At 41.1% G+C, this 220,413-nt stretch overlaps 2 protein-coding genes across 2 annotated transcripts; both read left to right on the forward strand.

Annotated features, from left to right (window-relative positions):
* The first annotated feature begins 8,344 nt into the window (after positions 1-8,344).
* On the forward strand, positions 8,345-172,953 carry CHN2 (chimerin 2). The gene is made up of 13 exons (XM_065627803.1): positions 8,345-8,400; positions 75,721-75,759; positions 83,124-83,179; positions 99,553-99,584; positions 102,365-102,478; positions 104,470-104,755; positions 147,736-147,813; positions 154,493-154,577; positions 157,004-157,177; positions 158,917-158,994; positions 165,832-165,969; positions 167,622-167,727; positions 171,095-172,953. Exons 1-13 carry the CDS (start codon positions 8,352-8,354, stop codon positions 171,264-171,266), a joined length of 1,407 nt encoding a protein of 468 aa, XP_065483875.1. The 5' UTR covers positions 8,345-8,351; the 3' UTR covers positions 171,267-172,953.
* A 9,164-nt stretch (positions 172,954-182,117) lies between these two features.
* PRR15 (proline rich 15) lies at positions 182,118-182,480 on the forward strand. The gene has a single exon (XM_065630203.1). The coding sequence runs from the start codon at positions 182,118-182,120 to the stop codon at positions 182,478-182,480; it is 363 nt and encodes a 120-aa protein (XP_065486275.1).
* Positions 182,481-220,413: the final 37,933 nt, after the last annotated feature.

Below are 220,413 nucleotides of genomic sequence, written 5' to 3' on the forward strand. Positions count from 1 at the left end.
TTTTTCCCAATCTATATTTGTGTTTCAGATCTCTTTTTTTCTGCAGCAGAAAGCATTCTGCCAAGTCAGGAAAATGAAAGAAGTTCTAAGCAGAGGTCTTCGCCTCCACAGTGGAACTGCCTACTATGTCTTAAGTTGAATGAAAGGAAACCAGAATGTTAAATATGTGTGAAGATTTTGACATGCAATAAGAAATTTGGTCAAAAGGGAAAAACCTGCCTTCTTGAAGGAAACCAGCACAGTTCTGTTCACTTGCCTTTATTTGTTATTTCTAGGTTTTCCTCCTGATGTCCAGGGAGATGTTGACTTTCTGCTAGCTTTTATTGCATGGGAACATAAAAACCTATTTAGCAGCTATGATTTGCCTTGCCTTCACAAAGTCATTACAAGTCAGCTATGACACTGATGTCTGTGTAGGAGGCAGCTGACCTGTCTGCCTTGCAGAGCCTTTGTTTTGAAATAAGGACACAAACCAGCACAGCCGAGTTTTCTGGGGAGCCAAGGCCACTCCAGAGGCCACTCCATAGCAGAAAAGCATCATAGACATGTCCACAGCTGTCAAAATCACAATGGTTTGCACCAATGACTCTCCAAATGCAGGTCCTCATCCTGCTCACACCTGTAATTTTACCAAAATATGTTGTTCCACTAGACTTAATGCGACAATTTAATTGTGCATGTATCTACACATCAACAGGTTCAGGACTACACTGTGAAAGAGAGTTCCTGCCAAATGTAATGTCACTTAGTCTTCTGCTGGGTTCAATAGCCCTTGAGCTGTAAGACTTATTATTTGCCATAATTAGATGGTATTTACTCATTTTTGGTTATTTGAGAACAAAATGTGCGTAAGCTCCAGCTTGAATAGGAATCCTACCATGCAGAAGTGTAAGAGTGGGTCATTAAAGTCGGGCACAGAAAAAACCTGATACACTGAAAGTTTGGAGAAACTTTTTAGATATTTTCTTAGATTTCTGTGGAAACAAGAAGCAATGCATTTGGGTTCCTTTAATCTTACAGCCATTACTTTGGGCTTCCCACATCTATTAGCTTTTCAATACAACAGCCTCTTCTGTGGCAAGTTTAATGTCATTTCAAGTATTGTGTTGCTAGCACGGTGTTAGCTTGAGGCAGGCAGTCACTTCTTTGTCATTTAGTTATATACTGAGGACTGGTTTGTTAAACCCTTATTCTTTGACAAACTCCCCAATGTCTTCATTAAAAAAAAAAAACCACAACAAAACAACAACAAGCAACCAGACAAAAAAACCAACACACACACACAATTGAAAATCTGTCAGTAAAAATTGCATTTAACCAATCTAGAAGCAATGAAAGTTTCAAGGAATCTTCCCCAGGAATGAAAAAAAGGAAAGCTTTCAGATATGTCTCGTGCATAATATGAAACATACAGTTTGATATTTTTCCTTGGCAGGTCACTGTTAATGTCAATGGCAGTGTCCATCCATGGGGGGTTTCTAAAGTCATATATAGGGAAATGTGATTTTTTGAGTTCTTCAAAACTTTTGAAACCTGGGCCTTCTCATAAAAATGCAGACATCATGCAAGCAAGAACTACATTTAGTTCCATAGGGAGTGTAAAGTGCAAGATTTTTATCAGGCTTAGGTGAAGCACATACATGTGGAAAACTCAGTAATAGTCTACATCAGAGAGAGTATTTAGTTTACAACTTAAAGTATATTCTAGTTATCTGAGTATTTCCTCTATTAGTAATGGGTAAATCTGGGCTCTGCACAAATTAGACTAGGACAGAACCTGTTCACAGTTTCTATAAAATATAAGTGAGATTTGATTGCATTGTCTTCACTTTGCACCTTTTACACATAACAAGGCTACTTTTGTTTCGTTAAAATTTGCTTCCCCTTTGATCTAGTAATTTGTGCTCTAATTTCATGGCTTTTATGTTCTTTGCTACTAACAAGAAAAAAGCCATCCTGTCTTGAAAAGTGAAAAAGTTCCTTTTAATCTACAGTACATTTCACTTTATTAATTTACCTTTCAATGTTGTAGAAATTGAGATTACCTGACCTCATACCTACTATTATTACAAAGATTATCAACAGTTGCCTGTCCTTCAAAGGCACACACATTCATAACCAGACATGTCCAGCCCCACTGACTTTGGACAGAATATACTTTGTTTGCAATTATTGGAATACATGGAGTAGTCATTCTCTGAAGAAATTCCTCTCTTGCTTTATCCAGATCTATAGCTGGAAAGTTAATTTAAAATTAATTATGAAAATACTTTTCTGTCTGCAAAGTCTCAGCAGAGTGAAGGGGTTTTCTCTCTTTCCCTGCAGATTATGCTAGTGTTTTTAACACCACTGTATTTCACCACTCATATGACACAGTTTTCCAACAGTTGCTGGAGAGACAAGAGGGCAAGACAGTGCTAGATTATGGAGGGAAAATGAAGACATATCACAGAATCACAGAATCACAGAATGTTAGGGATTGGAAGGGACCTCGAAAGATCATCTAGTCCAATCCCCCTGCCAGAGCAGGAAAACTTAGGTGAGGTTACACAGGAAGGCGTCCAGGCGGGTTTTGAATGTCTCCAGAGAAGGAGACTCCACAACCCCCCCGGGCAGCCTGTTCCAGTGTTCTGTCACCCTCACTGAGAAGAAGTTTCTTCTCACATTTAAGTGGAACCTCTTGTGTTCCAGCTTGAACCCATTACCCCTTGTCTTACTGTTGGTCGTCACCGAGAAGAGCCTAGCTCCATCCTCGTGACACCCACCCTTTATATATTTATAAACATTAATGAGGTCACCCCTCAGTCTCCTCTTCTCCAAGCTAAAGAGACCCAGCTCCCTCAGCCTTTCCTCATAAGGGAGATGCTCCACTCCCTTAATCATCTTTGTGGCCCTGCGCTGGACTCTCTCCAGCAGTTCCCTGTCCTTCTTGAACTGAGGGGCCCAGAACTGGACACAATATTCCAGATGAGGTCTCACCAGGGCAGAGTAGAGGGGAAGGAGAACCTCTCTGGACCTACTAACCACCCCCCTTCTAATACACCCCAGGATGCCATTGGCCTTCTTGGCCACAAGGGCACAGTGCTGGCTCATGGTCATCCTGCTGTCCACCAGGACCCCCAGGTCTCTTTCCCCTACACTGCTCTCTAATAGGTCATTCCCCAACCTGTACTGGAACCTGGGGTTGTTCCTGCCCAGATGCAAGACTCTACATTTCCCCTTGTTATATTTCATTAAATTTTTCCCCGCCCAACTCTCTAGCCTGTCCAGATCTCGCTGGATGGCAGCACAGCCTTCTGGCGTGTCAGCCACTCCTCCCAGCTTGGTGTCATCAGCAAACTTGCTGATAGTACACTCAATTCCCTCATCCAAGTCATTGATGAATATATTGAACAGTATTGGTCCCAGAACTGACCCTTGAGGCACTCCACTAGATACAGGCCTTCAACCAGACTCCGCCCCATTGATCACAACTCTCTGGCTTCTCTCCTTCAGCCAGTTTGCAGTCCACCTCACTACCCGATCATCCAGTCCACACTTCCTCAGTTTTGCCGTGAGGATGCTGTGGGAGACGGTGTCAAATGCTTTGCTGAAGTCAAGGTAGACCACATCCACTGCTCTGCCATCGTCAATCCACCTTGTTACGTCTTCATAAAAGGCTATGAGGTTGGTCAAACACGACTTCCCCTTGGTGAAGCCATGTTGACTGTCCCTGATGACCCTCTTCTCCTTGATATGTCTTAAGATGGCACCAAGGATAAGGTGTTCCATCACTTTCCCAGGGATGGAGGTGAGGCTGACCGGTCTATAGTTGCCCGGGTCCTCCTTCTTGCCCTTTTTGAAGACCGGAGTGACATTTGCTTTCCTCCAGTCCTCAGGCACCTCTCCCGTTTCCCAAGACTTGGCAAAGATGATGGAGAGCGGTCCAGCAATGACTTCAGCCAGCTCCCTCAGCACCCGCGGGTGCATCCCATCTGGACCCATGGATTTATGGATGTCCAGATTGCTTAATTGCTCCCTAACCCAGTCCTCATCAACTGAGGCAGACTCCTCCATTGCCCTGCCTTCCTCTGGGGCCTCAGGGGTACGGGGCTCCTCAGGACAGCCTCCGGCAGAGTAGACAGAGACAAAGAAGGCATTCAGTAATTCTGCCTTCTCTGTATCTTCTGTCACCAGGGCACCCACCCCGTTCATCAGTGGGCCTACATTGCCTCTGGTGTTAGTTTTATCTGCCATGTATTTGAAGAACCTCTTCCTGTTGTCCTTGACCCCTCTCGCCAGGTTTAACTCTAAGGAGGCCTTAGCTTTCCTAGTTGCCTCCCTACATCCTCTGACAACAGCCTTATATTCTTCCCAAGTGGCCAGCCCCTCCTTCCATGATTTGTAAACTCTCCTCTTCCACTTGAGTTTGCCCAGCAGTTCCCTGTTTAACCACGCAGGTCTCCTGGCTCCCTTCCTTGACTTCCTGCGCGTCGGGATGCACTGATCTTGAGCTTGGTAGAAGCAGTCCCTGAATGTTAACCAACTATCTTGGGCGCCTTTACCTTCAAGCAGCCTTGCCCACGGGATTTCCTCCAGCAACTGTTTGAAAAGGCCAAAGTCGGCCCTGCTGAAGTCCAGGGTTGCAATTCTGCTCGGTATTCTGCTCCCACCACAGGAGATTCTGAACTCCACCATCTCATGGTCACTGCAACCAAGGCAGCCCCCCACCTTTACTGCTTCGACCAGACCCTCCTTGTTAGCGAGGACGAGATCCAGCAGCGCACCTCTTCTAGTCGGCTCCTCCACCATTTGCATGAGAAAGTTATCGTCAATGCACTGGAGGAACCTCCTAGACTGAGGCTGGCTGGCTGAGTAGTCCTTCCAGCAAACATCAGGGTAGTTAAAATCCCCCATAACAACCAGGGCCTGTGACTGTGAGGCCACGCTCAGCTGCCCATAGAAGGCCTCATCAACTTCCTCACCCTGATCTGGTGGCCTGTAATAGACTCCCACAACAGTGTCACCCCTGCCAGCCTGCCCCTTAATTCTCACCCACAGACTCTCAACTCGCTCCTCAACCGCACCTGGACAGTACTCTATACATTGCAGTTGCTCTCTCACATAAAGAGCAACTCCACCACCACGCTTGGCTGGCCTGTCTTTCCTGAAAAGGGCATAGCCATCCATGACCACATTCCAGTCATGTGAGCTGTCCCACCATATCTCTGTTAATGCCACCAGATCGTAATCTCCTGACCGAACGCAGGTTTCTAACTCCTCCTGCTTATTCCCCATGCTGCGCGCATTGGTGTACAGGCATTTCAGGGAGCGAGCCGAGTACACCGATTTCACCCTAGGGGCCTGGGGGGCCTCCCGGTCTTTATGGATTCCAGCGTGCTGCCCCACTGATGCAAGCCCAGCTACAACCCCATCCCCCTTCAAATCTAGTTTAAAGCCCTGCAAATGAGCCCTGCTAATTCCTGTCCCAGCATCTTTTTACCCCTGTGGGATAAACCTTTCCCACATATCACTGACCGGACTGGTGTCTTATAAAACCAGCCGTTATCAAAGAACCCAAAGCCCTGCCTGTAGCACCAGTCCCGAAGCCAATCATTTACGGACTCAATTTTTCTATTCCGTCCCACATCATCATCCGAAAATGGAAGGAGGGAAGAGAAGATAACTTGAGCCCCAGACTCTTTCACCATTTGTCCCAAGGCCTTGAAGTCTCTCTTCATTCCCCTCAGACTACGGGATGCCGCTTCCTCCCCATCTGTCTGAAAGATCAGTAGGGGGTAATAGTCCGTTGGGCGCACCAGTTTGGGGAGTGCCCTGGCGATGTCCCTGATCCGAGCTCCAGGTAGGCTACAAACTTCCCGATGCTGAGGGTCAGCTCTGCATATCGGGCCCTCTGTCCCTCTCAGAAGGGAATTGCCTACCACAATTACCCTTCTTTCTTTTTTATCGGAGGCAGTCTTGAGGCGTGGAGTCGATCGCCTCTTCCTATGTGACTTCGTAGGTGGCCCTTGCACCACATCCCCACCTACATCTTCTTCAATATCCAGGGCCTCAAACATATAACAGACTACAGGGAGACAAATACTAGAAAGAAAGCTATAGCAGGAGAAACAGAAAAAAACAAACATGTAGGAGACAAGCGAATACAACTTCAACACATGACATACTCTGCAAATGAAAAATTTACTATTACAATCTTGACGTTTACCATATTACTACAGTATTTTCCTACATCCCAGGTATCATCCTGGTTTTATGACCTAATCCAGCAGATAAAATAACTTTCTACCTTTCTCATTTTGCTCTCAGCATTCAGTCTTTAAAATGCATGACACAAAATATTTGTCCAAAGGCCAAAAAGCAGTGACACGCCTGTCCTGTTTTTAAGTATGTCACAGGGCAATTTACAGATCAATAAAACTTAGTGCTAAATCTTGGTTTAAAGCCTGTTCCTTCGCATATGGAGCAAGCCGTCATTACAAAATAAAACCTGGAAAAGCAAGTTGGCCTCAGCCGCGTCCCCGGAGCTCCTGGCAGGAATCCCGCGGGGTGTGCGGGACGCGGTGGCCCCGCTCGCCGCGGCTGCGGGATCGCTGCTACCGGTGCCTCTGCCGCTAGAGGGGGTCTCGGTACCTGTTTTCCCGAGTTAAAAATGGGAGCCGACTGCAGGGCCTGGGGAGCTCCGGTTCTATTTTGGTTCTGGGAGAAAGGGAAGGGGTTGGGTGCGGGTTACAGAGAGGCCAGGCGGCTTGCACGCTCGTTTGAGCCGCTGTGTAGCTGGGTGGGTAAGGCTTAGTTTGCCAAAGAAACTTTAATGCACTTCCTCGCTGATCCAGAAGTAACTTTGTGTTACAGACTCTCTGTTACGAAACATGGAAGGCTTTCATAAATCATCATCAAGGCAAATGGGTTGTAGACTTCGTACAGATCCCGTGCCAGCAAGACTTGCCATGTCACTTGGCTGTTAAGAACCATAGGGCAGCTGACCACCTTCCTGCAGTCTTCTTGCTCTCATTTTATAAAATGAGATGGAAGCTTTGGCTGGCAATGAACCACCGCGAAGGAAACACGAAGGGCAGTCAGCAGGAGGAAGCCTACAAGTGATGCTTTCTTGGCTCTTCCTCTTTCCCACTCGCCCATTAGGACACAGGGCAAGCAGCCCAGGCTGGTCTGCCTTAGACCTGCCGTGTCCCCTTTGCGTGTCTGGCAGCCGGCCCAGTGGGTGACCCCCGTGTCTCCCCAAAGCCGGAGTGCTTCGGGGGGGGGAAGAAGCGGGGGGCAGGCCCCATCTGTGGCCGGGCCGGGGTCCCGCAGCACAGGGAGAGCGCAGTGTTGGTGCTAGCCCGTTTATTTATTTATTTATTTATCTATCTATCTATCTAGTCATTTATTTCTTTATTTTAAGAAAACGGATGCCAGAAGGAAGGAAAAAAAAAAAAAAGTGAGGGTGGGAGCGTGCCAGGCAGGAGGAGGAGAGGCGCGGGAACAGAGGGCAACCTGCGGAGGAAGGGGGCGGACAAAGGGCGGCGGGGGCGAAGCCCTGCCTCAGGTGCGCAGCCCCGCTCCAGCGCTGGTCTCCGGCGGCCCCGGGGGGGCGAGAGCAGGCAGGGCCAGGAGGTGGCGGGGCACCGCGCCCGCGGGAGCGCAGCCGAGCGCGGAGCCCACACTGCGGCACCGCCGAGGGGGGCGCCGAGCCGAGGCGCTCAACAGGCGCTGCCGCCCCGGCGGGCCAGGCGGGACGGGCGCCGGCACATGGCAGGAGCCGCGCTCGCCGCCAGCCCCGTGCCAGGCGGCGGCGGCCGGAAAGGGGCTTGGCCGTCGCTCGGCGGGGCTGCCGCTCCGCCGGGGCTCGCCCGCCCGGGACCCACCCTGCCCGCTCAGCCGGGGCCGGCAGCCCGGCCGGCAGCGCCGCCGCTTCCTTTGTGTGCGTGAGGGGAGCTGCGGCGGCGGGTCTCCCCGGCGGGCTGTCAGCGCTGCCCGCGAGGAGGCGGGGAAGGGAAGGGACGGCCAGGGAAGGGAAGGGAGGAGGCGAGGGAAGGCGCTGGCAGGGCGGCTCTCCCGTCCCCGTCACAAGGTAAGCCCTGCTCCCCAGGCGGAGAGAGGGCACTGGAAGCGCCGCGGGGCCTTTTACCTGACGCGCCGAGCGGCTTCGCCCAGCCTCGGAGAGCGGCCGCAGCGCCTCGGCGGGGCACGGCCGCCTCCCGCTCCCCGGCGGCGCGGGGAGCCCAGCGCGGGCTGCGGCGGCGGCTCGGCGCGGCCCCGGCACTTTGCGATGGGCTGGCGGCAGCGGCGGCCGGACAGCAGCGGGGGCCGACGCGGGGCTCGCAGCTAAGGCGCGAGGAGGAGGGACCATGGCCACATCCAGTAACTCCAGTTTGTCCGGCTCGTCGGTTTCCTCCGGTAAGTTTTGCGGCGAACGCCGCATTTCTCCTCTCCCTCCATTTTAGCAGGGAGCTACCTGTCTGCGGAGCGCCTCGCCGTCCCGCCCGCCCCGAGCGCCCCCGGCCCCGCCGGCAGAGCCGCGGTGGCTCCCGAGCCCCGCGCGGGCTCTCTCCCGGGGCGGGCGGCGATGCCCCTGCCCGCGGCCGGTTGTCCCTCAAGCGGCCCCGACGGGGGGAGCCGGGACGGGGGAGGCGCAGCGGGGTGCGGCTCGCCTCCCCGCCGTGCCTTTGTGTGGGGCGGGGGAAGCCCGGCTACCTCGCCGGTGGAACTGCATCCTTCCCGATTCGGGAAGGGGCGCGCCCGCGACCCCCTGCGCTTCCACGGCCGGCGCTTTAACGGGAGCTCCCGCCTCGGGGTTTGGGTGGCCTGGGGTGCTCAGAGACCACGTCGCCCTGCTGACGGGCGTCCTCTGCCGTGGTCCCCGCGGGGCAGGAGCGGCCCCGCATCGCGTCTCGGCGCGGGGTGCTGCGCGGGTCCTGCGCGGATGCGCCCCGCCGGCCGGAGGCTGCCAGACGCGCCCCTTGGTTGGCGTCGTGGCACCGCGGGCGTTTTGAGTACTTCTGCAGTACTGGGAACGATTAAACTCCCGATCCGGATTAAAAAAAAAATACCCCAGGTGAAAAACCGCCCCAGGGTTTCTGCCGCGGGGGCCGTGCGCGGTGTGAGGAGCTTGTGCGTGCGTTGAGTTTTGCGGTGCTGGGGTGGAAGGTGGTGTTTCCCCCTGACGGGGAGGGCTCCCTGCCTGCAGGAAGGCAGAAAAGTTACGGTGCATTTGTGAGTGAGGCAACCTGAAATTGAAAGCAGCGTTATAGTACCGCCGGCTTCTTAGCTCACTAGGCAGTTTATTTTAATGTTGCAGTGACAAGAAATTGACAGAGAGTTATTACTCTGGCATTTTCTTGGGGTGAAGTAAATAGGGTGAACAACTTTGGGGTTCAAGGGACTTGCGACCCAGTGTTTTATTTGAGGTGCCACACTGAGAATTTGTAGGAGTACTTCTTAAACAGCAATATGTGCTGTGAAAAGCAGACAAGCTCCTTCGACTGTCAATGTAACTGTGGAAAAATATAAGTAAATTTAAAAGGCAGTGAGCACCTATGGATTTTTTTTTTGGTATATGACTTACATAACTTGTTCTATCAGTGCTCCAGAATGCAACACTTACAGCCAGATCCAAAGAAAGAACTAGGTACTAAAAATAAATATTTATCCCAACTCTTTTAATAAAAAAATTGCAAACACTGTGAGCTCTGATTGGCTTAACTAGAAAGCACCTGGAAGAAGTAAGCACGAGAAATTGTGCCTTGTGTTTGTGTTCACAATGCAAGAGTGGCAAGACCAAAATGAAAACAAGCAAGAGCCAACCCAGCTCAATAGCTTGTTAGTTAAGGTACTCTTTTGGGCAGTGTGATATTTATTTTATGGATCATTTGTATAATTTTACATCTAAGTTTTGTGATAAAACCAGAAACAACCGCAAGAGCCCAGACTAGAACCTGCAACTCTCCTCCTTGGTACTCTAAGCATGAAGCTGCAGAAGCACATATGTCCCTGTGTACGGAGCTTCCTTGCTCCATGAATCTCAAAGTCTTGCTTGCTTGCTGTTCTGGCTTGTGAGAAAGGATACACACCTCTGAATCCACACTGGCTTTACTGATTTGAGGCTCCAGGGTCTGTCTGCTGAACTGACAGATGTGTCTCCCTTGCAGTCTTAGTTCAAATGCCTGAACTGCAGGGAAGAGTGGGACTTCAGGCACATCCTTGGTCGGAGCAGTTGGTATCAGTTAACTCCAGGTTGCTCCCCGCTCAGCAGGTGAATCTAGCACCAAACTTAATATCTAACCAAGGAACTGAGCTCTGGGCTTTAGATGCGTATATGTAAAAGTCAGGGGCTTTGGCATTTTACAGTACCCTGCTTTATATGAAGCCCTTAGCTCCAGCCTACAGCAGTTCATAGTTTATCTTTTGTTTTGTATTTTTGCAAGGATGAACACAGCTGAGCCTTGGCCCATGCTTGGGGCTCTTGGATGCCACAGTAGTACAACTAATAAATATTGTCGAGTATGTCATAAAATAACTGAGTGCCCTTGGCTTTCATAACTTACAACCTTGGAGTGTTTTTTGGTTTTGTTCCAGTGCATTCAGTCTGTATTTCTTCTATGCACAATACCAATCAGAAGTGAAATTTGCTGCAGCATGATAAAGTTTCCAATATTAGCAGACACACCATATCTGACTGTGTGCAGCTGTATTTTGGCTGTCTGTGGTTTCAGTTCTCAGAACTCAGCAAGTCTTAGAGCATATTGTTTACACGATCTAACCAAACAGTCTTGCTTTTGAATTTAATTCGGTAAAATTTGTATGTATGTTTAACTTCCCAGTATGAATACTTCCAAATAGTATAATTATTTCTGTTCCATAGAAGAGGGAAGGTTATAGTATCACAATACATTTTACTAGTGGAAAAAGGAAGTAAGGTTTGTGGTTGATAGCAGAATACCATGTTGCAGGACTCAGCTCTACCACTGACTTGATGCTTGGCCTTGATGAAGCTGTGTAATGTCTTGCTAGATCTTTTGCACATCTTTAAGAGCAGCTTACTGTTTTTCCATCCGATAGGGAACTTCCAAAACCAAATTAAAGCATTGTTCTTGTAATGCTTTCGGATCTTGAAATAATCTAGGAACAATTGCCGTATTTGCAAATGCATTTTTAGCTTCAGCAAAACATGTTTGTTATTTTTTTAAAAAATATGCTTATATACAAACATTCTGAGAAGAAATAAAACCATTCACCTTGAGACCATCAAAATAATTCAAGTTTGAGATGACCGTCAGGGTTTGCTGTTGTTTTGAAGTACCAACAGAAGATCTGCCTCACTTCTGTGCTTAAATTAGTGTCTATAACATCCAAATATGTGGTTAGGTTTGAGCACTAGGACATGATACTGCAGAAATTACAGGTGACTTGTTTAAGAACTTCTGGGGGTAATAGCTGACCTGCATATGCATGAGTACAAGTTGGACTGGTTGAAAGCCAGATTCTGGTGTATCTGAACACAAAGTGGTGCTGAGCACCTCCAGCTTCCTTCTGATCTCATCGAGATTTTGTTTAGCCTCTATAGCCTGTATGGGAAGGCAAGGGTTAGCTAGAATCTGTTTTACAAGGAGTAAAAAGGTTTATTGACTGAGTGGTAATAGTGGAGATTAGAATTTCAGTGTCAGATGGGAATTCTCATTCACTTTTTTGAAGGGGTGATTCCTTCTATCTTTTGCCCATCTTTCTTAAAGTATCGATGTTTCTCCTTCCTTAGACAGTGTCCATTTCTACTTTTCTTTTGTAAAATCATGTATTCATTACACAGGTGAGCACATGTGTGTCGTAGGAACAAAGTAGTCACATTAGGCCCAGGGGTGGAAGATGTCTGCCTGTGAATGCTGATTGCTGAAGCCTGAGAATGTGTTACTGCAAGTGACCATTTGCGATGTAGCATTTCTGTTTTGATTCCTGTCAATTCATGTCAATGAGAAAAAATGTTGAACAGTTCAAATATATTTAATGTGAGGAAGCTGTCCGAGAACTTTATGGTGTAGATATTCTGCCTGCCCATTTATGTTTCTGCAAAAGTGCAAGTGGGATTATAGTCTTCACTTGAACTTGTGTCTACATTAAAGATCAGAATTTGGTTCTATGCTGGGGCTGTCATTTGTGGAAGGGTTGTTAGCTATAGCATTTGTAGAAATGGGGAGCTAACATGCATGGAGAGCTATTACTTAAGCCGTAAAGTAATAGTAAAATAAGTGTTTGTACTCAGAAATCAGTTGCTGCTTTTCTTTCACAGCTAGGGAACCTGTCCCTCCTTCAGAGCTTGTATCTGTGGTCTGTGTACTCGTCTCAACAGCCACTGTGAGGCTGCTAATTATAGGTTAAATAATTTGAGATACTTGTCATGGGCCCCATCTACCAGGAGCTTCTGAAGGATTTTTTTTTCAGTAAGCTAGCACTCACTGGTAACAAAATCTAGAGAGAGCTGTGGGTATTTGTGTTGTATTTCTTCATATATAGCTCTCTGCTTTTGGTGGCAGAACTTAAGCCGCACTTTGACCACCAACAGTTGTGTTTGAAGGTGGCCAGGGGAGAAGGGGGTGTACTGTGCTGAGGGAAGAAGGTAGGCCTGATAAGCTGTTAAGTAGTATTCTTTGGACCTTGGGTAAATCTGCACAGCATATAAAATGCTGAAATTATAATTACTGCCACTGGGAATTTGACTTCACTTTCCTATAATCTCTTCTATAGCACATGCTGAGGTGATCTATTCGCTGTATTCCTTGCAAGCCTCTAAATTTTGTTGTTCTTCCCAGCTGAAGTGCACAGGCAGCATCTTTTCTTTCTCTCATGTCCTCTGAAGAGGACTGTACATGTTTCTATACTTTAATGCTGCTTTCTCCTTAAAATAGCATATTCCCTTGCCACTCCCCATCTGACTATTGAACCTTATTCTCACTCATTCTGGTTTTTCTTTTTTTAAACTTCGTTGTTGTTGAAACTTTTCAACTTTTTTCCTGGCAAACAATTTACCTCTCCCACTTTGTCACCAGCTGCCTCCAGTTTCCTCCACCCAGTAGCCAAATACTGATTGTACATGACTGAGGAACTTGAGGCTCTGCTTGCTGGAATGTAAATATGAGCTTGAGTGAAGAGACCTTTGTGGCTGTGCCTGCTCTGCTTGTCTAAGGAGCAGAAAATCCAGCAAGCTTCCCAGCTAGGCTCCATGCAGCGGCTTTCTGAGGTGTCGGACGTCTCTGCCTTTGCACAGTCGTGCCATCCAAAGCTGGCGTGAAGTGGCTGTAAATCCCAGCTGCCTTCAAGGCTTTGAGCTCTACTTGAGAAATCTTCTGCCAGATAGCCCCCCTGTAATGAAGGGTAGGTTAGATAGCTCGAGATATCTGTCAGGTAAGGGTCCACACAGAAGGTAAATGCAAACACAAGTCTGCTAAATGATAGTGTGTAATCAGGCTTTCTCCTCCAGAAGGACTTGGACTGTGACAAAACCTTTCCCTGAACCTAACCTGCGAGACTGGTGACAGTGGGAGAGTTTGGCTTGAAGACCCAAGAGAAATGTGTAAATGTGTGTGCCGGTGTACCCAGAATTTTGTGTTTTCTATGAGCTGCAAAGATAAATTCACAGGTGTTAGGCTGAATGGATAGCTCTGCACCTTTCTGCTTCCCATTTGAATTGATGCTTCTTCACGTGCTGTGTGCTTTTCAAATAATACCTGTTGTTAGACCAGGTGATGGAGTTGAAACACCTAGGTGAGCTTTCTGCCGCAGGTCAGGGTGTTTTTACTTTTCAGCTGTGTCTGCTGCTCTAGTAAAAGATACTGCTGCGCCCCACAAACCCCCTGCTTTTGTGAACTTGGATACCTGTGTAGAAGACGACCACTATAAATTCTTTTAAAATAGCCAATTATTGATTTTTTTAAAAATTGAAAATCAAAAACTGTTTTTCTGTACTGAAGCTCAGGGGAAAAGGGCTTTAAGTATCATTTAAGCAGTGATCCTTATTTAATTGATAATGAAGTTTATGGCTCATAAACTAATTCTTGTAATAAATTGAAATGCAGTATTTTTCAAAATAAATGAACAGAGATATGTTGTTTAAAGGCAGCGTATTTCTCAACTACATGTTTTCACACATACTGCACGTTTCAAGAAGGATGAAAAACTGCTTACTGAGGGAAGAAGAAAAATCTTTGATGGTTCCAGTAATTTAACAAGGTCAAAATAAAATATTAAAGGCTCATGACTCTCTGGGGGTCATGAAGGTGCTATGATGTGAAATAGGCAGATATATTGTAAAAATGAAAGTCAACATAGCCTGATTTTAATTAAGATGCAAGCAAATGAGAAGAAATGAAATTGCTATTGTACACAGATTTGGAGAGATTCTAATTGGGAAAAAGATTAGTAAATGAAAAGAGATGTTTATTCTCAATGATGTAATAGAAATAGTGTTGTGAAAATGGCACATGAAAGCTATTTAAATAATGCTGTCATTATGCTGATAAGGTGCTACTTTTGATTTTTAAAAGGGCAATAAGAGTTCCTTTTATTTCTCTTCCTCATGCCAAGCTTCTGCTGGCCAGGGTGTTCTTGCCCTAAATTACAGCTATAGTCTTTTGTATTTGGTGATTATAAAGATCTCATCATTCTTATTAAAAATAATAAAAATTCAAAGGGGAAGAATGCCAAAGTACCCCATTCTGATACAGTGATTGGTTCAACAGTTAGTTACTGAATGTGTGGGCTGTGATTACTGAGAAGAAAATAGCCTGGAAAGTGGTACAATGCAGATCTGCCTCACAATTTAGCTTATATTGGTACTCTGTAAAGCAAAAGTCTTATTATTCTTACGGATCTGCTTGTCTCAAAGACATATGTGGAGGATCAGACGAACAGTCTTACATGCTGGCATGATGGTGACCTTTTTGGATACCAGTTCAATGGACGAGTTCTTGCCTTCTGTTTGGTGGTTCTAAGGAGGCTTAGATATGCCAAATGCTGAGGGATTGTAGGCAGGAATATTTTACATTTGTGAGTATTATACTCAGTCCTCTTGTATGTCCATGCCCATAATGTTTTATGTGGTTTGGATGATAATAATTTGGCTATTATGGTGCATAAGTAAGCCTTAAACGTGGTGGTTTTGACAAAGAAATGTGTTTTGTTTTGTTTTTTTTAAAAAAAGTTGCTTTGTTTATTTACATACCTTTGGCTAAAGGACAACAGTGGCTGGATTTGCAACATGAGTGCTGGCAGAAGGTGTTCCCATGCTGGGGAGCCAGTCTGTTGTCACTCGTTCTTCTCCTCTAGAAAAGGAGGAGTTACTTAGGAGATTAAATATTTGGAGAACTGTGTGTTAAGGAATGGCACATTAATATTGCATGAAAAAGCTTTTGTTGCAGTGAAATGTAGCAGAATTTATACAAGAAGCTATAAATCTGTAATTCTGTGTATATCACATTCTTTACAGGTGTAGTCGCTGTTCATCTAAGTATTATGTACAGTAGCTGGTGTAAACGTGTAGTTTTAACTGCTATGAATAATGACCCATTCTTGCTGTCTTTTTTCTGACCTTTGATTATGAGAATGTAAATTTGAATTTTACATTTGAGGGTGATTATTACAAACTATGAATCATGCGCAATTCAGCAATAACAGTTTCATCACCCTGTTTTACTCAGCAGTAACCCAAATCCTGGGGCTGGAAAGTGAGTGTATTCCTGGCAGGAGGAAACTCATGTTGCAGTAGCGTCCTTGTAACATTAGTGTGCTTTCAAGTTTGCCGATGAACATGGGCTGATGCGTTTGGTGAGGTAAGAAGAGGTTAAAGGGTTTTTAAAATTCGGAAGAATGTGCTGGTGTCGCTCACCTTGCTTCTGGTATTATTGATCAAGGTCATCACAAAAGAATTAGTTCAGTAAATAAGACATCTGTTACGAGGATATCTTTATCAGGCAGTCCAATTCCCCGGAGACAAGGTGTCTCCAGCATGGCATTATTACTGACAGTGTAGAAAGTACTAGGTGGGCCCTTTCTGATCATCAGTAAATCACGTGTCACCTTCTGTGACCTGTGTGTCAAGTCACATTTCTCAATTTCTTTTTACAAGCTTGTCATGTAGCTGTTCCTCTCCTTCCTTCTCACCTTCTTGTTGGCTGTTTAAACATTGCTCATAGCTTTTAAAAGGCAAGATGTTATCAAGTGCATTTGTGGTGTGATGCTTTTTGTTTCATCAGTGAAGAAAACTGAATGTTAGGAGAGATAGAGACCTCAGTTCATAAATGAGGTTCAGCTTGTTGAGCGGATGTTTAATTGCTAAAAATTTGTCTGATCTTGTTGGATCAACTGGTTAAATGATGAGCTTCGTGTTATGGCAAGGAAGAGCAATAGCAAGCACACATCATGTACAGGCTTACTGGGCACAGCCAGGGCAAAGGCAGGCAGAAGTTCCCAGGAGAAGGTGAATTTTCTACTCCCACAATGTGCAGCGTGCTGTGTTCAAAAGCAAAAAGTCCCGCAGCATTAAGTTTGCTGTCCGAAGACATGGAATATCTGTTGTAATATTCTTCTATGGCATGAAGCTGCTCTGATAATGCCTTAATTCCCCAATAAACTAGATCAGAGTGCCCCAAAGGAAAGAGGAGAGGATGGAGGACATCATGAGAGACCCAGACAGATCCTCTATTTTCAGCTTTTCCAAGGCTGTGGTTGCTGTTAAAGGGAGGGGGTTTTGTGTATGTGTGTGTTTGTGGTGGTTATTATTTTGTTTTGTTTGTTTGGTTTGGTTTTGGGGTTTTGTTCTTGTTTGTTTGTTTGTTTTTTGTGGGACCAAACACTACTTTTGTGTGCACGTAGCCCTGTACTGTTTCTGCATATTGTACAGTGCTGTGGCCCCACAGACAGCACCAGTGACCTGTATCCTATCCCAGTTAGGAGTTCAGGGTTAGGTACTTCTTAGCACAAAGGCATATATAAACTGTGGGCCTCTTTGACATGGAAAATTAGGGGTGCTATTGGCTGATGTGGGCTGTTAGCAAGTTTAGATAACTTTACAGGAGAAAAGAGCCATCGACTGCTGTTAAACACAATGATATCACCTCTGTCTAAAGTCCCTGAGCTATATGCAGGCTGGGCAAATGGTGAAATATATAGGCTATGTGCCTGCTATATCCTTTTACACTTCTGTAGGTATCCACTGATTGTCAGCGTGGGAGATAATCTACCTATCTGACCTGTTGTTGCTGTTCTTATTTATATCTAGCCAGGAGAGATAGTGCTGAGCCAGCATGCTGTGACTTTTAGGTCCTGCTTTCTACAGACAAGGGCCCTAAAAGAGAGGAAAAATTTGGGGTGGGTTTGAAATATGGGATATTGACATTCTGTGTTGCAGGTTAAGAACAAAACCAAACCCCACACCTGCATTGCAAGGAGACCTGATAGGAACATCTTAATAGTGTGCTGTATAAAACAGTATATAGATTTGTCTCAAACCCTCTTTCTTCCTTTGATTGGAAATCTTTTTCCTTCTTCTCCTTTGCTTTATGAATATATGACCCTGCTGGATTTATGATCCAGCTACAGCTGGATCACATTTCATTCTTTTTTATTCCAATATTAAGGCTAGCAATTAATCAACTTTTAAGAGCTAGAGCAGAGTTTTTCATATAAGGTTCCTCAAAGTTCCAAGACTTAGGGCTTTAAAAAAAAAATCTGAATGTTGCGATCAAATTTCTGTAGTGCACAGAAGTATCATAAAGCTGAATTAATTATTTGTAAAAGATTTTGTTTTTTAAATGAAAAACGCTTTATGAGCTAGTACAAGGTACTAAGTCCTGACCCTTCAAGCTGCTTGGTAGCTTTTGTTCCCACTGCATTGAGGTAGTAAATCAACAGCTTGCAGGACTGGGTGGTTGCTTATCTGAGTACTTTTATGCTGTTTCCATTAAATCAGCATCTGCTGTTCTGATAGGGCAAATTATTATAGGCTACATAGTAAACCTCCCCTTCTCCAAGTACTCGTGCATAATATATTTAATATTCAGTGCATTTACATCATATATATAGAACATGTCAATTCATTGGTGATGAATCTCCAAGGATTATGTACAAGACTTAAATTATACATAATTTGTATAAATACCTGCTTCTTGAGAGAGCATACTCTCCATAACTCCTGATCTCCTGCCAGGCAAGCCAAGATGATGGATAGCTTTTAGCATCATGCTGTGATAGCTCTCTATTTGTTTTATTTTGCAATCTGAAGCATGTAGTTAGATTTTTTTTTTTTTGGTGTTAACAAACTTACTTAATGAAAGAATATTGAACCCTTCGATGTCTTAACAAAAACGGAATGACAAATTTCAATTCTAAGTTTCCTCATGTTCGTTCGTGTCTAACATATTGGTTTATGTTGGAAACTTTGCTTCAGTTTAGAGAATAACAGTAAATAATGACTTAAATAGGACTGGCTGTCATGGATGAAACTTCAGAGCTCCTGAGTGATCTGGGAGAGAAATTGAAGCTATGGAAATAGTGATTGATAGGCATGCTTTTTTCTCCTCTTCCATTGTGACACTAAAAACATTAAATTGGTAAACCATTGAGAAATAAAATGGATGAACTGGAGGACAGAGGTAAGTAGGTATCAGATTAGTGAGAATTTACAAAATTATATAAACAAGAAAAAGATATGTTTTTTCTTAGCTTATATAGACAGGATCCTGAACTTTTACAAAGTGGGTTGCTGTATCAGTTCATATTTTGACTTTTATGGAACTCTCCCAAGAGCTGCATTTCTATCAGCACAGCACCTGTAGTGACCACCGTGGTGGCTTTCCATATTGCAGTTTTGAGTGGTTTCTCCTGCAATCTGAAAAAGTCTCATGAACACAAAAGGAAGAGGTTTTCTGGGCATGCTGTTGGGTATTGCACATTGCTAAATAGTTGTTTTATTTCCTTTCAGAAGTGATGAATTAGTTCATTCAATAAGCTCCAAGAAAGAAAGAGCAAGAAATTCTCCTCCCAAATCCATTAAATTGCCTTATGCCATTGATTTTAAAAATAAACCTGAAAAAATGAAGTTTAAGTGCAAAGCTGAAGCGTTAAATGTATTATTTTTAATGATTAATGTAACAGTAAATCTTTATGCACTGGCAACTTGAGAAATCAACACACACTGTGATTTCTTCTAGAACTACAAAATTTGGCAATTGTGTACAGGCTATACACAAACTTGTTTGCACATAAAAATTATTTTTAAAAAAGTCTTAAAAGCTATAATGAAAAAAATGTTCAGACATGGAAATATTATGGAATAGTTATTCTGGAACAGCTATTCCTGAACACCATTCAGTTAAGTTATAGTAATGTAGATCATTGTCTTGAAAGATATAGAAATATAGCATTATACTCATTTGTCAAGTAATGCTAAGCTTCTCTTTTCTTTCTGTTTCCTTTCTGTTTGATGTATTCTTGAAAGCTCATTGCTCCTTTTTTTCAGAGACATAATGCATTTTTGACATCAGAAACTTAAACCTGAACCTGCCACTTTCGAGAGTTTTTTCTTCTTTAGTTTGGTGTTGTTTAGCACAGGAGCAGATCACATGATGATTAAACTCTAAAAGGATAAAACAACATGAAGATAAAGGTGATTCATTTTAGAGTAAAACTTTGCTAAGCAGAACAGGTCATTATTAGTTGGAAGCATTCATATCATGCACTTAAGAGGTGCAGTCAGGATTGGACATCTACTTGGCTGAATGTTGTTGAACAAGATAGTATAATTACTGTTGTTTCATTTATACTGACATATATTTATATAGAGATTGCATGAAAAGGCCAAAGGCAGGTTGGTAGCTGTATAACTATAGAATAAATGACTTCAAGTATGCTAGAAGCATGAGGGTAGTGGGTGTAAACCACAGTCAAAATGGTGAAGAATTGCTACACATGTATCAAAATGTGTGTAAATGTTTAAGAAAACAACAGGAAGGAGAATGTTTAGGAAAATAGCAGGAATTTGCCCCCTCCCCCCCATGAGCTGTTTCTTCTTTAATTCTCTTAACTAAGAAGGAGGAGGCACATTGTCTTCAAAGAATTTCTGCAGAAGGCTTTGGCTCATGGAAGCCTTTTCTGTTCTTGTATTTGTTTCAGATCCTTTGATCTCTTTTGGTTTGATGAGTACGTGTCATCACTTGGTACTGCAATTGCTTCCTCTTGCTCAGATATGACAGTAATAAATATATTCACTGAAGAGTGTAATTTAAAATTTATATTATTCACAGTTATTGGCAAGTACTGTAGCCTAAATAGTGAAAACGAGGGAGAGTCTGGTTCAGGTTGTTTTTTTTTTTTTTTTTGTAATAATTGATCCGTCTTATCAATATGCATAATAAGCTTATCAAAACAGACTTCTCAAAAATTAAAGAAGAAAAAACTCAATATAAAATGATTGTAAGCGTAATTGAGTAGTGTAATTTACTTTGACTTTACAGGAAAAGGCTTTCAGCTTCACCTCTTAAGCAGCTTTAGAAAAGCGCACACTGACTCCTGGCAGTAGTGTATCGATTGCAAGCATCCAGAGTGTGTAGAACACATAAGACTACGCAAATTTGTCTGAAAGGAATGTGCTTTATAGAAATAAACCCCATCACTGTCTAGGGTTTGTCAGAAGTATGTTAATTTCAGAAATATTGGATATACTATAATATATAATAAAGAGCTTAATAATAGCAGGATTTTTTAAAAATATGTTTTTTCATTTTTCTGTAAATACTTAACTAATCTTCACAGCACTTAACTAATCTCAGAGGAAATTAGGCAGAGAAATGGAACTACTCAGGTACTACCAAAAACCTCAAAATGGAGTAAAACTAGAAGATTTTCTGGGAAACATTCTCAATTCATTAGAAAATGAATTGAGGTGTCCCCTTGGACCTCACTTGGAGCTTTGGCTTGTATAAGGGACATATTTAGGATTTTTTCCCCCCTTAGTACAGTTTACCTTGTTTTTGTTTTATATAATACTGTGTCAAAAATTCATCTTTTACATTTTTGGTTCTCATTAAAAAAATCAGTTTAGGACATGGTTTGTCTCAGTAAAATTTAGATAGTTTTGGTTTTGTTTTCCCCTTCTTTCTCTTATGTACTCCCTCCCTCCAAATGCGAAGCTTTGCTAGGCTTAGGCTTGAGATTAGGTAGACTTAATGCTTAAACCAGTTAAGCAACTGCAAGTAACATCAATGATGTGAATAGTGTTAACCTGGATTTATGTTCTGACAGTTACTTAGTCTGATACTGACTTTGCCCATCCTTGGTGATCAGACTGTTCCCTAGTAAACATTTCAGAACAGATTTATTCACTGTTACATACTTAAATAAGTTGATGCTGTTCATTTCTGGGGCTGTTGAGCACCATTTGGAATAGCAGCTGCTGAGGTAACGATTTGGATGTGTCCCCTACCACCCTTGAAAGGAGAAACATCGTGGGCGCACAGAACCTTTCCCAAGTATCAACGACATGCAAGCCTGAAAGCATTTGCATATTTTATTTTAACAGGTTTTTTCCCACCATGAATCTATTTATCTTTCTTGCAGATACTGAGTCTGATTGTAGGATGTTGAGCAGGAATGACTTCAGGATTTTTTGTGTATCTTAGGCTCCCATAAGCGCATGAGCAAGGGCATTTTCTCTCTGATTACCTGCCAGGTTGTGACAAACTTAAAGAAACATGATCTTATGGGTAAGACTCGGTAGTCAGCTCAGTTTACTGCACCCTGTGATTTATTGGAGCCTGCAGTCCATGCAATGGGAGATGCCAGCTTAGTTGAGGGAGCTCTAGGAAAGAATGAGAAACTCGCCTTCAGGCCTGGACCAGCTCTTTGAAATACTGAGAAAAAAAGAGTTTTGAAGTGAGGTTATTGCTTGAAACCAAACCAAATTTTGGCCCAGTCTATCTTCATCTCATTCCCACTGCTCCTCTCAAAACAGCCAAACCTCTACCCTCTGCCTTGTAAACACACCAGTCTTTATAATCTGTGATCCTAAGGAACCAAACCTTGGGGAAATTCAGCCAAGTTCTACCGTTGGAGGGTCTGGCTTTAAGTTTTCTATGAGAAGTTAAGTTCTAGGACTAGCTGACCTGTCAGAGCAGTGTGAAGTTCCCATCAGTGCAAATGGGAATCAAAGCAGACATGCTACTAAATGTCTGAATCTGTAGTATTACTGTTGGGTTTATATCATCAGGGATAATTTTTCTTTGCACAGCCTTTGTAAGAGGAAATTAAAAATCAGCCTTATAATGGTAGAAGCATGAGGAGACCACCTCCCACCCCTAGCATCACTTTCTCAAAATGCCTCGCTCATGCCGGTCCTTGCTTTCCCTGCTTTTAGAAATAGTAGAATAAATGCAGCAGAAGGTAGGTGAGCTGAAAACGTATGAAGGGGGACAAACAATATTCCTGTAAGACGGCTTTGTGGCCATTATATTTTCCCTGTTCTCAGTCATGTTGAAAGATATTTGCCCATGCTGGGCAGCTGGCTAAACCCAGTGCCCAGAACAATAGGTAAAGCATCTTCGCGTAGGAAGAGTGGTGGCCACAGGCTCAGCTACAGCCCTGTGTCTTCTCACCTGCAACCACCAGCAAATGCCAAGAAGAGGGTGTAAGAATAGGACGAACACGCAGAGCAAACTTCTGCAGATATTCTGTCGGCATCCAGAAATCTGTGGCTTGGGAACTTCCTGAGACAAAGAGTTGGATTCTTAAGTTTAATAGATATACTTTATTCTTATATTTTATTTTATGAATTTGGTTAGTTGTTCCGTGGACCCATGTAAACTTGGAACATTCTGTGTCAAAGAGCTCTGCGGTTTGAATGTGTTATGCAAAAAGATACCTTTTTCACTTGCTTTTGAACTTGTCATTAGGTAGTTTCATTTCATACACCTGACCTCTTATTGGAAGAAACAGTGAAAATTCATTTTTTATACATGTGTGAAATCTTAAATGGTGTGGAGTCCTTTATCATAGTGCCACAGTCAACTCTTTTCCAATCTGAAGAGTCACAAAGTGCTTCACCAATCCTTGTATGGGATAGCCTACACATCTTGGGTCATCCGCATTGTCTTCTATTACTCTTTTCTAGTCCTCATGTAATCTTATAAAAATGGACAAGAAATGAAAACAGTCATCAAGGGATGGATGCATCTTATATTTATTGCACTCGAATGAGGGTGTTCTCATTTTCTTCTCTGTTCCTTAATATTTGCTTTTCTTTTTCATTCGTGATATTTTCAAGCTTTTATGAGGGCTGTGTTGACTTGCCTAATATAACATATTGTCATGTATCTGCTAGTATTGTTCTTTTTGATAGTTTCTACCAATTTGCCCAGTGCATATGTCAGGCTACTTGCATTTTTTTGGCTTTCCCTTGGGGCCCTTTATAAAATTGGCATGATGTTAGCCATTTTGCAGTCCTCTGATACTGAGGCAGTTTTAAAAGAAAGTCATACTGCTGTTTTGTCCATGAGTTCCTTAAGAACACTTTCATAAGTATCATCTGATCTGTACAAATTGTTACTGTTCATATCTTCGTTCTCTCGCCTCTTCCATGGAGACCTCCATTTGAAATAGGTGATCCAACCAGTCTCTCATAAAGAAATGTTCTGATGTGGCAGCTTCTCACAGCTCTGGGTTCTCTATATGCAGAGCTCAAAATACTTGGTTATTTTCTGCTGTAAGTGCTGCTTTTATCCCTTGATCATCTATTGGCCAGACTGGCAGGTTTTGCATTCAGACATGAACAATGGGTGGTTGTTAATTCTTGTGTTTTCTGCTAGTCATTTCTCAGGCTGTCTTTTGGCTTGCCCTATTGTGGTTTGAGTTTGCTTTGGATTTTTTTTTAAAGTATTATTATTTTCCCATTTAACCTGCTATAGCTCGTGAGTCTTCTTTTTTCCCTTCATTTGGACACAACTCTAGCTTTCAGAAGGAGGTTTTCTTGCTGATGATAACCTCTCATACCCTGCTGTTCAGCTACACTGGCTTCCTTTTCCACTTTCTCAAATATTTTTGCTATGTGGCATGTATTTGCTCTCAGCCTCCTGTGTGGTATCTCTGTTTACCATACTGCCTGGGAACGTTTAACTCTCTTAGCTTCCCCATTTAGCTAGCTTCCTTTTAGCAGGATTTAATGTATCCTCAAGGGTGACTTAAAAATCAGATTTCTAAGGTTTTATCAGTCCTGTCAAGATTTCCTAGTATGTGTATCAACACCACCTACAGTTACAAACCCATTAAAAATGTCCAAACTGTAAAAACTATGTGTGAACGTGTAAGCACGTGTGTCTGTTCATCGTAGATAGGGAGCAGATAATCATACTTGACAGGAAGGATAATGCTAAGTGTAGAATCTAGGCAGTCGAAGCTGGTTTTTGTTTGTTTTCATCAGGCTTTAAACTAGCAAAACTTGTCCCTTCAGATGTAACGCTGCCATCTCCAGCACTTGTGGCTGCTTGAGGACCAGCCAAGCTGCTCTTGCACCCAAGGAGTCTGGGAAGTGAGGTCTCCATTTTGGGCTACTGAGGTCTGGAATTTGGATTGAGATAGTTTAGCAAGACAACTTGTACAATTAGACTTATTTTTTGGGCCCAAAGTAGGCAACATTTATTCCTAGAAAAATCTGGAGCGCTCCTCTAAAATTACATGACTTTGTCAGAGCTGACTGGTAGATCCAGCCAAGAAGTCAATAAGCATTAATGAAGGGCCTTAATAAGTGTGGACTGATGTGGTCTAAACAAGCCTAGTAAAATCCTCTCACTTGGCTGTGGTATTGTTTTTAATGAAAACGCTTTTTAGAGAGTCAGGAAACCTAAGGGTAATTGGATTTCATCATGAGACATCAGTGACACTGCTGCTCAAAGGAAAGAAAAACTGAGCAGGATTAGTCATTTTAAATATTGTAATAGAATAAGGTAAAAAAATTTAAGATGAAGCAGAAAGTAGGCATTCTTTCTTTACACTAAAAGATGCATTTTGATTAAATTTAATAGTAGAGTCAGTATACATATACATGTATTCAAAAGCTGTCACATTACCCAGCCATTAATCTTGATCTGACCTGTTCCAGGCAAGAAACACACAGTGAACTTTTTTCTTTAAGCTTCAACCATGAGCTCTCCTTATATAATATTTTGCACACTGTCTTTCTGAACCTTTCTCTGTGTTTCTGAATTTTACAACATTGAGCTTTATCTGAAAGCAGCTTTATTCTTAGTGCTTGTAAGAGAATAGTTCAGCTGCATGAGTAAGATGCAGAGACTGAACAGCCTGGGAATGCCCCTCTCCAAGAAGGACCTCTGCTTGGCTGGTCACACCTTGACGTGAACATCTTACAGAGCCTGTGCCAAAGTCCTTGTTTGGTTTCTAATTGTTTATTTATAGTTTATTAATACTTTTTGTATGATTTTTAAGATGCGTGGCTCTATGTTAATTGGTAGAATCATAAAATAGTTTGGGTTGGAAGGGACTGTCAAAGGTCATCTAGTCCAACCCACTGCAATGAGCAGGGACATCTTCAAGTAGATCAGGTTGCTCAGAGCCCAGTCCAGCCTGGCCTGGAATGTCTCCAGGGATGGGGCACCTACCACCTCTCTGGGCAACCTGTTCCAGCATTTCACCACCCTCATTGTAAAGAATTTCTTCCTCATGTCTGGCCTGCATCTCCCCTCCTTTAGTTTAGAACCATTGCCCCTTGTCCTATCGCAACAGGCCCTGCTAAAAAATCTGTTTCCATTTTTCTTATAGGCCCCTTTTAAGTACTAAAAGGCCACAATAAGGTCTCCCCAGAGCCTTCTCTTCTCCAGGCTGAACAGCCCCAACTCTTTCAGCCTGTCCTCCCAGCAGAGCTGTTCCAGCCCTCTGATCACTTCTGTGGCCTCCTCTGGACCCTCTCCAACAGGTCCATGTCTCTCCTGTACTGCCAGCTCCAGAGCTGGATGCAGGACTCCAGGTGGGGTCTCACCAGAGCAGAGGGACAGAATCACCCCCAACAACCTGCTGGCCAATTGAGTAAGGAAAAGCTTGTACTGAAATATGTTTCTGTTAATGGCCAGGGAGGTCTATTCCAGAAGCAGCAGAGGCAACACCCCGGAGGCTCTCATCCAACTGAGATGATGTATTACAGAATCACAGAATGGCTAGGGTTGGAAGGGACCTCTGGAGATCATCGAGTCCAACCTACCTGCTAAAGCAGGGCATCTCCCTGGTGATTATATTCCTCCTGGGTGCATCTGCCCTGCTCTGTGTGTCTCCCCTCCGCCTTAGCAAGCCCTGCACCCTTGCTCACCATTTCCACTTTGCTCATAGTAATCCCCAGCACTAGAGAAGATGTGTAGGAAAACAGAGGGAGGGTTTATTAAGCCTGATTTAGAGCGGAGTCTCAGGGTGAAGATCCAGGAGACAACCTGAACAGACTGAACAGCTTGTTGCTGCCGGAGAGAGGGGGTGTCCCTGCCTGCTGCCCGCTCTTGCGGGGCTCTGGCACCCGTCTCGTCCTTCTGTGAGCTGGCAGCCAGCGCTGTTTGAGGAACAGGGCAGTGAAAATCAGAAATCTCATTCTAACATTTGCTTAGCAATGTTCTTCTTATCCCGGTATATATCACCCCAAATCTGATTTTTTTCCTGCTCTTAAGGTATATGGCATGTTGATCGCTTCTTACAGCTTTGCTGTTCAGAGGCTTTCCAAAGTGCCTTTCTCTTCAGTTCCTCCTCTTGCCCCCACTTCGTTTGTAGCTGTAAAACCTTTCGGTGCCTGTATCATTCCTTCCATGTAAGAAGCACTATTAATTGCATTGATTGTACATGGATTTTGCTAATTCCTTAGGATCTGAGCCATTCTTACGTTTCAATAGAGCTTTAGATTTTTTTCTTTTTTTTTTTTTTAAATTTAGCACAGCTGACCACACTGGGAGCTTTCTGAGGGGAAAACAATTACAATATTCTATGTTACAAACAAAGCAAAAATGGTGCTAAGGAGAGCCTATTACCAAGTGATGAGAAGTCACAAAACTCTGAAGTTGAGAGTCTAGGTGCACATTTTCATGGGCCGCTGTTGACATCAATATTAAAATGTAATTGTCAACCGCATAATGAAACATTACTTTTCAGAAGATAAAATATAGCATACAGTTTGTGCTTACCATATCAGCACATCTCTGAAACACTGTGTTTTATTAGGTGTGTGAGCTGGAACTCAAGAATACTATTTAGATCAAATGTATGTGTTAAACAGAGAGAGCAATACCCCTGTAATGCCAAAGGATTAAAAGAAAAAGGGGAGTGCGGAGAAGTATACTCATACATGAACATTTTAGAGTCCCGTGTTGCTGTCTACATGAAAAGCCTTGCTTTTTTTCTTCTAAGGATGCAGTCTTCATTCTATATTTTTTTCCCCTGTTCCTTTGAAATGGTGGATGAGAAGCAGCGGTCTACCGTGACCTATTGTATTAACTTGGACTAGTGCCAAGAAAACCTACCTGCCTGGAGAAATCATCCCAATTTTCAGATTCAATATTTCATACTACCAGCATTATAAAAATATTGTGAATTTCTGTGCAGCTGACAATTTATCTTTCCAATTCAATAAAGCCATTACTAGCAACTGGTTAATTATTAATGCTTGGATTCAAAGTTTTCTGTTTGCTTTGCTTTCTTTTTTTAAATTAAACTGTCCTCTTGAGCAGCTCAAGATAAATAACATCTACAGGGGGGTATATTTTACCATGAGAGTTTTTAAACTTCAGCTTTCAAATGCTGAATGAATAACTTCTTTAATATATGAAATATTTTACAACCAAGACTAAGGTAACTGAAAAAGCAGAGAGATTATCAGAGTAATGTTATTTTAGGAAACAGATTCCTCTAACATAAACACATTCTACAAACATTTTATTTAATCTGTCAATAACTTGATAAGTTTAAATTTTCAGATGCATTATGATCTTAAATGACATGATAATAAAATAAGGAACAAAAAATATTTATTTACATGAGATGCTGTGTCCCATTGAATCTTGGGAAGCAACTCATTATATTTCAAATAGCCATGTAGAGAATTTCAGAGATGACACAGTTAATTTAAACTTTTTGGAAAAATAGGTTGAAAAATAAAGTTTTAAAACTTTTCAAAAGGGAGTAAATGCTCCTTATTCTTAAATCTCTGGAACCTCTTTGATGGAACAGTAGAAATCCTTTGAAGGGCACTAAAAGTGGAATTGGCTCCATGGTTCAGAATATTAGATCCCTGCAAATGCTCAATAACAGATAATGAGGACAAGTGAGAAATCCAACCAGGAGTGTAAAGAGAGGCTCGTTCTTGCAATGAGCTCCATATGGATAGACATTTCTGCCTTTGCAAAACATTACTTTTATCAGCATGTCCCCACATAGTACATGGATCAACTGCGTAGAGCTGATTGCATCATCAAAATGAAGTGACAGTATGTCTCAATTGGTCGGCTAAATGAAGTGTGACATTCTTGATCATGAGGATAAAGCCTGTGATTATTTTGTCTCCATTAGCTGTTTCAATTGTGTGTTTCGTCCAGCTGTTCTTACAGTTTTTATTTACTATCTGGGATAACACAGGCGCGGGCTTTGATTTGGATCGAAACAACTTAGTCTGAACAGCAGTTTCAGCCGAATTCCTGGTGGACAACTTGGGGAATGGGTGCCAAATTAGGGAATTCTGTGAGTAGAGGAGCATCTTAACCCTCTTTATCCCGAGTCCTCTAAACGACCCACTGCCATGACACCAGGTCCCCGTTACATCCTATGTGACATCCCAGCTGTAACACTCCCCATCTGCCTTCCCCTCATGCGTGCTCCTATTTTCCCCTCTATTCAACTCCCCGCAGACCTCCCTGGTTTCTTCCACCTCCTCCCAAAGCTGTAAGCTCCCTGTTGCAGTACCCTCTGTATTTCTGGGCTTGTTTGGCCAGAAGTCACCCTTCCCTTTTATTATTCTCTCATTGTACATGTACTTACTGGTCAGAAAATGTGTACTTACCCATCAGGGAGCAGAAGGGCTGTCTGTCTGTCTGCAGAATGATGTCCCAGGTGGGGTTCTTCCCTCTAACACTATCAGTGGTGTCAAAGCTTTTGAGTTCTCCCTGCCTTTTGCAGAGTCTCTGTCCAGGTGTGGAATTTCATTAAACCTCCAGGAACTTCATGTCTTTGAGATCTTTAACTCTCTGTTAAATTGAGAGGTAATTGGGCAACAAGTTACAGGAAGTCTGGTTTGCCTGTGAGAAAAGCAAGTACTGTCATTTTGGAACTGATACTAAGTTGAAATTCAACTTTCTGTTGATGTGAAAGCTGTTTTATTTTGTCTGTATGTGTGACTGAATGTGATCTCTTACAGCCTGATTAGTGACATACTTTAAAAAAAAAAGGGTAAAAAAAGTATTAATTACAATTTGAAATATATCTGTGAATGAAACAATATCAGTATTAATAAACTTCGCAATTAATTAAAACACTGTGAAACTTTAGCTTCTTGTGACTTCAAGTCAGAATTTTTCCCTTTCATCTTGAGACTTACCCTAGCAATAATAAAGTGTCTATATTTTAGATAGACCTAAATTAAAGTACCTATAATTTAAAGTATCTTTGCTTTATATCTACTTAGTAAAGCAATTGGTTGTTAAACCTGTCCATTCATTTCCAAGAGAGTGCCAGTTTTGGGGCCAGGTCAGACAATACCAACTGGTTTGACTGATGATGCCGATACCTTATATTCATGTAAGGCATTTAATCAGTCAGGAAAATAAGGCATTTCACTGGCTCAAATACACTAGAAGAAGAATCTGGGGGTTAACTGCTGCCACAGCCTTGCAGCACAGCACAAGGTCAACAGGTCAACGGAGGAAATTAGGAAGCATCTGCTGCAAGAAAAGAGTTTGTAGGTGAGCGAGCTGCGAGCATCCCGAGAGGAACTTGGCACCCTTACAGAAGTCATTGCTGCCTCTGGTGTAAAATGAGTCATTAAATGAACCATCTAGTGTGCTGGTTTATGGCTTTCTCCAAAAACTGCCACTACAGACGAGAAACACGTGGACTTTGCACGCTGTGCTGGGAGATCAGGTCAGCGCAGATCCAGAGGACGACGTTATCGTCACCTTCAAACCAAAGACACAGACGGGCTTCTGACTTGGCACTTCCAGCTCCAGATGTTTTGTGAGCAGCTGTGATTATCATCAAAGTCTGTCACATGGTAGCTATGTTTTGAGACCTGAAAATCCATTGACTTAAATGGCAGAGGTAGAACCTGTCACATTTTTCTCTCTAGACGTGCTTTTAGATGCAGCGTCTTGAAATAACAGGACATAGATTTGGAAAAATTGAAATACAGCAGATAGTGTCTTGATATCATGGTGGGAAGAGACTGTATAACTATCTGGTTGTGATGGGGACAACTGAAAACAGAAATTGGTGGCTGATGCTAATGCATGGGCCGATGCCTTCTTCCTCCACAGCAAAGCTGTGCTTTTGCTTCTGGCTTGTAAGGTACATTTGAATGATAAATATGGGCACTGAAGCTCCTGGTTACTGTTTTTACATACATTTCTGAACTCTTAATACTTTGCAAATACACTGAAAGCATGATGTAATATTTTCCAGGGAGGTATTATCTATTCTGAAAAGAATTTGGCATATATCAGTTAGGATTTCTTTTTTTTTTTTTTTTTTTTTGCCTTTTCTAGTTTCTGTAAAGCACTCTGGAAGTTTTCACTAACAACTTCTGTCTTCTTAACCGACATATGGAGAAGCCACGATGTTGGCATGAAGTTATCTCCCTGTAATAGTGCCAGAAGAGTGTTATTTTGCAGCATTGTTCAATACAGGAAACTGCTTTGCGTTTTGTCTGTAATTTCAGCTTTTATGAATGTGTGTTTTTTTGATTCATAATGTTAATATTGACAGTTTCTTTTGCATTTTGAACTGTCTGATAAAAAGGGATAACAATAGCATGAAATATTTCTTGATCTTGTATTTTTTTCTTGATCTTGTATTTTTTTTTTAATTCCGTCTCCTTTAGGTGTTTTTAACAAGTTCTCTGTGGCAGATAGTGAATAATAGCTATTCTAGGAAAAGTTGCAATATAGAAATGCCAGCTTTTTGTGTCTGAAAGTTTTCAAGTTCTATGTGCATTTTTCATAGCTATTTCTTTGCAGTTTTCTGTTAGTGCTAAGGTTAAAATCTTAGATGTGTAACAATGAACCGGGTGCTTCTCTGCTAACACAGAAAGCAAAACTGTCAGTTTGGGTCAAATCCTGATTCTTTGCTCACGGCAGCAACAGGCAAGACAGGAAGAATGGAGTGGGATTTCCACATCCCCGCTTGTTTCCTGACTTAGGAACTGAGCAAATTTGGTTTGGGAAGTAACTAAGTATAAAGGCTTCAAAGTGCTTTTAAGTAATAACAGCCAACATTTTTATAGCAAATTGCAGGTAAAATCCTGGGGCTGTTGAAGTCAGCTTTAAAAGTCCAACTGGCTTCAGCTGAGCCAGGATTTCACACGCAGAGTTGGAAGCACTGTCAGGACCTGGGTCAATTCTCTGTTGCCCACTCTAAGAGGTAGGGTTGGTATTGTTGCCTTGATTTTGCAGACCAAGATAGCAAGGTGAAATAACTGGGTCCTTCCTTCGTAGAGAGTTGGTTAGCACTAGGACAGTAATTTGGTATTTCCTTGGTCTCAGTGATCAGTTCGTGCCTGCCACTATCTTTTACAGAGCATTTTTGCATGATATCCCTGCATCTTAATTTGATATTCCATTCTTTGGCCGTGTTTTCATTTGCCCATCTTTTTACTAAGAGTTTAATTTATCGTGTACTTCTCTAGCATTTTTTTTTCCCCTAGTTAACTTACGGTGATTCTATTTCTGGCCATCAGATTTCCTCTCCTCCTTTTATGGCCATAACAGAGCATACATGTAAATCATCCTTCGGACTGCATGCACTGGCTGCCTTCTTGCTGCAAAACGTGAGCAACTCTACCCTGTTCACTATTATACTCTGACGTTTAGCAGATGTATTGCCATTGTTTCAGAAGTACTATTTTCTTAACATTCTTAAATGTTTTAAAATAATTTTACTAGCTTTCAATGTCTCTTCATAAACTTAATAGACGTATTCTAGTATGTGTAAATATTTGTTGAAGTATCTTCCTTCATTTGGAAATAATCTGTACAAGCTTAATTTTTATGTTACCACCAGTTGCAGACAATTCAGTTGGGTGATGTGAAATTCATTTATCTATCCTGGTTGTGTATTGTATTCTACACAAAAACTTAAATTACTTTCATAACAAAGACATCATCTGAACAATGGTGGACATGCCTGCGCTGTGCTTCTGGAAACAAATAATATGCTATCTTTTTAAATTTCCTATTCATTTCCCCAGTCTGTTCCTTGTTGTACTTGTTCTCAGTTTAGTGCTGGCTTCTTTCCTCTGTCAAATGAGATCTTTTGGAGTACCTTGGCATGTGTTGTGATTTAGCAGTCATTAACTGGGTTTTCTCTATGGACAAAGAAAGGCTGGCACAGCCAGAACTCCCAGGGTCCCTCTCTCCTTTCTCCTCTCCCCTTGAGCCTCGAGCTCTGGCTTTTTAACATCTGGGGTCTCATCCGTGTTCCCTGGTATTTGATGTGAGGGTTCATCTCTCGGCAAAAGACGATATTCACTTCTTCAAGAGCTGCGTTCAATGATTTTCTAACATCGTCAGATGGCTCAGGGTAAGTGATTTCAGTTGGAGTTTGAACACCAATTTTCTTAGATAAAGCACTCCTATGGTTGGTAGTCCTTACCAGTTTGTTTTTCACATGTACAGGAAAATTATGCTGAAATTTGCAAGTTTAATTCTTTGTAACAAAATGTTAAAATGTGGCAGCTTGGTAAGTGCATTGTCACTTGCTTTCTGCTAAGCATTATAATCAGTTTTGGCCCCAAATTGGAACCTTGTTCCCAACTACTCCTCCATTTTGATCTGGGACAAATCCAAAATCCGTGGAGTATCTCTCTCTTGATTCTGGTTGGGAAGGCATCAGGCTTTGCCAAAAGCAGTGATTTTGACCAGATGTCAATGCAAGAGGTGACAAAGTTTTTGGAACAGATAATTCCGTGAGATTTCTGCTAATGCGGTGGCAGCTGTTTTTCAGAGTTACCGCCTTTGCTCGCACCTTGGGTTGCTCTTGCTGCCAAAGCAGTGGCTCGATCCATACTTACACTTTAGTGTAAAACTTGCCAAAGTCTGTATCCAAACTAGTGCTTCTCAGTGTACCTTTGCCTGTGTTATCACATCACTATTGATCTCATATCTTTCCGAAGTGGAGGGGAGGGAAAGACAAGAGGAGGAACTGCCATCTGTGTGACCAGCTTAATTCAGTATATGCTCAGTAATGCATTCTGTGCCTATAGTGGGCTATTCATTTTAAATGTTATTATCGCTGTTCATGGAGGCATAGCTGAAATACTAGCTTGAGCATTGGATCATGTATATTTAAATGCTAATAGTTGTAAAAAATGGTAAGTGCTTATTAACTGTGTGGATTTACTGGAAGGATCACATGGATTGGTATTATTTCCTTACGTGTTTGAATAATCCATAGGTCGCTTTGACTAAGAAGTAGGAATATGCATTTGTAACCTAGGGGAATGCCAGTCATGTATTCCAGAAATTTTGGAAAAGCATCCAGATAGATACAAACTCTAATATTCAGTGATTCTTAAGGTCCCTGAAATATTGACTGATGTGTAACAGGAGGTGATAGTAGGGTTCATTCAAAAATTTCGAGTATTCATTTAAATCTAAGAGTGCTTGATTCCGTGAGCAATTATTGAAATCCACGTGTACGTGCTTTTTATGGAGGAATTCAGTATTACTAGAAAACCATTTACATCAGCTCTCTCTCTTCCTGCATTGTGCCTGCATTGTGAACAGGCCAGATGGTGCTTTGCTGCATGTGAGCACAGCAATAATTGCAGTTCTCAAAGTGAATGACTACGTTTTGCAGCATGACACCAATTTTAGATGAAAATGAGGCCCGATGTATTGACAGACACAAGCAGAGTGAAGCCATGGCCCACAGAGTGGGAGTGGACTTGCTTTCTGGCTATTCCTTCCTATTATTCCTTATGTATATTAACAAATGTCTATGTAAATTAGGGCCATTTGAAGAGACGTTTGCCTGGGGTGAAGTTTCAAAAATTACTCCCCATCCTCCCCATGGTTGTGTCTTCCAGGATCCTGACAACTTTCTTAACAGTATTATGAAAAGGTATTAGGCGTAGTAGACATTAGTCTGTGTTTTGAAATAAAAGCTTTGACTGGTAGAGCTGGAGATCATTTTCTTGCCGTATATCCTTTATCACATAGTCCAAAACTTTTTTTTTTCATAACTCTACACCAAGTTCGTTCCAGTCTCCAAATAATTGGACCAACTTTACTGTTAAGTGCATTTTTGCTCCCCTATTGTGCCAGAAACCTCATCACTAGTCTCCTGATCTGCTCAGAAATTAATCAGTCCTTGCCTCCCTTTCCCACTCTGCTGTCTTCACTTTATCCATCTTGCCAGGATATCTTTTCTCCTCTCTCTTTGAAGTCACAGTGTTCAGCTACGTGGTCCCTCTGCTTCCACTCTCCTCTCTTGAGGTCCCAGACTCACCTGGCCTTTTTGGATGGGCGGGGAGGAAATGTTGGGGGCAGGTTGTCAGCTTCAGCAGGTCTTAACAGGAGAGGGATGGGGAATTGGGGAGGGGAAGGGGGCTGGGGTGGGAGAAGGTTGCTAGGGATTAGGTTTCCATCTGCCACTCTCTCATCTGTCTTTACCCTGGTCCAGGGCTGCCAGTGCTCCCCTCCTTTTCTGCTGTTGAAAAGAAGGAAGAAAGCATGGGCTTTTGTTTGTTTAAAAGCATAAAAGAAAGAGGGAATTAAGCTCATTAGTCCCTCCTTATTAGTCCCCATTGACTGTAGGGAGTAAGCTTGAGTAAATGGAGGCTTGCAAAACAGCATAAAATAATTCGGCAGCAGTTAAAGGGAAGCTGAAAGTCCATTTTTCTTTTCTGCAAATCTGAAAAATACTGAAAGTATATGATTTTACATCAGAGTATCAAAACTGAATCTGACATATGGACATTTAATTGTGTCACTAGTTGCTCGTTTCCCTCTTGCTGATTGTCAAAAGAATTTAAACATTTTGAAACAATTCTGATTTGTGCTAGGTTGGCTCTACAGTACGCATTATAGACTTGGATTGTGTATTGCTGTATGACTTTTAAGAGCAAATTTTTTACTTGAAATGAGTGCTCAGAAATAATATATATGAATACATATATCTGAAGTACATGGACATTCTCAAATAACTATTTGTGTTTAGTAGGATATTGTTTTGCTTGGGAGACAAGATCCTGTTTTCCTGCTCTGGGCTTTATCTTTGGTTAATGCTGTGCTAGAAAATAGACCTGATTCTGTGTTATTTGCTGTGATTAAAAAAAAGGGATTTATTGATTTTAATTATAGAAGGAGAATTCTTCTTGACTAGTTACGGGGTTGACCATACTTAGAAATTGGTGGGGTGCTGAGGGTACTTAGCTAACATAATCTTAATGATACAGAATGTTTAAATGCAGAAGGTAAGTAATTTATTAGGACATTTTGGATGCACCGAATAGGCAGCATTTGATAGTGAAACAGTACAAGTTTTCAGGTAAATGAAGAAAACAAGTATAGGTAGCATAGAAGTTCACAGGTAAACTTCTAATACCTGTTAGTGCTGCTACTGTTTTGGTGACTGCTGCTACTAGTAACCGCTGGGCAAACTGAAGGTATTAAGAGGAAAAATTATCTTGGGAAAGCAGTAATTAGTACATTCCTATCACATTTATTTGTTTGATGAATACAAGTGGTGTAGTAACCAGAGTGATGTATTACTAGTAATACTAGTGGCTTGGTACTGTTTTCCCCTCTGCCCCTCACCTTGTCCTCATGCTCTTGCACGGGGTTAACGTGGGGTGGTGGTGGTAGGTAGAGGTGGTCATTGTAAGTAGGACATGTAGAAAAGGAAAATGGGCACTAGATTTCATCCTGCAGACAGCACTACGGTGTTCCTCTTGTTTTCTTTTGAAAGTAGTCACTTTAAAAGATTTAGTATAAATGAGGTAATTGGTCCTGGACATTCTTTACATTATGAGCACGAGTGTGGATTGCTAGTATGTCTCTTTGAGCCTTATGGTATTTTTACATGATTTGCCCTCTTGAAGGAACCAGTTTCAGTGAAGACATTTTCACACAGGGCTTTAAGACAGATAAGAGAAAACAGACAGTTGTTTACAATACTCGTAACAACACCTTTGTTGATATGTCTCATTTTTTAGTATCCTTTAATCTGCATGTCTAAAATTAAATTAAGTCTCCATTACTAAAATTAGGCAGAAGAGTCATTGGATTAGAAGTGCTTTCTTTCTGATCTTTAACTGAATGAAAGGAGCTTCTTTTGATAAAACTATAATAGAATTAAATGCTCTACATCTCATCTCCTGAAATCTTATGGCTGTAGTATTAACTTTATTATATCCACCAGACTAAAAACACCTTAAAAGGTGGGACAGAATTTTCTGAATAGGGAAATAAGGTTTATATGAATAAGAGAGATTAGTCATTCAGCGCCAGTATTACCCTCACACACTGGATTTTTGTTCAAGGTGGCCTTTCCTCTCCACCTTACACAGACAGAACTCCTATTGTATTCAATACAAGTTTTGCTTGTTTGAAGCAACATGCTCACCGTAAACTTCAGTGGAATGCACTGGTACTTAATGCAAAGCTTGTGCATGAGTATTTTTGCTAATTGGGACCATAGCACTCAGCATCATGGAGCTCTGGCATTTTAAAGGCTTCAGGATTAAATCTGCTTCTTGGTACTACTACACAATAGATGTGTTTTGTATGATTAAGTATTTGTATGTTTCTAAAATGCTTTTGTTTCCACTCCAGAAATCATCCATAGCTGAATTCCAGCCAGGTTCTTCTTTTCTGCTGAGGTCTCTAGCTCAGAAACATTGACTGAATTCTCAGTGGAAATGGTGTAGGGAAGAGCAACAATTGCAAAAGTATCTATGCCTTTAACATGTCTGAGCTTGAGGATTGAAAGGAAACATCAGAAAATAGTATCCAAACTTTACACTTTGCAACAAGATGTGTCCTGCTAGCTGGCAAGCAATTATTCTAGGATTAAAAACCAATTGCATTTTCTTAGAACCACAATAAATGGCTAAGCTCTTCCATGATTTAAAAATCGTAAGACCAAACGCCTTCAGGGCTGTGTCGTGTAGCTTGGCTTTAGGAATATGCGAATCCTTCAAAGTTGTTGCAGACTATGGATTCATTTGGTGTGAAATAGAGTCTCTACAAGACCTTCCACACACTACTGGAGGCCCTGGATGATGGCCTTGAGCAGTGGGTGATTGAAAAGTGACCTTTTTTTTGAGCACTTTGACTATGCTAGTCCCACACTGAGGTTATTGGGAGGTTGGGATGGTGCAGCAGGACATAGGATGGGAAGGAGTTCTCTTTGGAGGCAGTTTAGTTCCTTACCTATGGGCAATGGCACAGGACCACTGTTGGGCCAGAGTTCCATCTGGACAAGGTATGTTCAAGAGGTGTCTGAGTTCTCTCTGCTTTTTTTTACAGAGTACTGCTGTGGCGTGCCAGCTCTCATTTCTGAAGTATTCATAGAAAGAGCTAGGGCTCAATTTAAGAGGACTACACTTTTGTGTAGATACACCTATTATGTAGCCATATCTGCATATTCAAAAATTAAAAGAGAATAAAAAGTCACGTTGTTGACACCATTTCCATTGTTGAATGTTTGTTAGGGTGTGAAGTTTATACGTCTTTGAATTTCTCTATGGATTTGTCTTTGAGATATATAAGCACAATCAGCATTTGCTGTTCTTCTCACAAACTAAGAGGCATAGGAGGGAAAGCTGGTGTTTAAATTTCTTTCCTATAACTGGGTCATTTCTCCGTGAAGAAATTTTTTGACTGCAGAGAGGTTATTTTAGCATGATGCAATGTATTCTGTAATGTGAGGAAGTCTCTTTCATGTCTGATGTGTCATTTTTAGAAACAGAACTGTAGAGGAATGTCTTTGAAAAATGCTAAGATGATATTTGTAGTTTTTGTGACCTTCTTTTATTAGTGCCTATTCAAGCTGATATATCTTTTATGTCAGCAGTTCTCAAACTTACCTACTTTAGACATTTTCCTGCCTTCCAGCCATGAAGTGCAGTTTCGAGCTGCAAGTTGCAGTGCTGTTCTGGAGTTACCACATTCCTCGTAATCCTGAGTTCTGGGATCCCACCTGAGCTTGTGGACCTGGATTCAGACCTGATGCTTTGTGCAGCAGTGTTAAAGTCTGGCTGGCCTTGCTTTAAGCTGGCCTTCACAGAAAGTGACAAATGTGAGATTTATCCATCATAAGAAGGTCCAGGTCTGCGTGAAGATGACAATTTGTTGTCATTCAGAGAAACAACAGGCTTCTACTAGGAAGACAGAGGACCTCTAAGGAAAGGTTCACAGGAAGATGCTGTGTAATAGTGTCAGTCTCCTGTGGAAGAAGCCCAGAAGAGAGCAAGGTGCAGGAGTTTTGAGATAAAGGCCTCATCTGCAGAGGGATAGATGAACTGTGGACCATAGATCAGAAGCTAATGAGGCTGTAGAAGTCATGCTTCACAGATTATGTAAAGGAAGACTTTAGAAGGGTTGGTAAGAGCACACTTGTCATGGAAAATGTATGTAATATGAAAAGCAAGCAGACCCAGATAGTGTAGTACTCAGGCTATGTAGGTGGAATGTAGTATTAGACTGAGTCTATCTTATTCAAATTTTACATTTGGTTTTAAGAAATAAGCTAGGTTATGGCTTAAATCTTAGTCAAACTGCTAAGTACGGAAAGTAAAGTTGCTCCTGTCATCTCCTTTTAGGTTGAAAGAGGCTGGAAGTGGTAAAGGCAAGTCAAGTTCACAGAGGGGCAGGATGTGACTGGAGACATTTCCTTGTGTGAAGCACTGATCCAAAGAGGAAGTGTTTGAAGGGTGGATAAACGTCTGCGTGTATATTTAGCCAAAACCTCCGTGACGAAGGGAAGCATGGGCTGGAAGGTTTGCCAGGATCTTGGCACGCAGCAGTGGTGGCGGAGGAGCCAGCTACCTGCAACAGGCAACACCCAGCCTTCTGTCCAGGGTGGATGCTGGCCATAGGGTCTGGCCTCAAAAAATTTCTCTTATGTGCCTGGTGTCATTTCAACATCAACAGAAATTAACAATTTCAATAGTACTATTTTTTGCATATATTTCAGTGAAAGCTATCAAAGCCTTTGCGAATACAGCATTTTAACTGACCTGCATAATCCATGAGGTCTGTACCAATATACCTTCTTTACAGATAAAGTTACTGAGGGACATATATGTTGTGATCACTTTTTGAAGGAAATGAGTGTTGGAACTACAGGAGAAACTAAACATCTGAACTCAGGTATATAAATAGGGTTTCCCAAGGTAAAGGGGTTGAAAAGGTAGCATGTGAATTAGAAACTCTGTTTACGGATATCATGTTCTGTTTATTATAGACATGATATATATTTTTTAAAAAACTTTTTAACTTGTGGATTGTTTATTTGAGGGAAAGAAACCTAACTTTTTAGAAAATGCAGTGTTTTCTGGAATGCTTGGTTCAGCATATATAAAACTATTTTTCAAGAAATTTATTCTACTGAACTCCATTAAAAGAAATATGAGCATCTGGTGGTGTAACAGTAAAATCTATAGTGCATTTCTCTTCAAAATGCAGCTGAACGCCATCTTACCCCTGATATTTCTGGTGAGTACGTGATAGCTATATCAGCCATTTCTACATGACTCATTTGACAGATCACCTTTTTGATGGGAATTTCCCATGGAATGACTCTTTTTGTAAACATACTTAATAAATTAGAAGTTGGCTAACAGGCAGCGATGATTAAATTACAATGTAGGAAATACTAATATGACAAGAATTCATGTATTTTAAGTATGATTTGAGTTTGTGGTCTGTTTGCTTTTGTTGCTGTTAGCAGCAAACCAGCCAAGGAACAAACAGTGCATCCACTCAATATATTTTTGCCATTTTCCAGATAAGTAATGTCAAGTGAAGAACTGCACACTTGTGTTTTCTAAAAGCAGTTTTGCCCTCCACAGCAAAAAAATATTTCAAAAAAACCCTCATTTAATATAACTGATATATAATAAAAAAATTGTATCCATCGGTACTTCAGCTAGTTCTTGTATTTGGGTTTTTAATCATTTGTTGTCTTTCAGGTATCATTTTCCCCATATATAGATCATTCCTCCTCTTAGAGCACCAAGAACATACATATGCTGAAGGCAATATTTGTCATATAAAAATTCATGTAAGGATAAAAAACTTTTTAAAAGAAACCAGGACTCAGAAATGCTAAGGAATGATAAGATGTCGCACTGCAAAGATCAAAGAAATTTGGTTTTTTTTAGTAACAAACATATGTCAGACAAGGCTTTTTTCCTGTTAAACCCCATAGTAGGATTATCAGAAAAGGTAGTGCTATTTGAGCAATCTAATTACGGAACACATGAAGTTTATTCCTTTTTCCTCCTTGCTAGGACTTTTCAGTCGATTAGTAATAAATCACTGTTAAGCCAGGGCACAGGGAACTGTGGCACAGAAGAAAATCCAAGGATGACAGGCTCATTTACTGACTTAGCACACCAACATGTTGGGCATATTGCCATTAGTCATCTTGAGTTTGGAGTTCAGTTCAAAGAGATGCTTGTCAATGCATTTCCAAAAGGATGGGTTATTCATTTCCATAACGATGCTGGTGGTGACTGCACGCTCAGTAGAAGCTATAAGAAACTGGAACTTCCTCTTTGTTCTTGCTTTGACACGGGAAATATGGTTTATACAAACTAGGTTCTATTAAAATTAATGAATAATTGTGCGTTGTTTTCTGGCTAGAAGAAAGTTGAAAGCACACTTTTCAAAACACCCAGCTTTGCCTAGGCCTAGTTGGGTACATTACTGAGGAGAACATGTCCCGATTTGTTGGGTGGATCAACCTCATCCAAATGGCCTTTCTGGGGCCACAGAATAAACTGAGAAAACTGGGATGCTGATGAGGTGCTGGGCCCTTGTAGATGGCACGAGCCCTGGCACATCTGTCTATCATCCTTAGTGCTCTGCTGTGAAAGAAGGGCATTGTCACTGAAGTGCCACTGAATGGTGGCTCTGGAGAAGCCTTCACTGGGTGACAGTTCCCATGGCTGGCTGTATTCAGACATCTCTTGTCACCCTGGCGTTGAAATGGTGTCCGCTTCCCAAGCATTTTAGAACATTAACAACAGCAATAGTGGAACAAGTGCTATCTTCAGTCTTGGCCAGGAGGAGGAATAGCTGTAGCTTTCACAGGTAGGCGTATCAGCATGCAGATAACTGCTGGGGTTTGTTTCCTGAGCTGTGCAGGGGCTTTCCTCTACCCAGGAAACAAGGGTTTCCTACACATTTCAAAAAGTAAATGGATTGATGGCCATTCCTGTCTTTTGTCGGAGCAAGGCCAGAAGGTGTCATTCTCATTGTCCAGGTCTTCCTATTTTGGTTGAGATTAGTGGAAACATAGTTGTAATGAGAGTCAAGCTATGGGTGAATTCAAGAAAGCCTTTACAAACGTTGACAGAAGTCCTCGAGGGGGCCCAGGGTTAAGTGAAGAGAGGTTCTAGAAAGATTTCTGAAGTGTGTGTAAAATGTATGCCATATACAAAAATCTGAAAAGCCAGAATATTAATTTCATCCTGTCCCCCCAGGAGAAAATGTTCTAGCTCCTTTTCTGTCCTGCTTGCTAGCATGAGGTGTTCATCCTGCAGGAGAGTGATAAATCTCCCTTTTAAAGAGCTATTATGGTCAGTGGCAGGAAGTGGTGATGCCATCAGAAAGTATTTAGTACATGCTCTTTCAGAAAAAGCACAACTTTAATTTCTCGGAGGAAAGATTGCTTGCCAAGGGAGAGGAAGGAGTGGCTATAGACTGAATAGATGAGGAGGAAGAATCCTGATAAAGTCCTCCCTGTGTTTTGTTAAAGGACATTTTAACAGGTCTGAATCAGCAGCTTCTCAGTGGCCATAATAGTCTGAAGTTTAGCCTGGAGGCCCTAAGTGCTGCCATGAGTTAGAAGTGAACAAGCCTGTATATGCACTTTGCCTGACCTGTGTACCATAGATTATACTTTAACAGTTTTATTTTACTTGCAAAAAAAGATCTTGCTAAATGAAATGAACTTACTAATACTTTTTCAAATGTATAAAATTAACTCTGTCAAAACCGAACTCTTTTTATGTAAAATTCTAGGCCTAAGAAGTCTTTTTTCCAAAGTATTTGAAAATCAGATCAAATTCTCTCTCTTATCCTAATCTCTGTAGTTAACACTTTGTATTTAGCACATTGTATGTTAGTTTATTTGTTTTGACATCAACATTTTGCTACCACCGAGTCCTCAAGCATTCGTAACTTTCCTAACAAAATTAATTACTTCTATTAATGAAAAACTTCTTGTTTCCCTATAGAAGCACATAATCAAAAATTGATTATACCAAACCAAATAAAAATTTCCATGGGAGCTCGAATCTGAAGAATTCCCAATACAGAGAATAGAAATCGAGTGCAGTTAGATCAACGTGATTCCTGTTCATAGTTATTTATACAAGTAACAGGAACTAGGCTGTGCTAATAAGCAAGTCAGCCTTTGAAGTACAAAGCATATGCAAATGTGTTAGCCAAAATTTGGAGTTTGGAATGTAATTAAGTGAACAGAAGAAATACTGAGGATGCAGAAAAGTTACAGGAGTATGGCCCACTTTCCAAGTGGAACACACTGAATTTTTGTAAATCTGTCTTCATGTCCCGAGTCTTTTTCATTCTTCTTATTGTATTTTTAGTTGATAAGCAATAACGTAAGCTACTGCAGTTCATGGATAGATGTTTTGCATGATAATGTTCATACAGTCTTCCTGCTGTTTATGTAAATAAGGGACTTTTGCATTTACCTTTGCATTACTTAGATCTTAACAAGCACAGCATTTTTAGGAATGCTCAAACTTAGGTAATTTTGCTCCTTAATTTCTCGTAGCTTCTTTCCAGCAGCAGCATTGAGCCAGTATGCTCACCAGCTTTAAGGGGAATTTAAAGGGAAAGGCTGGTGCAAAACTAGAGGCATGGAAAAGTGAAAAGATGAACACATGGAGTTTGAATGCCAGGAAAATGAAAAAATGTACTTGTGAGTGGATATAGCTATTTGTAGAAGAAAAAGCCAATAGAGAGAGTATAGAAGAAGGAAAAATAGCAGGGCAAGAAGGAAAATTTCGACATTTGAGTAGTAGCAGAAATGAGTAAATGAAATTAAAGGAGAAACCTATCATTTTAGTGGTGGGAAGCTGGTATGTACTTTCAAAACTTCCCAAGACCATGCTGGCTTTTCCTGTTTGAGGACTTTCTACATTTTAGCTTTCCTTTAAAATCAACAAGTGTGTCAGCTGAATTTTTTACGTGCTTCCTAGTGCCCTGTTCTGGATTTTTAGGAAACATACTTCAAGAGGTAGTTCCAGGTTGGCCCCGCTCTCATAAAAAATGTAAGTTAATGACTGAAGGTGAGTACTGTGTAATGTGGGATAGAGTTCACTGTTCACTATCTGGAAGATGAAAGAAGTTATTCTGGAAAAACAGTGTTGGTAATGTGCAGTCCCACTGAGGGTATTATTCGATGAGCAGCTGTTGCAGCATTAGACTGTATACACGAAAAAACTAAATGATTGGCTTTGAAGTAGCACTATGAGAGTGGTACCCGACTGAATCAGAGTAAGTGCTTGGATGCTGACCCATATACCACTAGTAAAGGTTAGTGACAGGTTTTGAAGGTAGCACCTGACTGTAGTGAAGGGAATGGCTAGGGGAACTATGCTGTTGATACATTAGTCATCTTCGTTGATTGTTGATCACAAAACGCTGGTGGTTTGGTTTATGCTATAATATTTCTTATAACACAGATGGAACTAACAAAAAAAAAGAAAACACATTATCCAAGAGGAAAAAGCTGCAAAGCTACATAGAATACCTTGGCACTTCCCCATGTTTGCTCTTTCTGCATCTTGTTTTTTTGATAAAAAAAATAAAGATTTCAAAATAAATTCGAAGCATGGAGTAGGATGTATGCCCCATGTATGTCTCTCACTTGTTTAGTAGGAGAATATACAATTGTAGTAATAGTATATATAGTAGTAATTGTACAATGTGAATTACAGATTAAATTTCTAAAGGGGAAATCCTCCATAATGTAAGAAAATTAATTATCAGATTAAAATCTTTTTAACCTCCAGAGGAGTCAAATGTTCCAACTTCGTAATTATTGGAAAGAGTTCAACAAATATAGAAAACATATAGAACTAGAAATCCCATGTAGGAGAAAAGCATAAATGTTTAATAATATTGAGGGCAACTTACAAAATATTTTAATCCAAGATTAGTACATTGGTTTTCATATTTATTATTAAAAATCTGCTTGGAATTCTGCGTAGTGGAACACTTCTTAGCATTTCCTACTCCTGATTCTTGCTTAGCGCAGGTCACAGAAGCAGCTGGTGAAGCCCAACAGGAAATGATCACGAGCAGCCCCACGCGCATTCACTCCCCTTATAAACTCTGTTTACATCCTGTTTTTTAAACAGGTAATGATTAAATGTCTTGCAGAAAAACAGAAGTTGGAAGGTGTGGTACTTCAGCTTTGCTTAAAAATATTTTAACGTGCACGCCTCTTTTCTGGGACTGGCAAAGGTTCTGACTAGCCGTGTCTTTTATTGTCTGTTTTGTTGCCGTACTGACCATAATGTTCAAGCTGGGACTGGGAACCTCATGAGATAATCACTGCACAAACAACCACTTACCACTTCAGAAAGTCTTATTCATTCTTTGTCTGTGTCCTGTGTAGTACAGAACACTTTTGTTGGCAGAAGTGAATGTGAGACTTTAGGACCTGAAAAGGCCATATTTAAAGATTACCCTTTTTGTACAATTTCTTGTTTCCATTTGCTCTTTGCCCAGCAAAACCACCTGGGTGTGAACTGTACAGTGTGGTTTCAGTCAGTCATAATTCTTCGGCTGAGGGAAGAGGTTATTTATCAAATGCTTTGTGTTTTTCAACAATGAAACCAAAGAATATGTTGAGATTTCTGTTCATGTGCACACGATGAGTATCATTCCCCCATGGAAAACATGATTTGTGTGTGTTAAGATGCTATTTAGAAGTGGCTCCTGTGTTGCCTGTGCTCCAGAAGTGACTGTGGATGGCAGCAGGAGGTTTGGGAACGCAGGGAGTACACATGAGAACCATTCTGCACAGATCTCATTGCAAACAAAGTCCGTAAAAGATCCAATCAGATCTCCACTGACAGAAAATGCTGAAGGTCTGTGGAAAGCTGCAGTCATCATTGGCATCCTCAGAATTAGAATGAGGTTGGAGATCTGCTGGCTTAGGCAAGCTGTCTAGTCCACATGGATGGTATTTAGGTTTGGCCTTATCATTTTTTGGCAAATTTAGTCTTGGGAAAAATGTTACTTGGGCTTGATGTAATTAGGTCATTTCATGTATAAAAAACCCCACAGTGATTTCTGAGAACATTATCCAATAGCAAGTTTAAATGCTGTTAGAGGACAAAAGGCCAAGGTAAGTTTTTAGAATTGTGCAGTCAGAAGTTGTTAGAGCATTGGAGACCCCAGGGCACTCCAGAAATCTTTGTGCTGAAGCAGCCAGCCTTTCTATGATCTGGGTAGACCTACAGTTGTTGAATGAATCAGCAATAGAGGTGGGAGCTGGTGAGATGGGAAGAACAGTTTTTATCTTGCTTTGGAAAAGAGATGATCTGAGAGACATTGTGAAGAAGTAGCACTGCATAAATGCTGCTTGGACAGGGGAAGAAACAGAAAGTGCCTCCAGGTTTCTGAACTTAAGTGGTAGGGTGGTGGGTGACACTGGGAAATGGCAAAAGGTGTAGAGCAGAGAGAGCTTTAGGGAAAAGGAGTTTTACATTTCAAACCAGAGAAGTCCTCTCTGAAGATTGTCTTTTAGGACCTGTTAGAACTGGGTGTGTTAAAGACTGTATCTTTCTTTTAATGAAATAAGACCTGAATGTTTTATACAATAACATACATTTGCATGCTGTGGAAAGCGATTTTTATGTTACATGTATTTATTCCATAAGTTCAGACAAATGCCTTAAGGAACAAGACTGGTATAATCAACTTCAATATTAACAGAATTTTCAGCAGGGAGGGGCTGTTAATGCAACCTTAAAATGACAGTTTAGAACTTTTTAGTAAGAATTCAGAATTCATCACATAAATCATACTGTATATGTTGCTAGAAAGATACTTTACTGTATACTGCTGTACTTAAAAACGGGGCAGAAAGAAATCAGTGGTTGCCCATCTCTGAGCAGACGCCTGAGCGCCACTCCCAGCTTGATCAAGCATTCCAGATTCAATAACCCAACTCAGAACAGTTTGGCCCAGCCTCAGGGATGATATACTGATGGACTTGCTTACTATTTTGGGGTATGTGAAGCCGTAACAGTATAACTACCATGGGCCTCTTGCACAAGGTGCCAAGACCATGACAAATCCCCAGCTGCTATTAAGTAATTTTCTTTCTCGGACATGAGAAGTGGAAATACATGCTTCATTCTTGATTTAAAATTTAAAATCCGTGTAATCTATATTATAATAATTTACCAAAACTGAGTCACACAAATCCTGGTTTACCCCTTCACATGGTGTAACTGCAGGATTGAAATTTTTGTTTCCCACCCTACTTGCAATGCAGTCAGGAGAACACTTTTTATAATAGATTGACTTCTAGTTCCATGTCCCTGTGCATTTAAGTCTATAATTTGTTCTCTAATGTCTATTATAAAGAAGCAAGTCTTGACTATATGACTTTGAGAAATCCAAAGTGTAAAGTACTGTGAAATAATCAACCCAGAGCTATTAATTACATTTCTTTATATTATATTATTATATTATTTATGCTATGCATGAGGATTTTTAATAGGAAGCTGGATTCTGAAAGCAGTGTAGCATATCAACAATGAAGTAATTGGTTTATGAGACACTGTAAAGACTGATAGTCCCAAATTTTACCTACATGTTTTTAGTTTACTTTATGGGCTTGATGCTTGTCTAGACCTGCCTCTAATGCTTCTAGCTTCAAAGCTTCTTAGGTACAAGAGGAGCCTCCCTCTGCCTTTTTTCTTCCAGCAGTGTGGTTGTTTGAAGCCGCTCTTTGTTTTCCGTCTGTAACATCATAATGTTAGTCTGCATATAACACAGACATTCAGGTTCTTTCAGCTTGTGTAGTAATCACATTTATGAGAATGTTGTTAAGGTTGTAGACAAAATGTTCATTGATAGTGTAAGAGAACATTGTTACCTTACCTGTAACTTTCAGATCATCTCTTTACAAGAGCCTTGAATGGCAGAGAGTGTCCTCAGTAATTCAAAATGCCTGAAATGCAACGTTGAAAGCCAAATACAGAATACATCCTGAAAACTCCAGTTGATTATACTTTGATAGTGGGGAGCATCCAAGGTGAGGCAGTTTGGGAAAGCCTGCTGTGATTCTGTTGCATAGGTATTTCAAATAACTGAGCAAGTGAACTTTTAGGGACATCAGCTTGCAACACAGTACTTCAGTGCTGGGCACTCAATGTGTATGGAGATTTTCCTTTGAGAAAAAGGAGGTGAAAATTTGAGAAAAAGCAGTGACTTCAATAACAACTGGTGATTAATGTATCTTCGTTTAAGGTGATCAGCTTGCTTCTCTGAGAGCAGCTGGTTGGAAGTTTCTAAAGCTGAAAAGCTAGGCCTCAGGGTCTTTTCTTCTGAAAACATGGCCAAAGTGCTAGCTAACCTCAAATTTACAGCGCTAAGTCCTTAGTATTTGAGAATTATGAACAGTTAGCATTGTGTTGATGCTGATGGGAAGACAGAACTTGGAGAAAAGGCAACCTCATTTTTAATACTTGATACCCGAATAGAGGTATTTACATGTATTTTGCTAAGTAAACAGCTGTTCTTTGTAATACAAGGTTTTGGTGAAAGATTTGCATGTCACTTTTCCTTTTATTTGGTTCCAAGTTTTAATTAGTTCTTAAACGTCTTTGAGTACCTAATTCAGATAGGCTGTTCTGTCATAGGATGTTAACTTTGTATCTGAGTGTGTTAAGGGTCACTTGCTTTTAATAATCAGGTGTAGGCTAGAGAGTATATAGAGTACTATTTAAATGTACATGTATTTACCATTATCTTCATTGCCGAAACAAAAATAAATAAATAATAGGATCCTGGCAATTTCTAACCATGAGTAATATGGCTGGCAGGTCAATTGCAGGCTTAGGCATGAATATGCACAGGTGGAGATGATTCACAATTGCAGGAATAAAAGGACAATGAATGAAGTCTTTGGCTAGATGTAGAGTTATGCCAGTAAGGCCTGGCACCAGAGAGGATGAATATAATACTTGCTCGATTGGGCAATCATGATCAAGAAGAAGTTGCTCCATGAGCAGAACTGCCATGAAGACCTGGTTTCCTATGGGTTTGTAACATACCTGCTGTGCTGTGTGACTTCACCTCCTCACTATGTGCTCCACCACAGTAGCTGCATCTACTGTGGTTGTCAGTGCTCCCTTGCCTCAAAGCAACCTCCTGCGCTCTTCCCCCAATGGTATTTCCTCCTCCCCTCCTGGTCCCTTAACTGCCTGCTGGGCAGGAGGCAGCATGTGTTGCTCTTAAGTTTAACAAATCAAACTCTTAAATCACTGCTGTGGCCTTTCTCACATTGGCAAGTCACAAATTTTATCTTCATTCTTGAGAGTGCAGCAAAATGTAGGGGTAACATTAAGACACCATTTATTTGGAAAAAAAATGGAGATGTTCAGAGTCTGAATTCAGACCGAAATTCTGCAGCTTGAAACCATATTTTGTAGCTAGTGGAATGTAGGGTCTTGGTGGCTTTTAAAAATCTCTAGTTCCTAAGATGCAGAGAGGCCCTTGACTAACTCCTGATTAACTCTCGCCAACTTATGAGGAAAGTGAAGAATTATCCTGTCAATCATACATTTATTGTTAGGCATTTAAGTTTTACCACTTATTTGCAACTTGTTTCCTCTGCTACATGATGGGATTAGGAAAGTTCTTTTAATATGCCCATATTAGATGATGTGAGTGGTGCACTCTTGTGGTTTTGTGACCATAAGAATTTGGAAAATGCTAATTTGCAAGGTGACACAGAGTACTAAGATGAATCTCGGCATTCTTCCCACACAGTGTTTTAAGCTGTAGTAGCACTTTCACAGTAAATCTGTTATGAAAGGTATGGCAGTGGCTATATTTGCTGTTGTTTCAGTGCACTACAGTTGTGTTTCTCTTTCTCCATGGTTTTGCTATATGCTCCGCAACAACTGAGTCACTTGGTGAGTGTTGATTAGCTCCGCCTTTTTTAATTTTTTTTTGTGGCTTTTCAAACAGCCCGAGCGATGAAAAGAGCTGGAATGAAATGGGACATTGGCCCTAGTTTTGTGTCTTTGCTGATTTCCTTCAATTTTTTTCAATGTAATTTCCATATGAAACAGATTATAGTGTGGTGATCTGAATAGGTTTGAAAAGTAGTATGACATTTACCACAAAATACTTGTTTGTAAGGAATAAAGATTGAACTGGGTTTATGGCTCTTTGGGTTGTAGAGGAACGAAGCTTTGATCAATAATCTTGAAGCACACAAAATTGCTGCTGACGTCTTTAGTGGACGTGCATAATGAAGAAGACAAGGTAGTCATATGGAACAGTATGGTCGTCTGGACAGGCTGAGCCAATCCAAAAAAACCCCTGAAGTAGTTTCTGCTTTAAAGGGTGATCTCTGATTGACTGTGTCAGAATGGGGTTACAGTGTCCCAGCAAGCAGTGACTGGTATTTTTTTGAAGGGTGATAGTGAAAATGCACCTCAAGAGGGGCTTTGACAAAATGAACTTATAAACTCGTGAGTACACATAAGTAGGGCAGTAACCCTCAGGAACAGGACGGATGGCTTTACAGTGTGCGTGTCATTGGTGGAACTGGTGCTGGAGTACTGAGTCAGTCCTCATCCCCTTCGAAAAGGAAGTTGTAAAAGGTAACAACACACGAGACAGACACCAGAGTGATATGGGACCTGAGTAATGCATCTTATACAATAAACATAAAAAAATCAGGCTTGTTTTAGCAAAAACGAGTTTGAGGCAGAGCTTGATTACAGTGTACAAATTCCTCCACGGACACGATATGGGGAGTGCTACAGGCTTTTTTTAATGTAGTGGAAAATGAGTAATAGAAACAGAAACCAGATAAAGTCAAAGCAGAAATAAGATACTCGTTTCAACATGAGAAAGGATGAATGAATGATGGAGACGGTACTGTCTCTATCCCTTGATTTCTTCCAGTCAACACTGAATGCTTTTCAAAAAGTTGTGTTTTCATCAAACTTTAGTAAAAATAAGGGTATGATATATAGGACAGTGCATAGTCTCAGGCCCAGTGTCCTGTGAAAGTTAATAAATGCCCAGATGACTTTGGCTGAAGACGGTAATCCATCAGAAGCCTCTGTGTAAGTACACTTAAGGTGCCTGTTTTACACGCTGACCCGTTTCGCTGCTGGTTAAGCTCATGGTGGAAATTAGTCACAAACTCATTACAGTGTAACAATTTTTGTTTGTCTTTTAAACCTCTTATCATCTCACAAGACTTTATTTGTAGTGCAGCATTACTAATTAGTATACACATGGTACTGAAAACACTGGTAGACAAACAGTGCTGAAAAGCCAAGAGAGGAAGGGTAAAATACTGTTTTATTTGCAATTCACAATAATTACTTGCTTTTCTTAAAAGGAATGAAGGGTCAGTGTCCTTGTGGATGCAGAGCAAAGTGTGTGATGCAGTTTTTCCAAAAGTTTATGGCTTTAGGAGTACCTCAGAATTGGAGAAGTGGAAGCAGGAGGGAGGTGAGCTTTTCAAAAGCATTGGACAAAAACATTTCAAAAGGTATGTTAGGGTTAGATGATGACAGAATTAATACTAATGATTGTTGGAGCGACTGCAAGAGCTTTTTAAAATGTTGCTTTTTATCCTGAGTTCATTTTCTTCTGAAGGCGGCTTTCAGGAAAGATTATAGGACTTTGGAGTGTAAATTGATAAAAGTTACTGTACTGTTTTTAGGAGCGAGGAAGCTTCTTTGGTAGCAGTGCAGATGTCAGAGTGGTTTTTTTTAAAATATAATTTAACTTTTCAGTATTGGTAGACTTTTTTTGCTCAGTCGTATGGCCTTTTCCTTTGTTTAAAACGGGTTGCTGGGAGAGGTCAATTGAGGGAAGACAGCTGATGCCTGCTGGGAGGGGGACATAGCTTGGCACACAAATTACCTGGTCATTAGGACCCTCCCCAGAAGGGTCTGAGTACTGTAATTAAAAGCTATGTTATATATTTTTGTATGCAGCTTCAGTTCTGGTAAGTGCTGAGCCCCCTCAATTTTAACCGTACTCAGGTCTGAAAATGGTCAGTCGTGGGAGCAGTTCACAGTCTTACATGTTCTGGTACCTTTACCTTGTCAGTCTTGTAATTACATCTACTCTGTGTCTTGACCTCTACCCCTTGCACACTGATCTGTACAAAAAGGATGAAAAGATTGTACTATTTAGTAGAAAGGACATAGCAAGAAACACTAGATGGCTCTGAAAGAAGAGAGCTGTCAGTGATACATGGGATTTGCTTCAAGATCACATACAGTGCTCTAGTATTGGTTTCTTTCTTGCTCCAGGTGTTGTGCTGGTTAAGTGCCAAGTGAAGCAGCACATCATTGTTCTTATTTTTCCCATCCTAACCATTTAAAGCAGGAATGAGAATAATCTTCTGTTTCCTTCCCTGTCATTAGTGGGGCTTTAAGTGCTGAGTGCCTTTTCAGGAGAGTTACGCATTTCCTTTTCTTTTCCTCCTTGATGAGTGGAATAAGCTACAGGCTGGTGAATTCTATTTCACTGAAACATTTCTCTTGGAAAATAAAATGTAAGCTATGCCACAAATCCAGCCCCAAATATCCAGTCTGGGGAAAAGATAATGTTTGATAATGCTCTTGTTGGGTGTGATGGGTGGCAGTTTCCATTCTCTAGAGCCGTCTTTGTGACGGTAGCCTGACCTTCTGCAGAGCTGGGGATGGAGAGAACATCTTCAGTCAATGGGTATCACATGAGAGGGAAAAAGAAAACTTCATTATTGTCACTATTCTGTTCATTTGAGGAAAAAACATGTTCTGGTATCAAAATTGGTGTTGCTAGTTGTCATTTAGTGTCACCCCTTTAAATTTTCTTTGTTGAAGCATGTGCTCACTAAAAAATGAGCAAATGTTCCTCATAAGGGAACTTCTTAAACTCAGGATTTAGAAACTGAAACAGTGATTTCCTGTCTCTCTGTCAAAAGAAATAATTTGGATTATTTACAATTCTGTTACCATTTCCTACCTTTGTTTTAAAGATGGTCGAAAGAATTCTTAGTTGAAATAAGCACAAATACAGATACTTTTTGAGCAGAGCTACACAACAGTCAACATCTAATTTATAAAACACAGACAGTGGGGCTGAGTTGCAGGAGGCTTGTGGGGGTTTTCTTTATGTTAAGTACTCAACATTTTAAGATTAATTTCCTTTGGCAGGAAATGGTGGTACGATACTTCATGTTTTGTAGAGCTCCTGATGTTGTTAGTAGGAACTTTGACTATGTGGCAACAACTAAATGTGTAGCAAAAAAAATTTGTATTGTGGATTAGGAATTCACATTCCTGTGGTGATTTCACATAAATTAGAACTCTTAAGGGGAAAATTTTGCACTCCGCTGAAATCAGTTTGATGTGTGTGTGTTCATCCAAAGATTGAAATTGATCCCATGAGATCTTTTCTCTCTCAGCATTCTCTTGATTCATATGGGCATCAGTATTTCAGTTTTAGACAATTTGAAGAACAAGCTTGCCCTGAGCTATATAGATAAATTTGTGCACACGCATATATATGTTGTGCATCTCCTTTGTGCACAGATACATTCAGGACCTCTTCATATCCTTGGGTGAGAAATTCTTGATGTCAGAATAATTGCCCTTCCAAAAGTCTAAAAAATTTAGTTAAGCAATATTTTTGCTTTTCTTTTTTTTCACTTTCAGCACACAGTCACAGAGCAGATTCTGTGCTGTAGAGACAAAGATAAAAATCCTCTCAAAACGTCCCCCATGATGGACCGCTTGTCATATTGTTCTGAAATGACTTGTTTCCTATGGTAGGAGTGGAGAGATGTAGCTGCCTTGGTGGAAGGGGAAGGGTGCAGATGGGAGGGTTTATTCATCCATCTCACACAGGACTCCAGCACATCTGGCACCATCTCTCTAGACTGATAGTTAAAGTAATCCCAATGAGTAGTGGGGGCTAGATCCACAACTTCTAAATGGCTACGTTGAGACAAATCCCTGGAAACATTTCGTTATGCTCCCTCTGTCCAGGCTTAGTTTTTGGACAGTCTGAGGCCTGACGAGGGACCAAACCATCTTGTCTCAGCAGCTTTCCAGTAACTAGTGGGTTTGTATCCAGGTGTCCCAATGCACAGGTGTGTCTTCAGTGTGGTAGAGATTGGATCAGATGAATATAATCTGTTTTAAATAAGTATAAATTACATGCCAGTCCGACCTATAATTTCTTTGGCAGATTGAGGCAGAAGAAGATAATGTTGATTTTTATCTTCTTTGGAAAGAATATACCAAACACTGCATCCCATGGTATCCCTGACTTACTTTTTGTGGCTTTTGACAGGCTTTCAGCCCCTGGATTATCTCTGCCAGTGCCACACCATCAGAAGCCATCAGCTAAAGTTTAGGCTGTTCTTACCTCTTCATCCACCATCGTGACACCATTGTGTTAGCTTTGCACTCCGCATACCTATGTGCATTGGATCTTGACTGATCAGCTAATTCGATCTTGTTAATCAGCTTCTAAACTGCTTTTTTATGGACTTGTGGCTGAGATGTTAAGGCTGTGTTCAGCATGGTTGACCTTTCCGATTGGATGTAGCGTGATAAATTTTGAACTCCAGATCTGATGAGTTTCACACTGTTTGAGAATGTATTACATGTCAGTGAGCTGGATCTGCCTGTTTGGTGGGAAATCAGGAACGAAAAAAAAAAAAGAGGACAAGACATGAAACTTCCTGCAGCTGTTTGTAGAGCCAGTGCCGGGAGGTGAGCAAGGTATGGAGTTCTTAGTGTGCTGGGAGAGCAATCCTGGCAGAAGCTAAGAAGCGTGCACATACTGACATAGCAGCTATTGCCAACATTGAAACATGTTGCAGCTTTTTTTTCCAGCCCATCCTCAACTGCTTATCCTGGCTGTCTTGCTGGAAGTAACTATTTTCTCAGATCTTCCCACAGATATGGTTGTTTAAGATGTTTCCTGACCTTGTTCCATCCAAAACAAGCTTGGTTACTTTATGCAACCCAAAAAACATGGCTTTGTTTAACCCCACCTGCTGCACTTCTTGGAGCTGGGATATCTGGCAGGAGGACTATATGGGGAAGCTGGGCAGTAATCTTCTAACTGAATCATAGAAAAGTTCATTGGAAGGGACCTTGGGAAGACTTTAATCAAAACCATTACCTGGTGAACCATGGCTTTGTCCAGCTTAGTCTTGAAAACTTCCAAGAACAGAGACTGCATCATCTCTCTGGGCAGCCTGTTTCATTGCTGCTTTGCTATTGATTTTTGTTTAATCGTGTTTGTCCCATCTGAACCATCCAAGTTGTACGTCATTATGTTTGCCACTTGTTGCACTGTCTGCTATTACTGAGGAGGGTTTGAGTCTATCGTTCCAGGTGCTCTTTAAGCAATTGTAGGCTGCTCTTAGATTGCCTCTTGGCCTCCTCTTAGCCGCGCTAACAAAGCCCAACTGCCTTAACCTCTCATTGTGGGTAGCGTGGCTTCTGTATAGTGTTTGTATTACTCATGAAGAAAGCAGGCTGTTAGTTCATATTCAGTTCGGAAGGCACCATGACCCCCAGGTCATTTCAGCAAGGCTGCTACACAACCCATCGGTTCCCAACCTACAGTGGTGCCCCAGACACCAAACTTTGCACCTTTGCTGAATGTGATGAAGTTTCTGTTGTCCCAACCCTCCGTTTATTAAGGTCCTTCTGAGCCGAATCTCTCAGGGGGAGATTAAGCTAAATGGTAATGTACTGTTGTCCACAAAGTTGCTGAGGGGCCTGTCGTATCACTCAAGTAGCTGATGAAGATATTAAACAATACCAGCCTGCTGTTGATATTGGGGTACTCTGCTCATTACCAGCTGCAAAGCGGTTGTAAAGCTATTAATTATCACCTTTCGGGACTGGCAGTCCAACCGACCAATTTTCAACTGACCTAAGAGTCTGTTCTTCCAGCCCTTATTTCATCAACTCCCAAATCAGTTTGGGGGGGTCACAGTGTTGAAAACCTTAATAAGTCAAGGTATATTGCATCCGCCTCTCTCTCGTCATGCACGTAGCAGGTCATTTTGTAATAGAAAGCAGTCAGCTCAGTCAAGCATGGTCTGCTTGTGTTGACTGTTTTTGTTTGCCGTCTTGTCCTTTGTGTGTCTGGAAGCCATCTCCAAGGAACATGTTCCCTGTCTTGTCTAGGGACTGAGGTGAGGCTGACTGGCCTGTAGTTCTCTTGGACCTACTTCTCGCTTTTCTAAAAATAAGTGTAATATTAGCATTTTTCTGGCTGTTGGGGACCTACCCTGATCATGTGCATTTTTTCATACATAATGGCCACACAATCACACCAGCTGACTCTTTTGGCACCCTTAGATGAATCCCATCCAGCCCCAGGTATTTGAATAAGTACATCTAGTTTTGCTGACGAGTCCATTAACCAGTTACTTCCCCACTGTCAACTGCCCATCCCTTTCCCAAACTGCCGTGATATGTGCAGAGGTCTGGAAACAGGCTTTTCTATGTTGCCTGTCAGTGGATTCCATTCATCTCCATTCATCTCTGGATCTCCATTTTCCCTGACCTTCCTTTTGCTGTTGGTATTGCTTATAGAAGCTCTTCTTGTTTCCCTTTGCATAACTGGCTAATTCAGCTATAGCTGGCCTTTGACCTTCCTGATGTTAACCCCTAGTGACCAAACAATGTGTTTATACTCCTTCTCCATTGTCTTTTTAACCAGCAGAACTGCTTCTTGGAGAGGATGTGTATCTCTGCAGCTTGGGTGTTCATTAAAGCACGGGGAAGCTGGAAGTGCCCAGGCGATGTTGTCAGCTCTCTCCCTCCAGGGCAGAGGAGTGCCTGCTAAAGATACCATCTTAATATTTACATCATTTCAGTCACTTGCTTTGTACACATGTAGCAGGTCATGAGAAGCTATGATTTTCTATAGCCCTGATGGCTATTTACAGTATGACTAATTTATCTCACCAGGCACTCTGTTACAAATATGTATTATATTAGGATACTAGTGTAAATGGCCATGTTGTTCAGAAGAATTGCTCTAGTTCAACATAATACTTTTACAGTTGTATTACAGTGTTACTACTCTCGAATTCAGTGCAGTTAGTGTCATAAAATTGAAATATAGGAAATGAACCTGTCTACAGTTTGTGGTTTGTTTTTTTGGTTTTTTTTTTTTTACTTCAGAGACCAAATAATGGCAGCTGGCTACATTCTGTGTTTTAAATCTAAGAAAGAGCAATGCATACATAAAACTTCTCCCATGGTTATTCAGTGTGGGTACTGATGTATCCTGCAGGATTGTTTATGTCCAAAGCCCTCCAGAGTGAGTGACTGCAATGTAGCTCTGGTGCTGTCATTGGGAAGGAACCTCCTTCGGTTCGGTTGTCCTGCTCTCAAACTCTTCCCCTGAGCAGTTGTTGTTGGCCATTGTCGGAAATGGTGTCTTGGGTTAGAGAGGCATTTGGTCTTCCCCTGGTGTTACACTCCTTTGTTATTATGACTTTTTATAGCTTGATACTTTTAACTTTCTCTTACAGATATTTAGTTCAAGTGAATGTGTTTTCTAGTACATTTTATTAGTAACTAGAATTTTTCAATAGGATGGCTAAATAAATAATGTCATGAAAGCTTTTCAGGTCAAACTTTCAGCACATCTATTTGTTTCACAATGCATTAATGACAATACGAATGTCCATTTCATTAATAGTATTCCTTATTCAAGCTGAAACAGCTTATTCCTGGGTTAGTTTCTAGCACCAGAGAGTAACAAAATAGCAGTTGACTTTGACCTTAATTCAGATTACTCAGTGAGACATCAGTGTGCAAGGTCTGCTGCACAATTGTATTTCAGAATTATGTTTCTTTTAAGAAGACATCTCAAAGGTCACAAGAGACACTTCTTGAAAGATTTTCAATAACAGCTTGTTTGCAAGATAAAATTCCGAATCAGTAAATGAATAATGAATAGAACTGGAATTGGATATATAACAATAACTTTTAGAAATGGGTAAGGTAGACATGTCTGTGTCCAATTTGAGCAGGAAAAAAATGTACACAACTTGAAATCAGAAGAGACACCAAAACTGTACAGCTATTGGAGATTTTTTTTCCTAGAAAATTTTCTGTCTCACCGTATTTGGATTTTTCTTTTTTAATTTGCTGGTAAGTTTTGTCTCAGTACTTCAGTTACTTCCTGTAGTTATTTGCTCCTTCATGGAGTTAGGGAGTGCTTTGTTTTTCATGAGGATCTAAATCAGTCATCACTTTCTCATGTCATCTTGCATTGCATCAACTTCCTTTTTCAGATGAAATGGATGGGCGTAGCAGTGCTGTTTGCTGGCTTGTTTTTTGGTGATGGTTGCTCAACAGTACCTTAAACATTTATAACATTGCAGTTAATTTATGTTTATCCATGCCAGTACAAGGCTTGGAGTTTAAGCACCATGGAGGTAAATGGGCATTTTTACTGCAGTGATGTTGTACCATTATCCCTACCGTCATAATTGTAAAGATTTGCATTTTCGGTGAAACTGGATAAGGATTAAGAGCATAAGCAGGAGAGAGTTGGGTTGTAGAGATATAACTAAGAAGCGTCGTTTGTCCTGCCAGCATAGTATAATTGCTAATGATGCCTTAGAAGAAGTAAAAGAACTTAAGATGTTTGTTAGCAAGATTGCCAATTAATTTGTTTACTTGGGGGTTGAGGGAATATTTTACTGAGTTTGAGAGCTGCCATGCAGGAGAAAATACCTTGTCATTTCAAGTTTACTTTTCAGTCTGGAGCTGCATTCAGGTTTGAGTAGAATTGAAATTCTATTGAAATAGGAAAACAGAGATTTTCTCCTGCTGTATGGTTTGCTCCACTCTGATTTAATTCCCCGATAGTGTAAGACTCTGCTACCTAAGTTAATACATTAATATTCATTGGGTAGATCAGTATTGCACTGCTGGAGCCAATAAATTTTGGTTTAGTTTAAAATCAGAGATGATATTTTATACATTATGTTAGCATACAATTTTTATTAGCATATCAGACTGTGAAAGAGTGATGCATTGCAGTAAAAAGCCAACTATTTCAAGTTAATTGCTATTCCATTAAGTAGAAGTGGTGGTTTCAGCTTGAAAGAGTGTAAAGGAATGTTTGGCTAATGAAAAGAGCGCTCAGAGTGATAATAACTGTTTGATGTAGTGAAGATGCCGGCTGAAAATACTCACCTCAGCGGTCAGAACTGAAGGCACTGAGAAGCAGGTGGTGAGATGGGACTAATCCAGACTGCAGAAGCACTTAAGGGATGAGCCTGAGAGTCAGTGGTGCCCACTGAGGCCCCATCACACTACTAAAAATAAAGAAATGAACAGCTGCCAAGATAAACATCCAACAGCAGGTTTGTCTGACCTGGTCTGCTCTTTTTGTCTGGAACAAGTGGTGCCAGAGAGCAGAAACCACACTAAAGCACTTGGTTAGAGGGCAGCTGGCAGGGGCAGATGTGATCCAGCAGATTCTCCTACATGGGCGAGTGGCTTCTCTCACCAGGGACATGGCGAGGGCAAGTGATCAAGGATGGTTTTGTATCTACTTTCCTTCTCTCCTGCTCCACCTCCTGCAGTGCTTTTGGCAGGTATGGAACCATCACTTTTTGGGATGTGCCACCAGGTGTGAGTGCAGCCACTAAACCTCCTTCTTGCTTTCCTTCCTCATCCACACCCTACACCTTCTTACTTTCTCCACCGTGGAACTGGAGGGGATGCAGGCCGAAATCAGAGACGAGGGAGGGAATTCAGCCTCTGCTGCCTGCTACAGAGATCTCCGTTTGGAAATGCTGAAGGAAAGCTCCTGAGACTCATTTCCACTCATAATGCAAGAGAAGTTTTCTTCCCTGTACCCCCTTCAACGATGCTCTCAACAGCTGCTGTTGATTGTCGTGCCCCAGCTGGAGCATTGCAGCACTACAAGGCTATTTTTGTTGGATTAGAAATATTTACTCCACTGAACTTTGCACTGAAGACTGGATTTGTTTACTTCTGTCTCCCTCTCATTCTACCCTGCCTCTGCTTTGTGCCAGTGTAGAGAGACACTTGTTTTGGAAATGTGCTGTATCATTCGAGGAGACCTTATTGTGGCCTTTCAGTACTTAAAAGGGGCCTATAGGAAAGATGGGAAGAGACTTTTTAGCAGGGCCTGTTGTGATAGGATAAGAGATAATGGTTTTAAACTAAAGGAGGGGAGATACAAGTTAGACATGAGGAAGAAATTTTTTACAATGAAGGTGGTGAAACACTGGCACAGGTTGCCCAGAGATGTGGTAGATGCCCTATCCCTGGAGACATTCCAGGCCAGGCTGGATGGGGCTCTGAGCAACCTGATCTAGTTGAAGATGTCCCTGCTCATTGTAAGGGGGTTGGACTAGATAACCTTTGATGGTCCCTTCCAACCCAAACTATTCTGTGATTCATTTTTGGCTCATTTTATGATGGCGCCTAAAAGCCAGATTCAAAGTGGGACTCTGCTGCTGCACAAGGCTCAGGGCAAGGTGGCTCCATTCCCAGGAAAGCTCAGAGAGGCTGGGAGAAAGATTGTGCTGGTTTTATCTCTCGTATAGGGATGGAGAGTAACACAGAGCATATCTGAAAGAGTTAGAAATCAACTCAATATCTGAAGTTTCTGTACTGTCCTTTAATTGCAAACTCATCCTTTGTCCTTCCTTTCCTTCTGATGCATCCCTGAGCTGTGTTGCTGGATTGGTCTTTTTTCTAGATGGATCTGTGAAACTCCGAATAAAAAATTAACAAAACCACAGAATTTATTTTAGAAACCCATGCAGAGGGAAGAAAACTTACTGATCATTCCTTATCCTATTTTATGAAAACTAGACTGAAACTTGGTGATCAAGAGAGTTGTAGTGAGAGTGTGAGATGAAGTACACAGACCACACTTGTAGAAATAAAGACTGAATCTTAATGAGTATATAAGGTAGAGAAATATCCATCTATATATGCTGGTAAATGTCTATGAGCATATTCAGAAAAACGATGGACTTTGATGAACTTTTCCAGCTATATTAGGCTCTAGCCACTGGAACTCATCCCTTTTTAAATCCGACTTTGTAATAATGGTGTTTGGTCAGGGCTGCTGTGTTTTACTTTTGTTATAGGCAAAGATTCAGGTTTCAGTTCTGAAATAAGTTTATCTTCACAATATATATGGATGGAGGAATTGGACTTAAACTGGGTTTGAATTAAAAACTTTGATACTGCTTGTAGCGTGGGATTTTGGTAGTTTTTTAGCTTAGCTTTTAAAGAGGTTTTTAATAGGGTTTTTTTCATCAGGTTAGATGCTGATTTCGGTGATCAGCAGGATCTGTGTTCATCCAGTGGACAGATTGAGGAGCATACTTTTGTAGTGCTGTAGGTCATTTTAATCTTTTCTACTTTAGCAGATCGTGTAAATTCTGTTATAGGAGAATACTTCTGTAGATCTGGACATGGGTGCAAAAATCAAGTGCCCTTTCAGTGGCAAGAGTTCTGGATGGTGAGGGATAAATCAGAGAGTTGTCAGCTCTGGTTTCTATTATATAGTGCATGAATAAAGTTATTATAATTGATAAACATAAGTTCTTGATACTTCAGTGTGAAGTAGTCGCATTGCAGTTACTGGTACTGACCTTACCAAGAGGAGCGTGAGAACCATCTGCTGTTAACACCATGGCCACTGGGATTTCTGAGCTCACAATACTTATATATAATTCTGGACAGCTCTTTGGCTGGAATAAATCAGTCCCACCCTACTGAAATCAATGGAGCAACTCCAAGTTTTATAAATCAAAGTTTGGCACTCTCTGATATAAAAATTTTTATTGAGTTGGAATATCATGGGGATCTCAGTCAGTTATAGGCTGCATTCAGGGCTCCATTCATTTTTTACCTCCCAGGAGATATGCCTTTAGCATTGGTTATCCTACTCTATTCCCACTTATATTCACTTTTTGATAAATGTAAAGCTAATAAGTATTTTGTAGCACTTTTTAAGCAAACCATGCGAGTATTTGTCACTTATTGTTCAGAAAACAATAAAGCTAGTAATTTAGATGCAGAATAAGTTGTGTAGGAATGTAGTGTAGCAGTTTAGGATATGCAAAAAGTAGCATGCCTGCTAGGCTAACACTGCTGTACAAGAGCAGGGCACAGCTCTGAAATCCCAGTTGGAACTGGTGCAAAAAGTTGCCTGTGCTTTGAAGGACATTGCAACTTAAAGTTGAATCTGTTTTAAGAGAAATCGTAAGAGCTGCACAGGCTTTCTTCAGAGCTGGCATCAAACCACTTTGGCACCTAATCAGTCATCTCTTCCATTGTTGTAAAGGCTTCAGAGCATTTTCAAGTGAGTGTTTTGAGGTTAGCATTTGTGTAAGGTTCTCCTGCTATATTAAAAAGTGCCTGCAATGCATTTCTTGGGAGGTGTGATTTTTCAGCTAATGATCACAAAGCACCATCTCAGGTTGTTTTTTTTGGTTTTTGGGTTTTTTTTTAGTGCTTTTGGGCACGACCACTGGGTCATTAGATGGATGCTCACATTTCACGGCTTCTTTTAGCCAAGGGTTATGTCACTGTAAATTGTCTGCGGCAGAACTTGGCGTTCTCCTGAATTTTGCTCTCTAATGGCACGAATCATGTGCCTCATGGACCTCATCAGGTATACATGACTGCTCTCAAATCTGTCTTTTTCACTCTGGTGAGGACTGAGTTTTGGACCCTAACGACTGAGAAACTGGGAGGAAATGTGGTTGTTCTAGACAACAAATTAGTTTCAGAAAAGAAGCATTTCTCTATTGAAAATGTTTACCATTTGGGGACTCTGGACCAGACTTTGCACAGCAGCAGCGTAAGTAAGTTGGCTGGCATCAGCCAAAATGATGTACTGAAATCAAACTGCCAAGCAACAGGGTGTAGGCTTGTCTTTGAAATACAGTGAAGTCGGGTGCTGTTCTCTGGTGGACCTTAAGCAGGGAAGGATATGCTCAGGGTGAGCTGCAGATTGCTTTTGAATAATTCACTCTTCAGTAGAAATAAGTTATTACAAAACCTTGAACCAGAATAATATTATTTACGTGATGTGTCACTTCAATAAAAATGTAACATAAATGTATTGAGGTTGTTTTTTCTCATGCTCTCAGAAGGAACTAAATCTCCACCATTTTTCTAACATTTATAAGCAAAGCTTCCTAGTGTAATAATAAATCAGCTGAAATGATCCCTAGTGTGTTTGTGTGATGCTTCACGCTTCTTAATTTTTTGTTTGCTTGTTTTTAACACCATTTTCTTAAGTTTTCTATTTATCTTTGAGTTGCATTGAGAGGAAAATATTCTCTTGATAGTTAGGGGAGGGCGCTGTGACTGGTACTTATGACTCTGACACAGATAGCCCTCCTGTTACCCTTTTGCTTTTCCATCCCTTTTCCTTTTATCTGTTGGATGCTTGCTGCACACTATAATCACGAGCACTTTTAGGTCAGCAACTGCTGTGTTTTATTTTTAAACTGTACTTGTTAGCAGTTGGACATAACACCAAACCTGATTTTGCATTCCAAATGCTGCCGTAGTGGGAATATTTAATGATAATAAAATGCTTTGCCTCTGTCTCATTTGAAGTTCCACCTAATCTGACTAAGCAATCAGCAGTTGATAGGCAGATCTAAATGAAATATTATTACTCTATAAAACTGTTTAAATTTGAATAGCTTTTTATTTAAGATGCATAAGCATTTTTCCAACATTCGATCTGTTAGGCAAAGTATGCGTTGTAAAAGAAGCGTTTACTGCTGGCTTGTGAAAATAAAATATAATATTGGTAAGTTAGCTGGAAGCTTGTAGATATTCTAAAAAGATGACAGGGTAAGATAAGGAGTAGAGCTAAGCCGAAATTGCTCTGGAGGTCTTTCTGAATAGCTGTCAGTTTTATGTTCTCCTAACACAATAATGGGCACTCCCAGGAGGTGGGAGTCTCATGGGATAATTGTTCTTCTGAGGTTTAGATTGGTTTTGCTCTGCCTTTTCCACAGATGGATAAGACTGCCTTATAATTATTCTCCTCCTCTTTCAGTAGATTTTTCTAATGTAGAAATTAATAGAATTAGTTTTGTATACATGCACTGTGCTTAGGTTACCAAGCATATTAATGAATTTCAAGCAATATTGAATGCTATCAGATGGCAATAGTAAGTGGTCTGGTTAGCTTTTATCTTACAAATTGGATTTAAGTCTCACTGTGCTTGCCTGTTGAGATGTGTTTAATATTCAGGTCTATTTTCTGCTGTCATAAGCAGACATATTTACTCTCTCAGCCTGGTTTACCTTTATCCTTGAAAATAACAAGCACAAGAAGTAAAAGTTTAAAATAAATGTATATTTTATAATTGCTGAATATTTTTATAGTTCCTGGTGCACGAAGCTGACATAATTGCTCACTATCTTTCTGAGAACATCAAATAATGTTGATGTAATGAAGCAAAAACTTGGCAAAAACTTACTTTCATTTGAGGTGGCTCTTAGGGCACCACACTGTCTCAGTCTTTAGTTACAAACCATTGGTTTTGCAAATAAATCTGCAGACAAACAGCAACCTCAGCCTCTGGATTCTGAAGCAAATCTATTTTTTAGGAGATCTAGTTACTAGGATGATCTAACAAGCTCTGCCAGGCTTTCCTGTAAGATATTACAAACATCTAAGAAAAGCAGAAAAAACTTTAAAAAAAAAAAAAAAAGTGTTTCACGTGGATTGTTGTCTTTACAAGATGAAATGTCCATCCTAGCTCTGGTGCTGACAGAGTTGAGAGCATTAGCTCATGTTTTTACCCAGCTTTCCTGTCTCCCAAGGTGGGAGCAGAACTCCAGAGTGGTGGTTGCTACTAAGACTTGTAATTCTTGCTCGGCACCAACCCTTCCCCTTCACTTAAAAAAAAATTGCATCATATCACTTAGGAGATTTGCCAGATCTTCCCAAAGGAAAGGCTTGAATTTGCTTTGTTCTCCCCCCTCCATGCTTCGGAGCAACATTAGCCAGTTCTGAGTCTCTGAGCGTGTAGACACACGTTCATTCTTCGGGAGGGAAAACAATAATTGAACGTGAACTTCATTTTGTTAGATGAAGACTGGTACGTTATCAGAGGAAAAAAAACTCTCCTCAGTTGCATTGCTAGGAAGCAGTTGATGGAAAGCGTCTTTTTGGTGTCTTCAGCTATTGATCTGGTACCTCCATACGTGGCCTGGGAGCTCTGACACGGGTATGAAACGGCTCCTATAATTCTGCAGTAGGTTTAGCCGCGTTTCATCCTCAAGGCTGTGATTATGTCACGGCATTTAAAGAAATTCTGACTCATATGGTGTTTAAAGAGGAGGCTGTGCTGGGTCATAAAGATCAGCTGTTGAGCTTGGCCCAGGAAGAAAAAAAAAAAAAAAGATGTTTGACGTCTGAACTTTATCATTCAGAGTATAGATCCCAGTAGAAAGTGTACTTGATTACTGATGTTGTATTGAATATTGGTTAGTGTTTAACTGCTGTAAGCCTGTAGCAAATGTATTTTGCTAAGCTTTTGATGAATATTTCCTTTTTCCTGTGCCTCTGCCATGAAATACATTAAATATTATTGTGCCAAAACCATAGCCTTATTCATAATTAATTGAGCTTACACAAACTGTTTTAGTGGGATGAGTTTGAGGGTTTGTTCAGAATTGTGGCACCTGTGTGTATCTTTAAAAATAGCTCCAAGGAAGAGGATATTTTTTTCTTGCTGTTCTGATTTTATGGTCAAAGATGTGATGGATTAACTTGTAAATAACTGGCTTGACTCTCCTCTGAGTTTATATGCAAGATAAGTGAGGTATAGTGGGGTAAGAAACAGATTTTCTGTGTGATTTCTACAAGGTTGAAAAACAATTCCAGAAAAGTTACTGAGAATAATTGTGTTTTCTCCTTCCTTTGTAGTTTATTTATGTAAAAATAACTGGCCTACCTCTGATGATACAGAAGTCAAATCTTTTTTTACACTGGGAATTACTGCTTTTACTGTATTCGATTTACTTATATAAAGAAGCTTAATGTGTTCTAAGACACTTAAAGTATTCTCGTGTTATATACATCTTTAAAATTTGAAAAGTAGGAAATCAGGATATTAGCCAGGCTGCAGCTGCATTTTCCTTTATATATCACAGGTGGCTAAATTCTGTCCTCCTACTCAGCGCCACTGGAGGCACTCCTACACATCTCCTTTGAGCACTGGTTTGGATGTGTTTTAATTTGACGATTAAAATGCTGCAGAAACATGGGATTTGCCTCATATGACATGCCATTAACCACAGTGTTTCTCTTGCAGTCAAAGTTGCAAGTTGCAAAGCTGCAAAGCAAAGTCGTCACCCATGCCCAGGTATTTTGCACAGCCCTGTTGGTTAGTTTGATAAAACTTGTGGAAGACCTAAGGGTATTTTAAATTTTAGTGTTTCATACAAGGTATTTTGGAACCGTATGATAATGGAAGAACTCATTATCAACTGTAGAAGTGCCAGGCTGTAGTAAAAAGCTCCTGCAAGAATTACAGACTTCCAGAAGGCAATAAAAATTCCTCCTGAGTAGGAAAACAATACACAAACCATATTTGTCTGAGAGGGGATAGTCCATGATAGCTTTCTAGCAATTTTAAATATTGGTAGTAACTCTTTTATTGCTAAGATTGCAGGGAGAAAAGTGTAGTTACATAGACCTTTCTAAGACATTCAAATCTTGTCACCATAAACATATTATTATGGAACCTAATTTTAAGAAGGTAAACATTTCTCTGTTATTTAGGTTAATAACTGTAGGAACAGCAGTACTAGGGGAGCAGTTGAATGGTGGGTGGCAATATAATAGGAAAGACTTATGAAGTATTTGTCCATTTGTACAATGCATTTGAAAAGAAGGTGGATCCCTCAGTAATAGTTGACGTTGATGAATCAAAACTAGTTTTTTAAAAACAGATAATTTGAAGATCCAGAAATTAACTTTGCATAAAATAATAATTCAATTGACTTTGAATGTAATCGACACGCTTAGATCCATGAAAGACAGTAATTAAAAGTCCACCAGAAGACTGTAATTAAAAGAAAAATGTCATGGTTTTGTAACAGGGGAAGTACACAGGTGGAGCATTGCCTCATCCTAGGAGTCCTTATTATTCAGAGTTTTATCAGAGAGCTGTGGGAATGATTAATATGCTTTGCAGGTGGGTGGTGTTTTTCCTGGTTTTGATGTTTTAATGTGGAGAAGCAAATTTTGCAGCAAATACTACAGGACCTGTAAAGGAAGCTAAAGAAAGGTCTAATTATTTGCGAACATTTTATTCTTCTGCAGGTCATTATGCATGCTCTGGATGGCAGAATAGTTCTCATCTCTAATGTCTGAGCCTTTAAACTGTGTTTAGGCTGCAGCGTTCAGCAAGGTCAGCTCTCAGTGTAAATTCTCTGAATCACATGGCTTTGCCAAGTGAGATGAACTACTGGATTTACCTTTGATTCTGAGTCTGCAGTTTCATCCTTTAAAAATACTTACAGTTCTGTATCCAGAGAAGGGTGAATGTGGGGCTGAATGGGGAAGATGAATATGATCTCTGAAAAGCTGCTGGAACAGCCTCCGCAGTCAACTGCAGGACTAGGACCTTAGAACAGTCAAAAGCAAACGCACCCTTGCTCAGAGAGATGATAAAATGACACATGTCAAAAATAACAGAGTTACTAAAAGCATTTATTTGGATTTTGCTGAAGGTTAATAAATTTTCAGGGAATGTGCTGGCTCCTTCAACAAGCCAGAGAAACGGGCATCCTGTCAATGTATGAGTGCATTTCTGGAGCAGGGAATGTGATGACACTACTTCAACATAAATGCTTTAATTGAAATAGTTTGCGGTGACCCTTTTAATGCCATTTTTTTGCATTATTGCAGTTATTTTGGTCACATGTTTTTTCATACAATGCCTGGACCACTTTGCTGAGTCCAGGGCTCATTGGCTGGAGGGCTGGGTTGTTTGGTGTTTGTTTTTTTTTTAAGGTGCAATAAGTAAATGACTGGAAATGCACTGCCACATTCTGCACAGTGATAAAATTACTTCAGCAGAGCCATTCTCATATATGCCAACTGATTATCTGGTCTTGATTTTTAGCCAGGAACTAACTGGTCATTAGTTAGAAGCTGAAGTGTATCTGTGCAAGACAGGAGGTCTGCTAATGTGATGTGATTTAACTTATGTCATGTGTTTATTCCTACCAAAGAAATGTCAGCCTCTCATGCAGGCAGAGCCCTGATTGTGCCATTTTAATGTCTTGATACCTCTGGTTTATAGATTAAAAACATGAAAATGCAAAAATAACCATGTTACATTTTAATTACACTGGCATTAGTGCTAAAATAGAGACTGGTAACAAGCGTTGGGGCGTAATTTTTAGTGATCAGATTAAATTTAATTGCAGCCATTAACGCAAACAGATTTTTGGCAATCAAGCATGAAGGAACTATTCTGTGACTTTTTTTTTTTCATTGTCTACCTTGCTAGTTTTTAGACACAAGCCTTTAATGATTTGCATGAGGAAACTCTTCGTTGTTGCTGTGTGAACAAAATGCTTCAAAGCACCTAAATCACAGAGGCTCTAAAATACCATCCAAGGTCAAATAGATTATGTGTGATTCAGCATTAAAAAGGATGTACCTGCCTAAGATCAGGCAGTGTGTATACCCCTCTGCACTATTATATCTTACAGATTTCCCAAGAAATATTTAAAGCATTGGGAATATTTGCATCAGCTCATTTAGACCCAAATCTTGGATTTGCTTTCTGGAAGAGCCTGTTTAGTTCTGTTTCTTGGGCACCACACAGTAGCCTTATGCAAGCCTAGTGTCCTAAAGAGACTTCCGAAAGTAGAATTGTACAACTACCCTTCATTTTGACACTTCTGTTGCTGTTGAGGATCTTGCTTATTCCTTCTCTCCGTTTCCAAATTATGAATGATACTTCCAACGCTTTTAATTCTCTTTAAATCTGTGCAGAATAGAAAGGCAGTTTTTTAATTAAATGGGATATTGCTACAACTGCATGGTCATAGCTGGCTGAACACCACTCACCAACTGTAGAATATGGCTCCTTAGGCTTAGGTTCTACAAGCTCAGCTGGAGATTCAAATAACTCAAATCTCCTCTGATCTGTTGGAGTAGGTCCCTGATAATTCACTTATTTCACAGTTGTGTTTTATGTGATACTTGGTAACTCTTCTACATTATTAAATTTATGTATTTGCACCTTTCATCTGCATTTTAGCAAACCAGACATGTGCACTAAAGAAAATTATCCATGGACCGACCACCTATCTGTTAGTGGAAAGATACCGTTTTGAAATCTGAAGCAAAAGCAGGAAGAAACACAATTTGGAAAGAGTCTGATTTGTAGAACAAATTACATGAGCTACACTTACAGCAGTGGCTTCTAATAGCAAGTTTGCGGTGGGCAAAAGCAAAAGATACAAAATAGCTGTCAGTTTATATTGTGATTATTAAACGCTTACTGTTTCAGTCTCATTGCTGTTCAAGAGATAACTCCACCCCTTTTGTGAGCATTTTTTGTCATTTTAAATAACACACTAACGCTGATTTTTTTTTTTTAAAAAAGGAATAGTACAGTGGGAAGCACCCATCATCTGAATTAATACACCAATTATAAACTCTGTTGCAAATAAACAATTTGATCATTTCTGTTTCTGTGCCCTACAGTGGGAGTTTAAGTGTCTCGTTAAAACAAAAGCTGCAGTCTCATTCCATATTTTAGCTGTCCATGTACTGATGATGAGAAAGTTCAGTGATAAAGCTGGCAACTGCTTGCTCCTCCATAGGCAAATGTGCGTTCTGAATGAAACATTAAACGGAGCTTTTGACACGCTGAAATGTTTCAACAGCTACATCGCTAATTATTAACTGCAAGAGAATTAGTTTTGCTCTTCAAAGGAACAGTGACTTTTCAGAAGTTAGAGTTGCTCATTTGACAGTATGATTATTTGCAACTTAAAAAATAAGAATGTTCTTTCTCAGAGTGTAGTCAGACGTGCCTGCAAGGGCAGTTACTGGATGTAATAGAAATAATCATAACACCTAAAGGTATATGCCAAATGACAATCGAACATAGAAGAAAGTGCCTATTTAAAATAGTTTGCAAACGACTGCAATATGATATAGTTGTATACACAGATATATTAATTGGTGAGAGGATAAAACAAATGAAGAATAGCCCTTCACTGTCCACAAGCTTAGCCATTAGGGGTTCAGATAAGATGAAAATGGGCTTCTGTAATTGCTAAGTTTTAAGGACAGAATCAAAATTAAATAATACAGTGATGTTTTACATGTTGAAAAAGAACTGACCTTATCAAAGAAGCCCCCTTATTACTCTTACTCTTAAATCTCCATCCACAAGTATATGCTGAGGACCACCTGGCTAGAAAACAGCTTGGCAGAAAAGGACCTGGGGGTCCTGGTGGACACCAAGTTGAAAATGAGCCAGCAATGTGCCCTTCCCTCAAAGAAGCCTGATGGTATCCTGGGCTGCATTAGTAGAAGTATTGCCAGCAGGTCGAGGGAGGGGATCTTTCCCTTCTACTCAGCACTGGTGAGGCCACACCAGGGGTACTGTGTCCAGTTCTGGGCTCTCCAGTACAACAAAGACATGGACATGCTGGAGAGAGTCCTACAAAAGGCCGCTAAGGTGATGCAGGGATTGGACCATCTCTCCTATGAGGAAAGGCTGAGAGAGCTGGGGCTGTTCGGCTTGGAGAAGAGAAGGTTCAGGGGGACCTTATCAAAGTGTATAAATATCTGAAGGCAGGAGGGTGCAAAGATGATGGAGCCAGGCTCTTTTCAGTGGTGCCCAGTGACAGGACCAGAGGCACAGGCACAGATTGCCCAGGAAGGTTGTGAAGTCTCCATTCTTGCAGATATTCAGGAGCCATCTGGGCATGATCCTGGGCAGCTGGCTGTAGGTGGCTCTGCTTGAGTAGGGGGTTTGGACCAGATGACCTCCAGAGGTGCCTTCCAACCTCAGCCATTCTGTGATGGCCATCCCCATTGTAGTCAATTGTATAATAGAATTCTGCCTGTATGAAGAAAAAATGTATGTGCCTAAAGAGTGCGAACACTCTTCATCTTTCACATAGCCTTTTACTCAACAGTTATATGTTATTGTTTTATATATATAATTACATATATAAAAATAAGAAAAAAGTATTTAATAACATACGCTAACTTAATGTTTTGGAAACAAAGCTATAAATATGAAAGTGCATATGGTGAAACTGAAAAATCTCTTTAAAGGAAATACACAAGAGGCATTAAAATACTAATAATTACAAGTCTTGGTCCTGAAAAGAACAATAGAAGATGAAAAAAATAGTAACTAGGCTTGTTTACCCGGTGAATCATTTATCTGCACACTGCCAGTAAGGCAGTAGCTTCCAAATTGGCTGTTCCTCACACACAAGTGTCTTTCCTTGCACATGCAGGTCATAGCTTTAAAATTAGTTGTTACTGGAAAGGAAGTACGAACTTCGGACAATGGTGGCAGAAAAGCCAGGTTCAGGCAGTTCTTCCAAGGTGAACTGCTGTATATTTTTTTATAATCCTATAGTAAGGACAAAGGGAAAAGAAAAAAAAAAAAAGTCGTCTTTTTCATAGTGGTCATGAAGAAATTGGCAGAGAATAATGGTCACCCGTTGGTAGCTGTCTCGATCCTAATCTGGATAACTCTGCTACTACAGGAATCGTTAATACTTTTTAGACTATCTAGAACTAGGCGTGGTGTGTAGCTGCAGTATGGATATTTGTTACTGTTCCTCTTATAATTAGAAATGCCACTTATAAGCCAGAAGTATTTGATTCATGTGACGTAATTTGTGATCTTTTCTGTAAAACAGTTTCCTCTTCCCAGTGCATTACCAGTCAAATCAAAGTTTTAGCTTAATCAGTATCTTATTAGACCTGCTTTAGCTGGGTCAGTCCCAGTGCTGGTAGCACAAAATCACAAGCGTTTGCATTACATCATCATCTTCACGAAGTACAAGGAAGTAGAAAAAATCAATTCTGTCATTCCAGTGTCTTTCACAACTACATCCAGAGAGGTGCCACCTTTGGTACGGAGCCAGACACAGTCAAGAACAAAGTTTGAAGTCCATGGATAACTTTACTTACTATATAATTAATGTAAGCCCATTTCTCAGAAATTGCTTAAGAATGGCTCTGAGTAATGTATTAACCATTTCCCACCCATCATTTACAGAAATACTGTCTTCTGTCTTCATGTTTTAAAAAGAAAAAATTATGTCATTTTCATGTCTGCTTAAAGCTTTGCCAACTTTTTCGAGCTCTCTTTACTGTAGTCTTTTTACAGTTACTCAGCTTTACAGTGCTCCGTCAGCTTTATGAAAATATTTTATTCCTAAGATGCTTTTCATCCTCTCTATACTGTGAAGAGCAAAGCAAATTAAGTGAAGAACTAACCTGCTTTTCCTTACTCCTGCTTTCCAGTTCCACAGTATCATTTTTGATTTGACAGTTTTCTCCAGTATCTTTTAGTTTCTATTATGCATGCAGTGAGAAACCTTCTGGTAGCTCTAATAGTCCCCAAGAGTCAGCATTCGCCATTCGTTTTGCCTTTCTATTTAGCATACCACTAACTTCTAGTTACTTTTTAACGTTTAATAAATATTAACCTTCTCAACTGGTATGTTTCAAAGCTTTTAGTTAGCAGTATTGCATGTAATGTTATTTGTGGAAATCTCTCATGCTCTTTTGCCAGTCTAGTCTTTCCAGTAAGTACTCCTTAGCTTTTCTGGTTTTGCTAAAGTCATTTCTGATACAGTATTGGTAAGACTTGAAATAATTAAAAAATACCTAAACTAGGCATTCTGTAGATCTTTTACAATCAGTCTCTCTAGATTCAGAAAGGTGTATCATAGCTGGTCCTATGGCATTTTGTTGAGTTTTTCAGGACTGATACGCATCTTGTGCTCTGAGTTGCTCCTGTGACAACTGCTTTCAACATCAGCTGGCTCGGTTTCTGAATTTATACAAGAAGTCACTGTTGAGAGTGTGAACCCTTCAAGAAAACAGCAATAGGAGAAATCCTGCCTTGTCACTTAAGAATATGTCAGTGAATCCTTTTTCCTATGCTGCCAATCACAGTTGTGATAGGCATTATGATCAAAGTTCTATTAGGAATATCATTTAATGAGAGCTCCATGTGGGGCATTTATCATTTGTGCTAAGTCTGATTGATTGATTTTTGCTAAGTGGCAATAATCCACTCTACTTGGCTACTATTTGTCTCATTTGACCCCTGACTTAAGAAGGGCTGAAGTGTAGTCTAATATAGTTGTCGAGGATGGGAGTCCTAAGACTATATCGTACAAGGAGGAGAGTCAAGGTATTTCTCTGGTGATTGAGATGTGCTAATTTCTGTCCTAGGGCTAATTTCCATGCTGATGGCCACGTAGGGTGGCATCTTTGGCTGTACGTGGCCCACATCTAGAGAGGGGCCCAGTGGCCTCCTTCCACAGAGGGAGCAAGAGGTCTATATCTGGGCTCCATTAAACATCTCCTTGATCCTTAAGCATGATCTCTGTCTCGAGGTTGTATTTAAACTGGTTGTTCTTTACCTCCTTACAAATGGATGCCATCAAATGTCATGCATGATAGCTTGACAATAAATAGTATTAATGCTATCAGCTCTGTGGAGTTTTGTTGCCTGTGATTTAGGGCCGTGTTGTCAGCTGAAAGGATCAGAGAGGACACTGTGGTGCCTCTTAAGGGTGAATGTGGAGCCACTGACCCGTGGTTTTCCTCCAAGTGTGCTGCCCTTAAGAGTTATTTTAGCTACCGAGGATGGTTCTGTCTACTCTTTCCTGGGCTGACAGATTCATAACTGTGAGAAATCTAACATAATCATGAGGAGTTTTGTTTTATAACTATCTCCTGGATGATTGTTCTCCACCTTGGATGCAGTGTTTCTACACCATCAGTCTATCTCAAGCTAATGAAGCACTTTATGGCTACTTGTAGATCAGCTTTCACTGTTTGGTTTGTTGTGCTTTTTCTAATTAATTTAGAAGACTAAAGCAACAACCGATACTTGTTGGGTTTTCATTGTTTCTCTCACTATTATTTCCTTTTCTGAAGTCACAAGTATAGATAATCTGATATTTGCATTATCTTAATTTTTCTCCTACTAGAAAAACACATTAAGTGCACAAGCAAATTCAGAAATTCTCTTGCAGTACTGCAGAAGTATGACAGAGGAATTTAATACACAGTATTATGGTGTTATGGTAAACTATATGTGGAGCAACAGATGTATAGGAAAAAAAAAGAGTAATATATTACCATTATAATATGAGAGGAGAAAAAATTAGTCAGCTCTTGCATGAATAAATTTCACTGGTCTCATGAATAGCTTCATATAATTTAAAATAATCTTTCTGTATAATGAACTTGCAAGCTAATTACTCTTGGATTGCCACAGTACAGTATAACTCTGTCAGGCTGGGAGCATTTTAAATTTTGCCAAAGTCGTGAAGTGGTTACAGTTGAAAATGGACTTGAATGGGTTTCCTGATCAATAAATCCGCAAATTGTCACAAGGTATTATTCCAGGCAGTAACTGTGATCATTGCTAGATGTATCCTTTTTTAAAACAATAGAGTTAAAAGTGGCAGATGGTAGTTAATGATTAACATTCCTAGTAAACAAACTTTTGCAGGGATATATTTAAAGTGGTTGTGTGTATATAAATAGACAGGGAGCATGAGCTATGCAACTATAATTGAATTACATTAGCATAACTTAAGTAGGAATTTAGTAAATACCAAACACCTTCATTAACTGGCACAGTATTAGAAGATTAATGACATACTCCCTGTAAATGACTCCTCAAAGTGTTTGGCAACCTGGCAGTTTAGAGCCAAACTGGTACCCGGTTCCCCACTCCTTGCAGCAGGTAACTTATTTAACTCGTGCCGCTCAAACTTGGCCTCCGCTGGGGTTTCTGGAGCTGAAGCATCAGCCTTTTTTGCAGAGAGCTGGAAACTCCCCTGTGGAGTGGGACCCTCCTCTGGCCCTCCAGTCACACCAGTTTGCCTCCCAGCCTGGAGACCCTCTTGCTCACTGGGCCCTTAAAACACAAGTTATTCTTTTAGCTCAGTCTCTACCAACTTACACTTTTAAACACAGAAACTCTACTCTCCCTGCCAAAAATTTGCCCAGCAGCATTGTATAACTCTTGCACTAAGAGAAGATACCAGCTCCTTTTGTGTCCCGTCAGTCAATAAGGGCAATAATTGTCTGTTTCCAGTTGCAAGTTTTGCAGTCTTTCCTTTTTCTTCCTTTTTATTATTATTTTTGCTGATGCAGTTTCTGGAAAATATGCCAATTATGTATTCTAATGGGTTCAAGAACTGTAATTGAATCTCGTTGGAACTGTTAGGTCTGTGCATCAGAATCCAGCTTGAGCTGTGCATCTTTTTAGCTAAAGCATGTGTTGATGCTCATTCTGAAATCTTAATAGTGGGGCTAGAAGCCTGACTGAAAACCAGTGGTGATTTGTCCTCTTATCATGCCAGGTGAAATAAATAAGTAATGTAGTTACCAATCTAGTCAATTATTTTAAAAATACTGGTGAGTCAGGAAACTATATGCAAATCGGTAAAAAATTAATTCCTGTTACATCTGAATAATTTGGAAAAAGCACATTGGTGCCACAAGTGGTTGAAATTTATATTCTTCTCTCACGTAGAAAACTGTACTGTAAATGAGCTAGCATCTCTCTTGGGAAATAAATGTGAATTTTGCTGACAAGCTGAGGTCTCTCAGCAGAAAAATGCATGCTGACAGTTCGACCCAGTGGCCAATTGACTGATTTCTTTCCCTCTTTTTACTTCTATTTTAGATGCTGAAGAATACCAGCCTCCAATATGGAAATCATACTGTGAGTATACCAGAAATTTGAATAATCTTAGTACCTTACCGGGGTGTCACTGTTAGGTGTTTTCCCTTTCTTTGTTTAGAAAAAAGAGAGAAATCTAATAGATGCTTGTAGAAATTACTGGATGGTTCAGCAGCGAAACCTGAACTTTTCTGTTTCTCCATGGAGCAAGTACAGCAGGGTTATGAGTGCCAGACTCTCTGAGTTGCATTACAAGTGTGCAAATCCTGCATTTCATGGTTTATCTGCTGAGATTTTCAGGAAGGATTCCAGAGGTAGAGGTTAATGCTTCATGTGTTTACTAAAGGTCAGGCTTGAGTATACTTGTCTTTTTATATGTGTCACCAAATCACTTTAAGATAATATTATTTTTGATCCTTAGCAGTAAAAGGTTATTTTTGAAGTGGTGGTTTAGAAGTTGGAGACACCATTATCAGTTCTTTGAACCTTTCTGTCTGCCTTTAGAAAAATCATTTACATGGAGCACAGTGCAGAAGTGTATATTTTATCCTCTTTTTTTTGCCTTATTCCAGATGTAGTTTCCAATAAAGTAGCACAGATCCAAGACAAAATATTGGCTTTTTAAACCATTATTAAAGATGGCCTTTAAATTTGATCTGTTTTTTAAAAACCCTTATTGGAACTTTAATGCAACTGTAGCTTTGAGTGTGGATTTTTTTTTGTTTTCAAATACAGAACCATCCTAAGCAAAAGTCATTCCATTTATTGTGGCAACTTAAAATTCAGTACAGTGCCATTACGAAAAAGGCACTACAAAAAGACAGGGATCACACGAGTTACATGCATGTGCGTGTATAATTTTAAAGACTTGAATAAACTTGTTGACTTCACTTATATGCAGATTAAACTACCTTGCTGACTTCAAAGACATCAGCTCTATGTTACCTGAGAATGACATTCTGCCTCAGAATGGACTGGGATTTTTTCAACCAAAACTTCAGCATGCCAATAAGTTACAAAAAATTGCTTCTCAGAACACTGTTTTCTAGATACCTTTTTTTAAAAAAACCTATATACTTTTCTAGATGCTTTCTAGATACTCTAGAAACTTTTGCTGGTTTTGTTGAAGTATTTTGAATGTATAAGAAAAACCTCCTCAAAAGTCAGCAAGAGCGTATTGATTTGAGTTGGACCATTACAGTGTACTTTGCTGGGTACTTGGAAATAAGTAGACACTTCATAAGATTTTTTCAGAAAAGAAATCTGGCTGACTCCAAATCAGTGGAAAAGCTCCCATTGACTCTGATGAGACCAGGATTTGAAATGGCAGATGTTTCCCTTTTTTGCAGTGAGGAAGTTCTCATTAAAAATTCAGGGAACAAGCACATGCAAAGCTTTACTTACCTTCTCTTAGTTGCCCCACTGGTGCAGCAGACAGATCAGGGCATGCAGTGAAAAAGTTACTTCTACCTGATAGCTTACATGTAGTCCAAGGAAAATTTTTTTAAAATTAAAAAACACAGAATGAACAAATAAATTATGAATATATAATTTCCTATTCGGATATACATAGGATGCCAGTATTGTGGTAACAGCAAAGTCATGGCCTCAGCATCTGAACCCCACGAATGAGTGATCTTGGAAAAAGTTACACGGGTCCAAAATGCAGATAATAGGTTAAGATTACAGAGATTTGCTGCTGAGACTGCTTAGCCACAGACATACGTTTTTCATTGCAATGTTCAGTAAAGTATGCTGCTTTACTCTGCTAGAAAAATCTCAAGCTGGTAAATTAATTACAGATTTTATGCCCATTGGTAGCATTAATCTACGATGCAATCTACTGCCATGTCTCATCATAGTTTCAAACTAGTGTATGTATTTCGCTCTTAGCAGTTTGTGTTTACTGCCTAATTAACAGTTATTTTCAGTGTATTTTAGCTAGTTAACTTTTTTTTAAATGTTTGTTAACATTAAGATACTTTGCATACAGTTTTGATGTCTTTTTGAAGTTGTGGATAAATTCAGGTTCACCATGTTGCCTTTTATTGACTTAATGACCAAGGCTTCAATCCTTCTAGCTTCTCAACAAAGGCAGATTTTCCTGTTTACGCAGGCAAAGTATTCAAATAAACAGTGTTGCACATATCCATGGGCAAATGCCAATCAAAGTGGAACAGCTTTCAGAGTCCAAGTTTTACTCTTTGGCATTATGTACGAGCTTGTTTCAGCTGTATTTGGAAAAGATGAACACTTCTAATGTGGAAGATCCTTGCTTGCTTATGAAGAATTGTTACAAGGTACATAGGTTTCACAGATTGCAAGGTTTTTCAGACTTTTTCCAATAGCCCTGGGACACAGAGAATAAAAGAAATGACAAGAATAATTTTATATTACCAGGAAGGGACTTGGGGAAAAAATTTGGAAAGTTAGTGGCAGCCAGCAGTGTCTTGGCAGTGGATTTGATTGCATTCATACTTAAATAACAGATCCACAAATAAATATCCAGTAGCAGATTTCTTTTTGTAGTCTCATGTTAGGAATTTTATACAAAATGGCATTTTGCCTTTTTACCATCACCGAGGTAGGAAAGAAAGGAAGGTAAGGATCGCAGACGTGGGTTGGCAGGGACTTGTGGGCTGAGCTGTTTGGTCTTCCCACTCGAAGCACAACTAGTTGGCTCTGACTATTGTCAGCTCTCAAGCAGTGCAGCCATGGCTTTGTCTAACCGAGTCCTGAAAATCTTCAGGGATGGAGCCTCTGCCACCTTTGTGGGTAACCTCCTCCAGTGCTGCACTGCCCTCTTCCAGCAGAACCAATCATCTGAACCTGCTTCACGTGACGAGGCAATTTGTTTGACTGCTGAAACAGCACAGTCATTTTTTACTTCCAGCTACAGAGTGTATGTGCTGGGGTTTTCAAGAGATGCAAAACCACTCTTTTTCTCCTTTTGCCACTGTTGAGATTGGCATGTGCTAAGCAAGTCTAATGTCAATGCCACTTTAATGTTTATTTGCATTATTTAAGGTCAGTACGTTGGTATGAAGCAATGTGGCGAGGTGCAGAGCATCAGCTGATGTCATGCTTCAGCTCCTTACAAAGTTTCCCTGCCTTCTGCCCTTCAGCAAATACTAAGCACAGTGTCTGAGACTCGGTTTTGTTAGAAATTAAGGCTTTAGTTCAACCAGGCACTTAGGTTCCTAATTAACCATGTGAGTAATCCTGCAGAAATAGGACAGCTCATATTGTTCAAGCTCAGCACATGGATAAATGCCTGACTGAGATGGGGCCAAGGAGGCAAAACTAAGGAACGTTGTGAAACGTTCTCAGAGTGAAGGCAGTGTGTGTCTTTGCTGCTTTATAAAAGCCATGATAGGAATTCTTCCTCTCTGCTGGAGCATCACTGAACAGTAGTCATAGGTGAGTTAAAGGAGAAAGCTTGAGTTCCTGACACGCTGCAGAATGAAAAAAGTATGAAGAAATGGTGGTAGTCCTTCTTCCCTGGCAGAAGACGAGTAAGTGCTGATTTTTGCGTGTCACCTGTTCTGTTACTTACACAGATCAGATTTTGAAATTAGAAAGTTCTTTCTAAAACGTATTGTAGAATTTCTTTACTCATCCCATGAGACAAGACTTGTCCTCTAGCAGGAACAAAAGAGAGAGATATATTCTAAGTAGTCACTTTACATCCTAAAGAAATGTTCCCCTAGAAATTGAATAATAAATTAAATTTTTTTTACTTTATAACTTCCCAGGTGATTGTGATGCTATGAATGCTTGCAGACTATCTGAATTATGAAACTGATAAAGATGATTAAGGACGAATTAAAAGTTACTGGATTTTTCTATTGCAGTGCTGCATTTGGTTTAATATTTGGTGTGTATTATTACTGTGCATTTAATTTGCATCTGATGCTGAACAAAAAGGTACTCCCAGTCTGATGCTGTTGTCTAAGCAGTAATAATACCTTTTCTTTTTGCATGCAGTTGACTTTTTGTAAGGTTCATTTTCCTGGGGCTAAAATAATCATCATTATGTTTGAGTGTCATCTTTTTATGGTCACAGTGGGTTTGTCTCTAACCTGCCTGACAGTTCTAAATGCTGGAATATACTTGGTTAGATGTCAATCACTGCTTACCACTGTATTAAATAAGCGTGGTTTTCTGTTACTTTGGTTTACTGTATCCTTATACATTGGATTCTGGTTTAAGATTTTCAGAGGTAAAGGGGGGAAAATGAGACACAAAGGCAGAGCTTGTTTGTCATTCCAGCAAGTAAGTGATGGCCATGTGCTTTCTGAACTCCTGACCATCCCCTGGACGCTGCTGAGGTCTCAGCAATGTCAGCCAGAGTGTGAGTGCCCAGCACTTTGGGAAAAGTGTATAATGAAATCGGGCAGAGCTGCAGGATGTTCAGCGCTTCTGAAAATGAGGTCACTTAATGAGGTGTCTGCGCTCATTGGAACTTAGCTGTAGGGCACGTTTTTCTCAAGTCACCTTAACCATAATATTGCACTTGTATTCATAGCCCATTAGCCGGCTTTTGTATAGTATTCATTTGAAGCAGAAACAGGAGAGAACCTTTCTAGAGAAGAATACATCTTTTGGTAGGGTCACACTTGCTTTGCTCCTTAATACCTCGGTCTGTGAGATACTGCCTTTTCCTTGTTTTTCACTTACCTGGCCTTTCACTGTTTTACCTCCCACACTCTTGCCTTGCTGCGTGTCTTCTCTGGCTATCCCAGGCTGCTGTGTTCCTGTCTGGCTCTTCTGGCATTTCTCTCCTGTTGAGCTGTTTGGCTTCCCTTACCACAATGCCAGGCGGTGCTTCCCAATCTTTTCTTTCTGTTCCTGATCTGTCTTCTCTCTTTCTGTCTAATGGTTCTGCACCGCTCTCCAGTAGTTCCACTGGGCTGTCTTTCTGTCAGTTTAATGTCGTCCAATTTAAAGCTCATATGGCCCAATCTCTATTCTTTCTCTTTCCCAGGAAACCATTTCCCATTCATGATGTTTTCTATGATTACCACCATTCACAAGCTCAGTCACGCTTGTTATTTGGGCTATTTTCTAATCCTGCACACTTACGGCAGCATACAATTTCTTATTATTATTTATTTGGATATTTAAAATCTTACTACATTTTCCTCCAATACATTTCTAAATCAGATATTTTCGCAGTTGAGATAACTATGTGGATTAAGTACCCGTGTCTCTCTGAGAATGACAGTAACCTTTTCCAATCTATTCAAAACAGAGTTGTTAAGCTGATTCGTCTTCCTTGCATTCATCATGAATCCCTGCACCGATTCATCCCACTACATCCTACCAGCATCCAGTTTTTTGTGTTTGCTTTTAAAGTCTTTCCTATATCTGCCCTCTCCCATTAGTCATTACTTCGTTTTGTGAAATGCTGACTCTTCTCCCCACCCTTGCTTTTCCAGTGATATCAGCCACAGAGATCATTTTGGTCATTTCAGAGAGCTCTTTGCTTTTCTTATTTCTTATAAATGCAGCACATCACAAGATAGGCTTAATATATATTCTTCAGATCAACTTGTTTTGCACCAGAGCTATCCAGGTTATCTTAGAAACAGCTTCACTAGCTTAATTTGCTATGTCCGTTAATATTTAATAAGTTCGATTATTGAAAAATAGGATTTTTATGAAGTAGGATTTTTCAATTAAAATTTAAATGAATAAATAGGGGAAATAGATCTTTTAAATAGGAAGCAATTATATTCTTGAAATATTTTGAATCTGTAGAGTTCCTTCTCTCTACTGGAAATGTACGAGGGAAGAAAAAGGTTACTATTTTCCTCTTGAATATGTTTATTACTAAGCATCAGTAACCTGCTGAATCAGGGGTTATGCTGATTTCAGACATTCAGAAATGGACTCTAAAATCATGATATTGGGCTCCAGAGTAATCAAGGTGTTAAAAAATGGTCTCTGATTTTTGAAGCAAAATTTTCATGCTTTGCTTGGCAAGTCTTTAGGATACACAAGTCATTTGATCAGAATAGAGTAAAAGGAAGGCTTTGAATCTTGTTCAGTCACACAGCTGAAAGAGGTAAGAAATACCACTAGTTATGATGAATCTTGTGCAAAAGTAATGTGAGTTCTGGTGGTGTTGAATGAAGCCGGTTAAATCCAAAGCTTTACTGCAAGTTCAGAGCTGGATCACATCCCTATGCATTACCACTGATAGGGAATATAAGAAATGAACGCTCTTTCTGTGCCCCTCCAAGGAGCCAGGGATGAAGGCTGGGTCGGGAAAAGGAGAAGTTATGATTTCTTCTGCTTTGACGTGAGTGGAGCACATGGCCCCCAAAGCTTCCACATCCCCTGAGTGACAAACTTGGGTGCAAGCCAAGGACTTCTCTGCTCCTCAGCCTTCATCACTCCTAGCCCCATTTAAAGAGAAGGTGGGAGAAGGTCCTAAAGACTAACACCTACCATTTCAGTTCACTTTCTGCAACAAGGCTCCTGTGCTTATCAAAACTACAGGTATTTATATTCCTCCTGCCATCTACCACCTTTTGGGGCATAATTCAAAGCTTCGCAGGCATTGTGAAGAGCCCCATACTGGAAACTTGGTCTTTTAAAAAAATTCATAGCCACGACATGATCTTTCCAAACACAAGAAGGTCAGCATGCAGAAGGCCTTTCTTGAGGGAGGCAATCCAAACCTCTGGGATTTTTACTGGAGTTACAGAGAGACAGTCTGTCTGCGCTGGAATTGATTACTGTCATTGCATGTCAGCTTCCTCTCACGACTCGGGTGGAAAGGAAGGAGAGGATCTCATTAAATACTTGCAGCGGAGAGGCTGGGGGCCAGGGTTCAGCGGCTGCCCCCAGCCTCAGGTCTCTCTCCTCCAGCCCTCAGAAGATTCGCAAAATTGATCTGGGGCCATTTGAATAGGGCGTAATTGCTCTGAAAGGGATGCTTGCCTGCTCGTCAGTAATTTCCAGCAAATCTTGAAAGAAATCATGAGATTGTGGTGAACCCTTTCCTGAACTTTTTCATGGCCTACCCATAAAAGCGCTGGTGTTGCTGGTAGGCATCCTGGTTTGAGTCGTTACAGCACGGTATACACAAAAGTGAGATTTTTATCCTGAGATACTCCTAATAACTCTAGCTTCTCTTCCCTGGAATAGAAATGTAGTAACAAGTACAAAAGGAGATAATACTTCTAAAAGTCAAAAGAATGATCACTTTAGCTAGTTTGCAGGTCAACAGCCGATTTCCATATAAGTGACTCAGATGCACTGAAATACCTCCATTTGCTCTCGGTTTTTTTACATTTGCATTTTTCTCTGCAGCCTCTGGCTAAAAAGACTCATCTGAATAAAAGTTTGTGTATGTTGCTGTCTTCTAATTATCTGTACATTTTTGCGTTTGACAGTGTATCAGTTGCAGCAAGAGGCACCGCGTCCCAAGAGAATCATCTGTCCTCGGGAGGTCAGTTCTTTCGCTCTACCTTGTTAAATCTGATGAATTGTCAGCAGCATATGATTACTGAAACTCTTTTGTACAGTCTGTTGGGTAGTATTCACTTTAATTTTTCCAAGCCATTATTTTTAATAGTAATTTTTTCTTAAGGTTGATTAATTAAAGGAGATTAATATTTGCTAATTAGGAGGCCTCATTCTACCACTGGAAGTCCCTTCATTAGACAAATACTCATTAACCATTGCTTACTGTGCTTTTTTGTATACCACCTAAGGTTTTGTGTTTCCTTGTCAAAATGAAGGTGTATTTTCTTCCTGCATCTGCAGGATACTCCAGTTTGTTGAATGCGTTCTGCCAAGGATTATGTTCAAGTTAAAATACTGAACTGATAGCCTTAGATCTCAATTCTGTCACAGAAACTTTAAAGATGATAGGATATTAAGCAATCTCTAGGGCTGAAGGTTTGGCTGAGTCATGTTGTCTCCGTTTTCTTTTTCTGTATTTCTCCATTTCTACTTAGTTAAATATGTCAGTTCCTCAACCTGCATGGTATAATCATAATGGAAAACATATGTAGATGTGTCTGCTCAATCAATAAAACTGTGATAGCTTTATCTTCTATAATGTCGGGGCAAATTTTGTGCAAATAGACATGTAATACTAGTAATGAACGCATGAAGTGATTACACGAGGTATAAAAGATGATGTGAAAGAAGACAGAAACTGCGGTTCATCGGCGTGATGTATAGTTCTCAGACATCATCCCGGGCCCCGACCTGCTTCCCATACCGCCCGCCCTCTGCAGCAGAGCCCCAGCACAGCGGTTGTCAAGTATCAACAGATACAGTCTCGGAACAGCTTTGCGTGGAGCACAAGGCTTTGTGCCAAGGCACAGGCAGATTAAATGAGTTGCCCAGGGTCATGAAGAAGATCCATTGCGAAGCCAGGAATTGAATCCAGTTTTCCTGAGTCCACCCAGCACCTTAACTCAAAGGCCGTTGCATTTGTGGGTTTTTTTCACATGTCCGAGGAGAGCAGGGTCTTGGCCTCACACGGGCAGTCGTCAAGCCCTGTCAGTTTGGGATGGTCCCAAGGTATACCCGCAGGATACTAAGAAGGGCAAGCAAAACACTGGGGTGGGTGAGCCCTCGCGTCATACTTTCTCTCTGTCAAAGTCAAGGCTCAGGGAGAAGGAGGATGCTGTAACCCCCTGGGACTCCAGTGCATGTGTGCTGGAGGATTTTAACAAGACCTTCCTCCCCAAAATTCTCATACAAAACAAATTATACCAGTCTTCTTGGCTGGTATTCTCAAAACGAGAGGACATTCAGGTTTTTAGTAAACGAACATCAGGTAACAGGTATTAAACTAGTAGTGCTATAGCTCAAAATAGTTAAGCTAAACATTTTATTTACTTCCAGTACAGACTTAGAGGAGTTTCTCACTTTTCTTACTTTTAATTTTTTTTTTTATTTTTTATCTTTTTCATTCTGGAACTACTTTGAGAAAGAATTTGTCTTGAGAAAATCTGATCAATAAGCATTGAATACTTAGGAACCCTTGCCTACAGTTTGAAACTCACCTTTGTGGGGATACAAGTGACTTAGTCTGGATCAGTTTAGTCCAAAATTTATAATACTAACTCAAAGCATTTTTTAGCTTGCCTCCATGAGTGAAAATTTGGATCAAATTAATACAATTGTATTCATGTTATAGAAACAAGATTATATACACAAGTGGAGTAAATGTGCAATTGCAAACTCTTTACGACTGTGCTATATTGAACTTGTTTCCTTAGACTCCAGAACATGTTATATACAACTGAAATTATCCTTTACTCCGTTTTTTTGGTGTTTAAAGACCATACATATTTAATTCCTATTCAGGTTGTTTCCAAAGATTTGCAGAAAGAAACTAAGGTCATGTTCTATTAAGCATATGAGTATGTAATTGGCAAAGCATCACATAACAAAATAAGTTAAAAAAAAAATCCTATTCATATAATTTGGGTTTGGTTCTGACTGATGAACCATTTTTAGCAGCTCACTTCACAGACTGAAGAGAATCCTATTTCGTTTTGTTTTGATTTTTTTTTTTAATTAACTTAAACATCTCAAGAGACTTTATTCAGGTGGGAATATGAAGCAGTATGAATTCCCACAAATGTGATCTTTGGTTGACTTCTTGTAACTTGGATTTTGAATCTTTGTGTAGATCAACTATATGTGTTCACAACCTGGTTGCTAGAAATAGAGATTCTCTGACATAAGCGTCAAAAACTAATCACACTACTACACTGATGATGTGCTCTACTTTTACAGCTTTATTTTTACATATCATTGAAGAGGGTGTCCTGATACCTAGATTGTTCTTTGTGGTTCATATTGTTTGGTTTGTATAAAGTAGAGCTATATATTGGTTTTAGAGAGAATCACAGATTATTTTAGAGAGAAAATTTGGCACTGTATTCTTATGCCACCCATTAGCTTTTCCTTAACACACAGATTGTAAGACAGGTGTGTTGTTGTTGTTGTTTTTCTTGATTCTAGTTTGATGTCAGTGTAATACAATGATTGTATAGTTGTTCTTCACTAAAGGTGGTCTCTTATTAATCCTAAATTTCTGTCAGTTACATAGAAAAATCTCAAAATCTAATTTTCTGTTATGTATGTGAAAATATATTACTCTGCAATATGATCGTTATTTAGTATGCAACATGATGCTCATCCAGCAGCTGGAGAGCAGGTGTCAGCAGGATGTGTGAATGATGGTGGAAGGATTTATCTGTCCATGCACATATCATAGGAACTAAACTTGGTTGAGGATGTTCTCGTGTATCATGTAGGAGTCAAACTGTTTCAGACAAATGTAAAAATTGCAAATGATTTTAAATCCTTCATGCTTATGGGAAGACGTCTTTTATTCATAACTGCCAAATTCTGTGCTGTTTACAAGGAAATTCAAGCATCTACTGCAAACAAAATCTGTAACAACAACAGATAAACTTTAGAAAGGTTGGGGTTTTGGTTTTTTTGTTTGGAGGTTGTTTGGGTTTTTTGTTGGGGGCGGGGGGTCATTGTTGTTGTTCTCTCGCCACTTGGCATTTTCATAATTCCTCCATCTTTTCCATTGCTGTCTTCCATATTTTCCACATTCATTTGCTCTTCCATTACCTTTTTGTTACTCCATAGTCACAAGAGTTTTAGCCTCAGATCTTTGCAGTTCTACCATCTTATTTGTCTGGGTTTCTTGTTTAACTATATTATGGAGACAGAAATTGCCTCTCCTGATATGCGAACCACCCAACTAAAAGCTGGGACTGTAAATAAAACATGAGCATTTAAATTTTTGTGTCTTTGAACTTTGCTATCATGATTCTCCTTTTATTTATTTTTTTTTTTTTTTTTTTTGCCTGCATGAATATCTTGTCAGCAAAAGCAGGTAATTCCTGCAATGGGAATCATATTGAGTGAGCTGTTAGGGCTTCAGGTACCTAACGGGTTTTAATTAATCACCACTGACAGCGCGACTGGTGTGAATATCCTACCTTCCCAATAACATTGGATTTCTGCCAATACCCTCATTTGTAACTATATTCCTTCCAGCAATGTTTTAACGATTTATTTTTTAAATAGGAAAAGTTTTGTTTAAAAGTGCCATTCAGGTGGAGGAGTAGCTTTTAAATATTGTGCAAGTGTGATGATAGGCACCAAATAATCATATCTGTGAGGAAGTCATATTATAAAGCATTTTTTAGGGTTTATTCTACAGAAATGCTGACAAAAAAATTACACTCTCAGAAAACCATTCAGGCATTTAACTTCATGGTTTTATTCTAAAGTATCGTTTTAAAGAATTCTTAATTTTAAGAAGTATTTCAGTAGTAGACTACTCAAAGTTAAAATATCTTTTAAAGAAATCGAGTTGTTAATAATGTGAAAGAATCAAGGAAGGATGGTGATATTATTTGGGAACATTTTTGGTTAAACAATAGGCTTGTTACAAATTTCCGTCGAAGAGGGAGTGAGTGACCCATGACTCTTGGATTACTTGTGTAGAGTCATTCAGATATTCATACCTGTGAGTGCTATTCCTGTTCTGTTCCAAGAAAGCCTTAATTGCTGACAATAATTTTTGAGGCTGTGAGTTCGTCTGCTTTAGACCTCGCATATTCTTAACAGAGTCTTGGCCAAGTCAGTGTCAGCAACACTGAGAAACTTGTCTAAATTTCCCTAGTGTAGACAAAGCCTTAGAGCCTTAGCTTATATTATTATGTAGAAAAATGTCAGTTAATTGCCTTCGCCGTCATTCTGAATTCCAAATAGGTTGTGTCAGAAACAGTAGACATGATTGTCTCTGCCTTTAAAGCATCAAAATTATGGCTTCTTGACTAAAAGCAAATACGATTTCAAAAGGGGGACTTTTCTTTGCAAAAAAAAAAATTCTTTTTCTTTGCTTAAGTGATTGTAAGAGACTAAAAGAATGATGGCATATTCAGACTGTACCGCTGAGAGTCTTTCACTCCAACCATCCAGAGGGTCAGGAACTGTTTTGGCCCTCTGGGTATCCATTACCCAGATTTATCAAAACAAGTGTATAGTTAGTGGCATTTCATAGAGCATAACTGTTGAAATGGTCACTAGCAGGTTTATAATGATACTGCCATCTTGTACGCTACTAGCAGAGAATATACAGGATCTTTACACATCTCCAAAAGTGAATGACTGCAAATTATTCTTTATTCAGTTGTCCTCAGAGTTGCTTCTGAAGCGTAGGGTTCAAGCTGAGAACAATACAATTAGTAGACTATCATTTAAACAATGGCAATATTGAAAAGTGTTTTTAAAATGCTGGTTACTTTTGTCAGTCCTACTTTCAGGTACAAAAATGTTTTATATTTGTACATAAGAAAAAGCTTTTGATTGGTCACTTCCAGAATTAGGTAAGCTTGGGCAACATTGTTAAAGTTAAGCCTTAGTAAGATGTTTGTAGAGTATATCTGACTGCATAATAAGTATTTAATCATTGCAATAAGTCTTCCATGAATTCCCTTATTCTGCTCATTTAGTGACCTTTACAAGCTGAATATTTTCCTTTCCCTCTGCCCTCATCTTTCTAGTAACAATGTCTATACTCTGGTAAAGTACTAGTGAGTTATAACAGGCATTGAAATTGGCCATGATATTGGTGGTAGATAATGAGGTTAAATGGCAATTTTCATGGCACTTGTTCAGATCACTCTACTGCAAAAAGTCAAACACCATCATGAGAAGGTGTCTCTTGCTGTCAGTCCTTAGAGCTCGTCTAAGATAATTCAGAATATTATATTATCTTTCCGTAGAAAGAAGCCTCAGAACACATACAGTGACACACCAAGAGACCCCATTTGCCAGCAATTAAGTGAAAATGAGCAGAATTGTGAAACCTATTTTCATTAACGAAAATGTTTGTACATCTAAAACTTAATGGAGCCTATATCTTCAAATTCTTATAATATTGCTGCTGCTTTAATTGTGTTTTTATAATCCTGTCTTTATGATAGAAACAAAAAGAAACAAGGAGGACACAGCAGTAGTCTGTGGGTTGCAAATGAAGCGAAGAGCAATTTTGAACAGACCTTGACAGAAGGAGGAAAGTTCTTCAGCTGAAATCCGTAGTGAAAGTAGAAATCCTGGCTGAATGTGGGGGGGCTGAAAACAGTTGGAGGTCCAAAGAGTCTTTGGTTAAATTTGCACAGAGGAGCTGTGGAATGTCAAAATGTATTGTATCCAGCGTCCCTTCAAATTGGCCACGTACAGGTTTTCCTGTTAGGTTTAAAATGTGGGTTTACGCCCAATGCCATTTTCCTGTGGTATCTCCTGAGTGAATATCTTCCCACAGAATGCCGGTGATTTGCAGCAGCACATGAACAAAAGAAAGGAGGCTGGAATATTGCTTGCCTGAAATTCCCTTGCAGTCATGACATCAGAGAAAGTTGGCGGTGTTTTCTCCAAGGCTCTTTAAGGACTGACAGGAAATCCCGCCTCTCCCAGGCTCTGTCAAGTCTCACCCCGCTGCAGTAGTAGGGTGGTGGAGCACTCGGCTGAAGCCACATCAACCTCATTCTAACAGTCCATTGACTACTGAACAGAGGAGAAATCATTCTAATAATTCTGCAGACACAATAGTAAATATTTCATTTAAATAGTTACAGCTGAAGAAAACTAGAAGAGGCTTGTCTGTTCCACTTGAATTTCATCAAGCTTGGTTTACTAGTGGTCTAGGTTATGATTTGCAAATCAGACTGGTGGTCATCTTTGACAAAGAAATACGGTATGGACCAGTTGGTGCATTTCTTGATCTCTACAAAATGGAGAAGTTAAAGCCATCTTTTTGGAAGACAAGATGGCAGCTTGTGACTGAGGAGCACAAACTGTATGGAGCTGTCATTATGGACTGATGAAGTTGCTAATTATCCCTTAGGTTTTGCTTGACAGCTGCTTTGGGAAGCTTCACCCTCCTCTCCATGTTTCCTTGGAAGTGGGTGATGTGTCTGTGTTTGCAATTTTGCTATTCTCCTCATTTTTTTAAATTTCCTTTGATCTTTGTTACATATCAGTCTTTTCACCTAGTTAGTTTTATTTTGACGTGATGTCAAATATAAGTAGTTTTCAAGGCAAAATAAATGAAAGCCTGTGTCATATCTTGGCCTAGATAAAGTTTATCAATAAGTCTGTGTGTAGGTGAAAATGCTGTGTGCTTGTATAGATTTACATATCTGTTCCAATTTAGGCCAGTATTTCTTGTGTTTGGTTAAAATAATATGTAGAACGAGGTCTCCTGTGTTTGCTCTGTGACTGATACTTTGTGAGGTGTCTGGTGTTCAAGATAAGAACAGAGTATTGAGCAGCTGATCAACTTGTGTTTCCTAATATGAATAAATAGAGAAACTTTATATATCTCTCTTGCTTCCTATACTTCCTGTGTGTGTATGTATATACGTATGCACAGAGAATGGTCAAATCAGCCAGTTACACGGGTCTTTTTGGAACACTGAAGAGAAGTAGGCATGAACATGGTGGAGTTTGCATGGTTTTCAAACAAGGTCTCCTGAATTTCAGGCCTCTGAATGAAAATTCAGAAGATTCGCAATGTAGGTTCCTGTTTATCCTTTGTTTCCAAAATATATGCATATCTGTTTGAAATACCATCATGACTAACTAATATGTACTGACACATTTTAATTGCCCTGTATAGATTAGTAAGAGAGTGATAGATGTTTTTATGAAGAGTATATCTCATAAATCGGTATCAAAATATTCAGCTTTGTTGAAATGAAAGCATCTGTAAATTACCAGATTGTTCATCATTTGGAAATAAATATTCTTTTACTTAGTATTTTGCATAGGAGCTAATAGGATCTACACCTTTTCCAGACTCAGGAAAAGTACCTACCACTATCTAAGCTCCCTTATTCCTGTTCAGAGTTTGCAGATAACCTGACTTCAGAGAAACTTCTGCACTTCCCAAGTACGGAGCAAAAGTATTCATAAAATGAATGACAAGAGATAAACTGAGTTAATATTATTCCTCCGTGGATTTTTGTTTTTATCCTTCCCCTGTCCCCATGCATAGGTATTCTCCCAGTGTAATGAAGGGGCAGTCTCACACTCAGGGCGCTGCTCAGGGACTTGTCTAGGGCTCTCTCTTCCTCCTCATTTTCCATCTACCAGTTCTGATGACTTGTTTCCTGATTTTCCTTCCACGCCTTCAGCCCATACTCAGGTTTCTACCTAGTCTCCTATGTCAAGTAGCAGCAGTGACCTGGTTAGGCAGCATGGCTTTTGGGGATGCATTAGGGTAGGTGACAGAACACCAACAGGTTTGTGCAGAGGTGCTGTGGGCTGTTGTGGCATGTGTCACAGGAATGTTTTAGTGCTTCTCCTGGTTGCAGAATTGCAAGCAGCGTTTAGAGCATTGATATGGCTTACTGCATTTATCTGCTGCTGCTGGGGATGTTTTTCCTCCCACTTAAATGACTCAACACATCATTCTTGAAAAAAGGGAGTACAGTTTAAATGCTATCTTCAGATTTTTAATCTTGCATTCAAGGTAACAGTGATATTCTTTCTTACGTTGAATAATGCCCTTACTGTGTGAAGGGAAGCTGCATAACAAAATAGAGGACTCCTTTTGCTGCTGAAGTTCTTTGAACTTGATCCTGCCTGCCTTGATTATTTACCAGCAGCCTCCTTGATTAAGATTTATTTCAATTTATTTTAGCTCATGTTCAGGAGCACATTATTTTCTTTACTAGGTCAGAAAATATTTGTTTTTTCTTTTTCAATCTTGCTGTTTTCTGTTAGAGCTGAATACATACTGAAATGTATTCTGGTTTAGTAGCAATAGCAGGTGGCTGTGTTGGGGGAGATTTTTGTTACCTTCTGGAGTTTATAGTGTTTTGTCTGGTATATTGATTATTGGCTGCTGGACAGTTTGCTGAAGGTCATAGACAGGAAACACCCAAGTTAAAAATACCCTCATAAAGGATGCCTTAGAGCAGCTTTTTTACAAGTTTGGTACAAGCACATAAGCAAACAAACCAACCCAATTCTTTTTAAATACTTTGTTTTTAAAAATGATAGAAATAACCTGGATAGAGTGGAAATCGGCCTGCAGTAAGTGTCACGGCAGCAGTCAGAGCTGCTGAGCTTCTTGCGTTTCTTTACAATTTGTTATCCTCCTGCAAAAGGGTCATTACGCATCCTACCTTTTCAGTAGGTTACAGCACGCCGTCAGAGCAGAGAAGTTGTGCAGCTTTGGGCAGCAGTTAATAAAAGCATTCTTTGTGTTCTTCACTTTTGTCTTTCCTTTTGTATTCTTCCTAGTAATGAAGAACTCCATTCCTACCTTCTCCCTAGCACTGTAAATTTTTACCACAGAATATTTTTTTAGAAGATATCAAATATGATGTAGTACTTTGCTAGGCTGATATTAATAGATTTAAGCTGAGGTTTTTTTGTTTAGATAGGCAATGGCCAGTTTATCACTTGAAGGTTTGGCTTTCTCCTCTAGAACAGCTCATTCTCCCTGCTGCCTTCTGTCTTGAGACCCTCGCAGAGTTGGGCAGAGACATGGTATTGTTGTGATTTATAAAATCAGTTAGTTCTGCTCCCAGCTAATCCCTATCTCCTGAGAGCAGTCCAGGCAAAAGTGAGGAATAGGCTGGATCATGGTCTCTCGGGGCTGGAAGAAACTGAAGAGGTTGTCATCCCTGCGTCAGGAAGAGATGCTTGCACATCCTCTTCTTAAGGCCTTTCGAAGTTGAAGATTTCATGACCGCCTCTGCTTATTTACTTAGTGTTTAATTACTTTAACACCTTCCTAACATCTAAGCTCTGTCTTCTTTTTTGCAGTATACGCCTGTTACTTCTCGTCATGTCTAGTGAGCACACAGAGAACAAATTATTTTATTTCCTCTTGAAAGCTGCCTTTTTCCTACCTGTCTGCTGCAGCCTCTCTCTGTCTTCTCTTCTTTAGGCCAATCTGTTTTCATGTCTTTCACCGATTATTTGTCCCAGTCTTTCTTGAGATGTGATGCCCAAGCCCACGCTCCATATTCCAGCCAGAGGCTTTCTGAACGGACATTGCAAGGAGAGGATTTTTCTAAGGTGTCTTGTTGGCTGCACTCGTGTTTTTACACCCCAGTGTGGCATTCTGGTTTTGGCAGTTTTTGCAACAGACAGCATCAGAGATTAGTGTTCATTTTCTGATCTATAACGATGCCAGGATCCTTTTCTGTGAAGACCTGTCTAGTCGTTGACCCTCTGGTATTTTGAATCATTTTGACATGTTGCTCCCAGCTACTCTCTTGTGCTGGAGGCATCGCAGTCCCTCGCTGTCACGTCGCTGAATGTGTATGCATCGAGTGGCCATAGCGGTGGCATCCCCGTGGCTCTGTGACTGAGTGACAAAAGGAGCTGTAGACTTCCAAAACTATTCGTGTCACCTTTCTCTCTGGAGAGCCTCTGAAACAGCAGGTGGAATATGTTCTGGGGGCTTGTGCATTGCTGTTTTCTTTCTGAGGAAGGTCTTTGCTCCTCTCTCATGCAGCCAAAGTACATGAACGTACTTGTGAAGTTACGTGGCCTGGATGGGCTTGTCACATGAAGCCTGTCCCGTCAGTCATGTTGAATGCCAGTGACTGAAAATCTTGGGAGAAAAGACCATCTTTTCATTATGTATGTGCAGAGTGACTGTCTCTAATGGGCCTGTCCTTGGCCAGGGAGTACAGATGTTAAATTGCTGCTACTCCTGCTAACAAAATTAGCAACAGGCTTTACGACTTTTTGCAAAACCAAGAGTTGCTCCTCTTTGAAAACACTGGGGACGGAGCATGATAAAGGAATAGTAAGAAAGTGGTTAAAAGCTGGTAAAAAAGATAGATAAATAGATTGCTTAAGAGTCATTGATGAGAAATAATTTTGTCTTATTTGGAGGGAAAGTTAGACACATTAGTTGATCTAAGTAGAAATTTCTTTAAGAAAAATTTGGGGACAAAAATATTATATTATAGAAGTAATGAAATACAACAGTCTTTTACTTCATTCTGTATAATGGGGACTTACAATCTTCCTTAATCCTTTTCTGTTGTAGATTGTAAGGCTAAAGATTGCAGTTGGCTCATGACAATTCTGCCAAAAGCTGAACAATTTGGACAATAAACTCTTTTTCTATACAGTCTGTTTTTACTGGGCTTGTCTTGAAAGCTTCTTTTCCAACTCTTCTATTTCTCTTGATGTCAAACTGAGCTGAAAAGTGTATTTATGTCTAGTCAACTAGAATTACTGAAAAATAATTAGGATTGTTCCAAACAGAAAATATATTGGATTAAACTTCCTTTGGGAAAACGGCTCACTGTCTGCACTGAGTGAACACACCAACATTATTAACTCTTGGATCTCGTTTCTGTACTCTTTCTGTGTATTGTGGAGAAGAGAGAGCCAGGTGCAGCTGCCCACCTTGTTGTTTCCCTTCCCCTTTTATATTTTCTTCATGGATGTATTAAGACAGTGGTTGAAATACGTAGATATACAATGTTATGCCATGCTGGCTGTTGTGAATTACAGAGAGATTACTACTCTAGAGGGATTTCTAAATTTTCATTCCAACATTTCTAGATTTCAGCTTTGGCCACTGGATAAAGAAATATGTCTTGTGCAATGAAGCTGAAGAGAAATGAAATTTTTCTGAAATTTGGGCTATCTTCTTTCAGTGGTAGTACTTACGCAGAAAGAATTCTTCAGGGTATCTTCAAATCTTTAGCTCAGAGTGGCTTGGATGTCAACGCTTGCAATGAAAATCTATCGCATTAGGGGAGGCTTACCTCCTGCCAGCATGATTCCCAGTAGTTTTGTGATGAGTTATCTTGCAGAGCACTGTAGGATTTTAACACAATAATCTGTACATTAGCAGGAGTATGTCATGCCAGGGCTAAACCATCCTGGCCAAAAGAGGAGCCACAAATCCCAAGGCATTAAAATTCAGTAAACTTTGAACTTATGTAAAAGTAATACATTGAATTAGCTTAGATAGCTAGTGTATTTTTTTGAAGAAGACTTATTTCATTCTCAGTGTTGACTTCAAACCCCAGTACAACTGACTCCACACCTGGAAGAATTTTCTGTAACATTGGGAAAAAAAAAAAACAAAACACAACCAAAAACACACTCTAAAAATTAGACTAAGTGTAGAAGTTGGGTTTTTTGTGGGTTGGGGAGAGGCAATATGGTCTGGCAGGCTGGGAATCAAGGCTGGAGTATGCAGTCTCTCAAACATGAGCTTCCAAAGGCTTTTGGAGGGAGCCAGGAGAGCTGTGCTGGGTTTCATTTCTCTTTGTGCATGCTCCAAGATTAGGTGGTGTTGAATGTTGCTGGCTTTTAAAGGGTAGCGATTAGTAGTGATTTAAGCTGTTTCACCCTATTTCTTATTTCCTGATCAACTGGACTCTAGTTTTAAACAATTTTGTCATTCACTGATGATTTATAATTCATACAACTATGAATTTCAGTAGTAATTTTCAGTGTTTTCTACCTGGTTTCTGGAACAATGGCCAGACATGCCTGCTCTGCAACAACCTTTTTTGTTTGAGGTTGTCAAGAATACCTTTTTCTAAGCCAGGAAATCGCCATCCCACATTTCATTTGAAAGCTGCCACTTCTAGTAGAGAAAGAGGATCCATTTTATTTGTCCTCTGTATAGGGGTAGTAAAAGTAAGATGTGGAGTTCTTCAGGCAAAATATATTTTCATTAGCAAAGACCTGTTATCTGCCTTACATAATTTTATTCAGTTTTGTACCTTGTTTTTGTCTATTAGCATAGAGATCTAAATGATTCAACCCCTCTGATCTCTCCCCTTGCTCAGTGTCTAGGGAGGTGGGCCAGACTGATGGATAAAACCAACTGGTCAGCTAAGTGTGCTTCATAGCTGTTATCTATGAAAAAAAACTTCAGTGTACGTGTCCTCAGAGTAAGGCTGATTGTTCTGGGCTCCTGCTACCAGCAAACAGTCACTTTTCTACCTGCATATTTCCTGTCCTTTCCACGACTAAGAATTCTCTTAGGTGCATCTGCTTGACTTTTGTGTGCACAAGCCCATTTAGAACAGGAGAGGTAAAGCTTAATGCCAACTGAATCTCAGTCACCTTTGCCTTTTGAGATATATAGAATTTCCCTTGAAGTTTGTACAGAGTCTGCAGTTGGTGCAAAACAGACCTACTGGCTCCTTTGATACTTTTAAGCCTCTGCTCCATCAATTGTGCAGGCTTTTGGTTTATTTCTAAGTTCAGTCCAACATTCTGGTTTTGATGTAGAGACCCTGATGTTATTTTGATCTTTTATCTTGCTTTAACTTTGTTTCCTTGTGTTTGTTCCTAGCAGTGAAGTAGGTTAGCAGCAAAATTATTATTTCAGGCTAAAGGTGACAGTGAGCTTAGGAGAGGATTTTTAGATTCTGGGGCATCTGGATGGTCTGGCACATCTGGAGCTTCAGTTCAGGGAAAACTACAGTATCTTTCTTGCCTAAAGCCAAGTGCTGAAGTTGTGACCATTTAGACACGTGGATGCTAAAAAATGTTGGAGTGAAGGTTTCTGTTTAATGGAGGAGAGGGGAGAATATAGGATTTGATGGGTTTTGTGTGGATTCTCAGAAGAACAAATCTTTTACCTCAGGAACAGCATGGAAAATGGAAACCATGGTGTCCAGGGCAGTGCAATCAGTTGCTAGTTAAATGATAAAAATTTCACAGATAAATGTATATTTTTGCATAAATGGTGGCGTGAGAGTGATACAAAATGTGCCTCCATTTGCTCAAGGAGTTTTTTCCAGATTGCTTTTATACTTTATACATATAGTCATTTATATACATATGTATTTGTGGAGGAACTTGTGCTTACAGGTAATTTTGAGGGTGAGTGCTAGTACTGTTGATTCTTTTATCTTTCTGATATATACTGAAACTGTTGGGTTTTATTCTGTGTGTACATACAGTCAAGGCAAATCTATTTTTAAAAAGAAACAGACTCTGAATTCTAGATGAAAATCATACTTTACCTTCTGTGGTGTCAGGGTTTTATTTGGCTTTCTGGGGGAATGAAAGTTTATCTGTTTGTTCCTTGTCACCATTTTCATGTACTGGATGGCCTTTGTTTCCATGAAAGAGAAGATTGCATGTGGTGCCCTCACCTAACCCAGCTTCTGATACCCATTTTTTTAGAGTCTTGCATCTGGGCAGGAACAACCCCAGGTTCCAGTACAGGTTGGGGAATGACCTATTAGAGAGCAGTGTAGGGGAAAGGGACCTGGGGGTCCTGGTGGACAGCAGGATGACCATGAGCCAGCACTGTGCCCTTGTGGCCAAGAAGGCCAATGGCATCCTGGGGTGTATTAGAAGGGGGGTGGTTAGTAGGTCCAGAGAGGTTCTCCTTCCCCTCTACTCTGCCCTGGTGAGACCTCATCTGGAATATTGTGTCCAGTTCTGGGCCCCTCAGTTCAAGAAGGACAGGGAACTGCTGGAGAGAGTCCAGCGCAGGGCCACGAAGATGATTAAGGGAGTGGAGCATCTCCCTTATGAGGAAAGGCTGAGGGAGCTGGGTCTCTTTAGCTTGGAGAAGAGGAGACTGAGGGGTGACCTCATTAATGTTTATAAATATATAAAGGGTGGGTGTCACGAGGATGGAGCTAGGCTCTTCTCGGTGACAACCAACAGTAAGACAAGGGGTAATGGGTTCAAGCTGGAACACAAGAGGTTCCACTTAAATGTGAGAAGAAACTTCTTCTCAGTGAGGGTGACAGAGCACTGGAACGGGCTGCCCAGGGGGGTTGTGGATTCTCCTTCTCTGGAGACATTCAAAACCCGCCTGGACGCCTTCCTGTGTAACCTCACCTAAGTTTTCCTGCTCTGGCAGGGGGATTGGACTAGATGATCTTTTGAGGTCCCTTCCAATCCCTAACATTCTGTGATTCTGTGATTCTGTGATTCTAACTATATGCTTTAGGGGGTCATCAAGGTCTGTAAGGATGACAGGAAGGCAGCACAGTTCGAAGATAATAAACTCATGTAGCATTACTAAAGATGAACATATGAACCACCTCTTTTCTGAGATAATACGGCTTTTTCTTGATCTTTTTTTTTTACTTATAAAAATATAAAGTTAAAAAAATGAATTCATACACTTTCTTCTCTGAGTTGCCGTATATGCACATATTAATAGAAACACAGCACCTGCACTTGGCAATTTTTCTGACGTTGCTCTCTCTTTCACTTCTGCGTTTGCATTTTCCTCTTATCCCTGCCCCTCAGATCTCAAAACTGTTTGCATCAAGGTATTATTCCTAGGCAGGAGTTTCAAGGGTCTGATACTGCTATTGTTAGTGCTGTGCTAGAAAAGAAATGCCGAGCTGGGAAAGAAGCGCAGTAAGGAGTTGATTGAAGTCCCATAGGTCTTCCATTGAAGATTCTCATTATCCTGCGCAGACTTTTGTTCGCCTTGTGCTGAATTGCAGCCTTGGTGACTGCAGGGCGGAAAGTCGGCTGCTTCGGTTTAGTGTGTGGCGTGTGGATTATTGACTCAAAAGTGTCACATTTGGTATTCAGAAATTAAAAACCTTCATCGATGTAAAGTTTTTTATGAGTGAAATAATGAGATATAATCAAAACAAGAACAAGGGTCTGTGTGTCCAGTCAGATGAATTGGTGAAAATTCATCGATTTCATCCTGAAGGATCCAAGTCTTGAAACCACAATTTTTCTACCTGTGTGTCACTATGTATGAAGCAGTAATTCCATTGATATGGCCAGTTTTACTGAGGTATGCACTTGCTCGGGTATTTTTTTTTTAGTAAACAAAGTATTTTATGTGCATCTTGTATTAAGTTCTGTCGTGTTCACACATGGATGTGTGGGCTGGACCTGCCGCCGGTGACACTATTGATCAGTGCCATAGCTGGAGACCCAGCATCTCTTTATAAAAACACTTAAATGAATGCATATATAAATATATATAAATACGTCTGGGGGAAAAAAAAATAATCTGGAAATTAATGTGTGGTAGCCCGACGTGTGACGATCGCGCGGGGTGAGGCCGCGGGGCAGCTGCGCCCCCTGCCGGCGCCGCCCGGCATCGCGGCCGGGGCCCGAGCAAGACAAAGGCCGGTGGAGGATGAAGTCAGGGGTTGGCGAGGTGGCTTTTCCTGCGAACTTTCCAGAAAGACTGGGGTCTGAGAAACGAGTCGAAGTGTCAGACGCGTCCAGAGTTTCTGGCTCAGAACGTGGCGTTGCTAAAATTTGGTTCACAGCTCTTTAAAATAGCTGGGAGTCCTTCCAGTGACTTTTCGGTGGACTTTGGATCAGGTCCAAAAGTTCTTGAGACTTTGAGGAATTTAAGACTAGGTCTAAATCCAGAAACCTTGTTTTTCCCAAGAATATTAAACTTTTTATCTTCTGTTAGTTGCCGTATATAGGCAAAAAAATGTTTTTAAGAAGCTAAAGGGTGTATAACAAAAATAGTGTTACTTTACATTATAAAAAATAGATTGGCAAACCAACAGTAAATTATGCTTTATCCGTTTGAGCATATTTTATAGAATTATGTGCAGTTCTATTTTTTTGCCATCGACACATGTTATTCTTCCCAGAAATCCATCAATAACACTACCCTTTCAGTTTCTATTTTTCTGTTCTTCTGTGTAGTCATGTTCCAGTCACGGTTTTGAATCTGCAGAATATTGTCACTTAGATGGGTGCAGTATGGTCTTTATTAATAATCAAGCATAATTTATTTTTATGTAGTTTATTTAAAATTGAGACTATTTTTAATATTTTTTCCTTTCTTTCGAAATTTAGGTGGAGAACAGACCAAAGTATTATGGAAGAGAGTAAGTATTTTTATCTTCTAATGTTGTTGTTCTAGAACTAAAAAAAAATAAAAATAAAAATAAGACACAATAGAGGTCTGATAAAATGTTTTGTTTTACCTTTTACTTCAACTGGGAGCTAAATAGATTGAAAACCTACTAATTAAGCTATGTTACAGTCCAGTACTACTGCTCACAATCCATGGACTGTGATGCTCTGTGAGCCTGCATGTCTATTTTGATCTTCTTGGGACAGTTAGGGAAAAAATATTGTCTGGAGTAGTTCTTCCTTTTATTTTCAGTGTCATTTTTAACCTCCCAGTGTTCCTGCAATGGGCAGGTGAAGTTGAAGGGCGTAGCCCCTGCAGCAACCACCCAGATCTGGCATTTGGCCTTTGCTGAAGTAATCTGCTAAGGCCCCAGCCCTTATCACTAGTTAAATTACTTAGATCCCATGTTCTATTTTTTCTACCATCCCAGACACATCATCTGTGTTTAATAATCCTCTTCTACCGTCAAAAACCTCAAGAGCCAGTAGCTTTGCCCCCAATTACTGAAGTTTCATTTTTTAAATACTATCTTTGACAACAGGGAATTCAGATCTTGCCACTAGAGTACAACAAAGCTGAAGACAGTACCCACCCGAGGAACCCATCATGCTTCCTACAGCAGGACTTGCAAAACCGTCACCACAATCTCTTATCCAGGAACCTGCCTGGCTGTTTGACATTCTCTGGGTTTGTGGAGCAGCAGGGCTGGCAGGGACTGCAAGAAATCAGCTGGGTGAACCCACCCAGGCAAGATCACGTTAGTTATTATCATTTGAAAAGATTTCAGGACCACTGGGGACAGTCCTATGTAAGCAATTCACTCAGTGCTCAGTAGTGCTTGGAGACAGAATCAAGGTTTTCTAGGGAAAGAAACAGACAAAAGAAATCATAATTATATTACTATGTAAATATATGATGCAGCTGCATTTTAAATAGTGCACATAGTTCTGGTCCATCTCTATCCCTTCCTCCTTCCTCCTTTTCAGAAAGGTTACAGAAGAAATGAAAGAAAGGTACAGCAAAGTGCAACAACAGTGGAGCAAAGGGATGCGGCTCCTACCATAGGAGGAAAACGATCAGGTCTTCCTCAGTGGGTGTCCAAGTGAGGGACATGTACAGTGTCCCTCTCAAGTTCATTGCCACAGGGTGCTGCAGAGGCCAAAAGCATAAAGGTATTAAAGGGTTTATGAGAGAGATTCTCAGATTCGTGAAGGTTAAGGTCACAACTTCTGGCTAAACGAGCGATGGATGGACAGGGATGTGAAGTGAAAGAAATATGTCAATTCTTCCTGTTCTCTTTCCATAAGCATTTCTTGTTGGCTGCTGTCAGAGGCAGGCGTCTGAGTTCAGGGGAGCTTGTAGCGTGTACAAGCTGGTTTTATGCCCTTACCACCCATGGTTAAAGAAATTGCACAGGTGCCCCAAGTATCCTGTACCAGTGATTTCTTAAATTGATCTCCAGGAGAGTTTTTTTCCTAATGTCTAACCTAAAGCCTGCTATATTTTATAATGAGCTTCTGGTGGCAAATAGCTTACGCTTATTATTTTTAACTAGAGTTACGAGCTGCCATGAGTTTACTGTAAAGACATGCTTAAATTATGTCGTCTAGGGGATGCTCGTTTTAATTTGGATTTGGGAGTAAATGAGTGTGTCCCTATCAGTACAGACAGCAAGTATGAATCAATTTGCATCATTTTGAATAGAAAGTCACTCAGGAAAGGTCACCTAAACCTAACATTTCCAACATGTATTAGTTGTGAAAAGACAGTGTAAAGAGAACAGAACAACAATTGCATTTATATCCAACATGTTTTTCTTCTCTTTCACTACCGAGCCAGAGGCAGTGTTAGAAATATGCCACTTCATATGTATTGTTAGAAAAGAGAAAATGCTGAAGGCCAATACATTTTAGTGCCTTTTTTTTCAGACAGCAGCAAAAATAGAAACTTTCAAAACCTCCGAGGAGACCCTTGGAGACTTACCAGCTAGCAAATGTGTGTAGGAGTTAAGACTCAAACTGCTGGAAAGACTGCATTTGTACTTATAGGAAGATCTCTGTAAATATTATTGTAAGGTTAATTGTGCATCCTAGGCCCTCTTTCTTTCTTAAAATAGCAATTACAAAAGAATCAGAGAAATATTGCTTTTTTTGAACACTGAATGAGGAACTCATTGAAGAAAACTATTTTTCTCAAGACTACTATGTATCTTCTACTTTAATATATGCAGAATAGAATTCTGAATAATTGTTGGCATTTTTTTGTCTCAGTTCCCTTTACAAATTTGGGGAAGCAACGTTAATATAAAAATAAAGCAAACTGTTAATACGGATGACATCTCATTTTAATTTTAAGTCATCTCCATTTAAAAAAATAATGCGTTTGTGCCTAGTTTTCAATTCTGTCGTAAGACCTCTAGAAGGGAAACAAAGAAGAGGGGCATAGACTCGTAGAAGAGAAAAAGTTGTGGAAAGATGGGGCATTTACAGAACAAAATCTCTGGGTGAGGACAAAGTGTCATACTGGCTTGTGCTGCCTGAAATTGCATATACAGTATAATTTTGTTTTGCCTCTGTGCTGGACTTGCCCATTCTGGATGACTGTGCCGCCACTTTTAGGTGCTTGGAAGCTTTCCTGATAGCTTAGACCACAGTGCTTTGCAGTGCAGAAGTTTCCAAATGGTTTCTGGGGTGGCGGAGGAGGTGTTTCTGGTCAGATTGTTCTGTTAGTCACTGAAATGTCTTCCCTTAGGTTTCATGGGATTATTTCTCGGGAGCAAGCAGATGAAATACTTGCTGGCGTAGAAGGAGCGTATATTCTTAGAGAAAGCCAGCGGCAACCCGGCTGCTATACTCTTGCTCTCAGGTAAATGCTGGTTTAATAGAGCTTTATAGTGCAAATGTAAATGTGTTTAATGGAGGGGATGATATCAGTCCCTTTTGAGTGAATTCTATGTCCGCTGTTACGTAATTCACGTCATGGTGTCAGAGGGATTTTACACCCTCTTGTCAGCAGTTTGACCATCACAGTACTGCAGCAATTCAGTCACTCCTTCAGCACATGGCTAGGAAGTCCCTTTTCAGAAGCAGACTGCGCCCGTTTTCAAAAATTTTGCTACCTAGAGCTGAGCGTTCTAAAGATGGAGCTTCTTCTTGAAAACTGTGTAAAAGATGTGGGTACAGAACAGGAGAGTGTCAGAGGACACAGCCAGGTTGTCCTGTGAGCTGAGTGATGTGTTGAACAAAACATCAGCAAATGTCAGCGATAATAACCCTGGAAAATCATGAAGTCCAGTGGCTGACCAGCTGTCAAAAGCAGCATATCGGACGTCAGTTTTCTTCCCTAACTGGAATTGAAGCTTCCTGTAGAAATACAGTGTGAAGGATGGGATGCTGCCACTGCGCAAAGAAGTAACAGTCTGCTATTCAACCCAGTGAAAAAATTCAGTGGGAGCCCAAGCTACAACATCGCTGCCCCTCACAGGTGCCTTTCCTTGAAAATACGGCCGCTCCTGGGTTAGCTGTGCCATTCAAAACCTGCCCACGCAGCAGTCTTAAAGCTGCTCTGGGTTAGTGGCGAGGCAAGGTATTCCACTGGGTTTTGACAAAACAAACTCCTTGGCAATATTTTACAATGTTTATAGCATTATTACTTCTGTGAGATGTAGACAAAATAAAAATCTGAATTTTTACCCTTCTGCTAGTAAGCTAGAAGGAAAAATCCTATAAGGAGTTATCCCAAGTGGCTGTGATAGTGTGCTGAAATCATCCTCAGAATTCAGATCGATGTGCAGATGGTAGAGCTGGAAAAGCTCGTGAGTCATGCCAGCTAAAAAGTGGTATAAATTAAAAGCATCTTTTGTCAGCTGAAAAAGAACAAGCATATTTTTTTAGGGTTTTGAAGAGAGATTTCAAAATAAAGAATAAAAAGAACTACCAAGGGATGGGGATTATGGCAAAGTGCCTGTTGTTTTGACATAACAGCATGATTTCTAAATCCGTCTGAAAAAGTATTTGCAGAATCATAAAATGAATTCAATTGTAAATTGGGAATTCATGTGAAAAATGTGGGGAAAAAAAGTAAGAAGCTTAAACAGTTTGGTTTGAATGCCCAACAAACTATGCAGACATGCACATCTGATGCAATATAAGGACCATTTAACCCAATGTCATGCCTTTGAATCATTTAATCAAGAATGAGATTCCAACCACGGTGTTATAAACCAAATGTGCTACTAAAGCACTTTGCTTTTTTAAAACTCTTTAAAAATCTCATGGATTATACCTACCATACATAGCTGTATAGGGCCAGAGTTATCCCATAGAACTCTGGGTGTTTAGTTAGGCCCCTGAATTAGAAGCTGGGTCACCCTGGCTTCCTGCCAGAGGGTGATTCAGACCTTTACGATTTGAATTACTTGCCAGAGATGCCCATCTCTCTTCATTGACTGTAAATATGCCCATAGTTTCTGCACCTCAGAAATATTTCGGGATGGAAAAGACCACAATTACACATCCTGGTATAAGGTCTTGTCAATGCAAACGTGCCTTTCCCATTGCTGCCATAGTCCCTTTAGGATTTAGGTTTAAGCCACATACGTCTGGGTCGCATGGCTTGTTACAGAGAATTGGCATCTGTTCTGTAGCCCATTCCATGTGATAACAGAGAGGTTTGGGTTTGAACTGGAGTTGTTGTCTCCACAGAGATCCAGTTGCACCCATGTGCATATTCCATATGCAATCCAGATATATGGTCTCATCATCAAAATTACCTCTTGAGTGTTTTGTCAGTATGACTTCTCTCTCTCACTTTTCTCTCTTTTTTCTCCCTCTCCCTTTTTTTTCTGGTATTTGCAGATTTGGTAATCAGACCTTAAACTACAGGTTGTTCTATGATGGGAAGCACTTTGTTGGGGAGAAAAGATTTGAATCAATCCATGATCTAGTTACAGATGGCCTGATAACATTGTATATAGAAACAAAGGCTTCGGAGTATATTTCCAAAATGACAACAAATCCCATCTATGAACACATTGGATATGCTACTTTGCTTAGAGAAAAAGTGTCCCGGAGGCTGAGCAGAACTAAAAATGAATCAAGAAAAGCAAGTGTAACAAGTGAAGAAAATACTCCGGTTGAAAAGGTAAGTATTCAGTTTAAAATGCTGGGAATTAATACTCGTCTTTCTATCAAATTTGAGAGAAAAAAAGTGTTTTGTCTAAAAGCCTGTGTCTGTTTTTCTGTACTTCATTAAGTGTTACTTTCCCACTGAAAAGTTTATATCCTGTTAATGTGATCTTGGCTCCAAACTAATATTTGACTGGAGCTTATGATGAAAGCTTTCTAATAAGTACCAAATGCAACTGTTTTCACTGTGTAAAAAAAAAAAAAATATATATATATATATATATATAAAAACTTAGGAACTGCATCTGAAATTGTTTCTAAGTTATATTTCTTTGTCCACGTATACTTAGGCATATTTTGCATAGAATTATGAAACATTTTCCCACAGACCCTTCACCACAGCTCAAGTTTGTTATCTTTCCATTCACGGCGCTAAGGTCCTCTTTTCTGCCAAGTCTTTGGTGGATGGGTCTCAAATGGCGATATTGTGTGATTTCTTCCCTTTCTTCTCGTGAGTCTGAAATTGGGCTATTATGGGTTTGCCTCCCTTTCTTCTCGCTCTTCTCATTTGAAGTGGGCTTTCCTTGATCTCCTTCTCTCGTGCACCTGTATCTCATAGCATTGTGTGGACTAGGACTTATTTACATGATAATAAATCGAGAATTTTGTGCAGTTAGCAGCCACCTGAAAATTAGAAACCATTTTACATATGAGAAACAGTCTTGTAAGTAGTGGTGTGGATGATTTTTTTTCCCAGGTGGCAAGGCTGTCAAAACTTTTTTTTAGTGCGATGTTTATTCTGAATTGACTTACTGACATTTGTAAGCATACTTCTGCAGTGTGACTCTGGATTTTAGTGTTCAGTGTGCTGACTGACTAGTTGGGAACTAGGGCCGGTTTGTATTGGGACGCAGGGAATGAATTTGCCATCGTGTAGTAATATCAAACATGAAAAGAGATCAGCTTTTTTATATGTATTCTTATCGCTTTAGGATATTTCTAGCATAGTTTTTGTCTGTTGGGTTAACATATCTGCATCGGCTGATTGTATATTGGTTTGGATTTGTCAGTAGTAACAATTGCTCGAATCACTGACCTGACCTGTAAACCTATTCATCCTCTACAACAAATTCATTCAATTTACAAGGACATTTTTTAGGGAAGGCGTAATACCACAGGGAAGTGCTTTGGAGGGTGGCACGGCAACAAGTCCTTCTTTCAAGTTTTATTTCAAAATGTATCCACTGATGACAATAGTTTTTGTTTCAATGGAGTGGTATCGTCATATGCAAGAGGAGTGGATGCCATGGAGACAGGTTTTGTGCTCATTCAGTTGATTCCTGTGATTGGACCCTGGTTGGTTATGAGTGCTGTAACAGGCACAAGAAAGTTCATTTTGACTTTATTTGAAGCACACTGAGGAATAAATATAGTGCAGTGTGACAGACTTCTTTGTGTAGGTTGGAAAAAGGTCCAGAGGATGTTCTGGACAAGTTTCTTTTATGTTGGGAAAATACTGCACCATCATTGGGATGGCTGTAAATATTATTATATGACTAGTGTAATAAAGGAATCATGACAGTTGAAAATCATGCTGCATTCTCAAGGAAATCAAGAGAATATTCTTTTGTACAAGGAAAAACACAGTTTCAAAATGGTGTTCAGTTTTACTTATGGTTCTTGCAGTGAGAAGCAACGGTCCTTTGTATCTCTCAAAGTTTTCTCAAAGACTCCAGAGGGGATTGTTCTAGTACTTCCTAACAGATTGTGTTTTCTATTGTGCTTGGAGTTGGATGTCATTTTCCAGGCTGGGCAGTTTTAAGTAAGTACTGTAAAAACTCTTTTAAACCAACAGAATGCAAACTGTTGCTGAAGGGGCCCCTGCCCTCTCTCCTTCACCTTTTTGCTGATGTATGGTTTTATGCAGCTACAAAGTAGGTAACACCAGAAAATGGCTCCAGATTAAAACTAACGCAGCCAGAAGAAAAAACATGTGAATTTTTCAGCCAGATCTGCTACCTGATCCACCTCACAGGGGAGACGGCAAGACTTTCTTCTGAGGACAGCTCAAAAAATGATGTTGGTGGCTTAAAGTGAGTAGAGAGCTGCATCCTTAGTTCCAGGTACCTGTGCTAGAAAATGTTTGGACTTGACTTAACTTGCTGTCGATAGCAAAAATACACCTCTGGACCTCATTAGTGATTGCATTAGGTCTTCTTTTGTGTTGCAGCTGAACGAAATTAAGGTATTCAGAGCACTATTTACCTCAGAGGTGGTTCATGACATATGTATTCACCCTACAAGGATTGGTGCTTATCTAGATTTCCATACATTGCACGCAAGACTGGACAGCGTGGCTACGCTGTTGTGTAAAAATAGCTGGCTTCAGCTAAGCCATTACATTGTTGGCAACCCTCTCTGCCTTCCTCTCGCCAAGGGGAAGCAGCAGAAGGAGGAACAGCAGCTGTTTCTAACATATTTTTCTTGCCAGGAGGAGTAGGAGCAATCACAGCTACAACAGGAGTGGGGCTGAATAGGCAAAGTGCTCTGCTGGCAGGCTGAAAACCTGCCATAGACCTGATTAGAACTCCCACTGGTCTTCACTATGGGTACCAGCCTCATATGTTCCTGAGAGAAGCTCATGAGAGGTTTGGGTAGCAGACAAAGACTCAGGGGTCATCATTCCCATTTCTTCCTCACAGTAACCTCAGGTAAAGAATAGACTGGGCTTTGGAATAAACCAATGAAAAACTGAGCATTTGTCAGTAACAGCATATGGGGACAAAGGAGAATAAAGGTAATTTAGTGTTGGTTTTTATATAAACTTTAGAAGTCCTCTAAATTATAAAAATAAAATGGGGAATTGGTAGTTCAGTGGGAGTTGTATCAGATGTTTTGCTTGAGGCTGTCATGTGTTGTACAGCATTTTAGACAAAGGCCATGGTTTGCCCACAAATCAAAACCTTCACCTCCTTCAATTACTCCAATAAATTTCAGACTCCTAGAAAGAAGTGAATGAATATACAGTATGACATTTTTCTGCAAAGTAAATTCTTTGCTGCATGTGTGAAAAATCATTGAGTTTTTCGTAAGGTGTATTTTCTCTGGCCAATTGAACAAGTAAAATGTTGGGGTTTTTTTTATAACTGAGCTGGTTTATTTGAAAGTGCTGCCTGGTCTATTTTGAATGTTTCAGAAATGATGGAGTGGAGGGGAAAGCCGTATATGCAGGACAGAAACGTCCATTATTTCTCAAGAGGAACGTGAGAATTCAGTGCTCTTAAGGTTAAGCATTGGTACTTCTCTTATAGGTTAGGCATTTTACAAGCGAGATTTTGCTTTATACTGAAACCAATCCCACAGTGTGAAAGTGCAGCTGAAGGCGTTTGTCTCCTTAGCGGGTTCATTAACACCATCCAGGGAATCGGCTCGTTCTGTCACCTCCCACGCTGACAGCGGAGATTATTCAGTGTCTCAGTCACTCCCGCACTGCTGCTCCCCTGGGGTAGGTTGATGGAAGGGGCCACCAAGGCACAAGCTGGCGGGAGAAGCCAGCATTCGGATGAAATGTCTCAGTACTGCCTGGGGTACCTGTCTGTTCCCATAATGTTAATTTCTTCGAGGTTGTAATTAGTGGAGTTATGCCCATTCCGGAAGAGAGGTGTGATGCATGAGCTGGATTAAGCTGTTGTTGTTCATGCCTTTTTATCCAACATTTTTTCTAACAGGCCTAAGGAAACGTCTATGCTTTAAGATACTTAATGCCAATATTTCATCTGAAAGTTATTTCTGTCTGACTTAGAAGAGGTGTAACAGATCTTTAATCTGGAAGGAGCCGCAATGATTTTTTAGGAATGAAGTGTTGTGGGAGAACAGCATGCTGCAAATACTTTGTTAGCAGTGTAGGCAATTGTCATTTTAATAGGATCCAGCTTCAAAAAGGATTCTGGATAGAGAAATAGTTTTTTGTGCAAAGAACATTTGAAGATTGTATGTTGTCTGCTTAGGGTTGTGATTTAAGCTTGGGCAAGTTGTGATCGCCAGCTTCATATTTGCTCTGCTTACGGATGCTGTACTTGGGGCAAATGAACATATACTTGAAGATGTAGGGCAGATAAGTACCTGGTACTGGTATGTACCGTAATTAATTACCAGTAGTTCATGTTACTGGTGAATGTGGGAGAAATGTAACTTGCTGTAAGCAATTAATCTTCACACGTAGGAGTGAAAAAATTGCAGTAGCCTGTCAGTAAAATATGTAGTTCTGAAACACTTATCACTATCACATATCATGTTATCCTGCAACTGCTGCCCATGCTGTGTCAGCGATCTTTGTGTCCCAGACAAAGAGAAAAAAAATCTTACTTTCTAATCCTAGCCCAGCAAGTGTAATTTGGGAAAAATATATTCAAAGAATTGAAATGTTGAAAATAAATGCAAGCTGGAGTTTCATAAATGGTCTGATCGAGTCAAAGCTCTCACAGCCACTGATCAGAATCCATCCTGGTTCCCTGCTCTGACACTTTCATTCCCACTCCTGTGACCTGCCCTGTGCACCACCGAAGCCACCCCGTGCCTTGGGTGGACCTGGACACTGTGACACAGTGCCCGGTGTCAGGCACAGGCTATACCCCACGTGTTGTTTCTTTGTTATGCTGGTCTTACGCAGGAGCAGTTCCTCAGTTTGGGTTGCCTTCTAGCTCCTCCTTCACGTTAGCATGGGGGATGCAATGAGAATGGCAGGCTGGAGTTAAAGAAAAGCTTTGGCAGCGGTTGAGCTTAAAGTATTTGCAAAAAGAATGATCTTAACCTATGTGACAGAGGACAAACTGTTTGTAAACGCGGTAAAGATTAAGGAAGGTTTTGTCAGTGCCAGGTCTCTGCCTGCTTGGATCCTGGCAAAGCTCCCATCAAATTTTCCAAGTAGGATTTGGCTTAGTCAGTTCAAACATACCAGTTGCACATGAAATATGAGTTTGCTCGGAGCCTGGGCTGAAGGGCTTCTGCTCCCTGGTTGCAAGTACATGCCAGGAGCAGCAAGAGGCATTTAACAATGATGGTCTGTAAAGAATAGTGTAGCAGTTTGAACTAAACCAAGAGCAAGCTGTATGTGGAGTCTTCACTTAGCAGCAGGACAGTGCAGAAAACTCTGTATTGCTGCTTGACATGGTAACCTGTCTATCTGCTTTGCTGGAACTCATTACCAGGCATTTAAGTGCAAATGACAGAGCCCATAGTTAATACTGCTGCTAGAACTAAAAAGCTGTAAAGATAAGCATATTGTAGAGTCTGAAAGGTTGTAGATTTCCTCGGCAGAAAATCCCACACAAATAATAGACAGATAAGAAAGCTATTCCTATTAAGGCAAAGGCGACAGAAAAGGGAAAATAACTTTGCTGGAAGTAGGAGCTGGTATTACTGTCCTCATTAGTCATGCTGCTCACACACAGTTTCCCACAGAAGAAAATGCAGGACTTCCAGGAAAGACTGTTTTCTAACATCCCTTAATTGTAGATGTAATCTAGTTATAGAACTAATTTTTTAGGGGCATTGCAGTTTTCTTTACATCAAAATGGCATGGGAGGCAGCCAATTTTAAGAGAACCTCTGTTTTGGTACAATTTTTGTAAGTATTTACACTTCTGCATTGTTACTCACACCACGTTCCTTTCTGAAGGCCTTTTAGCCTCATCTTGCCACTCCATTTTTGTGTCTACGTGGAATCTTCCACAGGTTCTGCGGTTAGCCAATGATAAAGAAATCTTTTCAGTCTTTCATTTATTCATTACTCTTCCCATTCTGCAGCTCCTCTGCACCTCTAATGATCCTATTACAGGTTGCTAGCTGGTGTTCAACTCTCTGCTGGGATGTCTATCCAGATGTTGAGCGTGTCCTTGCAGACGAGGGCTGCAGGGCACTGTGCTGTCGTAGCTGTGGATCATGGGGTTAAGAGGATAGTGAGCAGAAACATCTGTTCCTGCAGGCTCTGGGCTGGAACCGCACTGATAATTTGACACTGTGTCTCATACATTGCCTTCAGCTCCCCGGTTTCTGCAACATGCTTGGTCAGAACAAATTAAAATGTGTTCTACTAGGACATCAACAACCCCGCCTTTTATTGGGTTTTACATTTTCAGTCCCATATGCATGTCCACAGAATACGCAAGGGTCTTCTCCCCAGCTGATCTTCCCTGGAAGATGCTCAGACACCACACTGATAAGCAGCAACATAAAGCCTGCACATGAAGGTGGCCTTTATCTGCAGATTTCAGTAATACATGCAGTGATAAAAGGTGTGTGGCATTTTTGCTGCTAGAAGCAACAACCGTATACGTCAAAATTACTTTGGGAGTAATTAATTCCTTTCATCAGTCACTCCTGCTTGTCCTGCAAGAGTAGTAGTTTACACACAGGTTACCACATGTACATACTTAATTGAAGCATGCCCTGACATGAGTACTTAACTACACTGTCTTCTTTAAATAACTGTTACTGATTTCATCCAGAATACTCTTTGGTGTTATACCACAGGGAAAGGAGTTTATATGAATACAGTAGATCTACTAGTATATGTATTTTAGTAAGCAGTTTTATATTTTGAGTGACAAATACCATCTTACTGAAAGTATAGCTGCCTAATAATTTACTTTTGCTTTTCAATGTTGGCATTCTTTTGTATTTTCCAGCTGTGTCTCTTTACGGCTTCTTTTTTGTTTAAAGCATCGTAAATATGAAATAGGCAATATATAAGAAATAAAAATAAGAAAGCTACTGAAGTAAAATCATGGAAAGAATCTTTTTCAATTCCTTCCCTCTGTCTGTCTGTGATTATGCACAGGAAAAGGTATGCTGCTTGTAGCTGTGGCATTCCTAACTAAAACCTAATGTTTTGCCTGATTAGGCAAGGATTTTTGAGAGGAATAATTTGGGCTCACTTTAACAGTAATGGTAATTGAGGGAATCAGGAGAAACAGAGGTTCCATTGCAAAGTATTTGCTTCCATTGCTTCCCTGAGCTGTTAACATCTCTCCAGGTTCCTGGTTTATGTTATGCTATTACCATCAGCTTAGGATTCATGACTTTTGCCTTAAGCAGAATAAATGATATGATTATGCCTCAAGAGAGCTTGTAAGTTGGAGACAACACGGATTTACACACATGACGTGATGGAACGGGTGTGATCTGGTCCAAATGCTACTGAAATAAATGGGAAGACCCCTGAAGTTTTTTACAGGGTCTTGGAGCAGTTCAGGGCACTGCTAAACATACAGAGCAAAGGTGAATATCAAGTTTATTACCACCAAAGTGTTTCCCAATCCAGTGTTTTAGAAGGCTAGCCGTATGGAAGCGATGTGGAAACTTCATACGTGAATACCACAACTGTAGATTAAGATTTTCTCAAATGAGAATGTCAGATTAGTACTAAAAGTGATACACCAGAAGTGCTTATAGTAGCCCTAAGGCAAATGCCACTTGGCTCTTCAAGTACGGTACTGTGTCTGCAGCTAGGCTCTGCTGAATAGATAAATTATTTTTTTTCTCTTGGGTATTTCCTTACTATGAGCATATTAGAAATTCCAGTAAAACTAAATGTTTGTTGCATAAAAACCATGCTCAGTTTGATGTATTAAAAATAAAAGCCTTATGTGAGGGGTTTTTTTTTGTCTTGGCTTTTATACTCTTTACATAGTTTGATGGTATTAAATTAGTATAAACAGACTTCCATAGGGATTAGGATGGAGCCTTCAGCATAAACATTTCATTTGTCTAGTCACTGGAAAGTGAAAAATCTATACTTGGTTATCTCACGTGAATCTCGAGACTCTGTGTGGGAATAGGCACTAAACTTTTACAAGCGCCTCTAATCTGCTATGTTTTCATCTTGGAAGACAAGTGTTCAACTTCTGAAGAATAAGAGACAGATTAATTTCTGTTTGTGGAGGATTTGGAATTAGTGTCAAAAAGAAAGTGTTTAAATAGTGACTAATATTTATCCTTTATATTTTGTTTCAAAAATTTGTAATTTTAGTGATCTGCTTGTTTAGGTCATACATTTGCTAGGCTAATTACATGGAAAAAAAACAACCTGTCCTCTGTGAACATGCTAGACATGACAAGAGATGATAGGCCTGAAATACAGTGGTGAACATTGCAGGTTAGCTCTTAAGGAAGAAAGAAGAAAAGAAAGAACAGTGAAACACTGGGACGAAGTGCCTGAGGGGGTGACAAAATCTCCCTTATCATAGAAATGTGTTAGAAAACATCTGGGAGGAATGGCACAGGTAGCACTGATACCTGAGGCAAGCAGGAGGAAAACCTTCTTAAGTACCTTCTAGTCCTATTTCTCCATGGTTTTCTGTGCCTGAAAAACTATTATTTAGGCTTTGATTCATCCTATCTAGATGAAGACACCTAACCAACATAGCTAAGGAGCAGTTGTTTGATTCCCCGCCATGGGAGGAGAGTACATTCCAGCCTAGAGAAGACACGGCTTTAGTAAGAGCTAATAGCAGCCTCCCGGCACTTAAAGAGGGCCTGCAGAAAAGATGGGGAGGGACTCTTTGTCATGGAGTGTAGTGATAGGACAAGAGACAATGGTTTTAAACAGAAAGAGTGTAGATTTAAATTAGATATAAGAAAGAAATTATTCACCATGAGAGTGGTGAGGCACTGGAACAGGTTGCCCCATCCCTGGAAGTGTTCAAGGCCGGGTTCGATGGGGCTTTGAGCAACCTGGTCTAGTGGAAGGTGTCCCTGCCTATGGCAGGGGGGTTGGAACTAGATGATCTTTAAGGTCTCTTCCGACTCAAACCATTCTATGATTCAATTCTGAATCATCACTTCACTAATGAGAAATTAACTGCAGCTATAACCCTTATGTCGAAGGCTTCCATGAAATGCTTAGTACTAGCCAAGATACGGTAAGTTCTTCCTCTTCTATACCCTGTGCACAATGCAGACCTTCTGACAAGGAACGTCTTGGCCGGCTTTCTGTGTCCCTACATGCTGACTGGCACTTGTCCCATCACGCTGTAGGTACTGTCCTTTCTGAGCATGAAATGTGTATGTCATGTCCACTGAGCATCTTTTTCCATACCCACGCTGCAGCAGGCCTCACCCCTGAGGCATGTGTGCACTCAGGTGCAGTCAGGTGCAGAGCCCAAGCAAATGCCTCTGATCTGGGAGTCTTGCCACTGAGAGCCAGCTCAGCAGCCCACACCATCACCTTGCAGCTGGGATACTGGGAAACCAGGTGTGGGCATCTCCCCGATCACCTCTGGGCTGGCTCAGCAGCTGTCAGCCAGTCGCAGTCTCAGCTAAGGCTTGGCTACAAAGGTCAGGAACCAGTCCTTTTTATAACTGCTAATGTTTGGAAAAGAGGACGCTGTGGTGTGAAAAGTATGAATCGTAACAGTGGGCTCTTTCTTGTAATGTATTCTCAGCCCTGGAGAACAGTGGGACTGCACACGGTCATCAGCGTCGGTTATATGGGATGAATACTGCCAGTTAGACTTGATTGCCTTTTTGATAGATTTACAAAAGTGCTGAATGAAAAGAATGCAGCAGATGCAGAATAATTGGATTTTTAGCAAAGTAGTACAATGTCTCATGAAATCATACTCTTGACATTAATTCAGATTGGTTGGCACATGAACATGGTCACATAGACAAAAAAGTAGGTAGAGGAATTTCGAGCAAAGAATAAAGATAGGCAGCAGCTTGATAAGCTGGGGATGGTGAAGTACTACAAGGACGGGAGTTTTATTTAAGATTTTTATTGATCTGGAAGAAGTACAAACAAGACATTACTGAAAACTCAGAATGGTTTGTGCTATGATGTGACTCAGTATAGGAATTTAATCCCTGGAAACATAATGAGTGTCCATGACAGAAACATCAAGAGAATCTCAGTTAGAAAATGTAAGGAGACAATTTGGCATGTTCTAAGCCCATGAAAAGGGGCCAAGCCACGTACATAGCTGGAGTATCTCTTCTGTCAAGAGTGAGAGGGTTGCTTGCATTTAAGTCAGGTGTGCCATTATTAAGCAAGGGCTAGAGGCAAGGAAGGAGAACATTCACATAGCCTCAGGAGGAATTATGTCTGTGCTGTTTGTCAAGATAAATAATTGTTGTTACATTTTGAAAGCCTCTCTCCCTGATTTTCTGTTAGTTCATCCAACCATCTAAACAATACTCATTGCTGTGATAATTTGTTGTCCCCTTTTGGCAAGTTGTAAACTGGGAGTAGTGCTTCTGCTTCTCAAAATGATTGTGCCAAGTACCTGTAGGCAAGGAGATGTGGAAAGCACTGCTTCACCACTCTGTGCCCGTCTGCTGGACCAGCTGTCGTTTTGCTGGTGGTACAAGGCAGCTTTTCTGAAGTCCATCGGGCTTGTTTGGGATCTTTACAGCAAGGGTGACTGCCCAGAGTCGGTTCTCAGTGCCTTCTGGATTTCTTGTGGCAGTCTGAGTTGTGGGCTCCTCAAATGAGAAAGATGGGCTGGGAGTGTAGCTCGGCCATTTGGCAGAGTCCATCCAGAGCTAAACAGTCTCTGGGGAGGAAGATGCTTCTTCAGTGAGAAAGCCGTAGCATGTTTTTTTTGGGAGAGGGAGAGGGCAAAGGTGGAGGAGGCATCTCCAGATACCTCTGCCAGACTCTATACCACCTAGACTTGCAGGGAACAGCTTGGGAGGAATTGGTCAAGATGATTTATGAATGAAATTGTCCCAATTAAACACTAGGTGGCATATTTACTTAAGAGTTTCCAGGGTCTGCGTTAGGGCATCTTACACTGCTGACACTCATTTGTGCTTGTGTGATGAGTGTAGTTTCATGGGAACATGACCACCTGATGCCTTTTTTTAACAACAAGCATTCATCTTGTTCATAAAAAAACTTGACACAAAGACATCATTGCTTATTTCGGCTTTAAGAGTTATTCTTTAGCTTCTATATTAATACACAGATTATTAAATGTTGTGTGGAAAGGAATAGGTGTACATGGCAATGGTCCTACAGAAGGTCCAGTCACAGAGGAATTGTATAAGTAATAAGAGGTGTTAATATCCAAGAGTATAGTACGCTATACTTATTTTACTTGTCTGAAAGGCTGAATGTAGAAATATATAATACATTTTAGAAGTCAAATGAAGGAAATCTAATGTTTCTCCTTATGTGAATGCAAAGCACAGCTTTTGATTTCAGAGCTGGTATTTTAAGGTAATAGCAACCAGTGGTTTGGGCAAAATATTGAAAGGCAGAAAATATGCCTTTATTCTGTGTCTTTGTGACACCTGTTAAGTCAGCCAGGCTGCGGTTTTCAATATGCTGCTGCTTCTCCATCAGTGAAAGAATGAATACACCTAGCTTACAGAAATGACTTTTCACGCGCTACATCTCTGAGAAAATGTAGCACCACAGCCATCACCAGGGCAGAGCATCTAGCCCCTACCAAAAAAAATACCATGTTTACTAGGTCTGCTCTAAAAATTCTTAATTCTTCTTATGGGTATTTTAAGAAGACAAATAGATACTTTGGATTAACTGCAGATACTGTGAAGATAAACTTCCTAAGTGCAGGAGATATCCGTAGTGCTGTTTGCACATGATGTTGCAGCTCTCCCTGTAAGGGAGTTGTAGGTCACTGACCCACATCCACCACCAGCTGGGTTTCTGGGATGAATCCTGTCGTCCATCAGTCTGCTCTGCTGTAACTCATGTATGGACCTCTCAGCTGACAGAACTGGTTATAGCTGTTCAGTGCGAGCTCTTACAAACAAAGCAGGTGTATAAAAAGGGAGCTGAATATGTAGGTCTGAACTAGGGTGTGCTCATTATGCCAGCGCTGACGCATGTGGAAAATAGACCTTACTATGAGAACAGGATTATGGGGATAAATCCATTCCTTGCTGGGCACTGGCTGTCCCCTAGACATGCCTGTCCTTTTCAAGAAGAAAAGAAAGTCCCATTCCCCTCACGTGTTCCATCCTTCCCTCACCCACACGAAGCAGTCTGTCTCTATTGCATTATTCGATGCCAGGAGATGTAGTGGGGCGAAAGCTGAACATCTCACAGTTTGCCTTAGGACATCGAAATGTGTCCAAAGCATCTGTGCTCTGGCATCAGGAGAATCTGGTCAGGTTTGTACCACAGAGATGAATTTATGCCTATTTTCATTTTCAGTAGTATCTTTTGATGCCTACATTCTGTAAGGCTTTTTATGTCTGTTATTTTCCCAGCTTTCAGGAAAATACTAGTAGACCAGCATGTAATTTGGACAGTGAATGGAGGTGCGCTGCCCTGCAGACGGCGGCTGGATCCCCAGCCACTGCTGGGCTGCATCCACAAGGCTGTGTTTTACAGTATAAGTACATAGAGAGACACCCTGGAAACTCTTTCAAATGAATTAGTTCTAGTTATTTATTTATTTTAGGAAGTAGAGGAAGAAATAATTTCCTTTTATTTCCCTCTTCCTCTCCCTTTAATATAATTAATCCAATCAGTCCAGTTTCCTAAATCCATCTGGTCTATAATGCATTGCCGAATGTCAGGCCAAGTGAATTTGCAGCCAAAGATTAAGGCACTTCCAGAATGGCTGAAAATGAAGTATACTGGCAGAGATTGAACTAAAGAGAGTGTATTTTCAAGGACATTGTTCACATTATTTGGCTTCTTGTAGACCTCGAAGTACTAGGAATTAAGGGAAAAGGCTGGATTGTGGTTGGTTTGTGCGCTGGCAGAACCCCAATTGAATAAAGTCAAGTCATCATTTGATAAAACTTGCTTCTTATGAGATGTTGCGTGCAATGCAGCATTCGTATAACTTCCACATGATGCTTGGTAGGGAATTTTTCCATGTGTGGGTTTTTAGTAAACCCTCAGTTCAGTGGCTTAAGTTTCCTTCTCCACATGTGAGCAATGTACAAGCTCTGTATAGTTCAGCTGTAGACACTGAATTTCATGAGAAAATACAAAACCTTCTGTAATTTCCGTTGTTCTGTTTCTCACAAAATTTAATGTTGGAAAAAAAAAAAAGTAAGTAGTTAGGGTACACATAACATTTTCTTCCTTTGCAGGTCATAGCATATGCTCTACCACAAATGTGTGATACTGCCCCAGTTGAACTTGGAGCAAGTCTGCATAGCCACATGTCCCATTAGAGCTGCCCAGAACTAGAAACATGGACAAGTATGTTCTGATATACATCCACAGAGTCCAGTGTCTTAGGGCTGTGGTGAGCCAGCCTGTGGAACAGGTACAGCGTAGGCAGCTCGTACGGCTCTTTCAGGGGTCTCACTCAATACATCAGCTCCAGCACAGTTCACAGAGCGCATGGGCCAGAGCTCTGACCAGGTTACCTGGAGATCTTGGTACAAGCATCTTACTGGATGACAGTAATGGGGAGAGTAAAGCACCACGCATTAGAAAATTGATGGAGTTCAGACATCTACCTGCTCAGTATCTTTTAATTAGAATTTTTTAAGAGGAATAAATCAGTCAATTTAGTTCAATTTAATATCTAGACTTTCTACTACACAAGCAGAACATCTCGCAGCAAAATTCAAGATCAAACTTGGGAACAGAGTACTGTATTGGCTAGTGCCTGAGCTGTCTATAGAGTAATGAATATTCGTATCTTCTCTAACTCAGAAAAACCCTCTTTGGTGCAAACAAGTGAGGATGGTGAATTTGATTATTCTGCAAATTATATTTGCAGTAGAAGGCTGCAAATAAAGGGACAGTGACTGAACTGTTAATGCTTTCCTATTTTATTGCCTGCCTATTTTCCTTTTAAAGCATGAGTTCAAATTCTTGAATAAAGGTAGGAATCATGACATTAATAAGAATGAGGAGATTAACAATTTCAGCCATCAGCAGCCTTTCTGATTGTATGTAGATTGGATTAACTGTTGTGGAGATTTGCCCTCTAACACCATGACCTATTTTTATCTTGCCAGGTATTGCTAAGAATAATTTAGTATTTTGAATAGTAATACTTTTATAGACATGTGCAAGAATCCAATAAAAGTCCTTGAATAGTTAATATTCTAATAATCATATGGAAAAAAAGTTAATTCAGTATTTGATAGCACTTACAATCCAATGTAACATACTCAGAGCTAATTGAGAAAATAGTATATTCCTATAGACTTTTGATATTTTTTTTCTGTAAAAATGTAGCAGCTAAATTTGTGCATAGAAAATAGGTCACCATATTCCCACCTTTGTACTACTTTAAAAAATGCAAGTGCTCAAGTTCTGCATCATCTTCAGAATTGTTTTTCTGAAGGTACAGTAGAATTCCGTGACAGTATTACAAGAGTATTTGTTGCAATAGGGGAGATGTGTTGTTTCACAAGACTTCAAATATCAAAATTATACTAAAAATGGGGGAGGGGGTACTTGTCCCTGCAGAACAGAATTTGTCAAATAGGAAACAGTTCTATAACAACCGATGTGGGACTGTGGAGCATTTTGGATTAGCTATGCACCACGGGTAATCCTAGTTTATCTTTTTATTATTGTTGTTGTTCTGTTCACAGTTCAGTGTATTTTAAGGTGCTATCCATGGCCTTTTGGGGTGTAATTACATTTTTCACTTGATCTGTAATTTAGTAGCTGGAACAAGAAGACAAAAGGTTGTTTGGAATCAGACCTGACAGCCAGGACACTGAAGTGCTGACATTAGTCTGCTGCCTGACAGCCCTATGCCTCATGATTTGTCTGTGTGTGTGTCTGTGATATATTTAAAAATCAAGAAAGCAAAAAGGATTCTCAGCCCACACACAGGTGCAGGCAAAATGCACAATAATGAGCTTTGAACCATCTGTTTTATTTTCAGCAGGATGGCTTTTTTTTTTTGCTTGCTTTCACTGAACCTAATGAAGATAGTTGTCACACAGAGCATCAGGGGATGCCTTTTTTTTCTCCTGGAAAGCATGTCATTGCTCTTTGTCCCTTTTGGTTTTCCTTCCATTAGTGGTGCATATTCTGTTGAATTCGAATCCATGTTGTTGAGCTGGTTTTCTGCCTCACCGTTTTTACACAGCGCAGTTGGTCCATCAGTGGTCGTGTTGCCTGGCGTAGTGCAAACCCATTGTGTTTGGCATTTGCTAGCCAAAATAACTGGAAATCCTTTAATTTCTGCTGTTCACCACTGTAGGGTTGTAGGCTGAATTAACGTTTGTGTCTCAGCACTTGGTGAAGTTCCTTCTCCTGACTTCTGCCTACTCATTATCTCCACTGGCATTGCACAAATGTCTTTACACAGGCATTCTTTCTTCTTTCAGTTCACAGATAGGAAGTTGGAGATGCACAAACAGGGAATTTAGGACACAAAAGCATGTCTGTCTCATTCGAGAATGGTGTGTCAGTGGGGTGGCTGTGGTAGTTAGGGTTGTTTTCTAAACACATTCTCATGATGGTTTATTTGGAATAGCAATGCTGATGCACAACGTGTTTTCTATAACTTACTGCCCCTAGCAGTCACTTTTTAAAGGAGGGCGTCTGGCGGTGGGATGTTAAGGAGGCATATTTGTGCTGGTGGAACTGTCACTGAATGTCAGGGTTGTACCTGAGTGTGTGTCCTTGACAAGATGAGGCCTAGTTTGGCATTGTAATCAAGGCCTGGGAGGTGTTGCAGCCAGAGCCCAGGATAAATCCCCAACAGAAAAGTACAACCTCCAGCAGATTTTCTTTGAATTAACATCTCTTTATTTATCTCAGTGGCAAATCCAGAAAAGACAGCTTTTGTGAAGAAACTACAGAGTCAGAAGAGGCAGGAACAATAGGAGAAATAGCATCAAAAGCATTTAAAAAAACCCTGTTTATTCTTCGCAGTCATCAGCCTTTTCATTGAACATTCTTCAGTAGCATGATATAAAAGATGAAGCCTTTTGCCTTAACCACACTTCTATAGAAGTAGTCTTGATAATTAAGAGTATAGGATCTAAAAATTGTAACATTTTTAATAATCTATATAATATTAAAACGAATACTGAAAGACAGTGCTAGAAATTATCAGACTTAGTTAGTCTCCAAAACCTGAATTTTCAAATACCCCTAACTGTAATGAATCTTCTCTCAGATGAGTAGATGAGTATATATGAGATGAGAAGTGTATAATTTGCACCTAAAGATAGCAACACAGGCATACAATGAGCCATTAAGTATATTGACTGTGGACAGCGAGACAGGGGCAGACCCCAGGTTTGAATATAGCAGCTTTTGACTCCTGGTTCATCGCTTGGTTCAATAGGTCCCACTACCTCAGCTTTGCAACTAAGTAAGATTTCACAGTGTGTGCTTAGGAGAGACTTAGTAAGTAGGGTGTCCTTTTCCTAGTTAAACACTTTGCAGCTTTCTCATCTATGACTTTGCTAACCCCTCATGGGTACATCTCTGGTAATGGTGCTTCAAGCTTTACCCTCCTTAACTTTGGGCCCTTCCATTCAGTCTAATTTTTTTTGCTTTTACAGGGCTTTACTTTTTCCTCTCAAAATCAAGCTTGAGAACTTTTGGTGGTGTAACAAAGGAGTCCAGGGAACTTGTTGTGTCAAAGGAGACAGTCCAAGTCAGATACTGAAAAGAGAGGTTTTGAAATATAGCCTCTAAAAAAAAAAAAAATTAATGTGGTTAGATTCCACATCTTCTGAAGCAGACTCTTCAAAACAAGGAAGTATTGCTGAATCTGACCGTGTGGTCTATATAAGAAAATATGTGTCCCACCCCCATAATAAATTTTTTTTCTGTTTTAAATCTGCGTGACTGACTCCCTAAAAATGCAGGTGCTGTGCTGTCACTTCAGGAGAGGTTCTGTTGTTCTATTCAAAGGGAGCAGCAATAAAATTTGTCTTTCAGTACTGCAGTCACCTCCAGCTACTCTTCAGCCTCTTCCACCAGGCAAGAGGGAGAGGCAGTGATTTGTAACTAGCCTGTCTGTACTCTTGAGCTGGTATGCAACGGGAATATGCAACCAACAGGTGGTTCTAAAGCCCCACGTATTAACTGCTACAAAGAGTCACCACCACTTTGCTCCAGGGTAAGAGACATTGAGCTACTGCCATTGTCTCCCTTCAGAGGAGGGGAAACTCCAGCAACAGGCCATTGGTGATAACTAGAAGAAGAAACTCAAGTGCCTGGCCCTTGGGAGGAAGCAACACCAAGCTCTGTCTTGCTGTCCCATCCTTTGCTTATCCATGGGATGACCCAACTTGATAAAATTCATCACCGTGTTGTGTTGTCTATCCTAATTCCAGAGAAGGAAGAGAGTGTAGCACCAGCTCTTATTTGTCTCTCTTCCTATCAGATATTTGCAAGTCTTTCCCACTGTTTGGATACCACCTGAAAGGCAGGAGGTTGGCCTCAGTCCCTATTCTGCACCACAGGATGAAATGATAAAGACGTGTGGCAAAAATAGGTTTATCCAGATTTTTGTTGCAAAGAGAAGTACACGATAAGCAATGTGGCTTCCTATTGCTGCTACTAATGAACAGAGCATTAATAATTTCTTCTGACAAGTGACATCACTCCAGAGAAGCAATAAGGGAAGAAGTAAACATCAAAAATATGAAATAAAGATCTGTCCATTGGCAGATCTTAGTTCCATTGATTTCTCTTTTCATTTAAAGAATGTAGACACATTTCTAAGCAAACTGTCAATGACCAAACCTGTGAATTACTGAGGGATTTACAGAAATTGCCTTCTTATCTGTCTTTAGTCTTAAGTGACATTGAAGGCATAGCGAGTGGGAAGAAGTCTTCCAAATTCAGAACAAAATGGACATATCTTACAGATCTATACATAATACATTACAAAGGGTTGGATCCAGCTAGTATGTAATACTAAGCTACAGTGTTCATTTTCAGGAACAGCCCTTTTAAAATATCTGAGAATCATAATAAGTGCTGTGCTTATTTGAAGGAACAAAGTTATGAAGAAATCACACTAATTCTTTTTGCCCCCAAATGTAAAACATAACTTATATTAATATTGCTAATATGTGAATATGAAAATTACATGAAACAAAAGAAGTTCTGGATTAAAAAACTATTGGATCTGGTTCTCCAATAGCTTGCATCAGCTTGAACTGGTGTTAAGATCTGTCAAAAATAGGCATTGCAGAATTGGAAGCATTATTTTTATGGTTCTGGTAAATATATATATATAAAATTTTTTTCTTATTACAATAATTTTAAGGATTTCTGTGTCCATAACATTTATCTTTTTTCCTAGAAAAACAATCCAACTTTTAATGTGTGTTCATGTACACAGATACTCAGGAAAAAAAGAAGCATTGCCACTGTCATCATTGCCCCTTTTTTTTTTTTTTTTTTTTAACTTCCCCAGGCTGGTTGTGCAAAGCCCTTATTGGGGAGTATTTTTTTTTACATGATGTGTGCTGTAATCTCAGCTTTTCCCTTATTAGCACATGGAACTATCGGCATCACACTGTGTTGGCCATAGGAAGATTAATCAGAGGAATATCACAACAGTTCCTACAAGGTTGCTCAGTCCTCGTAGGTCAGCCCTTGCTACCTTTTTTCAAATGTCAAAGTGGAAATGGGGCTTTCCTGAGAATCTGGAGAGAAGGATGCCCAGGGAGGGTATAAGTAAAGCTGGTTTTACTCAGTATGTTGTTTGGTCTCCTTCCTTGAAGCTGAGGCTCACAAGGAGTTATGCCTGGCTGCCTCTATGCTCTTCTACTTGTAGCTTTTTTGGAAGAAGAGCTTGGAAGGGTGAGGAGGGGGACTGCTGACAGTAGAGATCCAGAGAGAAAAAGGCAATTCAGAGCTGCTCCATGAAAAAAAAGTAAACACACCTGTTCTCTGGGAGCCAAAAAGGTTGGCATGGCTGGGAACACAGGGTGCTTTATGTTTTCCCTCAGCCCTCCTTGTTCACTGGCTGCAACCAAAGATGTTGAGCCCCAACATTTCAAGTCTCATAGGCAGAGTTCTACATTGGGATTTTTCCTGCCAAGTTCTCAGGTGTTTTTCTGAGAAATCTTGGAGAAAATTGCATTGAGGACAACTTTTGCCCCAGTCTTCTGTGAGAAAGTGCAGCAAAGGTTGCAAATTCAATTACCAAATAAATTGTTGTGTCTCAAAAGCATCCCCCAGTACAGAATTTGCCTTAACACTCTTCAAGAATTTAAAAAGAAGAATCTTCTGGGTAAAAGTATCCCTTGCGAAATCAACACACTCCAGTCTGATGCACTGGAATATCTCCTGCTCACCCCATGGTTTTCCTTTGATTTTTTTTTTTCTTTAAGTTATCATCCTAGAAACAACTCTACAGCACCTATCATTTTTCCTCATTATTTCCCCTCTTGCCTTCCCAGGACAAGAAAAAGTCTTTCTTTTGGCTTTTTCCCACTTTATGCTTCAGAAACCCCAACACAGATACCCTGGTTTCTACCTATGGAGCACCGGCAAAGCAAAGGAAAACAGTCACGTTCTGCCGCAGCACAGAAGATGCAAGAAGAATCAGCAGCAAAGGGGTTAAAGGGAGTCCCATAGCAAAGATATGTAATGCCTTGAAATTTTAAGCACTAAAAATCTATAAAAACATACAGTAATAAATCTTTGCAATTCCAGATATTTCTGGTTGACACAAAACACTTGAAACCGGTTATATAGGGGCTTTTTCTGGTAACACCAGAATTGATGATGCCTGGTTCCCTATGGATTTGTGCTTTGTCTTTCTGCACGCTTTAATCCCCCTTCAGTAAGCCCAGCCATCCCTCCAGACCTTTCACACATCCCTCCGTCACCCCCATCCCTCCTACCTTGTTCTCCCCTCAACATTTCCTTCTCGGTACCCGCGAAGGAGGCGGCAGACATTGCAGCTCTGTGCTGGGCTGCCCAGGAGGGAACACCTCAGGCTGCATCTCTCACCTCGGTCCAGCTACCAAATTTCATGAAACCCAGTTATCTGTTGCTCCATCAACCTCAGCTAGAATTAGCCAGCTGGTTGAAAAGATAGCCACGGCAAGTGGTGAGACATTGACACACACTGCAGTCATGTTTTTGTAGGCAACCATGCTAATTTAAGGCAAATATTGCCTGTTATTTTAATAATTTCTAAGCTCTGTCGGTACAGTTTCCAGGCATGTTTTCTACCTCCTTGGAAGTGTAAATGTAATTACAAGATCTGCCTCTTTTTTTTTTTTTTTCCTATGTTTGTAAACATACCTCTTCTGCAAAATACCTGGCTGTAGGGGCTCCACTGGTTCCCACCAGTGCCACACAGACTGCTTCTGGATGTTTGGCAGAAAGCTAGCCAAGTACCTTGCAATTTGCCAGCTTATTATATCGCTCATATTGGCTTCAGGTGGTTTAAAAAAAAAAAAACAAACCACACAACAGATTTTGCCTTTGCTTGAGTGCCACAGCTAACTGCAATTTCCACTACTTGATGGCTGCTGGGAGAAGCTGTGGCTGTGGGTGAGTTGATGCACCTCACCAACAACATCTGAAACCTGCCCATTTGAAACTGTGAGGTGGGTGACTCCTGCTTCTCTAGAAAGTGGGTGGTATTTTTGTATGGGATGGAGGAAAAAAAAGGTTTTGCTATAGCTGTTCTTTGTGCTCTTGAGTAACGTGGTTCCCAGCCTTCTCCTCCCTTCTCAGGTGGACTGAAGGGAAGAAAGCAATTGCTGCTGTCTTTGGAAGTGGCAAAGTGCCCTTATCTCTACCTACAGAGGATAAAATGGAGGGGAGCTCCTACCTTGTTCTCTTCTAGCAGAAATCTCTGAGAAAGTGCCCATTTTTACCTCAGTCTCTCAAAATGGGGGCTCTGGGCAGTGGACAAGGGCATCACCCTTCTGCCATGCAGTTAGGTCCCTGGGTGAGGAGCAGACATGGTGTCCTTGCTGCAATGGCAAGAAGGGCCTCCAGGCCCAGGTCTTGTCTTTGTACCTGAGCAGACACTCTATCAGTCAGGATAATCTGTTTTGACCCCATTTGTCACATCCAGTTCTCCTGACTGTGCTTGGAGTTGTGTGCGCTCAGCAATACTAAAAAATTATCTCACAAAAACAGGCGTCAGAATGTCTCCTCTAGTTTGGTTTAGTTTAAATCTCCAAGTAAACTTCTGAGACATTTTCTCTGTTTTTCTGACTGCTCGGTTCCAAAAGAGATTGAGTTTCCTTTGCTTTTTTTTTTAATGAGATTGTTCCCAGTGAGTTACTGTCTTGGTTCTGAAGGACTATAAATGCCTGATTTTCTCCATTTGGAAAAGGCAAAAAAAAAATGTTTCTGCTCTGCCTCAGCCATTTGGCTGGGAGGTTTCCACATCATGTGTTGAACTGGCTTTTCTCCTCCGACTGTAGAAAACTCCTCAGATGAAGCTGAGGGGAAGTACAAGGTTTTGACAGCGTGTAGAAGATTCCAGCTAATTGAGTTCATTGGTAATTTTTCTACTCAGCATTTTTTCTGACAAAAAATGCAAACTCTTTGTGGAGGAGGGTCAGCTACAACAAATGACTCACTTTAATGGAGACAGCCTGCAGGAGCCTAAGGTAGAAGAGGCCAAGCTCACGCTGGTGCCTGACAGGGTGATGTTTGTACCCCACGACCCTCTCCTTTAAAGGGCTTAAAACTTCCATGTCTGAGGTCTCATCATTGACCTGCTGTCAGCAAACAACTGTGAAAGTCCATTGACATCTCATGCTCTTCCCATGACTGACTCATCCAAAAAGTCATCGCCTGCTCCTTGCTGGCACTTGCTGTGCTGGCTCATGCTACAGATTTCTGTCCTTGGGTTTTTAAGGTTTGGTCCAGTCTGGGCGATTAACCATGTTGGGGTCATTGGGGTTCCCCAGGCCAGATTTCGAGTCTGGGAAAGGGGTTCACATTGCTGCAGGAGTCCAAAGAAATCAGAGAAAAGAGTCAACATTAAAAGAGCTTTGAGGGCACAAAGTTAAGCATTTGGAAGTTGAGGAACACCAAACAGAGGGTCACCAGTACAAGCCCAGCTCTATGTTCACATGATGGTACTGGTTTTAGTTACAGGATCCCATTTCTTTCCTGTGCGACTCACGCCTCCCTCAATGCACTGGAGAAACTTTGCTGAGCTGATGCAGCATGATTATGTAGTTAAACATGCTGTTGTCCACAGGTTGTATCCAAGTGGTTTAGAAACAAAAAGAATTTCCAAATTTTGCCTTCCCCTGAAAGCCAGAGCTATAGCTGACTACAGTTTCTACAGTTTCCACTTCTTGATGACCATGAAGTCATGGCTGTGGGTGAGTGGGTGGCTGTGGGCGAGCAGCTTTGTCTTGCTATTTATGGAGGTGAAAGGCATGTGATGGAAAGGAAAATAAAAAGTCTACAGCAGTGATGAAACTGGTTGAAAGTTGCACAATGGGCTGGATGACATCCCGGCCCAGAGCCCTCATTTCATGTTGGCAAGTAGCTCAAATATGTTCAGAGCCTAATGAGGCTACTTCTGCTACTTAGTGCACAAATTAGATTCTGCAGAAGTATTGAGTAAATGCAGGTGAAACTAATGGGATCCATTATCTGAATATAGAAAATAATACACCCTATTAAATGTTATTAAAAAAATGCAAGCTGCAGCTCCAATTAGGTGCCAAAAAGGAGAAAAGATTCATATAACGAGTCAGCCTCTTGTCGATGAAATGGGAATAATACCAGCCTTTTTATGAAAATTGTTGTGCAGCATCCAGACAGCACAGCTTCCCGATTCCCCAGCAAGCTGGGAGTGAGAGAGGGACATTAACATTCAGGATTGGGAAGAGAGTTTGAGAGGAATGTGCGTGATGTGAACTGGCTTGGAGAAAACTAGTCTGTGCTCATGTAAACAGCATCACAAGACTTCAATGGTCAGAGCTCAACTTGAATTAAGAAAGATCTCTCTGCTTTAATATTCAATGTTGGGAGGATGAAAGAAGTATTGCCCTAGAAAAATCAGTTTTAAAATTCTGCTGGCTGCTGGGAATTCACTTTAGAAGTAAATAGGGATGTTCTTTTCTTTTCTTTGCACTTCAAAGATTTACATGTGTGACAGTGAGTAATCAGCTGTTTGCTGAGTGCAAGTCAGCCTGATGGAAAAATAGCCACTGGTTTGTTCCATAAAGTCGTGGGAAGGAACAAATAAAACAAATGACACAGAGACTGTTTGATTTTTTTTTTTTTTTTTTTTTAAGAGCATAATATGGCTGAATAGAGCATTTCTTACCACTAAGGGTAAGGCAGTGGTCTGCCAGCATTGAAGCTGTTACAAGCAAGATTTTTAGTCACAATATTGTAATAAAAAGAAAGGAAAATGAATCAGACAGCTTTTTTAGAAAACACATCAGAGGCTTTCTCCCTAGACCACACTCACTCCCTCAGTTGTCACTTGCTTTCTGTCACCCAGAAGCAAGTCTCTGCTCATCACACAGATACCCTGAGGATTACTATTAATATTTTCTCTTCTTTTTACCATCTATTTTCTACAAAAGCACCAATGTGTACTGGGCACTTGACAGACAAATAAGGAAGCGAATTACTTTTCCTAGAAACTTGCAATCGATAGGGTGTTTGCCTGAAGCAGCGTAAAATGAATCTCTCCGGGCTGTACTTATTTATCTATTATGTGTAACGATTTATCTTGCATGCCTAGCTGTGACAGCTCTTGTTTTACAAAAGCTAGAAACGTGGTAGGTGATCCACAGCAGAATCTATGACCTGCAGATGGAATGATATTTCAAGGGGGAAAAAAAAAAGGGTTCACAGTTCAGTCTTGCCTGGTTCTTTTTCTTCCCATTCACCTTCCAAAATGTAGTCACCTCAGAAACTCAGCCAAGTAGATGATTCTGTAGCCTGCCAAGTTCATACATTGGAAGGAAATGGGAGAAGTGAAGTTCTCAGTGCCGATGGAGAATCACTGGGGAGAAGTGAATGGCAGGGAGCTCAGCATAGGTGCTGGGTGCTCGGACCATCCTGTCCCTGCCAGGGAGGCTGGTGGCTACCACCTGTGTCATGCAGAACCTCTGGTGGGTGCTCCAGGTTTCATCCTAAACAAGTGGTCTGGAAATACCTTCGCCTTGAAGGTGCTGAAGCAAGGAATTCTCTTGTAAAGTCTCCATGAGAGAAAAAAAGCATTCACATCATCACTGGTATTTTAAAAGATGTAAGGCACTACTCTTCCCTCATGACTGAGAAGGGATGCAAGTTCTAATAAATTCTGTTAATTACTGGTATCATTTTAGGGAAAGATGATTTATCTTCCTTCAGTAGACAGCTCAGGTTCTTATTTACCAAACACTAACAGTAAATGTACACAGCTGCTCCAGACAGAAAGCTATTTTAAGGTATACTTAGCACAATCTTTTCTTCAACAATAACATTTGAAAGGTATGAAGGAAGAAGGACAGGTGACACGTTTTGCTTAGAATAAAAGCTTTCTTGCCTTCGATTTGTCTGTGAACTTAGATCCATATGAAAAAATGTGTTCAAAATTTGTAACTGATTTAATTTTTCCCTATATCTCCTCTACTACAAAATACAGTTGTATGGAACTGTAATATCCAAAATCATGATTCCAAAAGTCTACATATTTCCCTATTTCTGACTAAACATTCTGATAATTATACTGAATCTGTACACAATTTAGCACAGTTATAATCTGGTTTAGAGACAGACTTGAGGTATGTGAGGGTGGTGTTCACTGTGCATGGCTCCAGTTGACATGCAGAGTCTTTCTTTTGTCTATAATACATTTTTCCAATATGGCCAACTAATTAAATTTAGATATAGAGATGCTTCTATATTGATATGCATTTTATATACATATACATTGTAAGTGCATAGCGTATCAAAATATATATACATATGCAGATGTACTAAAGAAAAATAGTGTAATGTTATATTACATGAGTATAATAGATACATAAATATAAAATACTCCTACTGTTCTTTGGTTTCCGTGCAGATTTATGGTCTATCAAATGGATTAAAGCCTGTGGCTGCTGCATAGCAAAGCAGGCAGCTGCTCAGTATTTATTTTTATCTTCATTGCTGAAAAAGTAGAACCACTGCTCATTAAATTAGTCCTGGTTCTTCCAGTAAACACAGTCTATCTCCTTTGGCAGGAGTCCAGGTTAGAGATGCTTGGAAGTTTTCCAGCAACACCTAGGGGTGTTTTATTTTTTTATTTTTCAGATAATATATGTTTGAGCCTAAAATGTTTCATTCAAAAGAAAAAAAAGATATTTTACTGAATCCAAGTCACCATATGTATTCACACATCACACCTCCATCCTCCGCACTCACACCTCACCACTTCCTTGGATTTCTTTGGCTGTCCTCAGCCTTGGTGTAATCTGCTTGATAGATTGGCTGATTATGTTGGAAGTTAATGATCCCCAGCCCTTAGGCAGTCTGCCTTTAAGCTGAGAACCTGAAACACAGTCCCCTGGCTGGCTGGCAGGTCTTCCCCAGACACAGCAGACCTGAAACGGGGTCATTTTTGCCAGAAAACTCCTTTCACCAGATGCCCACCGTTTCCCCTGGGGTTTAAAATTTTGGAAAAAAGACAATTATTTTTATATAGAACAAACCCCTTGCTTTGCAGCCAGGTCTACTCCACTCACACTCTTTGATAAATCATGTTAATCCACAAGTTTATCTCAATATTTGCCTCCTTGCTATTATGTCCATGGAATGACAGACTATGAATACTTATCTACGTGCGTGTGTATATATATATACATATGTTGTCTCTAAGTAGGTAGATTCATGTTGTGTCCAAAAGGGCAGTTCTGGAATTCTTCAGATCGTTCCTAACTTTGGTATTTCTTGGCTCCTAAATGTTTTACTTTGCAGTATATTTATAAACTCAGGAAGGTTTTTTTTAAATATGTATTTTAATGGAAAGTCTAAGAGAGGCTCATGTTGAACTAAAATACTTGTAACTTTTCAGGAGATGTTCTAAAAATATTTTACTGGTGTATGTGTTGTGGACTGCAGACTTTCAAGGGTTGGTTCTCAGGCAGGTTGGGGTCTGTTAGGAATTACAAAATGGAATATTTGTTTATAAAATAATCTGCATCCCATGCCAATATTCAAGGAGAGCTCTAGATTTTTATGAACACTGAATAAATTGTCTGCCTTTCGTTCTACACATTTCTCTCTTGACCATGTGCTGATTTATTCTTGGAAGACGTAAGGGATCTGGTTATTCTGGGCAAAACAGTGACAGCAAGGAGAGAAATTTGTGAATTGGAAGGAGGTTTCTACTTCCCTCTTCATTTGCATGTTAATCACTGATTCAGCACTTAACTAAAGGAGAGACAGGAGCTTTACTACCTGGGGTATAACATATAGCGCACTTTTAATAAACTCTAGTAATCTACTGTTGGGTACTTGCTCCAATATTTGCAAATTGTTCTTCACAAGCTTAAAGATTAATGTCTGTCTTTGTCTGCTGTGGTTGTGTTCCATTTCATTTTTTTCCATATAAGAAAAAAAGTCCTTGTTATGAAGGTGGGACAGCTTTCTAGACTGTAAGCTCTTCAGGGCAGGGAACAGTCTCTTACTCCGTGTTTGTGCAGCATCACTGTTGGCTTGACCTGGTTGAAGGCTCAAGCTCCTGTGCACTATTGCAATGCAAATAATAAACACTACTGAAAAATAAGGAGTCTGTTCGGTCAATTGGAGTGTTACCCGAGTATGAACAGAGGGAAACTAGATGTCAAAGTCAATGCTCTCCATTATGGGTTATTTAGCACATAGTAGCAACTTGAAATAGCAATGAGTTTTATAAATTAGCCATGCAGCTGGTTGACACTTTGCACGCTTCAGAAGATTTGCTGATGATAAATATGATGACATTTCTTGTTAACAATAAATAGTGAGACTGTACAGATTTACCAAACAAAGGAAAATTCTTTTTACTCTGTGACCCTGCCATTTTAAAAAGCCCTTGCATCCTAAAGAGCTTCTATAAATATAAATCACTGTAAACTGCAGAATCGCGAAAGCATACAGGAAAGTACTGTAAATCTAGAGTGTCTGATCATTCAATTCACTACATGAATCACCATACAGTTAACCATAGAGGGCATTTCATTTTTTCTAAAAATAAAATAAAATAAAATTCTCTAGGCAATGAGTTAATGCGTATTAAGTGATTCCAGACATCTTGGAGAATAAAAATGAAACTTTACCAAAGGAATTAGCTCAGTAAGTATTTTTCTCGTTTGATGCTTCATGCGTTTATGGGAGCAGAGATATCTCAGCTGAATACATGCAGGAAATGATGGGAATATTGATAGTATGGATAGCGTATGTAAAACTGTATTGAAAATAGCAGCCCACATGTGTTCAGTAGGATGGATGGCCCACTTCTGATCTGAGACAGGCAATTACACAAGGGCAGGAAGCAGAAGGTGAAAAACATACAGGGTAAAAGTCTGTCGTTATGAGATGGTAGAGATCCCTCTTTAGTGCTGGTGCTGAACTATGGAAGAGTTGTGGCTGAAAATTCACTGAAATCTTCTTCCTTTCAAGTGGAAATTTAATCATTAAAAAATAGACATAAAAGTCGTGCAATTGTAAGTTATCTTCAACATTCTACTTTAGGAGCAGGAGTGCTTTAGGCAGGTTGCTCAGGCTGCTCAGAACAACTGTCTGATTGCCCAGCTGATGCTTTTCTGATAGGGGAAAGTCTGCCACAATTTCCACTGTTCTTTTTCACCTGTAAGATAAAGTTCCCGTGACATTGGTCTGTGTGAAACCATGGAGCTAATCTCCTTATCCCTGATTGATCTCCAAGGCCTTTCTGATCCCATTTGGTGCTAAGCACTTGCTACGGATTTTAAGAAGTGATGCCTCCCCCACCTGTCCCGAAAGGTAACGCTATGTGCCAAAACCTGGTACCTGGCCCTTGTTGGATGGGTGTAGAGAACCAGTACCTGGATGGTTCCTAACTCTTCCCCTTATCACTAAATATATATGTTTTTCACGCCACTGAGACCATCACTGATCAGACTGTTCCAGTTTGTCAGTGTGAACAGCTGGGGGAAGCAGCTATAATTGCTTTTTAGTGGCTTTGTTGTTAGCTGAGAGCCACCACACGTTCATTTCCAGGTGTTGGTTCTTTGTCCCAGGGGCACCCTGGAACAGATGTTCCCCTTCTCCCCTTCCCGGCAGAGCCCGTGCAGCTGTGGCGGTACAAAGGTGTAGGGCTTCATCTCGCCAACACTGGGCTGATTTGCATCATATGGATAGAGGCAGCGAGGTGGAAATCAGCAGCACAGTCAAGCTTGAGGTAACTTCGACCTGAATCTGGGTGATGCGATGAGGGATCCTGGAAGCCTATTGGGGTTTACAGCTGCTCCTTCAAGTCCAGGTGTTTGCCTGCTGTGTGTTACTAGAGTTTGCAGCTGTAGATATTGCTGGACCCTCCACTGTTGTTTGGCATTTAAATGCAATAATATCTAGTAATGGCTTTTTTTTTTAACCTGCATCTACCTGGGGTTTGCAGTGGTTTCCTGGAGAAGCATTCACTACCACCACAATCTGTTGCATTGCTGCTACTGGCTACTTGTTCCTAAAAACCAGGCTAGAAGCCAATGTTCCAGCAGCAGCCTCTTCAGTGGCTCCTGTGTTGCGGAGCAAGTGGTCGAGGTGTTGTAAGGCATGTTTTTGCCTGTTTGCAAGCAAATTTAGGGTGTCGAGGTTTGGCTTATAAAGCTTGAGGTGATTTGTGAACTGTTGCCTTTCTTTTTGCAATGTTTTGCCACTGCTGAGGTTAATGAAGAAAATTAGTAAGAAAGCAGAAAGCCCCCCCAGCTGGGAAGACTTCATCCTACATATCAGGAAAGTCTCCAGGTCTGGTGCCCTGCAAGTACCATGGAGGCTGTGAAACTGGGGTGTGAATGAAATGTGCAGCACAGGGGAAATGGAAGCGACTGGCTTGCTTTCCATGACATTCCTGTACTTCTGTTAAATTGCTAAGAACCCATGTGGGCAAGTTGCAAAAAATTGCTATAAATTAAAATAAAACAAGGGCAGCATGTAATCATGCTGATGCTGATAGAAGATGGCAGGTCATTTAATGAAATCTCCTTGTATTACAGCAATAGTAAACCAACTTGTTAAACTTCTGAAAGCAAATTAGATGGGTTTAAAATGAAGTGAAAATTCATTTAAGTGATAAATTAACTTACTTTATCTGAATGGGCAATACAACTTGCAGCCCATTTTTAAAAATATAGAGCCGATGAGCTGTTATTTTTAATGTTGCAATTAAAAAAAAAGCTTTGTCTAATTTGGAAATTAACTTAATAGAAATGGAGGCAATTAGTGTGGTGTGAAAATGTACCACCCAAAAGGACATGTTTTTCTTTCAATGCAGTGAAGTCTGATTTTAGCTTTTGTCTTGCGCATCGACAAGTCTTTGACTAGTTTGTCTAAACACGGGGTTTAAAATGCTGCGTTGTCTGCTCCTGGCTGAGTAAATCCTTCATTAATGCCTTCTATATTAAGTACGTCTGTCTGAGGGTGAAGTGTGATACTTTACAAACAGCTGAGGGTTTTTCTAAGGCATTCATTCCTCCGGGGGTGTTTCTCTTCCATCGGCCTCTGCAGAGGCATGGCTGTGGCGCGGCTCCTGCTTCCCGCACTGGCTAGGTGAGGTCTGTCTTTCACTTGAAGTCCCAGGAGAGGAAAAATGAAAGCAGAAGATGGCTGTGATTCACATCAGCCTGCTGAGACACGAGGCTTTTGTCATTGCTCTCTTCAGCTGGGAGAATGAGATTCCTTTCTGCTTGAAATTATGAAGTATGTAGAGATGCGCCTTTTGTTTTAGTCACAGAAAAGGTGTTCTCGGTGGGACTGAGGCTGTCACTGCAGATTAAAGGAGCCCTGGGGAACAACTGATTAGCAGAAATAAAATGAATGCAAAGCCCCCGGGTCTCTGTATGAAGCTCGTACAGGGTAATACAACTTTGCTTGTCAGTTGTCAGTAGAGGATCGCCTTTGAAACCTAACATTTTATCAAAGAACATAGTGGAGAGTTAAGGTAGTAATGACGAATTTCTGCACTTTTGTTTTTATTTTGTACTGAATCGTGATACAAGTAAAACACTCAGCTTTTCATGACCGAGCACTGAGGAAGCAGGATAAAAGGCAGAAAAATATTTGAGTTAGATTGACTGAAACTGTTCCAACTATTTTTAATGTTTTATTAACTGTTTTTAACGAAGCGTTTCAAACTGGAAAGAGAAAGTTGCTTTTTTAAATATTTCAAGCTTAAATGCTTCCACAGTTTAAAAATAAGGAATTTGGGTGTTGGTCAGAACTTCCCTGTGCAAAGTTCCCAATCTGATGAGTCATGTATTCTGCAACAAAAGATGTTTCCCTGAAAAATCCCCCCCCAAGTTCAACCATACTGACTGATACGCTGTTCTACTCTTCAGATTAGCCAAGTGAAAAATGATGGTACTTTATGAAGCAAATGAGTCCTCTCTCTTTTTTGTCATAACCTCTGGTCTAACTCCATGGTGTGCTGAATGCCTTCAGGTCTGACTTAGTGGCGGTGGAAGACATGCAGCACTTTATGAGTTTGAGCCCTTCCAGTATGTGCTGGTGCTGCCATCAGCATTGCTGAGACAGTAAAACTCAAGAGTGCATTTGATGGGAGCTGTTATGTCTCTTGTCTCATCAGCAACATGGTTTTCTGTGTTCCCATCCGCTGGCTGCAGCTGTGTAAAGGCACTGAAAGCCACGGGTTTGCTCCAGAAGTCTCCCAGATAGAGCTGGTTTGTACAGCTGTGCCCGAGGGGATAATTTGAACCTTACTCTTTGTGGTTAGATACAAGAAGAAAAAGGCTCAGCTTGGTTCTTTGGGCAAAACCACAAACAGACGCTGATGTCTCCCATGGACACTGATCTGTGTTCAGGAGTAAAATCATCCTCAGGTCTGAGCCTGTTTCAGCTGGTGGGGCTGGGGCTGGAGCTGTGGTGGGGCACCTTTGGGTGGTGGGTCCCAATTCCAGCTTAGGCCATGTGGAGGAGAGGGTCTCAGCTGTTCCCAGTCACCCAAGGAAAGAAGAAATTACTTCATTTTTTTCTCATTCAGGGGAAAAAAAGAAAAAAAAAAAAAAACACAACAACTTGAAGGAGCTTTTTATTCCTTGTGGAATGGTGTTATCTTCATATGGCAGCATTCCTGCATGTCTAGTGCCTGTCACTTGTTTCACAGGGAGGATGAAATAAATCAGTTTAGAAAAATAATTTCTGGTCCTTTTGGCAACGTGTAGTAATAGTAACACATAGAGGGTGGCAGCTACATATATATAGCAGCTACATGGCCGCTTTGACAGGTGTCTTCAATGAGACATTCCTACAAGCAGTAACATCACTTAAATGTAACAATACACTTAACACAGGGGATCAAAATGAATATCAGCATGTTTGAGTTTTATTTTTTAAAAAATGTTTGCTGAATTTTACAAATATTACCAAAACATTAGTCTTTCTTATAAAATTGTACTTCTGTTGTATTATTCCCCCTACACCATAGCAGAGGGCTCCTGAGTACTAGTTACTTCTTACAGGAGCCCCAGCATCATAGGCAGGTTTGTATTATGTCAGTTCTACAGCTGGAAAATGAAGGCACAGAAAGGTTAATGATTTTATCCTGGTCTGTGTGGTCAACAGTGTTACAACCAGCAGAAGTCAGTCATCCTGCTCTGATTGCTGATGACATAAGATATATCCATGACACTTCTTATGCATACTGTGCCTTATGTATACTGCTAACCTTCTTCTTAGAGGTTAACAGTTTGGAAAGATCTCACTATTATTTCCACTTTGGAACTTCCATTGCATGGGTTTTGAGTGGAATATCATGTCGCAAAGCAAAAATCTCTGCTCTGCAGAAAAATGATGGTGAAGATGGCATCAAGTACCACACATATACAGAGGCCAAATTCCCCTGTCCCAAGCAGTAATTGCGTAGTGTGTGTAAGGTAATATATAAAATCAGTTAAAAAGTAGATAAGCAAACTGCAGAAAATACTTTAGCTGGACAAGATCGCTGTATACACAGTCCATTGAAGGTATTCATATTTCCTCAGAGAGTCTGTCCTGGAGTACTGCAACAGCTGCCATCCTTCAGTGTCTCATGATAGAAAGGGGAGAATTCAGAGTGGTTTCATAGGTCTGGAGCTGAATTCAAGGCAGAAAAGTGACTACAAAGCTAACTACTTCCAGAACTGAAGTTTTGTGTTGTTTAGTTCCATTGACTTAAGTGGGGCTATGAGATACAGATTAAATCCTTTACCTACAAAATGTCTTAGCAGGGTTGCTCCTAATGGTGAAACTCATTTATTCTGTTTTGTGTTTTCCCCAACCATTTCTTATGAACTGCTTGTCACAAGCGAAACAAAATAAATAAGCTATAAACCAAGTTACTGCAGCTGGACTATGGGCATGGATAGAGGTAGGGTATGGTATCAGTCTTGCTTTTTGAGTACTTTAAAAGTGCTGCTGCTGATGAGATGCTGTCTATCGAGATTAGCTGAACAGTTGTAAACAAATACAAATACTAGAGTGATGGCAACCGTATATTTCAAAAGAAACATCTCCCATTGTGCAAAATACAAACTTTTTCTGTTCCAGGGACAGAGTCAACTGCAGGTTGGGTTCATGCTGGTGGTACCCCCATGGGTCCCATGAATTAAATCCTTGGCTGGGCAGTGATGTCATTCCCTCAGTTCTTTTTAAATCTCTTTTTTGTGCTGAGAGCAGCCATCTGTCCCCATCCGAACAATGGCGGGAGCAGCTGTGCGTGGTGTGCCAGCAGGAACAAAAGCCGCTGCTTCGTACCAAAGGGCAGTGGCCTGCAGGTCACAAGGAGTTATAAGGATATCAGGGTCAAATGACACCTGATGCCACGCTGTACGGAAAAATAAAACTAGGATTATATGGCCTTTATGTGTTCGTTCACTAGCGGAGAAGTGGGGTCAGTCTTTGTCTGAGTTTTCCTCTAATGGCCATGGGAATGCTTGGGTGTTTTCAAGGGGAGCCGTGCCGCTACTTAACCACGGAGTAATGGAGCAACAAAACCAGCTTCAAGCAGCGGGCAAAGCAAACAAGACACAAGATAATTATTTTGAAGGGAAGATAAAACAACTCAGATACATTTCTGGTACTTCATACAAGTTCCAAGTGTGTGATCTCAAGTGGTTTGCGTATCCTATAACACACCGTGCTGTTCATGTGCGGTCTGCAGCACACGGTAGTTCCCTTGCTTCTTTGTGGGAAAAGGGAAGCTGAGCAAGGGCCGACTGCTGCTCAGAAGCCACGTTCAGGAGAAAAATTTAGTTCTGCATTGAGCTACTTTTTCTGCGGGGTGAGCTGGAAGGAGCTGGAGGGAGGTACATACTCCACGGGATGACATTGCCCATTCCTGCAGGCAGCTTTCTACTTTTCAACAAGTGCTGCTAGTCCTGTCCCAACTATTCTCTTTCTTCACTGTGTCCACAAGGAGAACAGAACCTGATACTTTAAGCTATAGGACTCTTTATTATATACCAAAGATGAATGTAATACACAGGGTAGAGTTCATGCGTATAATGAAATACGTAAGTGATCACAGCTGAGTGCAGAGCCTCCTGTCTTTTCTTTAACCTCAAATCACTTTTGTCTTCATGGATTCCTGTTTCTAAGCAGACACATTTTGGAGCCATTAGTCAGAGATATACCAGGGGTCACAGCCTTACCACTTTTTGGATGACAGTCCAGGATTTGACCCTGCCTCTCGTGAACAAGGTGACATTCCTAAAGCTTGATGGGACAGAAGCACATATTTCACAAACGGGTAAGCTGTAAACACCGAATGCTCCCACTTCGGGGGAACACATCCTGGGACACGGAGGCATTCATGGATGTACAGCTGAGCTCAGACAAGCCATAAACAGCCGTGTTTGGCCCAGCACCAAAACCGGTGGTCCCCTCCACACCACAGTTCCACTTATACATGTGGAAAATGGTTCCCTATTGCCCTCTCTTCTTTTTACTATGCATTTCATAAAGGATACTGAAATAGAAGTTCACAGTCATAAACGACAGCATTTTTATGGGAGCATTTTTCTCTTTTTTTTTTTTTTTTTGTAAAGTGCAATGGCTTAGGCTTGTTAAAAAGTTTTCTTTCAACCTGAAAACGTGTTGTGTTCTTATTTGCTAATTGCCTACTTTGTGTCCTAAACAGCATGAATAATTCCTTTCACTTTAGATTGTCTACCTAGTTGATGAGGTTTTACAGGAAGGAGTCACAAGATGCTGCAATAAAAGGGGACAGAAATACTACTAATGATGGAAAACACATGACTACATTTCTAGGTCCTTGTACTGTGTAGTTTACTGAAGGTATCATGACTGCTGAGCAGCAGTGAAACTTGGTCATGCTGTTTATAATTTTAAGACTGAAGCTTTAGAGTTCCTTCACACCACCCAGAAACTGCCAAAACTAGAGAAAAATCCTGTTTGCTGCTTGGTGCTGATATTGGCACTGTCCTCCGTGCAAATTCCTTATCGTCCCCATCTCCCTGTGAGCACTAAACGAACAGAGCATCACACCATAGAGAATCCACTCCTGAACTGTTAACTGTCCAGGAACAACTTTATAGAATGCCATTTTTTTAGACAAGATGATCACCGTTTCACAAATCACCAGTTCACAAATTATTTGTTCTCTTTCCCTTACATAAATCTCTTCTTTAACCCACATTAAAGTCTCTTGGTTTAAGCTGTCTTGAGCTCAGGCAAAACTTAGAGCACTGCTGTTGGTTCCCGAGACTGCCACAGCATACTTTACATTCTGGTAGCTCTCTCGGCGTCACTTTACAGCCTCTCCAGAGATCAGCTGGCTCTGCTGAGCGGTTAGTGGCTCCAAACATAAATGCCATTGCTGTCTGACTCTGTCGTTTCTGGGAAACTTTCCTAAACCCTGTTTTCTTCCACATTTTGTCATAACCCCAGAGGGACTGGATTTTTGCTTCTCTGTATGAACAGAAGCTCTGACTATGGTCCATAAGATTCAGCATATGAAGCATATGCTGCAAGGCTGAGTTGGTCTTGCTCTGAGAAAAGTTTTTACTCCCACCAGCATATAGTATCAGAACGCAAAGTGAGAAATAGAAGAACTTTATGTATTTTTTAAATTGTATTTATTTTTATATGTTAATGTCCTGGTTTTAACTGGGATAGAGTTAATTTTCTTTCTAGTAGCTGGTATAGTACTGTGTTTCGCATTTAGAATGAAAATGATGTCTGTAGAGCATAGTGATGTTTGAGACTGAGAAATGAAAATTATCCCAAAAGTGAGGATGTAGGTGTTTGTGTACTGTGCTATGTATGTGTTTGGTTGTGTAATGAGGCATATGGTCAAACATCCAGGCCTTACATCCACCAGCTATACAACACAGTAGCTGTATAGCACTGGGATTTATTATCAAGCTCATTTGTTTGATGTACTGGAATTAAACGGACTTAATGCAGTCTGACAAAACCTGGTCCTCAATTTAAACCTGTGACTGAGCATGGCAGCCAGCTCTTTCACTGCACCAGCAGCTATGGTTAGTGACAGCCCCACACAAGCAAAGCAAAAGGGCCCCAAGGACAGGACTGCAAGTGCTTATGGTGCCTCCTGCCCAGTTCCCATCCCTCCAAGGGCACTGCACCGTGCTCACAAGCGTCACCTTTCTCATAAGGGACATTCTTGCCCTCCTCTGTTGCCCCAGACCGGGAAGTAAGCCTGTTAACTTCTCCACTTCATTGTGGTAGCTCAGCAGGTTTGGCTCTAGTTCAAGCTCTGCAGTCTCCTTGCAGGGCAATGACGGCTTTAATCAATGGCAAGCTGGTCTTTCCTAAACAAAGTGATGTTTCTTCAGAAAACAAGAGTTTCCTAGCAAAAACGTAGAAAGGTGAATGGGCCATATACATGTATAGCTTACATGGTGCTGAGCCAGCATCCACCGAGGGTCTGGATGAAAAAGTTTAGGATGTTTTTTTCAATCTCTGCCTCTTGACTAATAGTCTCGTATCTTGCAGAGAGCATGAGTCACTTCCCTCTTAATTCAGAGAGGCCATTGTATATCATATTAAGTTCATTATGTTGCTAGGCTATTTCCTCTGTGAGTGAAATGTCAAAATACTGCCTACGTATATAGTCAGCATCAGAAATTTGTATTAATTACAGACTGACTCCTCTATAGTTGTACTTCTTGTAAAAGTTCATCCAATGAACCGAGATAAGCCTATAAAGGTACATGCAGCTGTGTAACAAATGATACAGTAAACTGGGAATTCCATGTTTCCAGAGCATGAGTCTTAGCCAGGTCGAAAGTATGGAAAGTATTGATAACCAAAACAAAGTACAGTTATTATTCTAGAATTACTTGTAGATATGGTTGCGGCTGATAAAACAAATGGTTCCTTATTCAATTTATTCTAAAATTGAATAGATAATAGAAAAATAGAAAAATGGAAATATAAAAGAGTTCAGAGAGAGATTAATCTTATCTAATTTTGAGTATCTTAAAATAAGCTATCCGTTTCTACCTGAGTCATCTAATTGCCTTATATGATCCATAAAGGAGCTGCAAGAAGGCAAGTCAAACTCACCCATTTTAAACTTGGTCTGTCTTAGAAGAGGATAGATCCCTGTTTGGAGGCTTCTGGTTTTCTCTTTTGGCTATAAAGACAGACCACATTACTCATTTAGATTAGACACCTGTCATCCATCCATCCATCCATCCATTCCATCCTAAAATGTTCATTTGTTAGAAAAATACTCTGTTAGTTTGTTGTCAACAAAAACGTCATTGACAGAATAATGGGATCACTGCGGATTTTTTACAAAGATAAGAATAAATATTATGTTTGAATTCTGATTTGATTACAGACCAGGTGTTATCACAGATTATTTATAGGTGTGATAACAATACTCATTCACTTACATTGCAGTCAGTCAAATTCAGTCCGTCGTGTGCGTTGTATCAACACAGAGAACAAGACGTAATTCAGAAATTAATTCAGTGCAGTTTCCCTGAGGAAGCCCTATTTGCAGGTGAAGGGGCTCATGCCAGTCCCAACATAGGGGACCTGGTGTTCCTCTTCCAACGTGGTGACAGCAAGGGCAGCGGTGTCCAGCTCTGCTCTCATCTGCCCTGCTTAGCCCTCACACCCCCGCACTTCCATCCTTCTGCTACTGTTTTGGTCATGAATATTAAGCACAGAGGAGAGGATCATGAACTTGGCCAGGAAAACGTCATTAATAACCTTGACAAGTATGGAGATGGATTGGGAAGGATAAAGGAGAGAGTGGGAGAAAAGGAAGTCGAGGCAATAAATAGGCTGGACCTGCTGTTACTATGTTAATCTCTACAGGGTTATTCAGGGGAATCGCTGAATTAGTTTATCCTCTACCTAGATCCTTTCCTTATTTCTGGGCTTATTTTATTTTAATGATAGTTTTGCTAGGGCCTTCCTTAATCTACAGCATTTCACCTTTGGCTGTTGTATTGTTTATTTCACTGCACTGTTTTGGGAAAAATAGTCTTGATGTGTATGGAAAAGTGTGTTTGAGAAGGATTTAGAAAGGGCATCTGGAGTTTAAGGGAGATTATATTTCCATTTGCTGTAGGTGAGTTATGTCTTTTATCTGCAGGGCAGGGGACCAAATACCCTGTCAGAAAGAATTGCATATAAATGACAACTGTTTACTGTGATGCTAATGAACAATCAATCACGTTAATTTAGGAGAGGTGTAAAGATTAAAATTTTCATAATTTTAACGTCAGGGCATTTACTGCAGGAGTCCTCCTAAATGAGCAGTTCCTTTTGCTCTGCAGTGGGTTATCCTCAAAAGATAGGTGGGTTTGGTGGTGATGGAAGTGCACCCAGGCTCTCCAGAACAGAAGCCCAGTGTAGGTAATCTGCTGCTGTAAACACTTATGTGTATTGTTCATAGCTCCTCAGACTCATGATTTGCAGAGGGACTGGTGGTTATTAAAAAAAGAAAGTTGAAACACCGAGGAGTAAAAAGCAGGACTATCAATATATCTTAATCCTCTAAAAAAAACCCGCGGTGCTTTATTTTTCACTGGCAGTGTTCAGTTTATTGAGCTCCAGTTCATCTGAAAGGAAGTGTTGTGCTGGAAAGGAGAGACTATTGGGTTTTCAGTGGACAACACTTGTGAACTCCCTTGGGGAGTTCAGCCAGACCTGCCTTCGGGGGAGGCTGTTGGTGATGTCAGTTGGAGCTCTGTTGAACAGAGGAGGTTGACAACCAATTAGTGCTAATTATTTTTGTCTATTTTTGATTCCTTGCAAGCAAGCAGATTGTGTTTCCCTCAAAAGCGAACCAGAGAGCAGCAGCAGATGGGTTTCTGTGCAGCCAGACTCTTTTCCTAACCCCAAGCTTTGCGTTGTGGAGCCTCCTGGCCCTGCTCAGCTCTGTGGTCTCTGTTCACCTAACTGAGGTTGAGAGCCTCCCTGCCAGAGGGAGGGTTTCTTAGGAAAGTGGGGTTTGCAAGATGGGGTTGGCAAACATCACTCTGCAGGCATTGTGCTCTGCTTTGTACTCAGGATGGTTTCTGCTTGGAGCCTGTGTCTTCCCACTGTTTGAGCAGCACAGAAGCCTTTTAGTGGCAGCTCCCAGTGCCATGGCAGTGGGAGGCACGGGCTGGGGGCACTGTGGGATAGCCAAGGCCTGTGGCGGACTGGCCTCCGCCACCGCTTCCCCGCCGTGATCTGCGTTTTGCTAAGAGCCGGCTCGTTTGGCGTTGTCTCCTGAGCACATCGTGGGAAGGGCTTCGTGGGAGAAAAACCAGGAAAAACCCAATAGCTGTGAGATTCCTACACCGTGTGTCATCTCCACAGCGTGTTTGCGATTGAGCAAACGTAATCTGTCTGGCAGATTCCCGACTATGCCGTGCCTGCGAGGAAACAGGCCTCTCTTTGACCTGTGACTGTATCCATGTGCGGTGTTAAGTGTATTTAGTTAGAGATCAGTCATGGATTTGTCACAATTCCTCGTCATGGAGCAATCTCCCTTTCGTTTGTGGTGTTGTCCAAGAAGACGTGCCTGTGCCGCTCCTCTGCCTGCTGTGGTTGTGCCTGTCGGCAGGCCGAGCAGCGAGCCAAGGACCTGCCACTCCATGCCCCATCCCTGCCAGCCACAGGCAGGCATGGTGGTGGCCGGGGGACAGGAGCCATCGCTCCCACAGTGTCTCCTCCCGCCGTGCTGGGGCTGGCATGGAGGAGCCAGGCGGCATGTGAAGTGCCCCCGCCGCCTGCTTGCGGTGAGTCCTCAGCGCTGCCCACACCGATTCCAACAGGAACCGTGCAACACGTACAAAACCGAAAGCTTTTCATACTGAAATTTGTTCTTTCCTCCCCCTGAGGCCTTTGCGAGCAAACAAGACGCCAGTGTTTGAGGGGAGAGACAATGGTGTGGTTCAGCGCACGCTGCGAAGGCATCCTGGAAATGGTGCAACAGCTGAGTCTGCCCTCTTCCCCCCCACCCCTTTAAGTTTATTATTCTGGTTCAGTGACATTTATTTTGCTGTAAATGCCTAATTTGCTATACAGTCCATGTGTTTTGCAGAGAGACTAGTAAACTAAAATCATATGTTATGCAGAAATCCTTTGGTCTGAAAATGCAGACAACCTGTATTTGCCTTTCAGCCTTCTCTACCTTAGACGTTCAGCAATAATATTTTTAGCTGTTGGCATTCTCCTTAGCTGCTGGCTAATTTGCTAACTTGATCAAGAGATGCTCTCTAGATGATTTGACACCGTATCCAGTAAATTTTGTATTAACAAAAAAGGGAGTGGATAAAAGAGAGCACTGGGGTTGCCCTACAGTATCAGCACGTTGGAACTGGTTGCTGCTGAGAATTTGTCATTGCTGCTGTTTGCATTATATTTAGAGAGGGAAGGGGTTCTATATGTGGTCCAGCTCATCTCAGTTTTACAGCACCATTTTAGACACCAAACCTGGTAGGGCTTTGTATGATTAAGCTTCTTAAGAGGATGCACTCACTGTTGGTCTTCTGTACACATCCTGTGTTTGCAAAGGATCCCATTAAACAACTGTCTAAGCAGGGCCCAAGCAAGGCAGAAAAAGCAACCTAGGAGATAAATACCATTTCATATATGATAAACAGTAAATACTGATCTGCCTGAGTCATATGAACTGGTTTGCCTGAGTTGTCCTCCAAGTCTATTAACTTTAATGCTTCTGTGGGAACACTCAGAGTTTCGATTAAATATAGTACTGTGTGTCTGATCCCCGGATGACACTCTGATAATTCCAAAAATAGTTAAATAAATAGACATTCCAAGATGTATCATCATAAGCCTGTAGCTTGAATATCAAATCTGCCATGTTATGTAAAAAATATTGGTTATATAATGGGATTTTTATCAGTCTAGTGACATAAATACAAATATTAGAGCATTACTAGGAAACTGACCTCTCTCTGACTTTGGATCTGTTATGCTGGAAGTCAGAGAGAAAGTAGCTTATGTATATATGGGAATTTGGATGCTGTAGCTTCAGAGGTGTGTGACAACTCAGAGCTAGTTTGGGAGTTTTGTTCCAGATAAATGGAAATACATTTAAAATGGTACTGAGGAGAGAAACCAGAGTGTGATAAAAACTTCAAGCTGCTCCTGTTTCCTTCACGATGGCCCAAACTGAAGCCATTATCGCCGATGGGGTCAGACATGTCCCTAAAAACAGTGCCACTCACCTCTTGAAATACATTGAGAGAGAGCTGTGGAGGTGTAGTTTCTCTTTATCTGTTGGAAAGCAGATAAAGGTCCTGAGCTGGCAGAAATCAGGACTTAGCAGCAGGAGGACATATGGAAGAGCAGCAGGGATTTCCTCCAGGCAGAGCAGCAGCATTCATACATGAATCACAGCCAGTTGTCACCTCTGGTCAGGTAACGGTGCCGAGCCCTGGGGAAAGGCAGGGCAGGCAGCAACTGCTCGGGGAGACACGGGGTTGTGTGGAAATCCTCCCTACTGAGGAGCAGAAGCTTTGGAGAATGGGAACACGTAAAAAGAGGTGCTGTGAGTTACCAGGAAAAGAAAGGAGTTAAGTGTGTTACACATAGAAATAGGTGCATCATTTTATAACTGAGAAGCTGGTTTTGCAGGTTGCATGACTTCTTGAAAACCCGAAGTGGGGCACTATCTGAAATTGCACAGCCTGATGTGACTGACGGCTGGCCATCTGTCCCCACGGGCTTTCAAATCAGGAGAGCATTGCTTTTACTGAGAGCAGGCGGTCTACATGGTGGCGGTTTTAGTAAGTGAATTAGATGAACCTTCTGACTTTTCAGCCTGAGGTAAAAGCAGACTGAATAAAAAAAGGAGGCAACTTAATGTGAGTGGATTAAATCCTTTAATTTCACATGTTTTCTGGTTAAGTTGAAGTGAGGCAGACTGTAAAATGCTGGTGTGGTCTTTAGTGTCTCTCTAGTTGAGAGACGCGGTGTTCCCAGTAGTGCTGGTAACCTCCCAGTTTGCTCTGTCACGGCATCTCAAGTATTAGACACACCGTAGAAAATAAAATCTCACAGGTAACTCCTGTCATCCTCTTACGAGTGGAGAGGGGGCATACTCACTGAGGGAGGAGGAGAGGGGAGCTGGAGGCAGGGAAGCTGGTGGGGAGCAGGCGCTGAACCTGCTTCCCAGGGGATGCTCGGTGTCACACATCTCCGTCCTGGGACAGGGGACTACCTGCCTTTAAAGAAATGAATCAAGTGCCCAAAGTGATGCTGCAAGCTGTAGCACAAACTGGTCAGGCTCCAGATCCCTCTTGTCTCTCGGCTTTAGCTAGAAATCACTTCCCCCCACAAATCTATAGATGCAAGCCCTCAAATCTATAGATGCACATAACCAGAGCAAAGGGCAACTGCTCTTGGTACCTTGCAGACTGTGTTCTGCAAACAGGGCTGTGCACATGGGCTTCCTACATCTGTGTGAAGCTCCTCTGCCTTCACTTGAGCCCTGCACGGGGCTTGGGGGTGTCCTGGCCTCCATCCTCCCAGCTGGGTTTTCAGCTTTCCCTGACAGTGAGCTAGCTCCGTGCTGCCCAGTGCACATGGACAAAATGCTCTGGTTTGAAACATGGCATAAAAGTGCTACTAATGCTTGGACTGCTGCTGGATTTTTTCCCTTTGTATAGGATATGAAAAAAAAAAAAAAAAAAAAAGAGATTTTTAGCCCTGTAAGATTAAACAGTCATCATGGTTTTAAGGACTTAATCTGCCAGCATGCAGACTGCTGGCTGATAAGTCTCCGAGTCTGAGTGTAATTGGATGCAGCATCAGATTCAGTTGTGTGGGCTTTCCTGGGGATTTTTTTTTGTTTGTTCATTTTTAACATGCTGCGGAGTTGAAGCGATCTGGCCCTGGAAATTCATTTGGGTGTGAAGCTGTAACACCGTGCGTTTCCCCCAGCCGATATTTTGGCAGCACCTAGCTAGAGACCACCGCTCAGGGAGGGAGAGGGGAAGGTTGGTGAGTGTATGAATTCGGGCTATTGTTCGAGGCACACATCTGCCTTAAGAAATCGCACGGCACAGGCCGTTACTTATTCAGATGCAGAAGCTCCTTCCATCCCACAAGCCGGCCCATTCAAGTCACATGCCAGAGGTCTCGGCAGAATGGGCTGCAGCTGCTTCAAATCTGCTGTCTAACATCAGAAGCAGTTGGACAAACTGTGCCGTACTGACGACAGTCAGGCTCCCAGGCGCCGAGGAAGACAGGGAAAAGATTTGGGATCCCAGCGCTATGTTCTCAGAGGATCTGTGGCTGGAAAATGAGAAAACCTGTGCCGTTGTTCACAAGTCGAAGCGAGGAAGGAAGCGCCAAGAGCTCCTGGCCGTGGCCCTGGGGGTGAAGGTGGGAGTCAAGGGGGCACTTTTGTGGCAACCTCTGAAACTCTTTGCCTATTCACAGATCACCTCCTTGGTCAGAAGAGCAGCCTTAACTCAAAACGACAACCATTTCAACTATGAAAAAGCACACAATTTTAAGGTAAGCACAACTTCCTATTATTTTCAGCTAAAAAATTCTGGTCTGATGCCTCGCATTTTGTTTTTTGCTGTGATGGAGTTTTCATGCACCCACCTATACTAGCTCTGAGAAAAAAGTTGGAAAAAACCTTTTTCTTTCTACTTCAGGTTCCCCTGACTGCATTCTTAATATGCTTTTACATAGGCTAGTAATCCAAATAACAGTTTTGTTACTCACTACACTACCTGATTGGCATTTTACCTTTTTTTTTTGCTCAGATTCAGTTTCTTTCTTGTTCAGAAAAAAGTACTTCATATTGATTGTCTTTATCTTAAAGTGCATCTGGTTTTAAATGAGAAAAAGGGCCTTTTTCAGAGTCTGGCTGGTGTCAGAAGCCAGTAGCATTTTACCAGCAAACAGTTTGGAACATTTCTGTTTTCAGAAGAAGTTGAGGGAGCCAGGGTGCTCCCTAACAATAAAGCGGAGCACAGCAGTTGTATTGTCTCCCAGCTTTTGTTCCACCACCATATGCTAAGGAAATGCCCTCAGAGTCCCATTGAGCTGTGGGGTCTGAGCTTGTGTTTGCTGGTCATACTAAACCAAATAGCCGGACAAGCACAGGGATGTTTAAATGAATCATCTTTTTCCTGTCTTATACACTAAAAATCAGATTCTTAGGTGTTGTTTTTTTTTTTTTTTCCCCCAAGTGCTGTGTCTGGCATGCTGCAGCAGGGAAGTGACTCAGCTTTGGAAATGGACCTTCCAGGCAGCTTGTACTAAAATGTTTTGCCAGAAGAACTGTGCTGGTTTCAGACTATGCCAGCCAGTTACCGTATCTAATGCTGTCAAATTGCGGTTTGATGGTTATCAGAATGGAGACAGAGAGAATAAGAGGCAGTAACAAGACAAGAAAGGAATGCATCTCAGCTTTGAAACCTCAGTTTACTTAATTCTCCTTGAGGATGCTGATCTGGGTCACTGTCAGAATAGTTCAACTCATTAGCAGAAGGAGAATTTCCTGATATTCATCTCAGGCCTGTCAAAAAAGGAGAAGCGCTGACTAAAATGATTTCACTGATTTCCAGATTTAGCAAAAGCTTCACTTCTTATTTTTCTACATATTCTGTCATGCAGACATTGCTCTCCTCTGTACTGCTTCTGCTGTACTTGGTAAATCAATAATTAAATATTAGTGAGCAAAGCAAATAATAGCATCCCTTTTATCATTCTCCTTCCTTGACCCAGACTACAGAAAAGTCAATATTTATCTCGCTGATCAGCACTGAAGGAAATAAGGGAAATACTTTGAGTTTTCTTGCTTGATTAAACCAGCTTTCATTCTTTCTGGGTTTTGCCCTCATTATCATTTTAATATCAAAACTATTTTAGTTTAAATAGAAAATATTTTCTCATGACTGAGACTTTTTTCCACTTTGACCCATGCATTCTTTCCTCTTCAAAATTCCCCTTGTTTTGGCTTTGATTTATAATTGGACATGTGCCCAGTTAACTTTGCGTTTGCACAATCTAGCTGTTGTACAGTTTGTGTTCCTTTCTGTTTCAAAAGAGTCATAGTTTTAACTGGAAAATCACATGATTGAAATATATACGTATTCAAAAGCTTGACAGCAGAAAATTATTGTTTTATCCTCGTCAAGGCAATAAAAAACTTAAGGAAGAAACATTTAATAAAATACTGTCCAGAAAGGCCAGTCAAAAGTGTTACATTTACTTAATGAACAAATATGTTCACTATGCAAATACAGTTAGTTTTCCGAAGGAATATATTAGAACATGTCTAGCTGTTGAACAAAAAGTGTGGATAGAATGCTTAGAGTAAAATATTTAGATTTAAAAGACAGCTAAATTCAGGTCTAGTATCTTTAATATATTCCATATTCATTACATTAAAGGATTAAGAAATTATTTAAAAGAGAAAGAATGGCTGTATGGGTCTTGGGGCAAAATTCTTAATGGCTTTTGACAGCACTCCGGCTATGATGATATGGGATTAATCTGAAGGAGAACGCTATTTTGCAGACATTCAAAGAGTTGTCTTCCCCATTTCTAGATGAATACTGACGTGTATTGTACCGTTCTTTTCAGTTCACAGGGACAAAGGTTACATGTCACAGTGTCCATCATAATCTTGTCATAGGCAATTCTCCATGAACAAACAGACACTATTTAGCTCTTGTCCTTTAGCCATGAAGAATCTTAAAAATGAAGGGCACATTTTTAGGGAAACTGATGAGATTTTTGTAGATCTTAAAGATCTTATGTACTGGAAGAGCAAAGGCAACTGCCTTTACTCCACTAGATCTCTTCCAGTAAGAAAAAATAGACTCAAGGCATGAATTGAGAGCAAGGATGGCTCTCCCTCCATCCTTTCCAAGCTAATGCAAAAATTAAAAAGGAGCATTGGAGTTTGGAGCATGAGGGCACCAGGTTATGCCTTTCCGAGCATCCGTGCTTTGTCATTCAGCTTCTCTTCCAAATGTCAAGGCACTCAAGGCAAATGAACAAAAAAAAGATTTAGTATCCAGACTGATTTGTTAAGCCAGGTTCATCCTGAGCACGCAACACAGTCACATGGATTTAGGTTTGGAGCTGGCGTCTGTCTGGCGGGACAACTTTGCATAAGCCAGTGTAGACATACCATAAGTCAGGAAAGAGAATAAATCTCTGAAGCTCTGTTTAGAAAAACACAGAGGTATTTCTGTAACCATGTGGGCGTCAGCCTAACTGGAATCGCAAAGTCCTCTTGCATCTTGCTAGGGTTAGGATCCAGCAGGCTCTTTGTGATGTGCTTTACCTGCCAACTTCAGCGGGGGCCCAGCTGGTGGTGAGGTCACCCCGTGCCCGAGGATGGCAGCGTGAAGTTCGGGGATGCTCCATGTGTTTTGTTCTAGGCTGGGAATTCATGAGAGGGCCTCTGTGCTGCTTTCAGTGAGCAAATACAGCTGAATAATGTGCATTTACCACAATATTGTGCCTATTTGCCGCTATGGCATGGGCAAATCCCATTTGCAGGCGGGCTAGGGGAGTCAGGGCAACTGATTATTGACAAGTCAGAAGATCTGCTGGGAGAAAGGAGGCTCTGGAATAAATTTTGCGTTGTGTTAATCACTGCAGACAAACACTGCTTCTGGGAGACAAAGGGTTTGTGGGAGGCATTTTTTACAGACATCATGAAGTTTATGTGTATGTATTTAAACAAAAATAACAGCAGAGTCAGCTTTTCTTCCCCACAAGGAGCTCAGGTTCAGCAGGAGTCCACAGGGGAGTATAAATGCGCATGTATTTGGGGTGAAAGTCTGAAAAACCTCTTATTTTCTTTGGAGGGAAATAACAAAGTCTTCAAACCCAGTCAGACAAACAAAATTGCCTCAGAAACAGCACCATATAATGCCAGTAGAAAAATCATGTTTCAATTCAAGGCAATTTTTAGTTTGTTTCTGTAATATTGTTTAAGAGGGGTTTTTTTTGCCACTGTATTGGCACTTCTTAACTTTGGTGTTAGTTCCTCTCTCTGCAAACATGGCTCAGACACAGACTAAAACTGAACGGGATAGCGCCCGCAGAGAGAATTCTGAAATTTGGAAGCAAGGCAAAGGTGGGAGGGAGCACAGGGAGGCAATAAGAAGAGACACACAGTCTAATACTGGGTGAGATTGTCCAGCAGAGAAGATGAATTTAAGGAACAACATTTCATTGACAGAGCTGGAAAATAAAGAGAGTGAAGAAGTTAGGAGTTAAACATTGTAGAAAGAAGATGAAAGACTGAAGAGAAGTATAGTATATAGTCTGAAACATCATAGGTTTGGCTTATATGAAGAAATGCTTCCCTGTAAATTCTTCTTAAGAGTTGGAATTATGTGTTGACTGTCACCCAAGCAGCCGAAGCCTATGCTGTGTGTACACAGAGCCATCTCCTGAGGCTGCAGGATGGGGTAGGGACCAATAATAAATAGATCTTGGTTGTGTTTCCAAAAATCTAAGCTCAGACCATTTGTAATGATGTGGTTACAAAGAATGGGCAAAAACCTGAAAACCCATCTCAAAAACCTAAGATCTGATGTTACCTCTCCTTGTTTAGAATAGAGATGAGATCAATCTTGCAGGCAAAATTCACATTTATGATTCAAAAATGCTGCGTGTAAGCTTCAGGCTGCATTCGAGTGTGTTCGTAAGAACAGACTTCATTATTTCTTTGAAATTAATAGCGAGCCATAAGAGACTTAGTTCAAAACTGCATCTTAAAGAGATTTTTTACACCTTCATCTAGAAACTTTTTAAAGTCTCCCTTTTTCAGCTAGAGATAGTGAATATTTCCCCGTTTCAGCTTGACCAGAAACCACCGAGACAGGGCATTTCAGTTGGGAACTTGCCATTGGAGCTAAAATGCAGACCCGTGAAAAATTGAAGTGAATGAATAACGAGAGCTAAACCTTTGAGGACCACTGAGCTGCAGGGCACAGTGGAAGGGTGGGCACTCAGTACTTCTCAGATGGAGCCCTCAGTCAGCGTTGATGACTGGTTCCCTTTGATGACAGGAGAGATCAAGGAATAATCAGCTACCATTTTCTAAATATGCCGCAGCGAGATCAGCTGAAATAAGCTTTATGTAAAGTGAGCCAGTAGGCCCCAAATATCCTAGCAACTGTGATGGCCTTCAAATGTGAAATGGTGCGGTTTTAAAAATCCCAAATGAGCTTTTACAGCCACTTCTCACGAGATTAGCTTTTGTAAAGCTCTGCAAATCAGAAGATATAGTTAGCTATCTTCCCACAGCAGATGATTTTCATCCACAATTAAATGCAGGTGCAGACCTACTAATTATGTGGTTATCAGTCTAAAAATGGTAAAGATGCAGGCATAATTAATTGTATCTGTAGCTTTGTATCCACTGAAGGTCACATAGAGTGTGTGCCTGCAACTCAGGTCACCACCTAATCTTAGGTATGGTCATTTACCCCCACTAAAAGCCACGTCTGAAATTCACGCTACCCACCCTGCAAAATAAAATAAGATGAAATGAGAAAGAAGTATGTGTCTAAATCTATCTGTCTCAAACTTTATTGCAAAGTGTTGTTTTCCAGAGATACACATTTTTCTGAGAGGTAAAATACCATTTCAAAAAATAAATATGACCATTCAGACATTCCAGTTTTGACCTTTACTAGCAAAACGGGGGAAGAATTACTACTGCTTTAAGCTTATTCACAGAATTATTGACTGTGGGTAGTTGGTCAGGAGTCATTTGTCGTCAGGCTCACAATTTTATCACTAAATCAGAAAGAGTGGGCTGTATTAAAATCACAATACTTCATTTTCCTGGGGAATGGACTCAAGAGTACAGGCTTGTTTAGGTGTGTTCCTGCAGAAAAATGGGGCGAAAACATTAGCAAGCCAAATGCTTGCCTTAAAACTTCACCAAGTTTGTTTGAAAAGGGCAATGACCATTTTTTTTAGTTTATGAAAAGTAAAGAGCAGCTTTTCCCATCCCAGGGGATGGAAGTGGCCTTTCAGCCATCAACCCGATGGGTAAACGAGCAGAGAGAAGGAAAAGGAAGCATTAGCAGTTGGAGTGTGCATGATTTATGTTTTCTTAAGCTCAATTAAGTCTCTGGCCAGAACTAGCTCATACTATGTCCACTCACACGGGTGTAGACCACACTCTTTACTCTTCTTTTCAATGAAAATGAAATGCTTACTTTAGCAGAACATACATCTTAAATAAAAGGGTTTTCTGCCATAGCTTTTGGAAAAGCAGCAGAGGAAGCAGTGGTGGTGTGCAAAACCTGGCGTGCAAGCAATGGGCTTTTGTCAGTATGCAGGTTATTTTATTCCTCCTTATTTACTGATGTGTGGAGTGTAGCAAAATGAAGTTTGCTCTACTGAAAAAGAGCCTACCGATGTCTTTTCCCGAGGTGAGTTCAGTTTACTTACTACAGTGGCAAAGGGTGTCGTTTGCTTTCATCACTAATGGATTCTAGTGTGCAAAATCAGATCATTACCCAGCCGCTGCCTGGAGTGGCTGCATAAAGCATTCGTTATCATCCCTGATACAGATTTACAGCAATCGCCTCGAGTTTGGTTCCGTGTTGAAGGGCATATAAATACACATGTAACACCATAGTCATAGCGTGCTCAAACCTGCCTGCTGCTTTTGTAACGTGGGCCTTGCACCAGATTTGTGATCACAGGGGTTTATGGGGAACCCAAACGTGGTGCATTCAAAGGGACTTTCTGTCACTTCATTTCCCCTGCTTTAAAGTGATCTGTTGAAGAGGATTTGAATCATTCCTGTTTTGTTTGAACTAGTCAAATACAAGCACTGACTACAGTTCCTTGGATTATTAGTTTTACTTTTTTCTCCTTTGACTAGTGAACCTGGTTTCCTCCCCTCCACTATAGCTAAAATGTCAGCTAGCAAAATCCATGTGTTTTCAGTACCGCGTACAGCCCAGCCCTCTGTTACATTAAGCCTATTGAAAGATAAACTTCAAGATCAAAGCAAATTTCTGTTCCCATGGTTTATTTCATCTAGACTTTGGAAAGATGTGGGCACTGCATGCTGAAGATTTACTCCTACTGAGTCTTCTGTTGTTTATCCATTTCAGTTGTTCCATCTGTCAGACCGTCTGCCTCTTAATGACCCCATTTCTTCCCCCCGCCCCCCACATTTGTATTACAGGTCCATACCTTTCGAGGTCCGCACTGGTGTGAATACTGCGCCAACTTCATGTGGGGTCTCATTGCTCAGGGAGTGAGGTGTTCAGGTAACCCTTCTGTATTTTCTGTCTTTCTCTTGAAATGCTCAGGTGTCCCTCCCACCCCCAGCCTGCAGCCCCTGCAGGGTGGGGGGATAGGGATTACCTTACAGAACAAGGCAAGAATTCCTCCCACACAAGTTAAAGTGATGTTGTTTTCCCCATTAGCTGGTTTAGAAATGAAGCCACCAGCCCTTTGTCGCCGAGAGTGACATCCTTTCAGTAGCGCCTTGGTGTATATATTAAGAATTTTTCTTTAGGGTGTCATTAAGTTATACCCGAATGTTTTTACATCTTCAGAAAAAAGCTTTGGAAATGGCAGAGCCAGCCAGCAACTCGGCTTCATAACTCATCTTTTTGCCGCCAATGGCTGAGAAGTGACTTTGTCTGCAAAAGACTGTCACCTGTTTCCTATGAAAATACCATGCGTTGCTGCAAGCCTTAAGTAGCCCACCTTAAGGGAAAGCAAGAAATACGACCTTCGTTTTCCCAGAAGGATTAGTTTTCTGGTGCCTCTATAATTGTATCGGCATTTTAATAGCATTTTAATTACTTTAAATTTGCTTGTTCTTTTGTGAAAAATAATCCATCTTGCAAAAAAATGCAATAATCATCACATCACGAGCTTTTGGACTCAGCAAGTGAAATGGTATTTGGTGCATTTCAAATGGGATTTCATAACTTCTTTCTACAGACCTTCAATCGCTTCCATGTCTCAACTGAATATCCTTCTGCCATACCTCTCCCTGCCCTGACCTCCAGTGTTCCTGGTCTCAGACTGGCACCAAACACATCTGCCCCCAACATCTGCCTTGCATGGGTAGAGGAGGTAGCTGTTACCTAAAATTTAGACAGCAGTTTGAAGGGTCAAAATACCTTTCACAAATGCAAAGTTTTAATAAGCACAGTCTCAGTTACTGCTGCATCTTGTCTGCCTGTAGATAAATAATGGTAACACAAAGAATATGAGAAGGACATTAAAAGAGGAAAATTAATAGTAGTTTGCTTTTCAAGCTATTTGATCTGAAACACAAGTATGCAAAATCTGACCTCACTAATGCATAGAACTGTATTTTTTCACATATATAAAATAATAAACTTACTAAAAGGCTTATTTATTTAGCATGAAACATAATACTCTCCCTCATTAAATCATCAGCATTTAACTCCAAGTAGACAGATGCATTTGGATTTAACTACACATGTTTGGAGAACAGCACTGAAAACAATACAGCAAGGCTCCTAACTGCAGCTGCTCACATTTGTTTAGATTTCAGAAAAAAATCACGTATTATGCAGTAATAAGTGTAAGGAGAAACACATAAAAACCCACCAATTCCACGAAATGTGTAGGTGTGTTTGTAGTGATGATATGATTTTGCTTGATTAATATTTTATAGAGAATAATCCTGAAACGTGCTGCAAGTAATAGAGACAGGTTTACATTTTGAGTAGCTCGGGCAGAAAATCAACATGAAAAAACACTAAGTAACTTATTAGTGATGATACTGGACATGTTAAATTAGCCCAAAAGGCATTGTCAGGGATGGGCATGACTGGGAAGGCATTAAAACAGGAATCAGAGTTATGCAAGATAATGTAACTCACGATAGTGGTGTTCGCTTTACTGTGGCTTACAAATTAATTTGGCTAAATATTCAAATCTATGAGGAATTCTATTTGTGGAGATCAAGCGATGATGTTTAAGTTAATAGAAACCCACCTGTGCAATCAAGAGTAGGCTTTGACTCTGGAGTAAGACACCAAGAACCATTTGTAAAATGAATTACTTTTTTACATCATGTCTTTCATAGCATTTTATATACCTACACTGACCTACAGACTGAACTCAGGGGACACTTTAGTCAGCAGTGAAGTGATGAGACGGGGATCGGGAGGCTGCTGATGTGGCAGAGCCAAAATGCAACACTGCGGGAATGTGGAATGGGAAGGGAGACCCACTAGCTCAAAGCACTGTCACAATTTGAATGCTCAGGTGAATCTTAGGTTCTTCGCTTGCTAGCAAGCTGGCCAGCAGAAGACAATCATTACTGTGCTAATTTTATGAAAGATTAAACTAAAATACTCCGAAGTTAAGTCCCATGTCCTTTCAAACACAATACCTAGGTCTACATGTCTGGCAGTGAACTGCCCCGGACTGCAGCAGCAGTCACCTCCAGCTCAGTGGTGTGTGAAGGACCTTCAGAGCTTCTATAGCTTTTGTAACAGCTTAGCTGGAGTTCACTTTGCCCACCATAAGCTTTTTGCAGGACATTTCCATGATCGTCTTTCTCATCTCCATCTTATTTATTCTAGCTTTGCTGAGTGATGGGGAAGTCATGCCCCTTGCTTGATGTGGCCCAAGGAGATAAATGGTTAGGCAAGACCTATTGGCATTAGTATTAATTAATTAACCTGACTAACTCTGTTTACAGACTGTGGGTTGAACGTACATAAGCAGTGCTCCAAATACGTGCCCAACGACTGCCAGCCAGACCTCAAGAGGATAAAGCGAGTCTACTGCTGCGATCTCACCACACTAGTGAAAGCCCACAATACCCAGAGGCCAATGGTTGTGGATTCCTGCATTCGAGAGATTGAAGCGAGAGGTTTGTGCGCTTTGGAAAGCAGCAGACACAATTAAATGGAGATGAATTACGTGCTGAGCTAGGACAGGGTAGTATGCTCATACACACTGAAGAGAGGATGAGAGAAGGGTTTTTTTAGTGTAGGTGATACATTGCTTTGCATTAGCTAGGAAAATTAAATTATGACATATCATGATGCAATTTCCTGAAATGGTTTCTGAAAACATGTCAAAACATGTATTACGTTACACTTCTGAAAGGGGTGAACTTTAAAGTGAACTTTAAGTTCACGTTTATGTGTCTTTTTTCATTATTTTATTTTAACATACCTAGGGACACTTCCAATTTCAGAGTAATCAGTTTAAATCACATCCCTTATTAATAACCTTTCTGGACATTATGGGCAAGAGAACACAAGTGACTAGAAATAATTCAGACAAGTGAGGTCCCAGGCTGTGGTGTTTTGTGGTATGTCACAAACTGTGCAGGGTTTCACATGATGCTCAGCTCCTGACTGATGGATGCCATGGCTCAGGCTGCATGTCACAGCCAAAACTCCAGCTTGTGACAGGTTTTTGCTATGCAGTAGCATGCCAGATTGAAGAAATACCATATCCCCTCCAACACAACACAGTAATGATCGCGTATTTTTGCTTTGGATAGCAAATGTGTATGTTGTGCTGCCCAATAAGCCAAATTTCCTTGTTAGTCATAGCTTCAGCACGGGAATCTCATAATGTTGAATTCCCAGCATCACAGTAATCTGCACGGCAACACACTGGTACTAGCCAGAGGGATTTCAAAGCCACGCATCATCTACTGAAATGAATCAAAGATTTACAAGTAAATCCCCTGCACTGCTCCATAAAGCTCTACCAGGATTATATCATCATTGCAGGGATAAATGGAAAGAATAGTTTAGACAAAGACAGAAGAGCTTTACTCCAGTGATGTAGCAGGAAGCTGCATTGCATTTGAGATCTAATCACTTACTTGTACATTTATTGATTAAGATAAAATCTGCTGTCTGCCCTCTGGTTTTTCAACATCTTTAAATTTCTTTCTTTAATTGCCATAGAACTATCTAAGATAACTGATTTTGTTCTTAAGAAAACAAAGTATATTGGATCTTTTAAGTAGGTTAGCACTCTGCATAGTCACAATAAGGAGCTCTGGGATGAAAATAAATAACATGTGTGTAACTGTGCTTGGCTAGCTCTGCCTGCTCTGCTGGGCTGCCCTGCACATTTCATGTTGGTGTGGAGCAATGCGGGGAGAGTTGTGCAAGTGAGCAGGTCTCTTGTGGTGCAAGAACTGTAGAAAGGATGTACCTAGGTGGAGAAGAAGTTTCCATCACATCTATCAGCTGTGTAAAAGTAAAAGCTGCAAACAAATGTGCTCATAGGGAAAGGCAGTCTCTTACTTGCATTGCTATTTGTCATTAAGCAACTGGTAAAAGGAAAGGAGACCTCTAAAGCTTTATTAATTATAGCCAAATCCAGGAAAATCTCCCACATAAAATGAATAAATAATGATAACATCACATGCCCTACCATTAGCAAATTGCAATATTTTCCTCTAACATCATCAAATGTGTACCTAACAAATTATCTAGATCCTTCCTTAAATGCCCCGGAGTTTTACATTACAATTAATATTTTGCTACGCTTACTAGATCTGTTGTTCTTGCTTTATTGTTTTTAAGCCGGAATATTTGTTGGTTACTGAAGCAAACTTAACCAAGAACTTTTTTGTTTCAGGTTTAAAGTCAGAGGGCCTCTATAGAGTCTCAGGCTTCACTGAGCACATTGAAGATGTGAAAATGGCCTTTGATCGAGGTATACCTTTTTTAATCTTGCACAATTTTAACCTAAGGTTTCAGTTCTAGGGCTTTTCAGTTCTTTTGTTTCTATCAGTACTGTGGTAATGAAACTGGCATATAAGCAGAAGTACAGAAAGCAACCTGTCTTTACTGAGTTTTTAAATTAATCTGTAGTGCTTTTCATAGGAATAAATCATATTTCAGAGTTGGAAGGAATAGCTAAACAGTAAGTAATGGCAGACAGAAGGCCAAGTGCTCGGGGAACTGGATGATTGCTCAACCAAGCAGTACAGCCTAAGCTCCTAGTTCAAGTACAAGCCTAGATAGTACCAGGGGAAAGTTCTTAGTCCTATCTTTAGCAGACTCAGTGGTTTACAATACAATAATCTGTTTATGTGTTTAAGAACCAGGAAGTTCAACTGGGAAGTCATTCTGCATGTAGCCTCATAGAAAGCAGCATACCACTGTGCACGTGATTGCATCTGCACAACAGATGAGAGGAGCATTGGGGAGATTGGTCGTACAGCATATTGAAAAAAACAATAATTAAAACTCTGCCTGTTAATCATGATTACCATCCTAGACCTTCTAAACAGATTTAGCTGATTACCTTGTTTCTGGTTGTGCACACAGTCTCGGCACACAGGACTAGTTTTAAGTATATATATATCGGTGAGTGCAGAGTAGGGCCTTCATCAACAGAAAACATATTTTCAAGTACATTTAAGAAGTTACACAAATATTCTTCTCCTTTCCTATAACAAGTGTTCTCCTTCCTACTTCATTTTTTCAGGAGGTCAAGGCACAAAGTCAGCCTGTGGGTCAGGGTACCAACCAGAGGGGTGCACAGCCAGGAACAGGCATGGCCATGCTGCACCCGGAGACAGCTCCGATGTCACTCAGGCAGGGACTGGGGGCTCTGGGGACCCATGGCAGGAGGTTTGGGGGATCCCAGGGAGCCTAGGCAGGGCCAGCAAGGGCTATGGGTGGCACGTCTTACACTTACTGTGCCTGAATACATTTTTGTTTGGACATTTTGTCATGCAGATGTCACTGGCAAAGGAAGTCCACGTAGGAATCGCCAAAGTGACTGTTTTCATGCTATACTGAAATATCCTTCAAAAAATAATATGTTTTAAAACACGTTGGATGCTGCAGCTATGAACAAATGCATATACATACATAGCTCAGCCATGATTTAGGCGAAAGAGCTGCACAGTGATCTGACTGCTATCATAGGAAGATACATGTTGCAGGTGTGCCACATGAAGCAGCGTTACTGAGAGGGTCACAGCCCCTGTAGGTACCACTCTGCTCTCTGCAGGTAGATCGGGCCTGGCGAACTCTTTTGTTCTGCATGTTAATTTTCCGCTCAGTGTACCAACCTGAATGCAGCCCAGAAGGAGAAAGACAGGCTGAAGAAGGAAGAGTTTGAAGAGAGCAGATGGAAATTTATGTCTGAACGTGGCTTAAACAATGCCTTAGCTATAGTTCCTCTGCAAATGCTTCAAACTATTGGAGCCATTTCAGTTTTACAGACAGCATATTTTATAATTACCTATACTCACGGCATAATCTGGTGGCGATACACACTTGAGTTAGACATGCAGCAAGGAAGAAAGTGTGATTTACTGGCAAGGAAGGCAGCAACTAGAAACAGGAAGAATAAGGTCACTAGCAGTATTGGATTTCATAAGGAAAAAAAGCACAGATAAACATGGAAGCAGAGAAAGTAAGGACTGAGTTTGCTTATGTAGGCTGTGGGGAAAACTATTGGGCATAAATTGATAAAAAGCTGTGTCTTTATTTTCTTTTAACAATCTCGTGAGGGAAAAGGGATAAGAAAGGAAAGAGAATGTTGCCATGAATAATGCTAAAAGCAGTGGAACAGCAAACAAAATCTTGTTATGAGAACTGTATGACTGGAGTATTACTGAGACCCGAAGCTGAAAACTTTCCAGTTTTGAAAATGTTTTTTCCCTGAACTGAGATGGAAAAGCAGAAGGAGTTTGGAGGTTTTTGCAGGAAAGGATTTAAAGAAAACCAAAATAGATTTTTTGTTGTGACTTGTGGGCTGTGCAGCTAGAAGGTGTTTGTCAGCTGGCAGAAGGTTGAATTGGCAAGACACTTCCAACCTGACAGCTCAGGGCTTGCTTCCCTGTCAGATCCAAGTTTACAGAGACAGGAGATCCCAACCTCTCCTGCATCCCAGCCCTGCAGGTAAGAACATCACTTTTCTGCTGCCCAGTTGCCCTTCCTTAGCCCTAGAAGCTAGAGCAGCGGGGAGGAGACTATGCCAAGGATGCGGAATATCCCAGATCTCTGTCCCAGGTGAGAGAGAAGGGAGCTGAGAGCCAGGTGACAGGTCTTACCTCCAGCAATGCCTGGAAGGTTTTTGTTCAAATTTCATTTTCTGCCCAGAAAGTGAAGTTTGTGGGAGTTTTATAGAACTGTTGTTTCCATGTTCACTACAGGGAATTAGTATATTTTTTGCAAAAGTAAAAAAAAAAAAAAAAAAAGGGAGGGGGGTGGCATTTGTGTCTGAAATATAAAGTGGAAAATTCCTGATCAGTTCTGGTTAATAGGCAGGCGTTGCAGCAGAAGCAGCCGTATCTGTGGCCACATCACTATCTCTGGAGCATGTTGCACAGCAGAAGGTAAATGTGGTTTAGAAGAGGTTGGATAGTCAGCTGTCAAAGGAGAAGGTGAGAGCAGGTGTATGAACCAGAGAAGAGAACTGTTTAATCTGATTGATAGGCCTGGCACAATACTAGAGGATATACATGGGCCAGAAATAAATATAGTTTGACAATCTAAAGACCACTTTTAACCACCTGAAAGCAAGGCTCTGAAACAACCTTCTAATAAGAACAGGGATAAAAACCTTAAGTAGTTTTAAAATGGAAGTTGAGGGGTTTACAAGAAGGGTTATATGGCGTGGTGCCCGCAGAAGCAGAGCACCACACTCTGGCATTACAGAGGTCCCTCTCTGCCTGTCCTTTCCAAGCCAGTCCCCAGGCACCCGGCTAGAATGCCAGTATGCTTTTGCATCTCTGGAAATACAGCTTTTAAGAACATGGGCTTGAAAATAAACAAGCAAGGAGTCCTCGTGTTTAATGCATGGGACACATCCTTCAAATAATGCCATCAAGCTTTCTGCTTTCACAAGCCCCAGGAGCCAGAAGACAGGATGATCCGGGGATGAGGCGCAGGGGTGCCTTGGCCATTGGGGACCTCTCCTGCTGATTTCACGTGCAGCAGAAGAGCACAATAAAGAGAAGCCAACCCCCCCTGACTAATTCTGCCTTGCCAAAGGGACACTCACGTGTTGCTTCCAAACAATTACAGCAAGAACAGAAAAGCAAAGGCAGGTTTGAAAGTTAACAGCTCGGGAAGAGAATGGCATCCCACATAATATTATCTGGGCCCCTTGAAGCTGTCATAGTTGGTTTTAAAACAGGGAGAAGTTGGTCCTCGTCTGATTTAAACTAGGACTCCCTTCCTAAGCCAAAGCAGTGTAAATACCCCGACTGTAAATTAGCATTAGGCTCTCCGAGGCACTGACAATGTTCCATTTTAGTGATTTTTGTAATGAGAAGGAGGGGAATAATGTGGATTTATATAATCTGGTGAATGTTGGTGCTGTAGAATGACAGTTGCTCTCTGTCAGCATTGTTGAGCTGTGGCGTTGTGGCATCCAGAAAACCCTCATTGTGTGCTTTATCCACAGAGCTGCCATTGTCACCAGTGCATTCTGTCCCCTCACTTGTTTGTATGACTGGCTGGTACAATACACTTGCTAAAAATATTACACTGTTAAATATTACATTAGTACTTAAAGGCATCCTAACTCATACTCTTTTGCCAGTGTAGCTGAAAACCTGTCAAATGCCAAATCCAAGAAAAACCACGAAGAAGCATGTTAGCATGGCGAAGGTTGTACAATAAAAACAAAGCGCTGGGGAAAAAGGGACTTAAGTAGAAATGTAATTCAGTATTCAGAGGGTATAGCTGAGGCTTTAAGAATGTAATACTTATTCCATTTCATTCTCTAATAAACTATTGATATATTTCTATGGCATCCAAAGTCAGCTGAAACCTTTAAGGAACAGAATAATGACATTCTTTGTCTTGAGATATTCAAACTTCAGCATAATGCAACAAAATATGTTGAGAGTCAAAGTAACAAGGAAAAAGAAATGATGGAGTTTGGGTAGGATTTGGTTTGTAAAGCTGAGATAAACTATATGTTTGTAATTCAAAATTTAAAGAAAATATTGTATTAACATATGGCAACTGTAATGATACTGAAAATACTAATTACAATCTGTGGAAAGTTACTGTATTCAAGAGTTTAAAAAGTTATTGTGGTAATGCAGAAGGTGCCACATAAAATATAAGTAGTTCATACAGTATGCTACTGCAGAGGATCCTCTGTGGAATATGTGTCTTGACTTTACCGGCAATTAATGAACTTTTCTTTCTTAGTGCTTTGAATTTTAAGTGTGTTTAAATAAAACTATAAATCCAGGAATTTGATGAGGATAAGAAATACATGCAGCCTGCCAAGGGCCTTCAATTGGTGAAACTGAAAGGGAAAAAAAAGACAATCCAAAATCTACCAAAGGAAAATGAAAGTCCACCTTCCCTTACATACTCACTGCAGAAATGTGTAGGTACATTATAACGGAGGTATTGTTATGCTCACCTTAAAATAATCTTCACTGCATTTCCAATGGATGTACATTTGTCTCTGCAGTGAAGAGAAAAATCTTTGAGTTGGGAACTAATGTATTTTTCTTACAGTGAGCAAATATGTAAATAAGAGGTATGTTTGAAGTACATTGTAGTCGGAAGTACCTCTAGCTGAAGTGCCCCTTTAAGGAAGCTTGCTGGGCTGCTTTCTAAAAGTACTAAATAAATAACACTTCCATTTAGTGTACTGGTGACCTGGATAATAGATGCAACCTTCTGCTTTGCTATATCTGTTCTGATGCAGCTGCCGGCTCCTTGGTGGTATCTGTTTTCAGCGTTCAGTGTCCATCAATTAAATAGAGCTCTCCACACAAAGCTTTACAAGACTAATGCTACCGTGCCTGGAACGTGTGGATTAAACAAAAGATTGGGGCAGTGTAAACATCCTCCTAGGGTTTATTGATGCTGTATTAAATTAAATGCTGATGGATGTATTCAGACTGCTCAGCTGCATCAAGAAAGGCCACTTGTTTTAAACACTTAAGCATATAATCTCCTCTTGATGAGAACATGTAGTGCTGTTAGTCTTAATGAGAATTATGTGCATACATTGGACAGGACGTATCCCTTCAAGATTAATGCCATAGGTTTGTATAAAATGTCTACAATCAATATAAACTCTTTTACTCTGCTGTGAAAGCCTTTATCGCCATCTTAGACGCCATGCATCAAGCACACCCACTCATCCGTCTGTATCAGGGCATGTCTACAAGCACTAGTTATTGTGAGACAAGTGAGGCGATGGCTCTACAGCATGTCAGTGCCTCAGTGGCAACAGCCCAAGCTTGTGCTTGCACCTTCTGGCAGATACAAGCAAACTCCTCTCCATCGTTCAAGCAAGCATAACCTCATATTGCCCCACTCACCATATGGTCCTGATCTTCACCACCTCCTGTGAGGGAAGCGCTATTATCCTCACTTGAAAGGTGGGAAACAAGGACTACGGGGTATAACTGATCTCAAAGAAGCCTGAGGTAAAGCTGGGGATTAAATCCAAACAGCCTCAGCCCCTGCTTGACCAGTGTCCTACCTTGTCTTTCTACTGGAAGACCTCCAAGGACAGGCCTCAGGAGAGGACAGCAGAATTTCCTGGTCTGGAGAAAAATGTGGATACGAGAGTACCAGGTAGTACAGAACAGATGTAGTCATTTGAACTTGAAAAATAGTAGTGATCCAGGCTCGCTGCTAGTTCTTGCAATTTCACTCATTGCAAGCCATGCGTTGGTCAAGGGCTTACCAGCAACACTTGTAAATGTTAAGCTCATGTGATTATAAGTGCTCGGTAATGGAGTTCTAACTGATTGTTATAATATGTGACAAACAAAATGTATGTCATTTCAGTTGCATAATACATCTATTTAGCTGTTCATCCATTAGAAGTATCCATATTCATTTAACAACTTGCGATCCACATTTCAAAATAAATTGTATGGCTAAATGCCATAGCATGTCTATTTAAATTCAAATCTTTGCTATAAATAAATAAGTCAAATATGTAGACATTAGAGGACATCCAGAAAATAAGGCAGCGTTCTTACTAGCTAATCAATATAAATAGGCCGGTGCAGGACTTACAAGATTTGGATGTTTACTGTGATTTTTCCTACTGGTCTCCTGAGGATCATTGGAAATCCATGGTATTTCTCTGTGCCTCTGTTTCCTCAAGTGAAAACTGAAAAAAATTATTCATACACCTGTGCCTTGATCTGTGGATACAAAATACAACATCAGAACAAGTTATTAATGGCTTATTTGCAGTAAATAAATAGGCCAAATTCAATAACATATTATTAACATGATTTTTCATCCAACTTTAAAACATTACGTGTGAGATGGTACACTGCAGATACTGTTGATGTAATCACCAGCCTCTCCAAAAGATGTAAGCAAATAAATCGATTACTAAAAGATAAAGAAACTGCCATTCCTCATTCATATCCTGTAAAGTTGGTAGCAGTATATTCTCATTTAAGCCTTCCAAATGCTTTCAGGTTGTTTTTCCTTGTCAGGTTGGACACAATAAATCTGAATTAGAAGCCTAGCCCTGCTTCAGTCAAAATTAGCCTGGTTTCAAAAATATTTCTTCCTCCTCTTCTAGATGGTGACAAGGCTGATATTTCTGCCAGTATTTATCCAGACATAAACATCATTGCCGGAGCACTGAAGCTATACTTCAGAGACTTACCAATTCCTGTGATCACCTATGACACCTATTCCAAGTTCATAGAGGCAGCAAGTAAGTATTGCGTAGTAATTTGTACCAATCTTTAATTACATTTCCCATCCATAAAGCTGTCCACATGAAAGAAAATGACAGACAACAAATTGGAAGCAAGGCGTTGTTCCGTTCATTACTTCTCTGTCACGTCTTTCTTTCACATGAAGCTTTTGCCTGAATGTTATTGCAGATGGGACATCATGCAGGTACAGCCTCCCAGGGCTGGTGTCACAGCCGCAGACTCACGCAAAACTGGGTGATCCCTGACAGGTCAGGGATGAGTGACCAGTGTGAGCCTTGAGGCTGCTTCCCATTTCCCCACCGTTTTCCTCATCTCACGTATCATGGCCTCCTTTGGCAACAAACCTGCATCGCTGACAAGCACGTCCCCTCCTTCAGGTGGTGAGGGGTCAGAGCAATAGGACATGCCACAAACCACTCCTGCCCCACAGTTCAGGCACATCCGCTGTTCTTTAGGTCCTACAGCATCTAACTTGTGTCCAGATGGCAGCCGCCCTCTGCCCAGAGCCTGCAGGTCGTGGGTGCACACTACTGGAGGGAGAGGAGGACAGCAGCACTCATTGCCATAATGTTGGCAGAGGGAGCTGAATTTGCCTCAAATTTTGCCCTCCAGGGCACAGCCTTCCATGTAATGATAGTCACTCATGAAAACTCAGCCAGTGGATTGTATCAAAATCAGATCATTAGCAAAAAGTGTCAAAGACCTGACGGGCATAAGAAGTAGCCTGCTTACTTCTTTAAAAAGTATCCTCAGTAATTTTGAAATGGCAGCCGGTATATGGATAAGCAGCAGGAGGAGTGGTGTGCCTGTGTGACTGTGCTGCTTCCCCTTGGCCTCACCCCTCCTTGCACTCTCAATGCAACCACAGATATCCCTCTCCTGTGCTCTCTTCTTCCTCCTGGCAGAGAAATTATTCTTGCTCATCACTTATCCTATAAAGAACATGCCCAGAGGAAGCAGTTCCTATCACCTCAATACACGAATATCTTAAAAGCAGAACATAAAGATTCTCAATCTCCTAAAATGTTGAGCTCCTGATCCCACTTGTATGGCAAGTAATGCAGCAAATGTAACTCTGACTCAGTTCACATCTTAGGAATCCACACTTTTCATGTAAAATACATGTAAATCCTACTCAGATTTTTAGAGAGATTGCCAAATGAGTACTGATGCTCTCTGATCACTGGCACCTACATATTTAAAGGTGCTCAGAAATCTTTGTTTATGTAATTCTGTGTCATTTCAATCTCTAGCTAAGCTTACATATTCAAGCACCGTCTCTAACTGATGTTGAAGGCTCATGGAAGTAATCTTATGCAAGATTTTAAAGAGTCAGTTCCAGGCAAAGTATTAGGAAGTACTTAATGAACCTTGAATACTGTACCTATACAGGCCTGTAGGCAGAGCTGCAGACCTTAGAGATGACTATTGGGTGGTCTTTGTTGCTCATTTCTTGGTAAAGCCTTTTTTTTTTTTTGAGGATGCAGAAGTTGTTAATGAGCTCCATGTTGATGAGTTTAATATTTATCCCTCCAAGCACAGTCAATGGCTTGTAAATGACTCCATAATAATAACTTAGCTTCCTGAATTATTGGTGTTTACAAATGGAAAGCCCTATTAACATTAATCCTGTTTGGTGTTTTTACAGAAATCTCCAATCCTGATGAAAGACTAGAAGCAATACATGAAGTGTTGATGTTACTCCCTGCTGCTCACTACGAGACACTTAGATACCTAATGATTCATCTCAAAAAGTGAGTTAATTGGCATGTAGGATAATCCTTGAAGAGCTTAACAATTTTCTGCTTTGAAAGAGAGATATTACAGAAAGTACTAATAAGGCTTCCATTAGGGCACTGCCACTAAAACAGTAATGTTACAAATAACCAGGCAAGCTATGTTTGTATAAATGCATATAAGCTATGCACATATATAGCACAGATCCTTTTGCAAGCCTTCGAAGAGTTAATTCAGATTTGCCACGTTTCTCTGCGGCAGATAATATCTGAAAAATACCAGAATGGTAGGTACTTTAGAGATGTGCTAGATGTGCTGCAGCAAGTCACTTGATCATACACTGCTTCTCCCTCCCCTTACCTCCTGATTTGTCTTCCTGAACAATAACCCTAAAAAGAAAGAGCTGTCTCTTATGAGTTGTTTGCTCACATCACAGTGAAGCAAACAACCAAGCAGGGCCTATTTTTATATTACTAATAAAAACAATACAGGCCCTTATCAGTCATTTCTTATCTCTCTTGCTTTTAAACACACTCTGCCTTATTTGCTTTCCAAAGCTTCTTTAGTCGTAAGACATACAAAATTTTCAAAAGTGCCTAAATTTCATTTTTGATCTCTTCTCAGTTGTCCCACTACTTGCAGCACAGTTGTAAATTTGGAGTATTTTTTGGATTTGATCTGCACTGTTCTGCAATATTAAAGCCAACATGAAAAAGAAAGAGACCTCAACTCATGTAAAATTGCATCAGAGAGCTTGTGTGAAGCACATTTCATGCTCAATCAGGTTCTCACTCTGTAGAAACTTCTCCTCATTTTGAGTCAGCTCAGATCATTGCAGCTGAGTAATTTTACCTTTCGATGAGACATTACTTGGACATGCAGGAGCTTCTTTGGGCTCTGCAGAAATGAAGTGAGCAAACACCCACCCCTTGTCAGCACATATGCATGGACAACTCAGGATGAACCAAGCTGGCTTTTCAGAAGGCCCGTGGAGGCTGTAGACAAGCGACCCATATACAGAATCAGTACTTTCACGTCCCAGCAGCAAATTTTTAAAAGCCAGGTATTGACTTGCCGTCCTCCTTTTTCATGAACTGCAGTACGAGCTTTGGTTTAGCTGTTGAGCTGAACTACTAATGAGACAAAAATGGTACAAAGAGCTGATTAAGCTTTCTCTCTCAAATACCTGCAAGTCATGCAATGAATTTCTTTCCCAAATCGTAGCTTTCAGCATCTGTGCAGAAATCAGGTGCACATCAGTTCCTATGGATAATCTGTCGGAGAGGTCTGAATGCGAAAGAAGGAAGGATCCTTTAGGTTCAGACTATGCTGTTCAGTAGATTAAACAGAGTCCCAACTCCAGCCCCACAGGGCTCTTCCTGCATGGAGAAAACACGCACTGGTGTCAGGGAGTCTATTTATGTGTAAACTGCAGGATCACTCTGCACCAGTCCTGTTTCTAAACAGAAAAGAAACTGCACTGAGTTGCTGTTTAAAGCACTTTGTATGTCTTTGTCAAATAGAAGGACACTAAATTGAACTCAATCAAAGTTAAGTTTTGTATTGCTTTTGAAAAATTAGAGCTACCTTCCCTGAATCTGTTTGGTGTCTTTATTGTCTTTCTTCCTTCTCAATTGAAAGAATAACCTGGTGTTGTCAGGAAAATCCAGCAAAGGACATATCAGCATTTAAAAATGAGCTGGTCAGTCAATTAATTAATTGTTTTCTTCAGTCAAATGGAACATTCTTTCTGATAACTTTTTGCTCAAAATTGGAGGAAACACCATAGCATGAGCAGTCCCCCCTGTGGCGAAATACATACAGCTCCAGCCCTTCTGATGTTGCAGTGAAGCTGTGCAGCCGAATCTTCTCTGCGTTTACCCCAGGCCACTCACCAAGACCCACACTCCTGCACAGAGGTGCTCATAAGATGTATGTGGCATTGCATAGCTGTTCAGCATCTCCACTGCCTACAGCTGCAGATAGAAAGCAGAGTGTTATGCATACAGTCGCACAGAGGTGGCTTGGGCTCGGCAGCCCTGCTTTCTCTTTTCTCCTTGCAAAGCCCAGCTAACCATGTCTGTGCTAAAAGATGAGGATCTATCTGTGAGTAGGGACACTAACAGACTTCTGTCCTGAAAGGAAAGAGGAACAGTGGTTTTCTGTCACAGAGCCACTCTTTGCAGAGAGCAAACAGTGGAAGAAAAACCTAGTCATATAAGGACCTTGCAAACAAGGAGAAGACCAGTTTACTTCTGGTTTCAGGCTCTTTGTGCTTCCCTGATGGCATGAGTGAATCCACTGCTGCTCAGCTGGGAATTGCCATGGCCAGAGGCCGTCTCAGCTGTTACCAGGAGAGCTGGTTCCAAAACCAGATGTGCCCCACCCTGGCAGAGGAGCTGTGTGTGGAGGAGATGTGAAAGTTCATGTGCTCTGCTTAGTAATGGGAAGCGTCTGGTCCATGAGGGACCGTGACTGATTAAGGGACCATGGCTGTCTCTACGCTGCAGTGCAGGAGCACTCTCAGACCTGAACTCAAATGCAAAAGGCTTGCTGGGACAATACAGATGTGATCCAGCTCTATTACCTGGAGGGAAACCCCGAGCACATCTTCTGTCTTCCAGCAGGCTTAAGGGATGACTCCTCCGCATCCTTGGCACCCCATGTTTGCTCCAGCCACGTGTAGCCTACCTTTTTTTGTATTTACATTGTACAACCTGTGTCAGGGAACAAAACAGCCTGGGCTCCTTCCCAGAAGCGTCTCTGTCAAGAATAGATGGCATTTGTAGCAGTCTGACTTTAGCAAGCCACCTCTCTGGACTGCTCCAGGATTCAGCACGCTCTTGAAGTATATAGAGAAATCAGAGTCTCTCAGGTGCTAGTTGGCCTGAGGCAAGGCAGAAATGCTTGAACATGTGGGTTCCTGCGGGCTGGGAGTGTGGGGGTCACTGGTAATCAAAAGAACATCTGGGTTCATGTTTGGGAAGCACATCCCCACCTCCAGTGTGATGCACACCAAGTACAACGTGCCAGAGAACCGTAGTTACTATAGCATAGAGGACTGCTCCATACATCATCATTGAAATCATGATTATGCTTTGCAGAAAAGCAATTGCCACTTACACCTTAACAAAAAGCCACATGGAAAAATCACTTAGGAGTCGCATGAGGGGGGTTTGAAGGCACTGAAAATCACAGCCCCACCATAGTTTCACCGTACCTGCTCTGGAAACAGTTACTGTATTGAGTGAAAGTAAAAATTGTTACTGACAAATGTCACCTACCAATGCTTGATGTGAAGCGGGACTACAGATTAGGATGCATATATTCTTCCGGGAAGGAAACAACTACTTACGTTGCTTTTTTTTTTTTTTTCTATTTTAGGGTTACCTTGCATGAAAAGGAGAATTTTATGAATGCTGAAAATCTGGGGATAGTGTTCGGGCCTACTTTAATGAGACCTCCAGAGGACAGTACCCTTGCTACTCTGAATGACATGCGGTACCAGAAGTTAATTGTGCAGATTTTAATAGAAAATGAAGATGTTCTCTTTTAGACAAAGAGAGGCATGTCTTCAAAGCCATTTGTTTTAAAATAATTAGTTTGAAGGAAAAACAACATTTCTTTAAATTTTTTTAAACATGAAGGAAAAGTTCCTTGACTGCACTTCAATTTCTGCAAAGTTGCAGATGGATGCCAAAATGTTTAGGGAAAGCCTATGTCTCATAGACATATGCCTCTTTGTAGAAGGGAAAAAAAAGGTCAGAAAAAATCCTCTTACCTTGTATCTTTTGCCTTGCCTCAGATGTATATTTGTTTTGAGAAGTTGCAAACAATTTTATTGTTAACTTATTAAGAAACACAAAACATATTTTAATATGGCTAGAGAAGCGAAAAGGTACTTAATCAGTGTTTCTTGTATACGCCTATACATTTCCCTCTCCGTGAGACATAATTATATATGTCAATTGTGAAACAGAACCTATATTATAAAGATATTTTTACTTTACCTAGCTGAAAGAATGGCATTTTATTTTAGCAAACTATAAATCAATGCGGTGCATTGATTATTTTCCATGTAATTCTCTCCTGCATTTTTGCTGTGATATATTGAAAACAATTACCACTAATGCAGTATTATCCTGACATACCTCTTTCATTGCAAGTGTTTTTAAAGGAGAATTCTTTTCTCGTGTGTAGTCCAGCTTTCCTTAGTTTTTTTTTTACATTTAGGCACTAGCATCCTAAGATTGTACACTTTCAGTCATTCAATATTTCCCAAAAGATATAGTATTTTCTCTTCTATTTTTTTGTTTTCCTCCCATGTAAAATATGGTATTGAGAATTTTTCAAAAGTCCTGGTGGTAGTATCAGTTTCATATGCCAGATTTTTCTTGAATTACAGTAATATGTAAGTTAAGTGATGCTGGGACACTGGATATTTTCTGGCCTTGTTGGAAAGTTAGCACTTTTTTGGGTTAATTATGAAGGATTTGGTTTTTCTGTAAAAATCGAGTTATGTTTTGTCATGTTTCTGTATTTATAAACGTACAGTAAATCTGCTAAAAATGTAGGTATTTATCTTGAATGTGTTTCCTGATGGTTTGTTTTAAAAAAAAAAAAAAAAGAAAAAAAGAAAAAGAAAGAAAGAATGAATGTGTAGGAAATGTGGGAGCTGGTAAATGTAATTATTACCAAATTTTAATATTTTTCTCCCCTCACAAACATTGACCTACAGAGTACATATTCTAACTGCAACTTACTCCTAATGTTTAAACTGTTTCTCAGCATGAGATGTTTCTGCAAGCATAGAAAATCAACATACTTTACTATCAAACTCAATTTTCAATACAAAAATAATTACAATAATCCCTCATCTTGATCATTTGTATCATATGCTTGGTAACTCAGTGATGCAGTTTTCTGAATTATTTCAGGGAGCACATGTTTCTATTCAAATTGAAAAATACGTGTAACTATGATAATGAAGGGAGGTGGAGGGTATGACTGTAAATTTGTTGTCTTCTAGAGAAATAACTAAGGGCTAGATAGATTAACCCAGATTGCAGAGCAAATGCTAAATAGTCTGAGTTCCCAATACTTCCATAGGTCCTCCTGCCTTGTACAGGACTATTTGTTGTAGGTTATGTACTACTTAATACTGTCATAAAAATGATCTGGAAATGGTTTTATTTTGTGAAGTGAAATATGCTTTGTAATTTACGATAGTGTAAATGGAAGGAAAAATCCCATTAAATGTGTTAAAAGAGTTCTGGTGTCTGTCACTCCGACCACATGGCAAGCTGCCAAATGAAAATCAATCGCTAATTACCATCCTGACATTGCTGGGAACTTTCCTACTTGGAAAACTTAGAAGAGTTTTACTGAATGTCAGCAGTTTCAGATTGGTACTTGGATGCCCATCCTACCTACCACAGCCAAACCTATGCACACATTTATCTTCTGTGACCACCCTGAACCACCTCTCTGTAAAACTTCATGCAAGCAATAAATTGCAATATCAATACAGTCAATTTTCAAGAACCGATGCCATCAGAGGATCTTTCGACTCCCTTGAACACAGACATTTGACTAACAACGCGTTTCCTTATTTTTTTCTGGTCAGTTCAGCAATGAGTTATTTTTTTAAGGCAAGAACAGTATTTTAGTACCATTTTTTTATTTTTGCAGGAAGACAAACAAGCCATTCTACTTCTGCTTCTCCCATTCCCTCTACCATGAGCAAACTGGTAGCTTTGACATGTCTCACAGTCTGGAGTCAACACATGCCCCATCCTAAGGATTCGACAACAGCACAAAGCCATGTGTTTAGAAATACCCGTGCGTGGTGTCTTTGGAGGGCAGAGTTTCTAACCTGTTGGACAGAGGGAAGAGTATGACTACGCATCTTAAAATGCAAATATCTAATGAATTGTCCATGTTTGTGTCGGCTAACCCATGGCCAGTGTCCTCAGGGGCATCCTGAGTGTGGAGGTAGAAGGACCCTGTCCCCTCCATGCTGCCGTCATTAGTGCTGCACATGCTTCATCTCTTCTGTCAGACTTATTGTGGCCATGAGCGCTGCACCTGGAGCTGAGCAGCACCTCTGAGATCTGATCCTCTCTGTTCCAAATTCACCATTCAAGGAAATAAACAACCAGCAGGCTTTTCTCTGCAAAACTGACTGCTAAAGCAGAAGACCAAGCATGTATCTCTAGTGCAAGCCTATAGTCCAGTACACAGAAAAAATGTTTCAGACTGGATCTTCCCTTTGCTTCAAAGCACTCAGCAGAGTGTGATGACATCTCTCACATGAGGCACTACTAGAGGGTAGTAGAGAGTCATTTGAAAGGTGCTCCAGGAGTCTGTGTTTGAGCTGATTTAACCTCCCTGCTAGGTCGTTGCATCTGGAGTGGAATGCAGCTCTGTTCCTCTGGAAGCAGGTGAGGTACCTGTGTCTGACTGCACTGGAGCCTGTTTGGAACTCAGTGTTTGGCAGGAACTTTGCTCCTCTCCAGCTCCTGGAGAAGGCCTCTGGTGGAGTGCTGAGGGGTCAGGAGCAGCCCCCTGCTGCCAGCACCTACCCGTGTGTCCTGTCACCCATTCAGCTAGCCCCATCTTCTGGTGTGAGGGGTGCTGCTCTGTACCCCCTTACAGCTGGTCCTTGGAGCTACCTGGGTGAGACAACTGGCCTCCCATAAAGCAGAAGCAGCCACGATTAGTAAAACATTACATGAAGTTGATGGTTCGCAAGGTAGTAACTTTCCAAAGTGCTGCGGACCAGCTGAATTTTCATCTCCATACCTCTGCCTTTGTGCAACTCATTGCTGTCAGCTTTAAGCATTTTGAGCCTACCAGGGCAACCGAGTGAAGGAATTGTTTCCTGAGAATGCAGCACTGGAGACGAGGCAGCGTGTGCTGTCTGACTCCAAAGCACATGTGTACTGAAAAGGCAGACAAGATTGAACAGGGAACTGTTGAAGGGTTTCCTCAACTGAGATGCCAGTTTGGAGCTCCTCTACCCAAAGACCAGTTGTGAAAATTATCTCTCTCCTTCTGTCAAATACCATTGGAACTGGACAAGGGATGCAGAAGTTACTGAGGAAGGAGAAGAATTTGGGGAAGGAAAAAAAAATCATAAGTGCAGATACTGTTTCCTCAGGAAAACTTTTTACAATGAATTTACAAAGGAGACACAGCTTTGCTCTCAACTCACCGCTCTGCAAGCTGACGTCAGTTTAAGCTACAGAATGGGTCTGAGCATAAAACTGGGTGAATTGGTACCACATATATTTGATTTCCAAGCAAGAGGTAGGACTAAGCTTTCCTACACACTTAACAGTCTCAAAGCTCACATAACATTTGAGCTTAATGAAGGAGACAGAGCTGCAGGGGCACTTGGCCTGAAACTGTGGGAAGGAATATAACATTACTTTCAAATTTAGGATATAGGTATAGTATTGGGCAAAACTCTGGTCTTAGTAATGTCTTGGAGATGTGTCGAGAGTGCCTGGGGTAATAAACAGCTGAAGGAAGGCTTAAAAGTCACATTGCAAAGAGGTGAAAGTGAAGGTGGGTACTGAGACCAGCTTGCAGAGCACATGGAGCAACTGTGTTTTCTCTTCTATGATAAGCGCAAACAGTGCACAGCGCAGACCTGTACAAATGAGACACTGCGAGATGATTAATTATGTTTGCACAAGGCCCTGCCTAGACTCACGTATCCAGAGGCAGAGCGTTTTCCTAAGCCTGCTTGGCTCTCTGCTGCTCTCTCCCCCTCTCTCCCTCCCACCCAGAGATGGAGACAGCCAACAGCTCCTTCTGCTCTACCCTCAGCTGCTGCCACTGTCACTTTACCCTGACACTGTACAGACAGGGCAAATGCAGCCTGTGCCACAGTCCTGCTAACAGCTGGGTAGGTGCTGCCCTGCTGTCTGAGAAGGGGCCGGAGAGGACAGAAGAGGAGATGGGGATGAGGAGAAAGGTCCACAAGCAATCGCTTCCCCAGCTGTTCAAGCTCCCCAATGTGGCAGCAGCTGGAGAGGCTACAACTTTTTCCCTACATGGTGCACTCTCGCCAAACCTTGCTCAAAGTCTGGCTGGCTTCTTAGTTCTTTATTGAGAAGTACAGACTCAAGGTCTGCAGAAAAAGGAGAAAGAAGATTCAGGTGCCAACAGAAACCCCTGTGAATAACCAGAAACTGATGAACACTCTGAGTAGGAAGGTAATTCAAAACACTTATACAAGAAAAAGAATGCCATCTAACTGGATCTTCAAAGCAGAATTACAGTGGTATATCCCCTACAGCTATCTAAAGGGAATGAAGAGACTATAGGGCTCATGAAGATAAGAGTGAGAGCATCAATACATTTTATGTTCTTTAGCTGTAGAGATTAATTCCTTGATTAAAGTAAAGATCATGGTTAAGATTCAGAAATCTGAACCTTAGGGAACTATGATTATTGTTGAAGGCTCTAGGGCTTGCAGATTTAGGACATCAATGGGTCTTACATGGGGACCATACTTTACATTATCTTTCTCTGAAGGCATGGTATTCTGGATATAATTATGCTGATGCTACAGCCTGAGCCAGGACTGGGAGTTCAAAGCCTGAAGGACCTGGATTATTGCAGGGTGTTGTAAGGACTGCAGTTGGGCAGAAAGCTTGTGTCAGGTGGAAGCAGTGCTTTATAAGCTACAATAAAAATGAGCAGTGGGTTATAAGCAGAGAAACTGTCAGGGTTCAGTTTGCAGTAGACTGGTGGATGTCAGGAACCGAGCATACCACTGGAAGCTGCCTTCAGGGCAGGGTTCTGCACGGCCTGACAAGGTTGGGGGTCAAAGTATCATCTATTTTCTCAAAAGTATGAGCCATTTGTTACTGCTAAGATGAAGGTTAGAATGAGGTTAGGGTTAGCTGTAGGGTTGGGAGCTGTAGATCTTAACTAATACAACTTACTGCTGGCAATATTTGAAGATACTTTATTTTCTGTTCTATATAGGGCATGTAAGGGTATGACCAATGTGCACGAAGATCCATATTATTTACCACATGCTGCTGCCCAAGAACATTAGGGGACTGAGGTCCATAGGTGTTCATAACAAGGTAACAGGACTAGGTTAGAAATCTAAATATTGGAGAACCTGTATTGTTACTGAATGCTGCACAGCCCTCAGGAATAGGGCTGATGTCAATAAGCAAAGTTATTTATGGTGCATTTTTTGTTGTAGACGTGAGTCTTACAGTTATAATTAAGGTAGGAATAGGGCTAGACTTTGGAAATCTAAAGCCTAAAGAACTGAGTTGTTAGTGAAGCTGCAAGAACTGCAGTGTGCGGGTATCAATAATGATCAATTCTGTCCTGTTCAGTGTAGAAGTTCTCTGCTTAGGAGGATGGATATCGGATGAACTGCTTTTTGCAGGGCCTGCAGAGCTAGGAATGGTACTGATGTCAACAGTCACAAATATCTTTATTTTTATGTTCTGCTATAGGAACATGACCTTAGTTTTATCTCCAGATACTGTAAGGGTGAGAGAGAAGATGAAGTTTAGAATTCAGGATTCAAAGCAGCAGACTGAGTTTGCTGCAGACATCAGAAAAGAGCTGGTGGTGTTAAAGAGCTCACAGTCCTCTGTTTGCTTCTGCTGTGGGGATGAATTCATGGGATACTAGAAAAAGCTGGTGGCTGGTTGGGAACTGAAAAGTTTGAGGAGCTGTGTTTACGGTCTGTTTTGATGAAGTTTTGGGGCTTCATTATAGGTATAGGTATTGTTAAGTTTCAGAATCTGTTATGTTCTGAGACAGATTTATTAACAAAGCTGAACTTTCCATTGAGTGAGGATGAGCGCTAACACATGCTAACGTCTTACATTCCACTACAGGACTGGAGCTACTCTTAGGGCCTATGTAAGCAAAGATATTGTCTGCTTTAGTGTTGGAGGTAAGATTAGGAAAGACTACATCTGTGTCACTCAATAAAATGGGGTCAAAGACCTCTCCCATGCCAAAGAGTGGGTGCAGACTTGCCCTGTCCACATTACATTGTACGTAATCAAATTGCCCTCAGGGGTCCACCATGTCACCTGTGGCCTTTGAGGGTACTTTTTTTTCTAGAGGCACTGAATCAAAAATTGTGACTTAGCACCTGTAATAATGCAAGGGTTGTGTTGCAGCCCATCAAACTGGTATTTTCATACCCTGAGGCTGAGATGGTGCAATGCATGTTCTAGACTGTAACATGAGGAGTGGTTGTTTATTGAAGTGTTTGAAGGTGCAAAAGCTGTTGCACTGAAGTGGAGGACTACGGAGGGAGACAAACTAGTGGAGTTTTGTCCACTCTATCTAGACGGAATAATTCTTCATTCTTACTGTCTCCAAACCATGCCTGAACAATGGGTATTAAATGACATAGGCCAAAATTATGCCCGAGAGCCACCACTAAGAAAAGGGCCAGTTCACCACATGGAGGGTTCAAACTCACTGCCTGGCTCTATTTTTTTGGCAGGACAGGCATATCCTGGGTATGGCTGCTGCAGTCCCACAGCCTTAAGCAGCAGCCTGGTATCAAGAAGGAAAATGTTCTTCCCCTTTACAAAAGGGCTGGAGATGCTGCTTACACTTGGAAATCTAAAGCTTAAAGTGCTAAAGTTACTGCTGGCTTTTTCAGAGTGGACAGCCTGATGCGGATGGGAGCCCATTCTTTGTGTGGCCTTCTGTACACAGGGGTCCCTTGGTTAAAATTGAAGTGACCTTTAAGCTTTGAGATCTAGGAGTTTCAATAACTGATTTTTAATGCTGAATGCTAAAAGGTCCACTTGTGCCAGCAGGTATCAGTGTTGCAAATTTTCTTTCTAAGGGCCAAATTGTGCCATTGTGTATCAGGTCAGGGTTAAAGAATTCAAACTTGAAAAATCAAGCATGCTGTTGAATGTTGCTGGGAATGTGGACCTAAGAAGAGCTCTGCTCTCTATATAGGTGCCAGTGCTGTATGTTCTTTTCTACAGTAGGCTCAAACATGTCCTTGGCCCCAAGGTTAGCATTTGAGAACCGCAAGTTTCAAAAGTCCAGTGCATTTGCTGCCTGGTCTGGGGCTTCAGGGTAAATAAGAGAACTGATAGCAATATTCACTAGTGCCCTTTATGCTTCTGAGGGCACGGTTGGATCCCCTTGGTATAATTATAACTGCATTAAATATCAGGGTTAAAGTTGCTGTTATATTTTCGAAACTGAAAGGTTCCAGGGTGCAGCTGGACACCACATAGTCCACGGTGTCAGGAAGGCTGATGTCTGCAGTGGATGGTGCAACTCTTCTACTGCGAGTAGAGGTGGGTTCCCTCAACACAATTAGGTACGTGTGGTTTGGTAATCTAAGGTTTATAGAGCCCAATTTCAACTTGAACCCAGTAGGACCTGCAAAGTTTGAAAAGAGGATGGTGGGAAGTGCAACAAACAACTTTTTTTTTTTTTCATTGCAGTTACAATGTAAGTGTTGTAAGTAAGGTTAGTTTGAAAGCTGAAATCAAAGTTAGTCTATGAGAATCTAAATCTTAAGAGTACCAGGGTATTTCTGAATTTCAGAGAGCCTGCAGAATTATGAAGAGACACAATGTCAGTATGGTCCAATCCTACACAAAAAGAGCATGTTACAATGTAGGAGAAAAGGCTACACGGTTTTATTTTGCAGTGTACTGGGGCATCTGCTAGAATCCTGCACGTCCACCCCAGCTGGCACTACAAAACCCCATTAATTTTTATCCTCTCGTCCTGCAAATAAAGGACAGAATTTAACTGCAGCAGTCATATTAAATGAATATAGTAACTAACTTCCATGCATCGAAAGAGTAAATGGGTTATTTTACTTCTCTTTTTCAATCAGTGCTGTAAATACACACATACTGAAGGAATGCAGCAAGTACTATTGCAGCAAGAAAGGGGCAGAACATGACATTTTCACTGTCAGAGTTGCTTTTATATAAACACTGACCTTAGTGGAACAGCATGTTGTGACTGATTCGTAGCAGTGACTTACAAATGCAGAGCAGGTTTTGCTGTTCTCCTGTGCAGCCACACACAGATGCAGGCAGCACCTCCCCCTGTGCACCAGCTCTTACGAAGCTTCCCAACCGCCTGGTTTTTTTCAGCAGACCCTGCTTTCAGTGCAGCATCAAAAGGACAAATCTCTTACATTCTAAGATTCTTCGAAACAGGCTGTACTGAAAAAAACCCACACTGATTTGATAAAAGTCTGGCATTATGTGAGATGTGAGCTAAGAGCTCGGGTCTGTGGTAGTCAAAATAACATTAACAAGTAATACAGTCGTAAATGTTTCGTATAAGCCTATAACCAGAATGGAAGCTATAAATGTCAACCAGTAATGTTTTGTGAAAAGGACTTTTAATAATAATATTTACTCTTATTTCTCTATAAATTCCCTTTTCCCCAGGCACTTTCCTGGGACACAAGATGAGGAGAGATGCTGGTGTTCTCCTGCTCTGTAGACACAAACGAGTAGCATAGCAACAGGTTATAGTCACTGGAAGAAACTTGACCGTACATCTGTTGCTATCCTTGGCCCAGCAGAGCCTAATGCCCTGGTGCTATTCTGCTTACTCCTTAGGGGGAATGTAAAGGCTATCTTTTCTCACTGGAAGTTACTGATTTATTCCATAGGAGAGATTTTATTTGCTGCTGACATCGGTTAGTATGATAGTTTAGAGTGCTTCCAAGTGTGTGTGCACACAGGCTTCCCTCTCCAAACCCTCTGGATTTGAAGAGAGCAATCTACAGAGTAATATGAAGTGCACAAGCTGGGCTCCTCTCCTTCAGTAACCTGTATTGACCAATTTCCATATGTCTTATCATTATGGGCTATTCAGGGAAGCTGCAAGTAGCAGAAGTTGATGTGCAAAAGCAGATGAGGCTGAAATACTGCTGCTTTCACAAACTCCTCCGTATGGTCATAGGCATCTGTGAGCAACGGAATGTGTAGCTGATGGAAGCGGTGCTGGGAGTCAAATCTATATTACATGCCATAATTCTCCAGAGAACAAATCACCACTTCTAACACAGAGTGTGGTACAAACAAGTCTTTTTTTTTTTTTTTCTTTCTGAATGAATAAGAAAAGGTAAAGACATTTATCTGGCCATGTATCATCACACAGAAATTTGAAGTCCCAATTCTAAAACAGCTCAAGTGTATATATTAGACATCACTGTCTCGGCGTGTCAGCTACATTAATTTTTCGAAGTTGGACAATTAAAGACAATCTTGTGTTCTTCAGGGCTACAAAATATTCACCTACGCACACCTATCATGCGCACAAACGAAACGCCTTACAGTTTCAGCCACGCACGCCGACAACACCGCATCCACCGTCGGCAGCCCTGGATTTCACGGTGCGCTCGGGGTGCTGCCTTACTGCGCTAAGGCTCCCTCCTCCTCCCCGCCCCGCCACCGCCGGGTGTCCCTTCACGGGGACACCGACCTCCCCAGCCCCGCAGCCCCGAGGAGCCGGGGCCGGCCCCTCCGCCGGCCGCTCCCCCGCCCCACACCGCCGGCAGGTGAGCGGGAGCCGCCCCGGCCCCGGGGCCGGCCGGGCCGCCGCTCCGCCCACGGGGGCGAGCCGCGGGGCTGGCCGCCACCTGCCGCCGCCGCACAGCGCCCGGCCGCCGCTCCCCGCCGGCCTCTTCCCTCCTGCCCTCCCTCTCTGCCTCCCTCTTTCCTTCCCTGCCGCGGCGTGCGGAGGGAGGAGCGGCCGCGCTTCCCCGTGGGAGAAGGAGAGCGCTCCCGCCGCGGGCGGGCGAGCGCCCGCAGGTCAGTGCGGCCTCCCGTACCTGTTGCGCCGGGAGCCGGCGAGGGGAGGGAAGCAGGGAGGGAGGGACGGAGCTGCGCCCCATCGCAGCAGCCCCCAGGAGGTACCCGGGCTCCCGGCCCCGTCCCGCGGGGAGGCAGCAGCCCCAAGGTACCGGGCCTCGGGGTCGGCATCTGGGGCTCGGGGGGTGGCGGGCGCAGGGAGCGGGTCCCGCGGCTCGGCTCCGGGGCTGCATTTACCTGTGACTCTCTCCGCAGCCGCGCACGGGAAGGCGGGACGGCGCTTCAGAGCCCGTCCCCGGGGCTCAGCCAGGGGCAAAGCGCAAAACCCTCCCGCCCGCGCCCACCCGGCTGCCCGGGCAAGACCTGACCGTCCCTGCCCGGCAGCTCCCGGGGTGACGGGCAGAGCTCCTCCAGAAGCGCTGCCCGCGTTGGGGGATTGCCCGACTCCCCCGTGCTGGGAAACAGGCGTCCCCGCCGCCTTCAGCTGCACGCAGCGCCGTTCCGAGCGGAGGAGAGTCCCGGCGGGCGGGGTGGCGGCGTGCCCGGCTGCCAGCCCACTCCCGCTCTTTTCCCCCCCGCAGGAGCCCGAGATGGCGGACAGCGCCTCGGCCACCGCCGCCCCCCCCGCCGGCGTCAAGGGCAGCGCGGCGGCGACCTGGTGGAAGTCGCTGACCAGCAAGAAGAAGCACAAGGAAGCGGCGGCCCCTCCGCCGCCCCCCGCCGCTGCCAACGAGGCCCCCGCCGCCCCCCACAGCTCCGGCGGCCGGGAGGAGCAGCCGCCCCACTCGGGCAGCGGCGAGGCCGCGGGCGGCGGGAACCGCCGGAGCCTCCGCATCTCCCACTCCGGCCGCTTCAAGGAGAGGCGGAAGGTGCGGACCTCGCTGCTGGCCGACGGCCCCGAGGTCTTCGACGGCGGCGGTGCCCCGGGCCGTGCCGCCGCAGGGGGCGAGTAGCCCAGGAGGACTTCGCCCCAGGAGCCGCCGCTGGAGGGGTGGCCGGAGCCTGCGGCAGCCCCACAGCTGGGATTGGCCTCGCTTGGCGCCGTGGGCGACACGGAGGTGCGTGACAGCAGCCTCCCCAGCCCTGACCGGACACTGCGGGGAGCCCGGCACCTCCGCCGGACGAGGGAATCGCATGCTGTGTTAGATGAACACCGCCAAGACCGAATCCCCAGATGGCGGGACGATGTGATTGTCTTAACGAAATGACACCAATAAACACCCCACTCCCTGTGCTGTGGTGAGCGGACTCAGAGGTGCTATCCCAGGGCCCAGGCTGGGGTCTCTGTACCTTCGCCAGGAGCCAATGCGCTGACTGCTCAGGCCCGTGACCCAGCTCCCCTCGGCTCTCCAGCTGAGGCGTTTCGCTGCTCTCATCTCACGCGCTGCCTTATCGAAGGAAGGGGGGAACCAAGTGCTCTTATCTCATTTGAGGGCCGAGGACCTCTGGCAGTGCCGTAGCTCCCGGGCGCTCGTGCTTCTGCCCTGCATTTGGCATGAACGCCGTGAACCCATCCTCCTTCCCCTTCAGGGGTCAAAAGAGAGGTATCGTGAGGGGCAGGCGCTTGCATTCGCCCGTGCTCCACATCACTTCGTATTTAATATGCAAAAGGCAGGACTGTGCTGGTTTTCTCCCTCTTCTCACTGTGTACTGACCAGCAGGTGTTTCAGAGGCCAGTCTCCCCTTCTTCTGTTACAGAGGAAGGCTGGTTGTTGTCTGGCAATTCGCGCTGTTTATCCAGGGAACACATGATTTTTGCATAATTGGCGATAACTGGCATAGTGAAGCTCCGATGAAAAAATGGTTTGGTAAAATGTAAATACTCTTTTGGGAAACGAGGCCAGCTCTGGAGAGCACCGGCAGGGTTGTGCTCCTAATGTGGAAGTAGGTTTGGGCACCACTGGAAATGTTCTTCACTGTTTACTGTGTCCAAGGCTTGTGAAGCAAGATTAAAGATTCCCAGGATTTCTTTTGACAGCAAGATACTGTGCTTTAACTCGGGCAGCTGTCTGCTCCCTCTAACAGCTCCTGGATTTTTGGACAAAGTAAACCGTAAGCCAGATTTGTACTGGTGTTGTGCCTTACAGAGCAAACTTTGCTTAAAACACTCAGCAATTATATATTTCTTGGTAGTAGGCGATGTAGCAACAGCTGCTTTATTTATTTTAAATGCATTCACAATACACTTTATATTGTTAAAATGGTTTTAGACTTTTTCTGAATGTGAGATATTACAGTGACAGGAACTGAAAATTATTTCCTAGCAGTCAAGTATTACGCAGTTATGATTTTGTTTGGTTGTAACTAATGATTTAAGGTCAATTAAAAATAAAAAGTCACCTGAAAGGAAGTAAGAGCTGAGTTTCAGGTGAAAATATGGATTAAACCAGTCACTGACAATCACTGAAATGATGCAGTAGATGCTGGGCAAGTGCCCCATGATTCAGTGTATGTAATGACATAAAATGAACTTCGAAAGCTCCTGAGCGATAAACCTGGACAACCTAGCTGGCTTTGGTGCTTACCAGTCCTTCACTCAGCTACTCCTTCAGACTCTGAAACTCAAGGACAAAGGGACTGTAGCATCAAACCTATTTCCATAAAAGCTTTTTTCCACCCAATATGCAGACATGGTTTTTTTTAAATTTCATTTAGTAAAATGACAAGGTAGTGGTTTTGGATGGCCTTTTTATGTTCATGACTACATGCTGACCAAGCAAAGAGATGGGGGGCTATGGGGGGGACATCTTAAAAGTTTCTCCTTGGAGATGCTTCTCTTTTTTGGAGCCTCTTCAGTCAAGGGGCATCTGAAATCCTTCTGTTGAGAAGAAGCAACTGGAGCAAACCCAGCCTCAGATAAATGGGTGTGAGCGAGAATGAGAAAGGTTTAAAAGCTGGGAATGGAGAGATAGATGAAGAAGAACCACATTTCAGCTACAGTGAGCCTGGGGCGGGGGGAAGGGAGGCAGAATAGAGTGGCTCTGCTGCCAGGGTTGTTACACTACCTTTCAAGGCAATATGTTTGTATTTATCACAGGCAAAAAAAAAATTCTGCCTGTATTTATGTATTCTAGGGCCCAAAGTACCTCTTTTGTATGTGTGTGTCCAAAAGGGAAGAAGAAGTAAACAGATATTGCACTGGTGTGTTTCTCACTCCTGCGTCTGGTCTGGTCTGAGCTCTGTGAGGGTCACGTCCTCTGAACTACCCAGAAGCCCAAGTATGCAGGTGCTTTTCTGCAGTTCTGATCCTTACACTGTTGTGCAAATACAGTTTCCTCTCTTCTGTACCTCCAACCTACCTCTTTCTACAGTGAACTTCTTTCTGCTCTTTGGAAATGTCTCAGGCTTATTAGCTGCAAGTCTTTACCTAGACACAAGATACCTACCAATTCGGATTTTACCAGAGAAGTCTGGTATGCTGTTCCGATGCTGCTGTTAAGATTCATTATCAATACTGGTTAATATGTGACTAAATATTAGCCATGTCTTAATCCTTGTGTATGGTACTTTCAGCTTAGAAATTTGGTCAGAATACGAAGTCAATAAATGCATATAAAATGGCTCACTTGCAGCCATCCTCCATCTTTATCCTGACCTTGAGCTGTGGGAAGGAGACGTAATTCTATCTTCCTGCTCAGTCAAATCCTTGCTTCAATGAATTTGATAGCAGCCGCTGAAAAACTAGATCCATGAGAAAATGGGCTGCCTGCCTCGTCTCATTTTCGCCACCTTCTGTGCAAGGGCCACGCAGGAATATCTTTAGGTTAGTGCTGGCCTGGGTACCATAGCGAGGAGTGAGAAGCCCTGTTGGCCGTAACCAACTTGTAGAGCAGAAATAGCCCTCCTGTTTCTCAGTCTGAGCATCAGATAAAGCTTTAAGTAGTGTATACACATGTAAATGAATTAAGCTGATACAGAAAAATATGGCATTTTATGGAGCATCTGATTATTTTTTTAACCCTTGAAGCAGAGAAAATTTAACCTTTTGTATTGGAGAATACTTGCTCAGTTATAACACTAGCACATTTCTGTGCATTGAATTATTAAAAGGCTGTTGGCATTCTTAATATAGGTATTTTCCTCATCTCCTTTATAAAGATCATGCACCAGAAAGTAAGTTCAGGGAATAGGGTGGCTGAGAAGGTGGCTGCTGTTTGTTTTTAAAAGCAAGCACTGTCATATTGACAAAATAAATGGAAATAAGCAGATGAGGTTCTACCTCAGCTGTGTCAGTTGTGCAATTTTCTTAATATTATTCCAGACACTATTAAGGGTTGCAGGTTTGGGGCAAAAAAATATTTAGTAAATAGAGTTAACTTTTCAAATAAACTTGCAAAGTATATGCTTGCTTATTCCTGCTCTTGCCAAAACTATAAATAAATCTCTGAGTAGCTGCCTGGTGAATCATTTGCTGCTATTGTAGGCTGGTCAGTCTGAACCTCAACAAAGATTATAGGGAGCACCTGCAGAAAATGATCCTAAATTGGAAACACTGGAATAAACGCCTTGAAAGCCTCATGACTTTTAACCTCAGATGTTATGTCAGGATATGACTTAAACTGAACTGAAAGAACAGAGAGGGGACATGACTATTCTGGGGGGAGAGGGGTCTTCTCTGTTGTTTTGTTTTGGTTTTGAAGTTCTGTCTTCACTGTAATGCAACCAATGATAATTTTGTATTTGAAATATCAAGTCTCTTGTCCATTAACAAGATAACCTCATGCGAGGGCTAAAATCTGGGGGGCAGAACTCCCAGCCTTGGCCTGGCCAGTGCATTTGGATGCTTCATGTTAAAGCCCATGTTTAATTTAGCTCAATCAAACATCTGGTATCTAATTGGAAGAAAAGCTGTTTCAAGTGCAGGTACAAACTGGAAGCTCATTTTGCTGCCTTTCAGGATCCTATCTGGTAGGGCAAAAGAAAAAAACCCAAACCTGGTATTTTCTAAGATGTCTTTTAAAAGCTAGCGTGAAAGAAAAGGTTGGTTATAGAATGATATTTGAGACCATATAATTACATCATTTTGAAAAACAAACCTTTCCCCTTCATCACTAATTTATTGTAAATAAGATGGGAGACCTGGCTGTGATTTTTCACTTCAGAATAAAACAAAAGGGATAAAGTTGTTCAATTTCATAGACAACAGAAGTAGTGAAGTATTTTCTCTTAATCTGTTTTATCCTTAATGACACATCTGAAATTCACAAAAAGCTCTAAGAAACAATATTTGGATGTAGTCTTCAACTAAAGCATATTGATTAGCAGCTGCAGCTTAGAAATTTGATTTACTGCCCATTTTATCTAGATAAAGCAACATAACAGCAGATAATACGTGTTTGGGGGATAGAAAAAGCTTTCCACGATAGCTGTAAGGCATGATTTTAAATGAAAAATTTACTCAGATCGAGACGTCATGTTTCATGTGAGTGAAAATGAGTTAGAATGTTTTTTTCAGGGTATTACTTACCAGGCTGTCAGATGGTTTGGGATGTGTGAAGTAGGCTTGACTCTCAGTCGCAAGCCTTTATGTCCCATGAATTTTCTGCTGCCTGTTTATAATGCCTCAGGCCTTTCCTCTGATCCGAGGTTAAGGTTTATTGTGGTGGTTCCTTTTACCCTAAGGAGGTAAAAAGCATGATCCTCTGCATTACTGAAAATAAGAACCATAGCAATGTATGTCTGTTGAAATGAAAAATTTGAGGTACTGTCCACTTGGACTCACTTTTTTATTTTCCCTGCTGACTTCAGTTCATTTTGCTTTCCAGGTCTTTCTTTTATCCTCAGCCTGTAAATGTTTGAGCAGATGAACTGTCCACTGATCTCACAAGAAGTGCTCGGTGACAGGAGGGTAGGCAGCACTTCAGTGGTCAAAGGAAAAATTATAATAGATCTATTTCTGCATGTGCTTCTGGGCACATTCCCACTCAATTTCATGAACAGGAGCAGAATTGAGCCTAAGTCTTGATTCTGAAATACAACTACCTGAGAAACAGAAGGAGCCTCTTAGTCTGCACATCCTTGGTTGTGTTTATCTTGGCATGTGCTTTCAGTGACAGAAGTTTCCAAAAATCAGAGTTGGTTTACCTGCCCTGTTTAACATCGTTGGGTTCAGGACCAGGAACATGGTGTAAACTTAAAAGAGAAATCCTGCCAACAGTACTTCCTAGAAATGCTGTAGCTCAGACCTCTGTGAGGAGGAGGAGGGGAAAAAAAAATTCTGGCTTCTCTATTTTGGGTTTCTTTTCTTGGCATACCAATGCTGTAGCAGTCTCTTTGCTGGACCCTAAAGCAGCTAGACAAGTAGAATTTATGAAATAGGCAGACATACAGAATATACATGGACAGCATTTTGCATGGCTTTTTCTTGAGGAAGAGACAGACCGATGATTAGACATTACAGTGGGCATTTAAAGGTGGTTTAATTCTTCCTGCAAGGCCAGGAAGCTATGGGCTGTTCCTGGTTCAGTTCTCAGCTAGCTAACAGTAGATATGAAAATGCCTCTATCACAGGTGTTAATTAACATCTGCTGAATTGCATCCGAAATGGAAAATGGTGAGAAAGCATGGAATCACAATAGGACTGCAAATGTTGCTGACCACAATTGAAAGCAGCTTTGGAAACTGAGGTCCCATTTTAAATGATCAGTTGAAGCACCTAAAATATTACCTGTTATTGTTATAGACAGCTATCCTTCCTTAATTCATATGTTTTTATTTTTCTACTATAATAATTTGCAATACGGTTACTTTTTTTAGATGAGTAATCACTATGTATTACCTCTCTAGATTTATTTATTGGTTTTCTCTTTTTTTTTTGTGCTGGAGCAGAGATTTTGTTGGGCTTGTCCCCTGCAAAACGTTTCCACAAAATTCGAAGATATTCTTATGACCTGCGCCTACACTTAAACTCAAATTAATAACAATACCTTGCAATTGTGGAGCATTCTGGAGAGGAGGGCTCACCACTGGAGACTGATCCTTTCATCTTCCTGAAAACAAAACCAAAAAAAAGCATGCCTCATCCCTACTTTGAATAAAAGATATTCAAGATATTGGGCTAAAGTAAAGCTTGTAAATAAGTACCTGAACAGAATGACACATCTAGTCTGAGACCAGGAATCGGGCTATGCTGAAACTGCCTAAGAAAACCAAGCTGTAAGAAGTGGTGGCAAGAGGTTCAAGTGGGCTTTCTGAAGTTTTAGATCCCTGAGAGAAACCTTTGGGCATGTCAAAGTTATAACATCACTTAAACTTGTATGTCATTGCACAGCTATCTCCAGGACAGTTATTGATGCTGTACATTGCAAACTGTGGCTGCGGCTTTAACAAGAGCCGCAGAGACAGGCAGGGGTGGGATTGTAGTTGTATTTGTGGCAGTGGCATCCCACTTGTATTCATAGGATAAACAATTCAGCTATAACCTAAGATCTGTATTTAAACTAGTGTTGGTGTGTGAGTGTGAATCACCCCTCGCGCAGCTGCAGATTTCCAGTGTGGTCAAAGGGTTGTACTGACGAAAGCATTGAGGTGTCTGATTCCACTTGCTTCAATGGTGTCTTGGTACCTTTGTGGATCTAAGCTTTAGTAAAACTTCTTAGAACAGGGAGCATAGCTGCACAAACCTATCAAAATTGTACTGAGATGAGGAAGTTAAAAAGGTAAATTTCTGGTTTATTTACCAAGGCAAATAGAGTTAACAATGCAGAAGAGCTGCCTAATAACGCATGTATTTTTTATTCTGTATTTTCAGTTATTTATGCTGAAGCAGTATAAATTCTTTCTCCCCTACTCCGTGGTATATTCTTGCTTTTCAGCTGCTATTTGATCTTTTCCAGTCTTGACTTGAAATTATTCCTTACAGAGCCTCTCAGTGTAGCATTTCGCAGAGCCATTGTTCTTTTGTCCTCTGCCTGTAGATCAGCTTTTACTGCTAAACAGATCCTTTATAAACCCCAATGAAATCTTCTCTCGAGCTTTTTGTCTATTCTGGAGAACGAGACCAAAGGTCAAAGATAGTTTTAAACCCTGAGGTGTGCAGAGCCCCCCACCTCCCTCCTGGCATTTTAGTGTTAGTTATTGTTTTGGCCTTTACCTGTTTGGCTTTGCCAGCCAGGATGGGCACACCCTCACCCAGCACAATACAAACCCCTGTTAATTAAGAGCTATTCAAGCTCTTTTTTAAAAAATGTTTGCTTCAACAAATGCCTATGTCAAACAGCAGTCATACGACACCTTTCCAAACCGCACGATCCAGAGCAGTAACCAGCAACAGAATTTTAACTGGCTTTTGGATCTGAGCCATTAATGTAAAGATCCACAGCTCATTCCCAAGGCTGGGGAAAGGTCACTTGCCAGGGCTTTGCTGGTCCTTTCTTGCAGCTCAGAAGGCCAACTGTATCTTGGGCTGCCTCAAAAGGAGCATGGCCAGCGGGTCGAGGGAGGTGATTCTGCCCCTCTGCTCTGGTGAGACCCCACCTGGAGTCCTGTGTCCAGCTCTGGAGCCCTCAGTACAGGAGAGACATGGATCTGTTGGAGAGGGGCCAGAGGAGGCCACAAAACGATCAGAGGGCTGGAACAGCTCTGCTGTGAGGACAGGCTGAGAGAGTTGGGGTTGTTCAGCCTGGAGGAAAGAAGGCTCCAGGGACACCTTATTGTGGCCTTTCAGCACTTAGAAGAAGGGGCCTATAAGAAAGATGGGGACAGACTTTTTAGCAGGGCCTGTTAGGGTAGGACAAAGAGTAATGGTTCTAAACTAAAGGAGGGGAGATTCAGGCCAGACATGAGGAAGAAATTCTTTACAGTAAGGCTAGTGAAACATTCAACAAGTTGCCCAGAGAGGTGGTAGATGCCCCATCCCTGGAGACATTCAAGGCCAGGCTGGACGGGGCTCTGAGCAACCTGATCTAGTCGAAGATGCCCCTGCTCATTGCAGGGGGGTTGGACTAGATGACCTTTGACGGTCCCTTCCAACCCAAACTATTCTGTGATTCTATTATTCTATGATTCTGCCATTTGCATGTTCTGTAACAGTTTTTAGAAGTGATACCAAGCAGTGTCTGCTATTTGGGGAGAGGCAAAAATGGCAGTACAAATTTGGCTTCTTGAGATTGGGTACTTATGCGTGCAAACGGCCAGTGTGCACTCGCAGATGGGGTATTTTCAGGACGTATGTGACACCCAGCCTTTGGTATCTGCACGTAAGATGCCACCCGTCAGTATGTGTGAAGGATTTGCATTTAGGCGTGGACCTGTGCAAATCAACATAGGCTATTACATGCCAGAAGCGTTTTGAAAATGTTGTCCTTCCTGTCATGCTTGGGGGTTGTAGCATCGGCTGGAGCGTCCCTGACCCTGCGTGACTCCTTGGTGGCACCGTACCTGAGAAGGCTCTGAGTCCATCATACCTCTCCTAGAACACCTTGGTAGTCCCTCGAGAGGAAACAGGGCTTGCTCAACCAGCAAAATGGAAAGTAAAAGCTACTACTGGAGGAGTTAATGCCACAGGGATCCTGGAGGAGCCCGTCTTAATGGCTCTTCTTTGCCAAATCAAAGCTACTTGTGGGAGCTGTGTTACTGTTGCCTGTTGCTGTTTCAGCTCCCCCACCTGCTTTCATCTGCCTTTAAGTAGTGCGGTAATATCATTTGAATGTGTTTGACAGATTTGAGGAGGGGTGTGGTTCGCTGAAGTCTTGACTAAAGAAAGACCTTGGAGAAGAGCCATTTTTACAGGATAAAGGCAAATTTATGGGGAGGGATCCCTCTGTCTAAGGTCCATATCTGTTAACAAACACACCCATGGAATTCTTGTGAATGAGAGTTGCAGGATTTTATCTGAAGATGCAGCTGACTACAGAGATCTCAGTGCCCTTTCACTGCAGTAGGAAGTCGTGCGTGTTCTGAGGAACCTTAAACCTGACACTGAACCTTGCTAATGGATCAGATCCCAATGTGTAGGAAATGTGCAGACTTTTCATACACATAATTGGTTTCAGAAAGTCACATTGACAGTTCATTTTTGTGCTGATGGCAATGTATCATCGCTGTGCCATTTCGATCAGTCTTGCTTGTGGTGTTTGCTCATTAGGCCAGCTAATTGCTCTCTGCTTTGGACAGCTGCTCCATTACTCTGTGCTCTTAATCTTCACTCTGAATCTGCCCAGAGGCTATTAAAAATTTGTCTGAGGATGAAGATACCTTGCACTATCAGGTAGTTAGAGAAACCTGCCCATCCAACATACTGGGAAGATTTGCAGCCCCAGGTAACTCTCCTGACAGAAGCAGTTTTGAGTCCCTGGAGGCAAGAGGGAAACACAATTGAGGTAGTCACCTTCCTTGGCAAGTGCTTTAAATGTCAGGCTAGGTATCTCAATGCTGTTGATGAGGCTCAAAAACTATTAGGCAGATTCCAGTGAGAGACATCCATGGAGAGCTATTACCACAAAGATGGGGTTATAACCTCCCAACAGGAATTTCTCAACCAGGAAGCCTTGATCTCTTGTCAGAAGTGGGAGAGCATAGCAGAGGAAATACCTCATGTTAGTCTTGTTCAGGAGATGAGGAAAGGAAATATTTGCTGTCAGTTATTGTCAGAGGGTACTCTACTAGATGGACATTTGGTCTGACCTAGTAAAAAATCTGTATCTCTTGTTATGAAAAAATAAAAGCAAGCCCTTCCACTTTGGTGGAAGAAATGGTCCTGGCACCTGTGCTCGGGGGCGGGATTCTGGGCTCTGGAATGTCCCTTTGTGAAAGCATGTCCCAGCAGAAAGAGAGAACATGAAAAGCTCGTTCCTGTCCCCAGGATTTCCACCTGAGCTGAGCACCTGAGCTTTGAGGAGTCTCAGCCTAAAACAGAGTCCAAAACCCAAAGCTTCTTAGTGAATCTGGGCTGTGCGAGTAGGCCAAAAGCCATGCATTTTATTTTCACCCGAGCAAGGACCCTTTACACAAAACTACAGTAAGGTCTGCATTTGTCGGTGCTGATTTCTCCGTGGTTCAAACCTACCAGGCACCTTTTGCAACTGCTAGAACAAGCTAGATCTTTGCTATATTTTATCTAAATGTGGCTGTACTTTTGCACATTATGCATTAATTTCTAGGTAGACAATATTTGCTAAATGCTTTTGAATTCCTCTGCATGGGAGCTGCATGAGCAGAAAGGAAGGCTTTCTGCTCCCAGGGTGAACATGTACTTGGTGCTGGCACTAGAACATGAAGTATCTTTAAAATTATTTAAAATGCCTTGTCATATTCAACATCTGACATTAAAAAAAAAAAAGCCACAAACAAACCAGCTCCAGGTACACATAGAGTGACATGAGACACTGACTTTTATAGCAGTTAAACTGTCCAATGTTCAAACAATAAAATATTCACGATTACACAGCAATAGACAACATCCTTCCTGCCGTAGGGAGGGGCTGATGTGAAAAGCTTTTCGCCCACATCCTTTGGGAGGAACTCACATCCTCAGCCTCCTTCCCAACAGAGACACCCAAATCTGTTGGCTCCAGGAGCTTTCCTTTTGCAGTAGATGTCAGCTTTTACACTCTCATACTTTCTAGTGACTCTTCAGATTTTAAACTTACCTACCAGGGGAATTATTTTTTCTATAAGTTATGATGTAACCTTGAGATTATCTAGAGTGACCTGGTAAAAGTTTAATCTGCAAGAAGAGTGAGAATTCTACCTGTACAGATCCAGCTAAGACTGACCATTGCATAGTCCCTTTTGTATATAAGTAAAAACGCTTAACATTGATCATTTCTTGAGATGGCACATTGTTGCTCCTTATAATTTCTGTTTAATTTATGTTCTTTAGCAACAGCCTCAATCCCGTAGAGACTGGCTATTGCAAGTTGCCTGACCAACTTCAGGCAGGGAGGTCAGACAACCAACTTTTAGTAACTTCTGAGATTTTAACCTGTATGAATTGTGAATTCCAGGCTCAATCTACTGCTCACACAAGTTTGTTTTTTTTTTTTCTCACCGTCTTATCAGTTTGAAAACATGCAGTTTACAAGCTTTATTTGTTGGGCACTGACAATAGCTGCTGTTATTGACTCTGATTCTCTGTCAGGATTGATCCTGTTTGGAGGATTTATGCTTTCCATAACACTTAAAGCTTTTGCTCTTTGATGCATCAGTCTTAACACTCACTCTACCCTCCGGGGTCCTGCTGAAATTGCAGATTGGTACTTCAAGGGAAAATACAACCATAGGATTCCATGAGGTTTTAATCGGGCTTTTAATTATGTTTAACATAAATATCCTAAAGCTTTAGTCATTAGGAACAGGGATATAAATGTTTTTTTGTGTGTGTTTGCAGGGCTTCCTGTTGATGCTGATGACCCGGCTAAGGACACAGCTTTCACAAGTTTCCTAAAGCTGTCTCCTATCCACAACTAATAACAGGCTATAGGAATAGTTTAATTTAGCTTAAATTTAAGAGTACTGTGTATAACTAAATCAGGAGTAAGCCAGGCCTGTGATTTTATTAGATTTCTTGGGGAGAGTAAGTTAATCTGATGTTCTTAACACTTATGCAAGGGTATGTTTGGGTGCTCAAGGCGTCACAAGGGACGAATGGTTCACTCTGCCAAAAGCGGTGAAGGGAGAGCTGTAAGGATGAGCACATAGGCTCCAGTTCAATATATCAGCCTTGTTTTGTCTTCGGCCCGGAGCAATCTTAGTGGGCACCAAGATAGTTTCTAATCTCTGCTCTGTTGCCTTCCCTAGTAACTTCATTCACATGTGTGGTTGCTGCTGTCCTCTCTCTGGCTGTACATAGCTGCTAAGGCGTAGGTGAAAGGTTCTTAACTCTCACACTCTCCAAATTCTGAATTATCTACGTAAGGCTTTTTAATTTCCCATCTTCATATGTGAGAGGAGTTGACTCTTTCATGTGCTAAGTAGCTCTGCTTTTCGCTGGCTTGGGAAACCTGATAAATGGATGTGTCCCCCACTGCCAGCTTCACAGAAAGAGATGGTGTGCTGCACAAAACCAATACCCATCGATGGTCTGCTTCTGAAAGTGTCCCAGAAGGCACCTGGAAGGGGGAGCCAGAAATCTGCAGGGAAAAGTCCTTCTCTTGCCGACCCAGATGTGAGGAGTACAGTTCATTCTTTGTGCATTTGCCCTGAGTGCTGGAAATGCTGCTGGGTTTGAACTGTAGATTGTTCCAGAGCTGAAACATTGACGGAGCAGCAGGACCAGGAGCTGAGGAGCAGGACATGATGTGCTCCATGTTGGTTACAAAGGCAGCAGCATAACCTGCCAGAAAGGAACAAGACATGATGGTATGTATGTCTTCAGAAGTGACATCCATTATAAAACAGGTTTGGACATCAGTTTTTATGCATGCTTTATGCTCTTTGATGGGCAAGCAGTCTAATCTGGTATGGTCAGAGAAAACAGGCCAATAACAAACTGGGGGCAGGGCTGACACTCATTCTGTGTTTTATTGTTATTTGCCTTATAAGCATGACTCAATGCCTATTAACAAATCCTATATTGGCATTTTAAGTAGTGATGTACTAAAGTTGATCCTGATCCGTGGCTGGTAGATGAAAGGACATTTAATTCCCCAGTTTAGAAAAACTGCTAAGGACAGAAAATCTTTCTTATTGTACTGTTGATATCAGATATTCAGTGGAGTATAACAACAGTTCCTGCTGGCCTCAACCACAGTAGAACAGCTCTGAGGATTTTCTGCTTTTATTCTCCAAGTTTCATATGGAGAAAAGTCTAGATTTCCTGATACTGTTGGAAAACAAATGATTTTTGGTATGTAGGCTGAGTGCTGTATTGCATTTTTCAGACTATGGCATCACTGGACCATAGGACTATATGGCCAAACCAATGCTCTAAGCTGAGTGTGCAGCAACTGCCGTATATATATTTTAAAATGATACATATTTGATTTTTGGATCCAGAGCTGTTATGTTTAAAGAAAGACAATTCCTTTTAATTCTGAGTGTGAAGACCGAGGCTGTGAATGTATAAAGGGCACGGAATTTTAAAGTTTTGTCTTCCACAGCAACCAGATCTGAATGGAATGATTCCCTTGTTACTTGGGGAAAAAATTATTAAATTGGATAAGAGAAATAGTCCTCTCATGAATAAAAGAAAAAAAAATCGAAAGGGTAATAAACAGTCAATTTTCTGAGTTCAGGAAGTGGCTCACAGTGAAAAGGCAGCAAAGGATGAGGTGACAAGACTATCGATTATTCAGGAGAATCAGAGTTGAAACTAAGATATCAAGACTTGGCAAATAAAAAGACAGATGAAAGTCAAAGTCAAGACAGTAATGGATCCAGGGGAAAAATTCCTTACTATACACTTACAAAGGTAAACTCTCCAGAAGTTATTACTATTTGGTAAAGAAAGCTTGAAACTTGGGTTGGCTGTTTCAGCAGAAATGCCAGCTCAGTACTCCATGGTAGTCCAGAAAGGTAAATAAAATGTTCAGATTTATCAGTAAAGGAACAGATAGTAAAACTGAACACTGCAAGCTCATGATGTGACCACACTTTGTTGAAGGCAGTTCTGGTCCTTATTTCAGGGGAAATACAGTAGGGCTAGAAAAGCTATAGGGAAAGGTAAAAATATGATTATAGGTTCAAAAAGGTTTTTGTTCAAGATGAGTTTAGACAGATTTGCTTGGAAAAAGTTCCATAGAGAAAAGACATAATACAGCTATACAAAATCACAAACAGCAAAGAAAGGTGAGCAGGACACCATAATTTTCTCCCTCTATGCAAGGGCTTGAGAAAGCTGCTTTAAAGCAATTGGGAAGTATTCTTCACAGGCAATGAATTAAGCTGTGCAACTCCTTGCCGCAGGGTTTTGTGGAGACAAAAAGTATAAGTAGGTTGAAAAAAAATGAAACAAATACATTCGCAGATGAAAAAAATTCATCAAAACCTATTAAATACAAAGATATGGATTAAACCTCTGTCTCAAGTAGTTCCCAGCTAGACTGTTGGGGCCTGTGAGGACACACTGCAGGAAGGAAAATTGTGCACTCACTTTATTTTTATGCTCTTTCCCCAAACATCAGCTACTGACTGCTGGCAGAACTCGGCTACTGACCCGGACAGACCTTTGCTCGGATCCAGTGTGACTGTGGTTGGGCACCATAAATCCGATTGTTTGACAGGTAAATATACTGAAATGAAGTTTATGCATCAGATAGTGCTGGAAGATACATACTATCTTTTGTGAGTACCATAAAAACTATACAAGCCATCTATCATTCTCTTGCAAATATATTGCAGGGAGCTATTATAAAATGACATGATGTTCTCGTTATCCGCGCTCCATCAGACTATCAGTAGTAACTCAGTGCTGTTATATTGCTGCAGATTATATTATTTTCATAACACAGGTCATGGTAGAAGCTTGGCGCCAGAACTTATGATAGTTTAAAAGGTTATTTCTCTGCTGAAGTCAAATGGTTGCTCTGAGATCAAGGTCTTGCTGCGAATCGGTCTGGTTTAAAAATACATTAATATATACCATCTTAAAAATTAGGATATGCCTAAACTGCAGATCTGAGATGCATTAGAGTTCATAGTTTTTGTTGAATCTCTGAAAATAAAACATGACTTCAAAGAACTAAGAGTTTACAAAATATTGCAAACCTGAATGAATTAAATATTCTGAACCTGTATGCTAGAAAGAGCTGGGGGAAAGTTTGTTGGGGTTTTTGGGGGGTTTGGGTTTTTGGGTTTGGTTTGGTTTGGTTTATTTGATTTGTTTGTTTTTCTGTGATTGTAGCAAGATCTAGACTAAATGGTGGTTTATCTTTAATAAATATCAACTCCATTTTCCCATTCGTGTAGAAATGTTAATTAGCTGAGGAACTCAAAGTGCTTTTCAAACATGAATTAGCTAAGGGCTAAGAAGTAGGCAGACACTGTAGTAACCTCTTTTTTAGAATGAGAAGCCTTCTCTGCAGAAAATTCACATGGTTTAAGGAATTTCCCCTGGCAAAAGGCACTGAAAAAAATGGATTTTGCGGAGGTAGGTTTCTCTTATATCCATGTCTTCACTGTGGTGTATTTGCACATTATTGCAACATGTTGTACTTTGAATTAAGAAAATACCAAATATTTACTGAAGGGATATCTGGCCATCCAGTAGAATACTGTATTTTGCAGGAAAAGACACCTTTTTTGCAGCTGTGGTTGAGTTCAACTGAACTTCACTCTTTACAGTCCTGTTGGCAAACTCCACTTCTGCCACTGGATTTCCAATGAGCTCGTGACTCATGGCAGTGCCACCTCCTGAACTTGTTAAGTGCTAGTTTAGAAATCACTCCTTTCTCCAGAATATTCTCTGTAGATTATGTTCACATACTTGCAATAGCAAAGACATTATTCACTGATCAACTTACACTCTCTTTCTGAAAGGGGAGAGAGAACATGGCATTTTGGGGAAGCTGGAGGCTGGCAATTCGAGCAGGGCAAAGCTGCTGCCCTGTGCTATGAGCTACTGAAAACGGATGTTTTGGTTCACCTGAAGGATCAGTAACTGGAGATGCTTTAGCAAACAGGCTTTGTGGTTGGAGACAATGAATTGCTCCACTTTAAATAAAAAACCCACAAAAACAAATTAAAAAAAAAAAAAAAACACCAAAAAAACCATGACCAGACTTTCAATGGAAGCAGCCCTGTGCCCGGGTGAAATGCCTTGTGAATGTAAACAGTGAATGTAAAGGAAGGGCAAGGAGGGAAAGCTGGAGGAGCGCGCAGAGGTAAAGCTGATCCTGGTCGGCCATAGAAATTACTTGTGATTTGCCGAGCTTTGCAAAGTGGGTGGGAAACGTGGCTTCCTAGGAAATGGATGGGATATTTTCAAGGGGAATTAAAAGGCAGGTGAAAACAATACTGGAACATAACGTTGTCAGGCACAGAGCTGGCGGGGCTGGCTAAAATGCTAAATTCTGCCTCTCTTTTGGCAGTCCTTAGAAAAGCTGAGCTCCTCCTTGAAAATATAGTCCCTTTACATTAGTTTTCAAGTTGAGTACCCAAACCACGAACCATGGCTTCTTCAATTAGCTAGTGATCAACTCATGTTTGCATATCTGTTTAAATGCCTCAGTGTTTTCTGTGGTATATTTTCCACAAAGTACCAATATATGTTTCAATGTCTTCTATTTTAAATGAAGAACAATTCAATGAGGAAAAGCAATAGAAAAAAGGCTCTCTCCAAGCAAGACAGAGTGAAGTGGGAACCTATCCCTCTTTAAAATACTTTTCCTTTCATGGGGTGACTTCTTTATGCTCTCTGTAAAATGAAATGTGGCATTACTCATGCGAGTAGGCAAAACATACAGAAATGAACCACAGTATTTTCAGGGAGTTACAAACAGTGCCCTTTAGGATTAAAAATCTTTTATAAATAACAAGTGAGCACTTAGCTTAAGGCCTTTCACATAATCAGGAGGCCAAGGGGTGCTTCACAACTGAATGTTACAGAATTCTAATATAATTTTTTAAAATTGTAAATAGGTTTTAGACATGCAGCTTCTGCTGCCTTCCAGTGTGAAAGGGAGCATGAAATTCCCCTGGCCATCTTGAAATTTCCTTTCTAAGTTCCTAACCCCTCCAGCTGACCTCAGATGGAGCAGCCTTCCCATTTTAAGGAACTGAAGGAAGAGGAGGAGGAGGATAGTTGTTGGTTTAGAGAGAAAACACCATTCAGAACCATGGGAATATAGCTGGTAGGAAGAACTTTGCTTTAGTATGGAATCTACCAGGAAAGTAGTGCAAAGACGTCATACAAATGACAGCCTGCAGTAGCAGAACAACTAGGGCAGCAAGAATTGCTGAAGTCTGGATGAACTGCATCACGGAAGTAACTCAATGAAAGTGAGGAATGACACTAATTTACCAATGAGTCTATATCCTTAATGAGCGCAAGATCCCTATAATTTTACTGACAATGCATTTGATGTCCTGTTCTCCAGCTTATTGCAGAAACAGCAGGAAGTGTCTTTGAAAGCAAAACAACAACAAATTAAAAAAAAAAAAAGACACACCCACTATAGAAAATTAATTATTATGTCTTATGTGTCCAGGCCTCTGAGTCCTTTTCTTCCTGAAGCTGCGTTTTGAGCCCTGTGACTAGGAATGCCATGTTGATACTTTGACTCCCTTAAACACTGCGTCTCATTTTTTACCATGCCATTATACTGTTGCAGAAAAGGCATTGAATCAAGAGTAGCATCGCCTGGGAAGTAATACTTCAAGTCTGTTCTGCATTGATGAGGTTGCAACTGGAGCATGCATACAGGTTTGAATCCTTCAGGCATTAAGAAAGAGGGAGGGTAAGTAGAGAGAGTCCGTGGGAAGTACTTAATATGCATGAGCAGAAGCCTAGAAAGCATGATATATGAGGACTGACTGCAGAAATCAGAGATTTTTAATCTAGAAAGGAAAAGAAAGAGCAGGAAACATAATGGTCTCAAAACACCTATAAAATTGCCGCAAGGAAGAATAATCTGCTTCCTGTGTCCTTGGTAGCTAGCGCAAGGAGTAATAGGTCTCGACTACAAAAAAGGAGCTTAGATTTGACATTTGAAAAAGCATATCTTGGAAGGCTTACCTTTGCCATACATGGCTTTAAGATAAGGGCCTCTCTGAAATATAGCTGACACCGCCTTGGGGCAGGAGGCTGGAGCCAGGGAGCTCTTCAGTTCCTTCCAGCCTTCCAAGCAGTTGGTCGTAAAGAGAGAAATAATGGCTGGCTGTCTCTGTTGGCTGTTTTATGGACACAGGGGGAGCAGTCTCACTGTGGAAAGAAATTTATACTAAGTTGATCTTGCTGAAAATATTAGTTTGGTCCTGGGAAACATGTCGAATGATTACCATCCTTGTATGGACATAGGATAATTTTGACACAAACAAAGACCATAACCACCTTCACAGCACCTGGTATGTACTACAGGAAGGTGGAGTAATATAAAGAAAAGCCTCTTACTGAGGATGATCTAGGATCTTTCTCAGCAATAAGATTTGTAAGGGGTTGTAGATGCCAAAAGTCATCCCTTTCCAGAATGACTATGAGGAGTGCAGCCATCTGGCCTTGGGGAAGCCAAAGCCATAAATGACTTTCTGCAAAGTGCATTTTAAAAGGAATTACTAGCTCTGATAAAGAAGCAGTAGATAAAAGCTCTGTACAAACCGGTGAGTGCAGGGATTTCCAGAGTCCAGAGCAAACCTGCATAGGAGGATTCCAAATTTCATGCCAGCACGTGTACTTTATTCTCTCAGCACTTCTCACAATGTGCCCACATTTACCTTTTTCCAGCCTGACCTGAAGCCAGCTATTTCCTAACCAAGTAAAAATGCTGTTCAGATCATTTGGTCTGAAGCTGGAGAACTCTAAAACAAGCATGAACCAACAGGAGGGAATGCCTTGGCTCAGCCCCTTGCAGCAGTCCCTGAATGTTTCCTTTACACAGCAGGGAACACAGTGCCCACCCTGGAGCTGCACAAACCCAAGGAGACAGCAAATATTCATGTTCGCATCTGTCAGCAGCAAGCACAGCCTTGGAGCAGTAAATCTGCCAATTCAGATTAGGGATTAGAAATAAAATTTAATGAATAAATAGTGGTGCAAGGCTTGGGCTGAGAAGTTTCAGAGCATGGAGCAAGAACTGGCATTCACTGGCCACCCATTTGGTTCAGCAGGAGGTTCATCTGTTCATGTAATGTGGCTGGGTCTCCTGACAGAGAGATGAGGAGACACTTTCACTGCTTACTTGTAAAGAGATTTCATAAACTCCTCACTTTTTGGTGGGAAAAGGAGAGCAGGTTCAAAGTTATCTGTGTAAACCTGTGTGCTGTCCAAATACCAAAATAGCGGTGTCTTCAAGTAAGACTTAAAAAAATGAGGGAGAGGAGTTGGATGGAGTACTAGTGGCAGTCCAAGAGCAAGCCAAGATTGTCAAGTGGGAGGGAGACTGCAGAAGAGCATGTCCCTGAAGCAGGGAGGTGATACAGGTGCAGATGGGTGCTCCTTTGGGAGGAAACCTCTGCAAGAAGAGCCCGCTCTCAGCTGCCTTTGCTGTTGCTGATGTGGAGTTGGCTTTCACTTTTGAACACTGGATGGAGAAATTGCAGGAAAAAAAATCTGTTATAATTTTGTACTTAAATACCATGACTTAAGTGTGACCTGTAAGATACAGAAACCTTTGTGTGCAGAAACAGTCATGGAAAGACACTAGTTTTTTAGTAAGAGTCAAGATAATACGGAATACAATTGTACATGTTTTTAATAGTTACAACTTCACAGGTCCGAAATCTCACTGTCAGTGGGAAGTGAGCATGATTGTGTTGCCAGTAAAATCTCATGTGAATTGGCTCTTATTTCCATGTTATTTAACATTTTTCATCAGTGACATGGTAGAAAAAATAATTCCCAGCCTTAATGATTACTGAGAACTTGAGCTAGCACAAAGACAGGAGGTAGTTGGTAAAAACCTAAGAAGACAGGTCATGGATAGAGACCAGCCTGGGTCTTCTGGTCACATCAAACAATGTGTACAAACTAAAACTAATTCTTACAGAGATTGTAGGGCAAGCAGAGCATCAAGGGCCAGCCCTCTCTGCAAGCTTGCAGTCACCAAAATACCTATTATAAACCTTGGTCTGTGAGCAGGGCACTAGTGAGAATGTGTGGGAAGGCATATTGCCTCCATCATTTCACTGGTGTAGCCACTTCTAAAAGAACATCTAGTTCATTTATCTGGGAATGATTAGAGAGAAGACTGATCATACAAGTTCATACAAGAATGATTAAAGCACTGGAAAATATACCTCACAGTGAAAGACAAGAGGAGTTCAATCTATTTAGCTTAACAAAGGAGCCACAGCATGACAAAACTTTGATCTTAGGCTCCTTGATCTAGCAGATGAAGATACAACAAGAGCTGGAACAGGATGGCAGCAAATCTAGATTATAAATAAGATGTAATTTTTTATAAAATCATTGCAATTCTAAGATAGTAATAGAGTTATTTTTAGAAAAGAGGCTCTAATTGATGCAAGAAAGTGTTCATGAAAACTTCCTAATCCACAGTATATATGAAGTCAGATTCGATAACGAAAATAATCTCTCAAACCAGATAATCTATGGATTACTAAGAAAATTTCCTGCAGCTACTACATTATTATTTCATTATATGTTACAAGCACGCCAAGAGGCTCTCAATAACATCCACAGTTCTTCATAGACAATACTATACAGCTGTGTCTCAGAGAGAAAGTGTGTGCCCAAAAAGGGTCATAAAAGAAATTATTTTATGCCTATTTTGCAGATTAAGTAATATGACCAAAATCAGACAGGAAGCTTGTGGCAAAAAATGGATTTGAATCTACATAGTCCTTAGCACTACCGTAACCAAAATGTCATTGAGATGTCACTGAGACACCTGCTGACATTGTGCTTACAGACTGAGTGCCCTTCTTAAGATCTCTGTAATGCCCACGTGCTGGTGGTTCACCCCTTGCACCCCAAAATGGTGATGGAGGATTGCAGAAGGAGAGGAACACTGGCACGTGTGCACAGGTCATGGAGGCATCTCAACCACTGCTGATGGGATGATACTACAATACTGCTGGGATTTCTGGATCAGTGTTCCTTTTTTTTTTTTTTTTTAAGTAGAGCCTGCAGAGGACAATAAAACAAGATTCACGTCATGTGAATTAGCTATTAACCTGTCAATGCCAGGTACAGAGATATACAGTGGGATGCATGGAAAGTGCAGGTCCATGCTCCTGATGTGCAAGAAGCTGAGAATGCTTTCAGGATTTGTGCCGCTCTGGAAGTATTTGAAATGTAACCCACTATAACCACATGGTCCCATCAGCTACCCCAGCTCTCTCTGTGTTCCGGTCCCTGTGCAAGGGGATGGCTGGGGGCAGAGGGGCTGGGGGCACAGCAAGGGCTAGCACCAGCTTGCCCCTAGCCCAGTGCATCTGATGTGTTCACAAATAACAAGCCTCTATGAGCGTCTTTAACCCACCCTGAGGTAATAACTGGTCCAGGTCTGTCCTGTACATGTGGATGGCCTGGCACACAGCAGCCCTGAACAAGGCAGGCAGGCAGCAACATAGTGATGCGAAGGATTTTTCATGGAAAACTGAGCATTCTTCAAGACCTGAAGGGAATTGGTTTTCGTTGACAGCAATTCCTAAAAATATTGTATCTCTTTAGGTTTGCATTTATTCCCTGCCTTCCTTCTTCTCTTCATTAACAGAAGATGAAATGATCCTTCTCTGCTTTTGTTTTAATTTTATTTTTTCATCCTGCATTTTCAGATTGCATTTCTAATGAAGTGCTATGCTTTGAGAGGGGTGTTTCTGTAGAAGCAAAAAACCAGGAGTTTCACTTGGAAAATGGAGGCCCATTGTCATAGAGCTCTGGTATTGGACATTAAGTCTGTAGGAAAGAATCACCCAGATTCGGTGGTTATTCCTTCAGTGGGGACATCCATATGCGTCATGGCTATATGTCATGCAGAGCAGGGAAGAGAAACCTTTCCATGTCTAGTGCCTCCAAACATGCACATGAACACACATACACACACAGGCACGTGATGCTTTTCCCTGTGTCCTGAAGAGTCGGCTGGTGCTTTCAAGTGTTTATGTAACACCGTCATGGGTAGTTAATGCATTGGAAATGCTGAACAGCAATTAAATAGCAATTAGTAAGGTGAATGCTTTACTGTGGCCATAATTCCTTTCCATTTTACTCAGCAAAGGCAAGAAAGTCTTGGCCGCGAGCCAAGTGATTGCTCAGAAGGGCGATTATGCGTTTACATGGCACCCAAAGGGTTAAGTTTCCTGATGAAATCCAAAAGCCAGCAAGGAAGAAATAAGTCTGTGAGATGTAAAGGAGTGACTACTATCCTAATAACATGTAATATATGGACAAACATTTTAAAAACAGTTCTCTGGTAGAGAAGCTGCACTCCTCCAGTCCTGTAGCTAAGCTAAGGGATTTTTTCTTCCCTTCTATGATATTGGTTTTTTATTGTTTCATACTTTGAACACTGTTTTACAAACTCCAAAGATTATGGCACTTATTTTCTTATCTCATTAGGATAAGCAACAGACGGAAGTTTGCGGAGATCCAAAGACCCTAGTCCATTTGGTCCTGTTGAGCTCTCCAGCATGTCCTGTGACTGCGACAATGCATATCACAAGCTGTTCAGCTGTAACTAAGCTGACTAAATGAAAATAAAAGAGCTAAGGGTAGCTGGGTGTGGTGCCAACCTTTGCTCATGTGCTTTTGTTTGCAGTTGGCAGAGTCCAGGCTCAACTTATTTATTTTATTCACTGAAAGCCATATCTCTATATTTAATTGTTGTCAAAAGGAAATGGGCATGTCTTGTGGCTCCTGATTGCGTTGGGAAAAGGTAGTGGTCACCTTACATTAAATCTGAAGTTTTTGCTGCAGGTTCCATCCAGGCCAAATGTGGAGCTCATTATTGGTGGAGTTTATAAACAGTCGTTAGAAACTTTAACAGAAGTGTGGCTCTACATAAAAGATTTCTTCAGTTGTATTTCAACATTAATCAGAATTATCCTTAACTACGGGGAACTTTAAAAAAAATGCAGTACAATAATACACGCATCTATGAGTTACCACTTTTGTAAACCCCAAACCTGGGAGATTTCTTGTCTAGAGATGCAAGGCTGGCTGCTTGTTTTGTATCTAACCTATGCCTAACTCTCATTTGAAAAACTTGCTAGTTCAACTAGTTAAGAGAACTTAGAGTATTCAGTAACGCTTCTCTACAGACAGTGACATTTTAAGGCTACATGATAAACCCATTTAGAAATTCTGTCTGTGGACAACACATACACTCAATATATTGAAAACCCTAATTGCTAGGTTTCTCGAAAAACTTTCTCTATTTTTGTCTGTCTTGTTGCTCGCATTGCCTCCTCTACTTTCATATCTGAAGGCATGATAAAGGAATGTATGGTATGTCATCATTGAATGTAAAGCCTTCCTGGTGGCTTCCTAGTCTGGACAATAATCGAAGAATGAGAAGAAATGTATTTTAAGCACCTACTCTACCCTGACTGTTGAATGTAAATAACAAGCACAGCAGCATTACGTGTACTGAAAGTATGGTAAAAATCAGGAAGGCTTTGACTTTAGGAAGCAGTGCTGTTTTATGAGACTATGGTCACAGTTCACTCTCAGTATTATAAAATTTGCAAAACTCTATAAAAGGAAAGACAAATTCAAAGATAGATTAGCTAATGTGACATTGCACTCCTAGAGAGCTTTATTTGATTCAGGTGCATCTGAATCTTTGTTAATTCTTATGCTAAATAGGTATACATTTGGGACTTCCTAACATGATGAAGTCCCTTCAGGGTGCAAGCAAAAAAATTCTGCTTCTGTGTAAATGTGTCTGGATCTACAAAATCCCAGGCAGTGACTGAAAAGCAACTACAATTCACTTCAAAATACCTGTCAGTCAGAGAAGATCTATGCCTAAAACATTTCTCCAAAGCTGTGAGTTACGTCTGGCTGTGTAGAAAGCTCTTTCCTTCTTCTGAGAAGTCATAATAAACTCTGCAGCATTTGAATACTTTGGCACAGGTGACATTATAAATGATGGTATTGTTTTCAACGTAGCCAGACCTGCTGGAATGTCATATGCTTAGGAAGCAGACTTTTGAATATTAATTTTCTTCAGGCTGACTTTACCGCTGCTATTCAGAAGTATTAAAGTCTTTTATCTGAGTTTTTGTTTAATTAAAAGATCGGGCAAGTCTTTCAGCACTGATAATTTTTAAGAGCTCGCCACCCAGTGGTAAAAGAGACTTAATGCCATTTTTCGGCTCCTGCAGGAAGAAGCAGTGTGTATAGTAATGCTTAAATATGATGGTGCAGATCAACATATCGGCATAATAACGCATGCAAAGCAAATATTAAGGAACATGCAATAAAATGCTGTGGTTTATTTTTTATTTTTTCAAAATTTTTATTTAGGGGGGATTAATCAAGGAGGTAAACCATTCGAAATGTAGATGACATAGCTTTCTCTGTCATGCTCTGCTGTAAAAGAAACAGCCCTAATTAGGTAAGTTATTATTGGAACTATTGACATTGGTTATTACGAAGACAAGAACCAGCTGGACTGTGCAACTCTGACTTATTGCCATTCAGAAAACTCAATAGCAATGATTGCATTAACACATCTACTTCTTTAGCTGCCTGGGTTTTAAGTAGCTAAGTATGTTAAAAATTAGTGTGCTATTATTTAGTCACCATTTTTCTGGACACCTAAATGTTACTTGTAAGCTGTATGATTGCTGTGGAAACAGGAGTACTCATGGGGGGTCCTGGACAACAAGTTGGACATGAGCCAACAGTGTGCCCTTGCAGCAAAACAGTCCAACAGCATCCTGGCCTGGAGCATCTCACATAGGAGAAAAGGCTGAGAGAGCTGGCACTGTTCAGCCTGGAGAAGAGAAGGCTCAGGGGTGGGGTTCTCATCAATATGTACAAATATCTGAATGGAGGGTATAATGTACACGGAGTTCTTTTCAGTGGTGCCCAGTGATAGCACCAGAGGCAATGGGCACAAACTGAAACACAGCAGGCTCCATCTGAAGATCAGGAAACACTTTTCATAGTATCATGGAATGGTTTGGGTTGAAGGGACCTTTAAAAATCATATGGTCCAACCCACCTGCCACAGGCAGGGACAAACTTCACTAGATCAGGTTGCTCAAAGACCCATTGAACCTGACTTTGAGCGCTTCCATAAAATCAAAGAATGGTTTTGGTTGGAAGGGGCCTTTAAAATCAGGTAGTCCAACTTTCACTATGAGGGTGACTGAGCACTGGTACAGGTTGCCCAGGGAGGTAGTGGAATCTCCCTCCTTGGAGATATTCAAAAACCCTCTGGGCATGGTCCTGGGCAACCAGCTGTAGGTGGCCCCGCTTGTGCAGGACAGTTGGACCAGATGACCTCCAGAGGTGCCTTCCAACCTCAACTATTCTGTGATTCTGTGGTAGGGTAATAATCTGGTTTGTTTCCATTAACCACACTGAGCTTGCCAAAAGCCATCACTTAAAAGTTCTTGATTCACAAAATGAAACTGTCAACTTGAAAGTGCTGGAAGAACAGGAACTTCATATGCTACATCTACATAGTGGTCAATGACTCTGCAATTACTTTCTCCATTCTTATTTGCTTGATATTTTAAAAATATTTTCAATATTCTATGACAGAAGTCATGGCATCATTCTTCTGCAAAAGTGACGTACCTTCACATCACTTTTAGATTATTTTAATGCTTGGGATTACAACTAGCAATTTCTTTAAACCAAAGTTATCTTTAAACAGTATTTTCAGACAAGTTTGACTCCGTGTTCCACAGTATCATTGGAAGGGTCTGCAATCAGAAGGCATTCCTGGTCTCACATTATTTACTACTCACAGAAGCCAACTATGCAGAAGGAAAAGATGGTGTTCAGAAAATTTGTGTTTAGGTGCAGCTACAGAGTCCACCATCAGAGGTGGCCAGCTCCTGGCCCGTGGTGTGTCGCTCCCATGTTTCTGGACTTGATGAGAAGTAATTTCATCCAGAAATTCTGCAGGCTGCAATCTGCCACCTAACAAAAGTGAGGGCCTTTGAGATCCTGCCCTTTGTGAAATGCGATGCTTACATAACCATTAATCCTCTCATTTATCCCAGTTCTTTAAAATGTCACTCACAAGGTGGGGGACAAGTCTCTAGTTTCAGATGATTTATTCAAAGAAAAATAAAAATGCCACAGAGCGACTTCTTTCTGGGCACTTGAACAATGAAAGTCTTTTATGTATCCAGTGATCCATGAACCTTATCACCATGAAATGTTCGTGTTGGTAATTCACTGTGATGTGACCAGCCACATACATCACCTAATGCAATCAGCTGCAAATATGAAAAAGCACATGCATATACAAGACAACTTTTCTCTCATTCTCTGGAATAAAAAACCTCCTGCAACTGTATTGTACCCTGTTTTGAGCCAGTGATCCAACAAGACAACTTTGGCTTGGGAAACTCGGCTTGTGTTTCAGCAAAGACCATTCTCCAAACCACTGATACCAACAGGCTTCCTGTTGAGCAGCAAGGACCACGCGCCTCTCAGGAGCAGACCCAAAGGAAATTTTATATTAAGATTCCTGTTTTGTAAAATGACTTTATCTTTCAAGACAGATTGCATGCTTAAGTCCAACTTCTGGGAACTGCATTGGAAGTCACGCATGAAAGCAAGCTCCAGCTCCAGTCGCTCTATGGATATCGGGGCAAACTGTGCTCAGGATGTGGCCACTACCAGTGTCACAGTCACGCTCTTATGGCATGTACACTTCATGTCCTGAAGATACAGTGACAAAACCAAAATACCCAGTGCTCTATCATGCATGTAGTTACACAAACATTACTCATAGTTGGAATATGTTGGTAAAACCATGGAGCTAGGTATGTGTTTGTTTAAGACCTGGGAGAAATACCAAACCTGTATTTTCCTGCTTCCTGTTGCTTAAAGGAACAGGGTGCAGTCAAAATTTGTTCCCACTCATGAGTGCATACAAATCCATGAGGATCGTATTGGCTTATGACAGTGGCCTTGGTGCAAATGAGCACTGGTTGGGAATGCATTCAAATTCAAGGAACTAGGTCAGGCTTGTTTGTGTAATGAAATGCAGCAGAATGGTTAGCATGTTAATTGTATTTGGTTTTAAACTGATATAGCTTAAACAGTACAAAAACTAGAGGAAACCTGGGTAGCAGTAGAGAATAAGGACACAAAACACCTCGATATCAGTGTATTATCTGTCCTCTACTCATGTAGCTGTTGCTGGACTAATCTGCCTGATTTATGCACCTTGTAATAATTGTGTCTCTAAGTTGATCACACAATTGCAATTCCTTAACCAGTGTTAAGCTTTACTTGGTGAAGGTGCCGTCCAAAGTTAATGCCCCAGTCTACTAGATGGACAACTTATATGTGAAAAGCTGCTGATTCTAGCTGTGTAGGATGGGGTGTTTTCTAATCATATTTACTAGGCTATCTTCTCAATCACATCAAGGTCTCACATGCAATTTCTTCTTTGCAGTGGAAGCTCATGTGCAGGCTGCTGCCTTGACTGATACATTGAGGAATGAACCACGGACCTTGGGGGAAACAAACCTGGAGGATCCATGTGCTGCTGCAGTTTGAGCTAAAGAGTTAATGGCATCATCACTGTGAGCTGTAAAATGCCACAAGGGCTTTGCACTTCAGTTCAGCCCAGTCTGGTCACCTCAAGCAGATGAAATTTGGCCAGGGCGTTGAACAATGAGTTGGTGTGTTTAAACTTCTACTGGTTTAATTAAAAAATAGCGATGAACAACACTATCAAAATGGTCGCTTAGTCTCTTTGCCTTCACTCTCATTTCTACAGTTATTGCAATAGGAGCAGTGTCACTTTGTGACTTCTAACCTCTGTGATGTGACAAGGCTATTAATTCTTCCATCAGCTTAAGCCATATTGAGAGACCGAAGCAGAAAACAAGAATCAGATTTCTTTACCAACATCCTCCTGTGTTTGGGTGTGTATATACTTTGCCACAGTAATGACAATCACATTTATGTCAAACCAAACCTTTTTTCTTTTTTACATATTCATATATATTAATGGAAAATTAAGATTTTTTGCACAGATTTTATTTCTGTGCAGGACAGTATGATGGAAATAGTCACAATTTTGGCAACTGTCTCAGAATATTAATGTTTGCTCATGGGTCTATGGCAATGTTTGGTTGTTTCAACTTAATCTGTGCAACTGTATTATAATGTGTTTATACAGTTTCATTAAAGTAATGAAATAGTGAGGTAGGCCAACTGCCTTCTCTTCACAGACCCAATGCTGCAATGAACAATCTGTCAAAGAGATAAAAACTCTTACAGAAAGCAATCACCTGACTGAAGACATTCAGGACAGATTTTGTAGGTGTCCCATGATTACACTAATCTCTTCTGAACATGTGGCAGCCTCCTGGTGACTTGGCAGGATGATTTTGCCACACCCAGCTCCACCAGCCGTTGACAGGTGGTCTTGTTTTTCCTTTCACAGTAGGCTACTGAATAACTGCTGCATTTCATTACACAAACGATGAGGGAAGAATCTTCCTAGAGTTATTAACTGCAGGGGTAACCCTGAGATGCAAAAATCCAGTCCACCTTCACTCCATATTTAGCTTGGTTTTGGAAAGAAGTTTGGGTTTGAACTCCAGTGAGGCTTGGATGTCAGGATTCTTTAGTTCCACCTCTGTATGTTAGCAAGGGTAAGCCAAGGCCGCCAAGGCTGAAAACGTGGCTAAGAAAAGATTTGTTCAAAACCAGTTCTGTTCATTTGTTTCAGACCTGTTGTGTTTCATGCCATGAGAACAAAGTGCTCCCAAGTGAATTCTTCCCACAGCACCACCCCTGCACTGGCTGCTCCCCCAAGGTACACCTCACACCTGGCTCTCCAAGGTGCAGCTGCTAAGCCACAATTGGCTGTTCCTAAATTGATTTAAAATCCTATTTTTTTCCAGGAACCAAATTCACAACCTTGCTCAGCCAGAGAGCTCAACTTGACTTGATTTATCACTAGCCTTACTTTATTAAGACAGCATAACAAACAGTAATGGTTTACTGTCAATCAAGCAGGGGTCAGTTGTCCAGCTATATGACTCTCATAAACCTCAAGCTGCAAGTCTCTTTTGTATACATTTGTTTAGTTCCTTATATCTTGTAGCATATTGTTCGGTATTATCTTTTATCATGCCCTTCCTAAATGGTTACGTACTTAACCCAGCCCCTAAGGAAGCACACAAGCTCCAGGCCTCAGCAGTGGTGGGTACTCAGGTCAGGCTACATTTCTTTAAATGCTGTAGCTGGACTTGTCCCAGTCCACAGATGCGATACCATGGGTATCTTTTGTAGACCACTCTTAGTCCCTGGGTGGACTACAGGCATTCTGCTCATTTGTCTGGTGTCTGAGCCCTTAGCAGTCAAACTGTCCTCTTTGCTTCAGTTGTGCAACCGTAATAATTAGACTTGCAGTTTTCCAGGCCCTTTTTTGCATTGCATTAACCTATGCCTTGCTGCAGAGTCTGCATCACTAGCATTTGCAACACAAATGTGCCTGACGTGTGGCCTGCAGCCCTGGCAGTGCCTCCGAGAGCTGTAACACAACCAAAGCAGGACTGCACCAAGGTCACCTCCAAGCAGCAGCCACACACCCACTCACATCCTTTGGGCGGCCTCGTGTTCTTGGGTGCACACATTATACTTCCCTCTTTGTCCATCATTTTTTGGTCAGACCTTTGGAGCCTTGTGCATCAGCAATCAGGTAAGATGAGTGGCCTGTTACACAGTAGGCATTCCTTCAGAAAGGGGTTCACCACCAGAATTGTTCGTATTTACTCTTGTTCTTTCTTCTGCACTGAAAACCTTCCTCTAGCCAGCCTGTAATGTTTAGTACAGACTTCAATGCAAGGGCAAAATATGACAAGGTATCTGCGGCAGCAGCCAATTAAAGTGAAGTAAAAAAGAAAATATTTTAAATGTTAAACGTATAGCAGGAGATTATTTAATTACTTTACAGGACAGGGGGATAGACAACTGAAACAGACAAATCAGTGTAACTCAAATAATGACAGCCAGCAGCCTCTCAGGAAAGTACAGAGGAGAGATAAGTCCATCATGAAAGAAGCTTAAGATAACTCACATTTCATCGCATTTGCTGTGGGCTAAGCCTGAACACACGACGGTTGCCATGGCTTAGCTGATGTGCAGTTATTTCTTAAGCTCTCATACCTCAATCATGTGTGTGAGACCTAAGGTTGCAGGAACACAATAGATCAGATTGGCGGAGTTCCATAAAAACATGCAAAACTTTAAAAACTAGGAAAAAAACCAGAATTTGATTCAGAAATTTAAAGAAAATCACTTTCTTTTATCTTTTGTAGTTCAGTTCAAACTTCCACAATACCCAAACCCCACAGTACTGTGACGTATAAGAAGTGAACTGCTACAGTAAGGGTGCGGGTCGATGATGTGAAAGTATGTTATAGTTAAAATAATGTAAAACTAAATATGAATTTCAGTAGTGTGCTGAATGAGGTAAAAACCAGAATGAAAACATGTCTGTTTTGGTGATAATTAAGAGTAGTTCCATGCTTTGGGAACCAGGAACCATATCCAGGTATACTGCCAGACACATGGCAAGAGGGCTGTTTTTTCATAGTCTTTTCCACAGGAATCACTCATAGACTTCAAATGTTCTTTGGGCCAGAGAACAAGAAAGAGTGCTCTGCAGGGCGTTTGTCTGTGACTTCCGGTGCCAGTTACAATGACTGGAGTTAAACAAAGTGGACAGCCTCAAGAGCAGATGTTCAGACACTCCCTGAGTCAATGACCAAGATACTCTCCTAAAATATCAGACTTAAATATGATTCCTTGTTCCAAATCAGGCAAGGAAGGGATCTGGACATTTGCTTCCTGTACCCTAAATGAAACCTGGATATGAACGTAGGTCAACTATAAGCAGCACAGACAATGAGAGCTACATGGGCAGCAGACATCCACGGCCCTGCTTCTCACTTTGTTGAAGCTGGAACCTGAAAACCCAGTCACGGCTGTTGCTTGGGACAGGGAATGAGCCATTTCAGAATAAGCAGTTGTCATCCTCACCCATTCCTCTGGCAGCAGCAAGACTGGCTTTCCTGAGCTGTCTTCTCTGCTCTTCACCACAGCTCTGCCTTTCCCCTCCCTCCCTTCCTCTGGCAGGAAGAACCCAGATCTCTTCTCCAGGCAGCAAAATTATTTTTTGCTGATGTTGCAAAGATGCCTGAAGGTGAATCTGGTGTAAGCACAACACTTTAGCCTAATAAATATAATTTTATTCCAAACTGTACATACGTTTATCAAAACTCACAAAGAAATGTATCACTGTCCAAAAAGGAAGAAGTTGTGTTTAAACCACAGGGTATTTGTGAACTGCAAATTCAAAAAGTAAAGTTTTCTAGTCAAATGAAATGATTTTTTTTCTGTCTTTGCTTCAAATAACAAACTAAAAACTTCAAAATCTTAGAAAGCAGTGAAATAAAGCAGCAATCTATTATAAATCAGAATGAAAGAGACATAACTGACCTCAAAGATAAGCAGAGAAAAAGATTTGTGAAAGACAGATCACTACATTAAAAGCAGTAGCTGTGGTAGAAGCCACTTGGTGTGAAACCTCTGATTTCAGCAAATTCTACATCAAAATCCCTTCTTTTTTTAGTGGGGACTCCAAAACTGGCCCCCAGCTGGAGAAGAGGGTGGTATTCAATATGCTGGAGAGTACCAGAAAGCAAAGGCAGAAATTAGCTGTCAAGACAAAGGAGCTGCCTGCTGGGCAAAAAGCAAATGGCATAACCGGTGGAGACGTGGTGACCTTGTTGCCTGGAAACATTTGAAGTGTGTTTTGTTAGCGACTTTCCAGTTGGCTGGGGCAGACTTGGCAGCCCGGTACAACCCAGAGGTGTCAGTGGGTTGCTAGCAACACGCCAGCGGCTCGTTTTTGTGTGGGGTCATTCTGCCCTTTGTATCGAGACTAATTCAGCTGGTGAGATGTGCTGCAGGAGGTTTGTTGCTGCAGAGCACCCACAGAGTTTGGTACCTGCCCTGCTGCAGTTTTCTAGAGGGAAAGGGAACTGCCGGTACCTGGGCAGCTCCAGGGGAAGACTTTCCTGTTCTGCAGCCCTCTCGTGCTAAATACCAGAATAATCAGTTTGATTAGTGCCAAGCTGTTCCTCTGCACAGTGGTTCTTTGCTAACCTTGGAAACTCAATTAGAAATTGTTTCATCTGGGCTTGTTCTGTTTATTTATTCATTTAGCTGTCGAGCTGGAGTGCACGCCATGCTTACGAGATGAACTGATTGGGCAGGTCTGGATACTGCAATACTTTCTAAGGGAACAAGTATTCCTATGTTTTTTTTCCTGTTGCAGTATCGAGGATCCTCAGCCAGCCTTCCCTGATCCTACCACAAACAGCACACTCCAGTCTCAGAATAAAAAGGTGATCTCTGCCTTGATACATTTCATCTCCCAGAAGTTTCTAAGAAAGTTTTTAGCTTTGGCCCATTTTACCTCACATTCAGGTAAATTTTCTTTATTTAAGAGACTTTATCTGAGGATGAACATAGTGACTTGATAAATATATGATCAAAACCAAATGACAAAGCACAATAATAGCACAAAATGAAAGGGAATTTGATGGCAAGTTTATAATAGAAAAGCGAAAAGGCAGATCTTGCCCCAAATTCTGTTCTTAGATTTTCCACCTTTGGGACTTTTTTATAGATTACCATCTCCTCTGCAGAAGACTTACCATTTTTTCTAGGGAGAGATGGAAGTTGCAGTGTTAATCATGTTGTCTTTTATTAAGACGTACTAATGCTTGTGATTATGTGGGTTTGGTTGCCAAAGGTAGAGAAACCAGAGAATAAGAGCTGGATTATTTTCTTTGTGTTTTGTCTCCTCAAACAGGATGGTAGCAAATCTCACAGCAGCAGCTTTCACTTGCCAAGGAAGGTGAGGCATCTTTGTCTGCATCAATAATTGCACTGGGCTCTCTCAAATTTGCACAAACTCAAAGCAATCCTACTGCTTCAGTAACCACATTCTACTTGCCCTTCCATCCTCTTAACATCATTCACTTTACAACTAGAAAAAAACCCCATAATTTTATTTTCATCTCAGTATCTAGAAAAGATAGGTTGTCAATTAAGCATTGTCTATGCCCTACAGGGGAACTGGATGCAAACAAGGCGATGAAAAAGAGTGGTTTTGACACACCATACCTTTTACAACACTTCCAGGACAGTTACTGCAAGGCAACTGAACCTCTTCTCTGAAGAGTTTTATCCCAGACGCTTAAACATCTGGCTTTTAATGCAGAAATCATTAGCACTTTCAGTCACAATAACAGAAAGTGCATTGAAATCCTGAAACAAAACCAGTTGTTATTGCAAAGTATTAAATGTTGAGTAAAAGAAGCAGCTCCTCAGTGGCATGTAACAGTTACAGCTCTTATTCCACAAATCACTTAAAGCCACTTATAACTACTATTATTAGCTATAAAAGCCCACTTGGGTTTTATGAATGCTAGAGAACTGAGACAAAAAGATTGCTTTGAAAAGAATGGTGTCTTGATCATCGTAAGTCTTTTGGCCCGCACACACACATGGTCAAGAAAAATGGAGATTATACTAGTCCAATTACCTAGAAAAATGTCTGAAGATTTAAATGTAATTTATCTAGGAAGATTTTATTTTAATTAGAACATAGCATAATAGCAGCAGCAACCTGCAGTGATGTCATCAAGGCTGTTTCTATGGGAACACAACCGACTCCCAGAAATTATCGTTGTCAGTTTGCCATAAATAGAAAAAAAAAAAAAAAAGATTAAAAAAAAAAAAAGGTGGGGGGAACTGAAAGAAAAAAATATTACAGGAAAAAGAAAATGAAGAGGAGAATCCGGTCCTCTCCTTTTGATGCTCATTGCCAATATGTTGTCAAGTTTTATTCTGCAAAAAATGTAGTGAGATAAAAATTTCAGTAAAATTTACAGTGCTCCTGCCACACATTTGAGGTCTTGGACACCATTTCTGAAGACTTTCTAAAGGGTTTTATGGGAGAAAAAAACCATGAAGTGCATTATTCTATACTGATCACTGTGCTTCTTGTGCTTTCTACAGCACGACCTCAAGATTGGTATGGGAGAGAGAAATAGTTTTGGTCATATATATTTACAATATTTCCTCATTTCCATTTTTTTGCTAGCTCTGTACTTTGAAAATCCAGTCTGGAATGGATGCAACTGCAGAGCAAGGAAAGTAAGCAATGCATATCCCAAACAGAAGCTATTCTTTCCCTCCATCTCCTTATCTGGTTGCCTCCTTCTACCAGCAACCTTCTTCCCAACAGCTGCCCCCAGCCTGGTGCCTTCAGCAACCACATAAACACAAGGGAAACCACTCGAGTTCCTCCCAGGAATGTCCAGAGATGCCCTATCTGTTTGAGACTCCAACCCAGTGGCGTTTTTGCACTCTGGTGCTCGGTGAACTTGTTTCTCCTGCTCTCCTCACCACACACTCCCCTCTGCAGAGGGAGTGCCTTTCCAATGAGCTGCCCAGGCCAGTGGCAGCAGCTTCCCAGTGCTGTATTAATCATGGAATCATAGAATAGTTTGGGTTGGAAGGGACCTTCAAAGCTCATCTATTCCAACTCCCCTGCTATGAGCAGGGACATCTTCAACTAGATCAGGTTGCTCAGAGCCCCGTGCAGCCTGGCCCTGAATGTCTCCAGGGATGGGGCATCTACCACCTCTCTGGGCAGCCTGTGCCACTGTTTCACCACCCATATAGTAAAAAAATTTCTTCCTCATGTCTAACCTGTATCTCACCTCTTTTAATTTAAAACCATTACCCTTTACCCTATCGTAACAGGCTCTGCTAAAATTCCCTAAATGCCGTATTCCCAGCTGTAAAATTTTCTCTTGCTTGTAGTTTGTGACTACTGTCTTTCCACTTACAAGATGTGTGTTCTACTGTCAGTGATTCTCATTTATTTCCCCCTCACTTACTATTCCTCCTGAAATTGTCCATTATAATCTTTTATACGCACTGCCTTATTGTGGTTAGTAATAGTACTTGAATGTCATACCATAACCTGGATCATTTACTTCGTATGTACTGAGAATAAATTATCTTCTTAGAAGCAGTCCAGTATAACAAATTATTATTGAATTTTATCTCATTGAGTGACTGGAAATAATAGTGTCACTTTGAGCAAAACCAGACAGTGAAAGTATCAGTAACTGCTGCTGAGAATATTGACAGTGAATTTATGGTGGTCCTTCAAATGTAATCTTTCCCCTTTAACAATTTGATTGAAACTCTTATCTGCATATAGCGCAGCAGAGGGCACTCCCTTCTTCAGATCCCTACAATGAGTCTGAAGTACTTCAAGTGCTCTCACGGGCTGGGACAGATATCAACTATATTTCAAAGAGAAAAATGCTTTTAGGCATCTGTAAAAATGTTGATACCACCACTTGTAAAGAATATGTTTGAGTCCATTTATTCCAACAGGACTTACATGAATATTTTTCATATGCAACAGACCACAAATTATGTCAGATTTTATCGTTAAGTGCTGAAAAGCTGAACAGGCATTTACTAACAGTATGTTTAAATCTTGGCTTCAAATGAGGCCATATCTTTCTTTAGACACAAAGGGCCAAATTATTATTCGAAATAAAATCTGAAGGATTTACAGTAATATATTCACATGCTAAAGCTGCAAATTTGCTGATGCAAACAAATCATGGGACCTGCTGCCTGCCCATCTCCTGCTATCCAACAACATAGACTGGCCTCTCTATTCAAGCTTGATTTCAAAAACTGCAGAGGTGAATGGTATTTCAGGTTGGACTGGTGGTGAACTAGACAGAGAAGAGGATCTGGATAGAAGGGAAGGACAATAATTTGCTGAGAATAGTCAGTTGTGCCTGAGTTGCCATCAGGAGCAGCAGGGACTACCTGGGCACTTGTACCCAAGATGAACAGATACAGACTCGCCCCTGTCTTTCACTACACTAATACCTAAGCTGCACATGCACTGTTAGTAACCGCATGTGCCTTTATGTAGAAGACTCTCATTTGTTGCTTAGCATCCTGTTCTAGGTAAACTCCGAGCTAAATCTTGTACTTGACATCAATGCTTAAAAAAAAGAGAAACGTTTAAAACATGTTCAAAGTTCAGGATGCAAAAAGCCGGTCATGCCACTTCTTTGCCATAATGTGACAGCTGAAGCAAAAGGAATTTCAGGGGGAAAAAAAAAAAAAAAGCTTGCAAAGATCACGAAGTACCTTTCTATTTCCAGAAAGTGGCAAAGGAAAACATCCTCTTCAAACACCCTATTTGTGCCTACTAATTATAATATTCAAGTATGCTCCCCCTGGTGGGGATGAAAAGGTTATACTCCGAAAAGTGAGATTCGAGAATGGTGTTCTGATTCTTGCCGTATTTCACTTTTCACCCTAATTGCACACTAGCACGGGGCGTGCTTTCAGCTCATTATTCCCTACAGAGGCCTGCTAATGGTATTTCATCTACTGCCTAATTCTACAGCTTTAACATGAAAAAATTCCTTTCAAATTCAATACCAATGGAGAGCAAACAGTAGGTCTGCCTCTCTGCATTTTGTTTAGCTGTTCAGTAACTGGATAAACATTAACCAGCTGGATAGGGCAATTATAATTTTTTAAGGTATTGTAAATGCTTGCAACAGCATAGTATCTGGCAGCCTCACAAATATTAATGAATGCATTCTTGTTCCACTCATGCTATTAAGAGCGATTAAGTACTTTCACAGAGGTCATGCAGAAAATGAATGGCAGAACTAAGCACCGACTGAAGAAAATCCAAAGCTTTTTTACTGAGAGATAGTTTTTAAGATATCCCACAGAACAAACAGAAATAAGCAGAATACAATTAGTGGAGGGAATTGACATTAGGTACTAATTATTTACTATGAGCCTGAATGTACTTAGACATCATTTCCAATGAACTCAGCAAACAGCTTGCTCAACAAGATCAGGAGTAAGGGTTTAGGATTTGGATTAAAAACACAGTGAAAAAGTAAACACTAATATCCCCCTCTAGGGAAATCATCTGTACTAATTATTTGTCTACAGCAGTCTAAACTGCATTTGTAAACATCACTCCGTTGTTCTGTAACAGGCAACTCATTCATTTTTAGGAATTTCTTACTACAATCTATTAAAGCAAAATTAAAGTTTTGAGTTATTATTAACCCTCTATGGAAAGGACAGAATTTGTACAGATAATAAGGAAAAGGTCAATATTTGGAGACAAATATGTGGGAACATCTCTGTTCATAAATGAGAATGTCTCTGTTAATTGTGGAATTAAAGCAAACAAAGTCATCAAACACAATAGCTGAGACTATTATTGTAACAGAATTTTGAAATGTTGAAAGCTATTCAGAAGTGTAATCAAATGGCATGCTAAAAGCAAGAAACTTTTTTTATTTCTGCTCCTAAGGTTTTATGCAAAACCTATTTTTTATATTATGTGCAAATGCTTTGACCTATAGGTATTTCTGTTAAGTCTTAAAAATGTTTGCATAAATAATGACAAATACAAACCCATCTGTATTTTCTGACAGATGTATTTAGCCTTGACCAAAGTTTAAATTATTTTTTTTTACTTTAAAGTTAAATAATTTTTGCTTATGTTCAATGGTGACTAGAAAGCTTTGTATGTGCTTCTTCTTCAAAACACAAAGGTACAAATGTTGTAAGAGAATGAAGGTTTTCCTATTTTCCTTATGTTGTCTGAGGGAAAAAAATATCAGTACTTATGATAAGCACTTTCTTTGACAAGTATTTATATTGGCACATACCAGTGAAGCATCCCAGATTGTTCTACACAAAATCAGTAACAATATGCCAAATAAAAGATCTGTTTCTTCTTCCTCTGTTTGGGACACTCTTTATCTCCTCTTAAATGGTTTCATTTATTTCAGGTATTTTTCATTTTCTTGTGTGGGATTTTGGAGAGTCTTGGAGATGACAGTGTCATAAACATGCTCTCGTAGGAAGATATTTCTAAAGAAATAGTCAATGATATATTTGCTAAGAATAATTCTCGTCTAGCGCTGAACAAGCTATGAATGGGAGGAATCTTCAATTAAGTAAAATGCATTTTAAAATTTGTTTTAATTTTCGTTTGTTTGTAGCAAAACCAG

Source organism: Caloenas nicobarica, chromosome 2, assembly GCF_036013445.1.
Source record: "Caloenas nicobarica isolate bCalNic1 chromosome 2, bCalNic1.hap1, whole genome shotgun sequence".
Lineage (NCBI taxonomy): Eukaryota > Metazoa > Chordata > Aves > Columbiformes > Columbidae > Caloenas > Caloenas nicobarica.

Excerpts from the sequence above, each read along its gene's own strand:
- CHN2 (XM_065627803.1), top strand. The coding sequence starts at position 8,352 with ATGGCCACATCCAGTAACTCCAGTTTGTCCGGCTCGTCGGTTTCCTCC. Across the intron at positions 157,178-158,916 it reads TCGAGAGATTGAAGCGAGAG|GTTTAAAGTCAGAGGGCCTC; the intron begins GTTTGTGCGCTT and ends TTTTTGTTTCAG. Across the intron at positions 158,995-165,831 it reads GAAAATGGCCTTTGATCGAG|ATGGTGACAAGGCTGATATT; the intron begins GTATACCTTTTT and ends CTCCTCTTCTAG.
- PRR15 (XM_065630203.1), top strand. The coding sequence starts at position 182,118 with ATGGCGGACAGCGCCTCGGCCACCGCCGCCCCCCCCGCCGGCGTCAAG.